The 288,358-nt window shown below is 36.0% G+C and overlaps 1 protein-coding gene, 2 non-coding genes and 3 pseudogenes across 4 annotated transcripts; 1 reads left to right on the top strand and 5 right to left on the bottom strand.

Annotated features, from left to right (window-relative positions):
• Positions 1–30,903: 30,903 nt before the first annotated feature.
• RPS6KA6 (ribosomal protein S6 kinase A6) lies at positions 30,904–220,480 on the bottom strand. Its single transcript, XM_053579038.1, is given in 24 exon segments — positions 30,904–30,969; positions 49,045–49,162; positions 51,182–51,258; positions 68,993–69,105; positions 69,108–69,153; positions 71,724–71,830; positions 71,833–71,881; positions 73,155–73,244; positions 75,957–76,046; positions 76,048–76,080; positions 76,941–77,071; positions 77,685–77,787; positions 78,542–78,600; positions 79,329–79,389; positions 79,392–79,425; positions 79,619–79,689; positions 85,192–85,334; positions 100,509–100,546; positions 101,433–101,539; positions 120,367–120,446; positions 122,113–122,181; positions 122,862–122,943; positions 185,530–185,589; positions 220,400–220,480. Coding segments are annotated over 24 exon segments (1,908 nt in total).
• Positions 38,139–38,240, bottom strand: LOC128578762 (U6 spliceosomal RNA). The gene has a single exon (XR_008377893.1). It is a non-coding gene; the product is annotated as a U6 spliceosomal RNA (small nuclear RNA).
• On the bottom strand, positions 81,545–83,952 carry LOC128577464 (probable ATP-dependent RNA helicase DDX20; annotated as a pseudogene).
• Positions 97,498–97,604, bottom strand: LOC128578651 (U6 spliceosomal RNA). Its single transcript, XR_008377790.1, has one exon. It is a non-coding gene; the product is annotated as a U6 spliceosomal RNA (small nuclear RNA).
• A 12,344-nt stretch (positions 220,481–232,824) lies between the features above and the next one.
• Positions 232,825–233,871, bottom strand: LOC128576910 (CBY1-interacting BAR domain-containing protein 1-like; annotated as a pseudogene).
• Positions 233,872–276,587: 42,716 nt separating this feature from the next.
• On the top strand, positions 276,588–279,515 carry LOC128577394 (heterogeneous nuclear ribonucleoprotein K-like; annotated as a pseudogene). Its single transcript, XR_008377568.1, has one exon. The product of XR_008377568.1 is annotated as a heterogeneous nuclear ribonucleoprotein K-like (transcript).
• The last annotated feature ends 8,843 nt before the right edge of the window (positions 279,516–288,358 follow it).

The raw sequence follows: 288,358 nt of genomic DNA on the forward strand, positions 1-288,358 counted from the left end.
GGTCATCAACTTTTAATCTCCTAAAGCAAAAAAACTTTCAACCCAGGATCTTGTATCCAGCTAAACTGAGTTTCATCTATGATGGAGAAATTAAATACTTCAATGACATTCATATGTTGAAAAAATTTGCCATAAGTAAACCAGCTCTTCAGGATGTTCTCAGACCTATCCTCCACAATGACCAACCCAATCCTATACCACAAAAGTAAACTCACTCAGAAACTTCGGATCAAACTCCAACTTCCACACTGGCGAAAGGATTAAAAATGTCCACTGGACCTTTGAAAAACTCGATACCCAAAATTCCACCAGACTTATCCTTACTCTCCATCAATGTGAATGGCTTAAACTGTCCTCTAAAGAGGCATAGGTTAGCTGACTGGATACAAAAACTTAAGCCAGATATTTGTTGCATACAAGAGTCACATCTCAACTTAAAAGACAAATACAGACTCAGGGTGAAAGGATGGTCATCCATATTTCAGGCAAATGGTAATCAGAAAAAAGCAGGTGTTGCAATTTTATTTGCAGATACAGTAGGCTTTAAACCATCAAAAGTAAGGAAGGACAAGAATGGTCACTTCATATTTGTTAAGGGTAATACTCAATATGACGAGATCTCAATTATTAATATCTATGCACCCAACCAGAATGCACCTCAATTTATAAGAGAAACTCTAACAGACATGAGTAACTTGATTTCCTTCAGCTCCATAATCGTTGGAGATTTCAACACTCCCTTGGCAGTGTTGGATCGATCCTCCAGAAAGAAGCTGAGCAAAGAAATCTTAGATTTAAACCTAACCATCCAGTATTTAGATTTAGCAGACATCTACAGAACATTTCATCCCAACAAAACTGAATACACATACTTCTCATCAGCCCACGGAACTTACTCCAAAATTGATCACATTTTAGGTCACAAGTCTAACCTCAGTAAATTTAAAGGAATAGAAATTATTCCATGCATCTTCTCGGACCATCATGGAATAAAACTTGAATTGAGTAACAACAGGAATCTGCATACCCATACAAAAACATGGAAGTTAAATAACCTTATGCTGAATGATAGCTGGGTCAGAGATGAGATTAAGAAAGAAATCACCAATTTTTTGGAACAAAATGACAATGAAGACACAAGCTATCAGAACCTCTGGGACACTGCAAAGGCAGTTCTAAGAGGGAAATTTATAGCACTGCAAGCCTTCCTCAAGAGAACGGAAAGAGAGGAAGTTAACAACTTAATGGGACATCTCACGCAACTGGAAAAGGAAGAACATTCCAACCCCAAACCCAGTAGAAGAAAAGAAATAACCAAAATTAGAGCAGAATTAAATGAAATTGAAAACAAAAGAATAATACAACAGATCAATAAATCAAAAAGCTGGTTTTTTGAAAAGGTCAATAAAATAGATAAACCTCTGGCCAACCTAATCAGGAAAAAAAGAGTAAAATCTCTAATATCATCAATCAGAAACAACAAAGACAAAATAACCACAGACTCATCAGAAATCCAAAAAACCCTTAATGACTATTACAAGAAACTTTATTCTCAGAAATATGAAAATCTGAAGGAAATAGACCGATACTTGGAAGCACGCCACCTTCCAAGACTTAACCAGAATCAAGTGGAAATGTTGAACAGACCCATATCAAGTTCAGAAATAGCATCAACTATACAAAACCTCCCTAAAAAGAAAAGCCCGGGACCAGATGGTTTCACGTCAGAATTCTACCAAACCTTTAAAGAGGAATTAGTACCTATATTACTCAACCTGTTCCAAAATGTAGAAAAAGAAGGAAGACTACCCAACACGTTCTATGAAGCAAATATCACCCTGATCCCCAAACCAGGAAAAGACCCAACAAGAAAAGAAAATTATAGACCAATATCACTAATGAATATAGATGCAAAAATATTCAACAAGATCCTAACAAACAGAATCCAGCAACACATCAAACAAATTATACATCATGACCAAGTTGGTTTTATCCCAGGGTCTCAAGGCTGGTTCAATATACGTAAATCTATAAATGTAATTCAGCACATAAACAAATTAAAAAACAAAGACCATATGATTCTCTCAATTGATGCAGAAAAAGCTTTTGATAATATCCAGCATCCCTTCATGATCAGAACACTCAAGAAAATTGGTCTAGAAGGGACTTTTCTTAAACTGATAGAGGCTATCTACAGCAAACCCACAGCCAATATCATATTGAATGGAGTTAAATTGGAATCATTTCCACTCAGATCAGGAACCAGACAAGGCTGCCCATTGTCTCCATTGCTTTTCAACATTGTAATGGAAGTTTTAGCCACCGCAATTAGGGAAGAAAAGGCGATCAAGGGTATCCATATAGGGTCAGAAGAGATCAAACTCTCGCTCTTCGCAGATGATATGATTGTGTATCTGGAAAACACTAGGGACTCTACTACAAAACTCCTAGAAGTGATCAAGGAATACAGCAGCGTCTCAGGTTACAAAATCAACATTCATAAATCGGTAGCCTTTATATACACCAACAACAGTCAAATTGAAAAAGCAGTTAAGGACTCTATCCCATTCACAGTAGTGCCAAAGAAGATGAAATATTTGGGAATTTACCTAACAAAAGACGTGAAAGATCTCTATAAAGAGAACTATGAAACTCTAAGAAAAGAAATAGCTGAAAATGTTAACAAATGGAAAAACATACCATGCTCATGGCTAGGAAGAATCAACATTATCAAAATGTCCATACTACCCAAAGCAATATATACTTTCAACGCACTCCCTATTAAAGCTCCACTGTCATATTTTAAAGATCTTGAAAAAACATTACTTCGTTTTATATGGAATCAGAAAAAACCTCGAATAGCCAAGACATTACTCAGAAATAAAAACAAAACAGGAGGAATCACACTACCAGACCTCAGACTTTACTACAAATCGATAGTGATCAAAACAGCATGGTATTGGCACAAAAACAGAGAAGTAGATATCTGGAATAGAATAGAGAACCAAGAGATGAATCCAGCTACTTACCGCTATTTGATTTTTGACAAGCCAATTAAAAACATTCAGTGGGGAAAAGATTCCCTATTTAACAAATGGTGCTGGGTGAACTGGCTGGCAACCTGCAGAAGACTGAAATTAGACCCACACCTTTCACCATTAACTAAGATAGACTCTCATTGGATTAAAGATTTAAACTTAAGACATGAAACTATAAAAATACTAGAGGAGAATGCAGGGAAAACCCTTGAAGAAATTGGTCTGGGTGAGTATTTCATGAGGAGAACCCCCCGGGCAATTGAAGCAGCTTCAAAAATACACTACTGGGACTTGATCAAACTAAAAAGCTTCTGCACAGCTAAGAACACAGTAAGCAGAGCAAGCAGACAGCCCTCAGAATGGGAGAAGATATTTGCAGGGTATAACTCTGACAAAGGTTTAATAACCAGAATCCACAGAGAACTCAAACGCATCAGCAAGAAAAAAACAAGGGATCCCATCGCAGGCTGGGCAAGGGATTTGAAGAGAAACTTCTCTGAAGAAGACAGGCGCACGGCCTTCAGACATATGAAAAAATGCTCATCATCTTTAATCATCAGAGAAATGCAAATCAAAACTACTTTGAGATATCATCTAACTCCAATGAGACTAGCCTATATCACAAAATCTCAAGACCAGAGATGTTGGCGTGGATGCGGAGAAAAGGGAACACTTCTGCACTGCTGGTGGGAATGCAAATTAATACATTCCTTTTGGAGGGATATATGGAGAACACTCAGAGATCTAAAAATAGATCTGCCATTCAATCCTGTAATTCCTCTGCTGGGCATATACCCAGAAGACCAAAAATCACAACATAACAAAGATATTTGTACCAGAATGTTTATTGCAGCCCAATTCATAATTGCTAAGTCATGGAAAAAGCCGAAGTGCCCATCGATCCACGAATGGATTAATAAATTGTGGTATATGTATACCATGGAATACTATGCAGCCTTAAAGAAAGATGGAGACTTTACCTCTTTCATGTTTACATGGATGGAGCTGGAACATATTCTTCTTAGTAAAGTATCCCAAGAATGGAAGAAAAAATATCCAATGTACACAGCCCTACTATGAAACTAATTTGGGACTCTCACATGAAAGCTATAACCCAGCTACAACTTAACAATAGGGGGAAGTGGGAAAGGGGGGGGTGGGTAGAGGGAGGGGAATCGGTGGGATCACACCTGTGGTGCATATTACAGGGGTATTTGCGAAACTTGGTAAATGTAGAATATAAATGTTTTGGCACAGTAACTGAGATAACGCCGGAAAGGCTATGTTAACCACTGGGATAAAAATGTGTCAAATGGTTTATGAAGTGAGTGTATGATGCCCCATAATCATATCATTGTATACACTTATGATTTAATAAAAAAATTAAAAAAAAAAAAAAAAAAAAAACTTAATGGGACATCTCAAGCAACTGGAAAAGGAAGAACATTCCAACCCCAAACCCAGTAGAAGAAAAGAAATAACCAAAATTAGAGCAGAATTAAATGAAATTGAAAACAAAAGAATAATACAACAGATCAATAAATCAAAAAGCTGGTTTTTGGAAAAGTTCAATAAAATAGATAAACCTTTGGCCAACCTAATCAGGAAAAAAAGATTAAAATCTCTAATCTCATCCATCAGAAACAACAAATTGAAATAACAACAGACTCCTCAGAAATCCAAAAAATCCTTAATGAATATTACAAGAAACTGTATTCTCAGAAATATGATAATCTGAAGGAAATTGACTGATACTTGGAAGCATGTCACCTTCCCAGACTTAGGCAGAATCAAGTGGAAATGTTGAATGCTCCCATATCAAGTTCAGAAATAGCATCAACCATACAAAACCTCCCTAAAAACAAAATCCCAGGACCAGATGGTTTCACGTCAGAATTCTACCAAACCTTTAAAGAGGAATTAGTACCTATATAATTCAAACTGTTCCAAAAGGTAGAAAAAGAAGGAAGACTTCCCAACACTTTCTATGAAGCAAACATCACCCTGATCCCCAAACCAGGAAAAGACCCAACAAGAAAAGAAAATTATAGACCAATATCACTAATGAATATAGATGTAAAAATATTCAACAAGATCCTAACAAACACACTCAAGCAAAACATCAAACAAATTATACATCATGACCAAGTTTGTTTTATCCCAGGGTCTCAAGGTTGGTTCAACATACATAAATATATAAATGTAATCCAGCACATAAACAAATTAAAAAAACAAAAACCATATGATTCTCTCAATTGATGCAGAAAAAGCTTTTGATAATATCCAGCATCCCTTCATGATCAGAACACTTAAAATCAGTATGGAAGGACATTTCTTTTTTTTTTTTTTTTATTGTTGGGGATTCATTGAGGGTACAATAAGCCAGTTACACTGATTGCAATTGTTAGGTAAAGTCCCTCTTGCAATCATGTCTTGCCCCCATAAAGTGTGACACACACTAAGGCCCCACCATCCTCCCTCCATCCCTCTTTCTGCTTCCCCCCCCATAAACTTAATTGTCATTAATTGTCCTCATATCAAGATTGAGTACATAGGATTCAAATTGGAATCATTTCCACTCAGATCAGTAACCAGAAAAGGCTGCCTATTGTCTCCATTGCTTTTTAACATTGTAATGGAAGTTTTAGCCATCGCAATTAGGGAAGAAAAGGCGAACAAGGGTATCCATATAGGGTCAGAAGAGATCAAACTTTCGCTCTTCACAGATGATATGATTGTATATCTGGAAAACACCAGGGACTCTACTGCAAAACTCTTAAAAGTGATCAAGGAATACAGCAGCGTCTCAGGTTACAAAATCAACATTCATAAATCGGTAGCCTTTATATATACCAACAATAGTCAAGTTGAAAAAACAGTTAAGGACTCTATCCCATTCACAGTAGTGCCAAAGAAGATGAAATATTTGGGAATTTATCTAACAAAGGACGTGAAAAATCTCTATAAAGAGAACTATGAAACTCTAAGAAAAGAAATAGCTGAAAATGTTAACAAATGAAAAAACATACCATGCTCATGGCTGGGAAGAATCAACATTGTTAAAATGTCCATACTACCCAAAGCAATACATAATTTCAACGCAATCCCTATTAAAGCTCCACTGTCATACTTTAAAGATCTTGAAAAAACAATACTTCGTTTTACATGGAATCAGAAAAAAACCTCGAATAGCCAAGACATTACTCAGAAATAAAAACAAAGCAGAGGAATTACGCTACCAGACCTCAGACTATACTACAAATCGATAATGATCAAAACAGCATGGTATTGGCACAAAAACAGAGAAGTAGATGTCTGGAACAGAATAGAGAACCAAGAGATGAATGCAGCTACTTACCGTTATTTAATCTTTGACAAGCCAATTAAAAACATTCAGTGTGGAAAAGAGTCCCTATTTAACAAGTGGTGCTGTGTGAATTGGCTGGCAACCTGCAGAAGACTGAAACTGGACCCGCACCATTCATCATTAACTAAGATAGACTCTCACTGGATTAAAGATTTAAACTTAAGACATGAAACTATAAAAATACTAGAGGAGAGTGCAGGGAAAACCCATGAAGAAATCGGTCTGGGCGAGTATTTTATGAGCAGGACCCTGTGGGCCATTGAAGCAGCTTCAAAAATACACTACTGCGACTTGATCAAACTAAAAAGCTCCTGCACAGCCAAGAGCACAGTAAGTAAACAAGCAAACAGCCCTCAGAATGGGAAAAGATATTTGCAGGTATGTCTCCGACAAAGGTTTAATAACCAGAATCCACAGAGAACTCAAACGCATTAGCAAGAAAAGAACAAGGGATCCCATCGCAGGATGGGCAAGGGATTTGAAGAGAAACTTCTCTGAGGAAGACAGGCGTGTGGCCTTCAGACATATAAAAAAATGCTCATCATCTTTAATCATCAGAGAAATGCAAATGAAAACTACTTTGAGATATCATCTAACTCCAGTGAAACTAGCCTACATCACAAAATCCCAAGACCAGAGATGTTGGCGCAGATGTGGAGAAAAGGGAACACTTTTGCACTGCTGGTGGGAATGCAAATTAATACATTCCTTTTGGAAAGAGATATGGAGAAGACTTAGAGATCTAAAAATAGATCTGCCATTCAATCCTGTAATCCCTCTACTGAGCATATACCCAGAAGACCAAAAATCACATCATAACAAAGATATCTGTACCAGAGTGTTTATTGCAGCCCAATTCATAATTGCTAAGTCATGGAAGAAGCCCAAGTGCCCATGGATCCACGAATGGATTAATAAATTGTGGTATATGTACACCATGGAATATAATGCAGCCTTAAAGAAAGATGGAGACTTTACCTCTTTCATGTTCACATAGATGGAGCTGGAACATATTCTTATTAGTAAAGTATCTCAAGAATGGAAGAAAAAGTACCCAATGTACTCAGCCCCACTATGAAACTAATTTAGGGCTTTCACATTAAAGCTATAACCCAGTTACAACTTAAGAATAGGGGGAAGGGGAAAAGGGAGGGGACGGTGGGGGGAGGGGGGTAGAGGGAATGGGATTGGTGGGATTACACCTGTGGTGCATCTTACAAGGGTATATGTGAAACTTGGTAAATATGGAATGTAAGTGTCTTGGCACAGTAACTGAGCGAATGCCAGGAAGGCTATATTAACCAGTGTGATGAAAGTGTGTCAAATGGTCTGTGAAGCTAGTGAATGATACCCCATGATCATATCAATGTACACAGCTATGATTTAATAAAAAAAGACAATATATATATATAGCTATAATTTAATAATGAAAAATAAAAGAAAATAAAAGATAAAAAAATGAAATTGACAGTTTTCTTTCTAGATTAACCAGAACCAGAAAACAAATGTCACGAATATGCTCAAACAGAAATGGGCAAATTGGTACAACTATCATAGAAATACAAAATACCATCTCTGAATACTATTAACATCTCTTTGATCACAAAGTTGAAAATGTTGAGAAAATGGACAAATTCCTGGAAACAAACAACCTCCCTAGCCACAATGAAGAATAAATTAGATCTCCTGAATAGAACAATATCAAGTGCCAAAATTGACACTTTTCCATAACTTTGACAAGGAAGTTGACCCTCCCCTACTTGTTCCACAAAAATAATATATCACCTTGATATCAAGGCCAGGAAAAAATGTAACAAAAAAAGAAAACTTCAGACCAATATCTCTAATAAATAGAGATGCAAAAATTATCAATAAAATCTTAGCAAACTAAATTCAGCAGCACATGGAAATAATAATAATAATAATAAATCATTACCAGGTGGGCCTCATCCTAGAGATACAAAGTTGATTTGACATCACACATATATAATTCACCATATAAATAGCAACAAAACAAAGACTATATGATACTCTAAATAGACATAGAAAAGGCATTCAATCAAATTCAGTACCATTTTATGATAAGAACACTTAACAAAATAAACATAGATGTGACAAACCTCAATATTATAAAAGCCATATACAACAAACCCACATTTAATAATATTGAACAGAAACAAGTTGAAAGCTTTCCCACTAAGAACTAGAAGCAGAAAAGTTACCGCTCAGGTTCAATATAGTACTGAAAGTCTCAAATAGGACCATTTAGACAAGAGAAGAAAATCAAGGGTATCCAAATATATTTAAAGAAAAAAGGTCAAATTGTCATTATTTGCTAATTATATAAACTTATACCAAGAAAAACCCAAAGATTCTGCTAAGAGACTCCTGGAATTGATGAATAAACAGCATAAAAAATATTCTAACAAAAAAATAATCCTCCATAAGACAATTTCACCACAAAATTCTAGTAAATCTAAAAAGAAGAACTTGTTCCTAGAAATTTCCTAGAAATTCACAAAGTCTCAGGCTACAAAACAAAGTGCACAAATCAATTTCATTAATATATGCCAACAACAGAAGCAAGTAAGAAAATAAACTAGGTGGAATATATTTAACCCTTGAGGTAAAACACCTCTATATAGAGAACCACAACCCACATAGAAAGAAATTTCAGAGGGTATAAAACAAATAGAAAAACATTGCACTCACGGATTGACAAAATCAACATTGTTAAAATGTGTAAGCTTCCCAAATGATTTACAGATTTAATGTAATCACCATCAAATTACTAACATGATTTTTTTGCAGATAAAGAAAAAAATCTGTATTTTGCATGGAACCAGAAAAAAAACTTGAATAGCCAAAGCAATCTTACACAATAAGAACAAAGGAGGAGACAGCACTTTACCAGATTTCAAGCTACACTACAAGGCTATAGCAACCAAAGCAGAATAATATTGGCACAAAAAGAGAGACACAGACCTATGGATCTTAACAGAAAAGTCATATATGAAACTATCCTCATATTGTCACGGGACTTTCAACAAAGCAGACAAATGCAAGAACAAAACGAAAAAATTATAACTCAATACATTTTTCTGGAAAAATTGGATAGCCACAAGTATGAAGGGATTTGGGGTCATCAGATGAGGGGGTCTTGGCATGAGGAATGAGAGGCTTGACACTAAGTCTGTGTTGGAAGACTGAGGAACTTTGGGAGGAGCCCTCTCGTGTAAACCTTGGGTCCATATTTATTATCATTAGACAGGAAAAAGTAGACAAAAGCTGCTAGTCCATCATGAGCACTGATTAGGGAGGACATGGAGAATGTCAGATAGAATGTTTCCACGTTTGTAAAACCGCATGAGCAAAACCTCTGCCTCCAACATCAAGAGACATTTGCAATATAGAGAATCTTTATCATAAACATTAGGCCTGGAATTTCCACACCTCACCTATACATTCTTCCTTGGAGGCCAGTTTTCTGATCTCCTGCACGCACACAACTCTCATGGCTTTCTCATGATTCTCCAGGTCTCTCAAGCAGGAAATTAGTCTTTTGCTAAAGATCAGGACTCATTTGCCCCTACACATGTAGAACACTGAAACAAGATCCACACCTCTCACCACTCAAGGTTCATGATAAGAGACTTAAACCTAATCCATGAAACCAAAAAAATCCTAGAAAATGTAGGGGAAAAAAATCTTACTGATACCAAGGTAGGCAAAGAATTTATGAAGAAAGCCCCAAAGGCAATCTCAGCAACAATAAAATAAGCAAATGAGACCAAATTAAATTAAAATACTTCTGGAAAGCCAAGGAAATAATTCATAGAGTGCCTTTACAACAAAGAGCATGAGAGAAAACATTTTTTAGCACTATACTTCCAATAAAGGGCATATACAAAGAACACAATCAAATTGACCAAAAAAAATCAAACAATCCCATGAAAGAGTGGGCAAAAGACATTAACAGAAGCTTTTCAAAAGAAAAATGATTAATAGCCTATTAGCATATGAAAAAATCCTTAACATCTGTAATCATCAGGGAAACGAAAAACTGTAATGAGACACAATCTAACTCTGATAAGAATGGTTCTTAAAACATGTCCCCAAATATCAGATGCTGGTGAGGATGCAGAGAGAAAGGAACTATTATCCACTATTCCAAGACTGCAAACTAGAACAACCTCTATGGAAGATAGTATGGAGACACTTCAAGAATGGAAAGTAAACCTACTATTTGATTCAACAATCCCACTGGGTATTTTTCCAAAGATGGAAAAAAGGACATTCTTTATTTTTTATTGTTTGCAAAACATCCAAGTTACAAAGAATTAGATTATGCTGACTCTATTTGTTAAAGTCACTCTTATAATTATGTCCTGCACCCAAGAGGTGCAGGCTATCTGCCATAAACTGTGAACCTATCCCCCTCCCTGATTCCTTCTCCCTGCTCCTCTGTAGGATACTGAGAGCCAGGCTTATAGAATCAGACACCAGCTCTTGAAGAAGGTGCTGGGAGGGAGACAATCTCTTAGCTGGCATGGAGATGTTTTGCAGCCCAGAGACAATCCCTCAAGCAGCTGCATGTATTAATGAGATAAGATTGATAGCTTGTTAGCAAGCGTTATATTTTGTAACATTCCTAGGGCAACAGGATGGGAGTTGAGCCTGGGCAGAAAGAGCACTTAGCAACCATTAAACATGTGATCCTGGCACGTGGGCCCCCACTCCTGTTGTATGAGGCTTCAATAAAAGGCTAAAAGAGAGGTTTCTTGGGGCTCTTGGAGAACAGACAGGAAGCCCACCTCTTCCAGGCATGTACCCTCAATCCGTATCCTGGTTGTTTTTATTCCTGCAGTGACGGGATGACGCAGTGGGCACCAACACTCCTCCATTCCCCTACCTCCAAACTTGTATTAGATAATCTACTGTCATTATATTAGATTTGAGTACACTGAAGTCTTCCTTCTCCATTCTTGTGATGTTTTACCAAGAAGAATGTGTTCCATCTCAGTCCAGGTTAGTAAAAAACGATGTAAAGTCTCCATCATTTTAAATGGCTGAATAGTATTCCAGAGTATATGTATATCACAAATTGTTAATCCATTCCTGGGTTGGTGAGTATTTACGTCATTTCTACAATTTAGTGATTGTAAATTGATCTGTGACAATCTTGTGCAAATGCACTTATGATAATTTTTTTTTTCTTCTGGGTAGATGCCTAGTAACTGGGATTGCAGGAATGAATGGGAGGTTTTAATTTGAGTTCTTTGAGGATTCTCCATACTTCCAAAAAGTTTGAATTAGTTTGCAGTCCCACCAGCAGTGTAAAAGTGTTCCCTTCTCTCCACATCCATACCAGCATCTGCAGCAGTGAGACTCCTGATGTGGGCTATTCTCAACAGGGGTTAAGTGATGTTTCAGGTGGTTTTGATTTGCATTTCTCTTACAATCAGGGAAGATGAGCAATTTTTCAAATGTTTGTTAACGATTTGTCTGTCTTTATCAGAGAAGGTACTCTTTTTTGTTCATTAATTTTAGTTCTTTCTAGATTCTAGTTATCAATTCTTTGTCAGGTTCATACCCTGCAATTATCTTTTCCCATTCTGAAGGTTATTTTTTTTTCTTTACTTGTTGTGTTCTTAGCTGTCCAGAAGCTCTTCAGCTTAATTAGGTCACATTTTTTAATTTTTGTTATTGTTGTGATGGGCACTGAAGTCTTTGTCATAAAATCTTTCCCCAGTTCAACATCGTTAAGAGTTTTCCCCAAACTTTCTTCTAAGATTTTTATGATTTGGAATTTTAGATTTGTCTTTTACCCGTTTTGAGTCAATTTTTGTAAGTAGTGAAAGGTATGGGTCTCATTTAAGTCTTTATATTTGTTTATCCTACTTTTACAGCACATTTGTTAAATAGAGATTCTTTTCCTTAGTGTATGCTTTTGCTTCATTTATCAAAGATCAGATGTCAAGTAGAAACTGGTTTCACTTCTTGTTTTTTTATTCTGTTCCATATGTCTATGCCTCTATTTTGTGCCAATACCATGCTGATTAGGTAACTGTGGAGTTGTAATATATCCTGAAGTCCAGTAGGGTGATGCCTCTGATTTTGTTAATGTGTAGCTGCAATATATTAGCTAAGATTTTGTTGAATATTTTTGCATTGATATTCATTAGTGAAATTAGTCTGTAGTTCTCCTTTTGAAGTATTGGTCCATTTCCTCTCCATTGTCAAATTTCTGGGCATAAAATTTTTGGAATTAGTCATAAATAATCTCTTATATCTATGTAGAATCAGTTGTTATTTCCTCCCTTTCATTTCTAATTGAGGTTTACAAATATTTTACTCTTCTATATCTGGTTAATCTGACCAATGGTTTATTAAATTTATTTTTCCATTCAAAGAATCAACTTTTTGTTTCATTAATTTTCTGAATGATTTTTTTATTTTCAATTTCATTTATTTCTGACTTAATTTTTTTCTTTATTGTTAAATCATAGCTGTGTACATTAGTGCAATCGCCTGTACCCATTCTAAGATGCACCATAGATGTGGCCCCACCCATTGCCCTCCCTCCACCAAAACCTCCCCCTTCCCTTCCCCTTCCTTGGCCCTTTCCCCATAGTCTTGTGCTATAGTTGGGTTATAGCCTTCATGTGAAAGCTATAATTTAGCTTCATAGTAGGGCTGAGTACATTGGATACTTTTTCTTCCATTCCTGAGATACTTTGCTAAGAAGAATATGTTCCATCTCCATCCATATAAACATGAAAGAGGTAAAGTCTCCATCTTTCTTTAAGGCTGCATAGTATTCCATGGAATACCACAATTTGCTAGTCCATTCGTGGGTCAATGGACACTTGGGCTTCTTCCATGACTTAGCAATTATGAATTGGGCTGCAATAAACATTCTGGTACAGATGTCTTTGTTATATTGTGACTTTTGGTCTTCTGGGTATAAACCTAGTAAAGGAATTATAGGACAGAATGGCAGGTCTATTTTTAGGTCTCTAAGTATTCTCCAAACATCCTTCCAGAAGGAACATATTAGTGGGCATTCCCACCAGCAGTGTAGAAGTGTGCCCTTTCCTCCACATCCACACCAACATTTCTGGTTTGGGGATTTTGTTATGTGGGCTACTCTTACTGGGATTAGGTGATATCTCAGAGTAGTTTTGATTTGCATTTCTCTGATGATTAAGGATGATGAGCTTTTTTCATGTGTTTGTAGATCGTGCATCGGTTTCTTTAGAGAAGTTTCTCTTCAAGTCCCTTGCCCACCCTGAGATGGGGTCATGTGTTCTTTTCTTGTTAATACATTTGAGTTCTCTGTGGATTCTGGTTATTAGACCTTTATCGGAGGTATAATCTGCAAATATTCTCTCCCATTTTGAGGGCTGTCTGCTTGCTTTACTCCCTATGTTCTTGGCTGTGCAGAAGCTTTTTAATTTGATCAGGTCCCAGTAGTGTAATTTTGATACTGCTTCAATTGCCTGGGGAGTCCTCCTCATAAAATATTCACCCAGGCCGATTCCTTCAAGAGTTTTCCCTACACTTTCTTCAAGTATTTTTATAGTTTCATGTCTTAAGCTTAAATCTTTTATCCAGTGAGAGTCTATCTTAGTTAACGGTCAAAGGTGTGGGTCCAGTTTCAATCTTCCACAGGTTGCCATCCAGTTTACCCAGCACCATTTTTTAAATAGGGAATCTTTTCCCCACTGAATGTTTTTAATTAGCTTGTCAAAGATCAAATAACGGTGTGTCGTTGGATCATATCATATCTCTTGGTTCTCTATTCTGTTCCAGACATCTACTTCTCTGCTTTTGTGCCAGTAACATGCTGTTTTGATCCCTATGGATTTATAGTACAGTCTCAGGTCTGGTAGCATGATTCCTCCTGCTTTGTTTTTATTGCTCAGTAATGTTTTGGCCATTCGAGGTTTTTTTCTGATTCCATATAAAACGAAGTATTATTTTTTCAAGATCTTTAAAGTATGACAATGGAACTTTAATAGGAATTTCATTAAAGTTATATATTGCTTTGGGCAGTATGGACATTTTAACAATGTTGATTCTTCCCAGATATGAGCATAGTATGTTTTTCCATCTGTTAACATCTTCAGCTATTTCTTTTCTTAGAGTTTCATAGTTCTCTTTGTAGAGATCTTTCACGTCCTTTGTTAGGTATACTCCCAAATATTTCATCTTCTTTGGCACAATTGTGAAAGGAATAGAGTCCTTGTCTGTTTGTTCGGTTTGGTTATTGTTGGTATATATAAAGGCTACAGATTTATGGGTGTTAATTTTGTAGCCTGAGACATTGCTATATTCCTTGATCACTTCTAAAAGTTTTGTAGTAGAATCCCTAGTGTTTTCCAGATATACGATCATATCATCTGCGAAGAGTGAAAGTTTGATCTCTTCAGACCCTATGTGGATACACTTGATCGACATTTCTTCTCTAATTGCAATGACTCCATTCAATATGACATTGGCTGTGGGTTTGCTGTAGATGGCCTCTATTAGTTTAAGAAATGTCCCTTCTATACCAATTTGCTTAAGTGCTCTGATCATGAAAGGATGCTGGATATTATCAAAAGATTTTTCTGCATCAATTGAAAGAATCATATGGTCTTTAAGTTTCTTTATGTGTTGAATTACATTTATAGATTTACATATATTGAACCAGCTTTGAGACCCTGGGATAAATCGACTTGGTCATGGTGTATAATTTTTTTGATGTGTTGTTGGATTCTGTTTGTTAGGATCTTATTGACTATTTTAGCATCTATATTCATTAGTGATATTGGTCTATAATTTTGTTTTCTTGTTGGGTCTTTCCCTGGTTTGGGGATCAAGGTGATGTTTGCTTCGTAGAGTGTGCTGGGTAATATTCCTTCTTTTTCTATATTTTGTAAGAGGTTTAGTAGTATAGGTACTTGTTCTTCTTTAAATGTTTTGTAGAATTCTGACATAAAGCCATCTGGTCCTGGGCTTTTCATTTTAGGGAAATTTTGTATAGTTGATGCTATTTCAGAACTTGATATAGGCCTGTTCAACATTTCCACTTCATTCTGGCTAAGTCTTGGTAGGTGCCGTGCTTCCAGGTATTGGTCGATTTCTTTCAGATTTTCATATTTGTGAGAGTAGAGTTTCTTGTAGTATTCGTTAAGGATTTTTTGAATTTCTGGGAGGTCTGTTGTAGTTTCATCATTACCATTTCTGATTGATGAAATTAGAGATTTTACTCTTTTTTTCCTGGTTAGGTTGGCCAAAGGTTTATCTATTTTATTGATGTTTTCAAAAAACCAGCTTTTGGATTTATTGATCTGTTGTATAATTCTTTTGTTTTCAATTTCATTTAATTCTTCTCTGATTTTGGTTATTTCTTTTCTTCTGCTGCGTTTGGGGTTGAAGTGTTCTTCTTTCTCCAGTTGCTTGAGATGTTCCATTAAGTTATTGACTTCCTTTCTTTCTGTTTTCTTGAGGAAGGCTTGCAGTGCTATAAATTTCCCTCATAGGACTGCCTTTGCAGTATCCCAGAGGTTCTGGTAATTTGTTTCTTGATTGTTGTTTTGTTCCAAAAATATGGTAATTTCCTTCTTAATCTCATCTATAATCTATGTATCCTTCAGCATAAGGTTGTTTAGCTTCCATGTTTTTGTATGAGTATGCAGGTTCCTGTTGTTATTTTGTTCAACTTTTATTCCATGATGGTCTGAGAAGATGCAAGGAATAATTTCTTTTTTTTTTTTTTTAATTTGCTGAGGTTAGATTTGTGGCCTAGGATGTGGTCGATTTTGGAGTATGTTCCATGGGCTGATGAGAAGAATGTGTATTCAGTTTTTTGGGGATGAAATATTCTGTAGATGTCTGTTAAGTCCAGATGTTGAATGGTTGAGTTTAAATCTAAAATTTCTTTGCTTAGCTTCTTTTTGGAGGATCTATCCAGGACTGCTAAAGGGGTGTTAAAATCTCCAACTACTATGGAAGTGGAGGAAATCAAGTTGCTCATGTCTGTTAGAGTTTCTCTTATAAATCGAGGTGCATTGTGGTTGGGTGCATAAATATTAATAATTGAGATCTCATCACATTGAGTATTACCTTTAACAAATATGAAGTGTCCATCCTTATCCTTAATTATTTTGGTTGGTTTAAAGCCTATTGCATCTGCGAACAGGGTTGCAACGCCTGCTTTTTCTGCTTTCCATTTGCCTGGATTATAGATGACCATCCCTTCACCTTGAGTCTATATCTGTCTTTTAATGTAAGATGTGATTCTTGGATGCAGCAGATATCTGGCTTGAGTTTTTGTATCCAGTCCACCAACCTATGCCTCTTTAGAGGACAATTTAAACCATTCACATTAATTGAGAGTATTGATAAGCCTTTCGAGAGACCGGTGGACATTTTTAATCCTTTTGTGACTGTGGAAGTTGGAATTTGATCAAAAATTTTGGGGGTGGGTTTACTTTTGTGGTGGAGAATTATGCTGGTCTTTATGGAGGATAGGTCTAAGAATGTCCTGGAGAGCTGGTTTAGTTGTGGCAAATTTCTTCAACATGTGAATGTCATTGAAGTATTGAATTTCTCCGTCATAAATGAAGCTCAGTTTAGCTGGGTACAGGTTCCTGGGTTGAAAGTTATTTTGTTTTAGGAGATGAAAAGTCAATGACCATCCTCTTCTAGCTTGAAAGGTTTCAGCAGAGAGATCTGCAGTTATTCTGGTATTCCTCCCCTTGTAGGTAATGGTTTTCTTTCTTCTGGCAGCTTTAAGAATTTTCTCCTTCATATTAACTTTAGTGAAATTGATTATGATGTGTCTGGGGGATGTCTTATTTGGGTTGAGTCATGCTGGAGTTCTGAAACTGTCTGCTATCTGAATTTCAGAATCTCTTGGCATGTCTGGAAAGTTCTCCTTCATAATCTCATGGAGAAGAGACTCTGTGCCTTGTGTAGCCACATTGTCACTTTCGGGGATCCCTATAAGACGAATATTGGTTTCCTTCAAATTATCCGAGAGCTCTCTGAGAGAGTGGTCTGTTTTTGCTCTCCATTTTTCTTCTTCTTTGAGGGCTTGGGAGCATTCGAAAGCTTTGTCTTCAATGTCAGAAATCCTTTCTTCTGCTTCCTCCTTTCTGTTACTGAGGGATTCTACTGTGTTTCTCAGATCTTTGAGGAATGCAACTTCTTGTCACAATGTGTCAAAATCTTTGGTCATTTGGTCTTTGAATCCATTGAATTCTTGAGATAACTTTTGGAATTTTAATTTGATCTTATTTGCTATCCAGATCCTGAATTCAATTTCTGACATCTCAGCTATTTGTTTGTACATGGGGTCTTGTGCTGTTTCTGCCCCATTGATCCTTGGGGGAGTTGATCTACTCTGATTATTCATATCACCAGAGTTTTTCTGTTGCTTTCACCTCATGATTGTTTTTCACCATTGCCTCTGGTTGTCCTCAGAGTTGGGGAGGTGTCTCTCCAAGATTAGACCCCAGCGGGATCACTCTATTGTTGCTGGATCTTTGTAGGGAGTGACCCTGTGTAGTTCCTCTGGGGCTGCTCTAGCTAGGGTTGTGGAAGCAGCTCTGGTTTGTGACTCACCCGGATCCAGCAATAGGGCTGGGGGTGGTGCGCACAATTCTGGGAGTGCCAGGCGCCCAGTGACTTTGGCACAGAAAGCCCAAGGCTCCAGCAGTCTCTGGCCAGGAGAAGAGCTCTGTGCAGAGGCAGGGAGGGCTCAAAAGGGCACACAGCTACCAGAGTCCCTGTCCAGATGAACGGGCTAGTGTGGAAGCTGGGAGAACACAGGAGGCAGGATGCAGGGTTGTGTGGCTCCTGCAGTTCCTGGTCAGGGAATGTGGAGGCCTGGTGGGTGTAGGTCACCAGTCGGGGGTTGCTGCACAGCTCTTATGGAGGTCTGTGTGGTGCCAAGCCCAGGAGTTTGAGGTTGCTATGAGCTGTAACGTCACGGCACTCTACCCTGGGCAACAACCCAAGGCTCCAGTGTGCCAAAACCGTCTCACTCTGCCCCTTAGGTTTAAGGCTGTAAGGCAGCTCAGTCCTTGCCTTTAGGCTGCTCAGTCAGTAGGTTACTTTGACCCACCCAATCCTTGCTCTGAGACCCTGAGGGTGGAGCTTTCCGGGGCAGTTCTTTCACAATGGCCTCCTGCGCCCAGGTCAGTGGCTCATTCTGGGGCCCCAGACAATGCCCAAAGTTCTCCACACTCCTGTTCAAGCTCTCCCCAAGGCAGTTCAACTGAGTGCCAAGTCCAAGAACACCAAAACAGTTCACAGGTAAGGCCTTTCTGGTTTGCAGTCTCACTGCTGCCCGTACTTACGGTTGCTGGCGTGATTAGGTCGATCGAACACACACAACTACTTGGCAGTTTTCCACTGTTTTTGTCCTCCTCTTGGGGTCCAGAACTCCCTTTCTCACTCCCTGCATCCTCAAAGGGATGCTTATAGGCAGATCCCACCGGCCAGAGATGCCTATAGTCTTATCTCCCCAGACTCGCTGTTCCCAGTTGCAGGGAAGCTGTTACTCGGCCACCATCTTTAATCTCTCTCCTCTTCAATAAATCTTGTTGAGAAAACTGGATCTCCACAAGCAGAAGAACAAAGCTCGATCTCTGTCTCTTATAATATACAAAAACCAACTCAAAATGGATTAGAGACTTTAACATAAGATTCTAGAAGATAACATGAGGGAATGGTTCTTAAAGTTTGGGCAAAGATGTTTTCGATGAGAATTCAAAAACACAGGCAACGAAAATAGATAAATGGGATTACACCAAATTTAAAGGTTTCTGTACAAGAAAGGAAACAATCAACAGAGGGAATAGACAGCCTACAGAATTGGTAGAATACATTTGCAAACTATAGTTCTGATAAGAGGTTCATATCTAGAATATACAAGGAATTCAAATAACTCAATTATAAAAATAAAATAATCTGATTTGTAAAAATCAAAAATATCTATTTGGGACTTTTCCCCATTTTTATAGGGTTTATGTTTTCTTGCTGTTAAATTGTTTTTTCATTACCAAAATATTTTTTATATTAACCCCATAAAAATGGGCCAAAGGCCTACATAAACATTTTTCAAAAGAAGACATGCAAATGGCAAATAGGTCCATGAAAAATTATTCAACATCCCTCATCATCACGGAAGTGCAAATCAAAACCACAGTGACAGTAAACTATCACTTCACCCCAATTATAATAACTATTATTAAAAAAAGACAAAAAATAAAAACTGGCATGGATGTGAAGAAATGGGAACTCTTATACACTCTTGGTGGTAATGTATGTTAATACAGCCACAATGGAAAACAGCATGTAGGTTTATAAAAAAAATGAAAAATAGAACATGCGGTCCAGCAATCCTATTACTGGATATTTACCCCAATTAAATGAAATCAGTAAGTGAAAGAGTATCACCACCCCATGTTTTTAGCAGCATTATTCACAATAGCCAAGATATGGAATCAGTGTAAATGTCCTTTGACAGATAAATTAATAAAGAAAATGTGTCACAATGGAATTTTATCAGCCATAAAAAGAATAAAATCCTTTCATTGTAGCAACATGGATGAAGCAGGAGGACATTATGTTAAGTAAAATGAGCCAGGCAGAAAAAAAAGACAAATACACATGATTTCACCCATTTGCATAATTTTACTAAATTGCTCTTATAGAAGTACAGAATAGAGCATTGTTTATTTGAGGCTGGGTATAGATATGGGGAAAAGAAATTGGAGAGATATGGGTCAATGAGTATAAAAATTACAGGTAGGAGGAATTAGTTTTGGTGTTCTATTTCACAGTAGGATGAAGATGGTTAAAAATATTTTATTGCATATTCCAAAATAAGTAGACGAGATAATTTTAAATGCTCTCCCAACCAAGAAGATTGATCAATCCTAAGAGTTTGAGGTTGCTGTGAGCTACAATGATGCCACTGCACTCTACACAGGACAGCAGAATGAGACTCAGTCTCTCTCTCTCTCTCTCTCTCTCTCTCTCACACACACACACACACACACACACACACACACACATTTATTGTCCTATTGTAAATGATAATAAATTTGAAATAATCAGTGAGGTTCATGCAGATATTTATTTAAAAAAAATTTAGATTAATGTTAGGGTACAAACGATTAGGTTACATTGTTTACATTTAAAAGGTGAAGTTCAAGTTGTAGTTGAGCCTTTCACCCAGGAAGTGTGCCATATAGCCTTACATTGTGTCCATTAGGTGAAAACGTACACATCCCCCTCCCATCTCCTCTCTCCCCCCAACTTGAATTGAATTGTGTTTTTCTCTCATGTGGGCGTGTGGTTGGTTACCTACCTGCTGCACCTGTCTCCCCAATAGGACAATATTTATAATAACTTTCATATGTATGATAAAGGCTTAGTGTGTAGATTTACAATGCAAGGTATACACATGAAAAACAGATTAATTAATGGAAAACATTCAAGTTAGTATTCATAATGCTACATATGATAGAAAACACAAAAATGAATGTGCGCTTGAGAGTGGGAAGAATAAAAATGTGCACCAATGACTATATGACAAGGTAGAATGTGATAAATGCTACAATAAAGTACATACAAAGTAGGAATGGAAACACAGCAGAGGAAAATTAGAAGTTCCGTTTTTATTTTTATATTTTTTATTTATTTTTGTTAGTATTTGTGAATTTATACTTTTAATTTCAGATTAATTGGAAGGAACAAAGAGGTAGATTATAATGTTTGCATTTGTTAGTATAGCCTCTCTTGTAATTGTATCCCATACCCAGAAGGTGTGTCATATACCCCCATATTGTGCCCAATAAGTGGGAGCATACCCAACCAACTCCCACCTTCTCCCATCACCATTTTGAATCCAATTGAGTTTTTCTCTTGTGTTGGGGATATATTAGATCATCCACTGGCTTCATATCAGTATTGAGTATATTGGATACTTGCTTTTCCATTCTTGTGATACTTTACTAAGAAGAATGTGTTACAACTCCATCCAACTTAATAGAAAAGATGTAAAGTCTCCCTCTTTTTATGACTAAACAGCATTCCATGGTGTACATATACCACAGTTTATTAATCCATTCCTGGGTTGATAAGCATTTAGGCTGTTTTCATATCTTGGCAATTGTAAATTGAGCTGTCATAAAAAAACTAATACAAATGACCTTATGATAAAATCATTTATTTTCTTCTGGCTAGATCTTAATAATTAGATTGCAGGATCAAATGAAAGATCTATTTTGAGTTCTTTGAGGATTCTCCATACTTCTTTCCAGTGAGGCAGTATTACTTTGCAGTCTCATCAACAGTGTAAAAGTGTCCCCTTTCTCCATATCCATGCCAAAATTTGCAGCTTTGAGATTTTGTGAAGTGGGTTGTTCTTACTGGGGTTGCATGGTATCTCAGCATAGTTTTGAGATGCATTTCTCTGATGATTAGGAATGATGATCATTTTTCATATGATTGTCAGCCATTCCCTTGTCTTCTTCATGGAAAGTTCTGTTCATATTTAATGCCAAGTGGAAGATGGGATTGTTTGTTCCTTTTTTGTTTATTGAGTTCTTTATACACCCTAGTTACCAAGACTTTGTCAGATTTGTAATGTCCAAATTATCTTTTCCCATTCTGAAGGTTGTCTATTTGCTTTAATTGTTGTGTCCTTAGCTGTACAGAAGCTTTTCAGATTAGTTAGGTAATATTTGTTTATTTTTGCTGTTGTTGTGAAGTTGTGCTTGATTTTGTTGTTGTTGCTGAAGTCTTTTTCATAAGATCTTTTCGAAGGCCAAAGTCTCTGAGAGTATTTCCCATACTTTATTCTATGACTTTTATCATTTCATGTCTAAGATTTAAATCTTTTATACATCTGAGTCGGTCTTTGTAAGTTGTGAAAAGTACTGGTCCAGTTTCAGTCTTTTTCATGGAGTTATCAAGTTCTTTCAGTATCATTTGTTGAATAGGACTTCTTTTCACCTCTGTGCATGTTTGTTTAGTTTGTTAAAAATCAGATGGAAACTATAGACAGGTTTCACCTCTTGGTTTTCTATTCTGTTCCATATGTCTATGTTTCTATTTTTGTGCCAATATCATGCTATTTTAATCACTGTAGACTTATATCACAAAGCTGTGATAGATTGATGAATCTGGTTTGTATTTATTACTGAAAATTGTTTTAACTATATGCATTTTTTTAGGGGGGTTATGTACAAAACAAAGAAATATTTTTTCCAGTTCTTCAAAGCTTTTTATTTTTGTTTTTATTTTTGGTATTTTAATGGGGATTGCATGACTCTGAAGATTGCTTTGGGTAGTACAGAATTTTTAAGAACAATGACACTTCCCAGACAAGAGCATAGTGTGCTCTTCCAATTGTTAATGTCTTCTGCTATTTCTTCTCTTAGGGTTTCATAATTCTCTTTGTAAAGATTCTTCATCTCTTGGGTGGTTCCTGTGGCTCAACGGAGTAGGACTCCAGCCCCATATGCCGGAAGTGGTGGGTTCAAACCCAGCCCCAGCCAAAAACTGCAAAATAATTTTTTTTCTTCATCTCTTTTGTTAGTTATATTCTAAGGTATTTCATTTTCTTTGAAGCTCCTGTGAAGGCAATTGTGTCCTTGATTAGCTTCTTAACTTGGTTATTATTGGTCTATACAAATGCTAGTAATTTGTGGACATGGATTTTATACCCTGAGATGTTGTTGTATTTTTTTGATCACTTCGAGGAGTTTTGTGGTTGAGTCCCTGGGGTCCTCTAAGTTTAAGATCATATGACTGGCAAAGAGCAAGATTTTGACCTCCTCTTACCTGATTTGGATGCCCTTTATATTCTTCTCTTCCCTGGCTGCACTGGCTAGAACTTCTAGCACTATGTTTAATAGTAGTGGCAATAGAGGACATTCTTGTATCATTCCAGGTCTAAGTGAAAAAATTTCAGTTTTACTTCATTCAGTATGATGTTATCTGTGGGTTTGTCATAAATGGCTTCAGTAAGTTTCAGAAATGTGCCACATGCCTATATTCTTAAGTGTTCTTGTTAGAAAAGGATGCTGAATTTTATCAAATGCTTTTTCTGCATCTATTGAGAGGATCATATGGTCTTTGTTCTTGCTTTTATTGACATAGTGAATTATGTTTATGAATTTTCATATGTTAAAATACTTTTGTGTCCCTTGGATTAAGATTACTTGATCATGATGCATGATTTTTTAATGTGTTGCTATAATCCATTGGCTAACATTTTATTGAGTATTTTTACATGAATATTCATTGGTGAAATTGGTCTGTAGTTCTCCTGCTAAGTTGAGTCCTTTCCTGGTTTGGTATCAAGGGGATGCTTGCTTCATTGAATGTGTTGAGGAAGGTTACTTCCTTCTCAATGTTTTGGAATAGTTTCTGCAAAATAGATATAAGCTCTTCTTTGAAGGTTTAATAGAATTATGTTGTGAGGCTATCTGATCCAGGGATTCTTTTTTGTTGGAAAAATTGTATTGGTTTTTGGATCTCAGTGCTTGACATTCATCTGTTTAAGAGATCAATTTCTTCTTGGTTAATCCTAAGAGAGATGGTGTAATTCCAGGTGTTGGTCCATTTCTTCTGTGTTGTCATATTTGTGGACCTAGAGTTTCTTGTAGTATTCAAAGTTATTCCCTTGTATCTCTGTGGCATCTTTTGTTATTTCCCCTTTTTAATTTATTTTTTGTTTTGTTTTTGTTTGTTTCATAGTCCATTAATTTTTTTATTGTTGGGGAATCATTTAGGGTACAAAGAACCAGCTTACACTGATTGCTTTTGTTAGGTAAAATCCCTCTTCTAATTGTGTCCTGCCCTGAAAGGTGTATCACACATCATGAACTCCCACCCACTTCCCTCCTTCCCTCTCTCCACTCTAGCATTTCTCCACTCCCCACCATTTATGAGCATCAGTATTACTCATATCAGAATTGAGTACACTGGATTCTTGCCCCTCAATTCCTGTGATGCTTTACTAAGAAGAATGTGTTCCACCTCATCCAGGTTAATACAAAAGATGTAAAGTTCCACCTTTTTTGGTGGCTGAATAGTACTTCATGGTATACATATACCACAGCTTGTCAATCCATTCCTGGATTGGTGGGTATTTGGGTTGTTTCCACCATTTGGCAATTGTAAATTGAACTGCAATGAATGGTCTAGTGCAAATGTCCTTATGATAATTTTTCTTTTCTTCTGGACAGATGTTCTGTAATGAGATTGCAGGATCTAATGGGAGGTCTAATTTGAGTTCTCTGAGGATTCTGTATACTTCCTTCCAAAAAGATTATAATAGTTTGCAGTCCCACCAGCTGTGTAAAAGTGTTCCCTTCTCTCCACATCCACACCAGCATCTGCACCTTTGAGACTTTGCAATGTGCTCTATTCTCACTGGGGTTAGGTGATATCTTAGGGTGCTTGTGATTTTCATTTCTCTGATAATTAGTGATGATGAGTATTTTTTTATATGTTTGCTAGTAATTAGTCTTTATTTCTTTTTTTTTTTTTATGTCCCCCTTGGTAGTGCTGTGGCATCACAACTCACAGCAACCACAAACTATTGGGCTTAAGCAATTCCCTTCCCTCATCCTCCCAAGTAGCTGGGACCACAGTTGCCCACTACAATGCCTGGCCATTTTTTGTTGCAATTGTCATTGTTGCTCAGCTTGCCTGGGCTGGGTTTGAACTTGCCACCCTCGGCCCATGTGGCCGGCACTGTTACCACTGTGCTACTGGTGCCGAGCCATTCATCTGTGTTCTTTAGAAAAGGTTCTATTCATCTCAATTGCCCATTGCTATAAGGAATTGTTGGCTCTTTTTTGTTGCTTAATGTGTGTTCTCTGTATAGTTATCAAGCTTTTATCCAATTTGTAATATGCAAATTTCTTTTACCATTCTGATAGTTGTCTCCTTGCTTTGTTTGTTGTTTCTTTAGCTGTACAGACTTTTTTTTTTACTCATTTTTTTTATTAATTCATAGCTGTGTACATAGATATGATCATGGGGCATCATACACTAGCTTCATAGACCGTTTGACATATTTTCATCACAATTGTTAACGTTGCCTTCCTGGCACTTTCCTAGTTATTGTGCCAAGACATTTACATTACACATTTACTAAGTTTCACATATTACCCTGTAAGATACACTGCAGGTGTAATCCCACCAATCCCCCTCCCTCTACCCAATTCCTCCCTCCCTCCCCTCCCTTTTCCCTTCCCCCTATTAGGTTGTAACTGGGTTATAGCTTTCATGTGAAAGCCCCAAATTAGTTTCATAGTAGGGCTGAGTACATTGGGTACTTTTTCTTCCATTCTTGAGATACTTTACTTACTAAGAAGAATATTTTCCAGCTCCATCCATGTAAACATGAAAGAGGTAAAGTCTCCATTTTCTTTAAGGCTGCATAATATTCCATGGTGTACACATACCACGATTTATTAATCCATTCGTGGATCGATGGGCACTTGGGCTTTTTCCATGACTTAGCAATTATGAATAGGGCTGCAATAAACACTCTGGTACAAATATCTTTGTTATGATGTGATTTTTGGTCTTTGGGTATATGCCTAATAGAGAAATTTCAGGATTGAATGGCAGCTCTATTTTCAGAAATCTAAGTGTTCTCCATATATCATTCCAAAAGGAATGTATTAATTTGCATTCCCACCAGCAGTGCAAAAGTGTTCCTTTTTCTCCACATCCACGCCAACATCTCTGGTTTTGAGATTTTGTGATATAGGCTAGCCTCACTGGAGTTAGATGATATATCAAAGTAGTTTTGATTTGCATTTCTCTGATGATTAAAGATAATGAGCATTTCTTCATATATCTGAAGGCCGTGCACCTGTCTTCTTCAGAGAAGTTTCTCTTCAAATCCCTTGCCCAGCCTGCAATGGGATCTATTGTTCTTTTCTTGCTCATGCATTTGAGTTCTCTGTGGATTCTGGTTATTAAACCTTTGTCAGAGACATAACCTGCAAATATCTTCTCCCATTCTGAAGGCTGTTTGCTTGCTTTACTTACTGTGTTCTTGGCTGTGCAGAAGCTTTTTAGTTTGATCAAGTCCCAGTAGTGTATTTTTGAAGCACCTCCAATTGCCCAGGGGGTCCTCCTCATAAAATACTCGTCCAGACCGGTTTCTTCAAGGGTTTTCCCTGCACTCTCTTCTAGTATTTTTACAGTTTCATGTCTTAAGTTTAAATCTTTTATCCAGTGAGAGTCTGTCTTACTTAATGGTGAAAGGTGTGGGTCCAATTTCAGTCTTCTACAGGTTGCCAGCCAGTTCACCCAGCACAATTTGTTAAATAGGGAATCTTTTCCCCACTGAATGTTTTTAATTGGCTTGTCAAAGATCAAATAGCGGTAAGTAGCTGGATTCATCTCTTGGTTTTCTATTCTATTCCAGACATCTACTTCTCTGTCTTTGTGCCAATACCATGCTGTTTTGATCACTATCGATTTGTAGTAAAATCTGAGGTCTGGTAGCATGATTCCTCCTGCTTTGTTTTTATTTCTGAGTAATGCCTTGGCTATTCGAGGTTTTTTCTGATTCCATATAAAACGAAGTATTGTTTTTTCAAGATCTTTAAAGTATGACAGTGGAGCTTTATAAGGATTGCGTTGAAATTATAGATTGCTTTGTGTAGTATGGACATTTTAACAATGTTTATTCTTCCCAGCAATGAGCATGGTATGTTTTTCCATTTGTTGACATTTTCAGCTATTTCTTTTCTTAGAGTTTCGTAGTTCTCTTTATAGAGATCTTTCACGTCCTTTGTTAGATAAATTCCCAAATATTTCATCTTCTTTGGCACTACTGTGAATGGGATAGAGTTCTTAACTGTTTTTTCAACTTGACTATTATTGGTATATATAAAGGCTACTGATTTATGAATGTTGATTTTGTAACCTGAGATGCTGCTGTATTCCTTGATCACTTCTAAGAGTTTTGTAGTAGAGTCCCTAGTGTTTTCCAGATATACAATCATATCATCTGCGAAGAGCGAATGTTTGATCTCTTCTGACCCTATATGGATACCCTTGATAGGCTTTCCTTCCCTAATTGCAGTGGCTAATATTTCCATTACAATGTTAAAAAGCAATGGACACAATGGGCATCCTTGTCTAGTTCCTGATCTGAGTGGAAATGATTCCAATTTAACTCCATTCAATATGATATTGGCTGTGGGTTTGCTGTAGATGGCCTCTATCAGTTTAAGAAATGTCCCTTCTATACCAATTTTCTTAAGTGTTCTGATCATGAAGGGCTGCTGGTTATTATCAAAAGCTTTTTCTGCATCGATTGAGAGAATCATATGGTCTTTGTTTTTTAATTTCTTTATGTTCTGAATTACATTTATAGATTTACATATATTGAACCAGCCTTGAGACCCTGAAATAAAACCGACTTGGTCATGATGTATAATTTCTTTTGATGTGTTGCTGGATTAGCTGTACAGACTTTATTGAATTTAATTAAGTCCCATTTGTTTATTTTTGTTGTTATAGCATTTGCCACTGGAGTTTTCTTCATAAAGTCTTTCTCCAGGCTGATATCTTCAAATGTTTCCCCCACAGTTTCTTTGACAATTTTTATTGTTTCATGCCATAGATTTAGATAGTTTATCCACCTTCAATCAATTTTAGTGAGTAGAGAAAGTTGTGAGTCAAGTTTCAGTCTTTTACATGTGGCTATCTAGATTTTCCAGCACCATTTATTGAATACAGATTCTTTCCCCCAATGTATGTTCTTGTTTGTTTTATTAAAGTTCAGGTGGCTGTAAGATGTTCACTTCATCTCATGGTTTTCTATTCATTTCCATATGTCTATGTCTCTATTTTTGTGCCAATACCATGCTGTTTTGATCACTATTGCCTTGTAGTATAGCCTGAAGTCTGGTAGGCTGATGCCCCCGGCCTTGTTTTTATAACTAAGAATTGTCTTAGCTATATGGTTTTTTTCTGGTTCAATACAGAACAAAGATTTGTTTTTTCCAAATCTTGAAATTTTGATGTTCATATTTTAATGGGTATTGCATTGAATCTGTAGATTGCTTTGGAAAGTATAGACATTTTCACAATGTTGATTATTATCAGCCATGAGCATGGTATGTTATTCCATTTGTTATTATCTTCTGCTATTTCATTCTTCTTGTTTCGAAAAAATTTTTTATAGAAATCTTTCACCTCTTTTGTTAAGTATATTCCTAGGTATTTCTTTGAGAATACTGGGAAGGAAAGTGTGTCTTTGATTAGCTTCTCAACTTGGATGTTACTGGCATACACAAAAGCTACTGATTGGTGTACATTAATTTTATATCTTGAGACATTACTGTATTTTTTGATCACTTCCACAAGTCTTGGGTTTGAATCTATTGGGTTTTCTAAGTATAAGATCATATCATCGACAAAGAGGGAGAATTTAACTTTCTCTACCCCCATATGGAGACCATTTATTACCTTCTCTTACCTGATTGCATTGGCTAGAACTTCCAACACTATGTTGAATAGTGGTAGTGATAGAGGACAACCTTATTGTGTTCCAGTGGAAACTTTTCCAGAGTGGAAAAGCATTCAGTTTTACCTGATTCAGTATAGTATTAGCTGTACATTTGTTGTGGATAGCTTTGATCAACTTAAGAAATGTGCCACCTATGCCTATAATTTTCAGGTTTTTAATTAAAAAAGAATGTTGAATTTTATCGAATGCTTTTTCTGCATCTGTTAAGAGGATCATATGGTCTTTGTTTTTGCTTCTGTTGATAGGATGAATTAGATTTACGGACTTGCATATGTTAAATCAACCTTATAGCCCTAGGATAAAACCTACTTGATTGTAATGTATGATTTTTTTAATAAGAAGCTATAATCTATTGGCTAAGATTTTATTGAGAATTTTTGTATCTATATTCATTAGTGAAATTAGTCTGAAGTTCTTTTTAGTAGGTTTTTTCCTGGTTTTGTTATCATCATGTTGTTTATTGCATAGAATGTGTTGGGGAAGATTAGTTCCTTCATTTTTTTGGAATACTTTCTGTAGTATGGGAATAAGCTCTTCTTCGAAGCTGTGATAGAATTCTGGTATGAAGGCATCTGGACCAGTGCATTTGTTGTTGTTGTGAGATTTTTTATTATTTCTTTGATTTTAGTGCTTGCAATTGGTCTGTTCAGGAGATCTATTTCTTCTTGATTAAGTCTAGGGAGAGGGTATGATTCCTAGCATTGTTCTATTTCCTACACATTGCTAAATTTCTGGGCATAGTTTCTTGTAGTATGTAGAGATAATCTCTTATATGTCTGTGGCATCTGTTGCTATTTCCCCTTTATCATTTCTGATTAAGGTTACTAGAGACTTTACATTTCTGTTTGTAGTTAGGATGACTAAAGGTTTATCTATTTTATTTATTTTATCCAAAAAGCAACTTTGTGTTTTGTTAATTTTCTACACAATTTTTTTGTTTTCAATTTCATTAATCTCTAATTTAATTTTGTTTTTTTCTTTTCTTCTGTTGGGTTTAGGGTCAGATTGCTATTCTTTCTTCAATTCCATAAAATGATTTGTGAATATGTTGATGCACTCACTTTCTTTTTTTTGTTGTTGTTGTTGTTTCAGTTTTTGGCCAGGGCCGGGTTTGAACCCACCACCTCTGATACGTGGGGCTGGCGCCCTACTCCTTTGAGCCACAGGACTGCCCCACTCACTTTCTCTTTCTATTTGAGTATAGGCATCTAGTGCAATAAATTTTCCTCTCAGGACTGTTTTTGCTGTATCCCAGAGGTTTTGATAACCTGTTTCTTCATTGTTGTCATGTTTGAGGAATTTAACAATTTTATATTTTATCTCTTCCTTGACACAACTATCAATCAGCATAAGATTGATTAATTTCCATACCTTTGTATGGGTATGCAGGTTTTTTGTGGAGTTGAGTTCCACCTTCATAGCCTTGTAGTCTGAGAAGAGACAAGGCATACTTTCTATTCATTTAATTTTGCTGATGTTTGATTTGTATCCTAGGATGTGATTTATTTTTGAGTATATGACATGGGATGACAAGAAAAATGTATATTCTTTTGCTTTGGGATACTGTGTGCTGTATATGTCTATTAATCCCATTTAAGTCTTTTGTATCCTTATTTAGTTTCTGTTTAGAGGATCTGTCCAGTACTGTTAGAAGGGTGTTATTGTCCCCAATTATTAAGGTGATATGGGATATCATATTGGTCAGACCAATAAAGGTCTGTTTCATAAATGTGGGAGCATTTAAATATGCTGCATAAATATTTAAAATTGAGATGTGTTATTATTATTTGACCAGTATGAAGTGCCCATCGTTATCTTTCTTAACTATAATTGCTTTGCATCCACCTTATTCTCAGAATAAGATTGTGAACCCTCGTTTCTTCTGATTTCCATTTGCTTGAAATACTGCTTTCCATCCTTTAACCTGGAATCTTGATTTGTCCATCAGGGCTAGGTGTGCCTCCTGGAGACAGCACATTGGTACCCTGTTTCCCCAAAAATAAGACAGTGTCTTATATTAAGGTTTGCTCCTAAAGATGTGCTAGGTCTTATTTTCATGTGACGTCTTATCTTTTTGGAAGTAGGTCTTATTTTTGGAGGATGTCTTTTTTCAGGGAAACACGGTAGCTTATTCTTTTTTTTTTCTTTTTTTTTTATTGTTGGGAATTCATTGAGGGTGCAATAAGCCAGGTTACACTGATTGCAATTGTTAGGTAAAGTCCCTCTTGCAATCATGTCTTGCCCCCATAAAGTATGACACACACCAAGGCCACACCCCCCTCCCTCCTTCCCTCTTTCTGCTTCCCACCCATAACCATAATTGTCATTAATTGTCCTCATATCAAAATTGAGTACATAGGATTCATGCTTCTCCATTCTTGTGATTCTTTACTAAGAATAATGTCTTCCACTTCCATCCAGGTGAATACGAAGGATGTAAAGTCTCCATTTTTTTAATGGCTGAATAGTATTCCATGGTATACATATACCACAGCTTGTTAATCCATTCCTGGGTTGGTGGGCATTTAGGCTGTTTCCACATTTTGGCGATTGTAAATTGAGCTGCAATAAACAGTCTAGTACAAGTGTCCTTATGATAAAAGGATTTTTTTCCTTCTGGGTAGATGCCCAGTAATGGGATTGCAGTATCAAATGGAAGGTCTAGCTTGAGTGCTTTGAGGTTTCTCCATACTTCCTTCCAGAAAGGTTGTACTAGTTTGCAGTCCCATCAGCAGTGTAAAAGTGTTCCCTTCTCTCCACATCCATGCCAGCATCTGCAGTTTTGAGATTTTGTGATGTGGGCCATTCTCATGGGGGTTAGATGATATCTCAGGGTTGTTTTGATTTGCATTTCTCTAATATATAGAGATGATGAACATTTTTCATGTGTTTGTTAGCCATTCGTCTGTCATCTTTACAGAAAGTTCTATTCATGTCTCTTGCCCATTGATATATGGGATTGTTGGCTTTTTTCATGTGGATTAATTTGAGTTCTCTATAGATCCTAGTTATCAAGCTTTTGTCTGATTGAAAATATGCAAATATCCTTTCCCATTGTGTAGGTTGTCTCTTTGCTTTGGTTATTGTCTCCTTAGCTGTACAGAAGCTTTTCAGTTTAATGAAGTCCCATTTGTTTATTTTTGTTGTTGTTGCAATTGCCATGGCAGTCTTCTTCATGAAGTCTTTCCCCAGGCCAATATCTTCCAGTGTTTTTCCTATGCTTTCTTGGAGGATTTTTATTGTTTCATGCCTTAAATTTAAGTCCTTTATCCATCTTGAATCAATTTTTGTGAGTGGGGAAAAGTGTGGGTCCAGTTTCAGTCTTTTACATGTAGACATCCAGTTCTCCCAGTAAAATTATTGAATAGGGAGTCTTTTCCCCAACATATGTTCTTGTTTGGTTTATCAAAGATTAGGTGGTTGTAAAATGTTAGTTTCATTTCTTGGTTTTCAATTCGATTCCAAGTGTCTATGTCTCTGTTTTTGTGCCAGTACCATGTTGTCTTGAGCACTATGGCTTTGTAGTACAGACTAAAATCTGGTATGCTGATGCCCCCAGCTTTATTTTTGTTACAGAGAACTGCCTTAGCTATACGGGGTTTTTTCCGGTTCCATACAAAATGCAGAATCTTTTTTTCCAAATCTTGAAAGTACGATGTTGGTATTTTGATAGGAATGGCATTGAATAGGTAGATTGCTTTGGGAAGTATAGATATTTTAACAATGTTGATTCTACCCATCCATGAGCATGGTATGTTCTTCCATTTGTTAATATCCTCTGCTATTTCTTTTCTGAGGAGTTCATAGTTTTCTTCATAGAGGTCCTTCACCTCCTTCATTGGGTATATTCCTAGGTATTTCATTTTCTTTGAGACTATGGTGAAGGGAGTTGTGTCCTTAATTAGCTTCTCATCTTGACTGCTATTGGTGTACACAAAGGCTACTGACTTGTGGACATTGATTTTATATCCTGAAACATTACTGTATTTTTTGATGACTTCTAGGAGTCTTGTGGTTGAGTCTTTGGGGTTCTCTAAGTATAAGATCATGTCGTCAGCAAAGAGGGAGAGTTTAACCTCCTCTGCTCCCATTTGGATTCCCTTTATTTCCTTGTCTTGCCTAATTGTATTGGCTAGAACTTCCAGCACTACGTTTGACAGTAAAGGAGACAGAGGAAAACCTTGTCTGGTTCCAGTTCTAAGAGGAAAAGCTTTCAGTTTTACTCCATTCAGTAAAATATTGGCTGTGGGTTTGTCATAGACAGCTTCAATCAGTTTTAGAAATGTGTCACCTATGCCTATACTCTCCAGTGTTCTAATTAGAAAAGGATGCTGGATTTTATCAAATGCTTTTTCTGCATCTATTGAGAGGATCATGTGATCTTTATTTTTGCCTCTGTTAATATGGTGGATAACGTTTATAGACTTGCATATGTTAAACCAGCCTTGCATCCCTGGGATGAAGCCTACTTGATCATGATGAATGACTTTTTTGATGATAAGCTGTAATCTATTGGCTAGGATTTTGTTGAGAATTTTTGCATCTATATTCATGAGTGAGATTGGTCTGAAATTCTCCTTTTTGTTTGGGTCTTTTCCTGGTTTTGGTATCAGGGTGATGTTTGCTTCATAGAATGTGTTGGGGAAGATTCCTTCTTCCTCAATTTTTTGGAATAATTTCTGCAGTACAGGAATAAGCTCTTCCTTGAAGGTTTGATAGAATTCTGGAGTGAAGCCATCTAGACCAGGGCATTTTTTGGTTGGAAGATTTTTTATTGTTTCTTTGATCTCAGTGCTTGAAATTGGTCTGTTCAGGAGCTCTATTTCTTCCTGGCTGAGTCTAGGGAGAGGGTGTGATTCCAAATATTGATCCATTTCTTTCACATTGTCAAATTTCTGGGCATAGAGTTTCTGGTAGTATTCAGAGATGATGTCTTGTATCTCTGTGGGATCAGTTGTTATTTCCCTTTTATCATTTCTGATTGAGGTTACTAGAGATTTTACTTTTCTCTTCCTCGTTAGTCTGGCCAATGGTTTATCTATTTTATTTATTTTTTCAAAAAACCAACTCCTTGTTTCATTAATTTTCTGAATGATTCTTTTGTTTTCAGTTTCATTGATCTCTGATTTGATTTTGGATATTTCTTTTCTTCTACTGAGTTTAGCCTTAGATTGTTCTTCTTTTTCCAATTCCATAAGATCTCTTGTGAGATTGTTGATGTGCCCTCCTTCTGTTTTTTGAATATAGGCATCTAAAGCGATGAATTTTCCTCTCAAAACTGCTTTTGCAGTATCCCACAGGTTCTGGAGCTTGTGTCTTCATTGTTGTTATGCTCAAGGAAGTTAATGATTTCCTGTTTTATTTCTTCCTGCATCCATCTGTTATTCAATAGAAGATTGTTTAATTTCCATGCCTTTGGGTGTGTTTGTGCATTTTTGTTAGAGTTGAGTTCCACCTTTAGTGCCTTATGGTCTGAGAAGATACAAGGTAAAATTTCAATTCTTTTGATTCTGTTGATATTTGTTTTGTGTCCCAGGATATGATCAATTTTGGAGAATGTTCCATGGGGTGATGAGAAGAATGTATATTCTTTATCTTTGGGATGGAGTGTTCTATATGCGTCTATCAAGCACAGTTGTTCTAGGGTCTCATTTAAATCTCTTATATCCTTGTTTAATTTCTGTTTAGTGGATCTGTCCAGCTCTGTGAGAGGAGTGTTAAAGTCCCCTGTTATTATGGTATTATCAGATATCATATTGCTCAGACTGAGTAAGGTCTGTTTCAAGAATCTGGGAGCATTTAAATTGGGTGAATAAATATTTAGAATTGAAACGTCTTCTTGTTGTATTTTTCCCTTGACCAATATAAAGTGACCATCTTTGTCTCTTTTCACTTTAGTTGCTTAGATCCACTTGTATCTGAAAATAAGATTGCAACTCCTCTTTTCTTCTGAATTCCATTTGCCTGAAAAATTGTCTTCCAACCCTTGACTCAGAGCCTTAATTTGTCTTTTGAAGCCAGGTGTGTTTCTTGCAGACAGCAAATGGATGGCTTGTGTTTTTTAATCCAGTCAACCAATCTATGTCTCTTCAATGGGGAATTCAAGCCATTAACATTTATTGAGATAATTGATAAGTGTGGTAGTATTCTATTTGTCTTATTTGGTGAGAGTCCATTGCTTAGTTTTATCTTTTCCATCAGTGTGGAGGTTAGGTTCTGTCCTTTAATTTATGAGTTCTTACTTTGCTGCTGATCCATTGTGGTGGTCAGTGTGCAGAACAGGTTGAAGTATTTCCTGTAGAGCTGGTCTTGTTGTGGCGAATTTCCTCAATGTTTGTATATCCGTAAATGATTTGATTTCTCCGTCAATTTTGAAGCTTAGCTTAGCAGGGTACAGAATTCTGAGCTGGAAATTGTTCTGTTTAAGTAGATTAAAGGTAGATGACCATTGTCTTCTTGCTTGGAAAGTTTCATTAGAGAAGTCTGCGGTCACTCTGATGGATTTGCCCCTGTAGTTCAACTGGCGCTTACTCCTGGCAGCTTGCAGAATCTTTTCTTTTGTCTTGACTTTGGACAGGTTCATCACAATGTGTCTTGGAGAAGCTCGGTTAGAGTTGAGGCGACCTGGGGTCCGATAGCCCTCTGAAAGCAGTGTGTGAGAATCTTTGGTGATATTTGGGAAATTTTCTTTTATAATATTCTCTAGTATGGCTTCCATTCCTCTGGGGCATTCTTCTTCCCCTTCTGGAATTCCTATAACTCGTATGTTGGAACGCTTCATAAAGTCCCATAATTCCGACAGTGAACGTTCTGCTTTCTCTCTCTTCTTTTCTGCCTCTTTTACTATCTGAGTTATCTCAAAAACTTTGTCTTCTACCTCTGAAATTCTTTCTTCTGCATGGTCTAAACTGTTGCTGATAGTTTCCATTGCATCTTTAAGTTCCCTAATTGACTGTTTCAGTTCCTTCAGCTCTGCTATATCCGTTTTATATTCTTCATATCGTTCATCTCTTATTTGATTCTGTTTTTGAATTTCCTTTTGGTTATTTTCCACTTTATTAGCAGTTTCCTTCATTGTTTCCATCATTTCTTTCATTGTTTTCAACATGTGTATTCTAAATTCCCTTTCTGTCATTCCTAACATTTCTTTATAGGTGGAATCCTCTGCAGTAGCTACCTCATGGTCCCTTGGCGGGGTTGTTCTGGGCTGGTTCTTCATGTTGCCTGGAGTTTTCTGCTGATTCTTCCTCATGAGTGATTTCCTTTATCTGTTTTCTTGCCCTAATTTTCCTTTCACTTCCTCTTGTTCTTTAAGTTTTCGTGCCTGTGGAAGTTGCAGCGGGTTTAGACGGATTGAACACATGCGACCACTTGCCGGTTTTCCCTGTTTTAGTCCTCCTCTTGGGGTCCAGAAGTCTCTCGCTGACTCCCTGTATCCTCTCAGGGGTGATGATAGGCAGATCTTAGCAGCCAGAGATGCCTGGAGTCCTATCTCCCCAGACTCGTGGTGCCCAGATGCAAGGAATCTGTTACTCAGCTGCCATCTTGCTCCGCCTCAGCTTATGCTTTTTTATGCAATCAGCCAACCTGTGCCTCTTCAGTGGGGAATTAAATCCATTGACATTTAATGAGAATTTTGATAAGTGTGGTAACTTTCATTCATCTTGTTATCAAAATGTATGTTGTGTAGTTTTATCTGTTGCTCCCTTGTGGAATTATTGGCCTTTGGCTTCTAGAAGTTTGGTGGTTGTCCATTGTGGTGTTCAGTGTTGAGAGTAGGTCTGAGTATTTCCTATAGAGCTGGGCTTGTTTTGGTGAAATTTGTCAATGCTTTTATATCTGTAAAAAATTTGATTTCTCAGTCAATTTTGAAGCTTAATTTATCAGGATACAGAGTTTTGGGCTGAGGCCCGGCATGGTGGCTCATGTCTGTAATTATAGCATTCTGGGAGGCTGAGTTGGGTATACTGCCTTAACTCACAGGTTCAAGATCAGCCTGAGCTAGAATGAGACCTTGTCTAAAAATAGCTAGGCATTTTGGCAGGCACCTTTGGTCCCAACTTCTTGGGAGGCTGAGGCAAGTGGATCACTTAAGCCCAGAAGGTTGTGCTTGCTCTGAGCTGTGACACCATGTTACTCTACTAAGGGTGACAAATAAGACTCTGTCTCAAAATAAAAAAAAAATAATAATAATAAAAATAAACAATTCTGGGCTGAAAAATGTTTTGTTTAAGAATGTTGGAATTGAATGACCATGCTTTTCTGGCTTTGAAGGTTTCAGTTGAAAAGTCTGCTGTCATCTTAATGGCTCTGCCTCTGTAGGTCAATTGGTGCTTACTCCTGGCTGCTTGCAGAATTTTTTCTTTCATCTTGAATTTGGACAGGTTCATTATAATGTGCCTTGGACAGGCTCTTTTTGTTTTGAGACGACCTAGGGTTCAATATCGATCTGAAAGGAGTGTCTCAGGATCTTTAGTAAAACTTTGGAAATTTTCTTTTATAATAGTCTCCACTAGGGCTTCCATATAATTGGGTCAATCTTCTTCCCCTTCAGGAATTCCTATTATTCATATGTTTGAGTGCTTTATGGAGTCTCATTTTCTTCTAAGTGCCTGTTCTGCTTTCTCCCTCTTCTTTACTCCTCTGTAACTACCTGGATTAACTCAAACACTTTATCTTTTAACTCTGATGTTCTTTCTTCTCCATGGTCTAATCTTTTTTGACATTTTCTACTGCATCTTTACATTTCCTGATCATCTCCTTCATTTTATAAAGGTCTGACATATCCTTTCTATATTCTACATATCTCTTCCGACTTTTGGTTCTGTCTTTCCATTTTCTCATCTATCTTCTTTATTGTCTTAATCATCCACATTTTGAATTCTCTTTCTGTCAAATCCATTAATTCTTTATAGGAGGAGTCTTCTGTAAAAGCTACCTTATGTTCCCTTTGAGGAGTTGCTGTATTTTGGTTTTTCATGGTGTCTCGATTTTCTGCTTTTTCCTCCTCATGTGTTCTTTCTTCTTGTTCACTTCCTTGTGCTCCCTTTTCCTCCTCACTTCCTGCTCTGCTTCAGATTACCTTGTCTCAGAATTTAGGTAATGAAGAGTCATCTTAGTATGAGGCCAAAAGAAGGAGAAAAGTGAAGAGTGAAAAAATATGGAAAGCATTATGAATTTGCATGTCATCCTTGTACAGGGCCATGCTAATGTTCTTTGTATCATTCTGGTTTTAGTATATTTGCTGATAAAGTAAGTACCCCTTTTGTTTTTCTTTCTTCCTTCTCTCTCTCTCTCTTTCTTTTTCTGTTTTGAGACAGAGTCTCATTATGTCACACTCAGTAGAGTGCTGTGGTGTCACAGCTCACAGTAACGTCAAAGTCTTGGGCTTAAGAGAATCTCTTGCTTCAGCCTCCTAAGTAGCTGAGACTACAGGCACCTGCTACAACACCCAGCTATTATTTTCTTGTTGTTGTAGTTGTCGTTGTTGTTTAGCAGGACTGGGCTGGGTTCGAGCCCTCCAGCCCCAGTGTATGTTGTTGGCACCCTAATCACTGAGCTACAAGCACTGAGCTGCCCCTTTTGTATTTCTAATTGAGGTGATTAGATATTATAATTTTCTGTTTTTAGTTAATCTGACCAAGGGGTTATTCATTTCATATATCTTTTTGAAGAACCAACTTTTTGTTTCATTAATTTTTTGAACAATCTTTTAGTTTTTAATTCTATTTATTTCTGATTTAATTTTGGTTATTTCTTTTCTTCTGCTTGTTTTGGATTAGAATGCTCTTCCTTTTCTATTACCTTGAGATGATTTGTTAGATTTTGACATGCTTTCTTTATGTTTTTTAATGTAGGCATCTAATGTAATGAATTTCCCTCCTAGGGTACTTTTACAGTATACCATAGGTCTTGGTAACTTGTAGCTTCATTGTTGTTATGTTTGAGGAATTTAACAATTTTCTCCTTAATCTCTTCCCAGATCCTACTGTGATTCAGCATAATGTTTAATTTCTATGTCTGTGTGAGGATGAACATTGAAATGTCCTCCTGTTGTATTATTCCCTTGACAAGAATGAAGTTCCTATCTTTATCTTTATTAATTTTAGTTGCTTTAAATCGACTTGTATCTGAAAATATGTTTGCAACTCTTCTTTTATTCTCATTTCCATTTGCTTGAAATATTGGTTTCCATCCCTTCATCCTGAGATTTACTTTGTCCTTCAAGGTTAGGAGTGTTTCCTTGAGACAACACACAAGTGGCTTGTGCTTTTTTATCCAATCAGCCAGCCTGTTCCTCTTCGGTGGAAAATTGAAGCCATAGTAGCATTTCTTGAGAGAATTTCTAAGTGTGGTGTGTTTCTATTTATCTCATCTTAGAAAGTCTTTTGCTTAGTTTTATCCTTAGTGCTATTGTGGAAGCTAGGTTTTGTCCTTAAGTTTCTGGGTGTTTACTTTGCTGGTGGTCCATTGTGATGTTCAGTGTTCAGAATAGGTCCATGTGTTTCCTGCAGAGCTTGTCGTGTTGTGGTGAATTTCCTCAATGTTTACATATCAGCAGAAGATTTTATTTCTCCATAAATTTTGAAGCTTAGTTGTTTAATAAAGTTAAAGGTAGATGAACATTCTCTTCTGTCATAATAAATTTGAACTGAAAATTCCACTGTCACCCTGATGGATGGGCCCCATGTAGGTCAGTTGGCACTAACTCCTGGCTGATTGCAGCCTGCTTTTCTTTCATTTTGACTTTGGACAGGTTAATTACAATGTGTCTTTGAGAAGAACATTTTTGCTGTGATGACTTGGGGCTTGATATCTCCCTAAAAGGAGTGTTTCAAAATGTTTAGGGAAATGTGGAAAATTTTCAGTTTGACATCATCTAGTTGGGCTTCCATTCCTTGGAATGTTCTTCTTCTTCAGAGATACCTATAATTCATACATTGCAATGCTTTCTGAAGTCCCATAATTCTCTCAGTGAATGTTCTGCTTTCTCTTTCTTCTTTTCTGCTTCTTTTACTATCTGTTTAAGCTCAAGAGCTTTATCTTTTAACTTTGAAATTCTTTCTTCTCCATGGTCTAATCTGTTATTGATACTTTCTACTGCATCTTAAAGTTCCCGAATTTACTCCTTTATTTCCTCAAGTTCTGCCATAGTTTTACTATAATCTTCATATCTTTCATCCACTTTTTGGTTCTGCTTTTCTGCTTTTTTGTCTATTCCCATTATTGTCTTTGCCATCCTTATTTTAAACTCCATTTCTGTCATTTCCATTAATACATTATAGATGGAATCTTTTGCAGTAGCTTCCTCATGATCTCTTATGGGTGTTGCTCTGGTTTTGTTTTTCATGTTGCCAAAGTTTTTATGTTGGTTCCTCCTAAAGTATGTTTTATTTTTGTTCATTTTCTTCCCCTACTATTTCCTTCTCACTTCCTCCTTTGCTTTAAATTACAGTTTATAAGAACTTAAGTGTTGAAATAGCCTTTGGTATAAGGCTGAAAGGGAGAGAATGGTAAAGAGCAAGAATGGTGAAAGAGAATAAAAAAATAAAAAGAAAAAAATAGATAAAGAAAAGAGGGATGAGAGAAAAGAGTTGAAGGAAAAGAGAGAAGAAGAACAGAAAGAGAGAAAGGCAGTGACAGGAGACCTGGTGGTGTTTGGCAGGGTGCTATACCCATACCTGCATCTGTAGAACTTTGAGCAGCCTGGTTGGGAAGGTTCCTTGAATTCAGGATCTCCTTACTAGCCTGGGAAAAAGCTAGACCCCCACCTCCTCCAAACACAGAAGAAAAAGAAATGAGCAGTATTTAGCAGTGGGGACATATTATTACCATCTTTCCAACAACCAAAGCTAGAAAGAGACCCAAGAGTGTGATCTTGTGACCTGCTTGAGTAAGACCAATCCCATGACCACCTAATCAGACCAATGTTGTGACCCAAACACTCAGAGAAAAGAAAAACAAATACATAAAAAAACTTTAAAAATACAATTATATATGATAACAAAAACAGGATATATTGGCTTGGGTCCTGTAACACAGTGGTTATGATGCTGGCCACATGCACCAAGAGTGGTGGGTTCAAACCTGGCCCAGGTCAGCTAAACAACAGTGACAACTACAACAAAACATAGCCAGTTGTTGTGGTGGGTGCCTGTAGTTCCAGCTACTTGGGAGGCTGAAGGAAGAGAATAGCTTAAGTCCAAGAGTTTGAGGTTGCTGTGAGCTGAGATGCCATAGCACTCTACTGAGGGCAAAATAGTGAGAATCTGTCTCAAAAAAAAAAAAAAAGGAGATTTTAGCTGTTCTATTTGAAGTTTATGTGGAAAGATGAGAAAAGTAGAAAAATCTCTACGAAAAGAGAAAAAAGGGAAAGAAATTTAGAAAAAAAAGAAATAATCAATGTGGCTAAGAAAAATAAGAAAAGTGGATGAACACTTGTTATTGAAGAAAGTAAAAATGAAAACATAAAAATTTAACCAAACAGCAACAACAAAAATCACCACCACCACAACAAAGATAAAAAAAAAAGAAAGAAATATATATGTGTATACACATATTATAAATATACATAAATATATATTAAAAAGAGCAATATATTTCCTGGACACCATTTGGTGCTGTGAAGTTAGGTGATGGAGAACACACTCACAGGTTTTGATATGGAAAATGTGGGCTAGAAGCCTCTCACTAATTGCAGAGGAGATCTGGTTCTGTCCTCTTGATGTACATGCTCTCAACCAGAGACTGGTCAGTTCATCAGCATTCGGTCCCTGTGGGATTAGGTTCCTAAAACTTTTGCCAATCTCTTTAGAAGGCATGTGAAACAGTGCCCCCTGACAACAAAGTGGCCTTTTTGAGGGTTCAGGGCCCACTCAGCTCTCTCCAGTGATGGTTGCCCTGGCTCAAGAGGCACTCCAGAGCTTTCTGTGTACTAGTATCCTGCGGATCATTCCTCCCACAATGGCAATGCCCAGCTAGTAGCCAAACCAATGGGAGCTCCACCCTGCCCAGTATTCAATCCAGGCAGTTGGGCACTGTTCTAGCCCATTCACTAGTTTAAGCCTTCTACAGCAGCTCCAACAAACAGTTATGTGCAAATAAATAATCTGCAGAACAGGCCTTTCCCATTCTCAGTCCTCCATGGGAGGGCTGGCCAGCCTTCCCCACCTGTACCCAATCATTTGTCTTTGTGTTCATTTTCTGGAGCTCCAGAATTATTTGCTGGCTCCTAGAGTACACCACTCCTTGACTGTGCTGCTACAGTTATGTCCCTGGATAGGTTTCCCCAGACAAAGGTGGATGAAGTTCTTTTACCCCGAGTTGCTTCACTTATGGCATGCTTCCTGGTTTAGCTTTTTGTTTTGTCTCTTGTAATACCTTAGCACCAAATGGTTATGATTCAGCAGAGGGTTGAACCTCTATCAGTAATACATGAAATGACCTTCCTTTCCTTTCACATCTAGGAAAAATTAGATTGAACTCCACCCCAAAACTGCCCTCCTGGGAGTCATATCTTTGGTGCCACACAGAACTCACCTACTCAGTTCTGTGTACTCAGCACCTGGCCATCCTGTCAACTTCTGGTTACTACAGATGTGGCACCATCACTGCCAAATTTCATTTATTTGTGATTTAATTTTGCTTATTTTATTCTACTAGGTTTGGGATTGGATTGCTCTTCTTTTCCCATTTCCTTGAGATTATTAAGTTGTTGATATGCTCTCTTTCTGTTTTTTGGATGTAGGCATCTAATGCAATATATTTCCTTCTTAGGACTGCATTTGCAGTATCCTACACCTTGTAGCTTGATTGCTGTTATGGTTGAGTAACTTAAGCATTTCCTCCTTTATCTGCTTGAGCAAACTATCATTCAGTACAAGGTTGTTTAGTGTCCATAACTTTGTGTGGGAATGCAAATTTATGTTGGAGTTGACTTCTACCTTTATTTCCTTGTGGTCTGGAAAAAATACAAGGTATAATTTCAATTATTTTAAATTAGTTTTAGGTTTCTTTTGTGTACTGGGTTATGATCTATTTTGGTGTATGACCCATGGGCTTATGAGAAGAATGCATATTAAGTAGATTTGGGATGGGATGGTGTATGTACCTCTACTAAGCCCAATTGTTTTAGGGTCATGTTTAAGTTCCTTGTTTCTTTGTTCAGTTTCTTTTTAGGGGATCTGTCCAGTTCTGACAGAGTAGTGTCAAAGTCTATAGGTATTATGGAATTGTATGGTATGGTATTTTTTAGACCAATTAAGTTCTGCTTCATAAATTTGAGAGATTTAATTTAGGTACCTAATTTCTTAGAATTGAAATGTCCTCTTGTTGTATTATTCCCTTGACCACTATGAAGGGATCATCTTTTTCTTTAACTCTTTAGTTACTTTATTTATATCTGAAAATAGGGTTGTGACCCCTCCTTTCTTCTACTTTCCAGTTGCCTGAAACATTGTTTCCCAAACCTTCACTTTGAGCCTTGATTTGTCTTTTGAGGTAAGGTGTGTTTCCTGGATCAGCATATAGATGGCTTATGCTTTTTAATCCAACCAGCCAGCCCGGATCTCTTCAGTGGGGAATATAAGCCAATTCCATTTATTGAGAGAATTAATTCATATGGTGGAGTCTGATTCATCTTATTTTGTGAAAGTTCATTGGTTAATTTTATTGTTTACATCATTGTGTAAGTTAGGTTTTTTCCTTTAGTTTCTGACTGTTTCCTTTGCTGGTGGTCTATTATGATGGTCAGTGTGGATAAATAACAGGTTTCAGCATTTCCTGTAGAGGTGATTTTGTTGTGTTGAATTTCATCAATGTTTGTGTGTCAGTAAAAGGTTTGATTTTTCCATAGAATCTTAATCTTAGTTCAGCAGGAAACATAAATCTGGGCTGAAAATAGTTTTGTTTAAGAAGGTTAAAGATAGATGGCCATTCTCTTCTGATTTTAAAAGTTTTAGCTTAAAAGTATGTTGTCACCTTTATGGATCTGCCCCTATAAGTCAATTGATACTTACTCCTGGCTGCTTTCAGAATTTTCTCTTCTGTGGGTTCATACAATGTGTAATGGAAACACTTTGTGATAAGATGACCTGGGTTTTGATATCTCTCTGAAAGGAGTGTGTCTAAATCATTGATAATGCTTAGGAAATTTTCCTTTATTATATCTTCCAGTAGCGCTTCCATTCCTATGTGACATTCTGTTTCCCCCTTCTGGGATACCTACAATTCATATATTTGAACGCTTATTTAAGTTCTATAATTCTCTAAGTGAACTGTCAGCTTTCTTTCTCATTTTTCTATCTTTTTAACTGACTGGTTTAGCTCAAGTATTTACCCTCTAGCTGTGAGATTCCTTTTTCTTTATGGTCTAATCTACTATTGATACTTTCTACTGCATCTTTAAGTTCCTTGAATGACTCCTTCATTTCCTTAAGGTCCAATATATCCTTTTGCATATCTTCTGGTTTTTCTTTTTTTTTTTTTCTTCTGGTTTTTCATTCAATATTTGTGTAAGCTTTCAATTTTGTTTTTGGTTATTTTCCACTTTGCATTCAATTCCCTTCATTGCTTTTGCTACTCATATTTTAAATTCTTTTTATGTCAGTTCCTTAATTTTTTTATTGTTAGAAGCTTCTGCAGTAGATACCTAATGGTTCCTGGTGGGGAGGAGTGATCTGTTCCAATTTTTAATGTCAACAGAATTTTACCATTGGTTCCCCCTCATGAGTGTTTTCTTCTTGTTCACTTGTTTCTCTTACTTTTTCTTTTCACTTCCTCTTTCTCTTTAAGTTACCTTGTCATTGTCCTTAGTTGTTTAGTGTTCTTTTGCCATGGGGCCAAAAGGAAGAGAAGATTAAAGAGTGAGAAGGGTGAAAATAAAAAAAAAAAAATAGAAAAAGAAGCAAGAAGTAAAAACAAAAAAATGTTAAAAAGAGCCAAGAAAAACAGAAATAGAGAGATGTGAGTATTAGTCATGGGCAGTAGGTTGCTTTGAATCACACTGCAATTTGAAGCTTCTGGGGGGCCAGGCTGGGTAGGTCCCTTGAGGCCAGGAGCTCCATACCAGCCTGAGCAAAAGCAAGGTACCTCCTCTGCCAAATATACAAAAAAAAAAAAAAAAGAAGAAGAAGAAGAAGTATGTTGCAGTGGGGTCCTATCAATAGTTTCCTTCCAAAGGCCAAAGCTAGAACAACCCCCTAGATTAGGGGTTCAAGGTCTTCTTGAGCCATGCCACTGCTATGGCACCCCAGCACAGTTCTAAGAGTGAGGTTCTGTTCTATAAATGGAATACAGAATGAAATTGAATAAAATAGATCAGAAAAAAGTAATAATAATAAATCTATATAAAGGTGATTAAAAAGAAAATTATATATCATATAAAAGAAGTAATATCTTAGTTGTTGTCTGAGAAATTTGTGTGATATAGATAAGAAATATATCAAAAATATCTACAAAAAAAGAGAAAAGGAGAGAAATGGAAAGGAAAGACAGAATAAAAGGAATAAAAAAATTATAGGAAAAATGGAGCCCTTATTATTGTAGAAAGTAAAACTTGAAAAATAAAAAATACAACAAAACAAAACAAAATTCAAGAAAGCAAAACAAGTAATCCTATGGAAAATAATTGAAAAAAGAAAGAAAAGGAGCAGAAAAACCATAGGAAATATGGAGCTCTTACTACTGAAGAAAGTAAAAATAAAAAAAGAAAATACAACAAAACAAAAAACTAAGGAAAACAAATTTACTAAACATATATATTCATTATTAAATATGTGTGTGTGTGTGTGTGTGTGTGTGTGTGTGTGTATACAGCCATATATTGCCTGGACACCAAGTAGTGCTCTGAGGTTAGGACATGCTGATCATGCCACTAATTCTGCTCTACAAGATGGTGGCTAGAAGCCACTATCTAGTTGCCTAAGAGACTCCATCCCATATTACTGATTATTTTTCCCTCAATCCTCACATGGTTGAGAGCCTGAAGCTCTAGCCAGACTACTTAAGAGACACACCTCTACATTGCCAAATAGTGCCCTTTGGCCACAAAGTGGCTTTCCTAGGGAGGGAGTGGGATCTGCTCATCTTCCCCCCTCACGTGTGCCTGTCAGCTTAACAGGCATTCCAGAATTGGCCTAGTTGTAGGACTCTAAAGGCTGTTCTTCCAGAAAGCCCTTCCACAATGGCGGTGCCCTGCTAGCAGCTGAACCACTAGAACTCCTCTCCACCTCGTGGCTCAATCATGGCTTCTAGGTATTTTTAAAGTTCATTCACTTTCTTAAGCTCTTCCTAGGTAGCTCTGGAGAGTATCCAAGTCCAAGAAACACTGCAGGGTAGGCTTTTCCTATCTCTAGCCCACCAATGGAGAGCAGGCTGCTCTCTGTGGCTCCACCTCGTGGCTCAATCATGGCTTCCAGGTATTTTTAAAGTTCATTCACTTGCTTAAGCTCTCCCAGGGTAGCTCTGGAGAGTATCCAAGTCCAAGAAACACTGCAGGGTAGGCTTTTCCTATCTCTAGCCCACCAATGGAGGGCAGGCTGCTCTCTGCCAGAACCCAAGCACCCAACTTCTGTGCCAGTCTTCACTACTCCTGACCTTGGTTCCTGGAGTCCCTTGCTGTTTCTCTGGGCCCCAAAGTGATGTTTCTGGGCAGGACATCCCAGCCAGAGGTGGCTGGAGTCCTCTCTCCCTAGTCTCACCACTAGTGGCTGCTAAAGAGATGTCTCTAGTCTGCGATCTTGCTTTATTTTTTGAAGTTAGTTAATTTTTAAAGAGACAAAGTAAGGAGCTATAAATAATTCCTCCTCTTTGGGCAATACTTTGTTGGCCAAGGGTATATGTACTCTAAATGAGTGCCAGTTTATTTTAAAATATTCAAAAATTTAGATAGAATGGCCTTTTAATTAATCTTGAATTATTGTGCTTATTTTTAATATGGAGTGACACCATGAAATTTTTATTTACTCTTCTATTTTATTTTTGCTTTGTTGATAAGATTTATCTTCTCTTCTCTTGGGAATAGGAATGCCAGTGTTTTTAAAGCCTTGGGTTTGGGGGTAATAAGTTAGCTAGAAGTATTGTAGCAATAAGGTATGTAAAGCTAAAGCAACTTCCTCTATTTGGGGGTGAGAAGTTAGCTAGAAGTATTGTCACAATAAGGCAGATAGAGCTAATGCAACTTCCACTATTAGCTCCACCCCGCTCTGATCTAATGAACAAAGTTTAGGAGCTCTGCACAAGTAGGAGGCTAACAGTATATCTTCTATATATTTCTGGTGGTGGTAGTCACCAATAGCAAGAAAGCATAGGAATGGAAAAATAAGAAGAAGCTTCTGGGCGGCACCTGTGGCTCAAAGTAGTAGGGCACTGGCCCCATATGCCTGAGGTGACGGGTTCAAACCCAGCCCTGGCCAAAAACTGCAAAAAAAAAAAAAAAAGTAAATAAATTAAATAATAATAATTAAATAAAAATAACTGTTAGAACATACAAGAAATAGTTTCTGAGTTTTCATAGTTCATAGAAAAGTCTTCAAAGACAGAATTAAAATCATTTAATCCATAAAAAGGCATTACAAGAAAGACCTTGTGAGCTATTTAATCAATATCTCCATGTATATTTTCCTATGGAAATTTATTCAGATTACCAGACTAAAAGAAGAGATGATAATAAAATCAAACTTCAATTTGTATTATCTCTTAGGTACTAGTAGTGTCAACCAATTTACATGGGAAATCTGCAAATTATTAAAAAACAAAATTTCATACAATGTAATTTTGGAGTTAGAAGGAACAAAAAGAAGAACTTAGTCCCCACATTTTACAGATAAGAAAACAGACAGTTTGTTGGTAGAAAATTAAAAAAATTAGCACTCAAGTTCCCTGACTTCCAATCAGTTATTGTTTCTACTAAACCACACAACTTATTTATGCTAGAATTAAGAACTGAGCACAATCCCTTGTGTTTTTCTAATATTTAAAAGGTTTATTTATTCTGACAATGGTGAAAGTATTACATTTTTTCTGCAATATACCTGACAGATTGACTAGCATTCTTGAGATAATTCAATTTTAATAATTAGCACATATGAACTATAAGCAATTACTTTTGCCTTCATTTATTCTATTTTAAATCATAGCTTAAAGCCTTCCAGGCCCTTGAACCCACCACATGCTGACAATATTTGGGTTTTTCATTTTCTAACTTAAAATTTAAAAATATTATAAATGTAAGAAATTAGTATTCAGGCCTTGATTGAATGTTTTTTCCTAAATTAAATAAGGCCGGTTACTCTAAAACTGCACTAATATGGCAGCTATTAGCCACATGTGGATATTAAATACTTAAAATATGGGTAATTAACATTCACATGAGCTGTAAGTGTAAAATACACACAATAATTTAAAGACTTAGTATGAAAAAATAATGTAAAGTATCTCACTAATATTTTTATGTTGATTAAATGTTGAAGCAATATTTTGGATATAGTGCATTAAGGAACATACTAAATTAATTTTTCTTATTAAATTTTCCTATGTGGCTATCAGAAATTTTAAAATTATATTTCTGGTTTCACAGTATTTCCACTGTACTGTTCTCACAGAGTATTCATAATCAACAATAAATATCTATGTGCTACTGATAAATAATCCATACACTCTGTCAGATTAAGTTAACATTATAAAAATCACCTACACAATCAATAGTTAATTTCTGTGCTAAACAGAAAATAGAAAAACACACTAAATCTAGAAATAAACTTTAGTTAGCTTTAAATATGTATGTATTGCTCTTCAGATTTGCATTGTTTGTGTTGGTTAATACAGAAAATAATGTACATAACCTGCACATATATAAACTAGTAAGAAAGAAATGTGGTCCAGAAAAATGCCAGAAGCAAAAATCAGCCTTTGCCTTGTTCAATCTTCACATAAATGTTGACTTAATTGAAAACAAATACTGACATAAGACACCATCAGATACTCTGCAAATATATACCAGGCTATGATTTAAGATGTTAGCATTTTCACATGAATGCAACAAAACTTTTTTACAATTATACCTTTGCTCCATCTGAAATAGTCTCCCAGTTTCCACCACTTAAAGAGAACTTTCCATTTCCTATCTGCAGTAGTATCTCTTCAGGAGTATCATTGGGGCCATTAGCAAATGGAGTATAGCTATTAATGAAATAAATTTTAACAGACATGAAAGGCTAACATAGATATAATTGAAATTGCTGAATTCAGTGAATTCAGTAATACTACACAAAATATTTACAGAAAAATTATAATTCCATGTAACTTTCCCTTCACTGTTAACAACAAATTTTATACTTCAAATGATAAATTTAGTCCTAACATATTATTTAATAAAATGGAAAATCTTGTCTACATTAATTCTTCGCTTTGTATTTTAATAATGTAAAATAAAATACAGGTAGCTTTTCATGCAAAGTTATAGTCTTAAAATCAGATCATAATAAAATATTTTATTGGTCTTGTTTTAAGACAAAGTAACAACACTTTTAATTAATATCTATAAAAATGGGATGGTTAAATATTTATATTAAAAATTCCATGGCCGTTCAAATGAAAATTATTATGTAGACCAATATTCATGGATGGGAAGATGAATACATGAAGTTAAAATAGTTTAAAAAATTACAGATTGACAAAAGTTAATACTTTTATACCATTTTACATATGAAACTGATTTGCTATTCAAATTTGAGAATGAGAAGAATGATTTATGGTTAAAGGTATGAGAAATATATCTAAATGTGCTAATGTCCTAATTGCCTCAAGTAACAGTTAAGATAAAATAACATTAAATGTACATACTTACACATGTACAATCACTTTTTGTTTAGTTATGAAGTAAATATTTGAAACCAACAAGCTCGAATGATATATCATGGTTTAAAATCAATAATATTAATTGTACTTGATATGAAAATCTTAGTTACCATTAACCTCAGCACTTTCTGTCATCTATAACTTGATATTCAGAAAAATGTGTAGTATCTAAAAGTAGACTGGAATATGTAATTATAACCAAGCCAATAAATAACTTAGAGTCACTATTTTTGTAACAGAAAGCTCTTGGTATGCCAAGTATATTTAAATTACATTAAATGTATTCTTTAATCATCATATCTGGGTGCAATATGTATAATTACTTGCTTAGGTTGGCCATTTTCTCTATTACAACTTTCTTAGAATATGAGGCCTTAAGTTTTCATTTCTAAATAAAAGTGCTATTGAGTAAGACAGCACTTGTATTATGTGTAAATTACCAACATTAACATAGTTTAATTGTTATTACATATGTTTTGAGCTTTTCTTTATCCTTTAAAAGGAAAGCAGCTTTGTGAGTTTCTGCAATTTAACACTGTTATTATTTAGACTTTTACAATTTTACTGAATCTCTACTGCCAGGAGAACTAGAATTCAAGCTGTGGTATATGTATACCATGGAATACTATTCAGCCATTAAAAAAAAATGGAGACTTTACATCCTTTGTATTAACCTGGATGGAAGTGGAAGACATTATTCTTAGTAAAGCATCACAAGAATGGAGAAGCATGAATCCTATGTACTCAATTTTGATATGAGGACAATTAATGACAATTAAGGTTATGGGGGGAAGCAGAAAGAGGGACGGAGCGAGGGGGGTGGGGCCTTGGTGTGTGTCACACTTTATGGGGGCAAGACATGATGGCAAGAGGGACTTTACCTAACAATTGCAATCAGTGTAACCTGGCTTATTGTACCCTCAATGAATCCCCAACAATAAAAAAAAAAAAAATTGAAGCATTAAAAAATAATAATAAATAAATAAGCAAAATTAACTCAATATCAACAAGTTTAGTGGGCATCCTAGTGAAACATGCAATTGTTTTATGATTTAGAAAACATTTTCAAGAGATAATGCACTCAGTGTAAAAAGTCAAAATAAAAATGTACATTTTATTTTTTAAAATGTTTAGTTACGGTTGAAAACAGTCTGTTAATTACTATATCTTAACAGTGCCTCATTATACATCTTACTTTGTTTTTTACCTTTATAAGTAAAAAATTAAAATGCTATTATCATTTATATTAAAGTTATTTTCATCTGCCCTCCTTCTAGATGAATATATCCAGGTAACAATCAAATACCAATGTGAACACTTTTGAGTATATAAGCTTCTTACCCAGACAACATTGTGTAAAAAAGGACTCCTAAACTCCAAATATCACAAGCAGCATTGTATCCCTGTTGCATAAGAACCTAAGAAAGAAAGAGTTATTATATGATTTTACTCAATATAAACTAAATGTTCTCCTTTAAAAGAAAGTTGTTTTGCTTCTAATAATATCCCAAATGTTCCCAATATAAAACCTACATTCTTTTATTTACTTAATGTTAAAGACTTCTGAAATAGCAAGCACTGAATAAATGGTATTATTATAGGTGATTAACTTGAGACATACCAAAACCAACCTTGTAAGACATGATTTCTGACCACAATGAGCTTTCACTCCTCCTGCTAGTAAACCAGCTATACAGATCTCAAAACTTAAGAGTAATATGTACACAGGGTTTAATATATACTACATATCATACTAAGGCTTTTAATTATGACACCAACTCTATGAGACACAGATTACTATTCTAAGTTTAAGGATGAGGAAACTTAGGTGAATGGTAAGTAACTTGTCTCAAATCACAAAACTAGTAAGTAGTAGGACAGGTGTTCTTACTCTAGAGCCTGTAATTTTACTATCTATGACAACTGCCTTCATACTATACAAGAGATAATAAGATAATATATGATCTTACAAAAACAGTATGAATTTATATTTTACATACTTGGCTGATGTCTCGAAAAGAACAGTGTATGTATGGACCACAAATATACTTTGATGAATTCTGAATGCCTTCATTAATTTTTCATACAAAAATTTAAGTAGTGATTTTTGCTCTTTGGTACAGTTTTAATAAAAAGCAAATAATATCTTCATTATATATTCATGTGCTATTTCTCTATGAATTTAAAAGAGTTTGTTAGAAAAACAAAGAGATAAAATGAGGGTTTTTTTGTCATTTACAAAAACAAGCCACTGCTAAAACCTATATACATACATAGGAACAAATAAAAACATTATTAATGCATTAACATTGGGGATTGCATGAACATTAATAATAACTGTTCATCTATACAGGGCTGATACTGTTTAGTTGACAATTGTCAGACATGAATAATGAGTATGCAACTAACCTAAAATTTAATATATAATGCTTTTTCCTTATCAAAGGGTATTTCTAAGGACATAATGGTGTGCAAAACTGAGATGCTAAAGAGGATCTCAATGCCAATATATAATATATATATACACACACACATAATTTGCTTAAATAAATAATACAAGTAGAGACTACAAGAGTCCTAATAAATAACAAGGTAGAGATAAACAACTCATATCATGGTAAATGTAAGTTGGCATAGTCTAGTAAAACATAAATTTTATTTTTTTTATTCTTCTTTCTTTTTCTTATCACCTCTTATAGTTCTGGGTATCACCATGTTTTCTCTAGTTCCATTAGTAAGCTTTCTTAAAGGTTCCCAGGTGATCCACTGCACAGCCAATGTTGAGAGTCACTACTTAGGAACTATCAATTAGTATTTAGAAAAATGAGGATTAATCATCAAGTCAGCTATAGAAATTTTATTTATTTTTTTTTTTATTTTTTTTTTTTTTGTAGAGACAGAGTCTCACTGTACCGCCCTCGGGTAGAGTGCCGTGGCGTCACACGGCTCACAGCAACCTCTAACTCTTGGGCTTACGCGATTCTCTTGCCTCAGCCTCCCGAGCAGCTGGGACTACAGGCGCCCGCCACAACGCCCGGCTATTTTTTTGTTGTAGTTTGGCCGGGGCTGGGTTTGAACCCGCCACCCTCGGCATATGGGGCCGGCACCCTGCTCACTGAGCCACAGGCGCCGCCCGAAATTTTACTTATTTTTATTTTTTTCCACATCTTTGAAGGCTTTTTTTTTATTTTGTTTTGTTTTGTTTTGTATTTTGTTTGTTTGTTTGGTATTTTTGTCATTTGCTTTGATTTAGTTCTAGCTGTAGTTACTTTTTTTTAAATTTTTTTTATTGTTAAATCATAGCTGTGTACATTAGTGCAATCAAGGGGTACAATGTGCGGGTTTCATATACAATCTGAAATATTCTCATCACACTGTTCGACATAGCCTTCATGGCATTTTCTTAGTTACTGTATGTAGGAATTTGTATTCTGCATTTAGTAAGATTCGCCTGTACCCATTCTAAGATGCACCGTAGATGTGGCCCCACCCATTACCCTCCCTCCACCAAAACCTCCCACGTCTCTTCCCCTTCCTTGGCCCTTTCCCCATAATCTTGTGCTATAGTTGGGTTACAGCCTTCATGTGAAAGCTATAATTTAGCTTCATAGCAGAGCTGACTACAAAGGATACTTTTTCTTCCATTCCTGAGATACTTTGCTAAGAAGAATATGTTCCAGCTCCATCCATGTAAACATGAAAGAGGTAAAGTCTCCATCTTTCTTTAAGGCTGCATAATATTCCATGGTATACATGTACCACAATATGCTAGTCCATTCGTGGGTCGATGGACACTTGGGCTTCTTCCATGACTTAACGATTATGAATTGGGCTGCAATAAACATTCTGGTACAGATGTCTTTGTTATATTGTGACTTTTGGTCTTCTGGGTATAAACCTAGTAAAGGAATTACAGGATCGAATGGCAGGTCTATTTTTAGGTCTCTAAGTATTCTCCAAACATACCTCCAGAAGGAATGTATTAGTGTGCATTCCCACCACCAGTGTAGAAGTGTGCCCTTTTTTACACAACCACGCCAACATCTCTGGTTTTGGGATTTTGTTATGTGGGCTACTCTTACTGGGGTTAGATGGTAACTCAAAGTAGTTTTGATTTGCATTTCTCTGATGATTAAGGATGATGATCTTTTTTTCATATGTTTGTAGATTGTGCGTCTGTCTTCTATAGAGAAGTTTCTCTTCAAGTCCCTTTCCCACCCTGAGATGGGATCACGTGTTCTTTTCTTGCTAATACATTTGAGTTCTCTGTGGATTCTGGTTATTAGACCTTTATAGGAGGTATAACCTGCAAATATTTTCTCCCATTCTGAGGGCTGTCTGCTTGCTTTACTTACTATGTTCTTGGCTGTGCAGAAGCTTTTCAGTTTGATCAGGTCCCAGTAGTGTATTTTTGACACTGCTTCAATTGCCTGGGGAGTCCTCCTCATAAAATATTCACCCAGGCCGATTCCTTCAAGAGTTTTCACTGCACTTTCTTCAAGTATTTTTATAGTTTCATGTCTTAAGCTTAAATCTTTTATCCAGTGAGAGTCTATCTTAGTTAATGGTGAAAGGTGTGGGTCCAGTTTCCATCTTCTACAGGTTGCCAGCCAGTTTACCCAGCACCATTTGTTAAATAGGGAATCTTTTCCCCACTGAATGTTTTTAATTGGCTTGTCAAAGATCAAATAACGGTAAGTAGCTGGATTCATCTCTTGGTTCTCTATTCTGTTCCAGACATCTACTTCTCTGCTTTTGTGCCAGTACCATGCTGTTTTGATCACTATCAATTTATAGTACAGTCTCAGGTCTGGTAGCATGATTCCTCCTGCTTTGTTTTATTGCTGAGTAATGTTTTGGCTATTTGAGGTTTTGTCTGATTCCATATAAAACAAAGTATTATTTTTTCAAGATCTTTAAAATATGACAATTGAGCTTTAATAGGAATTGCATTAAAATTGTATATTGCTTTGGGTAGTATGGACATTTTAACAATGTTGAATCTTCCCAGCCATGAGCATGGTATGTTTTTTCATCTGTTAACATCTTCAGCTATTTCTTTTCTTAAGGTTTCATAGTTCTCTTTGTATAGCTCTTTCAAATCCTTTGTTAGGTATACTCCCAAATATTTCATCTTCTTTGGCACTACTGTGAAAGGAATAGAGTCCTTGATTGTTTGTTCGGCTTGATTATTGTTGGTATATATAAAGGCTACTGATTTATGGGTGTTAATTTTTGTAGCATGAGACATTGCTGTATTCCTTGATCACTTCTAAAAGTTTTGTAGTAGAATCCCTAGTGTTTTCCAGATATACGATCATATCATCTGCAAAGAGTGAAAGTTTGATCTCTTCTGCCCGTATGTGATTACCCTTGATCGCCTTTTCTTCCCTAATTCCAATGGCTAAAACTTCCATTACAATTTTAAAGAGCAATGGAAACAATGGGCAACTTTGCCTGGCTCCTGATCTAAGTGGAAATGATTTCAATTTAACTCCATTCAATACAATATTGCCTGTGGGTTTGCCGTAGATGGCCTCTATCAGTTTAAGAAATGTCCCTTCTATACCAATTTGCTTAAGTGTTCTGATCATGAAGGGATGCTGGATATTATCAAAAGCTTTTTCTGCATCAATTGAAAGAATAATATGGTCCTTATTTTTTAGTTTGTTATCTGTTGAATTACATTTATAGATTTACTTATATTGAATCACCCTTCAGACCCTGGGAAAAATCCCACTTGGTCATGGTGTATAATTTTTTTGATGTGTTGTTGGATTCTGTTTGTTAGGCTCTTATTGAGTATTCTAGCATCAATATTCATTAGTGATATTGGTCTATAATTTTCTTTTCTTGTTGGGTCTTTCCCTAGTTTGGGGATCAAGGTGACCTTTGCTTCATAGAATGTGTTGGGTAATATTCCTTCTTTTTCTATATTTTGGAAGAGGTTTAGTAGTATAGGTACTAGTTCTTCTTTAAAGGTTTGGTAGAATTCTGACGTAAAGCCATCTCGTCCTGGGCTTTTCTTTTTAGAGAGATTTTGTATAGTTGATGCTATTTCAGAACTTGATATAGGCCTGTTCAACATTTTCACTTCATTCTGGCTAAGTCTTGGTAGATGGCGTACTTCCAGGTATTGGTCGATTTCTTTCAGATTTTCGTATTTCTGAGATTAGAGTTTCTTGTAGTATTTGTTAAGGATTTTTTGAATTTCTGAGGGGTCTATTGTTATTTCATCATTACCATTTCTGATTGATGAAATTAGAGATTTTACTCTTTTTTTCCTGGTTAGGTTGGCCAAAGGTTGATCTATTTCATTGATCTTTTCAAAAAACCAACTTTTGGATTTATTGATCTGTTGTATAATTCTTTTGTTTTCAATTTCATTTATCTCTGCTTTGATTTTGGTTATTTCTTTTCTTCTGCTGGGTTTGGGGTTGGAATGTTCTTACTTCTCCAGTTGCTTGAGATGTCCCATTAAGTTTTAACTTCCTCTCTTTCCATTTTCTAGAGGATGGCTTTCAGTGCTATAAATTTCCCTCTTAGGGCTGCCTTTGCAGTATCCCAGAGGTTCCGGTAATTCGTATCTTGATTGTTGTTTAGTTCCAAAATTTGGTGATTTCCTTCTTAATCTCATCTATAATACATCTATCCTTCAGCATAATGTTGTTTAGCTTCCATGTTTTTGTATGGGTATGCAGGTTCCTGTTGTTACTGATTTCAACTTTTATTCCATGATGGTCTGAGAAGATGCAAGGAATAATTTCTTTTTTTTTTAATTTGCTGAGGTTAGATTTGTGGCCTAGGATGTGGTTGATTTTGGAGTATGTTCCATGGGCTGATGAGAAGAATGTGTATTCAGTTTTGTTGGGATGCAATGTTCTGTAGATGTCCATTAAGTCCAGATGTCGAATGGTTGAGTTTAAATCTAAAATTTCTTTGCTTAGCTTCTTTTTGGAGGATCTATCAGCACTGCTAAAGGGGTGTTAAAATCTCCAACTACTATGGAAGTGGAGGAAATTGACTTGCTCATGTCTGTTAGAGTTTCTCTTATAAATTGAGGTGCATTGTGGTTGAGTACATAAATATTAATAATAGATATGTCATCATATTGAGTATTACCTTTAACAAATATGAAGTGTCAATCCTTATCCTCAATTATTTTGGTTGGTTTAAAGCCTATTGCATCTGCGAACAGGATTGCAATGCCTGTTTTTTCTGCTTTCCATTTCCTGGAATATAGATGACCATCCCTTCACCTTGAGTTTATATTTGTCTTTTAATGTAAGATGTGATTCTTGGATGCAGCAGATATCTGGCTTGAGTTTTTGTATCCAGTCAGCCAACCTGTGCCTCTTTAGAGGACAGTTTAAACCATTCACATTAATTGAGAATATTGATAAGCCTTTCGTGAGTCCATTGGACATTTTTAATCCTTTTGCGACTGTGGAAGTTGGCATTTAATCCAAATTTTCTGGGTGAGTTACTTTTGTGGTGGAGGATTACGCTGGTCTTTATGGAGGATAGGTCTGAGAATATCCTGGAGAGCTGGTTTAGTTGTGGCAAATTTCTTCAACATGTGAATGTCATTGAAGTATTTAATTTCTCCATCATAAATGAAACTCAGTTTAGCTGGGTATAGGATCCTGGGTTGAAAGTTATTTTGTTTTAGGAGATGAAAAGTCGATGACCATCCTCTTCTAGCTTGAAATGTTTCAGCAGAGAGATCTACTGTTATTCTAATATTCTTCCCCTTGTAGGTAATGGTTTTCTTTCATCTTGCAGCTTTCAGAATTGTCTCCTTCATATTAACTTTAGTGAAATTGATTATGATGAGTCTGGGGGATATCTTATTTGGGTTGAGTCATGCTGGAGTTCTGAAACTGTCTGCTATCTGAATTTCAGAATCTCTTGGCATATATGGAAATTTCTCCTTCATAATCTCATGGAGAAAAGACTCTGTGCCGTGTCAAGCCACTTTGTTGCTTTTGGGGATCCCTATAAGATGAATATTGGTTTTCTTCTAATTATCCCAGAGCTCTCTGAGAGAGTGATCTGTTTTTGCCCTCCATTTCTCATCCTCTTTGAGAGTTTGGGAGCATTTGAAAACTTTGTCTTCAATGTCAGAAATCCTTTCTTCTGCTTGCTCCATTCTGTTACTGAGGGATTCTACTGTGTTTCTCAGATGTTTGAGGGATGCAAATTCTTGTCTCAATGTGTCAAAATCTTTGGTCATTTGGTCTTTGAATTTGTTGAATTCTTGAGATATCTTTTGGGTTACTGCTTGGAGTTCTAATTCAATCTTATTTGCTATCCAGATTCTGAATTCGATTTCTGACATCTCAGCTATTTGTTTGTTCATGGGATCTTGTGCTGTGTCTGCCCCATTGATCCTTGGGGGAGTTTATGTACTCCGATTATTCATATTGCCAGAGTTTTTCTGTTGATTTCACCTCATGATTGTTTTTCACCATTGCCTCTGGCTGTCCTCAGAGTTGCAGAGGTGTCTCTCCAAGATTAGATCCCAGCAGGATCACTCTATTGTTGCTTGATCTTTGTACGGAGTGACCCTGTGTAGTTCCTCTGGGGCTGCTCCATCTAGGGAGTTCTGGTTGGGCAAGCAGCTCTGGAGTGTGACACACCCGGATCCAGCAACAGGGCGGGAGGTGGTGCGCATGGTTCTGGGAGTGCCTGGCCCCCAGGAACTTTGGCACAGAGAGCCCAAGGCTCCAGCAGTCTCTGGCCAGGATAAGGGCTCTGAGTATATGCAGGGAGGGCTCCAGAGGGCATGCAGCTACCAGTATCCCTGGCCAGATGTGCATGCCCACGTGGAGGCTGGGAGGACACAGAAGGGAGGGCGGAGGGTTGCATGGCTCCCGCAGTTCCTGGTCATGGCATGTAGATGCCCGGTTGGTGCAGGGTCGTGGCACAGGTCTTATGGATGTCCAGGCAGCACCAAGCCCAGGAATTTGAGGTTGCTATGGGCTGTGACACCACGGCACTCTGCCCAGGGCAACAGTCCGAGCCTCCAGTGCGCCAAAACCGTCTCACTCTGCCCCTAAAGGTTAAGGCTGTAAGGCAGCTCAGTCCCTGCTTTTAGGCTGCTCAGTTGATAGGCTACTAGGTCCCACCTGCTCCTTGCTCTGAGACCCGGAGGGTGGAGCTTGCAGGGGCAGTTCTCTCACACAATGGCTCCCTGCAGCCCAGCACAGTGGCTCTGTCTGGGGCCCCAGACAATGCCCAAAGTTCTCCGCACTCCTGCCTAAGCTCTCCCCAAGGCAGTTCAACTGAGTGCCAAGTCCAAAAACACTGAAACAGTTCACAGGTAAGGCTTTTTCTGTTTGCAGTCTCAGTGCTGCTTGTACTCATGGTTGCCGGCGTGATTAGGTCGCTCAAAGACACGCAACCACTTGCCAGTTTCCCACTGCTTTTGTCCTCCTCTTGGGGTCCAGAAGTCCTTTGCTGACTCACTGTATCCTCAAAGGGATGATTATAGGCAGATATCACCAGCCAGAGATGTCTGGAGTCTTATCTCCCCAGACTTACCATGCCCAGGTGCAGGGAAGCTGTTACGCGGTCTCCATCTTTAATCCAATCTCAGAAATTTTATACTCTCATAATCTTACAACTAATGAGAAGGACAGAGTTGCACAGGAAGTATCACATTCCTTATAGGGATGACCATAAAAACTTGTTTTAAATTTACCAAAAACTTAAATACATTTTGTATGGGTAAAGAAGAGGCAGTCCACTTTTGTCTTAGAGTTAGTTGCAACACTGTGTAACAGTGAAAACAGGAGTCAGATTTCTCCTAACATGAAGTAATACACTGTTGAGGTGATGAATAGCCTAACTGCTGTGATTCAATAATTACATATTTTAAGTTTGTGTTAAAATATCACATGTTCCCCATAAATATGTACAATATGTATCCATAATAATTAAAAATAAAAACACAGGGCGGCACCTGTGGCTCAAAGGAGTAGGGCACTGGCCCCATATGCCAGAGGTAGCGGGTTCAAACCAGCCCCGCCAAAAACTGCAAAAAAAAATTAAAAAAATAAATAATAAATAAATAAATAAATAAAAACACAAAAAATAGAAAAATGAGAGTGAGTTAGTTATCACAAGAGTAGACTTTTTTTTTTTTTTTTTGTAGAGACAGAGTCTCACTTTATGGCCCTCGGTAGAGTGCCATGGCATCACACGGCTCACAGCAACCTCCAACTCCTGGGCTTAAGCGATTCTCTTGCCTCAGCCTCCCGAGTAGCTGGGACTACAGGTGCCCACCACAACACCCAGCTATTTTTTGGTTGCAGTTCAGCCGGGGCCGGGTTTGAACCCGCCACACTTGGTATATGGGGCTGGCACCTTACTGAGTGAGCCACAGGTGCCATCCAAGAGTTGACTTTTATAAAAAGGAGTTTGGTCCCTTCTTACATTCTTGTGAGTTCTCTCTTGCACGTGATGTCATCTGTCATAGGATGATGCAGCAACAAGGCCTTCACCAGATGGGGTCCTGTGATCTGATCTTGGACTTCCCATCCCACAGATACATGATTTAGTCAAGAGCCAAATAAATTTCTATTGTTTGCAATTTTTAATTAAAAAATAAAGGGAAAAAGCAGTATAGTGCAATAAATGAAAGAGTACAGAGGGTGTGGTTCACACCTTTTTACTTTCACCAAGTTAAATACAAAAACAGAAGTTACAATGAAAGTAGTTATTGCCATGAGCTTTCTGATTCCCAAAGTTAGCAGACAGTAACATACACAGAAATACTCATCCTTTGCTTTGAAATTCAAATTAATTCATATTTAGAACAAAATATATAACAGCCCAGAGCCAGAGCAAATAAAGGTAACTACAGAATTACTTTATCAAGAGATGTAAAACATCCCTCAACTTTATTGTAAGCTCCATAAATTCAGGGACATTCTTAGATTTAAGTATGTATTAAATATCACTTGAGTAAGAATGGATTTTTCTTTATAAAAATAAAATATTTTAGAGCTATATTAAGTTTTATAACATAGGTATAACAGCAAACCACATCTACTAAGTAAACCTTCAGATGTTGATTTAACTGATGCATATACTAAGAGTGAATGAATAGTCTCTCCTTATTGTTAAGCTAAAATTGTAATAATCAGTTGATCTTTTAGCAAACAAAAATTCCTCATGCACTGTGATGAAAGAAGTGTAACTTCTTAACTGCTATTGTTTCTTGAAATGTCTCTATGGACACTGAAACCTTTCTGATTCTATTTTAAAATTGAATGGCATTTTATATATATGATATACATATCATATACATATATATAAACATATATTTTACTAATATTTATTGAAAGAGTCTGAAATTTTATCTATTTATTTATTTATTTTTTGAAGACAGAGTCTCACTATGTCATCTTTGATAGAGTGCCATGACATCACAGGTCACAGAAACCTCAATCTCTTGGGCATAAGTGATTCTCTTGCCTCAGCCTCCCAAGTAGCTGGGACTACAGGCACCCACCACAAGTCTGGCTATTTTTTGTTGCAGTTGTCATTGTTGATTAGCTGGCCCAGGCTGAGTTCATACCCATCACCCTCAGTGTATGTGGCTGGAGCCATAATCATTGTGCTATAGGCGCCGAGCCAAGAGTCTGAAATTTTTGAAACAAACCTTATAAAAATGCCCTCTTTAATTCATTCAGAATAATTTATAAATATTTAATGATTCCTAGCAGAGCCTTGAGGATTCAATAACAAAACTTTCAAAGCATTTTGAAAATACAAATACTAGCCAAAGGTAGTTCAGTCACTAGTTATGGAGAAATGATTTTCACATGCCCGCCTGAAAACCTTCGCTTATGACAATGGTGAAAGTGTCCACTACAATGGAAATTGGTTTGGGTAATAGGCAATAACAGGCTGTATTCTACTTTGTGGATTTCCACCTATTCTAAAATATTTACCTAATGATTAACCTAAAAATGTTTATCTAACCATTAATCTAAACAAGGGAACAGAGATATGCTACATATTTTTTATTTTAATGTCTATTTTTGAGATGTTAATTTTGGACATATTTACCTCTAACCTTTTTCCAGTGAGAAGTTTCCATAGTATTAAGGAGTTTAGCTCTATAAAATTAAGTCAATATTAAAAATTGTTCACTAAAATGGTTATTCTTTATACTGTTATGTCTACTGCATAATTGTATTAGAATATTTACAATGACCATAAAAGCTATATTAAACAGGCTATCACTAACTCAAACATTCTATCCTCATATCCTAAATTCCATTGAAATGTGCTAGAAAAGGTTACATCTATATATCTATCTATCTATATATCTATCTATAGATATATAGATAGATAGATATAAAATATATATATAGATAGATAGATATTTTTTTTTTTTTAGTCCAGGGTATTATCTCACATACTTTAGGGCAGTTCAATAACTCCCTGTTTTATTATGTGTCTCAATTTCTATTTTGGGAAATATACTTTCTATTTGTTGCAACATGATAAAAATTTGTACATTAAATAGTCTATGAATTTTATTAAAATACAGATAAAAACACATTCCCCAGATATATACATACTTTCTTTTAGGATGAATAACTATAAAAAGCCTATAAAGCAAACATTCTTTTTTTATTTTTTTATTTTTTATTTTTTTTTATTAAATCATAGCTGTGTACATTGATATGATCATGGGGCATCATACACTAGCTTCATAGACCATTTGACACATTTTCATCACAATGGTCAACATAGCCTTCCTAGCATTTTCTCAGTTACTGTGCCAAGATATTTACATTCCACATTTACCAAGTTTGGCATATACGCCTGTAAGATGCACTGCAGGTGTAATCCCTGCCATTACCCACCACCCTCTTCCCTCCCCTCCCTTTCTCCCTTCCTCCTATTCTTAGGTTGTAACTGGGTTATAGCTTTCATGTGAAAGCCCCAAATTAGTTTCATAGTAGGGCTGATAAATTGGGTACTTTTTCTTCCATTCTTGAGATACTTTACTGAGAAGAATATTTTCCAGCTCCATCCATGTAAACATGAAAGAGGTAAACTCTCCATTTTTCTTTAAGGCTGCATAATACTCCATGGTGTACATATACCACAATTTATTAATCCATTCGTGGATCGATGGGCACTCGGGCTTTTTCCATGACTTAGCAATTATGAATAGGGCTGCAATAAACATTCTGGTACAAATATCTTTGTTATGGTGTGATTTTTGGTCTTCTGGGTATATGCCTAGCAGAGGAATTACAGGATTGAATGGCAGATCTATTTTTAGATCTCTAAGTCTTCTCCATATCTCTTTCCAAAAGGAATGTATTAATTTGCATTCCCAACAGCAGTGCAGAAGTTTTCCCTTTTCTCCACATCCACGCCAACATCTCTGGTTTTGAGATTTTGTGATATAGGCTAGTCTCACTGGAGTTAGATGATATCTCAAAGTAGTTTTGATTTGCATTTCTCTGATGATTAAAGATGATGAGCACTTTTTCATATGTCTGAAGGCCGTGCGCCTGTCTTCTTCAGAGAAGTTTCTCTTCAAATCCCTTGCCCAGCCTGCGATTGGATCTCTTGTTCTTTTCTTGCTAATGCGTTTGAGTTCTCTGTGGATTCTGGTTATTAAACCTTTATCGGAGACATAACCTGCAAATATCTTCTCCCATTCTGAGGGCTGTTTGCTTGCTTTACTTACTGTGTTCTTGGCTGTGCAGAAGCTTTTTAGTTTGATCAAGTCCCAGTAGTGTATTTTTGAAGCTGCTTCGATTGCCCGGGGTGTCCTCCTCATAAAATACTCACCCAGACCGATTTCTTCAAGGGTTTTCCCTGCACTCTCCTCTAGTATTTTTATAGTTTCATGTCTTAAGTTTAAATATTTAATCCAATGAGAGTCTATCTTAGTTAATGGTGAAAGGTGTGGGTCCAATTTCAGTCTTAAACATTCTGCCTGTCACTCAATATCAATATCCTAAAGAAAGATTATAAAATTTCACAGTGGAAGTTTTGTGTTAATATATCCCTCACCTCATTTAGTTAATTATTGTGTTAAGACATTTATACTCTATGCTTAATAGATTCAAATTGTACCCTTGCAATATGCACAATGGGTTTGATCCCACCATCCACTCTAAGCATTCATATCCTAATTGTATATGAAATCAGCACATTGTACTCCATAAATGCATTAATGTATACATGATCTATGTGTTTATGATTTAATTGGAAAAAAAGAAGAAAGTTTTTTGTTATTGAAAAATTGTAGCAGACCATATAAAGGAGAAGTGAAAATTAAGCTCAGAACACTCTGTAAATTTAAGAAAAACCTGTGATATAACATCTTGGTAACACCTTGATGATAAGGGCATGAGGAAGGGATTCTTATCTCCTTAACATGAGAGCATGCGCGATGAGAACATCAGTACTTGTCAGTCTCTACACCTGTGGTGCAAATAGCCACAGGGTCACGTCTATAAGTAGCCGCAGGAGAGGTTAGTCTATGTTCAGTTCTCATTCTTTCATAGACTTGCTCACTCTAACTCTTTCACTACTCTTGTTTGGAGACTACCATCTCGGTGCCCTTCTATAAAGACTGCTAAGATTCACTCTCCTACTAAGACTATTTCTCTCCCTCAAAGACTATTTCTCTTTCTCTCCCTTCTGCTAATCCAAATAGCCCTAAGTCACCTAAGGGGAGTTGATCCCAAGCAAGGTAGCACAGTGGTCTGGGTCTGGACAATAGATAAGCCAGGGCAAGAAACCTGGCCAGTCCCAGGCCTCAGTAAGTCGCGATAAGGATGGGATAGTGGAAGCCACTGGAAAATGGTATAGTTGGCAGGATAGTAGATGCAGACCAAAGGGAAAATAGGCTTGTAGCAAAGAAAAGAAAAAGAGAAAGGAGAAATCTCTCTCTCTCTCTCTCTCTCGCAAATATCTCTGCGAAGATATTTGCAGGTTATGTCTCCGATAAAGGTTTAATAACCAGAATCCACAGAGAACTCAAACGCATTAGCAAGAAAAGAACAAGGGATCCAATCGCAGGCTGGGCAAGGGATTTGAAGAGAAACTTCTCTGAAGAAGACAGGCGCGCGGCCTTCAGACATATGAAAAAGTGCTCATCATCTTTAATCATCAGAGAAATGCAAATCAAAACTACTTTGAGATATCATCTAACTCCAGTGAGACTAGCCTATATCACAAAATCTCAAAACCAGAGATGTTGGCGTGTATGTGGAGAAAAGGGAAAACTTCTGCACTTCACTCATATATATATATATATATAGAGAGAAGAAATATATAAGAAAAAGATAGCCAACAACAGGCCTTCCTCATTTAGTTTCTTCCCTTCTCTCCTGTGCTTTCTCTTTCCAAATCTTAATCACCTCTTCTGTGAAGTGGCTTGGAAAAAGCAGACAAAAGCCTTTAGAAACAAAAGGGAAAGAGGAAAGATAGATTTCAGGAATAAAAAACACCTTTAGCAAAAAATAAGCCCTTAGACTCAGAGGTGAGAATAGCCTTCAGCAGATAAAAATAGCAAAGGGAGGAAGAAATACATAAAAATTAAAAAGAAAGAGAGAAAAGAATTTGGGGAACATGTCGTAAGAGCTCATAGGTTAGGGAAAAGTGCCTCTAACTGCCTTCCCCTTTATCAACATCCACTCTCAGCAGGAAGTAGCTTTGGAAAAATTAATCCCCCCTGTCCCTTTAAGGAAGTCAAAGGTTCTATTTGAGGGGAAGGATTGTAAAAGGCAAAAGAATGGCTGAGAGGAAAAGGTGGAAAAATAAATCATGGCAAATGACATAAAAGATCAGATTGAACAGCGAAAGACAAGATTAAATAGTTGGAACACCGGATGAATAATCTTACAGTTGAAGCCAATAAACACAATATCATCATGGCAACTCAGATTAAGCAGTCAGAAGATCAGTTAAGAAATCCTCCAATCAGAATTAAATGCCATAAGTGTGGGAAGCTAAGCCCTGTGATCAAGGAATGTTGGGAAAAGAAAAGAATATAGAAATCCAATGAAAAGGATGATCTCTCTTTTAGTGATCAAGGGAAACAAAAACCAATAAACTTCCAGGTACATGTCTCAGGAAAAAGGATTGCTCCTCTCAATTTAATGATAATAGAACATCTTTATTGTAGGGAAATTATCAGTTGGGCCCAAGTCAGTATCCACTGGTAAAAGATACAAATAAAGAAATTAAAACAATGTAGTTTCAATAACACCAGCATTTCAAACTGTTCTTTGGTAAAATAGTATAATTCATTCTATCTTATGCCAAGGGAGGATCCTGCCCACAGTGTACTGGACCTTTGGCACCCCAGAGATGATTCTGGGGAAGTTAAAACAGTAAATTAAATAAGCATTTTAAACTATTATTTGGAAAAACAATATAATTCATTCAATTCTTTGCCAAGGGAGGATCCTGCCTGCAGTGTGCCAGACCTTTGGTACCCCAAAGAAATATGGGGGAATTAAACCAGACTAATAAATGACAGTGGAGAAAAAATAGATAAACCAAATTATTTTCTCGTGTATCCTACATAGCCCACTTCTTGATGGCTTGTACTGTGTGGCGTGTCCCAGCTGACGGCTTGGACACAGACTGAAGGAGACAAAGACACCCAGAGTAAGTGAACCCTTCAGAAGATGGCAAGAGGGAGTAAGAAAGGTCATGCAAAATTGGACAAGCGAACTTTGAACCACGTAGGGACACTCCATTTGAAAAAAAGGTCTGGATTCAACTAGCAAAGGAAAAACTCTGCAGGAAAAGCAGTGCCTTTGTTTGCCAGCAACTGAAGGCAGAAAGTGGCAAAAGGCATACTTTAGTTCACCAGCTACTAAAGGCAGAGGTAGCAAAAGGCAGTGAAAGCAATAGGATCTTTGCTACCAAAGACCACAAGAAAAGTGGAACTGTTGGTCACCACCTACTGGCCGAGGTAGCAACAGGTGGTACCCGCAGTAAGATCCTTGCTAACAAAGGCCACAAAAAAAGCAGGATATTTGTTTGTCCATTAATTACAATTCATTTAGCAAAGGAAAAGCTTCACAAGGGAAGCAAGATCTTTGTTTGGAATTTAACAATTTATAATAGACGAAATGGAAATTGTATTCTCTCAGATAAAGATTTTCCCAGCTTGAAAGACTTTTAAAGAAAATAATACTTTAATCACTACCTTTTCCCTAGTGGCAGCTGAAGCTTGAGTTAGATATGGGGCTCCACCACTTAAAGAGCCTGCCACCTGGAGTTCAGAATCTTGATAATCATCTTATATTCCTTATTCTTTTGCGTAGCAAGAGAAGGTGCTGAACAACAAGAACAACTGACCTTGTCATACTAGAAATTATCTTAAAATACACAAAAAGGGGGAGTATGTAGCAGACCATATAAAGAAGAAACGAGAATTAAGCTCAGAACACTCTGTAAATATAAGAAACACCTGTGATATAACAGCTCCATAACACCTTGGTGATAAAGGCATGGGGAAGAAATTCGACTCTCCTTAACACAAGAGCATGTGAGATGAGAACATCAGTGTTTGGCAGTATCTATACCTTTGGTGCAAATAGTCACAAGATCACATCTTTAAGTAGCCGCAGGAGAGGTTAGTCCAGGGTCAGTTCTTATTCTTTCACAGACTCACTCACTCTAACCTTTCACTCCTTCTGCTTGGAGAACACCATCTGGTGCCCTTCTATGAAGATTGCTAAGATTCACTCTCCTACTAAGACTATTTCTCTCCCCCAAAGACTGTTTCTCTTTCTCTTCCTTCTGCTAAGATGAATAGCCCTCAGGCACCTAAGGGGAGTTGATACTGAGTAAGGTAGCACAGTGGACTGCCTCTGGACAATAGATAAGCTGGGGCTGGAGACCTGGCCAGTCCTGGCCCCAACAAGTGGCAACGAGGATGGCATAATGGAAGCCACTGGCAGAAAACTATTTTTTCTATTTTTATAATTAGAAAAAATATATTTTCTAGTAGCTACTTTAAAATATAGATTGATTGATATTAACTTATTTATATTAAAATACAAATGGCTTATAATGATATATCTAGTATTACCTGATACTACCCTGAAAAGGCTAGTATTTGATATAAAAATAAAATCATAAAATACACATGTATTTGAGATAGGTATTCATCTTTACATTATGTTACTGTGCTTCTGGTTTGGCAACTTTGATTTTTTTCAAACCTGAAGGATTTTAGGTATTTTGATTTCTATTGAACATGTGATCATTTATATCTGTTAGCATTATGCATAACATACATAAAGAGTTCCTGACTTACAAATAAAATTCTTATGAAAAATGTATATGGCCAATGCCATTCCTTGATTCATTTTTTCCCAACCCTACTTTCACTGCTATGGAAATTGATACTGTCATAGCACCCATTCCCATGATCAGAACTCACTGTTGTACATTCCCAAATGTAAATGTGTACCCTTGACACCCTCTAGTCCAACTTTCCTAGCTCTTCCCCCTTGAGATATGTGTACAAACATTATTTGCCAAGAAAAATCTCTAAGGCTGACAAAAAAAAAAAATTCCAGTGAGGCTTTTTTATCTAGGAATTAAGAGATCCTAAAGACAATAGGGGATGGCACTGCCCCACATGTTATGTATAATGCTAACTGATATAAACTATCTTATGTTCAGTACAAACTAAAATATATGAAAATCTACCCAAGCTTTGTTACTAAGTGAATTCTGGGTCTTGAATAAGTGATTTATCATTTAAGTACTTTGAGCCTCAGTTTCTTTATTTAAAATATGTAATATGTTGAAGTTGTAGCTATCTTTATTCTACTTTCCAGTTATAAAATGATATGATTTTTAGATTAGTTACAAATTTTATTTGTAACTCAACAGAAAAAAAGTAGACTCATTATTATATTCAGGTTGGTTTTAGATGGCAGGTGCTAGTCTGGGTATTTATATTAGGGATTATCAGAATTCACTAATATTAACATGTTGCTTTCTAGTTGTGAAAGAGTAAGATAACTCATCTTTTATGTGTCTACTGTAACATATATATGACATCACATACATTCAAGTAAAGGAAAAGAATGAAAGTTTTTATATAAAAATACTGAAGTTTTTAAAGAATACCTCAGGTGCTACAAAGTTTGCAGTATAGCATGGAGTTAAAAGAAGTCCATTTTCTCCTCAAAGTTGTTTTGCAAACCCAAAATCACAGATCCTAATTGAGTCTGCATTGGCCATTCATCCACATACAAAATATTACTAGGTTTAAGATCACGATGAACAACCTCAAACATGAAAGAAAGAAGCATTAAATTTCTATAACTAAATATCTACAAAATAAAACATTTTTAAACGTACATCTAAAAAAAAATAAACTTTCCCAATTACAGGATTTTGAAAATGACATATTTTCTAACCTTAAAAGCCGCACATATACACAGGACATCTATCAGATAAATGCATTCACTAGTTTCTGTTCAAACCACCAGTTTTGTTAATCCTTTCCCATCTCAAAAATATCCAAACTAAATTCTCAGTTCCACTTTCGGATATAATGGAATAAGACCCTACCCAACACCCCCTTCCCTGCAGTAAACAATTATAAAACCTGTATATAATACAAAAAGCAACTACCTGAAGGTACTGAAGAATGAACTGATGCAGATAGACTCTTGGTTGAAGGAGGGAATACAGGGAGCTATACAAGTAGGTTCCCAAATCTGTGGCTTTTAGCCTGAGGTTAAGTAGAGTTCCTATGGTACACAGTGATGGTGAAGACATTGTGGAAAAACCCACAGTCTTTCTGGCCTGGAGGACCACAAAAGAGATACTAGAAAATTGTAAATGCTGAGTGGGGAAATACTGTAAATTAAAGAGCCAAACTGATAGTTGAATAAAAAATGTGTGGAAAAGGGTCAAAGCAGTTCATATAAAGACAAATGATAAAAATAAAGATTAGAGCTGCTGCCCCACCAAAAAAGAGTTTTCAGTTCAAGTCCATCCAAGAAAATTACCAACTTAAACAAAAGAAACAATAATAACCATTGGCGAAAAATAACAGAATGCAAAAACTTCTATAATAATATTATAATGTTAAAAATAGCATCCAAAATTATTTGATATAAAAAGAACCAAGAAAATAGAATACAGTGTCTAAATAAAAGAAACCCAATAAATTCTAACTCTAGGATCAACCGTACTGGAACTAACAGACAAGGATTTTAAAGTTCCTATTACAAGTATTCTCAATAAAGTAAAACAAAACATAATTTTGCTGCCTGACACTCTCAGCAAAATAATAGCAAGTCTCAGCAGAAAAACAGAAACAACGAAGAACCAAATGGCTGGGTACAGTGGCTCAGGCATGTAATTCTAGTACTTTGGGAAGCTGAGACAGAAGGATAACTTTTAGGCCAAGAATTCAAGACCAGCCTGGGCAATGTAGTGAGTCCCTGTCTCTACATAAGATACAAAAATTAGGTAGGCATAATGGCATACTCAGAACCTCAATTACTGGGGAGACTGAAGCAGAATAGCTTGAGCCCAAGAGTTTGAGAGTCGCAGTGAGCTATAATGATGCCATGCTATCCAAGGAAACAGAGTGACACTTTGTCTCAAGGAAAAAGAAAAAGAAAAGAAAGAAATGTAGAGCTGAAAAAAATTCTGAAATTCCCTATGTTATGATTTCTCCCCTACAACTATTCACTTCATTTAATCTAAGCTTACCTTTAATCAGAATTTTACTATACTGAAAGCTTTTTAAGGACAAGAACCAAGTCTTACTTGTGTTTGATTCTGCAACATCTTTTACAAAGCCAGACATGTGGAAATGCACAATAAGTGTCTGTTATTAATTTAGTTAACTGATGTAAGAACTTGAAGGTTTACAAAATAATAAAGATGATGTGCTTATCATTTTCCTTCTTTCAAAAATTTTGGTCTTGCTTTACTGTAAAAAGTGTTGATAAAAACAACCAAGGAATTAAATTATAATAGAAGTAGTCCTTTGTCACTATACAATTCATTTCAAAATATTGAAAATGTACTCTATTAAACCACATACAAAACTGAATACTAGCTTACTTTTATTACTTATCAAAATGGCCTATGTATAATTTTCACAGTGTAAATTCAGAATTGTCATTTTCTATTGTTTATTTTTCGGTTGGAACATATCCACTATTATGACTTATTCAAACATATAAAATTTAAAAATTATTTTTGACTTTTTTCCTTGTAAAATTATATATAATGAAAGTTGACCTTTTTTGCAATTCACTTCATTTGCCTCCTTTATTAAAAGACAGGAAGCAAAATAACAAGCCTGCCCCTCCACCACAAAATTTAATACATTAGCACATCAAATATTTAAATATATATTTTTTTACTATATTTAGGGGAAGTTAGCAGAGTTCAAAGTATACAGGGGATCCATAAATAGGACACCCTGTATAGTCCTCTTTCTGCTAGAAATTTATATGTTAGGTACTGTATAATTTGAATAATATTCTCAGTATGTCTTTGGGTAATTACTTTGTTTCATTTTTTTAGTTTGATTAGGTTTAATAATTTCAAAATAAAATTTAGGTTCATTTATATAATTCAAACCACTTTTAAAACTAATATCACATATTCTATTAAATTGGGGCCAATAGGCAGAGAGAATTAATAAAGCATTATCCAATATCCTAAATTCATAACCTTCACTACATTAGGAACTTTATTAGGATAGTCTCTACAAAAATATAAGTGACAGACAAAAGAAATTTATTTTAGGTAGCATATCATGTTCTATATATAGTTTTATAAAGAGTTAGGTCCAAGAATTGAAAGGAATAATATGACTATAACTTACACCTTGACAATGAAGATAGTCAACTGTCTGAGTTATTACATATAATACATCACTAGCCTCTCATTCTGAGAAACATTTTTGTTTGAGAATACGATCAAGTAGTTCTCTCCTTTCACCAAATCCATAACAAAGTAAACATATCTACCATCATCAAATACCGAAAAAAGAATGAAGTTTTAAAATGTAATTATTTATAAATCTAAATGCTTAAATTGTATTTTCTTTTTATTTTTACTAAATCACAGCTATGTACATTGATATGATCATGGGGCATCATTCACTAGCTTCACAGACCGTTTGACACACTTTCATCACACTGGTTAACATAGCCTTCCTGGCATTCTCTCTGTATTTTCTTTTCTATTAAATGTCTAGTGTTAAAAAAATTATTCCTATATGGTTAATGTAGTACAAGCTGTACTGAAGGTTGGATCAGTTAAACAACCTACACCATCCTAAGAGACCATGCTAAACATATAATTGTATTAATTCTTCAAGTTATAGGTTATAGTTCATTAGATAATGAAAATGAAAAAAAAAGAACTTTGTGCCTCTCAAATGACATATACTTCATTTTTTGCTGTATTATAGAAACTTTTCCTCTGTAACAGTAAGCTTCCTTCTGAAATTAAATACATTATTTGTTTTAAATACCCTTCCCTTAGTCCATTATCTGACATAGTGTCTTAAATGTTTGTTGAATTCAAATAGTATATCAAGGAGTATTAAATAAAAATATTTATACTCTTTTCACTCAGGGGATTTGTGATATTCACACGCACATATGTGTATATATATACACGTGTGTGTATAAACACATATATAAATATATGTACATCTTAACTATGGTTTAAAGATTACAAATTAAAGTGCATATCATAGCATTGGAAATTGATCAATATGGCTAATTTTTCTGCGTTCTCTAAAGAGAAAAGAACGTTATCTTCTTATGTGAAAAGTCAGCATTCAGTTACATCTATTAAGTAGTATATTCATTTTATAAAACAACAGACTAATACTATTTTACTCAAGGAACAATCCATAATGCCACATTCAACTGCTGTGCAATAAGAAAAGTAAAATCTTCAAGAATTTGGCAGATTCCCAATCCTCTGTATCTTCTATATTTATAGTACTATAGAATAATAAATGGTGCTAGTTACAGTGTTAACTAGTTAACCCACCAGAATATATTTAACTAATCAGGACATTCTCATTTATCAACTATCTTTCTTTGCTTTTTATATTCTGTAAGAAGAATAGGAGTGTAGAATCAGGAAAAAACAATTGAAGCAGCTAATGTACAGATCTTGGGATTTTTGTGGCATGAAATTAAATATATCACAGATATACAAAGTTTAAATAAGAAAAATAAAGTTCCAAGCCATAACTTCATAAGCTCAGCTGATGCCTAGATTTTAAAATACCTACATCTTTTAAAGTGATAATATTGGGATGTTGTCTATAGCGCATCAAAATTTCAATTTCTTCTGAGGGATCTTGCTTACTTTTGTCAATGATCTAAGAAATAAGAGAAAATTCTCAGAGGACAAGAAATTTTCTCTGTCTAAAAATGAATGAAATATTTTCAGTTTGGTTACGTTTTTAATCAAATACTTCTTTTAACATTTAAACATTTCCTACAACTAAAACTTAAAAGAAAAAGGTAAACCAGAGTACTTTCTTTAACATTATATCCCATTTCACTGAAATTGTACTAAATGATTAAGTGATCCCAATGTGACTGTATTGTCACAATTGCTCAATTGCTCAATATTAACACACTGCATTAAAATAAAATTACTCAGCCATAAAGAAAAAAAATGGCAATCTAGTATGTTTTGTGACAACCAGGATGGAACTAAACTAAAAAATTCTTTTTTTTTATTAAATCATAGCTGTGTACATTGATATGATCATGGGGCATTATTCACTAGCTTCACAGACCGTTTGACACACTTTCATCACACTGGTTAACATAGCCTTCCTGGCATTCTCTCAGTTACTGTGCCAAGACACTTACATTCCACATTTACCAAGTTTCACATATACCCTTGTAAGATGCACCGCTGGTGTAATCCCACCAATCCCCTTTCCTCTACCCACCTCCCCTCTCCCTCCCCTCCCTTCCCCCTTCCCCCTATTCTTAGGGTGTAACTGGGTTATAGATTTCATGTGAAAGCCCTAAATTAGTTTCATAGTAGGGCTGAGTACATTGGGTACTTTTTCTCCCATTCTTGAGATACTTTACTAAGAAGAATATGTTCCAGCTCCATCCATGTAAACATGAAAGAGGTAAAGTCTCCATTTTTCCTTAAGGCTGCATATATTCCATGGTGTACATATACCACAATTTATTAATCCATTCGTGGATGGATGGGCACTTGGGCTTTTTCCATAACTTAGCAGTTATGAATAGGGCTGCAATAAACATTCTGGTATAAATATCATTGTTATGATGCGATTTTTGGTCTTCTGGGTATATGCCCAGTAGAGGGATTACAGGATTGAATGGCAGCTCTATTTTTAGATCTCTAAGTGTTCTCCATATCTCTTTCCAAAAGGAATGTATTAATTTGCATTCCCACCAGCAGTGCAAAAGTGTTCCCTTTTCTCCACATCTGTGCCAACATCTCTGGTCTTGGGATTTTGTGATATAGGCTAGTCTCACTGGAGTTAGAACAGAATACAGAACCAAGAGATGAATCCAGCTACTTGCCATTATTTAATCTTTGACAAGCCAATTAAAAACATTCAGTGGGGAAAAGATTCCCTATTTAATAAATGGTGCTGGGTGAACTGGCTGGCAACCTGCAGAAGACTGAAATTGGACCCACACCTTTCACCATTAACTAAGATAGACTCTCACTGGATTAAAGATTTAAACTTAAGACATGAAACTATAAAAATACTAGAGGAGAGTGCAGGGAAAACCCTTGAAAAAATCGGTCTGGGTGAGTATTTTATGAGGAGGACCCCCGGGCAATTGAAGCAGCTTCAAAAATACACTACTGGGACTTGATCAAACTAAAAAGCTTCTGCACAGCCTAGAACACAGTAAGTAAAGCAAGCAAACAGCCCTCAGAATGGGAGAAGATATTTGCAGGTTATGTCTCCGACAAAGGTTTAATAACCAGAATCCACAGAGAACTCAAACGCATTAGCAAGAAAAGAACAAGGGATCCCATCACAGGCTGGGCAAGGGATTTGAAGAGAAACTTCTCTGAAGAAGACAGGCGCGCGGCCTTCAGACATATGAAAAAATGCTCATCATCTTTAATCATCAGAGAAATGCAAATCAAAAAATTCTTCTAAGTAAAATATCACAAGAATGGAGAAACAAATACTTGTACTCAATATTATATTAGAACTAATCAATCTCATTAATACCTAAGGGCACATATGGAAGTAAATCTTTTTTTAATTTTTTAAGTTTTTATTGAGACAGAGTCTCACTATGTTGTCCTCGGTAGAGCGCTGTAGTGTTGCAGCTCAGAGCAACCTCAAACTCCTGGGCTCAAGCGATTTTCTTACCTCAGTCTCCCAAGTAGCTGGGATTACAGGCACCCACCACAATGCCTGACAATTTTTTTTATTTTAGCAGGCCTGGGCTGGTTTCAAACCCACCAGCCCTGGTGCATGTGGTCAGCGCCCTACTCACTGAGCTCCAGGTGCCACCCTGGACGTAAATCTTAATGAAAATCAATTTGGATGAGAGGGGAGGTAGGGATTGGTTAAATTTACACCTATCAGGTGCAGTGCACAATATCTGGGTAAAGGGCACACTTATAACTTTGACTCAATCTTTAAAAAAACAAAGCATGCAAGCAAAACACATATCCCCTAATTTCTGAAATTAAAAAAAAAAGAAAACAGCTACAAATGCTATGAAGTAAATTTTAGGATTGATGAGGATATTGATTACGGTTTTGGTTACACAACTATAACCACCTGTCAAAGGGTGGCATTGTACACTTAAAACAGTGATTTTATTGTGTATAAATTATTCCATGATGAAGCTTATTTTAAAGGCTAAGAAATTATTAAAATGCAAACAAAAACATTAAATATATCGTTCCTCCAAAATAAAGCCATGAAAAGAAATTCAAAGTGAAAATATTAAGCCTTAGCTCATCATCTTTCTTATCTTCATTTGTTCCACTATGTCTGTCAGTTAATCTATCATTTAAATTATATACATAAAACAAAAAAAGTAAGGCTCAGAGATAATACCTTCACTGCAAATTCCATGTTAGTGGTTGCATGTATGCATCCCTTGCAAATAGAATAGGAGCCAACACCAATATCCTCTTTCAATTTGTATAACTTCACCAAATTCTGCAGCATTTCCATTTATCTGTTTTTTCAAAGAAAGCAAAATACTGAAGAGAATGAAACATTTTCACATTTTCTGTTTTTTGTCCTAAATGTACATTCATCTTACATCTTAAAAGAAATCAAGAATAAATCATTCTAAAGAAGTTTTTAACACGTATAAATGGTTTCCAGTGGTTCTCAACCTTCCTAATGCTGCGGTCCTTTGATACAGTTACTGTGGGTCACAACCCACAGGTTGAGAACCACTGGCTTAAACAGATTCTAAACCAATCTTAAAATGTAGGCTTTCAGGATCCCCGAGGCCAATATAATAGATCAACTAGTTTATACAGTAACTTTACATTGCATTTATAATAGACACATAAATATAATTAAAGGTTATTACTATCAACTTGTTCTCAAAATATATAGAGAAATATTTAATTCATTATTATATTAAGATTAAAAAAATAGTTAAAAAGCACTTTTTCAAAAAAGTATTAAAAACCCAGTGGCCAGGTCTAATGACTCATGTCTATAATCCCAAAACTTTGGTAGGCCAAGGTGGGAAGATCACTTGAAGCCAAGAGTTTAAACGAGTCTGGGCAACATAGCAAGACCTCATCTCTACAAATATTAAAAAAAAAAAAAATAGCCAGATGTGCTGGCCTGTGGCTGTAGTTCCAGCTACTGGTAAAGTTGAGGCAGGAGGATCGTTTGAGCCCTGGGGTTTGAAGTTGCAGTGAACTGACTGCCATTGCACTATAGCCCAGGTTATAGAGTGAGACCTTGTCTCTAAAAAATAAAAAATAAACATTAGCAATAACTGAGAGAAATATTAGTAATTATCCCCTGATTATTATATCCCTAAACTAAATAATGTGATTAGGTGGTATTTACCTGAACGATTGGTAATACATTTGAACTTGTGTTAGAAGTAATTTTATGTTCTTCTGCAATAGAAGTTGCAACAAAGCTGAATCCTTTGAAGAGCTGATGAACATTAGCACTGGCTGGCAAACCAGGAGAATCTAATACTAAATAATTATATTTAATTAGAACTACACTGTAATCTATGGCATAAAATGTCCTATGTTAAAAAATATAAATATTATCATCTGATATATTATATGTTTGCTTTATTCTATATTTTCTGCCTCCCACCACTCATATACATGTTCCATTTGGTCAGTAATTTTTGTCTGTTCTGTTCACTGCTATATCCTCATTGCTTAGGTTGTAATAGTCATTCAATATTTGTTGAATGAAAGCACAAAACACATGCCACTAAAAGTAAATCACATTAAATTCTAAACTGTAAGAATCACAGTAATACATTTCATGTTTGACTTCCTGCCTCATACTCTGTAAATAATTACCATGTCAAAGAATTTATAAAACAAGAAGAGGAAAAAAAGAACAAAAACCTGCCACCCTTTTCTCTAGTTCCTTCTTGTCCTATATTTCTCATTTAAAGCCTCTACTTGACAGGTGTCCAAATAATGTTGTATATAGGATTCATACTTCCAGAAGAGCAAACCAACCCTCTGCAAAGTTATCATTCTTTTAGTTTTTACTTAAGAAGTTTATTTTTTAAAATCTATTAGAATTAAATTCTCAATTTTACACATAAACATACACTACCTTTAGGTGTTTTTGCAGTAAATTCAGGATCAAAACAAAAAGTGTCATCTGGTTTTCCAGAAGCAGGCTTAAAAAGAGGTTGAACTTCTCTTTCATATAATTTCCAAAAGAAACAACAGGGTAACATAAAAACATATTAAGGATTTTAAAAATCATTGTGCTTTGTAAGGTAGAACAGAACATAATATTCACATTTCTTAATAAAAGAAATTTGAACTTTCCATAAAAGAAATTTGAACTGGCTTCAAATACCTGTTAATAAATTATAAAATTTGAGAGATAATATTCAAAATCTAATCAAGCCAAGAAACACAACAGTCATGCCATAAGTTTCATTTGTAAGAAATAATGATGCTCAATTTTAAGTATCAAAAAATGACTTGAATTATTGTTTATAATATAACCATACAGAATATACCACAATGTTGTCATGCAGAAGCAGTAATGCTCAAGGTTATCCAAATCAATGGACTGTTTTCAAGAAAAATATTTCATCTAAAATATTGTACTTAACATGAGACTATACAGTAAATGTACTGCTTAGGGCTCCTTTGATAGAATGCAAAATTTTAGTCTTGTCTAACAATCTAACTTGCTAATATTTATATTTTTTAAAGGCATAGAGTACATTTGATATGAAAGTCTCTTTTCTTCTGGCAAAATTTTCTTTTTGAAAAGCTCATGGTCTATAGTAAGGAAAAAATTAATAGAGAATTACTTTAAAGTAATTTTCATTCACTGAAATACATAAATATTTCACTGACATCTAAATTTAAAACAATGCACATATTTATTCTTCAGTTTTTTGCTCTTATTCGTACAAGGTTAATCAGTAACAAATGTTCTATTCAACTTACATTCCAGTCAATACTTTTAAAAAAAAGATGTCTTTTGATTTCCTCAACTCCTTCTGAACCTATAAAAATGGAAATAATTTTTTATTGGTATGGTTTCTTTAATCTTGATCACTAGTTGTCAGGCTCTTTATAAACAAAATATACACATTTCACAGATTCCTTGAAAAGAAAAGTCTAGGATTTCTTATCTGGTATTTTATAAATTTATCTTTTCATATTTCTATGATTAAAAAACCCTGATGTTTGTATTTAACTACAAATGGCATCATTAAATACTAACATGTCTCCCAAGTGAAATCAAAATGATGTTCAACAGAATGTTAAAATTTAAGTACATTTGATTTTATTTGTAATTTATCTTATGACCTCATATTTATATGCCAAATTAAGAGTACAAAAGAATAAAGTGACACTTAAATTTTAACACAGGGCATAAATAGGGAAAAACTACCAGAAAGTGGTTAAAAAACAAGTAGTTTGAGAAATATAATATTTACTTTTTTGAGACAAAATAATTATCTTCAAATACCTAAAAGGATTACCTATACAAGTGAAAATTTTGTGAATTACTGCAAAATAGCTAATCCATGTTATGTACATAATAATGTATGTTAAACAGAAGTTTTAATTAACTGGCCAAATTTATTTTTAAATCATGGACATAATAGAACTTACTGTTTCAGGACTGAAAACACAAAATGAAGAGTTCCAGGTATAAATGAATAGAAAACAGAAAGATATAATTATCCTTCCAAAAGTATAGTACAAAGGTTAAGAAAATAAATACGCAATCTATTTGCTGGATTCCTTTTGAACAACATCCTTAGAAGACTTTGTGCCTCTCCACTAATCCACTAAGAAACTGAGGCATCCTAAGTTTTGCTCTGGAAAAGAAGATTTTAAAACATTTCACTTAAATCTAGCAAAATTTCCAACAATAGCAAATAATGTTTCCTATATGATAGGAGAAGGGAAAAAGTATAAAAAAAATTGTGATGAATTAAAACAATAAAATACATTTCTCAGAACAAAAAGCAAAGAATTTTTTTTAAAGAAAAATATAGTATTTACACTTACTTTAATATCATATTCATAGTCTCATTTCTGTCTTTACCTTGAAATGGCAGAGTGCCAGTAAGCATTTCAAACTAAAACAAACAAAAAGAAAATCTCACAGTCAATTTAGCATAACTTAGAATATATAATAAAATTATTTTTGAGAAAAATGAGACTTGTACTAGATGATCATCGAATCATGCAAGATCTACATGATAGTGGGCAAAAATGGTTCTAGCAAACCACATCACCTTAGGACATACACATGTACTTCTGGTACCCTGGCACATGAAACCAAGCAATATTTTTATGTTCTAATTTTGCTAAGTGCTCAAAGTCAAAGTAATTTGAAAATGCACACAAGGCATTTTCTTTTAAAACACTGATGTGCCTTTTAAAGCAAATGTTTAATAATAAATGAAAAGGAAGCACAAAGCTCTTTCAAATTCATACATGTTCAAGAAAGATTTAACAATTCTCATTCTCCTTGCTCCCCTCCAAACAGAAACTAATGAAATAGAGGCAGAAGATGCAGAACACACTCACATGTGCCAGTATCTTTATAAAAGAAAAATATTAAGACAGTTTTATGCAGCAGAAGGAAAACATTTCCCTAATGAGATATGACCGAAGTATAGATAATTATGGCTGGGCATGATGACTAATACCTGTCCACGTAATCCTAGCACTCTGGGAGGTTGAGGTAGATGGATCATTTGAGCTCAGGAGTTTGACACCAGTTTGCACAAGAGTGAGATCCCATCTCTACTAAAAATTAGAAAAACTAGCTAGGCATTCTGGTGGGTGCTTGCAGTCCCAGCTACTTGGGAGGCTGAGGCAAGAGGATCGCTTGAGCTCAAGAATTGGAGGTTGCTGTAAGTTATGATGCCAGGGTGACAGAGTAAGACTCTGTCTCAAAATATGTAGATAATTAGAACATTAAATGATGGTATAAAAATAAAGACCATAATAACTCATTAAAGACATGTTTTCATATTTCTATTATTTAAATCACAAACTTAGACTCAATATGGTTTTGGCCTCAGTCTTCTACTCAGTTCTCTGAACTCACAAGCTAAGTTAGCTTATTCATTCAATTATCTCTTGTACCCTGATGTCTCCAAAATCTGCTGCAACAGGCTTAATCTTTCTCAAGCTCCAGTTTCTGTTCCAGAATTTTTAGTAATGGTTCATCACCAGGGACTAGAGGGGTAAAGGTGAGAGAGGCAGGGAGAGGAAGAAGAAGGGAAGGATACTGTGTGGGAATAATAATTTCCCTCAAAGAAACTAAAAGTTGAGCATACATAGTTTATAGCAATAAGGTCTCCAAATTATGTTGATTCTCTCTCTACTGCCCTTCCTTATTTATCAACCATCTAGCAGTTAGTCACCTATAGTAACCTGTGCAACATGTTAAAAATAAATTCTTTCCCTGCTTCCAAAATCAGCTTTTCTTTCCAGCTATCTCTTTTCTACTAACCTGCCATTTTTTTTAAATCACCTAAAGTTCATAAATTTTTGGTATCTTAATCTTCCCCTTTATTTTATCTGTATCATTTAATCTGATACTAAATTTATTTTTTTTCAAATTTCAACTGTTTTTTATTTCTTTTAAGTAAACAGTGGTATATGTTGTCATTTTAAATGTTTATTTTGGGAATATCATATAGAAAATGGCACCCTAGGATCTTTAGTTCTATGTCCCAAAAATTCTTTCAAGAGTCTGATGAAATTTTTTAAAAAATTCTTGAAAAAACAAATATAATACAACCCGGCCTAAATAATAACAATCTGAAAAATAGTAGTATCCCAGTGGGAAGTCTCAAGTCTTTTCATATTCCTCAAAAATGCCACTATATGCCATTGTACTACAGATCAAGGATGATGGCTATCCAAATGTTAAACTATCATTTGATAGTTCCTGATAGACTCAGGTATATCCTATAATTACTGGTTACCATGCATCATTTCCTATAGATAAATGGTATTCATGTGATAGGCCGCCATCCAACTCAGATGTCTCTGAACATTCCAATAATATGACTGAGATGCAGCAGCATAACATTCTTGCCATACCCTGTAGTAAGCTCTCCAGTACTTCTCATAATCCTGATAGGTATCAGAAAAACTTAGATGTATTTCCCTGTAACAGTCACACCAACCATCTTCTTAGGGTTCTGTCTGTAATTCAAAGGAAAACCGCCTGGGTAGGTTTCTCCAGCTCTGCTTAGCTGTCTGGTTAACCCCCTCTTTATGCCTTGCCTTTGTCTGGATTTCAGAGGATTCCTGATATTCCTCTAGATTTGGGGTGTCATTTCCATTAGAGGTTGTTTTAAAGAGACATAACCATTCACAGGAGCAGACTCAGAATCTTTAAGCTAAGGATCTGAAGAGCCTTCCAAGTATGACTTATTTCCTTTTCTCTGGGATAAAGTCCTCCAGCTGTAAGAATCACTGCCACTCTCAGAGTCTCCAGTTTGGCTATTACTTGCCAATATCTAGACTCTCCAGTAACTCTATTTTTCACAAAACCATTTTGAGATTCACAGTCTGATCCCCAGGACCTGTATAGTGCCTAATGACTTCCACAGGTTTCTATAACCCTTTTATAATATAGTGTTCATAATCCTCTACCAATTATGGCTAATGGGTTTTAAAGGATAACAGACAAGCAATTTTGGGAAGTGACACTAGTAAAGCATCTGTGACCTGGTGCTGACTGTTGGTAGAGTTCTCAACAGGGGCCTGAACAGAACTCTTCAACTGCTCATCCGATTGTAGTTCTTTTGGAGACACTGCTTTTTCTATGACTCCACACTCTGAGTGGCTGTTCACAGGAAGTTTTTGTTTGGTATTATTTTTTGATTTCACTGATTGTGCAGATACAGAAGTATTACTAGAAGAAGCCAAGTGGTTACCATGAGCTTTCTGAGTCTGAAAGGCTCTCTTCATTTTTTGAATTTGCTTTTTTAGGGGCTGGGTAGGTACATTTGCTAAGCCATAGGTATGCACAGCTGCTTTCAACTCCACATCCCAATCCAAACATTCCTCCATCAGACCAGATGAATAGGCTCTGGTAAAGGGAGAAGATTGATACTACATTTCTGAGCAACTTTCATCATTACATTTTCTTCTTCTCCCCAGCAACAGTAGGTCACCATCAGTCCCAAGGTACCAAAATGGCTAGCTCTGCCAATCCAGTGCATGTATGTCTCCCAAGTCCAATGGTACATCCAGATTTACAACCAGATTTACCTCTGCATCAATCCCACAGGAAGTCAAATCTGTGGAAATTAAGACTCTGCAATGAAACTGCTTCAGTTTAGCCATAGCATCAAGACGCTGATTCTAATTCATATTGCCTGAAATACATTCAGCAGGAAAGCCTTTAGGAAGGGATATCAGCCAAATTTTGTGTTCTGCTGTGCAAATTAGAAAATATTAAAGCTTGACTAAATGGAATTCTGCTGAAAAGTTCCTGTAAATGCTGAGCCTTTTCTTCAAAAATCTTATGGGCCAAAGAATATGAATTGGCAATTTTGTAATACTGCTTCAAACCTATCAGACTTGAATCACTGGAACTCAGTCTTATGAAAGTGGGATCTCTCATGTACTTTATCAAAGCATTAGCCAAAAATTAAGGGTAAGTAGCTGACACCGACAACATCTGTTTACTGGCAAGAAAGGAAGAACAAATCCAATTAATTTTTTTCCTGGAAGCTGCCTCTTCTAATGGCATATCTGCTTCATCAATAATAAAGAGATGTGTACTGCCTAGGTTAAAATAGTCAAGTTCTGTAAGTTGTTTGATTCTGCAAGGACGTCCAACAGCAATATGACATTTTTTAACTCTGGTTTTGTCTTGTGACATTGGGGTCCCTCCAATGAAGATATGACATTCAAAGCCTTCCCTTTGATTCCAATAGCTGTAATAACAGAATGTATCTGTACAGCAATCTCTCTTGTAGGAGCCAGAATCAAAATAGGGGTACTCAAGTTTTCAAGAACAAGAGAGTCCAAAGCAATGGTGGAGAATACACAGGTTTTCCCAGTGCCAGATTTAGCCTGAACAATTAAATCAAGCCCACAATGCCCCAGCGGAATGGTCTTCAGCTGCACTAGCGAGGGTCTCTCGAAGCTGGCCGCCTGCAGCCCCTCCAGCACCGGCCATGAAAGAAGCAAGGACTCGAAGTCCCCGGTGCGGGTCAGTGGGCGCTGACGCAGTGAGCCCTCTGTAGGCTCCGCACGGGCCCAGGGAGTGGCTCTGGCGCTGAGACCTGCATGGCAACACGCTCGGCCTGCATACTGCTCGCCTCTGCCTCAAAGGCCACTGGGACTTCAAATGCTGCTGCCATGGTAGCTAATCTGCTACTAAATATAAACACTTCTTCCTTTGAAATGTCTTTAAAGTTTCCTCTTTTTCACTCTATAATCTTTTAATTGTCTTGTAAGGAGACATTTTTGGTCTTTCTGCTTCTAGTTTCTTCTATTTCTAAACCATTTATAAAATGCTGGAAGGCTAATCTTTCTAAAATTTAAATTTTCTCTAATTTCAACCCTGTTTAATAATCTACAGTAATTTCCCACTACCCACAGAATTATATGCAAATGCTTATAGGTTTTTTGCTTCAGTTCCTCCACCTTCATTCTCCACTAATCCAGTCAAACTGGTTTTCCAACCCTTTGCTAATATGATCAAAATACTCTCCGTAAATTTTATACATTCTTCAGTGCTTAATTTAAGTTCTGACTTTTCCAGTTTTCCTATATCAATTTGTATACACACCTATTATGTCTTCTGTGAACTCCTAAAGTACTTATTGACAGTTTATTAAGCTACTCCAATTGTTTCTCCAACAAGATGGTAGGTGTTCTTGGGTCTTGGAAAATACCAAGTATTGTACTTTGAATCAGTTCCTACCTACCACACAGCCCTCCATAAATGCCAGGCTAATAACAGGCACTTAATATACTGATGTGTCAGTGTGCCATTCAGTGACAAGTGGGCAAAATGAATCAAACTTCAAAAGAAAATTATATCTGATTCATCTATCATCCTACTGACTACTAGAAATTCTATGCTTAGTCTCATACCAAATTAGTGTACATTAAGCATCTACTATATGATCACTATGCTAGGTACTACGGGAGATGAAAAGGAGTGTGTGACATGATTCCCCTGTTGAAGGGGATTATAATCTTTCTAGGGAAGACTTGAAACTATAAAACATTATATGGTAAGATGTTAAGTTATATGATATATAATTAAAATACCATATAATTGCTAAACTCAGAATTCTGAAATCTAGAATCTGACAGATCTTTTTTTTAAGTTTCAAACATGAATATCTATATTCTACATAACATGGCTTGCATTTTATTTTCTCTAGTGATTTTAAAAGAAATCAGAACACTGAAACCCTAACTCTTACTGTATAGCAGCTAGCCAATCACAAGATTTAAATGTTAATCATGAATTATCAGAACTCCTTTCTTATCCAACTCATCTCAAAATTTAAATTAACATAAAATCCTAAGATAGGAATATTAGTAATATATTTTGGCATATACTATAAGAAAAAAATGCTACTTACCATAAGTACACCATATGACCACCAGTCAGCACTCTGAGAATGACCTCTTCTATTTACTACTTCTGGAGCCATATACTCTACTGTACCACAAAATGAGTAGGCCTTCTTTTCTTGATCTACTGACTCCTTACTGAGTCCAAAATCTATACAGTGTCTCACACACACACACACACACACAAAAAAAAAAAAAAAACTAAAAAACTTCAGTTGTATAGAAAAAACAAAAAAAAATCCAAAATAATATATAAAACATTAAAAATATTTATGGATAATATACAATTACACATAAGATAAAACCCTGTGGGGTGGCACCTGTGGTTCAGTAAGTAGGGCGCCGGCCGCATATACCGAGGGTGGCGGGTTCAAACCCAGCCCTGGCTGAACTGCAACCAAAAAATAGCTGGGCGTTGTGGCAGGCGCCTGTAATCCCAGCTGCTCGGGAGGCGGAGGCAGGAGAATCGCGGAAGCCCAAGAGCTAGAGGTTGCTGTGAGTCCTGTGACATCATGGCACTCTACTGAAGGCGGTAAAGTGAGACTCTGTCTCTACAAAAAAAAAAAAAAAAAGATAAAACCCTGTGAAACCAATAATGGAAACTAGTCTGTGTTTAAAAATGTTACCCTTTAAGAGCTTTTAAATATTACTCAGTTGAATCTCATTCTCTAAATATGTAATTTCAGTTCTGCATTAGAATATGTTGCAATAATTTTAATAGAACAACAATTAAATCAAGTTGTAATATTGATCTAAATTTTAAAATTTAATACATCTTAATTCACTTCTAAAGCAACTCAACATTGACTCGAACTAGTCTTTTATTCTGACTTTAGGTCCTAGTCCTAATAACAAGTTGCTGTGGATTGGATGTTTGTGTTCCGCCAAAAAATCATATGTTGAAACCTAATCACCAATGATAGTATTTTGAGGTAGGGCCTTCAGGTGGTGATAAAGTCATGAGTGTCCCATGAATGGATAACACTCAGAGAACTCTTTGGTTCTTTCTGCCATGTGTGGACCCAGCAAGAAGACAGCTGTCTATGAACCAGAAAAAGGGCCCTCCCAGACTCTGAATCTACCAGTGCCTTGATCTTGGGCTTCCCAACCTCCAGAATTGTAAATAATAAATGTTTATTGTTTAAGCAAAAAAAAAAATAAAAATAAATAAATAAATAAAAATAAAATATACTAAGATAAAGCAAAGATAGTAACTTATACTTTCTTAAATACTAAAAATGAAAATTTTTCTTTGGATTCGGTAAGCTTACGTTAAAACTTTCAAAGGGATAAAAGTATCAATATACAAAAATTCATCTTACTTCTATGTAGGAAGTAGAACAATTAGAAGATAAAATTTAAAAGGTATCACTTATAATATTACCAAAAAAACACATGAAATTGAAATTTACAAATATGTAATCACAAGTGTAAATATACAAAAATTAATATATTCAAGACCTATGTGCTGAAAACTGGAAGTGAGGATGAAAGAAATCAAAGTAGTTCTAAATAAATGGAGGGATATACTATGTTCATAGCTTGGAAGATTCAATGTTGTTATCAATTCTCCCAAAACAGATACATACATTCAATAAAAATTCAATAAAATCCCAGCAAGATTTCTTTTGTAAAAATCAAGAAGCTGATTCTAAAATTTGTATAAAAGGGAAAAGAAAACAATAGAATAGACCAAGTAATTTTGAAAAACGAGGAAAAAATCTGAAAGACTTTCACTACTTGACTTTAAAACTTAAACAACAAAATTAGAATAATGAAAATAGTGTATTGGAGAAAGGCTAGACATATATATATGTATATATATATATATCAATAGAACAGAACAGTGTCCAATAATAGACTTATATACATGGTTAGTTATGCTATAATGCTTATTTTGATAATTTTTTCCCAATATATTAGCAAACAATTTGAGCATAACACAAATTTCGTTTTGCTTTATCAATGCTTTTGTCTGCAAGAAAGATGAGGTGAATACAGAAAATTGCATCTAGGTGAGCTTAGTCAAGCAGAAATACATAAGATACGCACATTTTCATACCTCAAAGATCTACCAGCTACTTCAATTCATTGTTTGTTAGAAGTCACACTTGTTCACCTCTAGTGCAATAACTTTCCTTCCAATTTCAGAAAATCTATCTTGTACCACTACATTATAAATATATAAACTGCAACTTTTCTGACACCTACTTCAACAAGCAAACTTCAGGTCTTTTTCAAGTTAAGCTACCATATTTATTATACTCTTTATGTATTTATAATTTAGAACATTTAAAATAGTGCAATTATTTTTACTAGTTTTCTTTTTTTAGTGTTTCACTGACTAAACATTTTAGTGTTACACATCTTTATTTATTTATTTATATATTTACTCTTTTTTTTATTCAGTCATTTGTACATAGATCATGAATACATTTATGCCATTATGGAATTCAATGTGTTGATTATTTGTACAAATTGGAGTGCTTACATCCTACTAATCAACATAGCCTTCACCTCATTTACCCAATTACATCATTAACACATTTGTTTTCTACATCTGATAGATCCAACTTGTACTTGCAATATGCTCCATAGGTGTGGTCCCCCTACTAACCCTCCCTCTATTGACCCTCCCACCTCCCTTCCTCTCTCCCACCCCTTCCCTCCATCATCCTAGGCTATAGTTGTGTTTCATTCTTCATATGCAAGTGTGAGTGATTATAAATTGGTTTCACAGTAGTATTGAATACATTGGATATATTTTTATCCATTCTGGAGATACTTTTCTAAGAAGAATATTTTCTAGCTCCATCTATGAAAACATAAAAAAAGTAAAGTCCCCATTTTTTAATGCTGCATAGTATCCCATGGTATACATATACCACAATTAATCCATTCATGGGTTGATGGGCACTTGGACTTCTTCCACAACTTGACCATTATAAATTGAGCTGCAATGAAGAATACGGTGCAAATATATTTATTGCCAAATGATTTTTGGTCCTTTGGATATAGAACTAGAAGAAGAATTGCAGGATGAAACAGCAGGTCTACATTTAGATCCCTGAGTGTTCTCCAAACTTCCTTCCAAAAGAAACGTACTAGCTTGCATTCCCACCAGCAGTGTAGAAGTGTTCCCTTTTCTTCACATCCACATCCATATCTGTAGTTTTGGGATTTTGTGATATGGGCTACTCTTACTGGAGTTAGATGGTATCTCAAGTAGTTTTGGTTTGCATTTCTCTGATGATTAAAGATGATGAGCATTTTTTTTTTTTTTTTTTTTTGTAGAGACAGAGTCTTACTTTATGGCCCTCGGTAGAGTGCCGTGGCCTCACACAGCTCACAGCAACATCCAACTCCTGGGCTTAAGCGGTTCTCTTGCCTCAGCCTCCCAAGTAGCTGGGACTACAAGTGCCCGCCACAACTCCCGGCTATTTTTTGGTTGCAGTTTGGCTGGGGCTGGGTTTGAACCCATCACCCTCGGTATATGGGGCCGGCGCCTTACCAACTGAGCCACAGGCGCTGCCCAAGATGATAAGCATTTTTTCAGGTGTCTGTAGACCATGCACTGTCTTCTTCGGAGAAACTTCTGTTCATGTTTCTTGCCCACAATGAAACGGGATCACTTGTTTTTTTCTTAGTAATAAGTTTAAGTTCTCTGTGGATTCTGGTTATTAGACCTTTGTCAGAAATATAACTTGCAAAAATTCTCTCCCATTCTGAGTGCTGTCTATTTGCTTTACTTATTGTGTTCTCAGCAGTGCAGAAGATTTTTAATTTGATCAGATCCCAGTAAAGTATTTTTGATGTTGCTTTAATTGCCCAGGGTGTCTTCCTCATAAAATATTCTCCCAGGCCAATGTTTTCAAGCGTTTCTCCTCCACTCTCTCTAAGATTTTTTTTTTTTTATTAAATCATAGCTGTGTATATTAATGCGATCATGAGGCACCATACACTGGTTTTATAGACTGTTTGACACATTTTCGTCACACTGGTTAACATAGACTTCCTGGCATTTTCTTAGTTATTGTGTTAAGATATTTACATTCTACATTCATTAAGTTTCACATATACCCTTGTAAGATGCACTGCAGGTGTAATCCCACCAATCACCCTCCCTCTGCCCATCTTCCCCCCTCCCTCCCCTGCCTTGCCCACTTCCCCCTATTCTTAGGTTATAATTAGGTTATAGCTTTCATGTGAAAGCCTCAGCTTTCATAGTAGGGCTGAGTACATTGGATACTTTTTCTTCCATTCTTGAGATACTTTGCTAAGAAGAATACACTCTCTTTAAGAATTTTTATAGTTTCATGTCTTAAGTTTAAGTCGTTTAACCAGTGAGAGTCAATTTTTGTTAGAGGAGAAGGGTGTGGGTCCAGTTTCAGTCTTCTACAGGTCACCAGACAATTCACCCAGCACCATTTTTTGAATAAGGAGTATTTCCCCTAATATATATATATATATATATATATATATTTTTTTTTTTTTTTTTTTTTTGTGGAGACAGAGTTTCACTTTATCGCCTTTGGTAGAGTGCCGTGGCGTCACACAGCTCACAGCAACCTCCAACTCCTGGGCCTAGGCGATTCTCCTGCCTCAGCATCCCGAGTAGCTGGGACTACAGGCGCCCGCCGCAACGCCCGGCTATTTTTTTGTTGCAGTTTGGCCGGGGCCGGGCTTGAACCTGCCATCCTCAGTATATGGGGCCGGCGCCCTGCTCACTGAGCCACAGGCGCCACCCCCAATTTATATTTTTAATAGGCTTATCAAAAATCAAATAATGACAAATGTCTGGATGTAGCTCTTGGTCTTCAATTCTGTTCCATACATCAACCTTTCCATTTTTTGTGCCAGTGCCTTGCTGTTTTGATCACTATCGATTTATAGCATAGTCTGAAGTCTGGAAGCATAATAACTCCCGATTTGTTTTTATTTCTGAGTAATGTCATGGCTATTCGAGGTTTTTTCTGTTTCCATATAAAACAAAATACTAATTTGTCCAGGTCTTTAAAGTATGACAGAGGTGCTTCAATAAGGATCGCATTAAATCTATAGATTGCTTTGGGTAGTATAGACATTTTAACAATGTTCATTCTCCTTGGCCATGAACATGGTATATTTTTTCATTTGTTAACATCTTCAGCTATTTCTTTTCTTAGAGTTTAATAGTTCTCTTTATAGAGATCTTTCACATCCTTAGTTAGATACACACCCAGATATTTCATCTTCTTTGACACTATTGTAAAGGGAATAGAGTCCTTGATTGTTTTTTTTTTTTTTCCCTTGACTATTGTTGGTATATACAAAGGCTACAGATTTGTTAGTGTTAATTTTGTATCCTGAAACATTGCTATGTTCCTTGATCACTTCTAGGAGTTTTGTAGTTGATTCCTGGAGCTTTCCAGATATATATTCATATCATCTGTGAAGAGTGACAGTTTGATCTCCTCTGGTCCTATTTGGATCCCCTTGTTTGCCTTCTCTTGCTTGACTGTGGTGGCTAAGACTTCCGTTACAATGTTAAAAAGCAGTGGAGACAGTGGGCCTCTTTTCCTGGTTCCTGACCTGAGTGGAAATGATTTCAATTTTACTCCATTCAATATGATATTGGTTGTGGGTTTACTGTAGATGGCTTCTATCAGTTTAAGAAATGTTCCTTCTATACCTATGTTCTTAAGTGTTCTGATCAAGGAAGGATGCTGGATATTGTTAAAAACTTTTTCTGCATCAATTGAGGGAATCATATGGTCTTTGTTTTTTAATTTGTTTGTGACGTATTATATTTGTAGATTTACGTATATTGAAATATCCTTGGGACCCTGGGATGAAACTCTCCTGGTTGTGATGTATAATTTGTTTGATGTATTGTTGGATTATGTTTGCTAGGATCTTATTGAATATTTTTTCATCAATATTCATTAGAGATATTGGTCTATAATTTTATTTTCTTGTTGGGTCTTTTCCTGGTTTGGAGATCAGGGTGATATTTGCTGTACAGAATGTGTTCGGATATATTCCTCCTTTCTCTATGTTTTGGAAAAGGTTAAGTAATATAGGTACTAGTTCCTCTTTAAAGGTTTGATAGAATTCTGTTGTGAAACCATCTGGTCCCAGGCTTTTCTTTTGGGGGAGATTTCTTATAATTGATGCTATTTCAGACCTTGTTATAGGCTTGTTCAACAATTCCACTTCTTTCTGGCTAAGTCTAGGAGGGTGGTATGTTTCCAAGTATTATCTATTTCCTTCAGATTTTCATACTTCTGAGAATAGAGTTTTGTAAAATATTTGTTAAGGATTTGTTGAATTTTTGAGGAGTCTGTTGTTATTTGGCCTTTATCATTTCTGATTGATGAAATTAGAGATTTTACTTTTCTACTTCTCGTTAGGTTAGCCAAAGTTTTATCTATTGTATTGACCTTTTCAAAAAACCAACTCTTTCATTGGTTGATCTGTTGTAAGATACTTTTGTTTTCAATTTAATTTAGTTCTACTCTAATTTTAGTTATTTATTTTCTGCTGCTGGGTTTAGGGTTGGAATGTTCTTCTTTTTCCAGTTGCTTGAGATTTCCCATTAAGTTGTTGACTCCCTCTCTTTCCATTTTCTTCAGGAAGGCTTGCAATGCTATAAATTTCCCTCTCAGGACTGTCTTTGCAGTATCCCAGAGGTTCTGATGGTTCATGTCTTCATTATGATTTTGTTCCAAAAATTTGGTAATTTCTGTGTTAATCTCATCTATGACCCAGCTGTCATTCATCATGAGGTTATTTATTTTCCATGTTTTTTAATGTGTGTGCAGATTCCTGTTGTTACTGAGTTCAACTTTTATTCCATGTTGGTCCAAGAAAATGCAAGGAATGATTTCTATTCTTTTAAAATTGCTGAGGTTAGATTTGTGACCTAAGATGTGATCAGTTTTGGAGGATGATCCATGAGGTGATGAGAATAATGTATATTCAGTTTTGTTAGGATGAAATGTTCTGTAGATGTCTGATAGATGCAAATGTTGAATGGTTAAGTTTAAGTCTAAAATTTATTTGCTTAGCTTCTTTTTGGATGATCTATGCAACCCTTCCAAAGGAGTGTTAAAATATTCAACAATTATGGTGCTGGAGGAAATCAAGTTGCTCATGTATGTTAGACTCTCTTATAAATTGAGTCACATTCTGGTTGGGTGCATAAATGTTAATAATCGAGATCTCATCATATTGAGTGTTGACCTTAACAAACATGAAGTGACCCTCCTTATCCTTCCTTACCTTTGTTGGTTTAAAGCCTATTATATCTGCAAATAAAATTGCAACACCTGTTTATTTCTGATTTCCATTTGCCAGAATTAAGAGATGATCATCCCTTCACCCTGAATCTATGTTTATCTCTTAAGGTAAGGTGAGATTCTTGAATGCAGCAGATGTTTGGCCTGAGTTTTTGTATCCAGTCAGCCAACCTGTGCCTTTTAGAGAGCAATTTAAGCCATTCACATTAACTGAGAGTACTCATAAGCCAGATAGTATTTTGGGTGTCCAGGTTTTTGAAAGTCCAGTAGATGTTTTTAATCCTTTCGCCACTGAGGAAGTTGGAATTTGATCAAAAGTTTCTGAGTAAGTTTACTTCATTGGTGAAGGATTGTGTTGTTCATTATGGAGGATAGGCCAGAGAATATCCTGAAGAGTTGGTTTAGTTATGGCAAATTTCTTTAACATGTGAACATTATTTTTTTATTTCTTTCTTTATTTTTTTTATTGTTAAATCATAGCTGTGTACATTAGTGCAATCAAGGAGTACGATGTGCTGTTTTCATATACAATCTGAAATATTCTCATCATACTGTTCAACATAGCCTTCATGGCATTTTCTTAGTTATTGTATGTAGACATTTGTATTCTGCCTTTAGTAAGTTTCGCCTGTACCCATTCTAAGATGCACCATAGGTGTGGCCTCACCCATTACCCTTCCTCTACGATAACCTCCCCACTCCCTTCCCCATCCTTGGCCCTTTCCTCATAGTTTTGTGCTATAGTTGTGTTATAGCCTTCATGTGAAAACTATAATTTAGCTTCATAGTAGGACTGAGTACATTGGATACTTTTTCTTCCATTCCTGAGATACTTTGCTAAGAAGAGTATGTTCCAGCTCCATCCATGTAATCAAGAAAGAGGTAAAGTCTCCATCTTTCTTTAAGGCTGCATAATATTCCATGGTATATCATGCGAATATTATTAAAGTATTTAATTTCTCCATCATAGATGAAACTTAGTTTAGCTAAATACAGGATCCTGGGTTGAACATTATTTTGTTTAAGGAGATTAAAGGTCGATGACCACCCTCTTCTAGCTTGAAAGGTTTCAGCAGAGATCTGCTGTCATTCTAATGTTATTCCCCTTGTAGCTTATGGTTTTCTTACATCTTACAGCTTGCAGAATCTTCTCCTTCATATTAACTTTGGTGAAGGTAATGATAATTTGTCTATGAGAATTTTTATTTAGGTTGAGTCATGTCAGCGGTTTTCTGAAACTGCTATCTGAATTTCAGAATCTCTTGGTATGTCTAAAAAATTTTCTTTGATTATTTCATGAAGTAAAGCATCTGTATCCTTCGCAGCAACCTCATCACCTTCAAGTATTCCTATAAGGCAACTATTAAATCTCTTAGAATTATCCCAGAGCTCTCTGAGAGAATGATCCATTTTTGTTCTTTTTTTTTTTCTTTTTCCTTTTTGAGCATTTGAGAGCATTCAACAGCTTTGTCTTCAATGTCAGAGATCCTTTCTTCTGACTGGTCCATTCTGTTCTTTAGGGATTCTACTGTATTTCTCAGCTCTTTGAGGGCTACAAGTTCTTGCCTCACTGTGTCAAAATCTTTGGTGATTTTGTCTTTGAATTTGTTGAATTCTTGATTCATCTTTTGAATTAGTGCTTGAAATTGTATATCCATCTTTACCTCCATTCTGTTGATCTTATTTGCTATCCAAATTCTGAACTCAATTTCTGAAATCTCAGCCTTTTGTTTATGAATGGGGTCTCGTGCTGTGTCTTCCATATCATTCCTTGGGGGAATTGATCTACTGTGATTATTCATGGTGCCAGAGTTTTTTCACTGATTCTACCTCATTATTGTTTTTCACCATTGGCTAGATGGGCAGGTAAGGTGAAATTAAATTGGGAGTTCCTGGAGTTGTGGTTAACCAGCCCTTTGTCAAGGATCAGGGACTTATAACTGCAACTTTTCCCCCTATAGCTTTGCAAAGGAACTGTACAGAATTACAGTCTAAGGCTGAGGAAACCTGCTTGGGGTGGTGGGGTTAGGTGGCTCTGTCTTGTATTCAGCTGGTTCTTGTCCTAACCTAGTGGATCAGTGACTCTGGTGAAGTCTTAGCTGTGGAGAAATACAAGCAACTAAGAAAAACCATCCCCATGGACAACAACTAGAAGAGGAAAATCAACCCTTGACATTACCACACAACCAGGGTACCACCTGAGAGTTTCCTTAGGTGATTGGCCCAGGATAGAGTTTCCAAACCAATTGACCCAGTCAGTATGAACTCTCAAGTGGGAGAGTTCGAAAGGTATCCAGCAACTAGATGGTGGGGGTATACTGGCTGATCAAATTTGGCTTGCTCTGGTGTTCTGTGGCGTCAGAAAGGCCTGCCCAGTAGCAGAGTTGGACTGGGGGGCTGAGTCTCTTTCTCCAATTTGCTCCTCTTTCATGCCCAGTCACTGGTGACCCCACTGGGCTGAGGTCCTGCTCCCTCCAATAAGCAGATGTGCCAGGGCTTTGCCCCTATCAAAGTCAAAGGAAGGTCAATTCCCCTGTGGCCCAGCCACTACCCTCTGCTACCAGCCTGATGGGGGAGCTGAGTTCTACCGGCTTCAGGTACTCAATAGCCACTGGCAAGTGTTCCACTTGGACTCAGTGTAATCCTGAGGATAAGAAGTCAGCAAACGTTCTTGTCCCTCAGCCCCCGTGCCTTTGCCCCTGCTTCTCTGCATCACCGGTTACCTATAGAGCGAGTTCTGTTTTCCTCTGGTTGTCCTCAGAGTTGGGGAGTTGTCTCTCCAAGAATAGACCCTGGCAGGATCGCTCTGTTGTTACTATATCTCTGTGGGAAGTGACCCTACGCAGCTCCCAGGCCACTGCCCGAGCCAGGGAGTTCTGGCTGTAGGAGCAGCTCCAGGAACACGGGGCACATGGATCCAGCATTAAGGTGGGGGAAGCTGCACATAGTTCTAGCAATGCCTTGCTCCTGGTGACTTTGGCAAGGACAGCATTCGGCTCATGACTCTGGCTAGGTGGGGGTTCAGGGCAGAGGCAGGGTGGGCACTGGGGGCAGGTTGCAAGATGCCCCGTTCTTGCAGGCTTTGGCCAGGTGGGTGGGACGCTTGGAACAGCAGGGGGTGGGGGGTGCTGCTTATGAGCCTCCTTCTGCATTTTCTGCAGGGGTTAGGCTTCTAGTTCATCAGGCAAGTGGGGAAGGGTGGACTGGAATTTCAGAATGCCAGGGAAAACATTAGTTCAATTTTTCTGCCTGACAAGAGTGTGCTCAGTGTCTCAACAGGGTCCCTCTGGGGAAGTAGACCCCATTTCCTACAGCTCTCACCTGTGAGGTGAGACTAGAGGTCCTCAGTTCACCACTCACCTGTAGAAAACCTACAGGAGCAAATGAAGAGAAAAAGAAAAAAAAACAAAACACAACTTTCTTGGGGGAGGGGATGAACACTTTTCCTTTAGGATGAATTTTGTACCTGAAGTTTGCTTTCTTGGAGTTGCAGCTTGCCTCACCAGAGGTGACCTGTAGCTATCACTATTCTCTCTCAGCTTGGCTCCTAGTTTTCAGCTTAATTGGGTAATTTCTGGACATTATCCTTCCCTCTGGATGGGAGCTTCTGTAGGAGGCTGGCTCCAGTTAGCCATCTTCAGTGTACAATGCAGTGGTTAAGATCATATGTGTCACATTATGATGAAACTGTCTGTATGTTGTCAAATTTATTTCTGACAAAGGTACAAAAGCAATTCCATGATTGCAGGACAATATTTTCAACAAATAGTGCCAGAATGGATTAATAAATTGTGGTATATGTACACCATAGGATATTATGCAACCTTAGAAAAGATGGAGACTTTACCTCTTTTATGTTTACATGGATGGAGCTGGAACATATTCTTATTAATAAAGTATCTCAAGAATGGAAGAAAAAGTATCCAAAGTACTCAGTTCTACTATGAAACCAATATATAATTATCCACACTTCCATATCAAAACTACAGCCCAAGATGAATGGGGAAGAGGAGGTGGAGAGGAGTGGGGAGGTTGGGTGGAAGGAGGGTATTTGGTTGGACCACACCTATGGTGAATTTACAAGGATACATGTGAAATCTACTAAGTGTAGAGTATAAATGTCAACACATTAAGAAAGTACGGTGAAGGCTATGTTAACCAGTTTGTTGTAAGTATTTCAGATTGTATATAAAACCAGCACATTATACCCCATAAATGCATTAATGTGCACAGCTATGGTTTAAAAATAAATACATAAGAGAACAAAGAATGTTATTTCTGAAAAAGGACAAAATATCTGAGGAGACACTTCTCCAAAGAAATAAACACAAAAAGATACTCACTGTCGGTAATTATTAGAATAATACAAATAAAAATGATGAGATACCATTTCTATTAGAATAACTAAAATAAAATGCTGACAATATCAAGAATTGGTGAGGATGCAGAACAAATGGAACTCTATCATACATCGCTGTTGTTGTTGATTGAGTTCTTAGTAGATTCTGGGTATCAGCCCTTTGTTAGATTAGTAACATGCAAATATCTTTTCTTATTTTTAAGGTTGTTCATTTGTTTTAATTGTTGTGTCCTTAGGTGTACAGAAGTTTTTCAGTTTAACTCCCATTTCTTTATTTTTATTGTTGTTGCAAATTTCAGTGAACTTTTCCTCATAAAATCTTTTGCCAGGCTGACATTACTAAGAGTTTTTCCGGTCCAGGTCTAGTGGCTCATGCTCGTAATCTTAGCACTCTGGGAGACCATGGTGGGTGGACTGCCTGAGCAAGAGTGAGACCCCTTCTCTAAAAATGGCCAGGCATTGTGGCAGGTGCTTATAGTCCCAGCTTCTTGGGAGGCTGAGGCCAGAGGATTGCTTGGCCCCAAGAGTTTGAGGGTGCTGTGAGTTATGACACCATGCCACTCTGCTGAGGGCAACAAAATAAGACTCTGTCTCAGAAAAAAAAAAAAAAAGGAAAGAAAGAAAGAGAGTTGTTTTTCCCACACTTTCTTCTAGGATTCTTTTTTTTTTTTTTTTTAAATATGGAACGCTTCACGAATTTGTGTGTCATCCTTGTGCAGGGGCCATGTTAATCTTCTCTGTATCGTTCCAATTTTAGTATATGTGCTGCCGAAGCGAGCACTTTTCTAGGATTCTAATTGTTTCATTCTTAGACTTAAATTTTTGATCCATCTTGAGTGTGTATATATATATATATATTTTTTTTTTTTTAAAGTAAAGATGGAGTCTCACTCTTGCTCAGACTGCTTTCAAACTCCTGAGCTCAAGCAATCATTCCACTTTAGCCTCACAGAGTGCTGGGTTTACAAGCCTGAGCTATCATAGAATTATTTTCTTATGTACACATTTTTCTCTTACATACCCAGCTCAAGTATCATGTAACTACATTTTGACCACTCTACATATTTTTTTCATTCCTCTCTTTATAGAAGTTAAATTATGTCCCTCAGAAAACACATTATGGCAACCACTGACAGTTCAAATCAATTATGTTTTTAATGAAATATTATAATGAATATTGTTTTCTAAACTAGCAATTCATGTTATATACATTTTGTATGGACTATGGGAGGGATAGATATTCAGGGGAAAAGTAAGTATTAAGGAAAACATAAATAAAATTTTAGCAAATATGCAGATATTTGGGGTTATCCATTAATTCTACTGTTGTTTTGCTATACAATCATACTTTCAGTATGAGGCCAATCAGACTCAAAGTACAGTTATAACGGGAGCCTTTCTACAGGACACTGCCATTCCAGTGTAGCCTGCTAAACATTAGATTCATTTCATAGGTCTGGAAGATTTTTGAAGTGGACAAGTGAAATAAAAGGTACTGCTGAAGTACTCTGAGAAAAACACAGAATGCTGGGGAGGACCCTATCTAGTTGAGAAATTCCTAAATCACTGCAACCCACACACAGCCTACTGGCATCAATGACAAATAGCAATCAGTCTGGCACTTTTGACTTATATGTACAATATTCAAAATGGAAGAAAGAGATGAGAAGTATAAAAGGGAAGAAAGATACAAATATGTTAGGAATAGAAGAAAAAAGAAAGACAAAAGGAATAAAAGGAAAATAAATTCAAGGAAACAATGAAATGAAGAAAGTTTTAAAATACTTGCTGTAAATGGTTATACTTCAATCAATCTTACAGGAATACTCATAGGATAAATTCATAAGTTGCTCTTTACAAAACCTTGAACTAGGTTATAATAACAAAAATATAAATTATCTAGTATTTACTATTGATTACTTTCTTTAAATGTTTATGCCATTGTAAGGAAAACAGATTGAATTATAAAAAAATTATAAATCACATTTTCTTCTGTTTACATTCCTTGTGTCCCTTGCTTATAAATTAACATTTACCTACTTTTCCTTCCTCAGACACTTTAAGCCTCTAAAAGCTATAAAATGCAGAATTCAAATGATAAGACTAAATATAAAACAACTTGATATCATTATTCACCCAATGAACCTTAGTATTCCACAGTGTCCAACCTGTGGCTAGTGGGCTTCACATAAATTATTTGAAGACTGTTTTGATTAATTACAGTATCAAATGTCACAAAAAGTATGCATAGATCTTTCTTGAGTGTTTTTGCTCATCAGCTTTCATTAATGTTTCTGTATTTAGTGTGTGGAGTGGCCCAAGAAAACTCTTCCTCCAATGTGGGGCAGAAAAAAAAAAGGTTGGATATCCCTATTTAATGTAGAAAACTATAGGTACGTTTTTTTTCCTACTCTTTCCCACCTACTTTTTTCCCTTATGATAAAACAGGTAAAATTTATTAAGAAAAAGAGAAAAAATGAATTAAATTCTAATTAGCTTTACAATTAAATTTAATTGCTATAAAATAAAAATTTATATATAATATAAAATCTCAAAACACTACTGTTCTCATATGTTTTTTCCTTTCCTTTCCTCTTTCAATATTTTCAAGCCCCACGGTGTCTTTTTTCTTTTTTTTTTTTTTTTTTGAAGTTTTTGGCCGGGGCTGGGTTTGAACCCGCCACCTCTGGCATATGGGGCCAGTGCCCTACTCCTTTGAGCCACACCTGCTGTCCCACATGGTGTCTTTTATATATGAAACAAAGAATCAGTAAGATTCACCAAACTTTATTTGAACTTTGTCACATTTACTTCACCTTTCATTGTAACAGCTTGATACTTATTTTTACATTGATGCAGTATACTTAGGAGATTAAAGCCACTTACTTTTAAACTGTGCTGGTTCAAAATTCTCTACAAAGACCACATCTTTAGTTTAGGTCTGTTCTAACATTTCAAAAATAAAACACAGAACTTACTATCTATTGAAAACATATGTAACCTTTTGAGATTAGCTTGCTCAGCATGATATCCTTGGGATCCATCCAGTTGTTTGGTATGTCAAAAGTTCTTTACATTTTATTGCTTAGTAGTATTTCACTGTATGTAGGTACAACAGTTTGGTTATCCATTCACCCTTTGAAGGATATTTGGATCATTTCCAGTCTTGGGCTATTGCAAATAGCTGCTATGAACATTCATGTGTAGCTTTGTGAGTGAACACAGTATTTTATTTCTCTAGGATAAATGTTCAGGAGTGTGACAACTATATGCTTCTTTTATATAAGACTCTTTAACAAAATTATAGCGATGAAGAATGTACTAAGTGTTGGCTATGAGTTAGGGAAAGGGAAGAGAAGGTGTCAACTATATTTCAAATGTGGTGACTACTTATGGTAAACCTTTCTGTCTAGTCTGACACTAAGATGGTGTATTTCTATCCAAAATACTAAATGTCATTTTGTAATTATGATAAATTCCTCTATTGCATAATGTTTAATATTACACTTAGAACATACTTACGGGTATCTAAAATTTAAATTAACTTTAGTCCACTAAAAAGACAAATAAAGTGCAAATCAAATCAAGAAAGAGGAAAAAATAAAACAAGTTTAGACAAATATACATTAACATATTTAAAAATATAAAATAATTGACTTATGGTATAATAAGAAAATAAGTGTACCTGTTAACTTGATATGTCCTATTTCATCAAGTAAAATACTGTAAATAAAAATTAATTTGACATAAAATACATACAAATCTTAATAAACTTAAGATAGGTACATTTGGAAAAATTTAAATGATTAACTGAAAATAAAAGCATGTCACATTTATTTTTCTTGTTGCTGCAACTGCCAATGGAGTTTTTTTTTTTTTTTTTTTTTCCCATAAAGTCTTTCTCTGGGCTACTCAGCCATAAAAATGATGAAGACTTTACAACTTTTGTATTCAGCTGAATGAGGTTGGAGAACATTCCTTTTAGTATCTCAAGAATGAAAAAGCCAGGATCTCATGTACTCAATATTAATTTGAAACTAGTAGTTGAACAGCTACAGGTCCACATGAGAGAAAAATAAAATTATATTGAAGAAGAGGTGAGGGAGAGGGGAGAGGGAATTCAGTAAACTCCCACCAAACAGGTACAAGGCAGGGATATATAACACACTTACTGACTGATGGGCTTAACTACAAATTGGACTTTAACCTACAAACGCAAATGATGTATTCTAATCATATGTATACTTATATTAATCTGAAATTAAAAAGAAAATCAATGCATTTGTTATAAAGATTATGTTTTACATATAAGTATCATTTAATTCTGTGGTTCCCCACCCCCAGGCCATGGACCAGTGCAAGACAGTGGCCTGTTAGGAACTGGGCAGCACAGCTTCACCACCTGAGCTCTGCCTCCCATCCCCACACAACCCCATCCAGTTACATGTAAATTGTCTTCTATGAAATGGGTCCCTGGTGTCAAAAATGTTTGGGACTGCTGATTTAATTCATATGAAATTTCATATAACATTTAAAAGACTTAAATATATGCCAAAACTACTTCTAGAAATACAGTCAACAGTGATAGAAAAAGAGAATATAGCTTTACTTTTCAGGCTTCAGGTCTCTGTATACAATTCCTAACTGGTGCAGATGATCCAAAGCAAGAGCCAGTTCTGCGAGGTAGAATTTCACATCTTCCTCTGCAAACAGAACCTAGAATAAAATAATAATCTGCCATTTGATCTCTTTTCTAACATTGTGTATTTTTTAAAATCTACTTCTTTAAAAACTAGTAGATAGACAAATTTATAAAAATAATAAGAAAATAAGTATACTAAATTCTAATTTGACTGGAATGATTATTAGGAATACCAAAGAAGTATATTTCTATATACATTGAACTAACTTCTTTAAGAATACTTTTCTTCAATGTGCAACATCTTAACATAAATCTGTATGAAATGTATCATATTGTTTCCATACCTTCCTACATGTACACTAAATACAGCATAAGATTCACCTTTAATGACTTGGTGTCATAAAATCAATATAAATTTTAGTACTCTGCTATAATATAGTTATGGCCTTAGGAAATTTGAAATATAGAGAATATTTTGTTTTAGTATTGATAATTATACTATTTGTACTATTCAATCTTTTGCTGTCTCCTTTCAATTCTCAAGTTTACTTATAGCAGCTCTATTAACTTAAAGCTTCTACTATACCACTACAAGTTGTTATATTAGTAACATTTATATTATATGCAATTCTAAACTCATCTGTGATGTAAGGGGTAGCTCCAAGCCACTTCTGTTAGTAATGTATACAAGTTTAATAGCACTGTATTCCTCAATCTTTTTGCGCCTGAAAATAGATCTGCTATGATGAAGTGAAAAGAGTATTGAAATCAAAATCAGAATTGGCAGTGTAACATCAGAAATGTTACTTAGGTTTCCAGGCTCAGTTTCTACATCTGAGAGTAATAACATCTACTATATCTACCAACAAGATTTTTACAAGAAACAAATTGGTTAATGTAGAAAAAAAGTGTTGTAAACTATGAAGTGCTATGGGGAAACTATAAGGTATCACTATTACAGGTTTATGTCTATAATCTTAAGTGAGTTTTCATTTACACATTGAATTGGGCACTACTCAATGACTAGATATAATTTTTAATGCTGACCAAAGGCAAAAAATAACATTTTCTATAAATGGATTATTTTCATTGAATAAACCTCTGGATTATTTATTTATTATTTATTTGAGACCAAGTCTCATTATGTCACCCTTGGTAGAGTGCTGTGGCATAACAGCTCATAGCAACCTCAAACTCTTGGGCTTAAGCAATTCTCTTGCCTCAGCCTCCCAAGCAGCTGGGACTACAGGCACCTGCCACAGTGCCCAGCTATTTTTTTTTGTTGTTGTTGGTGGTGGTGGTGTTGTAGTTTTAATTGTCTGGCAGGCCCAGGCGAGGTTCGAACCAGCCAGCCCTGGTGCATGTGGCCGGAGCCCTAGCTGTTGAGCTACAGGAGCCAAGCCAAACCTCTAGATTATTAAGAAGGTTCAAATTTGAATAATACATGTCATAAAATTGTAAAGCTGGCTTGCCCATTTAAAATTATGGCTACTGAATTTCACAATGAAGATTCAGACTACCAATAAAATTGGAGAAAATGAGCAGTTAAAGATAACCTTCTATATTCCATCTTTTTAAGAATGATTAATAGAAAAACAAAGATTGTTAATTTAGTTTTGGGAGCATTAATTTGGAGGACAAATGAACTGCTCTCTGAAGCTTAACACATAGGCAAATACTAAATAAAAATATTTTAAAACTCTAAATTACAGTTTATGGCAAGCCTATTGCATTGTCATGAAGCTCTTCTTGGATATATGCAAATAAGAAACTTACTAAATAGAAATTATGTGCCAGCCACTGAATATTCATTATGTTAGTGTAATCTTCCAAACAACTCCATGAGGTAAGTCTTATCAATATCTTATACAGAGAGAAAGAGATTTGGAGTGATTAAGTAACTTACACAAAGTAACATAACTAGCAAGAAGAAGACCTAGAATTTGACCTCAGTGATAGTTGTCCCTAAGAATGTCCTCTTCCTGAGAAGATACTTTCATCACTTGCTATGATTTTTTTTTTTAAGTTTTAGGTCCACTACTTATAATGGTTTCCTATTTACTGATCATCTTACATAAATATCCCCCCAAATGAAAATCATCCAAAACTCCAGTACCTTGGTGTAAGCTCTCTTATCTTTTATTGTCTGCATTAAAATCATTTAAGCATGTATGTGTGCGTGTGAATATGCATGTGTATGTATATGTTTTAAAATAGTTGAAATCATGCTACTGTATATATACACTATTTAGCAGCCTCATTTATCCCCACTTAATATTATATCATAAGGAGTCTCTGATATCTTTAAAATTTATTTACAGTTTTTTAACAGCTATACAATATCAAATATATTTACTATGATTTACTTAAACACTCCCTTTCTGAACATTTAGATTGTTTTCAGTCTTTCACTATTTTAAATAACTCTGCAATATACATATGTATATCTTTATTGTTATTTATGATTATTTCCCCAAAATGGATTCCTAATAAATAAAACAGGAAATACTGGGCCAAGAGGCATAAATAATCCAAGATTCCTGATATGTACAACAGATTAGTTTTCCAAAAGGTTACAGTAATTTTCACTCCCATCAGCAGTTTGTGAAAGTATTTGTCTTTCCACATCCATAATAGCACTGAATACATCCTTTAGGAAATCTTTTCAAATTCAGTATACAAACACGTCATCCATTTTGCTTCAATTTAAATTTTGATTCTTAGGCTGAACATTTTTGTTCATGTTTAGTGGAATTTCTATTTTTTTGTTTTAAATGATCAGTGATGTTTGCCTGTTTTCCATTATTGACTTACTGTATGTGAATTGGCACAAGTCTTTTAAATATTAAAAATGTCATTATGGATATAGAATAATCCTGACATAAAATAAAATGATAAATGGTTGAAGTGATGGATATCTCAGTTAACCTGATTTGATCATTATATGCTGTATGCTTATATCAAAATTTTACAGGCACCACATAAATATGCACAAGTAGTATATATTTGTAATTAAGAATAAAAAATAAAAATATTAAAAATGTCAGTTCTCCATCAATTAAGTTGAAAATATTTTTCCAACTTTATACTGGCTTTTACATTCAGTTATTCTTAATTTTCTGTGGTCAAATTTACATAACATTTATGTTTATATTTCCATTTATATTTATATTTATATTTCCATTCAATGGTCAACTAAATAGTCCATTGCATTTCCTTTTAAGGTAAATATTTTTCAGGATTTGCCTTATAATATAAGTAAAATTTATTTTTGTATATAATAGATATAAGATTTTAGAATTATTTCTTTGAAATATCTAACCAATTTCTTAAATAATATTTACTGAACAATCAATCTCTTTGCCACTAACTTGTGAATCATCCCTTACCATAATAATGAATAGTAAGTCATATATATTAGGATATTCTTGGGCTATCCAGTATGTTTCTAGTTTTGCGTTGATATTCTGTTATTTTGCCTATCAAAGTTTTGTAATACGTTAAATATGATGTAGATCAAGAAAAGGGTGCTCTTATTTTCAAAGAGTCTTGGTTCTTTTCATTTGTTACCTTCGTGAAATAAACTGCAAAATAATTCTCTCAATTTCAGACAAACAATATTTCTACTGTGGCTTTTTGGGGGAATTTTTTACCCCAATAATTAATTTTGGAAGAAATTGCAGCTTTACAAAAATCAGCCATTCACCCCACTGTATTTTATTGATATTAGCAAACCTAAAACTGTGTAAATGTTTCGTATGTTTATATGTGTATTTGGGTGCTTGTGTGTCTGTAAATTGGTAGAAAAAAATTGAAGATGTACCATTTTTTCAAATATAAATGACATACATTAGAAAATTCTGAAACACATAAAATGTACTTTAACAAGTCTTTTTGTAAGCCATAAAAAATAAGTCCTCATTTTGGATAATTTAACAATTTTTTTGCACATACAATTGAAGCATAACAAAAAAATAATAATAAACTGACTACAGAAATAACCATCAAATCATTTTTAAAAGCCTGTTCAATTAATATTTGAATTCATTATATTTTGGGAAATGCATTTAAAATGCTTGCTCTTACCTAATATTCCAGACTTAGGGATCAAAACTTACTGACTGCCTCTCTGTGCTAGTATGGGTTTAGATAGTCCCACATCAAGAATGGAAGTCTGAAGAGTTTTAAAGAAAATGAGAAATGACTACAATTAAGAATTTCTCAAACATATATGTGATACTTCCGTAATCTAACACAAGAAATCATAAATATTGGATCCTTGGTATACAGTTGCCCCTCTATGATGTGGAATCAGCTTTTAACAAGGTCCTTTAAAGACCCTCCTTGGAAAGGGATCCTAAACAGATTCAACCACATACTGAATTCTTTTTTATAGTGAATAATATACCAAGAGCTCATTATGCTCATACATGGTACATTCTGCACTGGAGGCAGACAGATATAAGCCAGAGACCTTAGCCACTGAAGTACTGGCTAGCATCCCAGAAACAAACTATTCCCCTTTCGTAGCAAGTTTTCAGAGCTCTTGTAATTAATATTAGCTCTCCTACACTCAACATTGTAAATTCTGGAAGTAAGATTTGAACCACTATCACCCAATTAAAATGCTACTCTTAGACTGCCATGTTAGGAAAAAATAAATTAGACATGAAAATATTTAATCTCCTATCTGAAACATCAGAAAAACATGACAAAATATATTAAATGACCCTTTCAAGACACTGGACATCAGGCAAAATAGGTCAGTGAATACTGAGAGATGGAGAACAAAACATGTATGCCCTACAATTACCCTAGCTTACTACCTGAAAAGATAGTACAGGGAGAACTAAGTCAGGTAGAGACTGGAAGACTTCCTGAGTTGATGAGTCAGAAATGTGTTTGTGGGAGGAGGAGGAGGATAGAATTCACAGGATCTAGTATAAGAGAAAAGTGGATTACACAGAGAAAACTCTAGATATGTAATTCATTCTCCCTCAAGTATTCAGCAGAAAAATGTTCATCCCTGAATGAGGAAAAGAACCAATGTATGGAATTCACACTGGGCTAGTAATATTTCCTGTAACCTCCGCCCAGAGCAGAAAATCTCATAATTCACAGAACATCAGATAATCAGAAAGGTTTTGCCTCAGTAGTGGAGCAAAATTAACCCTTACCTAAATGTGCCTAGTCAAGTCTAATAAAATTCAAAGGTAAGACCTGAAAGGAGCAAATTCATTCTATATCCCAGAACAAAGCTCAGTAATATTTAGAGAAATACAAAAATGTCCATCACCTTAACAAGGTAAATTTCATAATGTCTCCCATCTCATAAAAAAAAAAAAAATAGTTGCTAGTCATGAATCTAAGGAAATTACCTGAGCTCAGGAAAAGAAAAACTGTACAGGATTACAAAGAAATAAGCCACTTAGTTCATAAAAAACCAGCATAGCTCCTATCCCCAAAAGTAACAGTAAAAAGTCTCGTAATTCAATGAGAGTACATTAGAATATCAAGAAGGGTCGTGTTTCAATGTTGGGGAAAACTAACCCTAAACTAAATACTGCTCTGGTCTCATATGACAAAACTTAAAAGCAAGACCCCAAATTAGCAAAGTGTTTCGATGGAAATTAACTGCATTCCAGAACAAATCTGAATACTATTTATAGGAAAACAAAAAAAAAATTTTGAAGAAACAACTTCAAGGCATGCAGGAAAACTAATGTCTGCCATGCAATAAAAATAATCATGCAAGTATGCTGCCACTGAAATATGAAAGAAGTCACACACAATGTTAAAACAAATGGGTCTGGCTGTGTTCCAATAAAAGTAGTTTCAAAGACAAGCAAAAGAGCAAATTTAGCCTGGAGACCACAGTTTCCTGACCTCTGAGTTAAATATTTATACTAAGAACCCTAAATCAAATACTAAAATAAATAACATAACATATATATAATACTGATAAACTAACAGTAGAGATAAAAATGAAATTATAAAAAATTGATTAAAAATAGGAAGAAAAAGAGAGGGAAAAGAACAAAGAATATATAGAAAAAATAGTGAAATAGTAGATTTAAATACAACTATATCAATAATCATATTAAATATAACAAGTCTAACATCTCTATTAAAAGACATAGACTTCCAGACTGGATAAAAAGCAAGGAAACCATATGCTTCCTTAAGTATTGCACTTTAAATATATAGAGACACAAATTAGTTAAAATTAAAATGTGTAAAATGATATACCAAGATAGCACAAATTAAAAAAAAAACAGTTGGAGTAAAAATATTAATATGGAAGTATATTTCCAGGAAGAACATTACAAGGAGTAAAGGAAGTCTCCTCATTATGATAAACGAATCAATCCATCAAGAAGAAATAATAATTCTAAGGGTTTATTTTCCCAAAACACAGAACTTTGAAATACATGAAACAAGAATTACAAAAATTCAAGAAGACATTTAGGCTGTTTCCACTGTGGAAACATTAGGATGTGTTTCCATTACGCTGGAAACAGGCTAAATATCTTCTTGAATTTCTGTAATTTTTGTTTCCACAGTGGAAATAGCCTAAATGTCTTCTTAACACTCTGTAATTTTTGTTTCATGTATGTCAAAGTTCTGTCAGTAGGTACATAAACCCTTAGGATTATTATTTCCTCTTGATGGACTGACTCCTTTATCATAATGAGGTGACTTACTTTACTACTTAAATGTCCACCAACCCAGAAATGGATTAACAAGCTGTGGTATATGTATACCATGGAATACTATTCAGCCATTAAAAAAGATGGAGACTTTACATGCATTTTATTAACCCAGATGGAAGTGGAACACATTATTCTTAGTAAAGCATCACAAGAATGCAGAAGCAAGAATTCTATCTACTCAATTCTTATATGAGGACAATTAATGACCTAGTACACATTTGAGGGTGGGGAAAAGAGTGAGTAGAGAGAGGGAAGGAGGAAGGGAGGTGGGGGGTCAGTGTGTAACTCACCTTTTGGGTGTGGGACACAATTATAAGACACACTTCACCTAACAAATACAATCAATGTAACTTGGTTCTCTGTACCTTCAAAGAATACCCAATAATGAAAATAAATAAATAAATACATACATAAAATAAAATAAATAAATAAAAAGAATGAGACCCATTTATGCCAAAGATGATGAGAAGCCTTCTGGAAACAGCAGCTAGTTACAAAGCACAAAACTGCATGTAATAAAGGGCAGTACTTGCAAATTTATATATAGATCCGGCTGCATTAAAGATGGCTCACTTAATGTGCACATAACAACTACTTGATGTTAAATATTATCTTCACTATATTAAACAGGAGGTGATAGCGGATTTGAACAAAGTTATAAAAAATACAAAAACATTTCAAAATGAAAAAAATAAATTCAAGAAGAAAGATTCAAATTCATAATTATATTCAAAGATTTTGATGTCTTAGAAATGTATAGAACAAGTAGTCACAAAATTAGAAAGAATATAGTAGAATTAATACCACTATTAATGAACTTGTATTAACTGACCTTTAGAGACTCTTCTACCACTTAACAACAGCATGATACATATTGTTCTCAAAAGAACATGGAACATTTATCAAAAAATAACATATTCTGAAGGATAAAGCAACTGTAAGTAAATTTAAGATAATTTAATTCATACAAAATACGTTTTATGACCACAATGACATGAAATTATCAATCAATAATGGGAAGGTATGTGGAAAATGCCAAATACAGTAGAACATTTATAAGTCAAGAACCCAAGGGATTGAAACAAAATGGTCAAAATATGGAATTGGTAAACATAAGGAACTAAATCTTCTGTACTGCTACATACAGGTGCCACATGGCTGGTCTATGAAAATTAGGTCAACTTAAGGAGATGGTCAACCATGGACATTCTACTCTATTTGTAAATTAAATAATGTATTTCTAAATATACAATGATTCAATGAAGGAAAAAGGAAATTAGAAATTAAGTTGAACTGACAGAAAATAAAATTCTTACATATCAAACTTATGGGATGACACTAAAGCAGTATTTAGAGGGCAATTTATGACACTAAATACATACATGAGAAAAGAAAGGGCTGAAATCAATAATGTCAACTTCCATCTTAAAAAACAGAAAAAGAAAAGACAGTGAAACACAAAGTAAACAGTAATGAGGATTAAAGCAGAAAACAATGGAATACAACGAAATGTAGTACAAAAGAGAAAAATCAGTGAAAGTAAGAGCTAGTTTTTGAGAACAATTAAATTAATAAAACTCTAATGAGATTAATCAGAACAAAAAGAGAGAAGACATAGATTACCAACATCAAGAATGAAAGCAGTCAAATCACCAACAATTCCACAGATATAAAAAAATAAGGAAATATTACAAACAACTGTATGACAATAAATTAGACAACCTTGATAAAACAGAAAAAATCTTTAAAAGACAGAAGCTAACAAAGCTCACTGAGAGAAATGAATAGAACCTTCTCTAAAGAAGACAGACGAATGGCTAACAAACATGAAAAAATGCTCATTGTCCCTAATTATTAGAGAAATGTAAATCAAAACCACCCTGAGATATTATCTAACCCCAGAAAGAATGGCCCACATCACAAAAGTCTCAAAACTGCATATGCTGGCCTGGATGTAGAGAGAGGGAACACTTTAACACTGTTGGTGGGACTGAAAACTAATACAACCTTTTTGGAAGGAAGTATGAAGAACCCTCAAAGAACTCAAGCTAGACCTCCCATTTGATCCTGCAATCCCATTACTGGGCATCTGCCCAGAAGGAAAAAAATCCTTTTACCATAAGGAAACTTGCACTAGACTATTTATTGCAGCTCAATTTACAATCACCAAAATTTGGAAACAGCCTAAATGTCCACCAACTCAGGAATAGATTAATAAGCTGTGGTATATGTATGCCATGGAATACTATTCAGCCATTAAAAAAGATGGCAACTTTGCATCTTTTGTATTAAACTGGATGAAAGTGGAACACATTGTTCTTAGTAAAGCATCATATGGGTGGAGAAGCAAGAACCCCACATATTCAACTTTGGTATGAGGACAATTAATGACCTAGTACACGGTGGGCAATGAGGGAAGGGGTGAGCAAAGAGAGGGAAGGAGTGATGGAAGTGGGGGAAATGGATAGCAGAGAGAGGGAAAGAGGGAGGGGTGGGGGAAAGGAAAAGCAGAGATAGGGAAGAAGTGAGGAGGGTGGGGTATCATGGTGTGCAACACACCTTTTGGGAGCCTGACGCAATTATAAGAGGGACTTTACATAACAAATACAATCAATGTAACCTGGTTCTTTTTTGTTTGCTTGTTTGTTTGTTTTGTTTTGTTTTAAACATTTTTTATTGTTGGGGATTTATTGAGGGTACAATAATCCAGGTTACACTGATTGCATTTGTTAGGTAAAGTCCCGCTTGCAATCTTGTCTTGCCCACAAAGGGCGTGGCACACACCAAGGCCCCGCCCCACTCTCTCTTTCCCTCTCTCTGCTCTTCCTTTCCCCACCCTTCCCTCCTTCTTTCTCTCTCTGCTCTCCCCTTCAGCCACCCACACCGTGATCTTAATTGACATTAATTGTCCTCATATCAAAATTGAGTACATAGGACTCATGCTTATCCATTCTTGTGATGCTTTACTAAGAATAATGTCTTCCACTTCCATCCAGGTTAGTACAAACGATGAAAAGTCTCCATTTTTTAATGGCTGTATAGTATTCCATGGCATACGTATACCACAGCTTGTTAATCCATTCCTGGGTTGGTGGACATTTAGGCTGTTTCCACATTTTGGCGATTGTAAATTGAGCTGCAATAAACAGTCTAGTGCAAGTGTCCTTATGATAAAAGGATTTTTTTCCTTCTGGGTAGATGCCCAGTAATGGGATTGCAGGATCAAATGGGAGGTCTAGTTTGAGTGCCTTGAGGTTTATCCATACTTCCTTCCAAAAAGGTTGTACTAGTTTTTAGTCCCACCAGCAGTGTAAAAGTGTTCCCTTCTCTACACATCCACACCAGCATCTGCATTTTTGAGATTTTGTGATGTGGGCCATTCTCGCTGGGGTTAGATGGTATCTCAGGGTGGTTTTGATTTGCATATCTCTAATAGATTGGGATGATGAACATTGTTTCATGTAGTTGTTAGCCATTCACCTGTCTTCTTTAGAGAAGGTTCTATTCATGTCTCTCACCCATTGATATATGGGATTGTTGGCTTTCTTCATGTGGATTAATTTGATTTCTCTATAGATCCTAGTTATCAAGATTTTGTCTGATTCAAAATATGCAAATGTTCTTTCCCATTGTGTAGGTTGTCTATTTGCTTTGGTTGTTTTCTCCTTAGCTGTACAGAGCTTTTCAGTTAAATGAAGTCCCATTTGTTTATTTTTGTTGTTGCAATTGCCATGGCAGTCTTCTTCTTGAAGTCTTTCCCCAGGCCAATATCTTCCAGTGTTTTTCCTATGTTTTCTTTGAGGATTGTTATTGTTTCATGCATTAAATTTAAGTCCTTTATTCATCTTGAATCAATTTTTGTGAGTGGGGAAAAGTGTGGGTCCAGTTTCAGTCTTTTACATGTGGATATCCAGTTGTCCCAACACGATTTATTGAATAGGGATTCTTTCCCCCAAGGTATGTTCTTGTTTGATTTATCGAAGATTAGGTGGTTGTAAAATGTTCGTTTCATTTCCTGGTTTTCTATTTGATTCCAAGTGTCTATGTCTCTATTTTTGTGCCAGAACATGCTGTCTTGACTATTAAAGTTTTGAAGTACAAGCCTAAAATCTGGTATGGTGATGCCCCAGCTTTATTTTTATTACTAAGAACTGGCTTAGCTATATGTTTTTTTTTTTTTCTCATTCCATACAAAACGCAGAATCATTTTTTCCAAATCTTGAAAGTATGATGTTGGTATTTTAATGGCATTGAATAGGTAAATTGCTTTGGGAAGTATAGACATTTTAACAATGTTGATTCTTCCCAGCCATGAGCATGATATGTTCTTCCATTTGTTAATATTCTCTGCTATTTCCTTTCTGAGGATTTCATAATTTTCTTTATAGAGGTCCTACACCTCCTTTGTTAGGTACATACCTATGTATTTCATTTTCTTTGAAACTATGGTGAAGGGAGTTGTGTCCTTTATTAGCTTCTCATCATGACTGTTATTGGCATATATAAAGGCCACCAAATTGTGGACATTGATTTCATATCCTGAAACATTGCTGTATTTTTTTATGACTTCCAGGAGTCTTGTAGTTGACGCTTTGGGATTCTCTAAGTATAATACCATGTCGTCAGCAAAGAGGGAGATTTTGACCTCCTCTGCTCCCATTTGGATTTCCTTTATTTCCTTGTCTTGCCTAATTGTATTGGCTAGAACTTCCAGCACTATGTTGAATAGTAAAGGTGACAGAGGACAACCTTGTCTGTTTCCAGTTCTAAAAGGAAAAGATTTCAGTTTTACTCCATTCAGTAAAATATTAGCTGTGGGTTTGTCCTAGATAGCTTCAATCAGTTTCAGAAATGTGCCACCTATGCCTATACTCTTCATTGTTCTAATTAGAAAAGGATGCTGGATTGTATCGAATGCTTTTTCTGCATCTATTGAGAGGATCATATGGTCTGTATTTTTGATTCTGTTAATATGGAGGATACCATTTATGGACTTGCATATGTTAAACCAGCCTTGAAACCCTGGGATGAAACCTACTTGATCATGGTGTATGACTTTTTTGATAAGCTGTAATGTATTGGGTAGGATTTTGTTGAGAGTTTTTGCATCTATATTCATGAGTGAAATTGGTCATGGATGTGGAGAAAAGGGAACACTTCTACACTGCTGGTGGGAATGCAAATTAATACATTTCTTTTGGAAAGATGTTTGGAGAACACTTAGAGATCTAGAAATTGGTCGGAAATTCTCCTTTTTAGTTGGGTCTTTTCCTGGTTTTGGTATCAGGGTGATGTTTGCTTCATAGAACGTGTTGGGAAATTTTCCTTGTTCGTCAATTTTTTGGAATAATTTCTGCAGTACAGGAATAAGCTCTGTCTTGAAGATTTGATAGAATTCTGGTTTGAAGCCATCTGGACCAGGGCAATTTTTTGTTGGAAGATTTTTTACTGTTTCTTTAATCTTGGTGCTTGAAAATGGTCTGTTCAGGAGCTCTATTTCATCCTGGCTAAGTCTAGGGAGAAGGTGTGATTCCAAATATTGATCCCTTTCCTTCACATTGTGAAATTTTTGGGCATAGATTTTCTGGTAGTACTCAGAGATGACCTCTTATATCTCTGTGGGATCAGTTGTTATTTCCCCTTTATCATTTCTGATTGAGGTTACTAGAGATTTTACTTTCCTATTTCTAGTTAGTCTGGCCAAACGTTTATCTATTTTATTTATTTTTTCAAAAAAACAACTTCTTGTTTCATTAATTTTCTGAATAATTCTTTTGTTTTTAATTTCATTGATCTCTAATTTGATTTTGAGTATTTCTTTTTCTTTTACTGGGTTTAGGCTTAGATTGTTCTTCTTTTTCCAATTCCATAAGATGGCTTGTGAGTTTATTGATGTGCTCTCTTTCTGTTTTTCAAATGTAGGCATCTAAAGCAATAAATTTTCCTCTCAAAACTGCTTTTGCAGTATCCCACAGGTTTTGGTAGCTTGTGTCTTCATTGTTGTTATACTCAAGGAAGTTAGTGATGTCCTGTTTTGTTTCTTCCTACACCCATCTGTCATTCAACAGAAGGTTGTTTAATTTCCATGCCTTTGTGTGGGGTTGAACGTGTTGTTAGAGTTGAGTTCCACCTTTAGTAACTTATGGTCTGAGAAGATACAAGGTAAAATTTCAATTCTTTGAATTCTGTTGTGTCCTAGGATATAGTCAATTTTGGAGAATGTTCCATGACTTGATGAGAAGAACGTATATTCTTTATTTTGGGGATGGAGTGTTCTATATGCATCTGTCAAGTACAGTTGTTCTAGGGTCTCATTTAAATCTCTTATATCTTTGTTTAATTTCTGTTTAGAGGATCTGTCCATCTCTGTAACAGGAGTGTTAAAGTCTCCTTTATTATGGTATTATCAGATATCATATTGCTCAGACTGAGTAAGGTCTGTTTCAAGAATCTGGGAGCATTTAAATTGGGTGCATAAAAATTTGAATTGAAACATCTTCTTGTTGTATTTTTCCCTTCACCAATATAAAGTGAACATCTTTGTCTTTTCTGACTTTAGTTGCTTTAAATCCACATGAATCTGAAAATAAAATTGCAACTCCTCTTTTCTTCTGAATTTCCTTTGCCTGAAAAATTGTCTTCTAACCCTTCACTTGGACTATTAATTTGTCTTTTGAAGCCAGGTGTGTTTCTTGCAGACAGCAAATGGATGGCTTGTGCTTTTTAATCCAGTCAGCCAATCTATGCCTCTTCAGTGGGGAATTCAAGCCATTAACATTTATTGAGATAATTGATAAGTGTGGTAGTATTCTATTCATCTTATTTTGTGAGAGTCCATTGCTTAGTTTTATCTTTTGCATCAGTGTTGACATTATGTTCTGTCCTTTAATTTCTGAGTTCTTACTTTCCTGCTGATCCATTGTGATGGTCAGTGTGTAGAACAGGTTGAAGTATTTCCTGAGGAGCTGGTCTTGTTGTGGTGAATTTCCTCAATGTTTGCATATCAGTAAATTATTTGATTTCTCTGTCAATTTTAAAGCTTAACATAGCAGGGCTGGAAATTGTTCTGCTTAAGTAGATTAAAGGTAGGGCGGCGCCTGTGGCTCAGTGAGTAGGGCGCCATCCCCATATGCTGAGGGTGGCGTGTTCAAGCCCAGCCCCGGCTGAACTGCAACAAAAAAATAGCCGGGCGTTGTGGTGGGCGCCTGTAGTCCCAGCTGCTCGGGAGGCTGAGGCAAGAGAATCGCGTAAGCCCAAGAGTTAGAGGTTTCTGTGAACCATGTGATGCCACGGCACTCTACCGAGGGTGGTAAAGTGAGACTGTGTCTCTACAAAAAAAAAAAAAAAAAAGTAGATTAAAGGTAGATAACCATTGTCTTCTTGCATGGAAAGTTTCATTAGAGAAGTCTGCAGTCACTCTGATGGATTTGACCCTGTAGGGAAACTGGTGCTTACTCCTGGCAGCTTCAAGAATCTTTTCTTTTGTCTTGACTTTGGACAGGTTCATCACAATGTGTCTTGGAGAAGCTTGGTTAGATTTGAGGTGACCTGGGTTCCAATATCCCTCTGAAAGCAGTGTGTCAGAATCTTTGGTGATATTTGGGAAATTTTCATTTATAATATTCAATAGTATGGCTTCCATTTCTCTGGGGCATTCTCCTTACCCTTCTGGGATTCCTATAACTCATATGTTGGAATGCTTCAATAAAGTCCTATAATTCTCTCAGTGAACATTCTGCTTTCTCTCTCTTCTTTTCTGCCTCTTTAACTATCCAAATTATCTCAAGAACTTTGTCCTCTACCTCCGAAATTCTTTCTTCTGCATGGTCTAACCTATTGCTGATACTTTCTACTGCATCTTTAAGTTCCCCAATTGCCTGCTTCAGTTCCTTCAGCTCTGCTATATCCTTTCTATATTCTTTATATCATTCATCTCTTATTTGATTCTGTTTTTGGATTTCCTTTTGGTTATTTTCCACTTTATTAGCAGTGTCCTTCATTGTTTCCATCATTTCCTTCATTGTTTTCATCATGTGTTTTCTAAATCCCCTTTATGTCATTCCTAACATTTCTTTATAGGTGGAATTCTCTGCAGTAACTACCTCATGGTCCCTTGGAGGAGTTGCTCTGGCCTGGTTCTTCATGTTGCCAAGATTTTTCTGCTAATTCTTCCTCATGAATGTTTTATCTGTTTCCTTGCTCTAATTTTCCTTTCAATTCCTTTTATTCTTTAATTTACTGTTCCTCTGGCCTAAGGTTTCGATGAGTCCTTTTGGCACAGGACCAGAAGGATGAGAAGGTTAAAGAGCAAGAAGGGATAAAAGAAAGAAAAAGAGAGAAAGAAAGAAAAGAAAATAGAGAAAGGAGAGGGGGTGGGTAAAAGGGAATATTGACAAAAAGAAGAGAAGCACAGAAAGAGGGAGACAGAACAATATAGGTGTACAGTATGGTACTTTTACACAATCTTAAAAAAACTCCAACTTCTGGTGGTGCCAAGTTGGGTGGTTCCCTTGAGGTCAGCAGCTCTTTGCTAGCCTGATCGGACACAGTACCCCATCTCTACCAAGTAGAGAGGAAAGACAAAATTGCTAAAAATCAAACCAAAACAAGCAAACAGAAAACATTATGGGATACATTTGGGTGAAAAACCAAATAATAGGGTCAGAAACACTAGCAAAAAATGAAGATCTAATTATTGATAAAGGGAAAAATGAGAAATTGTATTTAAACTAGAAAAAATGGAGAAAAAAAGAAAGAAAAATAAAGAAAAAATCTATAGGGAAAAGGTTGAAATTAAAAAACAAAACAACAACGAAAACAACAAATAAACAAAAACAAACAAACAAACAAAATAAAAACTAAGCAGTATATATATATCTTGTTTAATATTGTCTGGGCAACAGGTGATCTTCTGGGGTATGAGATATTAATCACAATGCTGATACGACTGGAGGCCTCTACTGATTTCTCAAAACCCTCAGGGTGGAGACCCTAAATCTCTCTTCAGCCCTCTTGAAAGACATTTTAAAGTTCTAAATTTGGCGGAGCAGAAGCTTTCCCAGGATAGTGCTTGTCACTGCAATCACTGCTGAAGTGGCTAGCTACTTTCCCAGTGTGGCAAAACTGGTCTCACTCTGCCCTTGAAGGTTAAGGCTGTAAGGCGGCTGAGTCCTTGCCTTTAGGCTGCTCAGTCACTAGATTACCAGCTCCCACCCAATCCTAACTCTGCGACCCTGAAGGAGGAGCTTGCCAGGGCTGTTCTCCACTATTAGCTCCATCTGGCTCAGCGGCTCAGTCTGGGGCCCTAGACAATGCCCAAAGTTCTCCTCATTCCTGTCCAAGCTCTCCCCAAAGCAGTTTAACTGAGTGCCAAGTCCAAAAACACCAAAACAGCTCACAGGTAAGGCTTTGCAGTCTCACTGTACTGTACTTACAGCTGCAGAGGGATTAGACCAAACGAACACACGCAACCATTTGCCAGTTTTCCACTGCTTTTGTCCTCCTCTTGGGGTCAAGAAGTCTCTCGCTGACTCCCTTTGTCCTCAAAGGGATGATTATAGGCAGATCCTACCAGCCAGAGATGCCTGGAGTCGTCTCTCCTCAGACTCACAGTGCCCAGTTGCAAGAGAGCTGTTACTCAGCTGCCATCTTCCCCAATCCTATATTTAAATTTTGTCTATTTACTTATTTTCTTTTTTGAGACAGAGTCTCACTTTGTCACTCTCAGTTGAATGCCATGGCATCACAACTCACAACAACCTCAAACTCTTGGGCTGAAGCGATATTCTTGCCTCAGCCTCTCAAGTAGCTGGCACTACAGGCACCTGGCACAACTCCAGCTAACCTGGTTCTTTGTACCCTCAGTGAATCCCCGTCAATTAAAAAAAAAAAAAAACCCTGTACTCAACACATGGTATAAATCCAGAATTATTCTGACAGCAAAAACAGAGAAGATAATATAGGAAAACTACAGTCAAATATTTGTTATAAAAACAGATGTGAAAATTCTTAACAAACTTTTAGAAAATATTTATAATAATATACAAAAAGGATAATAAATCATGATTAGGTAGGGTTCATCCACAAATGCAAGGTTGGTTCAATTTTGAGACTCAAGCAATGCAATTCATCATATTAAAAGACTAATGAAGAAAAACATATGACCATGTTAATAAATGTAGAAAAAGCAATTGAAAAAAATCTAACATCCATTCCTGATTTTAAAAAATAAAACCTCTCTAAAAGTAGTAGAGAGGATAAATAATAGAATGGAACATATAAAAATACTCATACTAAGCTTTATAAAGCAGCAGTTTTCAACCTGTGGGTCACAACCATTTTGGAGTGTATTAAAAGTTTGTGGCATTAGGAAGGTTGAGAACCACTTCTGTACAGGGAAATTATGCTTTCCCTAATATCAGAAACAAGGCAAGAATGCCTGCTCCCACTAATTCTATTCAACAATGAATTGGAGGTTTAAGCTAATGTGACTGAAACAAAAAAGATAAATAACATCCATAAGGGAAAAGTAGTTAAACTCCTTATTCACATGTAACAAATAGAAAATCCTTTGAAATATACAATAAAACCAGCTAGACGTAATACGTTTAGCTGTATTGTGGGATACAAGCTCAATATATGAATTAGCAATTGTATTTCCATCCAGTTTAAAACTGAAATTAAGAAATAAATTCTATTTAAAATAGCATTAAACGTAGAAACTTTTTATAGATAAATCTTACAAAAGATGTTTAAGACCTATGCACTGAAAACAAGACACTGCTGAGAGAAATTAAAGAAGACTTAATTAAGTGCATTCAAAACACATGAAAACTCTCAAAAAATCAATAAGAAAAATAAACAATCTATGAAAATCAAACTGGGGGGAGGGGAAGGAGTGGATGGATAAGTTCATACCTATTTGGTACAGTGCACACTATCTGGGTAAAGGGCACACGTAATTTTGATTTAATCTGTACAAAAAACAGTATGCAAACAAAACGTGTACTCTATAATATTCTGACGTTTAGATAAATTAAAAAAGAAAAATAATCCAATAAAGTGTGATTTAAACTGGCATTTTACCAAGAAGATAGATGGCAAATAAATGCATGAGAAGATGCTTTCAACATCATTAGTCATTATTATGATATAATTTAAAACCACAATCAGTTGCACACTTAGCAGTTATCCAAAATTTTAAAAAAGAATGACTACCCTAAGTGTTGGAAAGAATGTGAAGTAACTGAAACTCTCATATGCTGTTGGTGGGAATATAAAAATCATATAACCACTTAGGAAAACAGTTTTGTAGTGTTTTTAAAAGCTAAGTCATACACAGACCATGACCCAGTAATTATACTCCTAGGTATTACCCATGAGAAATTAAAACATATATGTTCATACAATCACTGGTACATGAATGCCTATAGCACCTTTGTTGTTAATAACCAAAAACTGTAACAATACAAACATGGATAAACAAATAATGATGTATCTATATAATTAGTAATACTACCCACTAGTAGAAATGAATGAACTATTGTGACATACAACAACATGGGTCAATCTCAAAATAATTATGCTGACTTAAATGATCTAGACAAAATGAGACTATATATTATGTGATTCCATTTATATAAACTCCTAGAAAATGCAAACCAAGTAGTGACAGAAAGTAGATTGAATCAGTTAATGCAAGAGGGAGCTAGTGGAAAGGGACATAGGAAAACTTTGAGAGATGATGGTTATACTAATTATTTTTATTGAAATGATAGTTTCACAGACATACAAATGTCAAAATATATCAAATTATAAACTTTAATATATGCAGTTTACTGTATGTCAATTATACCTCTATAAAGCTATTTTTAAATGAATAAATTAAACATTACTCTTAGAGAGATTTACATAACTTGAGTAGCCAAAGTCCTAGGTTTGCCCCTATATACTTCATCCAATTATTCACATCATTCTTGTGCCTAAGAGAATTATGAGCTCACATACTGAGATGATCTATATGACAAACAGACAGAAAATTTTATTAACTCCCATATTACTAAATACATGTAATACACAATGAAAAGAAAGGGTAATAATTACCACATAAAATTTTGGTAAGAAAAGAACAAAATTATTTTCCTTAGTTTTGATTCAATAAAGTATAGTAAAAATTTACAGATACTCACCTCTTTGGATAATCTTGTGAAGACATCTCCTCCCCTGAGAAAATCCAATATTAAATATAGCTTCCCTTCTGTCTGAAAGGCTAATTAGAAATGAGAATGTAGTAACAGAATAATCTTAAAGACTTAAAAAAGCTTAGCATATTTTTTAAATTAATATGCTTTTTTAGAATTTTACCACTACACCCTACAAAGCAGTTAAATATGTACTCACATGGTCCATTATTAGATAACATCTCAAAATTAAATACAGTGTTTAATTCAGCATTGAAATAGCTATAATCCCCTTCTCAGAACATAATCAACCCTGCATGTGGCTTTATACAGAACCATTATCCTTATTTATGAGGCGCGTTCTATTGCAGTTGCTTAAACTTTGCTCCCAATCACCCATAGAAAATCTACTAATCCTATAAAGCACAACAAAAAAGCTATGTCTTCCAATAAGCTTTCTAGAATTTTTCCCTTTTTCACATTTCTCTCCAGTACCAATACCCTCTTCCACATCAGAAGTGCCCGTTACTACTTTTGAAATCTCATATTATATTTATAGCTCCCTTATGGTATTTATCAATTTTGATGTGTACCATCAATTTATATAGGCTCTGCACTCATGGCTCAGTGGTTAGGGCGCCGACTACACACACTGGGGCTGGTGGGTTCAAAAATGGCCTGGGCCTGCTAGACAACAATGACAAGTACAACAAAAAATAGTGAGGCATTGTGGTGGGCACCTGTATTCCCAGCTACTTGAAAGGCTGAGGAAAGAGAATAGCTTAAGCCCAAGAACTTAAGCTTAAGCTTAAGGTTGCTGTGAGCTGTGATGTTATGGCACTCTAGCAAGGGTGATATAGTGAGACTCTGTCTCATAAACAAACAAACAAACAAACAAAAACAAACAAACAAACAAAACTATATATTTGTCTGTTTTCCACATAGATTATAAATTTCATGAGGTCAGAAATTGTTTCACTTCCTTAGTCCACTAAAGAAGATTCAAAGAGGTCTTCAGATACTACTACTTTTATTACATTTGTATAACAGGGAGTGAAAAACTAATGGGTAGGAATTTCCTATGGAGTTTTAACAGAGATAATTTGGCACATATTTTAATGCATTATTTGTTATAATTACACTAAGAATAAAATCAATAGCCACTTTAAATATAGAAAATTAAAAGTGACACAGTAGCCCGTATCAGTGATATAAAGATAAAAAGCTTTTATTCCTCAGAGAAGCCATACTCCATAATCTCATCCATATATTCAATTAGCAATGGAGCCATGATTCAAATGCAGAAATGTCTCACTCCAAACATCATGTTCTTTCTATTGTATCTACTGCTTGTTACTGCTTTTTTCCCCCCAAGTATATAAAATAACTCAAATAGACTAATACAACTACCTGATCCTCTTGAATAGAACAAGGAAGATTAACATAGCCACTATGAACAAATACCTGAATGTTTTACATAAATTTCCACAATAGTATATAGCCTAGGATCACTTGGGGTAGCTAGTATAGAACTAGGATAAAACATGTAAGTGGAAGATACTATCTTGTTACTTATGTTAACTAAATTAAAAAAATGAAGGAAATACAACTAAAAGCTAGATATTGATACTTATTTCAGATAAACATTTTATATAATTGAATATATTAAACAAGTTAATAGTATTTTCTGCTGTAGCACTGTCTGAAAGGAAATCTCAATTCTCTAATTACATAAATAAAAGAAAGATTACATACCATAGTGTAATTTGACAATAAATGGATGATTTACTTCCACTAGTATATCCCTTTCCATTTTTGTCCGAACTGTCTCGAACTAAAAATCACATAATGGTAGAATATGTATTACTCCTTAATTTCAGAAAATATCCCTTCACAAATTTACCAAAGGAAAATATAAAACTATAAACTATAATTTAATAAATGTTTAAATTTATAATGTATATATTCCTAGATAATAATGACCATAATCTCAAAAAGCCAACAAATTAAGTTTATGCTTAGAGGTGGTTTTAAGTGTCATAAATAGGTATTTGGCTAATATTCATTTATTATGTATTTGTCTTTAATTTTTCAAATATGTTTAGCAATTAACACTGAGTGTAGTGGTATTTTTATAACAGCCTAGAACTCTATGTACATAAGTGTATGCAGTGGGTTGTGCTTTCTCAACATACAATTTTGACATAGAACAGGAAAAGAACAAGAATCTTAAAATAAAGAAAATATCTTAATAAAATTAATGAGTTTACCTTAAATTAAATGAAATATGTCACTTTCTCTAGCATCAAATTTTTAATATGGTATACTCTCAGTAAATTAAGGCATATGCCAGTATCTAACCTAGAAACATCTTTATTAGTTATAAAACTGTAACAAATACTAATGATAAACTACATTGACTCACCTCATACAGGCAATATATGGCATATTACTTAAAATGAGCTTTTCCAAATTCTATTTTAATCAAATTTCTAATTTTCTACCTTTTAAGGATGCTTTTTTTAACACCTTCATTGCATAGAGCTGCCCAGCATCAGGACCAGTCTTCTTTCTAACAAGAAAAACCTGATAGAGAAATAAAAAATAAAGTAAAATTTATAGTTCAAGCTATTGTTGTTCTATACATACATACCAGAACCACCTATACCCTTGTACTTTCCCTAAGTGAACATTTATTTTCCATATATAAATTATACCTTCACTTAATTTTTTTTATCAATATACACCTTCCCCTAAAAATTATGCTACAACTCATATTCTTAACGTTTTCTCATTTCCTTCATTTAGTAAACCATACTATACATATATACTACTATATAAACAAACATTTTAAAAATAAGTAACATGGTCCTAGACTTTAACAATTTTGTAAAATAAAAGGTAAATAGCATAAAAGAGACTATTTTAAACTACAGGCCTCCCTTTAAGACTCAAATCCATTTTTGTTACCTTAATACAGACCAAATAACCAATATGACTATGAATTTGATAACTTCATTTCTATTCTTTATTGAAGTATTTTAGAAGTTATCAAGTATTTTATTTCCTAATAAGAAATCAAGGGCAATGTTTCTCTCTCTACCAGATAAAAAGGATCAAATGCCAAATTATCACAATAAAAAATGAAAATAAACTCTAAAGTTATCAAGTAAGATTAATCTCACTTTTTTCAAACTAGGATCATGATTAGCTAAAATATAAGTTTTTATAAAGCTTCAATTATGAATACAAGTATTACTATAGTTTCATAAGAATTATTCATGAGAAAAGGGATGTTTCATGTTTTTTTTTCATGTTTTAAATTAGCAAGTAATACATGTTCTCTGCTTGAACCTGCCACCCCTGTCCTAATAAGTTCCAATCAAGTGTTGCTTTAAAAAAGTCTTGCTTAAAGTAAAAATGTAACTATATAACTAAGTTAATCACATAAAATTGCAGATGGAACAGCTGTTAAGTACCATTTATGTCATACTGCCTGTTTTCTAAGGTATAGCTCAAAACATTGTATTTCACATACTCTAAGTGATAATTATATATCAGCAAACTGGAGGGGTAGATTAATTCAAAATATATGACATGGTATTTTGTAGCAATTAAAAGATTCACCTAATAAAAGACCAAGGAATCACCTACCTATATTCTTATACTTCATGGGATCTCTGCCTTCTTCCATCCTGAAAGTAAATCTTCAGATCAGACCTAAACTAACAGGCCATTTCAGACATAGAGTTTTCAAATTTATTCAGGGAAGTCCTTCTCACAATTTGTGTAGAAGAATAGCCTTTTTTCCCTGTCTTCAAATCCAGTATAGATCATACTTTGTAAAATATAATCAAAATGAATTGTGCAGAAAATTGAAATTAAAAAGTTATATAAAATACAATCCCTTTTTAAAATAATAAATTTCACAGACATAAAATTTCTCTTTCAAGTTTCTAAATGCTTGCTTTTTAGTGTTTGAACATTTCTTATAGTGAATCAGGAACAGTTTATTCCACACTTAAAGTAGACTAACCAAGAGAGTGTACATAATAGCAAATGGTTGTTTTCACTATGTAAAACTCTTTGGAGAAAAGAAAAGCTTAGGGGTTGAACTAAATCATCATCTTGCAGATCACTACAAATTTTGCTTTCCTGAAAGGGCTAACATTGAAACTATTACCATATGTCACTTCTTGTCTCATATCTAGTTTGAATTCTAAGATTTCCCCAAACAATATACTAGAAACACAAGAAAATGTGGGTATTACCACAGAAGATTTCAATAGGTTTACTCCCTGAAGTTATTTTTACTGGATTTTAACTTGGAAAGGAAGTTCCTATAAGTCCATGATTTTTCATTAATCAAAATAATATATATTTGAACAAAAGATGTCATATTTAAATATATACAGAATCTACCCTCAATGTCATTTATAATGGAAACACTAGAAAATAAATTTAATAGCTTAGAAATTAACAGTGCAAAATCAGGCTTTGCAATCACGGGAGTATATCATACAAACTGGGTTAGACAGAACATAAGAACAATCAAGATTATCACAATTTCCTAAATGTCATTTAATGACTATTGATTAAGTTATAGAAGCTACAACTCCAGATGCATATTTACTAAAATGTTATTTTTTTCAAGTTTTCAGTTGTCCAAAGGACAGACTTGTATGTATGTTTGTATAGCTGATTTAAGAGACAATATTTACATCACAAGAATTGAGAACCAAGAATCCAATATACTCAATTCTAACATATATGCAGTATATTAATACAAGATGGGGGCAGGGGAATGAAGGAGCAGGGATTGGGGAGGACAGTGGGGAATGGGGGGTTATGGTGTATAGCACACCTCTTGGAGGCAGGACACAATTATAAGAGGGACTTTACTTAACAAATACGATTAGTGTAACCTAATTCTTTGCACCCTTGATTAATCCCAAACAATAAAATAACAATAATAATAATAATAAGGCAGTCTTTAACTACTTTGTAAAGGAGTAGATTAAATTAATTGCTACAATGCAGACACACACACACACACACACACCCCTAAGCAAATGACATTAAACCTAAGCACCAGGTTCAAAGTTTCTACTCAATTTTACTTACAAGGTCAAATAAATACAGATAAACCATTTCCTTTTTCCTACTCAAAATCATATAATCAGTTGATAACAACAAATGAGATAAACCATTTTATGAGTCATGACTTCAGCACAAGTAGGAGAACTATCTTGATCAGTCATTTCCAGAAAAGTACTTCTCAATCTTTTTGGTCTCAGGAATCCTCCATCATATTAATAAAATTATAGAAGACTATAAGGAGCTTTTGTATATTTGGGCTGTGTCTATTTACATTTACCACATTAGAAATTAGGATAGAAAAAATAAATATGCACTAATTTTTTAAAAAACTGCTACATGTGAACATAAATTTTATAAAGATAACTGTATTTTCCAAAATGAAATAAATTAATAAAATTATACTGATTTACATTAATGCAATATAAATTGCATTAATGCAAATAAATTAACAAAATTAATAAATTAATAAAATTAATGCAAATAAATTAATAAAATTATACTGATTTACATTAATGAAAATGTAAATACATGCAATACCCATGTATCTGCCTTACCAGAAGGCACATGGATTTTCATATCTGCTTCTACATTCAATCATTTGCATATAAAATATTTTGCTAGAAGTACAGTTAGAAAATTAGGCCTTGCAAGGTATGATTTTGAAAAAGCAGGGTAATAGCTTTTTCATGTAATTGTAGATATACTTCTTTAATACAAAAGAAGAACCTGAAAAATAACAGCTTCTTAAAAATTTATTGCAATAGAAAATCTGAAACACTATCAATTAACTGGCCATATTCTGTCACAAACATTTCCACTGGTCTACTTTGCATTTTGAATGGATTTTCGTAACTGTGTCTGATTTGTTAATATCATGTCTTGGTCAACTCAAAAATATTGATTCGCTTAGTCATACATATCTTCCAAATGGTAACACAGCAATCTCATTAATAAAGTCTTCAATGTACAGGCATACCTTGGATATATATGAATTGGGTTCCAGATCACTGCAAAAAAAAAAAAAAAGTGAATATGGCAAGAAAGCAAGTCACTCCGATTTTTTTGTCTCCTACTACATACAGAGTGTCCATAAAGTTCATGTGCAATTTACTATGTTAAAATATTTTCAATTGTACACAAACTTTATGCCCACCCTGTATAAGGTTACATTTCTACTATCCTATAGTCTATTGAGAGAGCAATACTGCTATGTTTAAAAAACAATGTACAGGAGTGAGGGCAATATGTCTGACTGGAGCCAGCTTTAGAGAGTGTCTCCTGTCTAGAGGGAGAGATAATGGACAGAATAAACTCAATGAAGCTGAAGGTTGGGAGCTGAGTTAAGAAAGAAGATTTATGAGTGCACATCATCCTTGCTGAGGCAAGCTGCAACTCCAAGGAAACAAACTCCAGATACAAAACTCACCACTAAGAGGACCAGAGAAACCTCCCACAAGAGAGTGGCTCACTGTATGCTCTCTACAAGTGAGCAGTGTTCAGAAGACCTCTTATTTTATCCCATGGGAGAGAGCCACTAAATATCGGGGCTCCTTCTCCAAAGATGTCCCACCTGTGAGCCTATGCATTCTCTCGCCCAGCATAAAATTGAACAAATATTCTTCCCCAAATTCTGAACTTGCAGTCCATGTTTCCCCCCTCACCTGGTGGTCAGAAAGCCCACAGTGTTTGGCAATCCCTTGAGAGGTCTGGACAATGCATGGCCTGTGGCACAACTGCACTGTAACAGTGACTTGAGTGGAAGTTGGGAGATGTGGGGAGAGAGCGTCAACTGGGAGAGTGAGAAGCATGGTGATGCAACAGGACGCAGCAGTGGCGGGGCTCTTGCTGTGGGTCAGATTTTGGAGAAATACTTCCAGATTCTGTAGACTACCTGAGGGAACTGGGCTGCAACTCCTTGTGTCTGCCAAAGGAAGAGTGAGGCGAGGGCAGACTCTGTGAGAGAGAAATATGTGTGGTGACAGTACCCACCAGTGGACAGAGGTGCTCACACCTGGGGACAAACTCTGGTGGAACACTTCCCAGACTCTGTTGACCACCAGATGGAGATCGGCTTCAGCCCCTTGAGTTTGCCAGCCAGTGGCAGAGTGCAGCGGGGGAAGAGGCATTGACTCACCTTTGACACTGGCAGTCGTATAACCCTGGTGCCTTTGCTTGCTGGAGGTAGCAGGACCATAACCCCCCAGGGTTACCAGTAAAGGGGCATGGCTGTGCTGTATGGTGGGCAAAGAGGCACTGAAACCCCTGAACTGACTCTTTGGTGAGCCTTCCTGACTCCATTGAGCACTGGAGAAATCCACACTCCAGCCTCTTAGATTTTCCGAACAGAGTTGCTGGTGGATTGCTGCTGTTAGGATGCTGGAGACCTTTTGAACTATCCCAGTTGATCAGTGATTGCACTGCAAGGGACAATTGGATTGGAACTCTTTTCCTGAGCTGGTTACAAGGGGACCCTCCAAGGTAGAGCAATGGTTGGGTTGTAGTGAGAGGGGCTGACTCTCCTCATCCAGTTGTCGCTGGTGGGGGGAGTGTCTCAGTTGCTTCTATCTCTCCCCAGCTGAGATTTCAGTCTAAATCCAGGACTCATTAGGATTGGATAGACGCTGGCTGAATACAAGACAGAGCCAGCTAGCCTTATCACACCAATAAGGTCCTCAGAGTCTCTGGCTGAAAGTCTGAAAGTGACCTTTTTTAAAACTATAGGGTAAAAGCCACAATAACCAGTCCCAGCTCTTTGGTAAAGGACTGGTTAAATACAATTCCTGGAGCCTTGATCTAATCTAACCCTACCAGTTTTACTAGCCAAAGTGTGGAAAACAATCATGGTGTGGAAACAGTGGCAAAAATATGGCAACTTTAATAATCAGAATAGATTAACACCCCCATGGAATGAAAAGTCGATAGGTCAGAAGATTCCATTTATAAACAAAATGGCTGAAATGTCAGAAACAGAATTCAGAATATGGATGGCAAATAAAATGAATAGAATGGAGGGAAAGAAGGAAATATAAATCCAAAGAATTGTGTAAAAGTTGTCTCAAGAGATCAATGAATTCAAAGACAACTCACCAAGGATACAGACATAATGAGAAAAGAGACAGCAGAGCTCAAGGAAATGAAAAAGCCATTCGAGGAGCTCTTAAATACAGTAGAATACCTCAATAATAGAGTTGAGCAGGAAGAAGAAAGGATCACAGAAATCAAAGACAAAATTTTGAACAATGCCAAGCAGTCTAAGAGGCAGAAAAGTGAGGGGAAAAAAAAAAAAAGAATATTCACTAAGGGAGTTGTGGGATCACTCAAAAAGATCAAACATCCAACATATAATAATTCCTGAAGAAGAGGATTGTCTCAATGGCACATAAGCTTGACTCCAAGATATTTAGGAGAATTTCCAAAGCATTGCAAGATATATCAAATTCAGATATGTGACAGTTTCAAAACCCCACCAAGTCTCAAATCCAAATAAAGCATGTCCTAGACACATTGTAATTAATTTTGCCAAAGTTAATAGGAAGGAGAAAATTCTGTAAGCAGCTAGACATAAGAAAAGTATTACCTACAGTAGGAGGAATATTAGAATGACTGCAGATCTCTCAGCCAAAACCTTTGAAGCCAGAATTTGTTGGTCATTGACCTTCAATCTCCTAAAACAAAACAACTTTCAGCCCAGGATCCTGTACCCAGCTAAACTGAATTTCATTTGTGATCAAGAAATCAAATACTTTACTGACTTACGCATGTTGAAGAAATGTGCCATAACTAAAGCAGCTCTCCAGGATATTCTCAGACCCATCCTCCTTAATGATTAACACAATGGTCTACCATCAAAGTACACTGAACCAGAAAGTTTTGAACAAACCCTAACTGCCACAATGGTAAAAGGATTAATAATATCCACAGGACATTTGAAAAACATGACACCCAAAACACTACCAAGCTTATCACTTTTCTCAATTAATGTGAATCACTTAAACTGTTTTCTAAAGAGGCACAGGTTGACTGCATACAAAAACTCAGGCCAGATATCTGTTGAATACACGAGTCTCATCTTACTTTAAAAGATACAAAAGGACTCAGGGTGAAGGCATGGCCATCTACAATACAGGTAAATAGAAATCAGAACAAAGCAGGGTTGCAATTTTATTTGCAGATATAATTGGTTTTAAACCAACACATGTAAGGAAATATAAGTATGGACACTACATATTTGTCAAGGAAAACACTGAACATGAAGACATATCAATAATTAACATTTATGCACCCTATCAGAATGCTCCTCAATTTATACAGCAAACCCTAAGAAAGATGAACGATTTGATATCTCCTGCACTATAATAGTTGGAGGTTTTAGCACCCCTTTGGCAGTTCTGGATATCTCCTCCAAGAAGAAACTAAACAAAGAAATAATGGACTTAAACATCATCCTATAATAAATGGACTTAACAGATATCTACAAAACATTTCATCCTAGCAAAACTGTATATACATTTTTCTCATCAGCTTATGTATCATCCTCAAAAATTGATCATAACTTAGGACAAAAGTCCCAGCAAATTTAAAAGAATATAAATTATTCCTTGTATCTTCTCAGACCATCACGGAATAACAGATAAACACAAGAGCAACAGTATTCTTCATACTCAACAAAGCCATGGAAACTAAATAATGTTATGGTGAATGACAGCCAGGAAAAAATGAGATTAAGAAAGAAATCACCAAATTTTTGGAAGAAAATGATAATTAAAACACAAAACCTATGGAACACTGCAAAGGCAGTCCTAAGAGGGAAATTTATAAAGTTGGATGCCTTCACAATTAAAGCAGAAAGAGAGAAAGGCAACAACTTAATGGGTCATCTCAAACAGCTAAAAAAGGAAGAACAATCCAACCTCAAACCCAGAAGAAGAAAAAAAATAACCAAAATTAGAGCAGAATTAAGTGAAATTAAAAATAAAAGAATTGGGCAACACCAGTGGCTGGTCCCATATACTGAGGGTGGCAGGTTCAAACCCAGGCCCAGAAAAACTGCAATAAAAAAAAAAAAATCTGGGCCTTGTGGTGGGCGCCTGTAGTCCCAGATACTTGGGAGGCTGAGGCAAGAGAATCGCCTAAGCCCAAGAGCTGGAGGTTGCTGTGAGCTGTGATGCCATGGCCCTCTACCGAGGGTGACAAAGTGAGACTCTGTCTCTTAAAACCAAAGAAAGAATCATTAAGAAGATCAATGAAACCCAAAGTTAGTTTTTTGAAAAGATTAACAAAATTTATGAACATTTGGATAACCCAACCTGAAACAGAAAAGTAAAATTTCTAATATTGTCAATCAGAAACAATAAAAGAGAAATAACAACAGACACCTCAGAAATTCAAAACTTCCTCAATGATTACTACAAATAACTCTATTCTAAGAAATATAAAAATGTGAAAGAAATGGACCAAGACCTGGAAGCATGCCACCTTTCTAGACTCAGACAGAATGAATTAGAAATTTTGAATAGACCTATATCAAGCACTGAAATAGCATCAACTGTATAAAATCTACCAAAAAATAAAAGTCTGGGATCATATGGTTTCACATCAGAATTCTACCAAACCTTTAAAGAAGAACTAATACCTATATTACATAACATTTTCCAAAACATAGAAAAGGAAGGAATACCTCCCAACACATTCTACAAAGCAAATATCATACTTATCCCCAAACCAGAAGGGCCCCAATAAAGAAAGAAAACTATAGATTAATATCATTAATGAATATTGTTGGAAAAATATTTAATAATATCTTAGCAAACAGAATGCAACAACACATCAAAAAATTATACACCATGATCTAGTTGGTTTTATCCCAGGGTTACAAGGCTGCTACAATATATGTAAATCTATAAACACAAAACATCACATAAATAACATAAAAAACAAAGATCATTAAATAGAGAATCTTTTCCCCATTGAATGTTTTTAATTGGCTTGTCAAAGATTAAATAACGATAATTAGCTGGATTCATCTCTTGGTTCTCTATTCTGTTCCAGACATCTACTTCTCTGTTTTTGTGCCAGTACCATGTAAATGTGGAATGTAAAGGTCTTAGCAAAATAACTAAAAAAATGCCAGGAAAACTATGTTAACTAGTGTGATGAAAATATGTCAAACGGTCTATGAACCAAGTGTATGGTGCCCTATGATCATACTAATGTACACAGCTATGATTTAATAAAAAAAATAAAAATAAATACATGAAAAATTTAAAATAAAACACACAAGTTGTTTGGGAAAAAAAGATCATATGACTCTCTCAATTTATGCAGAAAAAGCTTTTGATAATATCTAGCATCCTTTCATGATCAGAACACTTAAGAAAACAGGCTTAGATGGGTTATTTCTTAAACTGGTAGAGGCCATCTACATCAAACCCACAGCCAATACCATATTAAATGGAGCATATAATTGAAGACATGTCCACTCAAATCTGGAAGTATACAAGAATGCCCGTTGTCTCCACTAGTATTCAACATAGCAATGGAAGTTTTAAACATTACAGTCAGGCAAGAGAAGGCAATCAAGGGTGTCCAAATGGGGTCAGAGGAGATAAAACTGTCACTCTTCACAGATGATATGATCTTATCCCTGGAAAACCCCAGGGATTCAACTATAAAATTCTTCGAAGTGATCAAACAAAACAGCAGAGTCTCAGGGCAGAAAATCAATATGTACAAATAAGTAGCTTTTGTATATACTAACAGTAGTGAAGCTGAAAATATAGTCAAGGACTCTATTCCTTTTACAGTAGTGCCAAAGATGAAATGTCTGGGAATTTACCTAACAAAGGATGTGAAAGATCTCTATAAAGAGAATTATGAATCTCTGAGAAAAGAAATAACTGAACATGTTAACAAATGGAAAAAAGACCATGCTCATGGATGAGGAGAATAAACATTGGTGAAATGTCCATATTAACTAAAGCAATGTACAGATTTAGTGCAATCCCTATTAAAGCAACATTGTCATACTTCAAAGATCTTCATTTTATATGGAATAAAAAAAAAAAACTTGAAAAGGGCGGTGCCTGTGGCTCAAAGGAATAGGGCTGGCCCCATACACCAGAGGTGGTGGGTTCAAACCCAGCCCTGGCCAAAAACTGCAAAAATAAAAAAAAATAAAATAAAAAACTTTAATAGCCAACACATTATTCAGAAATAAAAACAAATCAAGTTATCACATTATCGGACTTCAGGATACACCATAAATCAATAGTGATGAAAACAGCAAGGTACTGGCACAAAAATAGAGAGGTACATATATGAAACAGAATAGAGATCTGAAAGATGATCCCAGCCACATATTATCATTTGATCTTTGATAAGCCTAACAAAAGCATTCAGTGGGGGAAATAGTCCCTATTTAATAAATAGTGCTGGGTGAACTGGCTGGTGACCTGTAGAAGACTGATACTGGATCCTCACCTTTTACCCTAAGAAAAATTGATTCTCACTGGATAAAAGATTTAAACTTCAGTCATGAAACTATAAAAATACTAGATGAAAGTGCAGGGAAAACAGTTGAGGAAATTGGCCTGGGTTGATATTTTATGAGGAGCACTCCCCTGGAAACTGAAGCAACACCAAAAATATATTACTGGGATCTGATCAAGCTAAAAAGTTTCTGTACAGCCAAGATCATAATAAGTAAAGCAAACACACAGCCTTCAGAAGGGGAGAAGACATTTGCAGGTTATGTTTCTGACAAGGTCTGATAAACAGAATCCAAAGGGAAGTCAAACTAATCAATAAGAAATGAACAAAGAACCCCATTTCTTTGTGGGCAAGACTTGAACAGAAGCTTTTCTGGAGAAGACAGGAGTATGGCATACAAACAGATGAAAAAATACTCATCATCTTTTATCATCAGAGAAATGCAAATCAAAACCACTTTGAGATATCATCTAACTCCAATAAAGATTAGGCCACATCACAAAATCCCAAAATTACAGATGTTGGCAAGGATGTGGAGAGAAGGGAACACTTCTACACTGCTGGTGGGAATGCAAGCTAATACAGCCTTTTTGGAAAGAAGTTTGGAGAATACTCAAGGTACTGAAAGTAGACCTACCATTCGATCCTGTAATTCCTATACCATTTATATACTCAGATGATTAAAAATCATTTTACAACAAAGACATTTGGATCAGAATATTTATTGCAGACAAATTCATAATTGCTAAGTCATGAAAACAGCCCAAGTGTCCATTGCCTCATGAATGTATTAACAGATTGTGGTATACTCATACCATGGAATACTATGCAGCCCTAAAAAAGATGGATATTTTACAGTTTTTATGTTTATCTGTATTGAGCTGGAAGACATTCTTGTTAGTATAGTATCTCAAGAATAGAATAAAAAGTATCCAACGTATTCATAATCAATAGTATTATGAAACCAATATATTATCACATACACACTCATGCGAATGATAAAACACAACTACAGTCCAAAAGGAAGGAGGGTATTTGGTGGGATCTCATCTAATGTACACAATGCAATGTTACATTTCAAAACTATTAAGACTAGAGTATAAGTGTCTTACCACAACAAATAAGTGAGGTGTTGGTTATGTTAACTAGTTTGATGTAAGCATTCCACATTAAATATCAAATCAGCACATTGTACCCCATAAATTCAGTAATGAACATAGTTGTTATTTAATAGCAAATTAAATAAGAATACAAGTAAAATCAATGTATATGCTATAATTAAAATGTGCTTTATTGCTAAAAAATGCTAATGATTATCTGAGCATCCACTAATTTACCATTTTTTCCTCGTGGAGGGTCTTGCCTTGATGTTGATGGCTGCTGACTGATGAGGATAGTGATTGCTGAAGGCTGAAGTGGATGTAACAATTTTGTAAAATAAGACAATGAAATCTGCTGATTGACTCTTCCTTTCATGAAGTATTTCTCTATCACATACAATACTGTTTGACAGCATTTTACACACAGTATAACTTCATTCAAAATTGCAGGAAATCCTCTCAAAGCCTACCACTGCTTTATCAATTAAATTCATATCGTATTCTAAATTCTTTGTTTTCATTTCTTCATTGTTCACATTATCTTCAGCAGGAATAGGCTTGTTCTCAGGAAAACATATTTTTGCTTATCTATAAGAAGAAATTTCTCATTTGTTCAATTTTTATCATGTGATTGCAGCAATTTAGCCAAACATTAAAGCTACACTTTTAATTCTAGTTCTCTTGCTATTCTACAATTCTACAACTACTTTAACTAAAATTTTGAACACCTCAATGTCATTCACAAGAGTTGGAATCAACTTCCAAATGCCTGTTAATTTTCATACTTTAGTTGTTTTCCCATGAATTACAAATGTTCTAAACTGACATTTAGAATGGAGAATCACTTCCAGAAGGTTTTCAATTTACTTTGTCAAGATCTATCAGAGGTTTTCAATTCAATTCCAACTGTCTATGTTTTTAAACAAGAACATACCTTGGGGGAAAGATTCCCTATTCAATAAATGGTGTTGGGAGAACTGGATGTCTACATGTAAAAGACTGAAACTGGACCCATACCTTTCCCCACTCACAAAAATTGATTCAAGATGGATAAAGGACTTAAATTTAAGGCATGAAACAATAAAAATCCTCCAAGAAAGCATAGGAAAAACACTGGAAGATATTGGCCTGGGGAAAGACTTCATGAAGAAGACTGCCATGGCAATTGCAACAACAACAAAAATAAACAAATGGGACTTCATTAAACTGAAAAGCTTCTGTACAGCTAAGGAGACAATAACCAAAGCAAAGAAACAACCTACACAATGGGAAAGGATATTTGCATATTTTCAATCAGACAAAAGCTTGATAACTAGGATCTTTAGAGAACTCAAATTAATCCACATGAAAAAAGCCAACAATCCCATATATCAATGGGCAAGAGACATGAATAGAACTTTCTCTAAAGATGCAAACGAATGGCTAACAAACACATGAAAAAATGTTCATCATCTCTATATATTAGAGAAATGCAAATCAAAACAACCCTGAGATATCATCTAACCCCAGTGAGAATGGCCCACATCACAAAATCTCAAAACTGCAGATGCTGGCGTGGATGTGGAGAGAAGGGAACACTTTTACACTGCTGGTGGGACTGCAAACTAGTACAACCTTTCTGGAAGAAAGTATGGAGAAACCTCAAAGCACTCAAGCTAGACCTCCCATTTGATCCTGCAATCCCATTACTGGGCATCTACCCAGAAGGAAAAAAATCCTTTTATCATAAGGACACTTGTACTAGACTGCTTATTGCAGCTCAATTTACAATTGCCAAAATGTGGAAACAGCCTAAATGCCCACCAACCCAGGAATGGATTAACAAGCTGTGGTATATGTATACCATGGAATACTATTCAGCCATTAAAAAAATGGAGACTTTACATCCTTCGTATTCACCTGGATGGAAGTGGAAGACATTATTCTTAGTAAAGAATCACAAGAATGGAGAAGCATGAATCCTATGTACTCAATTTTGATATGAGGACAATTAATGACAATTAAGGTTATGGTGGGGGAAAACAGAAAGAGGGATGGAGGGATGGGGGTGGGGCCTTGGTGTGTGTCACACTTTATGGGGGCAAGACATGATTACAAGAGGGACTTTACCTAACAGTTGCAATCAGTGTAACCTGGCTTATTGTACCCTCAATGAATCCCCAACAATAAAAAAAAAAAAGATCTATCAGAGGAATCACTGTTTATGTCATCTATGGCCTTTCAAAATGTATTTCTTAAATAATAAAACTTGAAAGTCAAAATTACTCCTTGATCAATAGGCTACAGAATGGATGTTGTGATAGTGGGCATAAAAACAATATTAATCTCCTTATACATCTATATCAGAGCTCTTGAGTGACTAGGTGTGCTATTACTTAGCAGTAATATTTTGAAAAGAATATTTTTTTTCTGAGCAGTAGGTCTCAACAGTGGATGCAAATATTCAGTAAACCAAGCTATCAACAGATGTGATATCACCCAGGATTTGTTTTCCCACTTATAGAGCACAAGTAGAGTAGATTCAACAAAATTTATGAAAGCCCAATGATTTTCAGACTGGTTACTGAGCATTGGCTCCAACTTAAAGTCACCAGGATCACTAGTCACTGATAAAAGAATCAGCCTGTCCTTTAAAGTTTTGAAGCCAGGCATTGACTTCTCCCCTCTAGCTATTAAAGGCCTACATGGAATTTTCTTCTATTGGAAAAAAATTCCACATTAAGAATCTGTTTGTTATTTAGTGCAGCTACCTCCATAAATTATCATAGATATATCTTCTGGATAGCTAGCTATAATTTCTATATCAAATATTTGCTGCATCATCTTGTATGTTATGGAGATGACCCCTTTCATTAAACCTCATGAACCAAACTCTGCTAGCATGAGACTTTTCTTCTGAAGTTTCCTTACCTCTCTAAGCGTTCAGAGAATTAAAGGGAGTTAGGATCTTGCTCTATATTAGGCTTTAGCTTAAGCCTAGGGAATGTTGTCACTGCTTTGATCTTATAGTCAGACCACTCAAACTTTCTCCACATCAGCAATAAAGCTGTTTTGCTTTCCTATTATTCATATGTTCACTACAGAAGGACTTTTAAATTCTTTCAAAAACTTTTCCTTTGCATTCACAACTTGATTAACTGGCACAAAAGAGGCACACTTTTCAGGCTATCCCAGCTTTTGACATGCATTCTTTACCAAGCTTAATCATTTATAGCTTATATTTCAGATTAATACGAGAGTACATACTATTAGGTTACATTGTTTGCATTTGTAAGGTAAAAATCCAAGATGAAGTTGTGTTTTTCAACCAAGAAGTGTGCCATATAGCCATTATTGTATCCATTCGGTGGAAATTTACCAAACCCTGATTCCCTCTACCTCTTGAATTTAATTGAGTTTTCCTCTCATGTAGGCTTATAGTATAGTTGTTTGTTAATCTACTTGTTTCAACTTAGTATCAAGTACATGGCTGCTTATTTTTCCATTCTTATTGATACGTTATTTAAGAGAATCTTAAGTCCTTCTAGATTGTTAAAAAGATTTAAAATATCAATCCCTTTTTATAGCTGCATAGTATTCCATGGTGTACGTATACCACAGGTTGCTAATCATTGATGGGTGGATGGGCACTTGGATTTTTTCCACGTCTTTGTGATTGTGATTTGAGCTGCAATAAACATGTAGGTGCAAATGTCCTCATGTTAAAATGAATTTTTTTTTTTTTATTTTGAGAAGATGCCTATTAAAGGACCTTCAAATAGAAGGTCTACTTTTAGTTCTTTGAGGAATTGCCATACTTGTTTCCATAAAGGCTATACTGGTTTGCAATCCTACCAATAGTGAATGAGTATTCCTTTCACTCCTCACCCATGCCAGCATCTGCTGCTTTGGAACCTTGTGATGTGGGCCATTCTCAGATTTAGTGTAATCCCCATTAAAATATCAGAGTCAAAAGAAGGAAAATTTAGTTTATTCTGTCCTTCACAATGCATATATATTCACACATAAAATACACATTGATGTTAGAATTTGAAGATTTTGAAAAAACTGTTCTATACTTTATATGAAAAAAAAAAAAAAAACAACACCAAATAGCTAGCACAATTCTACTAAAGAAGAACAAATTCGGAGACATTACAGTAACAGTCTACTGGTTATACTACAGGTCTACTGTGATTAAAACAACATGGTACTAGCATGAAAATAGAAACATAGATCTCTGGAACAGAACAGAGAACTTAGTGGTGAAACTAGCCTCATATCAGCATCTGAACGTTCACATAAAGCACCCAAAATCATACACTGGGTAAAAGAATCCCTATTAATAAATTATGCTGACAGAACTAGTTAGCAACATGTAAAAAACTGAAGCTAGACCCACAACTCTCATCACCTACAAAATTAACTCATTATTGAAAAAATATTTAAATCTAAGACATAAAACTATAGAAGTTGGAAAAACTATGGATCTTATTGGCCTAGGAGAAGAATCTATGAAGAAAACCACATTAGCAATCACAGCAACAACAAAAATAAATTAATGGGACCTGATCAACTAAAAATGTTACTGAACAGCTAAGGACACAATCAACCAAGCCATGAGACAATCTTGAGAATGGGAGAAGATATTGGCATGCTATGAATCTGACAAATTGCTAATAACCAGATTCTACAATGAACTCGAGCAAATCAAGAACAAAGCAAATGACCCTGTTAGAAACTGGGCAACAGACATGGACAGAATTTTTTCTTGTAGCTGTTAAACACATCTCAATCTTTTTTTTTTCATGTAATTTTTTTTATTGTTGAATCATAGCTGTGTACATTAGTGCAATCAAGGGGTACAATGTGCTGGTTTCATATACAATCTGAAATATTTTCATCAAACTGTTCAACGTAGCCTTCATGGCATTTTCTTAGTTATTGTATGTAGACATTCGTATTCTGCCTTCAGTAAGTTCTGCCTGTACCCATTCTAAGATGCACTGTAGGTGTGGCCCCACCCATTATCCTCCCTACACCCTGACCTCCCCACTCCCTTCCCCTTCCTTGGCCCTTTCCTCATAGTCTGTGCTATAGTTGGGTTATAGCCTTCATGTGAAAGTTATAATTTAGCTTCATAGTAGGGCTGAGTACATGGGATACTTTTTTTTCCATTTCTGAGATATTTTGCTAAGAAGAATATGTTCCAGCTCCATCCATGTAAACATGGAAGAGGTAAAGTCTCCATTTTCCTTTAAGGCTGCATAATATTCCATAGTATACATGTACCACAATTTGCTAGTCCATTCGTGGGTCTATGGGCACTCGGGCTTCTTCCATGACTTAGCAATTATGAATTGGGCTGCAATAAACATTCTGGTACAGATGTCTTTGTTATATTGTGATTTTTGGTCTTCTGGGTATAAACCTAGTAAAGGAATTAGAGGATCGAATGGCAGGTCTATTTTTATTTCTCTAAGTATTCTCCAAACATCCTTCCAGAAGGAACGTATTTTGATTTAAAGTGAGAGATGTCAAACTCTTCCTTTGACTTGAATACTTATAGACAACTGTAGAGTTATTAGTTGGACTATTTTCAATATTGCTGTGTCTTAGAAAATAGGACAGCCCTAGGAAAGGGAGAGAGATGTTAGAACAGATGGTTGGTGGAGAAGACAGAACACACATATCATTTGTAAAAAATGTAATTATGCTAAGCATAATAAAGTGAAATGCAATTAAAAAAAGTATACCGTATTAAGAAGATGACAAGGTCAAAGTAGCAAACAAAGATTTTCCAAAATTGTTTTTTGATTGAAAGCTCAAAAGTTGATTATTCGTTTTTAGGTAAATGCCTACCAAACCACTATAATTAAGGAACTATAGTTTGTTAATCATTCTTTTAAAATAGTAATACTGATCCATAAAAAATGGCTAGTTCAGCTGACAATCCAATAAAATCATGTAAGTCCTCTGCCTTCTAATAACCATTCTATTTAGGCATGCAATTAAAGTGCTTTATGTGTATTTCTCATTTTACCATGGAATATTAGAAAGAAGTGTATTCAAGGTTGAGATTTAATAAATTTAATAATTTTTCAAGCCTCATCAAGGACATTCTTAAACTGTGCGAGGCATAAAGGACACAATGATTATTGGTACTGTTTGTTAACTCTCTGTGATTGTCCAAAGGTACCAGTTGTACAAATAATATCACGGAATTATCACGAAGTAGCTTTGACCTGAAGACTCCCTGAAAGGGTCTTGGGGTTCCTCAGGGGTATGCAGACCATGGCCTTGAGACCACTGTTCTAGAGAATAGTTCTTACTATGATTGAAAAGAATGGGGTATAAAACAAGAACAGGCTTATTAAATGAAAAAAAAAATTCTGTAAGGTATAATATAATCAAGGAAGAATAAAAAAAGAGAGAGAAAGAGCTAGTCTAGGATTTTAGAAAGGCATTGTCATACAAAGGAAGCATTTTTTCCCTAGCTCTCCTACCACTCTAGTATCCTAATATAGCATCTAATTGAAACCATCATTTACAGTCTGGAAAAGTATTTATTTCTTCAACACCTGATCTGTTTTCCTTTTATTCAGGTCCTAAGTGTGAACCTTCTCAGCATAAAGTAATCCCTTATCTCTCTGTCCTCTTCCCACAATCAACTACAAAAGTAGCCACTTAGTGAAAAACTACTATACCTAAAACCATATTAATATTGATAGGAAATGTTTCTTTTCAGTCACTTGAATCCAATCATGGGAAATTGTCCAAAAGAGAAATGAGTTGCACCAATACACTTTTCTCTCAATCATTTGACTTTTATATTTTCCTGTAAGAATACTAAATAACTGCAGTGAACTGGAAGATCACACATTTTAAAATATTGATTCAAAAGACCAATTACATGAAATTTTAAGATGTAAGAATATCGTTGTAAACTACCAACTGATCAATTACTTAAAAGCACAAGGGTTCTATATTTTCTTTTTTAAACTTATTTTTTATTAAGTCATATATATATATATACATAGATCATGAGTATATTTATGCCTTTGTGAGATTCAATGTGTTGATTATTTGTACAAATTGGAGTGCTTACATCCTAATTAACATAGCTTTCACCTCATTTACTTAATCACAGTGTTAAAACATTCCTGTTCTATACTTGATAGATTTGACTTGTACCCTTGCAATATGATCCATAGGGTTCTATATTTTCAAAACTTCATTTTTAAGTCCTATTGTTAAAGGCTTTACTAGTGGAAAAGCAAAAATATTATTTTCTTCACAACCTAAGAATGATAAAATGTATACTATGTACAGACATTTGGCATATGATAATATACTCAATCTCAGCCAAAACGCTGAGAAGCAATCATATATGACATATAAGGATGGCTGTCAATTTCAAATGTTTTCATATATTTGTGCTTTAAAATAATTAATGTAAGTTGCTTGATATACATTTAAATCTATAAATTATTGAGTATTATAGTGTTATACTTGGCGTTTTTAGTACAGAATTTTTTTATTATCATCACTTTTTAAAATTTTAGATTGTTATAGAGTATATACTTTTGCTTACATAGTTCGCTTTTGTGTGAATAAAGTCAGCCTCATAGGTGTGTCCTTATTCCAGAAAGTGTGCAATATGCCTGCTGGGTGGAAATATACCTGTTGCTTTTCCCTCCTTCCCCCTTTTGGATTTTCTTCAGTTTTTCTTCCATATGAACTTACAGGTGTTGATGCATTAGTTCTCATTTAATGTTAAGTACCTATGGTGTTTGCTTTCTTCATTGTTGCAGTACTTCTATTAGACTAACCTACAGATTCATCCTGTTTGTTACAAAAGATACTACATAGCCATCATTTTCAATGGCTGAGTAATAATCCATGGAATATAAATACCACATAATATTCATCCACTCATGCATTGATGTGTACTTGAGTTGCTTCCATATCTTTGAGATTACGAATTGCGTTGCTATGAACATTTGAGTGTGTCTTTATGATAAAATGACATTTTTTCCCCTTGGATGAAAACATAGTAGTCAGATTGTAGGATCAAATGGTAGGTATACTTTTAGCTCTTTGAGGAATCTGTATACTATTTCCATAGAGCCTGTACTAGTTTGCAGTCCCACCAACAGTTTACGAGTGTTCTTTCCTAACAACATCCAGGCTAACATCTGTTGATTTGGGATTTTATGGTGTTAGCCATTCTTCCCTGGAGTTAGGTGATATCTTGGTGTGGTTTTGATTTGAACTTCCATTGTATTTAGAGAAAATTAGCAATTTTTCTTGTGCTTGTTAGTCATTAGTCTATTTTCGTAAGAAAAGTTCCTGTTCATGTCTCTTGCTCAATTTTAACAGGACTGATTGACCTTTTCTTGTTAATTTTCTAGATTTATTTGTAGATTCTGGTCATCATCCATTTGTATGTGCAACATTCAAATATCTTCTCCTATTCTGTACATGATCTATTGTTTTGTTGACTGTGTCCTTGGTTGTGAAAAAACCTTTTAATTTGCTCAGGCCCCATTTTTTTTTATTTATTTTTGTTGCTGCTGTGATTACTGATGAAGTCTTCTTCATAAATTCCTACCCTGGACTGGTATCTTTAAGGGTTTTTCCTACACTTTATTCCAGGACTATTAGTTTTGTGTCTTAGGTTTACAACTCTTATTCATCGTGAGTCAATTTTTGTGAGTGGCGTTGGTCCTGTTTCAGTCTTTTACATGTGGCTATGCAATTTTCCCATCACCATTTATTGAACAGAAATTCTTCTCCCCAGTGTATGTTTTTGTTCTCTTTGCCAATGATTGGATGAACATATGAGGACAGTTTCATCTCTAGATGGTCTGTGCTTTTCCAAAGGTCTATGTTTCTATTTTTATGCTAATATCATGCTGTTTTGATCACTATAGATGTCTCATATAGCTGAAGTCTGGTAAAGTGGTGCCTCCAGATTTGTTCTCACTTTGTAGGATTTCATTGACTATTTGGGGGGTCTCCTCTTGTTCAATATTAAATGTAGGACTATTTTTTCCAAGATCTGCATAATATGACATCGGTATTTTAATGAGGATTGTACTGAATTTGTAAATCACTTTGGACAGTACAGACAAACTAACCCCTCCAAAGTACAGTTCTTGGTCATCTGGTGAACTTAGTGATATTCAATAATCAAAAAAGTGTATGTAGCACTTTTTTCTAGAATGAGTTTGCAAACTTAATTGTCAAAACTTGGACAATGACAGCTTTGATGGTCATTCCAAAAAAAAGGTTCTAAAATTGCTTTGAAGGATGGACTAGGCACTGGAGTCAGTGCATAAATTCTCAAGGAGAATACTTCAAAGTTGACCATAGTGATAATCAGCAATGAGATATGTAGCCCTTTTTCTAGAATGAGTTCACAAATATAATTGTCCATCCTCATATGAAAGTGACTAATTTGGGTATATTGATTTTATATCCTGAGATGTTATACTATTCATTTATCAATTCTAGGAGTTGTTTGGTTGAATCCTTGAGATTTCTTGGCATCAGATCATGTCGTCAGCAAAGAGTTTGAACTCTTCTGTCCCCGTTTGGGTACCTAGATATCTTTCTCAGATCTGATAGCCCTGGCTTGGACTTCCCACACTATTTTGAATATTATAGGTGGTAGTGGACATCCTTGTCTGGTTCCAGATCTAAGCAAGGATACTTTCCATTTTTCTCCATTTAATATGATGTGGCTGTGGATTTGTCACATACAACATCTACCAATTTAAGGAATGTCCCATATATACCAATTTTTCAAGTGTGCTTATTTTTAAAAGGGTGCTGAATTTTTTCAGCATCCTTCATGGTATGCTTTTTTCTACATATACTGAGAGGACCATATGGTCTTTATTTTTACTTTTGTTTTGTGGTGAATTATGTTTATAAATCTATGTTTGTTGAACTAGCCTTGGATCCCGGGATGAAGCCTACCTGGTTGTGATAAATTATTTTTTGATGCACATCTGAATGCTATTTGCTAAGATTTTATTGAATACTTTTGCATCTAAATTCATTAATGATAATGGACTGTAGTTTTCTTTTCTTTTCTTTCTTCTTTTTTTTTCTTTTTTTTTTTTTTTGTTTTTTCCTGGCTTTGATATTAGCATGATATTAGCTTTGTAGAGGAGTTGAATTGAGTCTTCCTGGAATTTGATATCTGTGTAATATCTGGATGTCTCAGTTTCTGCTGAAGTTTGGGAAATTTTCAGTGATAATGTCTTCAACTAAAGCTTCCATGCTTTTGGAATTCTCTTCTCCTCTCTCATGGATACCTATAATTCATATGATTTTATGTTTTGCATAGTTCAAAAATCTAAGAAATTGAGCTGCATTTGTTCTCTTCTATGTCTCTAAAAGACTGGATTAGATAAAGAGCCTTGTCTTCAAGTTCTATTATTCTTTTTTCTCCATGGTTGAATCTGTTGCTGAAGCTCATGCTGCATTTTGAAATTTCATAAATGCCTCTTTCAATTTTTCATGTTCTATTATATCTTTACTAATTATTTCCAAATCCTTGGTGATTTTTGTCTTTAATTTTGTTAATTTATGGAGACACTTTTTGGACTTCTTTTCGTTGGTTTTTCAACTTTCTATTTAATTCCATTTATCTCATTTGCCATTCATATTCTGAATTCCTATTCTATCATGTCAACAATTTCTTTCTGGATGGAACATTCTGCTGAAGCTCCATTGTGATCCCTTGGCAGAGTTGTGATGTTATGAGTTTCATGCTGCCATGATTCTCCTGCTGGTTCCTCCTCATGTCTGTTCTCTTCCTTTTATCTCTTAACCTAAAGGGTTAAGATTCCCCAGATCTTAGCTGTAGTTGTTTTGTTGGGTTCAAGTAGGGATAGATCACTAGATGGCACTCGAGTACCCAAAGTAAAACCTGCTGCTGAGTAGGTGTTTTCTTCCTTCAGCTTAGTTATTTTCAGGGTTCAGCCATGTTAGGTCTAAGTTTGGGGTGGAGCTTCTGGCTCCCCTCACCTAGTGGAAGGTCTGGTGGGGTCTTGTGGAACAGGCAAATCACTAGAGATTTGGACATGGTGCCATGGGCATGAGGGGATACTGGATGCTCTAATCGATGCACTGAATTCCAAGAGAGGGAGCCTCGGGCATTGGCCTGGGATGAGGACCCAAGCAGGACTGAGAATCTAGAAGAAGGTCCATGGTGGGGCTAGGGGGCTATTCCAATCTGTTTGACAAAACTAGGGGACCTGATGTCATCCATAGCTCAGTGGGAAGGGTGCTGGCCACATACACCCAGGTTGGTGGGTTTGAATCTGGCCAGGGCCAGCTAAACAGCAAGGACAATTCAACAAAAAATAGCCAGGCATTGTTGGTGGGCACCTGTAGTTGCAGCTACTTGGGAGGCTGAGACAAGAGAATTGCTTAAGCCCAATGATTTGAGGTTGCTGTGAACTGTGACACCACAGCACTCTACTGAGGGCAACATAGTGAGACTGTCTGAAAAAATAAAAGTAAACAACTAGGGGACAAATTGGGAGACCACTACACAATCCTGGAGGGCAGCACCCTAGCCTACTACATAGCTGGCTGAACTTATTGCTCTTTAGGGACCCTGCAAAGCTGTGTCAAATGGGGCTGATGTGGACACCAGCAGCCCCAGACTTTTGTTGTTCTCTGTACTCCTCCTGTGTCTTTCCTAAACATTAGGCAGCCTGATGTTTCCCTGTAGTTATGAGAATTATGGGTGGTAATCCTCTGGTGGGGCCGCACCCCTGCCAATTCCTATACCCAGATCTTCCTGTACTTCCCCAGGGAAGTGCTTGGTTACAGGTCCAAGGCTATGCCTTAGAGAAGCCAGGAGACAACCTTCTACCTCCCCAACATGTCTCAGGTTCTTGTGGTGCACCTGACAGTTTGGGGTGGCTAGAGGTGGTTCCAGTAGCTGTCCTTTCCCTCTGTGGCCTTTGTCTAGTGGGTTAGCTCTGAACGGAATTCAGATTAGTCTTAACCAACCTGGTAGGTGGCTGTGGGGGATGGTGCTAGCCACATGGCAGCTTAGATCAAACAGCAGTCCCCATATAGAATCACTACTTTTATGCTACACAACTCCCAGTCACCTTCTTTCCTTTGTCGTCTTCCTTCTTTTCTCTCCCCAAACCTGTCTCCTATGCTGTCTTCCTGTGCCTTCTTGTGAATTTCAGGTGCAGCTTCCTCCTCTCCCTACTTTTCCAGGAAAAGGCTGTTGAGAGGTTGCTTCTACTTTACCATCTTTTTTTCTTTCTCTTTTTTACTGTCTCAGCAACTTACCCACCATTTCCACTTATGCTTGGTAGAGAATTATATATACATCTTTCATAAATATAATGCAGGCTTCCTCCTATTAAATGGATTTAAAACTATTTAATTTACAAGGCTTTAGATGGACTAAAATCAAATTTATTGCATTTTCTAGATGAACTTTTTTGCAGAAATACTTAAGCTTCTTCAGACCAAAGTTTCTTACAATGCTCCAACAGTTATCTGATTTACATACTTGGCCAGATCCCTGAATAGGTTCAGCATATAACAAGTCACACTTACACAGTACCTACCCAAATGATATAATACCAACAAGCAAGTATGTTTATATACGAGGAAGAAAGAAAAAAATAAAAGAATGAAAAGAAAGAAGAGAATGAAAGAATGAAAGAAATTGAGAAGAAAGGAAGAAAGAAAAGAAGAAAGGAAAAATGGAAGGGAGGGAGGGAGAAAATAAAGGTGCCTCTTTAATTCATTTTTGCTTGACGAACTACAGAAATATCTCTACTCCATGCCATCTTTCCCCATGCCTACATCCTCAAGAGTTTTACCCACCCAATATTAGGGATCTTAAAAGGAATTGAATAATATTCTTGTTAACCCAAAACTTCTGCATAAAGCTGCATATTCCCTGAATTTAAGGACTATATTGACAACCTGTTAGCATGTTTCTGTTTGTGCAGGTATTACTGAAGACAATTCATTGTTATATAGCATTTTCCATTGAAGACCCATGAGAGAAATTACTCTGGTCTGTTTGATATGTTTCTATCTTTAATATGCTACAGATAATCATACACTTGAAGGTAGAAGCTTTTATTTTTGTTTCAGGTTAGTTCAAGGGGACAAAACATCGGGTCATAATATTTGAGTTTGTTACATAGAGCCATCTTGCAGTTGTGTCCTGCATCCAAGGGGTGTCCCATATACGCTTATATTGTGTCCATTAAGTGGGAGCACATGAATCCTCCTTCCTCTCCTCTGCTCCCTCCCTCATTCTCCCTTCCCCCACCTTGAATTCAATTGAGTTTTACTCCTATGTATTAGATTGTATGTATTGCATGTATTAGATTGTGTACTGGCTTCATATTAGTATTGAGGACATTGGATATTGGTTTTTCAATTCTTGTGATACTTTACTAGGAAGAATGTGATTCAACTACATCCATATTAATACAAAAGATGTAAAGTCATCATCTTTTTATGGCTGAATAGTATTTCATAATATACATATCACACAACTTTTTAATCCATACCTGAACTGATAGGCATTGAGGTGGTATCCACATGTTGGCAATTGTAAATTGAGCTGTGATAAACAATCTAGTACAAATGTCTTTATGATATTTTTTTTTCCTTCAGGGTAGATGCATAATAGTGGGATTGAGGGGCCAAATGGGTCTGATTTAAGTTCGTTCTGATACTCCACACTTCTTTTACAGAGGCTGTATTAGTTTGCAGTTCTACCAGTAAAAGTGATCCCCTCTCTCTACATCCACACCAGCATCTGAAAGTTTGGGAATTGTGATGTGGGCTATTCTCACTGAGGTTAGGTGATATCTCAGGATAGTTTTGATTTTAATTTCTCTGATGATTATAGATGATGAGCATTTTTTCATGTTTGTTAGCTATTCATTTGTCTTCCTCAGAGGTTTTGTTCATATTTCTTGCCCATTGACAGATGGAATTGTTTGGCCTTTTTTTGTTGATTAGTATGCGTTCTCTATAGATGGCAGTTATCAAGCCTTTGTCAGATTCATAACATGCAAATTTCTTTTGCCATTCTGAAGGTTGTCTACTTGCTTTAATTTGTTGTGTTAATTGAGTCTCATTTGTTTATTTTTGTGGTTGTTACAATTGACACTTAAGTCTTTTTCATAACATCTTTCCCCATGCCTACATCCTCAAGAGTTTTACCCACACTTTCTTCTAAGATTTCTATCATTTCATGTCATAAATTTAAATCTTTTTTTTGTAACTAGTAAAAGGTGTGAGTCCAGTTTCAGTTTTTTTCATGTGGATGTCTAGTTCTCCCAGCACCATTTATTGAATATGGAATATTTCCTCAGTGTACACTTTTGCTTGAGTTATCAATGAACAGATGGCAATAAGAGACAAGTTTCCTCTCTTGGTTTCCTATTTGGTTCCATATGTCTACATCTCTATTTTTTGTTCCAATACCATGCTGTTTTGATTACTGTGGACTTGCAATACAGCCTAAAGTCTGGTAGGGTGATGTGTCAGGCTTTTTATTATTATTATTATTACTAAAAATTGTGTTGGCTATAAAAGATTTTTTCTAGTTCCTACAAAATGAAGAACTATATTTTCCAGTTCTTTAAAATATGATATTGGTAATGTAATAGAGATTGGATAGAATCTGTAGATTGCCTTGGGTAGTATAGACATTTTATCAATGTTGATTCTTCCCAGACAAGAGCATGGTATGTTCTTCTATTTGTTAATGTCTTCTGCTATTTCTTTTCTCAGGATTTCATAATTCTCTTTGTAGAGGCCCTTTACCTATTTTGTTAGGTATATTCCTAAGTATTTCATTTTATTTGAAGCTACTGTAAAGGGAATTGTGTCATTGACTAGCTTCTCAACTTTGCTATTATTGACATATACAGAGATTTGTTGACATTGATCTTATATCCTGAGACATTATTCTAGTTCTTGATCACTTTCAGAAGTCTTGTGGTTGAGTCTATGGGGTTTTCCAAGTATAAGATCATATCATCAGCAAAAAGGGAGAAGTTGACCTTCTCTGCCCCTATTTGGATGACCTTCATATCCTTCTCTTGCCTGATTTAATTGGCTAGAATTTCCAGCACTATGTTGAATAGTAGTGGCAATAGAGGACAAACTTGTTTGGTTCCAATTCTAAGTGGAATAAAGCTTTCAGTTTTACTCCATTCAGTCTGATATTAGTTGTGGGTTTGTCATTGATGGCTGTAATTGGATTTTTAAAAATTGTCATTGATGCCTATATTCTTAAGTGTTCTTGTTAGGAAAGGAAGTTAAATTTTACCAAATGATTTTTATGCATCTATTGAGAAGATCATATGGTATTTGTTTTTTATTCTATTGATATGCTGAATTACATTTATGAATTTACATGTGTTAAACCAGCCTTATAGCCCTGGGATTAAGTCTACTTAATCGTAGTGTACAATTTTTTTAATGTGTAGCTGCAGTCTATTGTCTAACTTTCTATTGAATATTTTTGCATTGATATTTATTAGTAAGATTAGTCTGTAGTTCTCATTTTTAGATGGGTCCTTTCTGGGTTTTGGTATCAGGGTAATGTTTGCTTCATAGAATATTTTGGAAAAGGTTCTTTCCTTCTCAATGTTTTGGAATTCGTTCTGCAGAATAAATACAAGCTCTTCTTTGACAGTTTGATAGAATTCTGGTGTGAAACCATCTGGTACAGGGCAATTTTTGTTGGAAGCTTTTTTATTGCTGCTTTGATTTCTGTGCTTCATATTTGTCTGTTCAAGAGATCTATTTTTTCCTGGTTAAGTCTAGGGAGATGGTGTGATTCCAGGCATTGGTCCATTTCCTCCACATTTTCAAATTTGTAGTCATAGAGTTTCCTGTAGTAGTCATAGTTCATCTCTTGCATCTCTGTGCTATCTGTTGTTATTTCTTCTTTTCCATTTCTGTATCTTAGAGATGTGCTGTTTGTGCTGAGATGACACAGGATTTAAATTCATCTAAAAGGAGTGTTTCTTAATCATTAGTGAAACTTGGGAAATTTTCACTTATAGCCTCTGATAGGGCTTCCATTCCTTTGGGGTGTTCTTCTTCTTTTCAGGGGTACCTATAATTTGTATGTTGGAACACTTTATGAAGTCACATATGCACTGAGAAAATGTTCTCCTTTCTCTCCCTTTTCTGCCTCTTTACCTACATATGTTAACTCAAGAGATTTATCTTCTAGCTCTGAGATTCTTTCTTCTCCAAGATATTATCTGTTATTGATATTTTCTACTGCTTCTTTAGGTTCCCTGATTGACTGCTTCAATTCCGTATGCTCCGCCATATCTTTTCTATATTTGTCATGTCTTTCATCCATTTGTTGGTTCTGTTTTTTTCTGTTTTCTCACCAATTCCCCCTATTGCCTTTACCATCTATATTTTAAACTCCCTTCTATAATTTCCACTAATTCTTTATAGGTGGATTCCTCTATGGTAGCTGCCTCATGGTAACTTAAGAGGGTTGCTCTGTTTTGGTTTCCATGTTGACAGAAGTTTTTCTGGTGGCTCCTAGTCATGTGTATTTTCTTCTGGTTCACTTCCTTCCCCTTCTTTTTCCTTCTAACTACATCTTCTGCTTTAAATTACCTTGTCTCAGGGCATAGATGTTGAAGTGGCCTTTTGATAGAAGGCCAAAAGAAAAAGAAGGGTAAAGAGCAAGAAGGAAGAAAAAAATAGAGAAATAAAAGAAGAGGGGGAGAAAGAAAAGTATTGAACAGAAGGAAAGATAGAAAGAAAGAGAGTGACTGGAGAAACAATGGTTTTTGGCAGGGTGCTATTACCACATGTGCAAATCTAGGCCTTTAGTAATCTGGACTGAGTGGGTCCCTGAAAGTCAGCAGCTCTTTACCAGAATGAAAAAAAGCAAGAACCTGCCTCCACCAAATATAGAACAAAAATAAAGAGAATTTTCAGCAATGTATTGCAGTGGGGAAATACCAATATCATCTTTCCAAAGGTCAAAGATAGAAGGACACCCTAGACCATGAGCTTGTGACCTATATAAGCCAGACCAATGCCATGACCCCTGATCCAAACCAGTGCCATGAGCACACAGCACTTAAGAGTAAAGGAAGAAAAATAATAAAAAATAAAGGAAAACTAGATAAAGAAAATTAAAAATACAATCATTAAAGACAATAAAAAAGTGATATCTTAGCTGTTGTGTGAGAAATTTATGTGGGAATTATAAGAAAAGTATCTACCAAAAGAGAGAAAAAAGGAGATATACAAAAGGAGGAAATAATAAAAGCAGCTGAGAAACTGTAACAAGCATGGAGGAGCCCTTGCTATTAAAGAAAGTAAAACTGGAAGAAAAAAAAAAAAACAGAAAGAAGGAGCAAAACAAAAAACAACAAGTGCAACAACAACACAAAAAGGGGGGAGGAACTAAGGAAAAAATTGTGACAAGGAGCAAAAAATGGAAGAAATGTACAATATATTGCCTAGACAACAGGTGGTGCTGTGGTGTTAGAACATGGAGAACACACTGCTTTTGCTATATATAAAATAAAACCTGGAAGCTACTTTATGCTTGCATAGGAGATTCAGTCCTGTCTTCCTGACTTGTTTGCCATCAATCAGGGCCTGGTTGCTTTGTCCATATTCAGTCCCTGTGGGATTTGGATCCTAAACCTCCTGCCAGCCTTCTTAGGAGGCACATCAGTTTAGTGCCCCCTGACAACAACGTGGCCTTCCTAGGATTGTATGGTCCACTCAGCTCACCTGTGTTGCCTGAGACCATCAAGTGTGCTGGAGTCAGCCATGCACTAGGACACTGAACACTGTTCCTCTGGCATGGTTTCCCCATAATGGTGTTGCCCAGTTACCAGCCAAGCCAATAGGAGATCCATCTTGCCCAGTATTCAATCCTGGCTAGCAGATGGTATTCAAGTCCCCTCACTTATTTAAGCAGTTTAAACTGTTCATTGGAGCTGTTTATTAAAAAAAAAAAAAAACAACTTCAGGATAGCCCTTTTCTGGCCCCAGACATCCACATGAGAGCTGGCCAGCTGGCCCCTGCCCATATGTATATACTTGCCTTCTGTGCCAGTTCTCCTCAGATCCAGACATTTTGCCTGCTCCTGGAGTCCATCACTGCTTCACTGTGCCCTCGGAGTGATGTTCCTGTTAAATACCGCAGGCCAGAGGTGGCTGGAGTTCTCATTCCCCTGTTTTGTAGAGTGGCTAGTAAGGAGTTGTTTTAATCTGCAATTTTGCTCCACTCTTCTACCAGCTTTTTTTTTTTTTGGCCAGGGCTGGGTTTGAACCCGCCACCTCTGGCATATGGGACCAGCGCCCTACTCCTTGAGCCACAGGCGCCGCTCCTTCTACCAGCTTTTTAGTAATGACTGCCAGAAACTGAAATCTTTCTTTTGGACCCACTTATAGAAGACTTAAAGGCCTTAGGTAATGCACAAGTGAATAAAGTACTCTTGGCTTCATCTTTTATTCCCTGTTGTGACTTTTCCTTGTTTCCATGTGTTGTCATTGTATAATTTTAATTTTATTTAGTATTCATCTATGAAAGTCTTAAATTCTTTCTGGAACAAAGCTGAAGATAGATAAATACCTACTTTAAATGAAAAACAGAGCTAATTTTAATGACTTGAAATGTTTGGTGCTATTTTTATTTAGAATATATGAAAACTTTATCTCTATTCTTTTAAAATTAAAACCAGACAGGCAATGGTGGCTCATTGCTGTAATCCTAGCACTCTGGGAGGCAAATGCAGGTGGATTATTTGAAATCAGAAGTTCAAGACGAGCCTGAGCAAGAGTGAGACCCTGTCTTTATTAAAAATAGAAAAACTAAGCTACTCGGAAGGCTGAGGCAAGAGAATTGCTTAGGCCCAGGAGTTGGAGGTTGCTGTGAGCTGTGTGAGGCCACGGCACTCTACCGAGGGCCATAGAGTGAGACCCTGTCTCTACAAAAAAAAAAATAGAAAAACTAGCCATGGGTGGTGGTCAACACCTATACGGTTAAATACTCAGGAGGCTGAAACAAAACCATCTCTCAAACCCAAGAGGCTGAGTTTGCTGTGAGTTTGGCTGATGCAACTGTACTCTACCTAGAGTGACAGAATATAACTCTCTCAAAAAATAAATGTAGTAAACACCATAAAAATAGCTATGTAGTTTGAAATAGCTGAAAGAATATTGTATTTTTAGAAACTTTAAAATAAAGTAGTGCAGAATACACATGCCTACCTTACAAGTCAATTCTATAAACACTTGCCATCACTACCATCAATCTATTAATTGCTTTCTGACTTTCCTGTCTCCTGCACACCATTCATGTCCTATCTCCTTGTCTTATACATCTCCTATATCAATTCCCTACCAACCCATAACCATCTTAGTATTTTTCATTTTGTGCCCTGAAGATGTTCCTATAAATTTCATATATTGTATTCTATACATAGATTTCAGGTCACTTTAAGACGATGTCTATTTCATATTCAACAACACTGATTGTACAACTGTTCTGGACACACTGAGTGCTTAATAATTATCTTCCTTGAAAATGTTCTAGAGCATTAAAAATAACTGCTATTAGGGGTGGCACCTGTGGCTCAAGGAGTAAGGCACCGGTCCCATATGCCGGAGGTGGCAGGTTCAAACCCAGCTCCAGCAAAAAAATAAAAAAAATAAAAAATAACTGCTGCTTAAATGCCTTACTTTTCTTCTTTAAAACTAAACTTCAGCTACTCTGACATTAGTAGTTTTCCTTTACCTTTTATCCCTTAAATTATGGTTGATCCTGTTTTCCTAAAGGCTATTATTTCATCTGTATATAATCTATAATATACATATATATGCAATAACTTTAATGTCTTAGATATTACATATACAAAAGTCAGCAAGCAGACTTATATATGTCTTTAAAAAATCATATTTTTAAAGCACTCAGCAAATAATTCTAATAGTGAATGTAAAAGTTAATCTTTCATCATTTGGCTTTTTCCCTTCAAATTTTAGCTCCTTGAGTTTCATCAACTAATACCTACTTTTTTCTACTTTATGCACCCTTGTTCTATTTTGCTTTAACATATAAAAGATGAACTTATAAATTCATACATGAATTAAGATGCAGCCTGTGAAACGTGCTACAAATCTGATGAAGAACTGATAACTAGAATCTACTGAGAACTCAAGCTAATCAACAAAAGCAAACAAACCAATTTAGAAGTGGGAAAAAGATATGAAAAGAAGCTTCTCTGACGAAGACAGGTGAATGCCCAACAAACAAGTAAAAAAAAAAAACTATCATCCCTAGTCATCATAGAAATACAAATTAAAAACACCCTGAAATGTACCTAACCCGAGTCATGGTAGCCTTCCATTATACCATATAAATTTTTGTCTGCATGGCAAGAATATTCTCAATTCACTTTTCAATTAATACATTATTCAATAGTGATTGTGGCCAAAGTAGATAAGAATATAGTCACAAATAGGCTAGGCTTCATGGCAGCTAAAATAACATACATGTCAAACTAGTAGTGAGACATTCACTGTCTTAAGAGAATATCTAAGCAGAGGAATTTAATTGGGAATGAAGAATAATTGGCTATGAAAGAATGTCATGGATGTTTCTCATACATTAAAATAGTATTTTGCCCAAACGTTTTAGATAGTAATTTATAAATGTTAAATTGTTAAGGATAAAAATTACATCAAAATTAAAAATTAAATTAAATCAAAATAAATAAACCTAATAAGAGAATGAGAATTTCCCCATATAAAAGGGGCCTTTATAAAAAACTTCAACAACCTTTTAAAATTCTAATACAGCAAAATATCCATATTTAACCACCTCTCTACACTTACCAAACTCTTAAGGTGACCTAATTTTTACATACCAGAAATGCACCACAAGAACTTAATGGAAGACTGACATCTATATATATCTTGATCACTTGGACTGTAACACACAATATTAATTTACCCTATATAACCTCCAGTTGAGTTCACTTTACACAAAAGTGTAGAAATTGTGTGCTTTCTCACTTAGTTGTATTATTTTTTCTTTAGTGTAAGTTCTTTTTTCATGTTTTATTATTACCATATGTGGGTTTAGGCCTAACGTCCCATTGTTAATTATGTGTTGAGGAAGATTTCTTTCAACATGAGGGACTGGACTGAATTATAGATACATCCTAAAATTTCTGGAAAATTTTAGTTAATTGAAACATGATGGCCTAAAGGAAAGAAGTCAACTCAAACAAGTATTATTGCAGGAAACGATTGATACATTTTCTGAAAGCGGAAGGAAGAAACATGGTAAAGAAAGTGGAGACCTATAGCAGAAAAGGTGTAAAACTTCCTTCAATTAAGTTAATGAAGCCACATTAAGCTGGTTCAAATATATGAGGGCAATTAATGTCTGATCCTCTGGGCTGATGATCTAAGAACCTGCTAAAAAAAATCATATAGGAATTCAGAATGGAAAATCTCCAAGCATCAAGTGATTGGCTTAAGAAACTTAAACTGCAACATGAGATCTCCTAGAAGGTTTTGTGTGACAAATACAATGAAGTTCCGGTAGAAATTGTGAAAAACTATGTCAAAAAATTCCTGGACCTGAAAATTGGTTTCAGTCTTCACAAAGAATTAGGCAAATTCACCGTATATTTGTTACAAGAACTGGGGTTTGCTTATTTGTTTTTCTGCTCGATTTCAAAGATAAAATGCACTTCCTTTTGGAGAGAGGAAGGCTCATCTTTAAAAATGAGCATTAAATATATCTGGAAGAGCATAAGTTTAAGTAATCTCTTATGTATAATTAAACTAAAGTAATACTTCAATGGGACCTAAAAGTATTCTTTTTGGGTTTCTAAACTTTATTAAAAATCAGAGAATAGAAAAATCTTACATAAAAATATGTGAATTTTAGCTTCCACATTGCTGTCCAAACAAACACACACACACACAAAAAAAAAACTGACACGATATCTTTTGTTGAACCTGTAGAACGACACCACAGTGGTAACCAGCTAAAACTATTTTTTTTATCAGTAAATTATATTTGGCAATTATTTTAAGTTGCCTGCAGATAGGGCCATGCTACTTGGTTTTGAATCACAAAATGTTGTGTATGTATGTGTGTGTGTGCACAAGTGTGCATGCATATGTGTGTATCTCTCTCTTTCTTTGTGGTAATCCTGTAATATGAGATAGCTCATTTCATCAATTTATCAGGGTACTAGATGGTAAAGAATTTTGTCAGTCAACTGTGTACACACAGTAAATATTATTTCTTAGGCAATGGTAACGTTTTTACATAGTTGTAAAATTCCACTATTTTTCATTGTCAAAGACATATTAATAACTTTGTCTATCTGTATAAAAAAGGAAATTATTTTTTAAAGAATAAGTATTTTAAAGTCAGCAAACATACTGTGTCCTTGCAGAAGTTGATACACTAAGGAACAGAAATATAGGTGGGTCTTTATTCATTAGATTGCCAGCCTTAAGATTTTGTATATATATTTTTAATGTTTGCAACATAAATGAAGATTTTTGATACATTCTTCCATTATCTAAAAAGATAAAGTGTGCATACTTATTGTAAGAACTTAATTTTGTAGCAAGTGGTTTATCACAGGATTTGACCATATAATAAATATTTTCAGTAAACAAAGGTAAATAATGGTAAATATGAATGTAATTAGTTGTATTTTCAAACAAGTAACCCTCCCCCTTTTTTTCAGTACATTAAAACTAGGCATCAGCTTGGACTAGTAAGATGGCCATCTAGAGGCAGCTTTCACCAGAGGCTCCTGTCCAGGGGGAGAGATACTGGACAGAAGTGAATGCAGTGAAACCAAAGGTGGGGAATTGAGCTAAGAAAGAAGATAGATAAGCGTACATCATCTTTTCTGAGGCAAGCTGTGACTCCAAGAAAACAAATTCCAGGTATTAAGATCATAGCCAAGAGGACAAGAGATCCCTCCCTAAAGCTTGCTGGGGATGTCTGCAAACAAGTAGGGAACAAAAGACCTCTCATTTTACCCCATGGAAGAGAATCACTAAACACTGTGCCTCCTTCTCCAAGGAGGTCCCGCTTGTGAGCCTAGGCATCATCCTGCCCAGCAGAAAAATGAAGAAATATTTTCCTTGCAATTCTGAACTCCCAGTCCACCCTCCCCCCCCTCATCTGGTGATCTTAAAGTCTGCCCCCTGCAGACTTCTAACAAACAATAAACCCTTCTTGTCCCTGAAACTGCAGTCCGTGACCTTCACAGGTATTATAGAAAGTAGGAGTGATGGGAACCAGAAATTGGCAACAGCCGAATCAAGTTTCTTATCATGATTGGATTAATTTCAGGCTTCAGAAAAGTACATAGATCCCACATCGGAAAAAAGATAGCAGCCAAGTAACAACTTCTGTGCAACTAGGCACAGTGAGTGGTGAGAGAAGACTCCAGGCATCTCTGGCCTGTGGGTTTTCCAAGAGGATTACCTTTGGTGACATGGGAAGCCAGTGAGAGACTTCTGGACCCCACAAGGAGGACAGAAGTGGTGGAAAACTGGCAAGTGGTAGGTATGTTTGTTTGGTCAGAGGGTACCTGCAGCTGTACCCATAGAAACAGAAAGACTGCAAGCAGGAAAAGCCTTACCTGTGGGCTGTATGGTTTTTTTTGGACTTGGGCACTCGATTGAACTGCCTTGGGAGATCTTGGGCAGTGTGTGAAGATGACTTTTGTCTGGGGCCCCAGTATGAGCTGCTGAGCCAGAAAGGAGCTAATATCGTTCAGCTGTGGGCTGCCCATACAGCTGCTGTGGTAGAGTTGCCCCTGTATGTTACAGCACAGAGATCAGCTGGGAGACCTTGGGCGAGCAATATAGTGACTGAGCTGCCCTAAGGTGGGGACTGAGATGGTGGGGAAATGCGGAGATCCAAGTGTGGCAGAATAACAGCATTGGCCCTCAGGGGCATAGTGGGAGTCTGAATTTGGTGCACTGGATAAGCAGGCAACCACACCAGGAGAGATCCCAGGGTTAAGTGCTTTCCTTGGAAAGCTTCTACTTGGCCAAGGTTCATAGTTTGGAGTGTCTTTAAAGTGGGTTGAGGACATTTTGGGGCTCCCAAGCCTGCAGGGTTTCAGAGATCAGCAGAATCCTCCAGTTTCCATCTTGTACAGCTGTACCAACATTGTGATTAACATTCTATGCCTCAGAAGATCATCTGTTGCCTGGACAATATTCAGCAAGATATATATACTCTTTGGTTCTTTGATTCGGGGGTTTTTTGGTTTTTGTTTGTTTGTTTCTTTCTTCATTTCAACATTTTTCTTTGGCATTTTTCTTGTTTTTTTTTTTTTTTTTTTTTTTCATTATTCTAGTTTAAATACAATCTTCCATTTTTGCCTTCTTTTTTTTTTTTGGTAGAGACAGGGTCTCACTTTATGGCCCTTGGTAGAGTGCCGTGGCCTCACATAGCTCACAGCAACCTCCAACTGCTGGGCTTAAGCGATTCTTTTGCCTCAGCCTCCCGAGTAGCTGGGACTACAGGCGCCCGCCACAACGCCTGGCTATTTTTTTTTGGTTGCTGTTTGGCCGGGGCTGGGTTTGAACCCGTCACCCTCAGTATATGGGGCAGGCGCCCCACCAACTGAGCCACAGGCGCCGCCCCATTTTTGCCTTCTTTAACAATTAGAATTTCATTTTTGCCAGTGTTTCTGCCATTATTTATTTCTTTCCCCCCAGTGTTATCCCATAAGGGTTCTTGCTTGTTTGTTTTGGTTTGATTTATAGTATTTTTGACTTTCCTCTCTACCTGGTGAAGGTGGGCTACTATGTCTGATCTGGCTGGCAAAGAGATGTTGACTTCAAAGGAATCTGCCAACCCAGCACCCCCACAGGTTGGGGGTCATCAAGGTTGGGTCATAGTACCCTACTATATACCTACATTACTCCTGTTTCTTTCTTTTGGTACCTTACTTCTTTATGTCACTATTTCCTTTTACTCACCCCCTCTTCTTTCTTTTTAAAATATTTTTCCTCTTCTTGCTTTTCAATTTTCTCATCCTTCTGGTCCCATACCAAAAGAACTCATTAAAACTTTAAAGAGAAAGGAGAAGTGAAAGGATAATTAGGGTAAGAAAACAGATACAAGAAAGCACTCATGAAGAAGAATCAGCAGAAAAATTCTGGTAACATGAAATACCAGTCCAGAGTAACCCTTTCTAAGGATCCTGAGGTAGCTACAGCAGAGGACTCCTGCTATAGAGAAATGTTAGAAATGACAGAAGGGAAATTGAAAATACAGGTGATGGAAACAATGAAGGAAATTGCTGAGAAAGTAGAAAATAACCAAAAGGAAATTCAAAAACAGAATCAAGTAAGAGATGAACAATATGAAGAATATAGAAAGGATATAATAGAGCTGAAGGAACTGAAGCAGTCAATTAGGGAACTTAAGGATGCAATAGAAAGTATCAGCAACAGATTAGATCATGCAAAAGAAAGAATGTCAGAGGTAGAGGATAAAGCTCTTGAGATAACTCAGATAATTAAAGAGGTAGAAAAGAAGAGAGAGAAATCAGAACATTCAGTGACAGAATTATGGGACTCTATGAAGCATTCAAACATACAAGTTATTAGGTATCCCAGAAAGGGAAGAAGAATGCCACATAGGAATGGAAGCCATTCTAGAGAATATTATAAATGAAAATTTCCCAAATATCACAAAAGATTCTGACATACCCCTTTCACAGGAATATAAGTTCCCTGGTCATCTCAATTCAAATAGAGCTTCTCCTAGGCACATTGTGATGAATCTATCTAAAATCGAGACAAAAGTAAAGATTTTGCAAGCTGCCAGGAGTAAGAGCCAACTGACCTACAAGGGAAAATCCATCAGGGTGACTAAGGGCTTCTCTAATGAAACTTTTCAAGCCAGAAGACAATGATCATCTGTCTTTCATCTACTTAAACAGAACAACTTCCAGCCCAGAATTCTATATCCCACTAAGCTAAGCTTCAAAATTGATGGAGAAATCAAATCTTTTACTTGTATGCAAACATTGAGGAAATTTGCCACAACAAGACCAGTTTTACAGGAAATATTTCAATCTGTTCTACACACTGACCATCACAATGGACCTTCAATAAAGGAAACACCCAGAAATTAAAGGACAGAACCTAGTTTCCACGATTATGCCAAAGACAAAACTAAGCAATGGACTTTCACAAAATAAGTTGAATAGAATGCTACCACATTTATAAAATATCTCAATAAATGTCAATGGCTTGAATTGCCCACTGAAGAGGCATAGATTGGCTGATTGGATTAAAAAAGACAAGCCATCTATTTGCTGTCTTCAGAAAACACACCTGATGTCAAAAGAGAAATTAAAACTCAGAGTTAAAGGTTGGAAGTCAATTTTTCAGGCAAGCAGAATTCAGAAGAAAAGAGGGGTTGCAATCTTGTTTTCAGATACATGTGGATTTAAAGCAAATAAAGTCAAAAAGACAATGATGGTCACTTCATATTGGTCAAGGGAAAAATACAATAAGAAGACATTTCAATTCTAAATATTTATGCACCCAATTTAAATCTGCCCAGATTCTTAAAACAGACCTTGCTTAGTTTGAGCAATATGATATCTTATAACACCATAATACCAGGGGACTTCAACAACCCTCTCTCAGAGCTGCACAGATCCTCTAAACAGAAATTGAACAAAGATGTTAGAGATTTAAATGAGACTCTAGAACAACTGTGCTCGATAGACGTATATAGAACACTCCATCCCAAAGATAAAGAATATACATTCTTCTCATCATCCTATGGAACTTTCTCCAAAATTGATCTTATCCCAGGACACAAAACAAACCTCAACAGTATCAAAAGAATTGAAATTCTACCTTGCATCTTCTCAGACCACAAGGCACTAAAAGAGGAAGTCAATTCCAACAAAAATTCTCAACCTCATACAAAAGCATGGACGTTAAACAAACTTATGCTGAATGACAGTTGGGTGCAGGAATAAATAAAAAGCGAAATCACTAACTTCCTTGAATATAACAACAATAAAGACACAAGTTACCAAAACCTATGGGATATAGCTAAAGCAGTCCTGAGAGGAAAATTTATCTCTTTAGAAGCCTACATTTAAAAAAAAAAAAGAAAGAAAGAGAGTACATCAACAAACTCACAAGCCATCTGATGGAATTGGAAAAACAGAAACAATATAAGCCTAAACCCAGCAGAAGAAAAGAAATATCCACAATTAAATTAGAGATTAATGAAATTGAATTCCATGAAAGAATCATACAGAAAATTATTGAAACAAGGAGTTGGATTTTTAAAAAAAATAAATAAAATAGATAAACTTTTGGCTAGACTAACTAGAAATAAAAAAGTAAAATCTCTAGTAACCTCAATCAGAAATGACTGAGGGATTGATGATCCCTGTGAATAGAATAGTGACTAATTCTCACATAAATTGGATTTAATTTTGACCAAAGTACACTATTTAAACATTAATTTTGAATTCAACTTGTTAATAAGTTGTTTAGGATATTGCATCCTCATTTATAAGTGACATATGTTTCTAATTTCCCCTTATAATAATATATTTTCTTCAATTTTAATATTGAAGTATTTTGCATGATCTGTTTTTCGAATTTATCTGTTACCTTTATTTATAAATATTAGTTGTCTATTTTTTACAACTTAAAAAAATAATAATAATTAGAAGTTAACTGGCGGTGCCTGTGGCTCAAGGAGTAGGGCGCCGGTCCCATATGCCATAGGTGGCAGGTTCAAACCCAGCCCCAGCCAAAAACCACAAAAAAAAAAAAAAAAAAGAAGTTAACTGATGACTCCATACTGAACCTCAGAGTCAAAGCATTCTATAATAGACATATTCTCATTTGACAATGTGAATGTTACTTTCTTTGCATTATTATTATTATTATTATGGCTTAATATTTCAATATAGGAATTGTCTGATTCCTTTCTGAATGTATTTATGTTTGTTTTTATTTTTCTTTCTTGTTTTTATTTTAAACATTGTTATTGTTATTAAAATTTAATTTTTAATTTTGTGAAGGCAAAAAAAATGGAAACCTAATAAACACATGTATATGTAAAAAAAAAAAAAAAAGTCTGCCCCTTGCAGAGCCCAGAATGTTTGGCATTCTCTGAGAGACCTGGGCAGAAGGTTCCTGTGTGGGAACCTAAACAGCAGTGCAGAAACAGTGACTCAAGTGGAAGCTTAGGCTGCAGGAAGAGAGAGATATACAGGGCAGAGAGATACACTGTGATGTTGTGTGGCAAGCAATCTTTTCTCACTTGGTGGCTCACCAGAGGGGTCCAGGATCCATCCCCTTGGGTTTGTGGGATGGAATTGCCTGTAGATTTCTACTATCAGGCCACTGGAGACCCTCTTTTCTCTCCCTGTTGAGCAGTGATTGTACTGACTGGGACAATCTGATTAGAACTCTTGACCTAGGCTGTCCACCCGGGGACCCTCTGAGGTTGAGTGCCACTTGTTCTCTAGCAGGAAAAGATTGATTCTTCTCCTCTAGCTGTCACTGGTGGATGTTGGGGAGGTGCAGTTGCTTGTATCTCTCCCCAGCTGAGATTTCAGCCTAATACCATAACTCATAAGGATTGGGTGGAGACTGCCTGACTTCAAGACAGAGCCAGCTTGCACTACCTCAGAAAGTGGGTCCTCAGGGTTTCTGGCTGCAGCTCTAAAAGAGACCTGTGCAAAGCTGTAAAGATAAAACCGCAATCACAAGTGGCCAGCTCATTGCTAAAAACCTGGATAACTCCACTTCCTGAGACCCCCAATCCAATATCACCCTACCAGTTTTAATTACCAAATTGCAGAAAATACTCAGGGTGCACGACTAGTAGATCAACTCTGGCAACAGGAATAATCAGAGTAGATTGACTCCCCCAAGGAAACACAAAGGAGATACAACAAAAGATGTCATTCATAGACAAATGGCTGAATTGTCAGAAATAGAATTCAGAATACAGATGACAAATAAGATAAACAGAATGGAGGAAAATGTAGAAATAGAAATCTGAAGAGTAGTTCAAAAGTTGTATCAAGAAATTAATGAATTCAAAGACAAAGTCACCAACGATATGGACATTAACACAATAACTAAGAAAAAGCCAAGAAAGGCTATGTTAACCAGTTCGATGAAAATATTTCAAATCGTATATAAAACCAGCGCATGGTACCCCATGATTGCATTAATTTACACAGCTATGATTTAATAAAAAAAAAAATCTAAAAAAGAAAGTTATAGCAGAGCTTAAAGAAGTGAAAAAATTGTTTGAGGAGCTTTGAAATACAGTAAAATCCCTTAGTAATACAGTTGAGCAGGCAGAAGAAAGGATCTCAGAAACTGAAGATAAAGCTTTAAATGATTACAAGCATTCAAAGAGGCAGAAAAATGGAAAACAAGAAAAGAATATTCCCTTCTCTTAAAAGAGAAGGCATACATGCTCTAGTCCAAGATATTATGAAGGAGAATTTCCCAAGCATTGCAAGAGATAACAGAAATTCAGATAGTAGATAGTTTCAGAACCTCATTAAGTCTTATTCAAAATAAAGCATCTCCTAGATATATTGTAATTATCTTTGTCAAAATTAACATGAGAAAAGGAGAAAATACTGCAAGCAGCCAGAAATGAGAAAAACATTACCTACAAAGGGGGAAATATTATAATGATTGCACATCTTACAGCCTAAACTTTGCAAGCAAGAAGAGGATGATCATCAAACTTCAATCCTCTAAAACAAAACAACTTTCAGCCTAGGATCATATATCCAGCTAAACTGAGTTTCATTTGTGATGGAGAAATCAAATACTTTACTGACATACACATGTTGAGGAAATTTGTCATAATGAAATCAGCTCTCCTGGAAATACTCATACCCATTTTCTATAATGACCTGATCGAACATAACCTAACTTACACAATGGTGAGAGGATTAAAAATATTCACTGGACCTTTGAAAAACATGGCAGCCAAAACACTATTATGCCTATCCATTCTCTCAACTAATGTGAATGACTTGAGTTGTCCTCTAAAGTGGTTCTGGTTGGTTGACTGGATACAAAAACTCAAGCCATTTATCTGTTCACACAAGAGGCTAATCTTACCTTAAAGTATAAAAAAGGACAGGGAGAAGGGATGCACATCTATAATACAGGCAAATGGAAATAAAAAAAAAGGGGTTTACAAGTTTATTTGCAGATACAACAGGTTTTAAACCAACAAAGATAAGGATGGACACTACATATTGTTCCAGGGAAACACTCAACATGAAGAGATTTTGATAATGAATATATTTTTTTGAGACAGAGTCTCACTATGTCACCCTGGGTAGAGTGCCATGGCGTTGCAGCACACAGCAACCTCAAACTCTTGGACTTGAGTGATTCTCTCACCTCAGCCTCCCAAGTAGCTGGGACTACAGGTGCCCACCACAATGCCTGGCTTTATTTTGGTTGTAGTTGTCATTGTTGTTCAACAGGCCCAGATTGGATTGGACCTCGCCAGGTCTGGTGTATGTGGCTGGTGTCCTAGCTGCTTGAGCTACAGGCATCAAGCCTCAATATTTAACATTTCTGTGCCCAACCTGAATGCTTCTCAATTTATAAAGCAAACTCTAAGGGATATCAACAATTTGATATCTTCCTTCACTAAAATAGTTGAACATTTTAACACCCCTTTAGCAGTTCTGATAGATCCTCCAAAAAGAAACTAAACACAGAAATAATGGACTTAAATTTGACCCTAGAACAAATGGACTTAAGAGACATCTATGGAACATTCCATCCTAATAAAACCGAATACACATTCTTCTCATCAGTCTTCCAAAATTGATCATATCTTAGGACAGAAGTATAACCTTAGCAAATTTAGAAGAATATAAATTATCCCTTGTATCTTCTTGGACCATCATGGAATAAAAGTTGAACTCAACACTAACAGGAATCTTCATACTCAAAAAAGCCCTGGAAACTAAATAACCTTATGCTGATGGGGCAAAGATGAGATTACAAAGGAAATCATCAAATTTTTGCAAGAAAATGAAGATGCAAATTATCAAAACATGTGGGACAGTACAAAGGCAGTCCTAAGAGGGAAGTTAGAAGTCTTCATTAAGCAAAGTGAAAGAGAGGAAATCAACAATCTAGTGGGTCATCTAAAGCAACTGGAAAAGAAAGAACAATCCAATCCAAAACCCAGCAGAAAAAAAAAAAAGAAATAACCAAAATTAGAGCATAATTAAATGAAATTCGAAACAAAGGAATCATTCAAAAGATCAATGAAACAAAAAGTTTGTTCTTTGAAAAAATTAATAAGTTGGATAAACTTCTGGCTAACCAGAAACAGAAAAGTAAAATCTCTAATAACATCAATCACAAATGATAAAGGAGAGAGAACAACAGATATCACAGAAATTAAAAAAATCCTCAATGATTACTATGAAAAATTTTATTGTCAGAAATATAATCTGGAGGAAATTAACCAATTCCTAGAAGCATGCCATCTTCCTAGGCTCAACCAGAAAGAATTATAAATTTTAATAGACCTATATCAGGCACTGAAATAGCATCTATTATACAAAATCTCCAAAAAAAGAAAAGTCTGGGACTAGATGACTTCACATCGGAATTCTATAAAACCTTCAAAGAGGAACTAGTACCTATATTACATAACCTTTTCTAAAACATATTTAAAAAAGAATATTCCCCAACACATTCTGTGAAGCAAATATTACCTTGGTCCACAAACCAGGAAAGGAACCTACCAAAGAAAGAAAATTATAGAACAATATCATTAATGAATATCGATGCAAAAATGTTCAATAAGATCCTAGCAAACAGAATTAAATCACACATCAGAAAAATTATACACCACAACCAAGTTGGTTTTATCGCAGGGTTACAAGGTTTGTTTAACATACATTAATCTATAAAAAGATTACACCACATAAATAAAATAAAAAAAAAACAAAGACCACATAATGTTATCAATTGATCCAGAAAAAAGCTTTTGATAATATCCAGCATCCTTTCATGATCAGAACACTTAAGAAAATAGAATTAGACAGGACATTTCTTAAACTGATAGAGGTGATCTATAGCAAATGCACAGCCAATACCATATTGAATGCAGTTAAATTAAAAGCATTTCCACTCTGATCTGGAACTAAACAAGGATTCCTATTGTCACCAGTGCTATTCCACATAGTAATGAAAGTCCTAGTCTTTTCAATCAAGCAAGATAAATGGATCAAGAGTATTCAAATGGGGTTAGAAGAGGTCAAATTCTCACTCTTCGTGGATGACATTATCTTATACCTGGAAAACCACAGGGACTCAACTACAATGCTCTTAGAAGTGATCAAGGAATACATCAGCGTCTCAGGATACAAAATTAATACCTACAAATTTGTAGATTTTATATATGTCAACAACAGTCAAGCCAAAGATATAGTCTATAGCCAAAGACTGTTTCCTTTTTGTGTATTGTCAAAGAAGATCAAATACCTGGGAATTTTTCTAACAAAGGACATGAATGATCTCTCTAATGAGAATTATGAAACCCTGAGAAAAGAAATAGCTGAATACATTAACAAATGGAAAAGCAGACCATGCTTATGGCTGGGAAGAATCAACATTGTTAAAATACTACCCAAAGCAATCTACAGATTTGATGCAATCCCTATCAAAGCACCAATGTCATACTTTTAAAAACTTGAAAAATTGTACTCCATTTTATATGGAATCAGAAAAAAAATCTCAAATAGGCAATAGATTACTTAGGAAAAAAAAAGAATCAGGAAGCATCAAGTTAACAGACTGCCAATTATACTACAAATCTCTATTGATGAGCCATGGTAATGGCACAAAAATAGAGATGTAGATATATGAAATACAATAGAGAATCTAGAGATGAACCCAGCTATATATGTCATTTGATCTTTGATAAGCCTAACAAAAACACACATTGTGGAAAAGATTCCCTATTTAACAAATGGTGCTGAGAGAACTGGCTAGTGAACTGTAGAACACTGAACCTTCACATTTCACCACTAACAAAAATTGATTCTCACTGGATAAAAGATTTAAACTTAAGCCATGAAACTATAAAAATACTAGAAGAGAATGCAGGAAAAATGCTTCCTTGAAGACATTGGCATGGGAAAAATATTTTATAAGGAAGACAACCCTGTAAATTGAAGCAACACCAAAAGTACATTACTGGGATCTGATCAAGCTACCAAGCTTCTGCACAGCTGAGGGCACTGCAAGTAAAGCAAAGAGCCTTAAGAATGCAGAATATTTTTGTAGGTTATGATTTTGACGAAGGTCTAATAACTAGCATCAACAGAAAACTCAAATCAATAAGAAAAGAACAATCAACCCCATTATTTTGAGAGCAAGAGACTTAAACAGAAACTTCTCTGAAGATGACAGGTGGTCAACAAACACATGAAAAAGTGCTCATCATCTTTAATCATCAGAGAAATGCAAGTCAAAAACACTTTGAGATATCATCTAACTCTAGTAATATTAGCCCACATCACAAAATCCCTAAAGTGTAGATGTTGACGTGGATGTGGAGAGAAGTGAACACTTCTAACACTGCTGGTGGGACTGAAAACTAATACAGCCTCTTTGCAAAGATGTATGGAGAATTCTCAAGAAACTAAAAGTTGACCTACCATTTGATCCTGCAATTCCATTACTAGGTATCTACCCAGATTAACAAATATCATTTTACATCAAAGACATTTGCACCAGAATGTTTACTGCAGCCCAATTCATAATTGCCAAGTTGTGGATTTGGCCAAAATGCCCATCAACCCATGAATGGATTAACAAACTGTGGTATATATATACCATGGAATACTATGCAGCCATAAAAGAGAGAGACTCTTTTATATTTACATGAATGGAGCTGGAACATATTCTTCTCAGTAAAGTATTTCAAGAATGAAAACAAAATGTATAAAATGTACTCAATACTATTATGAAACCAACATATAATCACTTACACATTCATAAGAATGATAAAACACAAATGTGGTCCAACCATGAGAATGGGATAGGAAGGAGAGCAGAGAAGAAGGGGGAGAGTGAGTAGAGGGGGATATTTAGCGAGATTTCATCTAATGTGCACAATGCAAGGGTACATTTCCAAACAACTAAGAACATATTATAAATGTCATACCACGAAAAAATAAGTGAGGTGATGGTTATGTTGGTCAGTTTGATTTAAGCTTTCCATATTGTATATCAAGTCATCACATTGTAACCCGTAAATGTATACAGTTATTTAATAAAAATTAAGTTAAAAATAAATAAATAAAAAACTGGGCATCAATTAACTTATTCCTATTAGGTCCTGGAATAAGTCATGATACCTTGACTCATTCCATCAATTTCAAGAGGATTCAGTGTATGAAATTATTTTTGCAAACTTTAATGCATAACACTGGTCCCTGAGCCTATGAATCTCAAATGACTCAGTATAGACTTCATTGATGATTATAAATTACTAGTAAATCTTCTTTAATACTTTAAGCTATAGTGAAAAAAGTCTGACAACTTTTTTGTTTTTATTATGGTGATGGAATAAAGAGATCCAAAGATTTAAATATTTTTATATATTTTGAGTTTTGTTAACTTTCTCCTTGAAACACTCAGTAGTGATCAAGATGTGTAAAATGCACTGTAGGAGAATTGGAGTATTTAAAGGTGGTTGATATTTTTAATTTTAATTTTATATCTTTTGTATAGCTCTATAAGGAAATGTTTTGTAATTTGGTTTCATTATTAAGATCCAAACTTGGGGGCAGCGCCTGTGGCTCAGTCGGTAAGGCGCTGGCCCCATATACCGAGGGTGGCGGGTCCAAACCCGGCCCAGGCCAAACTGCAATCAAAAACTAGCTGGGCATTGTGGTGGGCGCCTGTAGTCCCAGCTACTGGGGAGGCTGAGGCAAGAGAATCACTTAAGCCCAGGAGTTGGAGGTTGCTGTGAGCTGTGTGAGGCCACGGCACTCTACCAAGGGCCATAAAGTGAGAGTCTGTCTCTACAAAAAAAAAAAAAAAAAAGATCCAAACTTGGCAGCCACAGTTTAGAATAATATCATTTAGTACTATTTGTTTGCATGTTAACAAGAAAACCTTTTGGAGGATCCACAAATCAGGATATTGAACACATTTCTGAGGCATTCTGAGCATCAGAGCAAGTACGATGGCAATACCTGTGTAGATAACTTGAGATATTATAGGCTGATTTCAAGAAGGAAAACTGTAAATACTAATTTTACATGCTCTGAAAGTATGAATTCACACATTTCTCCAGCCCTCTGGGTCACTGGCTGGGGCGTTTCATGCCCCAATAACAACTGGTAGTATGATATATCTGCAATGCACCTTAAAAAATTAAAACAAGATTTTTATTCCAAAACACAATAAAACTGTTCAATAAAAATGTTCCTGGACTCCTCAAGAGGCTTCAAAGTTGAGGACACCTTTAATGCTGATGAGTATAGCTGTCTGACAGAAGCCTTGTCATGAAGGGTGACAAATGTAAGAGTGAAAAACTTCCCAAAGAATATTTCACAGTTCTGCTTTGCACTAGCTCAACCAGATATAAAAGAAAACCCTTGATGACTAGCAAATTGGCAAAGCCACGCTCATTCATCAACCCTAGGACCCAAAACCCCTCCATGAGCTGGAGATCAAACAAATATGCATGGACGACTAGTGCCCTAGGGGTGGAAAAGGGGTATTGATCTAGAAATGAAAAAGAAATATTCTACTGACATTAAACAACTTTCCTGGCTACCCGCTAGTGAATCATCTCAAAAATGTGACACTGACTTTTCTGCCTCCAAACATGACCTGAAAATTCTAACCTTTTGACCAAGGCATCATCAAAACATTAAAAATGCACTACCAAGCTCAGCTCCTCCAGTGTGACATTATTAAAACACAAACCTGTGGTCTGCCTGTGGAAGCAACTTACTCTGTTCCATTGCATACTGCTCTGGATGCTATCCTCTGGATCAGTTCTACTTGAAATGAAGTTAAGCTAGACACAATAAAGAATTGTTTCAAGAAAACTGGAGTTGTCACAACCCAAGAGTATATAATTTTGCCCCCATCTGCCATCCATCTCTTGTTAATCCATTCCTGGGTTGGTGGACATTTAGGCTGTTTCCACATTTGGGTGATTATAAATTGAGCTGTGATAAACAGTCTAGTGCAAGTGTCCTTATGATAAAAGAATTTTTTTTTCCTTCTCGGTAGATGCCCAGTAATGGGATTGCAAGATCAAATGGGAGGCCTAGTTTGAGTTCTTTGAAGTTTCTCCGTACATCCTTGGAAAAGGTTGGATTGGTATGCAGTCCCACCAGTAGTATAAAAGTGTTCTTTTCTCTCCACATCCATGCCAGCATCTGCAGTTTTGAGATATTGTGATGTTGGCCATTCTCAATGGGGTTAGATGACATCTCAGGGTAGTTTTGATTTGCATTTTTCTAATAATTAGGGACAATGAGCATTTTTTCATATGTTTGCTAGCCATTTGTCTGTCTTCTTTAAAGAAGTTTCTATTCATCTCTCTTGCCCATTGATATATGTGATTGCTGGCTTTTTTCGTGTGGATTAATTTGAGTTCTCTATAGATCCTAGTTATCAAGCTTTTGTCTGATTCAAAATATGCAAATATCATTTCCCATTGTGTAGGTTGACTATTTGCCTTGGTTGTTGTCTCCTTAGCTGTACAGAAATTTTTAAGTTTCATTAAATGTCATTTGTTTATTTTTGTTGTTGTTGCAATTGCCATGGAAGTCTTCATAAAGTCTTTCCCCAGGCCGATATCTTCCACTGTATTTCCTATGCTTTCTTAGAGGAATTGTATCATTTCATCCTTAAATTTAAGTCCTTTATCTATCTTGAATCAATTTTTGTGAGTAGAAAAAGGTGTGGGTCCAGTTTCATTTTTTACATGTGGATATCCAGTTATCCCAGCACCATTTGTTAAATAGGGAGTTTTCCCACAGTATGTGTTCTTGTTTGCTTTATTGAAGATTAGGTGGTTGTAAGATATTAGTTTCATTTCCTTGTTTTCTATTCAATTCCAAATACCTATGTCGTTATTTATAGGTCAGTACCATGCTGTCTTGACCACTATGGTCTTGTAGTACAGCCTAAAATTTGGTTGCTGATGTCCCCGGCTTTGTTTTTATTACCAAAAACTGCCTTAGGTATATGGGATTTTTCTGGTTCTATACAAAATGAAAAATCACTTTTTCCAAGTATTAAAAGTACAATGTTGGTATTTTAATAGGGGTGGCATTGAATTTGTTGAATGCTTTGGGAATTATAGACATTTTAACAATGTTGATTATTCCCAGCCATGAGCATGGTATGTTCTTCCATTTGTTAATATCCTCTATTTCCTTTCTTAGGGTTTCATAATTTTCTTTATAGAGATCCTTCACCTCTTTTCTTAGGTATATTCCTAGGTATTTCATTTTCTTTGCAGCTATGGTTAAGGGAGTTGTGCCCTTAATTAGCCTCTCATCTTAACTGATGTTGGAGTATACAAAGACTGAGCAGAGTCTGTGGCTCAAAGGAATAGGGCGCTGGCCCCATATGCTGGAAGTCGTGGGTTCAAACCCAGCCTCAGCCAAAAACTCCAAAAAAAAAAAAAAGGCTACTGACTTGTGGACATGGATTTTACATCCTGGGACATTACTGTATTTTTTATGACTTCCAGGATTCTTGTGGTTTAGTCTTTGTGGTTTCTCTAAGTGTAAGATGATATTGTCAGGAAACAGGGAGAGTTTGACCTCCTCTGCTCCCATTTGGATGCCCCTTATTTACTTCTCTTGCCTAATTGTATTGGCTAGAACTTCCAGCACTATGTTATATGGTATTAGCGACAGAGGACAACCTTGTCTGGTTCCAGTTCTAAGTGGAAAAGTTTTCAGTTTTACTCCATTCAGCAAAATATTAGTTGTGGGTTTGTCATAGATAGCTTCAGTCAGTTTAAGAAATGTGCTTCTTATGCCTATACTGTTCAGTGTTCTAATTAGAAAAGGATGCTGGATTTTATCAAATGCTTTTTCTGCATCTATTGAGAGGATCATATTGGCTTTGTTTTGGATTCTGTTGATATGGTGAATAACATTTATGGACTTGCGTACGTTAAAGCAGCCTGCATCCCTGGGATGAAACCTGCTTAATCATGATGTATAACTTTTTTGATGATAAGTTGTAATCTATTGGCTAGAAATATGTTGAGAATTTTTGCACCTATATTCATTAGTGAAATTGGTCTGAAGTTCTCTGTTAGTTGGGTCTTTCTAGTTTTGGTATCAGTGTGATGGTTGCTTTGCAGAACATGTTGGGGAAGATTTCTTACTCCTAAAATTTTTGGAATAATTTCTGCAGTATGGGAATAAGCTCTTCTTTGAGGGTTTGATAGAATTCTGGTGTGAAGCCATCTGGACCAGGGCATTTTGTTGTTGTTGTTGAAAGATTTTTTATTGTTTCTTTGATCTCAGTGCTTGAAATTGGTCTATTCAGGAGATCTATTTCTTCCAGGCTAAGTCTAGGGAGAGGGTGTGATTCCAAATATTGATCCCTTTCCTTCACATTGTCAAATTTCTGGGCATAGAGTTTTTGGTAATATTCAGAGATAATCTCTTATATCTCTTTGGCATCAGTTATTTCCCCTTTATCATTTCTGATTGAAGTTACAAGATACTTTACTTTTCTATTTCTAGTTAGTCTGATCAAAGATTTATCTATTTTATTTATTTTTTCAAAAAAATCAACTCCTTGTTTCATTAATTTTCTGAATGATTCTTTTGTTTTCAATGTCATTTATCTCTGATTTAATTTTGGATATTTCTTTTCTTTTGCTGGGTTTAGGCTTAGATTTTTCTTCTTTGTCCAATTTCATAAGATGGCTTGTGAGTTTGTTGATGCACTGTCTTACTGTTTTTGAATGTATGCTTTTAAAGTGATAAATTTTCCTCTCAGGACTGCTTTTGCTGTATCCCACAAGTTTTGGTAGCTTGTTTCTTCATTGTTATTATGCTTAAGTAAGTTAATGACTTCCACTTTTATTTCTTCCTGCACCCACTGTCATTCAGCATGAAGTTGTTTAATTTCTATGCCTCTGTGTGGGGTTTAATGTTTTTGCTGGAGTTGAGTTCCACCTTAATGCTTTGTGGTCTGAGAAGATACAAGGTAAAATTTCAATTCTTTTGACACTGTTAACGTTTCTTTTGTGTCCTAGGATATGATCTATTTTGGAAAATGTTCCATTGGCCAATGAGAAGAATGTATATTCTTTAGCTTTGGGATGGAGTGTTTTATATACATGTATCAAGCACAGTTGTTCTAGGGTCTTACATCTTTGTTTAATTTCTGTTCATAGGATCTGTCCAGCTGTGTAAGAGGAGTGTTAAGTCCTCTGTTATTATGGTGTTATTATCATTTTGCTCAGACTAATTAGGTCTGTTTCAAGCATCTGGGAGCATTTAAGTTGGGTGTATAAATACTTAAAATTGAAATGTCTTCTTGTTGTATTTTTACCTTAACCAATATGAAGTGACCATCTTTGTCTTTTTTAAATTAAATCTTAGCTGTGCACATTAATACATTTATGGGGAAAAATGTGCTGGTTTTACATGCAATTGGAAATACTTACATCAAACTGGTTAACATAGCCTTCAATGCATTTTTAATTATTGTGTTATGACATTTATACTTTACACTTAGTAGATTTGACATGTACCCTTATAAATGCACTATATGTGTGATCTGACCAGTTACCCTCCCTTCACCCATCTTTCCCCATCCCTTCCCCTCCCCCTCCTTTTGACCCCTTCATCTTTGGCTGTAGTTGGGTTATAGCTTTCATATGTAAGTGTGGGTGGTTAAACATTTGTTTCATAGTAGAGCTAAGTATATTGCATACTGTTTCTTCCACCCTTGAGATACTTTCCAGAAGAATATAAACAGAAGATTCAAACATATTAGCAAAAAAAAAAAAAAAGTGATTCCATCTCATTGTGGGCAAGAGCTTAATAGAAACTTCTCTGAAGAAGACAGGTGCATCACCTACAGACACATGAAAAAATGCTCATCATCCTTAATCAGAGAAATGCAAATCAAAACCACTTTGTGACATCATCTAACTCTAGCAAGAGTAGCCCACATCACGATATCCCAAACCATAGATGTTAGCATAGATGTGGAGAAAAGGAAACATTTCTACACTGCTTGTGGGAATGCATACTAATACATTCCTTTTGGGAAGAAGTTTGGAGATCACTTAGTGATCTAAGAATAGACCTGCCATTCAATCCTGCAATTCCTGCACTAGGCATATATCCAGAAGACCAAAATCACTTTATAATAAAGATATTTGCACCATAATGTTTACTGCAGCCCAATTCATAATTGCTAAGTCATGGAAGAAGCCCAAATTACCATCGACCCATGAATGGATTAATAAATTATGGTATATGTACACCATGAAATATTACACAGCCTTAAAAAAGATGGAGACTCTACCTCTTGTATGTTTACATGGACGGAGCTGCAACATCTTTGTCTTTTTTGACTTTATTTGCTTTAAATCCACATGTATCTGAAAATAAGATTGCAACCCCCCTTTCATTCTGAATTCCATTTGTCTGAATAATTGTCTTCCAACCCTTAAGTCTAAGTTTTAATTTGTCTTTAGAGGCTAGGTGTTTTTCCTGAGACAGAAAATGTATGGTTTGTGTTTTTGAATACAATCAGCCAATCTATGCCTCTTCAGTGGGGAATTCAAGCCATTAACATTTATTGAGATAATTGATAAGTGTGGTAGCATTTTATTCATCTTATTTTGTGAAAGTCCATTGTTTAATTTTGTCTTTTGCATCATTTTGGAAGCTAGGTTCTGTCCTTTAATTTCTATGTGCTTTTCTGGTGGTCCATTGTGATGGTAAGTGCATAGAACTGGTTGAAGTATTTCCTGTAGAGGTGATCTTGTTGTGGCACACTTCCTCAATGTTTCCACATCAGTAAAATATTTGATTTCTCCATCAATTTTAAAGTTTAGCTTAGCAAGTTATAGAATTCTGAGGTAGAAAGTGTTTGATTTAAGTAGAGTAAAGGTAGATGACCATTGCGTTCTGACTTGGAAAGTTTTGTTAGAGAAGTCTGCAGTCACCCTGATGGATTTGCCCCTTTAGGTCAATTGGCACTTACTTCTGGCAGCATGCAAAATCTTTTCTTTTGTCTTGACTTTGGACAGGTTCATCACAATGTGTCTTGGAGAAGCTCTATTAGAGTTGAGGTGACCTGGGGTCTGATATCCCTCTGAAAAGAGTGTGTCAGAAACTTTGATGATATTTGGGAAATTTTTCATTTATAATATTCTCCAGTATGGCTTGCATTCCTCTGGGGCATTCTTCTTCCCCTTCTGCGATACCTATAGCTCATGTTTGAATGCTTCATAAAGTTCCCTAATTCTGTCAGTGAATGTTCTTCTTTCTCTCTTTTCTTTCCTGCCTCTTTAACCCTCTGAATTATCTCAAGAGCTTTGTCCTCTGAGATTATTTTCTTCCGCATTGGTTTAATCTGTTGTTGATACTTTTAATTTCATCTTTAAGTTCCCTAATTAACTGCTTCAATTCCTTCAGCTCTGCTATATCCTTTCTATATTCTTCATATTGTTCATCTCTTATTTGATTCTGTTTTTTTTTTTTTACTTCCTTTTGGTTATTTTCCACTTTCTCACCAATTTCCTTCATTGTTTTCATTTCATCATCTGTGTTTTAACTTACCATTATTTAATATCTAACTTTATAGGTGGAATCCTCTGCAGTAGCTACATCATGGTCCCTTGGGGGGATGGCTCTGGACTGTTTTTTTCATGTTGCCAGGATTTTTATGCTGATTCTTCCTCATGAGTGTTTTATCTGTTTCCTTGTCCTAATTTTCCTTTCAATTCCTCTTATTCTTTAAGTTACTGTTCCTATGGCCTACGGTTTCGATGAGTCCTTTTGGTACACGACCAAAAGGATGAGAAGTTTGAAGAGCAAAAAGGTGGCAGTTCTTGTGGCTCAGTGGGTAGGATGCTGGCCCCATATACCGAGGATGGTGGGTTCAAACCCAGCCCTGGACAAACTGCAACAAAAAATAGCCAGGTATTATGGTGGGCAACTGAAATCCCAGCTACTCAGGAGGCTGAGGTAAGAGAATCATCTAATTCTAGGAGTTGGAGGTTGATGTGAGCTGTGATGCCATGGCATTCTACTGAGCCAATAAAGTGAGACTCTGTCTCAAAAAAAAAAAAAAGAAAAAAACAAGAGCAAAAAGGAAAAAAAGATTTAAAAACAAGAAAAAAGAGAAAGGATAGAGGGTAAGTAAAAGGGAATGTTGACAAAAAGAAGAAAGGTGCAAAAAGAGGGAGACAGGGAGTAATAAAGGTATAAAGTTGGGTACTTTGACTCACCCTTAAAAACCTCCAACCTCTGGGGTTGCTGGTTTAGGTCATTCCTATGAGGTCAGGTGCTCTTTGCCAGCCTATTTAGACACAGTACCTCACCTCCACCAAATAGAAAAGACAAAAATATTATAAATCAAACCAAAACAAACAGAAAACCTTACAGAATAAAATTTAGGAGAAAAGCAAATAATAGAGGCAGAAAACGTAGGAAAAATGAAGTTGTTATTATTAAAGTAGACAACAATTCAAAATTAAATTTAACCTAGAAAAATGAAGGGCAAAAAAAAAAAAAAAAGAAAAATCTGGAGGGAAATTTTTGAAATAAAAAAGAAAACAGAAACAAAGCAGTACATATATCTTGCTGAATATTGTCTGTACAAGAGGTGATCTTCTTGGGTACAATATGTTAATCACAATGCTGACACAGCTGTATGAGATGGAGACTGGGGGCCTCTGCTGATTTCTCAAACCCCACAGGATTAAGAACCTAATCTCTCCTCAGCCCACTTAAAAGTCACTTTAAACTATTAACCTTGGCTAAGCAGAAGCTTTCCCAGGAAAGCGATTGTCCTGGGGATCTCTCCTGAAGTGGCTCCCTGCTTATGCAGTGAACCCGAACTGGCCTCACTCTATGCCCCTGGGAGCTGAGGCTGCAATGCAGCCCTGCTACTGCCAAACACTGAAATCTTTGCTCTTCTCCAGAGTTTCAGTCCTGGCCTTTGGCACTGCTAAGTCACTATATCACTCACCCAAGGTCTCCCAGCCTGAGCCTGGCTCCGCAACCCTGAGGGCAGATACTGCAGGGGCAGTTCTCCCACAGTGGCTGTGCCCATGGCCCAGAGCTGAACAATATTAGCTCCATTCTAGCCTAGTGGCTCAGTATGGGACACTAGACAAAGCTTAAAGTCATACACACTCTCACCCAAGTTCTACCAGAGTAGTTCAACTGAGTACCCGAGTCCAAAAAAACAAAATAGCATACCGGGAAGGCCTTTCCTGTTTCCAATCTCGCTGTTGCTGTAACTACAGCTGTGGTAACCACAGCCTCAGACTGAATGAATGCAACCACTTGCCAGTTATCCACTGCTTTTGTCCTCCTCCTGGGGTCCAGAAATATCTCACTGTCTCCCTGTGTCTCCAAAGAGATGTTTCTGGGGAGAGTCCACAAGCCAGAGATGCCTGGATTCTTCTCTCCCTAATCTCACTGTGCCCAGTTGTAAAGAAGTTGTTACTCGGCCACCATCTTGTTTTCTCCCTTTCTCCCACATTTTTTAAAACAAAAAAAGCCAATGAAGAAACCACAAAGCTGCCAGTATTACACTAAAATAATCACAAGGAAAATTATATATAAATAATTAAAGAAGGAGATAATTTATGTGGTTAGTGTTCGTTTTGTATTTTTTTCTATTATATATTTCAAAGAATTAAGGGGTACAAAAATATTTTTGTTACATGGATACACTCTACAATGCTGAAGTCAGGGATTTCAGCATGCCCACAAGGATGGTGTTCATTGACCCTATTCTCTCCCACTCTACCACCTTCTTTATTCCCAATATCCCTTACATATTTTTCTTGTCTATGTGCACGACAGTTTAGTTCTCCCTTATTAGTCAGAGCATATAGTGTTTGTTTTTCCATTCCTGAGATACTTCACTTAGGATAATGGCTTCCAGCTCCATCAAAGTTGCTGAAAATGACATTATTTCATTACTTTTTATAGTTTAGTGATATTTCATGGTATTTATCTATGTATGTATCCAATTAGGTTGGTTCCACATCTTTGCAATTGTGAACTGTGCTGTGATAAACATTAAGTGAGTGTGTCTTCTTGAAAAAAAAAAAAAATCCTTTTCCTATGGGTAAATACCCAGTAGTGGGATTGCTGGATTGAATTGTAGGTTTATTTTTAGTTCTTGGAGGAATCTTCATACTGTTCCCCTTAGAGACTGTATTAATTTGCCATCTGATAAACAATGTAAACATATAAGCATACCATTTTTTCTCTGCATCCATGCAAGCCACTGATTTTATTTTTAATAATAGCCATCATAACAGGAATAAGATATTATCTCATTGACATTTAAATTTCCCTGAAGATAAGGGAAAATATTTTCTTCACATTTCTGGTGGCCAACTGTTCATCTTCTTTTGAAACAAAATCTGTTTGTGTCACTCTCATTTATTTAATATTGTTGCTTCAGTATTTGTCTTAGTCATTCATTTGGCAGGGCTTTTCCTATATTTTGCTCTAGAAGTTTTGTAATTCCATGCCTTAAATTTAAGTATTTAACCCATCTTGAGGTAATTGTTGTATACAATGAGAGATATGAGTTCTGTTTCATTCTTTTGCCTGGGGCTATCCAATTTTCTCAGTGCCATTTATTGAATAGGGCAATTGTTTCCCAAGTGTAAATTTTGTCAGTCTTGTAGAAGATCAGTTAATCATAGCTATATAGTTTTGCTTATGGGTTCTCTATTCTGATCCACGGGACTATTTGTCTACTTTTATACTAGTCACTATGCTGTTTTGGTTACTATAGCCTTGTAGTATAATTTGAAGTCAGGTAATGTGATACCACCAGATTTTTTCTTTTTGCTTAAGATTGGTTTGGCTATTTAGGCATATTTGTGGTTCCTAATGAAACTTAAGATTATTTTTTTGAAATCTGTGAAGTATCTAGAACATTGGTATTTTGATGAGAATTTTGTTGAATCTTAAATCACATTGGGTAGAATGGACATTTTAACAATGTTGATTCCACCAATCCATGAACAAGGCTTGTATTTCAATTTCTTTTTGTCATCTATTATTTCTTTCATCAGTACTTTATAATTCTCCTTGTAGACATCTTTCCTTTCCATGGTTAAGTATATTCCTAAGTATATTATTTTCTCATAAGTATTGTAAATGGTATTGAGTCCCTGATTTTACTCTTTCACAGTTTGACTGTTATTAGTATATAGAAATGCTGATTTTGTAACCTGAGATTTTGCTAAATTTATTTATTAATTCTAGGACTCTTACTGGTGGGGTCTTCAGAATTTTCTAGATGTAGGATCACATCACCACCAAACAGGGATAATATAATCTCCACTTTCCCAATTAAAGTGCCATTTATTTCTTTCTCTTGCCTAATTAGTCCAGGTAAGACTTCTAGTTCTATAATTTTATAGAAGTGGCAGTGGGTATCCTTGACTTGTTTTGGTTCTTAGGGGGAATGGTTTCAATTTTCCCCATTCATTATGATGTTGGATGTGGTTTTACCACATATGGCTTCAATAATTTTGAAGTATGTTCCTTCTATGCCTGGTTTGTTCAGGGTATATTCATCATGAAAGGGTACTGTATTTTACTGAGTGCTTTTTATGCATCTATTGAGATGACCATTTGGTCTCTGTTTTTCCTTCTATTTATGTGGCAAATAATATTTATTGGTTTGTAGATGTTGAATCGTATTTTCATATTTGAGATGAAACTCATTTTGAGTATGGTGAATTATCTTTTTGATGTGATATTGAATTTAGTTTGCTAATATCATTTATTTTTTTGTGAGAGTCTCAAGCTGTAACCCTGGGTAGAGTGCTGTGGTGTGACAGCTAACCACAACCCCAAACTCTTGGTCTTAAGTGATTCTCTTGCCTCAGTCTCCCAAGTAGTTGGGAGTAAAGGTGCCCACCACAACCCCCAGAAATTTTTTGGTTTTGTTGCAAATGTCATTGTTGTTTTAGCTGGCCCAGGCTGGGTTCAAACCCTACAGCCTCAGTGTATGTGGCCAATGCCCTGCCCACTGAGCTACAGGCACCCTACCATAGTTTGCTAGTATCTTTTTGAAAAATTTTGCATCAATGTTCATAAAGAATATTGGTCTATAGTTTTCTTTTTCTTGTGTCTGTTCCTGGCTTGGAAATTAAAGAAATACTGACTTACTAGAATTATGGAGGAGTCCCACCTTCTTGATGTTTTGAAATAATTTCTGTAGTATAATTAGCTCTTTGTAGGTCTGATAAAATGGAGCTGTGAATCCATTTGGTCTGGGTCTTTTGTTGTTGGAAGATTTGTTTTTTATTACTGCTTCAATCTTGCTGCTAGCTATTGGTCTATTCATGATTTCTATTTCTTTCTAATTGAGGTTTCAGAGTTTGTGTTTTTCGAGGAATTTATACATTTACTGTAGTTTTTCTAGTTTGTATACATACATATTTTTGTAGTACACATGGATATTTTATATTCTGATGTATCAATTGTAACATCTCATTTTTCATTTATGATTAAATTATTCAAGTCCTTTCTCTTCTATTTCTGGATAATCTGGCTAGCAGCCTGTAAATATTTTTATTTTTTCACAGAACTATCTATTCATTCCATTAATAATTTGTATTTTTTTTAATTTTTGGTTTTCATTTCTTTTAGTTCTGCTCTGAGCTTAGTTATTCCTTTTTTCTCTTTGCTTTAAGTTTGTTTGTTCTTTTTCCAGTTCCTTCACATGTGACATATAGTTGATAATATGTGATTTTTCTTTCTTTGATATAAGCACTTAAAACTATTAATTTCCCCCTAAGTTCTGTTTTTTATATCCTGTAGATTTTGACAGTTTGTATACCCTTTGTATTTCAGTTCAAAGAATATTTTGAGTTCCATATTAATTTTTATCATTGACCTATTCAGCATCAAGTTGTTGTATTTCCATGATTATCTGAATGTAAGAGTTTCTCATGGAATTTATGTCTAGCTTTATTCCACTGTGGTCTAAGAAGATATATTATATGATTTCAACTTTTCTGAATTTGCTGAGACTTGCTTTGTGGACTAGGTTATGATCAGTCTTGGAAAATGTCCAATGTCTTACTGAGAAGAATATTCTATACTTTTCTGGTAGATAGTTATGTAAATGTCTACTAGGTCCATTTGTTCCAACTGGAGCTCCATGTATATCCAATATTTTTATTTTTTTTATTTTCTGTTCGATGTTTTGTCCAACCTTATCATTGGGATGATGAAGTCCTAATAAATTATGATTCTACTTTTTATTTCTTTGTTCAGTTCCAGTAGATTTTGCTCTATGAATCTGGGAGTCCCTCTGTTATGTATGTGTATATTTAGTATTGTTAAGTCTTCTTGCTGAATTGCCCCCTTTAACAATATATAATGAGCATCTTTGTCATTGTTGATTTAAATCCAATTTTATCTGATACGAGAATGGCTATACCAGCTTACTTTTGGTTTCCACTTGCTTGTAATATTTTTTTCCATCCGTTGACCTTGAGTCTGTGTGTGTCCTTATGAGCTAGATGAAGGGGTTTCATGAAGACCACATATATTTGGGAATGACTTTTAATCCACTTACCCAGTCTATGTCTTTTAATTAGAGCATTAAGACCCTTCACATTCAGGGTTAGTATGATATGTGGGGTATTGTTCTATTTGTCATGTTGAATAATATGCTGTTTTGTTTTCCCACTTGTGTTATTATTTTATAAGATCCTTATTTTTGGATGTGTTTATGCTGGTGGGTTTTTATTATGCTGGTCCATGTATAGTAGACTATTGAGCATTTCCTGTAGGATAGGTCTAATAGTGACCAATTCCCTTAGCATCAGCTTCTCTGGACAAGTCTTTATTTCTCTATAATTTATGAAACTTAGTTTTACAGAATAAAAAATTCTTAACTAACAGTTCTGTTCAAGAAAATTTTAAAATGGGGCCCTAAACCCTTCTGGGTTGTAAGGTCTCTGTTGAAAAAGTCTGCTGTTAACCTTATAGGCTTTCCTTTGTAGGTTTCTTATTGCTTTTGTCTTTTAGCTTATAGATTTTTTCTCTTCATTCTGACTTTGGGCAGGTTGTTGAATATGTGCCTTGAAGATTTCTTATTAGCTATGAATATTTATGGTGTTCAATAACCAACTTGCATCAGGATATCTGAATCTTTGTTGATGCCAACTCCACAGGGGCATGGCCTGTCAGCCAGTACACAAAATCAGGCAGCATGACCACTGCACAGCATACAGATATGCTGGGGAGTTGCCTGTGGCATAGCATGCAGAGATGGGGGTCATGCCTTGCTGGCTCATGCACATAATCAAGGATAGCGGCTGCTGCACAAAGCTGGATTCTATTGAGGTGTTGCCTACCAACTTGTATGTGGGCTTGGTGGCATGCCATGCCACATAGTGCATAGTTGTATGCGAGCATGTACTTTCTCATGATGTTCAGGTCTATGGGGGTGTATACCTCAGTGTCATGGTGTACAGGGTTCGGGGTCTTTTACTGTGGAAAGGGCTGAGCAACATGGACTGGCCTACAGAATTGCTGGACTCTTTTTCCTCACTTAGGTTCCACTAGGGCTATTACTGTGGGACCTCTCAAGTGGCATTGCTGCACTTTCTGTTAGAATTCCCTACTGGGAAGAGTGCTTTGTGCTCAGTAACGGGTGTGTGAGAGCATCTTCTCTCCCACCTCCATTTCCAGCCCAGCAAGTAGTGATGTAGTGACAGATGCAGGGAGGCCAATTCCTGTAAACAATTGCTCTGGACCCAAGAGCTCAGTGTCAGCCAAACAGGAACAGAGGCCAGAATGCCCCTACTGAGCCTTTCAGATACAATGTTATCATACAGTCTCCAAGCAGTTCTCTGATAAGAATGGAGACCCATGGAGGTGAGGAGGAGAGTTTCACAGCTCTGGTCTTAAGTGTCCATGCAGGGAGAATGGGGCCCTGGACTTCTCTCCTTTATCCCTTCCCCAAATGTAGGGGTCTCCTCTTTCTCAAATACCTTCCAATCTTGGTGAGTGCATCTCCTCATCCCGGTCTCCTTTACTGTCTTCCCTTGCCTCTCTGTTGATTTATAATGCTATCTCTAAGAGGGTCTCTCTGTAGTGGGCATCTACTTGCAATTTTCAGTCCTCTCCTTGAAAGTGGCATATGTAGGCTACTTCTAATCTGCCATCTTGTCCCAGCATAATGGTTGGAGTTTCTTATCACTGAGTATCCATAATACACCAAAAGTACATGATTTTAAGTCAGTAGAACTGTGGTCACAATATCAGTCAAATTCATGGAAATGATTCTAGTTTTTCCAAAACTTCGGGCTCCACATGTTAGCTATTGAAGTTGACTGAATAAACAAATTAAATTAGCATCTAGCACTGTAGTTTTTTACTGTCATTCCACTAAAAACTGTACTTCATTATTTGTCTTTTATTAAAATTATAATGGTAAATATTTGACAGTCACCCTCTGTGCATATTTATGAGTTTATGTTGGCTAAATATATACACATAAATGCACACACAATTTTATCCTTTTTCTTGCAGTATGGGACATGGTATTCCTTGTTAATTTATTAGTGCTAAAATCTAATAAGGCAGTCTTCCCACTACCTTTTGTAGTTCTTTATATTGCATTTATAATAAAATTAGCAATATAAATATTAGTAAGCCTCTTTGTCCATATGATATGTAGATAAATCTCTAGATAATTTTGATAATTTATAAATTATACATAAAACTAAAATTTTATTAATATTAGTAAACTGAAAAAGCTAAAATAACAACATTGCATCTCTCTTCTTGTCAATCAGAGCTAAGAGTTTTGCTACATGGTCACCACCTGCAGAAGTAGTTACATAGAACATTTCAAAAGCGTGTCTTGAACAAACCCTATTTAAATACCTCTACTGATTTCTATCTTGGATAAATGAATAAATTTTGAGAAGGGTGGGAGCTATCATGTTGATTTAATCCACAACTAAACAGTAAAAGGATAGTGTTCTCATTTTCTACTTCTTTGGGTCTACTTCTATATACCTGACCTAACAGCTTATTAAGCTTTGATTCTGCTATCTCTATTTTTATCACCTACTATAAAGCACAACCTCTCCAGGTTTCAGTTGACTAATTTGTATAATAAAGGTATTATATAGATCTCTGAGGATTCTTCCAGCTCAAAAGATCTATAATTTTATGAAAATATCCATGGAAATAACTACCATAAAATAACAACATAAATGGAGACAGCTACATTAGTCAGACCCTCTAAAATGTTAAGAACATTCTTCTGTAAAAGTAGATTTCATAAAATTAGAGTCTAGTACATAGGCCTTGCTTATAATAATGTAATAACCAAGCAGTCTTTAAACTTAGTTATAAATTGAAATAATTTAAATATAATCCTTTCAGAAATAAATGTATTTTAAATGATTTAATATTATCTTTATAGTTCAATATTTCCAAGTTATATATCCTTTCTACTCTAAAGATGATAACAATCTTATTTAGTTTAATTTAGAGGATTCTGCATTTCAGTAATTTAATTACTCAAATACTAACAAGTAAAAATTTCACCATTACATTTAAAATGGGTGAATTTCATGGCATGTCAATTATGTCTCATAAACTGTTTATTGAAATAAAACCGTAATGCATTGGCTGGGCACAGTAGCTCTTTCCTGTAATACTAGCACTCTGAGAGAACGAGGTGGGTGGATTGCTTGAGCTCAGGAGTTTGAGATCAAGCTAAGCAAGAACAAGACACACTCTCTACTAAAAATACAAAAAAAAAAAAAAAAGTGAGACAAGACTGTCGCTTGAGTCCAAAAGCTTGAGGTTGCTGTGAACTATGATGCCATGGCACTCTACCCAGGGTGCCAGAGTGAGACTCTGCCTCAAAAAAAAATAATAATATATCTATATATATATGCATAAGAATTTCTGATAGGAAACCTGTCAGAACTGGTTTTGAACTGTAGGTGATTTATTAGTAATTATATTTGCTTATTACCAACATACTTAAATAAATTTCTTTAATTGACGGGATCTTTTTGCCATTCCCTTTATTCTCTTTCTTTATATGCTAAAATATGGCTTAATGATTTCACAGGAATACTTACATGGCAAGAATCTGCTCCTCCCTCTTCCATTGGCTCATCAACCATTTTAAGACTATTTACCTGAAAAACATTGTTTAAAAACTGAAATTCAGAAGTATTAAAAGAAGTTTAATAACTAAAAAAAATATATAATAACCCTAAGCATTACCCTCCTCAATCTATCATGATATACACTAACTGAAAAACAAAAGGACAAAGACACATATACATTACTTAGTAAAGGAATGCCATAATTCAGTTCCCAGACTGTCCTTGAGAAACCTTGATTTCAGAGCTTTGTGCTTCATTTAATATTGTTTAGAGCTATGCAATGACAGATGACCATATATAATAGGTATATGATATATGTACTTTTGTTAGGATTGTTAAGCTAAATATTTATGACAAGAAAAATAAATGCCACAGAACTCTACCATGGGGATACACTCAAAGGATATTAGAATGTGAAAAGTTTTATAATTGCATTAATTGCATTGTTGTGTATTCCTTTCCTTACATTTTTACTTCATAAGATACTCTACAGCATAAAGAATAAACTACAGGAGAGATATATAAATAGTCCTGGAAACAGAAATATTTCAACATACAAAGTTCATTAAGTAATACTACTCATTATTCAACCTCTACTTCAAGAAAAAAGTTAAGTGTAGAAGACATAAATTGAGTGTCCACAAACTATAACCCTTTGGCCAAATCTTGCCTGCTGCCTGTTCCTGTGCAGAATTTTATTGGAATACAGCCATACACATTTGTTTTCATTTTATTTATGGCTGCTTTCCAGTGCAATGGCAAAGTTAAGCAGTTGTGACAGAGACTCTATACCTGAACAGCATAAAATATTTACTATATTTTTCTCTTTACAGATAAAAGTCCATCAATCACTGATCAAAAATGTTTCAAAATTAAGCAACAGCAAGATGATCAAGAAAAAAAGTAATTTTGCCAATGCCCAGTTGTATGAGCATTCAGAAAAATTTCCAAAGCAAATTAGATCTTCTAGTGATAGCCACAATGTAATAAGCCTGCTAAGTCTCTCTCTCCTTGACAGAATAGAAAAAGAAAGTACCCAAGGACTTTGCAAACTGAACAATACCAAGTGTGTTAGGAAGGGAAATAAAAATTTTGAAAATAACTCTAATTTCCTGGGTTTATTTTCTACCTCTTATCTCATGAATTTTACTCAAGGAGAAAATGAGTCATAAACCTCTAGAGAGGATCTGAAAAAATATTCCAAGAGACATTCCACTTTCTGTAAAAAACACTAGGAAAATAAGCACTTTTAAGCCTGTGATCATAAAGAGAACCCAATTTTTCCTCCATGTTCCCAAATTTCTCTTTATCAACTACCTACTCCAAGGCAAGTTCTAATCAAGAAAAAAACCTATCTCTCTGGCCAGTAGAAGCAGGGAAAAAGGACCCAACTATAAGAAAAATGTGAGGATGATCTTTGGTTTATTTTTCTTACTGTCTTTTTCACTTCATCTCAAGGTAACCTCAAATAGTGTAAAGCTATGTGAAAGCATGAAAGGATAAGACCTTTTAATTATTTCATTCAGATGTGTTTATTTATTTATTTATTTTTGCAGTTTTTTTTTGTTGTTGTTGTTGGGGCTGGGTTTGAACACACCACCTCTGGCATATGGGGCCGGTTCCCTACTCCTTTGAGCCACAGGCACCGCCCCAGATGTGTTTATTTTTATCCAAAAGAGAATAGTTATCATAGTTATAATAACTACTTTAAAGTCTTCGTTAGATATTTCGACATTGGAGTCATCCTGCAATTGAAACCTATTGAATTTTGTTTGTTTGTTTGTTTTTTTCAGCAGGCAATCTACCTAGATTGGTTCAAACTTCCAAGTTCTGCCCCACCCTCTGAGTAATGGTTCCAATATTAATTCAGAGTATCTGGGATAGAATCCTACAGTTGCCACTCAATACATGTGCTAATTCAGTGATTATTGTGAGACTTGAACAATAGTTGATACTGCAGTTCAGTATTCAAAGATTTTGTTATGCTTCTTTGGTTATTTTCTGCACACATGCAGTTTCTTGTTGAAAGCAGGACTCAAGTTGGTTCATACACAGAATTAAAGGATCTCCTTCTCTCCTATTCTCTATGTGACTTACCCCACTTTCTTCTTTCTGTTTCCATGTGACCCTTTATTCTGTTCCTCTGGCTTGAGAAGAGATTAGTGGTTGCCAGAGGAGAGGGCTGGGAGTGGGAGGGGTTGAGTACAAAGAGGCATCATATGGCAATTGCACGTGTGTGTGTGGGGGGATGATGAAACTATTCTCTACCTGTATTGTGGTGATGGTTACAAAAGTCAATGTACAGCCTCAGAACCATGTGTGATAAACAGTGAATTTTATTATATGAAAAATGTTGGGTTAGTTTACTAAATAGTAAATTACTTAACATCATTTTCTCAATGAGCATCTTTATTAAAAAAAAATTAAAACCATATAAAGTTACAAATGATGTCTATGTTGCTAAATGGATCCATCAGTCCTTATTTTACTTAATCTCTTTGCAATTTGTCACAGGTGAACACACTTCTATTTCTTTGTTATATCCCATGGTATCACACTCTCATTTTTTCTAACTCAAATTTCTTTTACTTTTCTTTTTTAATATTACTGAAATATTGTAACTCCTCAGGAAATGTACTCACCTTCTCATCTCATTCCACATTTTTCACTCAGGCAGATAATTTGTTGACATGACTCATATCTACTCAGAGACTATTGTTCTGAGCTTAAAATCCATATATCCAACTGCCTACTTGACATTTCTACTTATTTATCCGACCTGTCTCTCAAAAAATAACTAACACAAAAATTAATTAGTGACTCCCTGTGAATCTGCTCTTCCTTCAGGGTTCATCACCTCAATAAGTGGTACCACTATCTACCATCTTACTTCAACAAAACAGACTAAGCAGGATGAAAAAACTGTGAAAGATTCATCACAAAAATATAGAAAGAAGAGCATTAAGTAAAATGTCCAGAAGCCAAGGACACAAAACAAACCTCAACAGAATCAAAAGAATTAAAATTTCACCTTACATCATCTCAGACCAAAAGGCACTAAAGGTGGAACTCAACTCCAAAAAAACATTCAACCCCACACAAAGGCATGGAAATTAAACAATCTTATGCTGAATGACAATTGGGTGTAAGAAGAAATAAAAAAGGAAATCATTAATTTTTTGAGCATACCAAAAATGAAAATACAAGCTACCAAAACTTGTGGGATACAGCAAAAGCAGTCCTGAGAGGAAAATTTATCACTTTAGAAGCCTACATTTGAAAAACAGAAAGAGAGTACATCAACAAACTCACAAGCCATCTGATGGAATTGGAAAAAGAAGATAAATCTAAGCCTAAACCCAGCAGAAGAAAAGAAATATCCAAAATTAAATCAAAGATTAATGACATTGAAAACAAAAGAATCATTCAGAAAATTAATGAAACAAGGAGTTGGTTTTTTTAAAAAATAAATAAAAGATAAACCTTTGGCCAGACTAACTAGAAATAGAAAAATAAAATCTCTAGTAACCTCAATCAGAAATGAAAAAGGGAAAAAAACAATCAATGCCACAGAGATACAAGAGATTATCTCTGAATACTACAAAAAACTCTATGCCCAGAATGTGAAGGAAATGGATCAATATTTGGAATCACACCCTCTCCATAGATTTAGCCTGGAAGAAATAGGTCTCCTCTACAGACAAATTTCAAGCACTGATATCAAAGAAACAATTAAAAATCTCCCAACAAAAAAATGCCCTGGTCCAGATGGCTTCACACCAGAATTTTATCAAACCTTCAAAGAAGAGCTTATTCCCATACTGCAGGAAGTATTCCAAAACATTCAGGAGTAAGGCATCTTCCCCAACACGATCTACAAAGCTAACATCACCCTGACACCAAAATCAGGAAAAGACTCAACTAAAAAGGAGAACTTAAGACCAATTTCAGTAATGAATATAGATGCAAAAATTCTCAACAAAATCCTAGCCAATAGATTACAGTTTATCATCAAAAAAGTCATAGATCATTATTAAGTAGATGTCAGGCTGGTTTAACATATACAAGTCCACAAATGTTATTCACCATCATCTCAAGGATACAAGGCTGGTTTAATTTATGCAAGTCCATAAACGTTATTAACAATATCAATAGAAGCCAAAACAAAGACCATATTATTCTCTCAATAGATGCAGAAAAAGTACTTGATAAAATCCAGCATCTTTTTTTAATTAGAACACTGAACAGTATAGGTATAGGAGGCACATTTCTTAAACTGATCAAAGCTATCTACGACAAACCCACAGGTAATATTTTACTGAATGGAGTTAAACTGAAAGCTTTATCACTTAGAACTGGAACCAGACAAGGCTGCCCTCTGTAACCATTACTATTCAACGTAGTGCTTAAAGTTCTAGCCAATACAATTATGCAAGACAAGGAAATAAAGGGCATCCTAATGGGGGCAGAGGAGGTCAAACTCTCCCTCTTTGCTGATGGTATGATCTTATACATGGAGAATCCCAAAGATTCTCAACCACAAGACTCCTGAAGTCATCAAAAATACAGTAACGTCTCAGGATATAAAATCAATGTCCACAAGTCAGTAGCCTTTGTATACACCAATAACAGCCAACATGAGAGTCTAACTAAGAACACAACTCCCTTCACCATAGTTTCAAAGGAATTGAAATACCTAGGAATATATCTAACAAAAGAGGTGAATGACCTCAATAAAGAAAAATATGAAACCCTAAGAAAGTAAATAGCAGAAGGATATTAACAAATGGAAGAATATACCATGCTCATGGCTGGGAAGAATAAACATTGTTAAAATGTCTATACTTCCCAAAGGTATCTACCGATCAACACCATCCCTATTAAAATACCAACATCACATTTTCAAGACTTGGAAAAAAGGATTTTGCATTTTGTATGGAACAATAAAAAACCCTGTATAGCTAAGGCAGTTCTTAGTAATAAAAATAAAGCCAGGGGCATCAGCATACCATATTTTAGTACTACAAGGCCGTAGTGGTCAAGACAGCATGGTACTGGCATAAAATAGAGACATAGACATTTGGAATAGAACAGAAAACCAGGAAATGAAACTAACAACTTACAACCACCTAATCTTTGTTTTTTTTTTTTTTTTTTTTTTTTTTTTGTGGTTTTTTTTGGCCAGGGGTGGGTTTGAACCCGCCACCTCCGGCATATGGGACCGGCGCCCTACTCCTTGAGCCACAGGTGCCGCCCTACAACCACCTAATCTTTGATAAACCAAACAAGAACATACACTGGGGGAAAGACTCCCTATTCAATAAATGGTGCTGGGAGAACTGGATATCCACATGCAAAAAAACTGAAACTGGACCCACACCTCTCTTCACTCACAAAAATTGATTCAAGCTGGATAAAGGACTTAAATTTAAGGCATGAGATGATAAAAATTCTCAAAGAAAGTATAGGAATAATAATGGAAGATATCAGCCTGGGGAAAGACTTTATGAAGAAGACTTTCATGGCAATTGCAACAACAAAATAAACAAATGAGACTTAATGAAACTTAAAAGCTTCTGTACAGCTAAGGAGTCAACAATCAAAACAAATAGACAACCTACACAATGGAAAAGGATATTTGCATATTTTGAATCAGACAAAAGCTTAATAACTAGGATCTATAGAGAACTCAAATTAATCTTCATGAAAAAAGCCAACAATCTCATATTACAATGGAGAAGAGAGATGAACAGAACCTTCTCTAAAGAAGACAGACGAATAGCGAGCAAACATATGAAAAATGCTCATCATCCTTAATTATTAGAGAAATACAAATCAACACCACCCTGAGATATCATCTAACCCCAGTGACAATGGCCCACATCACAAAATATCAAAAGTGCACATGCTGGCACAGATGTAGAGAGAAAGAAATACTCTTACACTGCTGGTGGGACTGCACACTAATACAACCTTTATGAAAGGAAATATGGAGAAACTCAAATAACTCAAGCTAGACCTCCCATTTGATCATGGAATCCAATTACTGGGCATCTATCCAGAAGGAAAAAAAAAAAAAAAAACAACTTTTATCATAAGGACACTTGCACTAGACTGTTTATCACAATTTAATTTACAATCGCCAAAATGTGGAAACAGCTTAAATGCCCCCCCCCAACTCAGGAATGGATTAACAAGCTGTGGTATATGTATACCATGTAATGCTATTCAGCCATTAAAAAAGATGGAGACTTCACATCCATTGTATTAACCCGGATGGAAGTGGAACACATTATTCTTAGTAAAGCATCACAAGAATGGAGAAGCATGAATCCTACGTATTCAATTTTGATATGAGGACTTTTAATGCCAATTAATGACATGGGGGTAGGGGAAGGGGAGAGCAGGGAGAGAGAGAAGGAGGAAGGGGCTGGGGAAAGGAAGAGCAGAGGGAGAGAATAAGAGAGGAGGTGGGTCTCAGTAATAAAAAAAAAAGTTTACTATAAAATGACCCTCAGAATTATCCTTAGAAAAGGATTATGCATTATAAAAGTATTTTAAAAGTGTTATCTACAGAAAAAGATAAATACTTCTTTCCTCTGTTACCTTAGTTGCTGGTTACTTCCTGTGTGTACCACTTATGACTAATTTATTGTGCTTATGACTAATTTATTGTGAAGGCATGACTCTGAAAGAACTAGAAATAAAGTGAACCTGAATGAGTCAGAATAATCACTCTATCCTGAAAATCATTTAAGTCACTAGATATGGCTTTAAAAAAAGAACACTCCATTACTCCTACTTAATTTGCCCTCAAGGTACCATGTTTTCTATATAAGAAAGATATACAAATATTAATTCCTAATTATAATTCCTAAGGAGGATCACAGTATTTGCTAAAACTTACATAAATTGTAATCATGTTTAACTATGTGAAAACAAAAATATTCTCTGAATACTCTGAGATGGTAAGCCTTTATTTAACAAACAAAATTTATAATTCTCTGAAAAGAATATAGAATTATATTCTTTTCAAAATTCTCTGAAAAGAATAAATATGGTAAGCCTTTACTTAAAAAACAAAATTTATAATCTGAAAAGATAAGCAGACAAGCTGCTTCCCCCAATTAAGTGCCAAGTGTGGAGGAAATAATTTTCTAGAGACAATTCTGGAAATCTATTAACAATAATAAAGGTAGTAATAATTTACTCAGATACTTCAAACCCAGCTCTCATATCAGAGCCTAGTTGAAGAGAACTTTAAATATTTTCATTTTATCAGGAAAGACTTAAACAAATCACTTTCAAGTATGTTAGACAGACAGAAATACTAAACTGAGTCTCCGAAAATCAGGAGCCACATTAAATCTATTGTTTTCTTACCAGTATTGAGAAAAGCAGCTCACCCAGGAAACCTAAATTGAAAAAGAAACTATTTTTTCTCTTTCTGATCCTTGGAATTCAAAGTGGTATGAGAAAGTGAAAATATAAATACATAAAGTTTAGTAAAAATGTTCATTGTCGTCTGGCCATGATTCTAAAACACATGCAACTGTCTCTTAGTGTTAACAGCACTCATGGCTTGCTGGTAAAAGATTTACTGAAGAATAAAATAAAGAGACAGATACACATACAAGGAAAAACTAGGCAAAAGTAGTAAGAAATGTGGGTAAATGATTAACAGAACATACATTGAACATCAGTTTTCACAACAAATTTAATACTATTATAAATTTTCAAGCAGTCTCCAGAATCCTCAAAATTCACCTTATTAAAAAATACTATATTTAACCTTAATTGTCATTAAGCAGAAAGAGGGATGGAGGGAGGGGGGTGGGGCCTTGGTGTGTGTCACACTTTCTGGGGGCAAGATATGATTGCAAGAGGGACTTACCTAACAATTGCAATCAGTGTAACCTGGATTATTGTACCCTCAATGAATACCCAATAATAAAGAAAAAAATACTATATTTATTATATAACATTAAAACATGTTTAAGTTGCTATTCTAAAGAAAATTTATCTCTCAAACTTCACATTTACATGTTGGTCACTGACAACTTTTATAAAGAAGAAACATTCAACCTTCTACTTTATTTAAATAACTAGAGTAAATTATATATAAACTTAGAAGTGGGAAAACACCTACCTGCAATAAAGAACTACATCTACTTATTGAATTAGACCTGTAACAAAATAAAACAGAGAAAGAAACCTACCACTTGATCAATGTGGTAAACACTCTAAGATAGAACCCCACAATCCTTACTTCTTGGCATTCATGTCCTGGTATATCCCCCACCCCCTCGAGTATGAACAAGACTTGTGGCTGGATTCCAACCAATAGAATATGGCAAAAGTGATGAGATTTTACATGTATGATTACATTATGTACTAAAATACTGTACAGACTCTCCTTGCTGGCTTGACTGAAGTAAGTGGACAGCCTAGTACAAGTGTCTTTATAATAAAATGTTGTTGTTTTTGTTTTTTTTTCCTTCTGGATAGATGCCCAGTAATGGGATTGCAGGATCAAACAGGAAGTCTAGGTTGAATTCTTTGAGGTTTCTCCATACTTCCTTCCAAAAAGGTTGTATTAGTTTGCAGTCCCAGCAATAGTCTAAAAGTGTTCCTTTCTCTCAACATCTGTGCCAGCATCTGCAGTTTTGAGATTTTGTGATATAGGCCATTCTTGCTGGGGTTAGGTGATATCTGAGGGTGGTTTTAATTTGCATTTCTCTAATAATTATGGATGAAGAGCACTTTTTTCATGTTTGCTGGCCATTCGTCTGTCTTCTTTAGAGAAGATTCTATTCATGTCGCTTCCCCATTGATGTATGGGATTGTTGGTTTTTTTCTTGTGGATTAATTGAAGTTCTGCATAGATCCTGGTTATTAAGTGTTTGTCTGATTCAAAATATTCAAATATCCTTTCCCATTGGGTAGGTTGTTTATTTAATTTGGTTGTTGTCTCCTTGGATGTACAGAAGCTTTTCAGTTTAATTAAATCCCATTTGTTTATTATTGCTGTTGTTGTTATTGCCATGACAGTCTTCCTCATAAAGTCTTTCCCCAAGCTGATATCTATCTTCCAGTATTTTTCCTATTCTTTCTTTGAGGATTTTTATTATTTAATGCCTTAAATTTAAGTCCTTTATCCATCTTGAATCAGTTTTTGTGAGTGAAGAAAGGCATGGGTCCAGTTTCAGTCTTTTATATGTGGAATTATAATAATATAACAATATATTTTCTCCACTTTTCATATCAGGTGTACCCAGATCAAGTAGAATGATTTTGAAGTTCTTCTTCTTTTAGTATTGTCTATAATACTTGGCATGATCTATTTTTTGAAATTATCTTTTACTTTTATATATAAATATTGGTTGTCTATTTTTTGAGACTTAAAAAAAATAAGAAGTGATGACTCCATACTGAATCTCAGAGTCAAAGTATTCTATAATAGACATACTCTTATTTGACAATGTTAATGTTACTTTCTCTGCATTATTATTATTATGGCTTAATATTTTGATGTAGCAATTGTCTGATTCCTTTTCTGACTGTATTTATGTTTGTTCATTCTTTACAAGGTTTTTGTTTCTAGTCCTTATTTTAAACATTGTTATTGTTATTAAAATTTAAGCCTTTTCAATTTTTTGAAGGCAAATAATGGAAACCTAATAAATACATATATATGTAAAAATAAAATAAATAAAACAAAATGAACCAATTTATTTTTCAGCAATAGATAATACAATGTTACTGGGACAATAGTGTCTATAATTTAAAATTCTCCCTAAAACAGACTTTCTAGAGACAAATTTTTAAGTCTAATACTTATCAAACTCATGTCATTGCTCATATTTTGTAGGAATGAAAGTGTAGATTTTATGCTAGTAAGTGACTTAGGAAAAATACCAAAGTAGAAACAAATTTTTGTAAAACAAATATTTGGCTAATAAGGTCACCCAATTAAAGTTAGTTTTAATAAACTTAAAATTGAACAGTTATATCTTTCCTTTTAATCCTGTTTCCTGAAAAATGAATCATTAACTTAATAAGCACAGTACATATGATCCAATTTCATATTCCTTTAACAACAGGAATATTTCAGTATCTTAAGGGCTATTCCTCTGAACATAAATTGTTAATGGCACAACTTTGTTGCTATGAAAGACACCAATGATAAAATAAAAGTCCGATGTATATTAAAACCAGAATATATCCTGAAATTTACTTTTTTTATTTTTGGGGATTCGTTGAGGGTACATATAAGCAGGTTACATTAATTGCTTTTGTTAGATAAGGATCATCTTACATTTGTGTCCTGCCCCCAAAAGGTGTACCACATCCCTTGACCCCAGCTCCCTCCCTCCTTCCCTTTCTCAGCTCTTCCCATCCCCCATCTCCCACTGTGTACTAGGACCTTAATTGACCTCATATCAGAATTGAGTACATAGGATCCTTATTTCTCCATTCTTGTGATACTTTACTGAGAATAATGTGTTCCTCAAAGATAAGCCCTCAGCTTATTCTACACAGACTTCTATGAGCAAACATTGTCTTACTTATCCATTCAATCTCTCTACCAGATTATAAGTTCCCTGAGGAATGGGATCACATCTTATTCTTTGTTAGCCCCAACACCTAGTATAATATCTGGAGCATAATAGATCCTGAAAAACTTTTTGCAGAATGGAATGACTAAATCTGGAATCTGAATGAATTAAATTTATAAAATAACTTCAATAATCAGTAATTACCATTTTTCCTTAGATTGTATTTTGGTGTCTTGTTTGAAATGTTTAAAATCAACATTCAGAGCTCTGTTCATGATGTGTTTAAAGTAAGTTACTTTGCTTTTCATTTCTTAACTTAATTTTGAAATGTTACAACTAACAAAATTCAGCTCTTTCAAAATTATTTTTAAAACCCATAGCTTGGGGTAGCACCTGTGACTCAAAGAGTGGGGCGCCAGCCCCATCTGCCGGAGATGGCGGGTTCAAGCCCAGCCCTGGCCAAACAACAACAAATGCATAGCTTGGACTAGTCATACATTTTTTAAGAAAAATTATCTTATAATATCTTCATATTTAATACCTGGCATAGAAATTACTGTTGTCCATAAGTATCTGTAGAGATTTTGTTCCATGACCCCTCATGTATACTAAAATCCACAGACACTCAGATGTTTAAGTCTCTTATATATTGAGACATAGTATTTGCATATAATCTGTGTACGTCCTCCCATATTATTTAAGTCATCTCTAGATTACTTATAAAAGCTAATACAATGAAAATGCTACTTAAATAATTATTACACTGTGTAGTTTAGGAAACAATAACAAAGAAAAAAATGTACATAGATGGTTGCATTTAGCACAGATGCAACCATCTACTTTTTCTCCTGAATATTTTCGAGCCATGGTTGGTTGACTCCACAGATACAAAAACCATGGACATGGAAATACAACTATATTTCAAAGCATTATAATTATTTTCAGAGTTATATTACTAATTCTAAATTTTGTCAACAGTATTAGTACAAACTTAGCTTAATAAGCTGCATTCTGAAGTTGTTTGTCTAAACTACATCCCATGGTCCAAATTTGACTCATTTTTGGATGGCCCACAAGCTAAGTATTTTGTTTTTCCTTTTTACATGTTAAAAGCAAAAAAAAAAAAAAAAGAAAAAGAAAAAGAAAAGAAAAGAAAAAAAAGAAAAAAGGAATATATGACAGAGGGTATATGTGACTTGCAAACTCTAAGGCATTTACTATCTGGTTCTTTATTAAAAAAAAAAGTTTACCATTGGGTGGCACTGTGGCTCAACGAGTAGGGTGTCAGCCCCATATACTGGAGGTGGCATGTTCAAACCTTGCCCTGGCCAAATACTAAGAAAAAAAAAGGTTTACCATTCCCTGGTATAAACTACATTATTCTTTAAGTAATGATAAGCATAAACTCAAAAGATCCAGAAAAAGAGCTCCATGTTAGCCTAGAAATGAAAGAATAAACTAAAATTATCTATTCATTGTGATTATAATGGGCATAGTACAGACAGTATATTGCTTTACCCAGAATACATGCATAATTTAATAAAATTAAACCCCTATTTTTTGTTTACTTTATAACTACAGTGTCCTTGTACCTTTTTAAGTTAATAAAAGGCCAGTAATAGTAGAAAACCTCCATGGAAAGTTGTATGGAGATACCTCAAGGCACTTAAAGTAGACCTACCATTTAATGTAGCAATCCTACTGCTGGATATACATTGAAAAGAAAAGGACATCTGTACTCAAATATTTATAGCATTTATAGCACCACAATTGACAATCATGAAAGACATGGAAACAACCTAAGTGGCCACCAATACGTGGATAAATAAAACGTGGTATATGCATAACATGGAGTACTCCTCAGCCATTAAAAAAAAGTGGTGATCTAGTTAGTATCATTTGCAACAACCTGATGGAACTGAAAACCATTTCTCTAAGTGATACACCATAAGAATGGAGATTTGGTATTTAGCACATGTAATGTGCTAAATTAAAATTTAAGTGTACATATGGAAGTAAATCTTAATAAAAATCAAACTGAGGAGGAGAGAAAGAAATGGGTAAATTCACACCTATTGAGTACAATACACAAGATCTAGGTGAAGGGTACACTTACAACTTCGACTCAATCCAAACAAAAACAAAGTATGTATAAATGTGTACTCCATAATATTCTGAAATTTAAAAAAAAGCCAGGAAAATGTATTCTTGTTTTACAATGAATTTTGATAGTAATAAGATAACCAGAACTTTAATGGAATAATCTTGAAAATACACCTCCCTGAAGACAGAAAGAAAAATACATTAGGTTTTAGAAGCTATTAATGCTAATAAGAGACTAAAGGGTAAGAATATTTAGTTCACTTTTTGGAAATGGCAAAATTTACCCAAATCACTTTTATTTTTGTCATACTAAATGTTATAGAGATTTAATACAAAATCATCAAGTACACTGCATTTAAAGAGTACAGAATTGGGGTAGAGCAAGATGGTGGACTAGCAACAGCTTCTTTGTAGCCATGCACGGTGACATTGGTGAGAAAAGACTCCAGGCACTTCTGGCTTGTGGGCCATTCCCAGAAACATTCCCTTTGGGGTACAGGGAAGCATCAGGAGACTTCAAGACCCCAAGAAGATGATGGAAACAGTGGAGAAGTGGAATAAGGGCAAGTACTTGCAAGCTAGTAGAGGCCACAGTTGCGGCAATGCCAAGAGTTTACAGATAGAAGGGCTGCCCTGCAGTTTTTGTTTTTATTTGTTTGTTTGTTTGTTTGTTTGGACCTAGGCACTTGGTTGAGTTACTCTTAGTGAGCTTGGGCAAGCAAGGAAGTGATTTTAAACAGTGCCCAGGGGCCAGGACCAAGTCACTGCACAGAGCTGGAGCTTTCATTCTTTGGCTGCAGGCCAGGCACAGCACCCATTTTGGGAAGCTACCTTGTGGGCTGGACCCCCATGGTCCTAGTGTGAGGCTGGGCCTAGCATGCCTGATAAGTGGGTAAGCCATTTGTGGGGAGATTTAAGTGACACACAATTTCCTGGAAAATCCACTGGGAGGCCAGTGGACATGGTTTTTTAAGATCAAGGCTTATCTATTAAGCCAGCTGAAAAGAGCTTCATGCTTTCAACCCTGGGGGGATTGAGGGCAAAGAAGTCAAGAAGTTATTACCAAGTCTCCTCAGCAAGACAGGCTTCCAGTCTCATATATAATGTGTATGCATGTATATCTATGTATGCATATGTGTGTGTGTGTGTGTGTATAGTTTTCTTTTAAAAAAATATTTTTCAACTTTTTTCCACCTAATTTTTTTTTTACTTTCTTCTTTTTTCTATTTTATTTATAATTTACCATTGTTTCTTTATGTGAAAACAAGGGCTCCATTTTTTGCTTTCTCTGCCCCATTATTTTGCTCTGCCCCACAATTTTATCCAGTAAGTTTTTTTGTATGTTTGTTTTGATTTAGTTTATAGTACTTTTGCTTTTCTTCTCTATTTGGTGGAGATGGGTGGGGTACTGTGTCTGCTCAGGCTGTTAATCAGCTTCTGACCTCAAGGGACCCACCCAAACCATCCATCCAGAGCTTGACATTTGTGGGTATGGGTCAAAGTACCCTACTATACACTACTATTACTCCCATATCTTGCTTTCTGTTCCTCACTTATTTTTGTCACTCTTCCCTTTTACTCCACCTTTCCTTTTTTTCTTTTTCTCTCTTTTATTTTTATCTGTTCTCCCTTCTTGTTCTTTACTCTTCTGTTCCGTTTAGTCCTATAACAAAATAACACTTCAAGATATTAGGTCAGAAGCACAGTAACTAAAATAGCAGGAGGAAATAAGTGAAAGAAAAAAATAGAGCAAGGTAACACACAAAAATAAAACACTCATGAGGAAGGAATAGCAGAGAAATCCTGGGAACATGAAAAACCAAAACAGAGCAACCCCCCACCCAAGGTATTATGAGTTAGTACTGCACAGGATTCCACCTATAAGGAAATATGAGAAATAACAGAAAAACAATTTAAAATATGGATGGCAAAAATAATGAAAGAAATTGCTAAGAAAGTTTAAAATAACCAAAAGGAAATTTAAAAACAGAATCAAATAAGAGATGAATAATATGAAGAATAAAGAAAAGACATAAAAAAATCCAATGTACTCAGTAGTACTATGAAACCGATTTATAATCACTCACACTTTCATATGAAAGATGAATCACAACCATAGCCCAGGATGAAGGAGGGAAGGGGAGTAGAAGGGGAAAGGAGTGGGGTGGCTGGTAGAGGGAGGGTTAATATGGAGCATATTACAAGTAAAAGTTGGATCTATGAGGTGTAGAACACAAATGTCTTAACACTTAATTGGGTAAATGAGGTGAAGGCTATGCTAATTAGTAGGATGTAAGCACTCCAATTTGTACAAATAATCAACACATTGAATCCCACAATGGCATAAATGTATTCATGATCTATGTATAAATGACTTAATAAAAAAAAAAGAAAAAAATTTTCAATAAAATCCTAACCAATAGAAAAATAAAAAAAAGACATAGTGGAGTTTAAGGAATTAAAGCAGTCTATAAGGGAACTTAAAGATGCAGTAGAAGGTATCAATAACAGTTTAGCCAGGCAAAAGAAAGAATCTCAGAGGTAGAGGACAAAGCATTCAAGATAACGCAGGCAGTTAAAGAGACAGAATAAAAGAGAGAGAAAGCAAAATGTTCACTGAGAGAATTATGGGACTTCATGAATTGTCCAAACATGCAAGTTACCGGTATCCCAGAAGAGGAAGAAAAACACCCTAGAGGAATGGAAGCCCTACAAGAAGATATCATAAATGAAAATTTCTCATGTATCACCAAAGATTCCAACCTACTCTGTTCAGAGAGATATTGAACCCCAGGTCATCTCAACTCAAACGTAGCTTCTCCAAGACACATTGTAATGAACCTGTCCAAAGTCAAGAGGAAAGATACAATTCTGCAAGGAACCAGTGGTTAATTTCCTTGATGGAGAAATCAAATATTTTACTGATATGCCAACTTTGAGGATGTTTGCCACAATAAGAACACCTCTACAGGAAATACTTAGACCTATTCTACACTCTGACCATCACAATAGACCACCAGCAAATGAAACACCCAGAAACTAAAGGATAAAATCTAGCTTCCACAATGACACAAAAGGTAAAAATAAGTAATGGACTTTCACAAAATAAAATGAATAGAACTCCACCACACTTTCTCATCACCACATAGAACATTCTCCAAAATAGATTATATCATAGGATACAAATCAAACCTCAAAAAAATTAAAAGAACTCAAAATATACCTTGTTTCTTGTCAGACCACAAGGCAATAAAGGTGGAACTCAACTCCCAACAGAAATTTGCATATCCACACAAAGGCATGGAAAATAAACAATCTTAAACTGAATGACAGCTGGGTCTGGGAGCCAATGAAAAAGGAAATTGTTACTTCCTAGAGAATAACAACAATTAAGACACAAGCTACCAAAACCTGTGTTATAAGAGGGAGCTTTATTGCATTAAAAGCCTACATCTGAAAAACAGAAAATGAACACATCAATAATCTAATGAATAATCTTGAATAAATGGAAAAGGAAGAGCAATCCAATCCCAAATCTAGCAGAAGAAATAACCAAAATTAAATGAGAAATAAATGAAATTGAAAATAAAGAATCATTCATTCAGAAAATTAATCAAACAAAAAAGATAGTTCATTGAAAAGATAAATAAAATTGATAAACTGTTGGTCAGATGAACCAGAAATGGAAAAGTAAAATCTTTAATACCCTCAATCAGACATGAAAAGGGGGAAATAATAACTTATAACACAGAGACACAAGATATTATTTCTGAATACTACCAAAAACTCTATGTCCAGAAATTTGACAATAGGGAGGAAATGGACCAATACCTTTAACCACACCATATCCCTAGACTTAAGCAGGAAGAACTAGATCTTGTGAACAGACCAATACCAGGCACTTAGATTGCAGAAACAATAAAAAAGCTTCAAAAATAAAAAATCCCAAACAAGATGGCATCACACCTTCAAAGATGAACTTGCACCTATACTGTGAATGAAGGAACTTTCCCTCAACCCATTCTATGAAGCAAACATCAGCATGATTCCAAAATCAGGAAAGGACACAAGTAAAAAGAGAACCAAAGACCAATTTCACTATTTATATCAATGCAAAAATACTCAACAAAATCTTAGCTAATAGACTCTAGCAACACATTAAAAAAATTATACATCAGGATAAAGTAGGCTTCATCTAAGGGACAGAAGCTGCTTTAACATATGCAAATCTATAAATATATTACACCATATCAATAGAAGCAAAAAGGAAGATGATATGATCCTCTCAATAGATGCAGAAAAAGCATTTGACAAAATTAAGCATCCTTTTCTAACAAGAACACTTGAGAAAATAGGCATAGGTGGCACATTTCTTAAGCTGATTAAAGCCATCTATGACAAACCCACTACTAACAACATACTGAATGGACTAAAACTGAATGAAAGATTTTCCACTGAGAACTGGAACCAGACAAGGATGTTCACTTTCACCATTATCATTAATATGGAGCCAGAAGTTCTAGCCAATACAGTCAGGCAAGAAAAGTATATAAAAGGCATCCAAATGAGGGCAGAGAAGGTCAATACCTTCCTCTTTGCTGATTATATGATCTCTTAGACTTAGAAAACCCTAGAGACTCAACCACAAAACTCCTGAAACTGATCAGGACATACAGTAATGCCTCAGGGTATAAAATCAATGTTCCCATATGAGTAGCCTTTGTATACATCAGTAACAGCCAAGTTGAGAAGTAAATCAAGGAAACAATTCCATTCATAGTTGCTCAAAGAAAATGAAATACTTAGGGATATACCTAACAAAAGAGGTTAAGGAACTTTAAAAAGAGAATTATGAAACCCTAAGAAAAGAAACTACAGAAGACATTAACAAATGGAAGAACATACCATGCTCTTGAATGGTAATAATCAACATTGTCAAAATGTCTATTATACCAAAAGCAATATACAAATTCAATTCAATCCCCATTAAAATGCTAACAGCATATTTTGACGAACTGAAAAAGTAGTGCTTTGTTTTCTATAGTACTAGAAAAAAAAAAAACATACAACTAAGGCTATTTTTAGTAATAAAAACAAAGCTGGAGGCATCACCCTACCAGACTTCAGGCTATATTACAAGTCACAGTAATCAATACAGCATGGATTTAGCACAAATATAGAGACACACACATGTGGAACTGAATACAAAACCAAAAGAAGAAACTAGCCTCTACTTGCCATCTCATCTTTGATAAACTAAACAAAAACATACACTGGCAAAAAAAATTCCCAATTCTAAAAATGGCGCTGTAACCGGATAACCACATGTAAAAGAATGAAACTTAACTCATATCTTTCACCCCTTACAAAACTGACTCAAGATGAATAAAATATTTAAATCTAACACAAAAAATAGTAAAAAAAAAAAATCTTAGAAGAAAGTGTGGGGAAAACTCTTGATGATGTTGAACTGGGGAAAGATTTTATGACAAAGACTTCAGGGGCCATCACAACAGCAAGAATTAACCAATGGGACTTAATTAAGCTAAAAAGCTTTTGCTCAGCTAAGGACACAACAAGTAAAGCAAAAAGTAAAGCAAAAAGACAACCTTTAGAATGGGAAATGATATTTGCAGGGTATGAATCTAATTAAGGGTTGTTAACTAAAATCTACAGAGAACACAAATTAATCAACAATAAAACAGTAAACAATTCCATCTACCCCTGGGTAAGCGATATGAATAGAACCTTCTCTTATGAACACAGATGAATGGTTAACAAACATTTGAAAAAGTGTTCATCATCCCTGATCATTAGAGAAATGCAAATCAAAACCACCCTGAGATATCATCTAACCCCAATGCAAATAGCCCACATCACAAAGTCTCAAAGCTGCAGATGCCAGTGTGGATGTAGAGAGAAGGGAACATTTTTACACTGCTGATGGGACTGAAAACTAATACAGCCTTTTTAGAAGGAAGTATGGAGAATCCTCAAAGAAGTCAAATTATTGTACACAGCTTTGATTTAATAATAATAAAAAAGAAGTCAAATTATTTTATTTTTTTATTAAGTCTTTTGTACATAGATCATAAAGAAGTCAAATTAGACCTCCCATTTGATTTAGCAATCCCAGTACTAGGTATCTACCCAGAAGAAAAAAATTTATCAGAAGAACAGTTGCACTACACTATTGCAGTTCAATTTACAATCACCAAAATGTGGAAACAACCTAAATGCCCACCAACACAGGAATGGATCAACAAGTTGTGGTATATGTATATCACAGAATACTATTCAGCTATTTAAAAAGACGGAGACATTACATCTTTTGTATTAATCTGGATTGAGTTGGGAAAAATTCTTCTTAATAAAGTATCACAAGAATGGAGAAGAATCCAATGTACTCAATTCTAATATGAAGCCAGTAGATGATCTAATACATACCCTCATAAGAGAAAAACTCAAATGAATTCAAGGTGGATGGCATGGGAATGAGGGAGAGGGATGGGAGTTGTGGTTTATGGCACACCTTTTGAGGCTGGGACACAATTATAACAGGGACTTTATCTAACCAATGCAGTCAGTATAACCTAATTCTTTTTACCCTCAGTGACCCCCAAACAATAACAAAAAGAGTACAGAATTTAAGAATATAAAAACGAAAACGATGTGGATGACATTATGCTTCTCTCAAATTAAAAAAAAGATAATGATTCTTAAGTTTCAACACTTACCCAAGGCAGTAAGTTTTTGAAACACTACCTAATTCAAGCATTATTCTCTATCTTCAGATATGCTGTATTTTTTAGAAAACAAAAAAATGGCCATTTGCCGCGCCCACGGCATATAGCCGTAGTGAGACAGTGCTGTTCGCGTTATAGAACGACGGGAAAGTGGTTTGTGCTCCCCGGAGCTTTGCCCCCAGCGCCCCCAGTATGCACAGCATTAGAAATGTTGCCTAGCATGTTCAGTTATCCGTTTAAGTTTAAAGATTGTGGCGTTTATTCATGTGTTTGTTATTCTGTACTAGAAGTCTGTTTGTTCTGATAAACTATCAATATGTACTTTCTTAAGAATGAACACAATACACTGTTGATTCAGATATAACACCACCTCATGAGCTATTAGACTTAGTGGCACCAACAATGAGCACATAAAGATATTTTCCCACCATAAATACCAGTGAGCTAAGACGATAAGCCTAAGGACACAAAATACAAATTATCTACATAAGTTACAAAGTCACTGAAACACATCCACCCACCATGAAGTCCTGTTCAGAACATCTTACTTCACCAACTATCACACATAATAAAAATCAATAGAAAAACTAATACTTGTCAAGAAATTTACTCTAAATCAAAATTATAATTATCAATAACAATAAGATCAAATAGTAAATGTAAAATTAGTCAAGCATTAGTATAAAGAAAATATCAAGCTGTTCTAAAAAGATAATAAGAAACTAAGAAAAGAGTTAGAGGCAGTAACATTCCTGAGATAGGAAGAAGCGGGCAGAGTTGACTAATAACCACTACCCTCCGGGAAGCGGAACCTTAAGACATAACAATGCATGATAAATCACACTTACAAACACAAAGATAACCCGCGCACGTAAGCAAAAAGATTGCATTATGTAAGCTCTATAAAAATGTATAAATACCAACATGTGTACCCAGTAAATTTGCAGCTGCATACTTCACCCGTAGTGTGCCAGACTGTCATTCCTGCGCCGACCTCTCAACCTTCCTCGTTCCTTCTCCCTACTTTCCCTCGGACTGGAGACCACCGACAGGACGGTCCGTGGCAGGTGGCGCCCGAACAGGGACCTGAAGGACAGGTAATCTTCTCTCCTTTTCTTTCTTTTTCAAGGTTGAGGGCGGCTCTTACCAGAGAGCTGCAGTCCCGCCGGTAAAGGCTGACCGGTTAAGTGTAAGTAATCACAGAATTCATGGGGCACGCACTAACTAAGGAAGAAAAAATGCTGAGTATTATGTTACAGCGTATGTTGGCTAAAAACGGGTTCAGTGTGTCCCTCAAACGGCTGGAGGATCTTATGCATTTTATTAAGCTTGTCAGCCCTTGGTTCGTGGAGGAGGGGTCTGTTAGCGCCTGGCGCAGAATCCCTCCTCCAGGTCCCAAGGGTGGCACTTTAGCTAACATTAGACAAAGTACTGAAGAACCGTACCAAGACTTTATTTCAAGGCTGGAAGAAGCCATTAATAGAATGCTCCCCCTGTCTGAGGGCACATCACTGTTACTCAAACAGTTAGCTTGGGAAAATGCCAACACGCTGTGTCAGGACCTTATACGTCCTCTAAGAAAAACAGGTACTTTACCAGATTATATTAAAGCATGCATGGATGCCTCACCAGCGATAGTCCAGGGTATGGCCTATGCTGCAGCAATGCAAGGACAGAAATTCAGCGCCTATGTTAAAAATACCTTCAATAAAGGAGGTAAGGAGCCAAGAGCTCCTGCTAACACTTGCTACAATTGTGGCAAGCCAGGACATATGCAGAAAAACTGTAAACGGTCCCATGCCAATAAGCCGAGGGGAAACCCACCCGGCTTATGCCCCCGTTATAAAAAGGGGCGACATTGGAAAAATGAATGTAAATCAAAATTTCATAAGGATGGGACCCCCTTGAATAATGACAAGGGTGACTCAGATCCTGAAGAACAGGAAATAAGAAAATCAAAAAACTAGAGAGGGGGCGTTCTCCCAGCCCTGACCCCAAGGGAGATCGTGCTGCACTGCAGAGCACGCAGCAACCGTCCACTTTAAATCCTCAAGCACCTGAATTCACTATTCATAATCTCCAAAGAAACACGCCTGAAAGTGCAGGTTTAAATTTAGCAAGTGAAAAGAATGTCTTATTATCCAAATGAGACAGTGTTACTTTAATCCCCACTGCAATGAAAAAACAACTTTTACCTAGAACAGTTGGAATTATAATTAGTAAAAGTTCAAATTATACTAAAAACTTTAAAGTTATTCCAGGAGTAGTTAACTCAAATTCGAAAAAGACAACGCAGAAGGAGGCGCCAGCGGCCGCTGCAAGATCTCACCCGCCGCTTAGAGAAAATGAAAGTACACTCGCCGATAGCGAACAAAACCACCGGGCGCATTTCCACTAGCTCCAAAACGACTAAAAAAGCCCAGCAAGGAAGGAAGCTAGGGACCCCCCTGCCCTTCGTGGGGCGGGCCTGCCTCCCAAGTGTTACAGCCCCCAGACAGCAGCACTGGCAGAATCCCAAGGATGAGATTTAGAACCTTTATTATTGGCCCTTTGCCACTAGTAATTTGTATAAATAAGAAAAATATTTTTACAAACTGAATCTTTGTCAACGGATAAAATTCTTGCCTTTTAAACCTTCTAATTATCAATTTAGCTGAGTAAATAAGTAACTTCATGGTAAACTGAAATCCTGTTTAGTGGAAAATGAGTTTTTAAGAGTAAGAGAAATTAAACAGAAAGGAGAATGACATTGTGTAAAGAAAGAATCTTGTGTGATAAATTTTATCCTGAAACAGAATAGTTATGTAAGAAAGTAAAAGGCAGAACAAAAGTTCAAGAAAGTTTAGAATGTTTGTAAATGGTCTGTGCAGGTTAAATGAAACTCATAAAAGAAAATTTGTGAAAGAATTTACATGTGATCCAGTTAACTATGTATTTCCTTTAAAATCTTTTAACTTGTAAAAATAACTAATTGTATTGCGTCCTTTAATATACAACATGATAAACAAGTAAATGTTATGTTAATTATAAAAAAAACCTTCTTATGTAATGTTGCCTGTAAACTTACAAAGTAATCCATAGTATAATAATGCAACATTACAAGTGTTAGAAACACTTAATGAATTAATTAAGCCTAAGAGATTTGTAACAAGTTTAATTTTAAGCATTACAGCTTTAATTTCTATAATCACTACTTTTGCTGTAGCTACTACAGCTTTAGTGCAACAAATGCATACAACACACTATGTCAATACTCTTAGCAGTAATGTAACTTTAACGTTAATGACACAAGCTAGTATTGATAATAAGCTTAAAACTAAATTAAATGTGTTAAAAAAAGTAGTCTTAGCCTTAGGTCAGAACATTAAGTACATACAACAGAAGCTACAAACAAAATGTCATTCTGCCTTTCAGGCTATTTACATTACACCTTTACCATACAACATGTCTAAATCATGGAGTAAAGTACAAACACATTTACAAGGTGTTTGAAGAGACAATAATATAACACATAATTTACACAGCTTACAACAAGATATTACAGCCATGAGTCAAGCTCATTTACCAATAACTTCTCTTAACACATTGGCTCAATCTTTAACTAGTAGATTTAAAGCACTCAATCCTCTTAACTAGATCCAGTATATTGTGCTCATAACCATTATTGGTTGTTTGTCATTTTGTGTTGTGTTGTTGTTACCATGTCTCATACAATGTCTGTTTTCCTCTATTAACTCTATACGCCAAGAAGTCTTTGAACTGCAATTTAAAAACAAAAAAGGGGGAAATGCCGCGCCCACGGCATATAGCCGTAGTGAGACAGTGCTGTCCGCGTTATAGAACGACGGGAAAGTGGTTTGTGCTCCCCGGAGCTTTGCCCCCAGCGCCCCCAGTATGCACAGCATCAGAAATGTTGCCTAGCATGCTCAGTTACCCGCTTAAGTTTAAAGATTGTGGCGTCTACTCATGTGTTTGTCATTCTGTACCAGAAGTCTGTTTGTTCTGATAAACTATCAATATGTACTTTCTTAAGAATGAACACAATACACTGTTGATTCAGATATAACACCACCTCATGAGCTATTAGACTCAGTGGCACCAACAATGAGCACATAAAGATATTTTCCCACCATAAATACCAGTGAGCTAAGACGATAAGCCTAAGGACACAAAGTACAAATTATCTACATAAGTTACAAAGTCACTGAAACACATCCACCCACCATGAAGTCCTGTTCAGAACATCTTACTTCACCAACTATCACACATAATAAAAATCAATAGAAAAACTAATACTTGTCAAGAAATTTACTCTAAATCAAAATTATAATTATCAATAACAATAAGATCAAATAGTAAATGTAAAATTAGTCAAGCATTAGTATAAAGAAAATATCAAGCTGTTCTAAAAAGATAATAAGAAACTAAGAAAAGAGTTAGAGGCAGTAACATTCCTGAGATAGGAAGAAGCGGGCAGAGTTGACTAATAACCACTACCCTCCGGGAAGCGGAACCTTAAGACATAACAATGCATGATAAATCACACTTACAAACACAAAGATAACCCGCGCACGTAAGCAAAAAGATTGCATTATGTAAGCTCTATAAAAATGTATAAATACCAACATGTGTACCCAGTAAATTTGCAGCTGCATACTTCACCCGTAGTGTGCCAGACTGTCATTCCTGCGCCGACCTCTCAACCTTCCTCGTTCCTTCTCCCTACTTTCCCTCGGACTGGAGCCCACCGACAGGATGGTCCGTGGCAGCCATTCCATGATCCCCTTAACAATCTTTCTGCATATTGCATCTAACATTTTAAATAAAAATTGTGGTGGGTGCCAGTAGTCCCAGCTACTTGGGAGGCTGAGGCAAGAGAATCACTTAAGCCCAAGAGTTTGAGGTTGCTGTGAGCTGTGATGCCATGACACTCTACTGAGAATGACAAAGTGAGACTCCATCTCAAAAATAAAAAAATAATAAATAAATAATTAGGCAAAATGAAGCCCTATGTTTCCCAGTCTAACCAATCTTATGTTTTCCATAGACTGCTTACATGCATTTGGTAAAATGGATCACATAAGCCATTGTTCTTTTTGCTATTTCTGAACATAATAATTATGAAAATAATGAGAATAAATGCAAATTCCAAATTCTACTGTATTGCTACAACTGCCATAATTTCAGCATACACTGCAGCAAATCAAAATCTACAAAATCAAACATCACTGAATTCAGAACTTTCACTAGCAACTTGAAAAGTAACTTTCCAACTTAGAAAAGCAACCTCTAAAAATCTCATCATTTAGACATCAATTAAGCAAGTCTAAGGTACTAAAAGACCCAAATCCAAAAGCAATTCACTAGAAAAAATAAGTTCTCTTTCTCATTTGGCTTAAAATTATTGTATAGGAATACTAAATAAAAGCAAGAATAACATATTCCCCAACATAATTATCCTCTCTAACTTCCATAATATTATTCCAGGAGAAAGGAAATCTAATGTAAGGCAAGAATGGAGCACAAACTGAATTGCCATACATATTGAGGCTCCACTTTCTTGATGGCTTACTTAAATAGGAGTAAATCAATTATTAGTATTTTAAGAAATAATAATATTTTCATTTTATATATGAATAAACTAAAGAATTAATTTCAAAGAAAGATCTATCAGCAAATCTATGAGTAATGCCGCAGGAGTATAGAATTAAAACATTAAGAATGCAGAAATATTTTTTATAAAATATAAGCTTTCTATAAGCATAAATTTGTTGATATTTGTGACATTATATATATTGTCTTTCTGTTCAGACATTTCCTTGTGATTTTGGAAGAATAGATAGATAACTGGTTTTTGTTATCTAAGTAAAAAGCAACAGCAATAAGCAAATGAACCCTAACTAGTAACTTACATAATACCTTATAAACAGTAGATATTTGAGAGTACGAGCAAAATAATGTTTAGAAACATGCAAAATAATGTTTAGAAACCATTAAAAGCAATATAAGTATTATGCCTTTAAAAGGGACTAGTACTTATACTACTATTAGGCAACTACTAAGTTGAATTAAAAATATCAATATGATACACACATTAGAAGATATTTGTGGAACATTTGAGTTTTTAAAACTTTGATCAATGACAGAAAAACAGCTTTCCTAGTTTCTACTGAGGTGGAAATTTTTTTTTTTTTACTCTGCTTAGCTAAGAGTCAGAGATAATGACTTCTTAATAGTTTTGAATAGGTCCAAAGTGCTCCCAATGTCAAGGTACTGGCCATTGGCGAGTCTCATACGGGCTACAATATATGTATTTGGAAAGCTTACTTTCAAAAAAGATATGTACTACATGTGGTAGAGATAAATGTACATATACACAATCGATATACATACAAGACAGTCTTCAGTAGTATTTCTCACTGTGTTGGCCTCTTAGAAATATGAGGTCCATATAATTTCATTAAAATACTACCTTGGGGATGTGAAATAAGCTTAAATTGTTCATTGAGTTATTTATCAGGGTAAAAGAAGTATTTTGTCTAGGCTACCTAAATCTTTAGCTATTTTTTTTTACCTTTTTTTTTTATTAAATCATAGCTGTGTACATTAATGTGATCATGGGGCACCATACCCTGGTTTCATAAACAGTTTGACACATTTTCATCACACAGGTTAACATAGCCTTCCTGGCATTTTCTTAGTTATTGTACTAAGAAATTTACATTCCACATTTACTAAGTTTCACATATACCCTTGTAAGATGCAGCGCAGGTGTAATCCCACCAATCTCCCTCCCTGCTTCTGCCCACCCCCCCGCCCTCCCTTTCCCGCTTCCCCCTATTCTTAGGTTGTAACCGGGTTATAACTTTCATGTGAAAGCCATAAATTATTTTCATAGTAGGGCTGAGTACATTGGATACTTTTTCTTCCATTCTTGAGATACTTTACTAAGAAGATTATGTTCCAGCTCCATCCATGTAAATATGAAAGAGGCAAAGTCTCCATCTTTCTTGAAGGCTGCATAATATTCCATGGTGTACATATACCACAATTTATTAATCCATTCATGGATCGATGGGCACTTGGGCTTTTTTCCATGACTTAGCAATTATGAATAGGGCTGCAATAAATATTCTGGCACAAATATTTTGGTGTTCTGGGTATATGCCTAGTAGAGGAATTATAGGATCCAATGGCAGATCTATTTTTAGATCTCTAAGTGTTCTCAAAACATCTTTCCAAAAGGAATATATTAATTTGCATTCCCACCAGCAGTGTAGAAGTGTTCCCTTTTCTCCACATCCATGCCAACATCTCTGGTCTTGGGATTTTGTGATATAGGCTAATCTTACTGGAGTTAGATGATATCTCAAAGTAGTTTTGATTTGCATTTCCCTGATGATTAAAGATGATGAGCATTTTTTCATATGTCTGTAGGCCGCATGCCTGTCTTCTTCAGAGAAGTTTCTCTTCAAGTCCCTTGCCCAGTCTGTGATGGGATCACTATGTTCTTGGCTGTGCAGAAGCTTTTTAGTTTGATCAGGTCCCAGTAGTGTATTTTTGAAGCTGCTTCAATTGCCCAGGGGGTCCTCCTCATAAAATACTCGCCCAGACCAATTTCTTCAAGGGTTTTCCCTGCACTCTCTTCTATTTTTATAGTTTCATGTCTTAAGTTTAAATCTTTAATCCAGTGAGAGTCTACCTTAGGTAGTGGTGAAAGATGTGGGTCCAGTTTCAGTCTTCTGCAGGTTGTCAGCCAGTTCACCCAGCACCATTTGTTAAATAGGGAATTTTTTTCCCACTGAATGTTTTTAATTGGCTTGTCAAAGATTAAATAATGGTAAGTAGCTGGATTCATCTCTTGGTTCTCTATTCTGTTCCAGACATCTACTTCTCTGTTTTTGTGCCAGAACCATGCTGTTTTGATGACTATCGATTTGTTGTATAGTCTGAGGTCTGGTAGCGTGATTCCTCCTGCTTTGTTTTTATTTCTGAGTAATGTCTTGGCTATTCAAGGTTTTTTCTGATTCCATATAAAACGAAGTACTGTTTTTTCAAGATCTTTAAAGTATGACAGTGGAACTTTAATAGGGAGTGCGTTAAAATTATATATTGCTTTGGGTAGTATGGACATTTTAACAATGTTGATTCTTCCCAGCCATGAGCATGGTATCTTTTTCCATTTGTTAATACCATTTTCAGCTATTTCTTTTCTTAGAGTTTCATAGTTCTCTTTATAAATATCTTTCATGTCCTTTGTTAGATAAATTCCCAAATATTTCATCTTCTTTGGCACTACTGTGAATGGGATAGAGTCCTTAACTGCTTTTTCAACTTGGCTATTGTTGGTATATATAAAGGCTACTGATTTATGAATGTTGATTTTGTATCCTGAGATGCTGCTGTATTCCTTGATCACTTATAAGAGTTTTGTAGTAGAATCCCTGGTGTTTTCCAGATATACAATCATATCATCTGCAAAGAGTGAAAGTTTATTCTCTTCTGACCCTATATGGTACCCTTGATAGCCTTTTCTTCCCTAATTGCAGTAGCTAAAACTTCCATTACAATGTTAAAGAGCAGTGGAGACAATGGGCAGCCTTGTGGGGTTCCTGATCTCAGTGGAAATGATTTCAATTTAATTCCATTCAATATGATATTGGCTGTGGGTTTACTATAGATGGTCTCTATCAGTTTAAGAAATGTCCCTTCTATACCAATTGTCTTAAGTGTTCTGATCATGAAGATCTTTAGCTATTTTTTTGAAAAGAACAATAACTGTATTATCCTTGGTAAACAGTATAAAAGTGACAATTGTTTTATTTACTTCTCAAAATAATCATCATCACATTTTCATTTTATATGTGAATAAACTACAGGATTAATTTAAAAACACACACCAAGCTAGTGACAGAATAAAACAACCTATCTGTCCCAGTAAGTCACAGTTCCTAAACATCCTACACCATTTTACTTTTGTCTATTCAGGAAAAACGGAGAACAAACGTAAAAAAAAATTAAAAATAATAAAATGGGTTTGTATGAAAGTTCAAAAGTAAACAGCTACTACACAGCACTATAGGTTGAGGTGAAATCCTACCTGATGTGTATTTTTCAACGTACTGATAAATATTTGCTGTCAGAAGGCTGATTGGAGAAAATCAGTAATCAATAGACTACAGAAAACAGAAGCTCAGTAAATATAGAAAATTGAGGTTCTAGGAACACAGTACCATCCTCTTAAGGAAAAAAAAAAAAAGAAATAAACAAGATACAACAGCTTTACTACAGATAATCAGGAAAGAATGAAATGTTTTTAGCCACATGGAAAATAAAATCTTCAAAAAGGAGAAATGTATATATGTGAATAAAATCTCTTCAAAAAATAAATATTAATACATATTTATGTAGGATGCTTAAAAATATCATGCAATTATTGATTGTTTTTTAATTTGTAAACCAGTTAATCATCAGAAACTTAGATTGCAGATGTAATACATTTAGAATAATAACAACTAACATACACTAAGTGCTTACAATGGAAAAGACACTCTTCTAAGTGCTTTACATGGATATGATCTACTGTTATTCCCCTTTTACAGATAGAGCAACCAAGTAAGGTATAAAGAAGTAATTTTCTCAAGGTTATACAGTAAACAGAGGACCCATGATTTAAACTCAGGTATTCTAGCCCAGAGCCCCTGCGCTTAACCTCTATGCTGTTCTGAGTTGCTAAAGAATCTGACATGGTTAACCAATTGTTATTCTTCCTTAAGTTCAAGAATAACAATCTACTAAATTAGCACAATATTCTCAATACAATCACAATGTACATTTTTCCACAATTCCTCTTTCACATAGAAAGCAATGAGGCACCTAGTATCATTAAGGCTGAGAGAAAGAAGTTAAAATAATTCTCACAGAACTACTACCATCATTCTCTTAAGAGTGAAAGTAATGTGTATAATTTCTGTTAATTTTTGAAAATAAAATTTTAGAGAGGAAAAAGGAAGTCTATGCTGATTATTATTAACAAAACTCAAATAATCCAGGATCCTATATTCTTGGCAAATTTTTAAATAGTTTCTAGAATATGGGCTGAAGCTTAGTTTTATAGCTTTCATGTCTAGTAGTAGGCAATTAACAGGCCACCAGCTACTGCATATAAAAACAAATTGTTAGTGGTAATGTACAGACATAGGAAAGGAGAAATGTGGGAAAGTACCACTGCAGAGTGAGAAAGTTCACATAAAAGATTATAGCACCATTAGGTTTCTTCATCTTTCAAAAGGGCTAAGAATAGTCAATATTTTAAAAATTAATGACTACCAATCAAATATTTCATAGAAATTATATTGGGTTTTTAATAAAGAATATCTCATTAAACCCTACATAGAAAGAATCTAAAAATTTTTATTAACACCATATACCTATGCTCAGTAAGTACAATTCTAATGTTCTGTAAGTCTAATTCATTAAAATTATTAGGAAAACCTCAGATTCATGACGAATGATTTTTGATGCAATTCAAGGGTAATTCGATGGAGCTCTGTGATAGTCTTTTCAACAAATGGTGCCAGAACAACTTAACATCATAGATCTCAACCTATATTGCATACCATATATAAAAGTTGACTGCAAATAGATCAAAAGCCTAAATTAATGTATGCAACTAAAATACTTCTGGGAGAAAACAGGAGAAAGTTTTTGCAGCCTTGAGTTAGGCAAAGATTTCTTACCAATATTAATACCAAAAGCATGAGTCATAAAAGAAAAAAAATGATAATCTGGATTTCACTAAGATGAAAATCCTTTAGTCTTTGATCGGAAAATAAAAGGAACAATGGCAAAATGAGAGAAAATATTTGTAAATCAATCAATACATGACAAAGGACTTTTCCAGAATATATAAAGAACTCTCAAAACTCAATGATAAAAAAAGCAAAAATTGAACAGATAGATTACCAGAGAAAATATATTAACAAATATATAGAAAAGAAAAATTTAAGTTAAAGTCATAATTAGATACCACTACACACCTATTAGAATGGCCAAAATATTTTTTAAAATTTAATCTGTCAGTAACTAGTGCTGACAAGTGTTCAAAGAAATTGGGAATCTCATATAGCAGCCTTACTCATAAACATTTACCCAACATAAATGGAAATTTAGTTTATGGTAAAACTAAAGTATACACACAAATGTGTATAGTGGGTTTATTCATAATCAACAAATGCTGGTAATAATGAAAATTTCCTTCAACTAATTAACAGATTAACCAACTGTGGTACATTAACACAATAGGATACTGCACAGCAATAAAAAAAAATTACTGTTATATTCAACATCATGAGGACTGAATCAAATCAAGTTAATATTGTTTATAGAGATGAAGTCGCTAGATGATCTTATCATTTCTGAAAATCCATATTAACTTCCCTTCAGAGGTTCTGTAAATATTCATTTATTGTCACATAATTTCTCTACAAATGATAAAAACAAATGTTTTATGATTGGGCCAGAAAGTATAGTTACTCTTCTCCATTTGTAAATTATAGTATAAAATCAAATACAAATTATTTCTATGTATGTTTGGTCATTCCAGAATATATCTACATAATAATCATTTTGTGGTTTATTGTATATGTGCGTATAAGTTTGAAATGAAATTTTTTCTGACAGCATTCATTTATCACTTCAATTGTCCCACTTGAACAATCATGATTGCAACAGATTTTTGTTATTTTTTATTTTTTTTCCACAACAGATTTTTATCAAATAAGACCTAATGGCTTATCTACTTTGCTTGATTCTGAATTATGAATTATGGCTATCCTCAATTAGTACAATTTATTCATCATATACCTAAATCCCTCTCATGATGTTGATTTAAGAAAAAATAAAAGTCACTTGAAACCTGGTATTTAGTCCACATTTTCCCTCATATGAAATTTTTCTCTCTTATTTTCTGAGGTTTTGTTCATTCTGATCCTCTGAGAAGTTTAATAAACCCATAAACTCACCTTTCCTCCAGGTTTTGTTTTCTAGGGGCATCATGTTCCATTTTTTTTTTTATTATTGGGGATTCATTGAGGGTACAATAAGCCAGGTTACACTGATTGCATTTGTTAGGTAAAGTCCCTCTTGCAATCATGTCTTGCCCCCAGAAGGTGTGGCAGGCACCAAGGCCCTGCCCCCATCCCTCCTTCCCTCTCTCTGCTTTTCCTTCCCCACCATGTTCCATTTTTACCTACTTGTATGTTAATGACAAATTTCAACTATATAACTGAAAATAGTAAAAATATTTTACCAAGATAAAATATCCTGAGTAAGGAAGCACAAATAAATTTTAAGTTCTGCTTTTAAAAAATAGCAGATTTTCCCTAAAATTTCCTGAGATTTTAAAAACTGATCTTAACCATTATTTTGTTTTTCCATTTTTCTCAAAATCTACTTCAGCATATTTGTGTGATCCTCTTCTGGGTTCTCTGTTCTGTTCAACTCATCTATGTGTTCATCCTTCCACAAACAGTACACTGTCTTAATTACAGTTACATAGGTAAATCTTAATATCCAGTAGAAAGCAATTTCTTTAATTTTATTCTTCTTTGAAAAACTTGTTTTAGAACTTCTAGGTTCTGTGCTTTTACACCTAAATTTTACAATAAGCTTATCTATGCCTACAAAAAAAAAACAAAAACAAAAAAACAGGGTTGCTGGGATTTTGCTAACCGTTCTTTAAATTGAGTAGACTTTTCTGGCTGCTGAATCAGTGATCTGACTGCTGATCTTACATGATTGTCAATAACTTGTCTATATTCTCTCTTTACTTTCAGTATTGTCCTTAAGGGGGAAGACAGCAATACACAGAGAAAAAAAGCATGATTTTAATATAACCTAGGTTCAAATTCCAGATGCATCTCTCACTGATTTACATATCTCTTTGTCATCTGTTAAAGAGACACTATCTTACCCAGCTGCTTTTGAAGAGTTAATAAAAGTGAATGCAATAAACTATGTGAAACATGTAGCATTCTGTTTCATAATGTTCGATAAATGACACATCTCTTTCTCACTTAAGTTTAAATACATTTGTTAAATGGAATGTATTCCATATCTTTTCAGATAAAAACTTATATATCAAAAAATGCTGTATTTCCTCTTAAAATTTGTCTTCAACCACAAAGGCAGAGGGATAATATGTTAATGATAATTATCAGTAGCCTTTGAAAAATATTTGAGTTGTAGTAATATATTTGTTACTCAAAAAAGAGTCACTATCCCTTTACTTAGCTAGTAATAAGGTACAAAAGTTGCTTAAACTCCTAATTGTATGGCAAAACTATATCAAAATCAGCTAGAACACTAACATTTTGGTTTAACTCTAATGGAAAAACAAATTCTTCAAAAGTAAAGAGTAAAAGCACACAACACAGCTCATGCACCCTTGTTTGAGAGTCACATCTTAAAACAATCATAGGAGAAAGTTTATTGTAGATCAAATTGGTAGCTTAAGGATTGATATACATTTTTATTGTTCTCGTTGACCAACAAGAACTACATGGGTACTTCTTTTTATTTTGGCCTAGAACTTACGTTTTTAACCCTGGCTGACATCATAATCATCTAAGGAATGATGCCCAGATCCCCCACTCAAGATCAGTTAAATCTGAATCTCTATGAGTAGAGCCCAAGTATAAATAATTTTTTTAAATCTCCAAGTTAAATCTAAAACACATAAGAGTTAAGAACAACAATCCACAAAAAAACATAATCATCTGAGGAATGATGCCCAGATCCTCCACTCAAGATCAGTTAAATCTGAATCTCTATGAGTAGAGCCCAAGTATAAACAATTTTTTTTAAATTTCCAAGTTAAATCTAAAACACATAAGAATTAAGAATAAAAATCCACAAAAAACTCAAGACCAAATATACAATTCAACTATATATTTTTAAATGTAGTATACCCTTAGAGACTACTTACTTATGCTCTATTTCATCTTCCAATCCCATTGTCCACCCTTTATATACATCCCTTACTTTATGTTTTGTTTTACCCTAAATATCAAAATAGTTTGTTATTAGATTGTATTTCCCATAAACTATCTCAAATACTTTGTGAAAAGAAACGAAGAACAAGTAAATCTTCCCCCAACCCCTTGCCCTCCCAACCCCTTTCTCCTCCTCTCCCACCACAAAGGTGTAACAACTGCTTTAAATGTCAAAATAAGAGGTTAAAATCTCCCAGTAAAATTATTTATACAAAATATCTCCAGAGCAATTCAAAAAACATTTCCATTATCCGCAAGACAGATAAAACTTAGTTCTAAATCTATTTCCCATCCAACTCTTTTCCCACCAAAAAAAGAAGAAAATACACGAAGGAAAAAAAAAAAAAAACTATCGGCAAGAACAGTAAATAATCCTTGGAAAAAACATGCATGGGTAATTTTTTTTTTTTAGACAGAGTATCACTCTGTCACCTGGGTAGTACCATAGCATCATAGCTTACAGCAACCTCAAATCCTTGTGCTAATGACCCTCTTGCCTCAGTCTCCAGAGTAGTTGAGACTACAGGTATGTGCCACCATACCTGGTATTTTTTTTTCTATTTTTAGTAGATACAGAGTTTCACACTTGCTGAGACTGGTCTTGAACTCCTGAGCTCAAGCAATCCACCTGCCTTGGCCTCCCAGAGTAATAGGATTATAGGCTTGAGCCACACCCAGCCAGCCCCACACTTAACAAATCTTCAGAACTGCTGTCAAAAACAATGACCAAGAAAGAAGGAAAATGTCTTGTATTTCCTCTTCCAAATTATAGATGAGAATGACTATAAGAGTGCTGGTATTAAAACAATATCACCCAAGAAAGCAGCTACACCATTGGTTGGCCTTATTATGGAACAAGATAATGATCAGCTCTCTTGATGAACTATAATCAAGGTAGAGATAAGTAAAAGATATAAATGATTCCAAAATATATGGTTTAATATATCCTTTAATCTTATAAGGATTAACACATACAAACTGAAAAAAATTATTCCCTTAGACATTAAAGTTAATGGATCCTTACCTAATATTTTAAGAATTCCAGCAGTTTTAAAAATATATATTCTACAATGAAAACATTCTTAGTTATAGAAATTGTCGTGATTATGGGTTGTAAAGCTCTTACTCAAAGTTAGCATTTTAAAGCCAACATCAACAGGTAATTAAAATTAATATCAATTATTTAAAATAAAATCATTTCCTTCTTATCAAAATAATATCATTAAAAAAAACTCCTAAGTACTAAGGTGAGTTCTGTTCAAATGTAACATTTAGTTTTTATCTATAATATTTTAAATTAAATCACTTGTGGTGTTAAAACTAACAATCATAATTGTTTTAGAGAAAGAAGGCAGAAATGCTATCTTTACCACATTACCTTCACCCTTCATTTTACTTCTTATGGATTAACACTTTCCACTGGAGTATTTTTCCAAATTGCTGAGGTAGAGAGACCCATTGTTAAATCTCTACAATACCTAAAACATACTGCAAACAATAAAAAAACACAGATATGATAATTACAATTTAAAACATAATGCATTTAAAATTAAATAAAATAGTATGCATGTGAAAGGCTCCCCACCTCCCATCCCATCCTTATATCAAAACATTTAACTACTTTTTGTAAATTAAATACCTGCGACTGTAAATCAATAGATTTCATAGATGAATAAAATAAAATTCCTCTCTTCTTCAGTAGACTTGATAGAAAACTTATTTTTTTATTTTTATTAATTTTTTTTTGTAGAGACAGAGTCTCACTTTATGGCCCTCGGTAGAGTGGCGTGGCATCACACAGCTCACAGCAACCTCCAACTCCTGGGCTTAAGCGATTCTCTTGCCTCAGCCTCCGAGTAGCTGGGACTAACAGGCGCCCGCCACAACGCCCAGCTATTTTTTGGTTGCAGGTCAGCCCAGGCCGGGTTTGAACCCGCCACCCTCGGTATATGGGGCGGGTGCCTTACCGACTGAGCCACAGGTGCCGCCCAACTTGCTAGAAAATTTATGCAGCTAGCATTCCTACATTTCAAGTAGAAATGGAATTCTCTTTATCCCATTCTTTTTTAAAAGAACATTATTTTAGACTTTTTTATTATTGAGTCATAAACACATAGATCATGTATACGTTAATGCATTTACGGGGTATAATGTGCTGATTTTAAATACAATTTGGAATGCTTACATCAAACTAGTTAATATAGCCTTCACCTCATTTACTTAATTAATGTGTTAAGACATTTATACTCTATACTTAATAGAATTGACATGTACCCTTGTAATATGAACCATAGGAATGGTCCCATTCTTAAGAGATGTAGAATATTAAAAAGTATTTCAGAATTGCTACTAACACAATGTTTCGTGTAAGTATAGAGGGTTCAACTTTCAAGTACTTCTGAATTTATTTTAACTTCATTTCTTGTTACATGTTATTCCAACATGTAATATTAAAATTTTTGTTGAATTTTTTTTTAAGAAAGAAAAAGAATAAGGTAATCATACAACAGTCCAAGTATATTCTTAAAGGTTGGGGCATGTATTTGAAGACGAAGTTGCACCCTTGGTATGTTAAAAATTCTGAGTCTTAACTCAAAATACCCTACTGTGAATCAATTTGACATTCACCAACTATTTTTAGGAGGTTTGTGATAGCCTCTACTGGAGTAGTATGCAGTCGATTAAGTTATCATGAAAGGATTTAACTTTCTATCACAAAAGACACGTTTTTGTGTTTAAATGTTGCCCTATTTTTAATAATAAAAGCGAAGTACCTATGCACATGAGGCCCAGTCAGAACAGTTTCAGAAGTAAAAACAGTGGGAGGAGAGGCTAACCAAAATATTTTGGTTGAACCTTCCTAAGTCTTACTAAAAATTCCTCTTACAAAGGATGCGGATTGCTTTGCTTAGTCTTTTACAGAATAAAAGGGGCGGGAACAGCGGCTTGTGGAAAGAGAAGGGGAGGAGGAAGAGAACAGTAGAACCAAGGGCACTAGAGAGGAAGCCTCAGAACATTACCTGAAACCTGACAACTGGAAATAACTCGCCAGTTCGTCTCGACTTGAGTCCTTACAAATAATTATCAAGCCATAGAGAAATGACAAAGCTGAGTTACTAGGGTACGCTGGTCCCTATATGCAAATGTCCCGAGTTACTCAAGTCTCCTGGCTATGGTTTTTGTAGGGCTGGATTCCTAAAGCGCTCAGAACTCAACAGTAAGCTGGAGTTGGTTCCCAGCTCTCCCCTGAAGTATTCCCAGTGAGCAACTGAGAAAGAGGGACGCACTGATTCAGGGGCGGCATCTTGCGCTTCCCCCAGTCCCACTACTGGCCAGAAAGCAAAGAAACTTAAGTCACAGACAGCAACTCTGGCATGGCCGGTGAAGTGGGCGGTCCACCCGAGGCCAAGCCTGGGCTCCGGCTATATTCATTCCATACAGCAGAGCCCGCCTTTTGGTCCCCGCCTGCTCCCCTGCGAAAACACAGTTGGAGCAGCCTCAAGGCAGTTGCCCCAACGCCCAGCTCCCCAGGCCCACGCCCCTTCACTCCGGGCCCAGACCAAAGTCCTAAGGGGAAGGAGGGGGACTGGCTCCAGCCCATCTTGGCCACCACAATAACCTCGCTCCTGTTCCCGCTGCCTCTGCTGAACACCTCCATTTCTTGGTCCCAAGGTTCGTCCTCAGGAGCGAATGGTAGCGTTGCTCCTTCAGGAGCTCTCAAACAGGAGATGCCGACCACTAGCAAGGCGGTTCATTCTGTCTAATTGAACTGGCCCGCCGCCTCCGCTAATCCCCAGCCTCGCCTACAGCAACATCTACCACAGCTGCTTGGGTACCTCAGAGGCTGAGAGCTGGAGGTCGCCACCGCTGCCTTTGGCTGCTGCTTCCCATAGAGAAGACAACTTCGTGCTACCTGTCTGAGAGCTGCTGCTTGACTCAGCTTGCGCTCACCACTCCCTCTGCCACCGCTGCGACAGCAGCTCAGCAGTGACTCCCCACCACCACCCCGCTTCCTTGAGCCGCTCTCGGCCCCCAACTCTCGCAATATGGCGGCAGTGGCTGCGTTACCTGTTCGGTGCCTGGAACACCGCCCCCCCACCACCACCACAGTAACGCCACTGCGGCGTCACCCAAACGTCAATGGAGATTCCCCTCCCTGGGGTGAAGGGGGGTGGGAAAACTGGGCGGGGTGAACGCAGGGAACCGCGTGGTGGGGGTCTGGATAGAGGGGAGGAGAGGACATGTGCTGGCCGGGGGAGGCGGGTGAAGGGTAGTAATAGCTACCGCTAGCGGCTCAGTAAACCTGCCCACTCCACGGAGCATGGGCGGCGTTCTTCACACATGCTCAGCAGGCCTTACTGTGTCTACCCAGCAGTCTGGCCAGAGTGAGGATTCCCGAAAAGGATAAGAATACTCGGGGACCCTCCCAAGCTCTAGAAGAGTCAGTGTCAGGGGAGGACTCCAGGAGTATCTGCTTGCAGGGCTAAAGAAGAGCAGGTGTCCTATAAGCTGAACCACGCCCATTTTGGTATTCAGTGACAAATACTAGTGAGGGAATTTTAGTCCATTATACATTAGCTTCCTAGAAGTCACAGGCAGGAGAAAATACGTGTAAAAGAAATGAGTATATCTCTGCTCTCTACTCCCCACCTCAGCTTGCCCTTACACTATTGATGAACCGCAGTGTTCACACACGCACACGCACGCCACTTATTAGACTCTACTTTACTGTGGCAGCAAAGACAGGATGTCTGAAGCTAACCTTTCCCCCACCTTGCTTCAAAATATTGAGTCTGTAGGGACAATAATCATAATTTTTCTATCTTCTTCAAGCGAGGCTTTACCGCTTTGCTACTTTATGCGATGTACTGGGCGCTAGCGATATAACGGAGATAAAGTGAATAACCAAGATGCTTCTCATTAAAACACTTTAGAACTCAAAGTAAAAAAGTTGTTTCACCTTTGACACTTCACAGAGACTACACCAACTGTAATAGTGGCTAAGTCTGCCCAGTATCTTGGAGAGGTTTCTAATGTTCTTCTTAAAATTCACACCACCTTCTATACCTAGGGCTGTTGTGGTATACTCGCAGGAAACACTAAACTATGTCCTACATTTATTTCATCATCTGGCATGGGGAACTAACAAAGCAAAGATTGGCACTGAATTGCAAACAAGGATCACACATAGTGCCCTCCCAATTATTCTGCTTAAAATCTCACAGAGAAAGTGAGCTTTATGAACATGCTTATGTAAAAGTGAAAGTTTGGAAAGTACTTGGTGCATTGAGATATAAACCTTGAAAATGAGCGTGCATACATGCGCTTAAATTTGTGTTCTTAACTAAGGCCAACCATCTGAACTCTGGACCTCATCCCCCCTTGCCTCATCAAAGCCTTTGTTCTGCAACTCTGCTTTCTTTCTTCCACATCATCTATTTTTCTCCCTATACTGCATCTTCCCCATCAACAAAAAGCATACTGTTTTTGAATTCAACTTGCTGGACCACTAGCTAGCATTTGATGCAGTTCATGACTACCTCTTTCTTTAAAACTTTTCTTCACTTGGACTCCTGGTCAAAGCAATGTTCATTTTTTTCCTGTATCATTGGCAATTTTGGCTCCATTTTCTCTGTTGGATCACCCCTCATATTGCCAATTTCTGACTGTTGGAACTTCAGAGCATGGTACTTCACTTCTGTCTTCCCCCAAATTCTAGGTATTTTCATATCCCATCCAGACCTGTGGCTTAAATCCCCAGCTGTATGTGAGGATGTCCAAAATGGTCTTCAACAACAAACTCTTTTTTTTTGTTTGTTTGTTTTTTTTAAATCAACACTTGTATCTACAGCTATCTATTCAGCATCCCTTCTTGGATATCTAATACATATCACAAACTCATCCTATTGAAAACTGAATTTGATCCTTTGTCTTTTCCAGGGAAATTAATGGCCTAGTTTGATGCGGAGAGTCCTTCCATGACTATCTTATCTGACACCCATCCCCATAACTTTGTAGCCTAATTCTGCTGTTTGCTTATAACACCACTCAACACATGATATATTTGTTCATTTAATGCCCTCCAGCACCTAGCATAATCCATGGAGCATAATTGGACTCAGTAAATGTTTCCTGGATGAATGAATTTGTCCTTTGCCTTTGTCATGTGCATTTGATAAATACACTACTTCACCTACATCAATAACTACCTCAAAATGAACATATTACTTTATTTCATATATAAAATTTAACCTTCATATGTGTTCATTCATTAAACATTCTCTTTAACACATAACTATCATACATCTCCCATATTAAATAAATAATCAAAACTTTATGATTTTACTAGAATTCTGTTTATCACAACTTTCAACCAGTTAACAATTCCTTTTAATCCTACCTCAAATATTTTAAAATATCTGCTCCATTGACCACTGTCATTGTCTCAGTTCACCTCTTAAAACGTTTACTTAAACCTGTGGGTCACGACCTCTTTGGACTGTATTAAAGGTTCGCAGCATTAGGAAGGTTGAGAACCACTGACTTAAACTGATGAAAAACTCTTATTAACTTATCTTTCTGATTCTAAATTTATAATCTCTCATGCCACCAATCCATGCTCCACACTATCAACCTGGAGATCAAAATTCTTCAATGATTCTTCATCATCTCCTGTAAAATATTCAAACAACTTAGCTCTGAAAACAAATGTTTTCACCACCTGGCTTCTGACTATCTTTCCAGCTTCATCCCACTATTTGGCACCTCATGTTCTACTCAAAGTTATGCACATGTGATTTCTTCTTCCCTATCCCAGTCCTCTAAATTCAACTTAATAATAAAATATAATAATCAATATTAACAAATATATATTAAGAGCCCATTATGCTCCAGGCATATATTCTTCAGGAATTCCTTTAGCCCTCATAACACTTTGTAAAAATTTACATTGTCTGTATTTTACAGACAAGGAAGCTGAGCCTGGGAAGTATTTTCTCAAAAACTCACAGATATTGAATAGAAAATCTTGAATTAAAAGCAGATATGCCTGAGACTAAACCTTCTACATGACTCAAATGCTCTATAAAGCCTCTCTGACCATATCTTCCCTTTTCCAAACAATTTCTACACTTATCCCCTGTGAGAAATCAGCCACTCATTCTTCAGCGCTTTTGTAACATCTTTTTCACATCCTTATTTCATCACTTTTTTGTTGAAACAAGGTCTTACTCTGTAGTTGGATACAGTGTGGTGGCATCATCATAGCTCACTGCAACCTCAAACTTCTGGGTTCGAACGATTTTCATGCCTCAGCCTCCCAAATAGCCAAGACTATAATACATGCATGCTGTCACACATAACAATTGTTTTTAACTTTTTGCAAAGACAGGGTCTGACTAAGTTGCCCAGACTGGTCTTGAAGTCCTGACCTTAAGTTATCCTCCTACTGTGGCCTCCCAAAGTACTGAGATTACAGGCATGGGCCACAACGCCTGGCCCTTTAGCATTTCTTGATCTTTCTTTGCCAGCAGACTTTGAGCTTTTTTAAAAAATATTTTTGAATTAGTTAACTAATTAAATTATGCATTTGTAGTGTAAAGTTGGTGTTCAATATATATGTTGGATGGATAAATGTTACTTCTCTATTCTAGCCACATTATGTTAAACCTATTGGGTAATACAAAATGGATAAGTCAGTACTTAACTCTGCTGAGCTTAATGTGTATTTTTTTATGTCAGAAGCATAATGTCTAATTTTAAATTACTAGTAAACAGGGCCCACAAGACCTAATTTCTACTAGCCCACAAGGCCCTTGGCCTGTTGGTGAAAAACATGGACTTTTTATTGAAGCACAAAAGTAGGTATTAGTGAGGACTTGAACTTCTCAGTCTTCTGCAAAATAGATACAGCATAAGTTGTTGCTTTCACTTTAGCCTTCAGAAAAATTTTAGCCTGAAATTTTCTGTATGATTGTGCATCTCTTAATTTCCAATTACTGTAGCGTAGCATTAAAAAATAAACAATGATTGGCAATTTTGGTGGTTCCAGAGATGGAATTAACTATATATAATTTCTAAATAATATATTATTTACCATAAAAGGATGACAGTATGGTCTCTACCACTCTACAACATGTGTTCTGTGCTATTTCCAAGACTAGGGAAATGATATACTTAAACTTCCACACTGACATTTTTACCCTATGATAAATGGCACATGCTACATGAGCAGGGCCCAGGGTGAAAGTGAATGGTCATGTTATTTAACAACAAAAAGTTAACTGATCCATCTTTGAACCAGTAAGGGAGTGTTAAATATGAACCAAGGGCCTTTGATTAGCAGGTTATAGACTACCCATGGTTCCTACACAGTGGCTCTGACTTCTTAACTGTGACATATGCAAACTAATATGTATTTAGAGTATAATTGTGGAGTGAGCAACATAGTCTTTCAGTATTCACTGCCTCCCCCTGCCCAAGTGATAATAATCCAAAAAGATGGAAAATGTTAAGGTAAAACAAGCATAAAAGTACTATCAGAAAATATTTGACTATCTTATTCTGGGAATGTCCTGATTTGAGAATATAAAAATTGTAGTTATATATATAAAAATATGGACCTTGTGTTTAAATATTAAAAAAGTAGTAATTATCGTGGCTGGGTACCCATAACTCAGTGGTTAGGGCTCCAGCACTTGCTCTGGGGCTGGTGTGTTCAATCCAGGCCTGGGCCTGCTAAACCACAACGACAAAAAAAAAAATAGGCATTGTGGTAGGCACCTGTAGTTCCAGCTACTCGTGAAGCTGACACAAGAGAATCTACTTGAGCCCAAGAGTTTGAGGTTGCTGTAAGCTATGGCATCATGGCTCTCTACCAAGGGTGACAAAGTGAGACTCTCTCTCTCTCAAAAAAAAGTAGTTATTGTCTTTAAATAATACCTTAGGAGTTTCAGAGAACTCTCATTCTCTAAAAATACTGAACAACATTGGGCCTCAACAAATCAATTGCAAAAAGGTGAGAAACTCACATATATTTGTGAAATGTAAACTTACTATTGCCTGTATGTTGAAATTAATTAGAGTAAGCAACAAATAAGTGATAAAGATGATCATAATTAAGTAATTGTTCTTCTTTGGACAGTAACTGAAGTTTATAATGAGAGAATGAAACCCTTAATAATACTAGCAAGTGTGAGGGGCAGTTCTCATCGTTTGTAATCTAACTCCCGATTATTTTATGAAAAATTCTTGTATTTTATGATTTAGCTAAAACTCCAACCACATTTTAGTCTAATAATATCACCTGTTACAAAAGAATTCTGCAGTATTATATTAAAGCAAAGTATTAAACAGTATTTTTTTTCTTTTTATCTCTAAATCTCTTTAAATCAGGTCAAAATATCTGCTTCTACTGCTGTTATCTAGAAAAATAGTAAATATTACAAGTACATTTGCCAGGATATTAGAATAATCGACCTACTAAATAGGAAAGGAATTCTCTAAGAATTATATAAATAAATGCAACAAGTAGCCATAGTGGAAAAAAATGACAATAAACAAAACAATGTTACCAGAGATTAAGGTAATCTGGCTATAATATCCTTCATAGCATCCTTCACCAAAGCTGAATTAGCCAATTTGATCTTTCAATGTCTCTTTCCTAACTCAAAATTTTCAATTTGAGGTTCTTCCAAATCTTGGAACTTCGTTGAAAAGAGTTCCTTCTGAGATAAAGGTGAAGAATTCTTTGGTTAAGGATATGCAAGTACCTATGTTACCTGTATCAAACTTCAAACATATTCATAAATGTGTAAATCAATCAAAAGTATAAACTTGTGCATCTACCAATCAATCAAAAGTATAAACTTGTGCATCTACCAATTTGCCCAGATTCAGACTGTCTTTTGAAGGGTCTATTACCACTGAAATAGTAATAAAGGATTTTCTTGGACCCATCATTACCTGTTCACTATGTTCCTTTGACATTCCATGTTTCTAAATAGAATTTATATCAATCTGAACTACATAATTTCAGACAAAAATTATGGTATTATTAACATCCTACTCTAAGTCATCATTAAGCATGCATAAGAATCATCTGCAAGGTTTGTGAAAACACAGATTACTGAGCCCACCCTAAACGTTTCTAGTTCAGGAAATCTGCATTGGAGACTGAGTACTTGAAATTCTACCAAGGTCTCTGATGATTTTGGTGGTGTTGATCTGGAGACTACACTTTCAGAACTGCTATTCCAAGTTATAGTCAAAGAAAGTAAAACATTTTAGTTAGAAAAAGTTGGCATACTAATAACAACTTACTATTAATTTATGTAGTGGAAAGTGGAACACAATTAAATTATCTGTTTTTATGATGACAAGTTTAGGAATTCAACTAGGCAAATGGGCAAATTTAGCAATGAGTAGAGAAGTGTATACACACACATACATACATATATGTACACACATACATGGTGGACATAAAGTTTGTATGCAATTTAAAATAGTTTAACATAGTAAATTGCACATGAGCTTTATGTCCACCCTGTACACATACACACACACACACACACACTCACACATATATAAATAATTCATTTAGGGTAGGAACACATGAGGCAAATGACAGCTTCTAAATTACCTATGGTTAACAAGTAAGAGATAAGCATATTGAATTTAGAAAAATAAGTAGACAATGATATTGGCAGAAGGTTCTTGATAACTTTAGGTAAGCATGGTCTTGTACCCTGGCTAGCTCCCTGGAAGAGAATTTTATTTGAGAATTTCATTGAAGCCTGGCCTCACTAAATAAGATTTTTTTTTTAATTTAGAGTTTCACCCATTGGTAGAACTCTGAATGTTAAAGAAGTCCACACGTTTATGTAAAATTGAAACCTTGAAAAATAAGAGGTAGGAGGGTGGCTCCTGTGGCTCAAGGAGTAGGGCACCGGTCCCATATGCCGGAGGTGGTGGATTCAGACCCAGCCCCGGCCCAAAAAAAAAAGAAAAATAAGAGGTAGGAAATAATTATAATTTCCCAAGTAACATTCAGACCTCACTACATGAAAGAGCCATATATATCGGCCCAATTAGAAACTACAAAGAGATTATCCATAATCCCAACCAGGCCTATGCCAGGGTCCTTACTCAAAACAAAACATTTAGCAAAGTACTGGTTTTCCACATGAAAAGTGAGAATTGATTTTGTTACTGTCTGTTCATTTAGTGTTTCAGACTTCTTTTGGATAATTGCCTTTTCGGTTGACCTAATGATTAGTTTTCAGGAATTTTTAAAGTGAATGCTATACCTAATAAATTTATAATTTCTTAATATTTCAATAAAATCCTTTCTTCAAAGATAAGTTTCCACTTAATTTCATCACAATTTCCATCTTCAAGTATGATCTAGTATGTTTGAATGGAAATTTAATTAATGCAAGTTTAAAGCCTACTTATAAGTGAAGGTTCAACAACAGAATTTCTTATCTTAAAATGTTTCTTATTTTATTGATATGTAATAATTGTACATATTTATAGGGTACATGTGATATCCTGATACATACATACAATGTGTAACGATCAGATCAGGGTATTTAGGATATCTACCACTTCAAACATTCATCATTTTATGTGTTGAGAATATTTGGAATCTTCTCTTCTAGCTATTTTGAAATATGCAAGGAATTATTGTTAATTATAGTCACCCTACTCTATTATTGAACACTGGAAATTATTCCTTCTATCTAAGTGCATATTTGTACACATTAACCAATCTCTTTTCATCTTCATCTTCCCCCCAACTATTCCCAGCTACTGATAACCAGTATTATGCTTGCTACATCCAGGAAATGAAATTTTATGTCAACTATATAAGAGAAAATAAATGATATTTGTCTTTCTGTGTCTGGCTTATATAACTTAAAATAACCACTTCAAATTCCATCCATGTTCCTGCAATTAAGAAAATTTCATTTTTTATGGCAGAACAATGTTCCATTTTGTATATATACAGCATTTTCTTTATGTATTTATCTGCTGATGTGCTCATAAGTTGCTTACATATCTTGACTATTGCAAATAGCATGGGGTTGCAGATATCCTTTTGAAATACTGATTTTTTTCCATTGGATGAATACTCAGTAGTGGAATTGCAGGATTATATAAAGGTTCCATTTTGAGTTTTTTGAGAAACCAAGATACTGTTGCTATAATTGCTTCACAAATTTACATACGTATCAAAAGTGTATAAGAACTGCCTTTTCTTTGCATCCACACCAACCATTCTAACTGGGCTAAGATGGCATCTCATTGTTGTTCTCACTTGCATTTCCCTAATGGATTAATGATATTGAAACAATTTTCATATCCCTGTTGGCCATTTATATGTCATCTCATAAGAAATGTCTATTCAAGTCATTTGCCCAGTTTTTCAATTTTCAGAATCTTATAGCAGTACAAATGTTCTGGTTCCATGGACTATTTTTATACAGTCTGAGTCAGGGTTATACGTATGCTCATCCCGTGTTCATTGTACCCATTAGATACTAATTCACCAGATCCCTTCTCTCCTACCCTCACCTACTTGATTTTTGTTGAATTTTACTTCCATCTTTGTAAAGTGCTAATCAGTTAGTTCCATTTTAAAAGTGAGTATATGTAGTGTTTTTGCTGTTATTTAGATACTTCACTTAGTATAATGGTCTCTACTTTCACTCAAATTGTTACAAAAGGGCTAAAGTCATCTTTCATCTTTTTTTTTTTTTCTTTCTAGAAAGACTTTATTTTTCTGTTATGGATAATCACTTTTTCTTGTTATCTCAAATGAATTTTATAAATTGCATAATTTATATATTCTTGACTGGTATCTATGAAATAAAAGTATAATTCCTCACTAAAAGAAAGAAAAGCATTAGAAAGGCTCTGATTGTTTTATATTTTTAGGAAAAAGAGTGACTACATACTATTTTATTAACTACATGGTAGCTTGGTAAAATTAAAAAAAAATTATTAAGTCGTAACCACATAGATCATGTATACATTAATGCATTTATGGGTAAAAGAATTTTTAATCGTTTATGGTGTTCCATGTAGAAGCATAATTCTACCAAATTACTAGGCTTCCAAAAGGCTATACCATGTATAATACTTAACAGCAGTTTTGTTTCAAATCCAGAATCAGGTTGAATATGGCTTTTTTTAAGCTAAAATTAATGCTATATGCATATTTGCAAAACACTGATGTCTTAGTGTTCCACTGTCTTTACTGAATGATTATATTTGTTGAAAAGTAAATTCACATATCAAGTGATGAAACAGGTTTTAGTTAAAAAAACAACAACAACAACAACAAAAAAAAAAAAACAGAAACTTAAGGTTTCATGGAATAGAATTTTTATGTAACTAGAATGACTACATGGCCTTTTCTGGTGATGAAAGAATGGAATCCTAAGCTAAAAGAAGCTAAGTGGAAGTGTTAGATATTTTAGTTTTTGTCATCTACCTACTATTACAGCTTCTTCAACTAGGTAAAGCGTACTGATATGAATACTGAAATACATAATCTTTTTTTTTAAATGGAACTTATGCAAAAAGATCATATAACACTAAGCAAAATGTTGAAAAACTTAGTGTGTAATTTTTTTTTTAACTTTGATTTTTGGCCAGCATAAATTGCCTTTAGTTATTTTTCTATTTCTAGTAAGATTTCATTTGAGATTTCAACCTATGAAGTGAGGATAAAGTTTGACAATGTAGTAACCCTGGATTTCAAGTTGTTTAAGATGAATATGGAAATGTGAAGTTTATTTAAGAAAATGAATTTTCATCTTCTGTAATATCTAACTCTTCATTACCATCTTCTGCTTGTTGATCCTTACTTAGTCAACAGGTAGATAACTGTCCTGTCACAGATACACACTTAGCTGACAGTGATCTCTAAAGAGGCGATTTTGAATTTGCTCTTACCATATTGAAAGAATTTGGTTTTAGCTCCTCTGACTTCCCTTTGCTCCTGATGAGGTGAAAGCTGTATTGATTAGTATGATGTAAATACTTCAATTTGTACAAATAACCAACACACTGAAATTGGCACAAATGTATATATGATCTATGTACAAAAAACTTAATAAAAAAAAAGAAAGATTGAATTTGCTCTTACATCTAAGTGAGATGAATAATCTTGTGGATTCAGAGAATTTCAGAAAACCTCTAAATCGTCAATTTCAATCTTTTGTATGTTTTGTTAGGCAGCAGTTTAGACCTCTAAAGCTTTGTCATGAAATAACATTTTGATTGTGATAAATTCTGAAAATACATTCTTTATATCCTTTATTTTCTGCTTTTCAAAATTGTCAATAGTTTCCTCTAGATGATGAGTTATTCGGGTGGTATCTATTGTAGCTCTCTGTAATTTGGTTTCTGCCTGTGAATTAACATGTCGATTAGATGAGTTTCACTGTTGTGTTCTTTCTCAGTTAACTGCTTATCTTCTTGATTCCTTGCTGTTGCTTTGAGGTCATCCCGTTTCCTTATTACAATGGTTCCATAAGTTTTCAAAGGTTAAACTACTTTGGCTTCAAGTCTTTCAATCTCTGCTTGTAGATAATCCTGAAGCTTGGCAAACTCATCATCAGCAAAGTTTTTCAAGCCCTGCCTTAAATTTGGGGTCTCTGTAGTGTCATACACATTGATTTCATTCATCAGGAGGTCTGCTTCGTCTGCCAGCCTGGTAGTTTTCTACACATAGGCAGCAAATATTTGTCACAGTTCTCCAAAATGCTTTTCCACATTTGTGGCAGCATCTTGCAGTTGTTTGGTTTGAGTGTCGGAGTTTTCCAGGCTGCACCTGAACATCTTGCCTCATGCGAGGCTGGGGACCCTGGGCTTGGGCCCAAGGATCGGCGGTCCTAGGTGTCGGTGCACGCGCACAGGGGCAGGTGCTGCGGCCATTGCAGCCCCACCTGCCCACCATCTCTTTCATCTTTCTTCATGGCAACATAATATCCCATGGTGTATATATACCATGTTTTGTTAATCTACTCATGAATTAATGGGCACGTGGGTGGATTTCACATCTTTGCAATTGTGAATTGTGCTACAATAAACATTCTGGTGCAAGTGTTTTTCTGGTAACATGACTTCTGTTACTTTACGTGAATGTCCAGTAGTGGAATTACTGGGTCAAATGCTAGGACTATTTTTAGGTCATTTTAATTCATTGAGATTGTTTTCCATAGAAGCGGTACTAATTTTGGGGCCCACCAACAATGTATCAGTGTTCCTTTCTCTGCATCCATGCTAGCATCAACTGTTTTAGGATAACAGCTGTTTTCACTGGGGTTAGGTGATATATAATTGTGGGTTTGATTTACATTTCTCTGATGATTAGTGATGATGAACATTTTTTTTTCAAATATTTATTGGCCATTGGTCTATCTTCTTTTGACGAGCTTCTGTTAATGTATTTTTGCCATTTTTAATGGGGATGTTTGATTTCTTTCTTGCTGATTTGCTTCAGTTCTTTGTAGATTTTGGTTGTTAGCCCTTTTTGGATGTATAGTATGTAAATATTTTCTCCTATTCTGCAGGTTGTCTACTTGCTCTGTTGATTGTTTCTTTTGCTATGCAGAAGATTTTAACATAATCAGTGCCATTTATTTATGTAGCTGTGATTGCTATTGGGGTCTTCTTCATAAATTCTTTGTCTAGACCAATATCTAGAAGAATTTTTTCCAACATTTTCTTCTAGAATTCTTATGATTGCATGCTTTACATTTAAATCTGTTATCCACTTTGAATTAATTTTTGTGAGTGGTGAGTGATGTGAATCCTCTTTTGGTCTTCTACATGTGGCTATCCAATTTTGCCAGCATCATTTACTGGATAGGGATTGTTCTCCAGTATATTTTGCTGTCTTCTTTGTCAAAGGTCAGTTGTCCATATGTGAATGGTTTTATATCTAAGTTCTCTGTTCTATTTCCTTGGTCAATTTATGCATTCTTGTGCCATTACTATACTGTTTTGGTTTCTATAGCCTTGTGGTATAGCTTGAACTCTGGCAAAGTATTGCTTCCAGATTTGTTGCTTTCACTTAAGGATGTTTTAACTGTTTGGATTCTTTTTGGGTTCCAAAAGAAACATAGAAAATAATGTTGGTATTTTGAAGGTGATTGCTTTGAATTTGTAGACCACTTTGGGGAGTATAGATATTTTAGCAGCTCTGATTCTGGTGATACGTGAGCATGATGTTTTTCCATTGTTTACAACATTTGCAATTTCCTTCCTTGGCATTTCATATTTCTTTGTAAATATCATTCACCAACTTTGTTAAATATATTCCAGGTATGTCATTTTCTTTGTACCTATTGTGAAAGATATTGACTGTTTGAATTGATTTTCATCTTGGTTGTTTCTGGTGTATAGGAATGCTGCTGATTTGTATACATTTATTTTGTAACCTAAGACTTTTTAAATTTATTTATCAATCCAGAAGTCCCTGAGTGGAATATTTGAGATTTTCTAAATACAAGCTTAGATTACCAGTGAAGAGCTATAATTTGACCTCCTCTTTCTCAATTTTGATACACTAATTTCCTTCTCTTGCCTGATTGCTCTGGCTAGAACTTCCAGCACTATGTCAAATAGAAGAGGTAACAGTGGGCATCCTTGTCTTTTCCAGTTCTAAGTGGGAATTCTTTCAACTTTTCCACATTCAATATGATGTTGGATGTGGGTTTGTCATACATGGCTTTTAAAATTTTGAGATATGGTCTTTCTGTGCTTACTTTGTTATGAATTATTATCATAAAAGGGTGCTGAATTCTGTTGAATGCTTTTTTGCATCTATTTGAAATGATCATATGAAATTTGTTTTTGCATCTGTTTATGTGATGAATCACATTTATAGATTTAGAACCATCCTTGCATCCCTGAGATGAAGCCCACTTGGTCATGGTGGATTACCTTTTTTTTGATGTGCTGTTGAATTCTGTTTGCTAAAATTTTATTGAGGATTTGTCCATCTATATGTATAAGAGATATTAGTCTGTAATTTTCATTTTTTTGTTGTTGTGTGTTTTCATATTGGCTTTGTAAAATGAATTGAGTTCTGACTCAATTTTATGAAAGAATTTCTGCAGTATGGGTACCAATTCTTCCTTCTAGTTATAGTAAAAATTGGCTGCAAAACCATCTGATCCAGGGCTTTTGTTGGAGTTGCTGTTGTTGTTAAAAGATTTTTTTTATTGTTGTTTCTATTTTACTGCTCATTAGTGGTATGTTTGGGAGTTATATTTTTTTCTAATTGAGCCTTGGGAGGTTATGTGTTTACAGGAATTTATCCATTTCCTCAACGTTTTCATTTATGTGCATGGAATTTTTTTTTTTTTTTTTGTAGAGACAGAGTTTCACTTTATTGCCCTCCGTAGAGTGCCGTGGCGTCACACAGTTCACAGCAACCTCCAACTCCTGGGCTTAGGCGATTCTCCTGCCTCAGCCTCCCGAGTAGCTGGGACTACAGGCGCCCGCCACAATGCCCAGCTAGGAAATTTTTATAGTATTCACATATGGTATTTTGTATTAATCAGTTGGAATATCTCCTTTTCTGATTGAGCTTATTTGGGTCTTTGTTTACTATTTCTGGCTAATCTAGTGAGCGATCTATCAATTTTATTTGTCTTTTCAAAGAACCAACTTTTTGTTCATTAATCTTCTGAATTATTTCCTTGTTTTCAATTTCATTTAGTTCAGCACTGATCTTAGTCATTCCTTCTTCTGGATTTGGGTTTTGTTTGCTCTTCCTTTTCTAGTTCTTTAAGATGATTCATCAGATTGCTGAGTTATGTTCTTCCCATCTTTTTAATGTAGGCATGTAAGCTATAAACTGTCCAGTTAGGACTGTTTTGGCTGCATCCTATAGTTTTTGATAGCTTGTGTCCCTTTTGTAATTCATTTAAGGAATGTTTGATTGCCATCTTAATCTAACTATAATCAAGGCAGATCATAGTTTATCCTTGACCTAATAGTTGTTCAGCCTTAGATTCTTAATTTCCATGACTCTGTGTAGAATTGAGTGTTTCTATTGGATTTGATTTCTAATTTTATTCCACTATGGTTTGAGGAGATACATGGTATAATTCCTTTTTAAAAATTTTTAGATACATATTTATTTTGTGTCCTAACATGTGAACAACATTAGAAAATGTTCCATGTGCTGATGAGAAGAATGTGTGTTATCTAGTTTTGGAGTAGAACATCTTACAAAAGTCAGGCTTATTTTCTCTAGACTCTCATATAAGTCCAGTGTTTATTTAGTTTCTGCTTGAAAGATCTATTCCAGTCTGTGAATAGGGTGTCATAGTCACCAGCAATTGTGATGCTGCTGTTTATCGCTTTGCTTAAACCTCCTACCATTTGCTTCATGAATCTGGATGTCCCTGTGTTAGGTGCATAGATATTTAGGATTGTTATGTCTTCTTGTAGAATAGCTCCATTTATTATTATATAATGATCATATTTGTCTTTGTTTTCTATTATTGATTCAAAGTTTGATTTATCTGCTATAAGAATAGCTATACCTGTTTTCCTTTGATTTCCATTTTCATGGAATATTTTTTCTTTCCCTTCACCTTGAGTCTAAGTGAGTCCTTATGGGTTAAATTTGTTTCCTGGAGACAGCAGATACTTAGCTTGCATTTTTAAATACATTCTGCCTTCCTATGTCTCTTGAGTAGGGAATTCAAGCTGTTAATGTTCATTGAGAGAATGAATAATTGGGATGTAGTTCTGTTTATACTGTTGGATAAAACCATATTGCTCGAGTGGCACCTGTGGCTCAAAGGAGTAGGGTGCTGGCCCCATATATTGGAGGTGGTGGGTTCAAACCCAGCCCTGGCCAAAAAATGCAAAATAAAAAAAAGAACCATATTGCTTTGTTTTACCTCTTGAGTTATTATTTTATATGCTATCTGAGCTTTAGCTTTGGGGTGGCTTTTCACTAATGGATGTCTATCATGTTGATCTATATATAATGCAGATCCCAGTATTTCTTTCAGGTAGGTCTGATCTTGACAAATTCCTTCAGTGATTGCTTTTCTGAAAGTGTATTTTCCCCCTTTATACGGTAAACTTAGTTTTCAGGATACAAAATTCTAGGCTGACCATTTGTTTGTTTGTTTGTTTGTTTAAGAAGACTGAGGATGGGGCCCCAATCCCTTCTTGCTTGTAAGGTTATAGTTGAGATGTCTAGTACTTGTGAGTACAAATCAGCCACACCTTGTTTGATTGAATTGATGAATGCTATGATGAACTACAGGGTTGTTCTCCAAATCTTTGATGTTTGTGTGACAGAGCCAACTGTCAAGATGTTCTTCTGTGCCCCTACACCCCAGAGGGAGTACTTGAATGATTCAAGCTTTAGGAGATCATTGTAGCTCCCATGGGTTTGTTTGATCTATATGACCAGTCAGGTGGGGAGAAGATCAAGGCATACCATAGTTAGGTTGTGAGAGCCTGAAAGGATTTTCAAAGCTTTGGTGGAGCTCAGAAGTTGTGATTCTGGCCACTATGGAGAGTCACCTGTAGGAGAGGCAAGACAGCCTATCCAAATCAGAAGAGGGGGCCTTACCTGCTTGATTTCTATGACCCTGAGCTGGGATATTTCTGTCCTTATTCAGTAGCACAGATTTTCTACAGCAAATTGTGGACACTCTCCAATATTGCCATGTCTAGGTTCTCCCATAGCACACTCCTGTCAGTTTCATCCATGTGGTCTCTCTCACCACCCAGGTACAGCTCTCAAACTCTCCACTGGGCTGTGCATCTGACCAGATATTATTCATCATTACAAAAATGCCAGCAGACAGGTAGTTCCTGGAATGTGAACCCCTGTTTCACCACAAGTCATCAAAGAAAGAAGAATAGATCCCACTATCTGTGGGAACCTCACTTCGCAGCACACAACCAACATAGAAAAGTGGCTGCTCAGGAACTTTTCAGCTCAATTTGCTCTTCCTATTGTAATGGCTAGAGAAGGAAATGCAGCACCTGTTAATCAAGGTGTTTGGGTGTGAGGGATTTAGTTGTCATGGAACCAGGGGCTTAGCAATTCCTCTCCAAATGCCACACCCTTATCCAGTACAGTGGTTCTCCTATGGAAGGAATAAGCATGTTCCCAGATCCCTTTTCTTCAGCACCCTGCGATACTTTCCCAGTAGGTATATCCATGTGGGTTTCCTTGCCTCCCCAGTTCAGCTCTCAGACTTCTCCTCTGTATCTCTTGCAGCCCTCTTGAGTCCAGGGAATTCCAGGACTAGCTTGGTTATCTGAGCCATGGTGTGTCACCTTCTGATACACCAGTGGCCAGTGAGTTCCTACATTGTATTCCTTAGACACCTCTCTCTGTGGAGACTTCTGCCTGGAGAGCATGCTAGTCAAAGAGAAGTGGCTATTCCTCAACTTCTCATCTCAAAACTGCTCTCACAGATGTAATGAGAGATGGGCCAGAGCTTCCAGTCAGCACAAACTCAAACTGCTTTGTAGGTTGCAGTGTGCAGCAGATCTGCAGCATCAGAACCATATGGATGGAAGAAAGTCGCCACTCCAGTCTCTCAGGGCATTATCCCATATGGAGCCCCTCATGAACTGTCCAAGCTCTGTAGATTCTAGTTCACCACAATATTTCTTATTTTCTGCCTTTGCTGGTCTTTTGGAGGGTAGGGGAGTATAATAAATGTATGTTTGACATAAATCAAGTTGGCTTCATCCCAGAAATGCAGGGATGGTCCAACATACACAAGTCAAGAAATGTGATTCATCATATAAACACACTGTTAATGTCCTTTCTAGTTGAATATCATATCAATGATTTAAGTTATATGAGATACTTATTGAAGATATACAAAGTATCAAAAGCTATGCTCAGTGTATATTTTTTATAATTATACTATAATTAATAATTCAATAAAAGACATCTAACATTATCTTTCTACATTAAGTTAATATAAAATTATTAATGGTATATATATTTTTCTTATTTTTTTATTTTTTTAATTAAGTCATTTCCACATAGATTATTAATACATTTGTGCCATTATGGGATTGAATGTGTTGATTATTTTTACAAATTGGTGTGCTTACATCCTACTAATCAACATAGCCTTCAAATCATTTACCCAATTACAGCATTAAGACATTTGTATTCTACACCTGATAGATGCAATTTGTACTTGTAATATGCTCCATAGGTGCATATTGATTTCTTAACATCTTTCCATTTGTTAACATCTACTAACCTTCCCTCTATTGGCCCACCAGCCTCCCTTCCCCTGGTCCCACCCTTCCCTCCTTCATCCTAGGCTACAGTTGTGTTTTACCTTTCATATGCAAGTGTGAGTGACTATAAATTGGTTTCACAGTAGTACTGAGTACATTGTATATATATATTTTTTCCATTCCTGAGACACTTTACTAAGAATAATATTTTCCAGCTCCATCCATGTAAACATAAAAGAAGTAAAATCTCCATTTTTTAATGCTGCATAGTATTCCATGGTATATATATATATATATCCCACAATTTATTAATCCTTTCATGGATCAATGGGCACTAGGGCTTCTTCCATGACTTAGCAATTATGAATTGAGCTGCAATGAACAATATGGTACAAATATCTTTATTGCCAAATGATTTTTGGTCCTTTGGATATACACCTAGAAGAGGAATTGCGGGATCAAATGGCAGGTCTACATTTAGATCCCTGAGTGTTCTCCAAACTTCCTTCCAAAAGGAAAGTACCAGCTTGCATTCCCACCAGCAGTGCACAAGTGTTCCCTTTTCTCCACATCCATGCCAACATCTGTAGTTTGGGAATTTAGTGATATGGGTTACTCTTATTGGAGTTAGATGGTATCTCAGAGTGGTTTTGGTTTGCACTTCTCTGATGATTAAAGATGATGAGCATTTTTTCATGTGTCTGTAGACCAGGCGCCTGTCTTCTTCAGAGAACCTTCTGTTCATGTCTCTTGCCCACAATAAAATGGGATCACTTGTTTTTTTCTTAGTAATAAGTTTGAGTTTTCTATGGATTCTGGTTATTAGATCGTTGTTGGAAATATAACTTGTAAAAACCCTTTCCCAAATGAAGACTCTCTATTTCCTTTATTTAGTGTGTTCTTGGCAATGCAGAAGCTTTTTAATTTGATCAGATCCCAGTAATGTATTTTTGATGTTTCTTCAATTGCCCAGGGTGACCTCCTCATAAAATATTCCCCTAGGTTAATTTTTTCAAGTATTTCCCCTGCACTCTCTCTCAGAATTTTTATAGTTTAATGTCTTAAGTTTATGTCCTTTAACCAGTGAGAGTCAATTTTTCTTAGAGGAGAAAGGTGTGGGTCCAATTTCAGTCTTCTACAGGTCGCCAGCCAATTCACCCAGCACCATTTTTTGAATAGGGAATCTTTCCACCAACTTATATTTTTGATAGGCTTATCAAATATCAAATGACGTTTAGTGACTAGGTTCACCTCTTGGTCTTAAATTCTGTTCCATGCATCTACCTCCCTATTTTTGACCCACTACCATGATGTTTTGATCACTATTGATTTAGAGTATAGTCTGAAGTCTGGAAGTGTGATTCCTCCAAATTTATTTTTCTTGCTGAGTAATATCTTGGCAATTTGAGTTTTTTTTCTGTTTCTATATAAAACGAAGTACTAATTTTTCCAGGTCTTTAAAGTATGACAGAGGTGCTTTAAAAGGGATTGCATTGAATCTGTAGATAGCTTTAGGTAGTATAGACATTTTAACAATGTTGATTCTTCTCAGCCATGACCATGGTGTATTTTTCCATTTGTTAACATCTTCAGCTATTTCTTTTCTCAGAGTTTCATAGCTCTCTTTATGAAGCTCTTTCACATCCTTGGTTAGATACACACCCAGATATTTCATCTTTTTTGACACTATTGTAAAGGGAAGAGAGTCCTTGATTTTTTTTTCCCCTTGACTATTGTTGGTATATGTAAAAGGCTACAGATTTGTGAGTGTTAATTTTGTATTCTGAGACATTGCTGTGTTCCTTGATCACTTTTAGGAGGTTTGTAGTAGACCCTCTGGCGTTTTCCAGATATATAATCATATCATGTGTGAAGAGTGACTGCTTGATCTCATCTGGTCCTATTTAGATTCCCTTGAGTGAGTTCTCTTGCCTGATTGCAGTGGCCAAGACTTCCATTACAATGTTAAAAAGCAGTGGAGATAGTGGGCATCCTTGCTTGATTCCTGACCTGAGTGGAAATGATTTCAATTTTACTCCATTCAATACGATATTGGCTGTGGGTTTGCTGTAGATGGCTTCTATTGGTTTAAGAAATATTCCTTCTATACCTATTGTCTTAAGTGTTCTGTTCAAGAAGGGATACTGGATATTATTAAAAGCTTTTTTTCTGCATTAATTGAGAGAATCATATGGTCTTTGTTTTTTTAATTTGTTTATGTGATGTATTACATTTATGGATTTACTTATATTGAGCAATCCTTATGACCCTGGGATAAAACCTACTTGGTCAAGTTCTATAATTTGTTTTATGTGTTGTTGGATTCTGTTTGCTAGGATCTTGTTGAATATTTTTGCATCGATATTCATTAGAGATATTGGTCTATAACTTTCTTTTCCTGTTGGATCTTTACCTTGTTCTGGGATCATGGTAATATTTGCTTCTTAGAATGTGTTGAGAAAAATTCTTTCTTTTTCTATATTTTGGAAAAGGTTAAGTAATATAGGTAGTAGTTCCTCTTTATAGGTTTGACGGAATTCGGATGTGAAGCCATCTGGTCCCAGACTTTTCTTTTTGGGGAGATTTCTTATAGTATACATTTCCAAATCTTTCTGGCTAAGTCTAGGAGGGTGGCACGTTTCCAAGTATTGATCTATTTCCTTCAGATTTTCATACATCTGAGAATAGAGTTTCATGCAATGATTTTTTGAATTTCGGAGGAGTCTGTTGTTATTTGGCCTTTATAATTTCTGATCAATAAAATTGGGGATTTTATGCTTCTACTTCTGGTTAGGTTAGCCAAAAGTTTATCTATTTTATTGACCTTTTCAAAAAACCAACTTCTTGATTTGTTTGATCTTTTGTATGATTCTTTTGTTTTCAATTTCATTTAGTTCTGCTCTAATTTTAGTTCTGCTCTAATTTTAGTTATTTCTTTTTTTCTGCTGGGTTTAGGGTTGAAATTCCTAAACCCCTTGCTTTTCCAGTTGCTTGAGTTGTCCCATTAAGTTGTTAACTTCCTCTATTTCCATTCTCTTGAGGAAGTCCTGTAATGCTATAAATTTCTCTCTTAGGACTGCCTTTGTGGTATCCCAGAGGTTCTGACAGTTCATGTCTTCATTATGGTTTTGTTCCAAACATTTGGTAATTTCCTTCTTAATCTCAGCTATGACCCAGCTATCATTCAGCATGAGGTTGTTTATTTTCCTTGTTTTTGTATGAGTATGTGGATTCCTGTTGTTACTGAGAAAATACAAGAATGAATTCTATTCTTTTCAATTTGCTTAGGTTAGACTCATGACCTTAGATGTGATCAGTTTTGGAGGATGATCCATGGGCTGATGGGAAGAATGTGTATTCAGTTTTTTTTTAGGATGAAATGTTCTGTAGATGTCTATTAAATCTAATTGTTGAATGGTTAAGTTTAAGTCTAAAATTTCTTTGCTTAACTTCATACTGGAGGATCTATCCAACACTGCCAAAAGGGTGTTAAAATCTCCGACTATTATGTTGCTGGAGGAAATCACATTGCTCATGTCAGTTAGAGTTTCTCTTATAAATTCAGATGCATTCTGGTTGGGTCTATAAATGTTAACAATTGAAATATCATCATATTGAGTGTTGCCCTTAACAAACATGAAGTGACCATCCTTATCTTTCCTTACTTTTGTTGGGTTAAAACCTATTGTATCTGCAAATAAAATTGCAACACCTGCTTTTTTCTGATTTCCATTTGCCTGATTTATACATTACCATCCCTTCATTCTGTGTCTATGTTTATCTTTTAAGGTAAGGTGAGCTTCTTGAATTCAGCAGATGTCTGGTCTGAGATTTTGTATCCAGTCAGCCAACCTGTGCCTCTTTACAGGACAATTTAATCCTTTCACATTAATTGAGAGTATTGACAAGCCAGATAGTACTTTGGGTATCGAGTTTTTCAAAAGTCCAGTGGACATTTTTAATCCTTTCACCACTGTGGTAGTTGGAATTAGATCAAAAGTTTCTGAGTGAGTTTGCTTTGGTGGTAGAAGATTGTGCTGTTCATTATGGAGGATAGGTCTGAGAATGTCCTGGAGAACTGGTTTAGTTATGGAAAATTTCAACATGTGAATTTCATTAAAGTATTTAATTTCTCCATCATAGATGAAACTCAGTTTAGCTGGATACAGGATCCTGGGTTGAAAGTTATTTTGTTTAAAGAGATTAAAGATCGATGACCACCTTCATGTAGCTCAAAAGATTTCAACAGAGAGATCTGCAGTCATTCCAGTATTATTCCCCTTGTAGATTATGGTTTTCTTCCATCTGGATGGTTGCAGAATTTTCTCCTTCATATTAACTTTGGCAAAGCTAATTATAATGTGTCTAGGAGATTTCTTATTTGGGTTGAGTTATGCTGGGTGCTGAAACTGTCTGCTCTCTGAATTTCAGAATCTCTTGACATGTCTAGAAAATTCTCTTTGATTATTTCATGAAGTAAAGCATCTGTACCATTCACAGCAACCTCATCACATTCAGGAATTCCTATAAGGCAAATATTAGATCTCTTCGAATTATCCCAGAGCTCTCTGAGAGATTGATCCAATTTTGTTCTCCACTTTTTTTCCTCTTTGAGAACTTGGGAACATTCAAATGCTTTGTTTTCAATGTCAGAGATCCTTTCTTTTTCCTGCTCCATTTTGTTACTGAGGGATTCTACTGTATTTCTTAGATCTTTGAGGGCTGCAAGTTCTTGCCTCACTGTGTCAAAACTGTTGGTGATTTTGTCTTTGAATTTGTTGAATTCTTGAGACATGATTTGAATTACTCCTTCAAATTATAATTCCATCTTTACCTCCATTCTGTTTATCTTATTTGCTATACAAATTCTGAACTCAATTTCTGACATCTCAGCCATTTGTTTATGAATGGGATCTTGTGCTGTGTCTGCCATATCATTCCTTGGGGGAGTTGATGTACTCTGATTATTCATGTTGCCAGTGTTTTTCCACTGATTCTGCCTCATGATGGTTTTTCACCATTGGCTAGATGGGCAGGTAAGGTGAAATTGGATTGGGAGTTCCTGGAGTTGTGGTTAACCAGCCCTTGGTCAAGGATCTGGGTCTGAGGACTGCAGCTTTTTCCTCTATAGCTTTGCAAAGGACCCATACAGTATTACGGTCTGAGGCTGAGGAAACCTGCTTCATGTGGTGGGGTTAGGTGGCTCTGTTTTATATTCAGCTGGTTCTTGTCCGATCCTAGTGGATCAGTGACTCTGGTAAAGTCTTAGCTGTGGAGAAATACAAGCAACTAAGATTCCCCATGCCCAATGGACAACAACTGGAAGAGGAAAATTAACCCTTGACATTACCACACAAACAGGGTACCACCCAAGAGTGTCCTTGGGTGATTGGCCCAGGTTAGGAGTTCCAAACCAATTGACCTAGTCAGTACAAACTCTCAAGTGGGAGAGTTCGAATGGTCTCCAGCAACTAGATAACGGGGGTCTACTGGCTGCTCAAATTTGGCTCACTCTGGTGCTCTGTGGAGTCAGAAAGACCCACTCAGTAGCAGAGTTGTACCAAGGGAATGTGTCTCTTTATCCACTTTGCTCCTTTTTCATGCCAAGTCACTAGTGACCCCACAGGGCTAAGGTCATGCTCCCTCCAATAAGCAGATGTGATATGGCTTTGTGCCCATCAGATTCAAAGGAAGGTCAATGCCCCCATGGCCTGGTCACAACCCTTTGCCAACAGCAGGCTGAGGAACTAAGCCCTGCCAGCCTCGGGTACTCAATACCCACTGGCAAGTGTTCCATTTGAACTCAGTCTAATCCTGAGGGTAACAAGTCAGCAAGTGCTTTTCTCCCTCAGCCACAGTGCCTTTGCCCCAGCTGCTCTGCAGCACTGGTATCCCTATAGAGCAAGTTCTGGTTTCCTCTGGCAGTCCTCAGAGATGGGGAGGTGTCTCTCCAAGATTAGACTCCAGTGGCATTGTTCTATTGTTGCTGAATCTTTGTGGGAATTGACCCTGTGAAGCTCCCAGGTGACTGCCACAGCCTGGGAGCAACTCTGGGAGCATGGGGTACACAGATCTAGCAGCAGGGAGGGGGATGCTGCACATGGTTTTGGCAGTGCCTGGAGCCTAGTGACTTTGGCAAGGAGAGCGCTGGGCCCATTACTCTGGTTAAGGGGCGAGTTGCAGAGGCTCCTGCAGGGTGAAGTGTAGGAGGAATGGGCATGGGATGTGAGGTTCTGGCTGGGCCGAGCATGGGGCACTTGGTCCAGCAGGGTGGAGGGCACTGCTCATGAGCCTCCTCCTGCAGTCTCTGCAGGGATTAGGCTACTGGTTCATCAGGCAAGGGGAGAAGTGTGGACTGGAATTTCAGAATGCCAGGGAAAACGTTATATCAATTTTTGTGCCTGGCGAGAGAGTGCTCAGGGTAACAACAGGGTCCTTCTGTGGAAGTAGACCCCACTTCCTACAGCTCTTACCCATGGGGTGAGACAAGAGGTTCTCAGTTCACCACTTACCTGTAGAAAACCTATAGGAGCAAATGAAGAGAAAAAGAAAAAAAAAATAACACAACTTTCTTGGGGGAGTGGATGGACACTTTTCCTTTGGGATGAATTTTGTACCTGAAGTTTGCTTTCTTGGAATTGCAGCTTGCCTCAGTAGAGGTGACCTGCAGTTATCACTCTTCTCTCTTGGCTCAGCTCCCAGTCTTCAGTTTAATTGGGTAATTTCTGGACATTATCCTTCCCTCTGGATGGGAGCTTCTGTGAAAGGCTCACTCCAGTTGGCCATCTTGCCCCTTCCCCTCCCCTGTGCTCAGGTTTTAATATGCAAATGTCCCTTACATAGAGGGTATTTTTATGTGAGATAATGCAAGCATTTTTTATAATAATCTATTATAATGTACATTCTGAAACCAAAATTATAACTTTAATATGCATAATCATCTGGCTACAGTAAAATAATAAGAAATTATTAGGGACTGTGTTAACTGACCTATATGTCATACTTAAAAACATGCAGAATACTTTGCTAATCAGAAAAAAGCCAATCTTCACGACTAATTAGAATTCAATTTTGCCATTTGATGTCCTCCATATTAATATATTTTTACTTGACCCCATACATGTAAAAGAGATTAGATGTGATTGGTTGAAGTTATGATTGCAACCTTGCCCTTCACCAGGCAGCTGACTTGGGAAGATATTGGGAAGGAAAGAATGAGTGGATGTGACCTAGGCTATAGTAGTTATCTATTGTTGTGTAATTAATTACTCACGTTCAGCAGCTAAAACAAAAAATCATTTATCATCTCATACAGTTTTAGAAGATAAGGAATCTGAAAATAGCTTATCTGAATGGTTCTAGCTCAGGGTCTTTCATTAAAGTTATGGTCAAGGTGTTAGCTAGGTCTATAGTCATCTTGGTCCATCAGCTCATTCACATAGTTGATAGTTGACCTCAATTTCCTGCTGGCTATTTGTCTAAAACTCAGTTTCTTGATATGTGAGTTGCTCCATTGGCTTCCAGAATTTCCTCACAATATGGCAGCTGGCTTCCACAGAGTGCATGATCAAAAAGAGAGAGAGTAAGTGTGAGAAGAAAATCCCTATATGTTTTCCAATCTAATCTCACAGTCACATCACAGTTCTACATTATTCTCAGTAGAATCCCAATCCACACTGAAGAGGATGGAAATCAAGGTCCACTTTCTTGGAGGAGGAAGTATCAAAAAAAAAAGTATGTATTGGCTCGGCACCCGTAGTTCAAGCAGCTGAAGCGCCAGCCACATACACCAGAGCTGGTGGGTTCTAATCCAGACTGGGCCTGCCAAACAACAATGACAACTACAACCAAAAAATAGCTGGGCCTTGTGGCAGGTGCCTGTAGTCCCAGCTACTTGGGAGGCTGAAACAAGAGAATCACATAAGCCCAGGAGTTGGAGAGGTTGCTGTGAGCTGTGATGCCATGACACTCTACCCAGGGTGACAGCTTGAGGTCCTCTCTCTCTCTCTCTATTACAAAACTACCATGTATGTTCTACTTTTTAATCTAGATGTTTCATATTGGAAAAGTATTCAGACCTCTCAACCAATGGAGGATTATTTGTGTGTTGTTATTCAATTTAACTGAGAAATTTTAATGACCAACGTAACTCCACAAAACTGACATGGGGATTAATGGAGATAATGATCTTAAATGCCATTTACAAAGTTCCATAGAAATAAATGTATATTTTTAGCATCTGTAGTTGTACTAAAGGTATTATGATCCAGGCAAGTGCATTACACTACAAAATACAGTGTAAAGATAATTTACATATTAGTGTTGACTTATCCCCCAAGAAGTAATCAGTGGTCTTATGCCTGGATGTGCAGAGCTGTCTACAAATGATAGCTTTGTGTGCACGGTTTCCAACCAAAGCAACCCCAATTATTGCACATTTTACGACTAATTTTTCCATTGATCTTCATTAATGATAATGGCCTATAGTTGTTGTTGTTGTTGTTGTTGTCGTTGTTGTATCCTTTCCTGGCTTTGGAATATGGGTGATATTTGCTTCATAGAAAGTGTTGGGGAAGATTCCATCCTCCTCTATGTTTTGGACCCCAAAATAAAATAACATAAAATAAATAAAATAAAGTAGAAAAAAATAAACAGTCAGAATTAGAGCAGAATTAAATGAAATTGAAAACAAAAGAATAATTCGGAAGATCAGTGAAACAAAAAGTTGGTTTTATGAAAAGATTGATAAAATTGACAAATCCTTGCAAAGACTAACCAGAAACAGAAGAGTAAGAACTCTATTAACTACAGTCAGAAAATATAAAGAGGAAATAAGACCAGATACCACAGAAATACAAAAGATTCTCAAAGATTACTACAAACAACCATGCCCAGCAATATGAAAATGTAGAGGAAATGAACCAATACTGGAATCACATCACCTTCCCACACTCAATCAGAAAGAATTGGGATTACATCGCTTTTGAAAGTATGATCCTTTCAACAATATCAGTCCTTCCAATCCGTGAGTCTGATATATTTTTTTGCTTGTGTCATCTTCAATTTCTTTTATCAGTGTTTAGTACTTTTTCTTGTAGAGATTATTTCACCTCCTTGTTAATACTATTCCTAACTATTTTATTTTATTATAAATAGCATTGATATCCTGATTACTTTTTCAGAGAGTTCTTTAGTCACGTATAGAAATGCTGTTGATTATTGTATATTTATTTTGTATCTTGTAACATTACTGGATTATTTTATCAGTTAAAAGAGTTTAATGGAGTCTTTTTCCTTTATGTAAGATCATGTCATCTTCAAACAGCGACAATTTGACTTCTTCTTTTAAAATTTTGATGTCTTCTATTTATTTTTCTTTCCCAATTGCTCCTGCTAGGATTTTTAGCACTATGTTGAATAGCCATCGTGAAAGTGGGCATATTTGTTGCAGTTATGAGAGGGAAGGCTTTCAATTTGTCTCTATTCACTATAATTTTAGCTGTGGTTGTGTCATATATGGACTTTATTATGTTGAGGTATGCTTCAACTATGCCAAATTTGTTGAAAGTTAATATCATGAAGGGATATTGAGTTTTATCAAATGCTTTTTCTGTATTTATTGAGATAATATATGGTTTTTATCCTTCATTCTGTTGATGTCATATATTGTATATATTGATATGCATATGTTGAAATAACCTTGCATTCCTGAGATAAATCCCATTTTAATATGTTGTGTCATATTTTAGATATGTTGTTGGATTTGTCCTTTGTATTTTTTTAAGTAAATTTATTTTAGGTTAATGTGAGGGTAAAAACAACCAAGTCAAAAAAATGATTTTGTTAGGTATAGTACTTCCTGTGGTTATGTTCCCCACAAAAAAGTTGTGCCAATCACCCCCCCATGTCCATTAAGAGATAGGACCCCTACTCTCTCCACCTCCCTTATTACCCCTCCCCCAAACTTGAATTGAAGTGAATTTTTCTCCTATGTGGGCATGCATCACATCATCTACTGGCTTCATATTAGTATTGAGTACATTGGATAATTGCATTTCCATTCTAGTGATACTTTACTAAGAAGAATGCTTTTCTACTACATTCAGGATATTACAAAAGATATGAAGTCACCATCTTTTTATGTGTAAAAAGTATTCCATGGTGTACATGTACCACAATTTGTTAATCCATTCCTGAGTTGATGGACATTTTGGTTGTTTTCAAGTCTTGGCAATTGTAAATTGAGCTACAGTAAACAGTCTAGTGCACATGTCCTTGTGTTAAAAAGATTTTTTTTCTTCTGTAGATACCTAGTAGTGGGATTGTGGGATCAAATGGGAGCTCTAATTTGAGTTCTTTCAAGATTCTCTAAACATCTTCCCAAAGAGACTATATAAGTTTGCAGTCTCACCAACAGTGCAAAAGAGTTTTCCTTTCTCCACATGTACACCAACATCTGCAGCTTTGGTACCTTGTGAAGTGGGTTAATCTTACTGGTGGTGATATCTCATGGTGGTTTTGATTTTCATTTCTCTGACAATTAGGGATGATGAGCATTTTTTTCAGATATTTGTTAGCCATTTATCGGTCTTCCTCAGAGAAGGTTCTGTTCATATATCTTGCCCCGTGGTAGATGAGATTGTTTACTATTTTTTGTTGATTAATTTGAGTTGTCTATATATCCTAGCTATCAACCCTTTGTCCAATTCATAATATGCATATATCTTTTCCCATTCTAAAAGTTGTCTATTTGCTTAGGGTATTGTCTCCTTAGCTGTAAAAAAGCTTTTCAGTTTAATTCTCATTTATTTATTTTTGTTGTTGTTCATTTACCATGGAAGACTTCTTCATAAAACCTTTCCTCAGGCTGATACTTTCAAGTGTTTTTGTTAGACTTCCTTTGAGGATTTTTATTGTCTGATGCCTTGGATTTAAATCTTTTATCCATCATGATCAATTTTAGTGAACAGTGAAAGGTGTAGGTACATTTTCAGGCTTTTACATGTGAATGTCTAGTTCTCCCAGCACCATTAATCGAAGAGGGATTCTTTTCCCCAGAGTGTGCTCTTGTTTGGTATATCAATGATCTGGTGGCTATTAGATGTTACTTTCATCTCATAGTTTTCTACCTGGTTCCAAATGTCTATGTCTCTATTTATGTGCCAATACCATGCTATTTTGGTCACTATAGACTTGTAATATAGCCTACTGTCTGGTAGGGAGATGCCACCCAGCTTTGTTTTTATTATAAGAATTCACACCTATGGCGCATCTTACAAGGGTACACATGAAACTTACTAAATGTAGAATATAAATGTCTTAACATAATAACTAAGAAAATGCCAGGAAGGCTATGTTAACCAGTGTGATAAAAATATGTCAAATGTCAAATGGTATATAAAACCAGTGTATGGTGCCCGATGATTGCATTAATGTACACAACTATGATTTAATAATGAAAATAATAATAAAAGAATTGCCTTAGCTATATGGGATTTTTTTCTGGTTCCATACAAAATGAAGAATTATTTTTTTTGAACTCTTGAAAGTATGATGTTGGTGTTTTGATGGGAATTTCATTGAATCTGTAGATTGCTTTGGGAAGTATAGACATTTTGACAATGTTGATTCTTCCAAGCTATGAGCATGCTATGTTCTTCCATTTATTAATATCTTCTGCTATTTCTTTTCTTTGGGTTTCATAATGTTCCTTGTAGTGTTCATTCACCACTTTAGTTAGGTATATTCCTAAGTATTCTTTTTTTTTTTTTTTTTTGAAGCTACTCTGAGGGCAGTTGTGTCCTTGTGTAGCTTCTCAACTGGGCTGTTCTTCAGCACCTGTGGCTCAAAGGAGTAGGGCACCGGCCCCATATGCTGAAGGTGGTGGGTTCAAACCCAGCCCCAGCCAAAAACTTGGCTGTTGCTGGCTAATATGAAGGCTAAGTATTTGTGGACATTGATTTTTGTATCCTGATACATTACTATTTTTTTTCAATCACTTCTAGGAGTCTTATGGTTGAGTCTCTGGATTTCTCTGAGTATAATATCCTACCATCAGCAAAGAGGGAGTATTTGACCTTCTCTGCTCCCAATTGGATGCCCTTTATTTCCTTCTCTTGCCTGATTGTATTGGGTAGAACTTCCAGTAGTATGTTGAATAGTAGTGGTGTTATAGGACAACTTTGTTTAGTTCCAGTTCTAAGTGGAAAAGCTTTCACTTTTACTCTATTCGGTATGATATTAGCTAGGTATTTGTCATAGATGGATTCAATAATTTTAAGAAATTTGTCACCTATGCCTATATTCTTAACTGTTCTTAGAAAAGGATGCTGAGTTTTATCTAATGCATTTTCTTCATCTATTGAGAGGATCATATGGTCTTTGTTTTTACTTCTGTTGATATGATGAATAACATTTATGAATTTGTGTATTGTGTGTGTTAAACTAAACTTACTTCACTGGGATGAAACCTACTTGACCATTAAGTATAATTTTTTTTTAGTGTATAGCTATAGTCCATTGGCTAGGACTTTGCTGAGAATTTTTGCATCTATAGTCCTTATGAAATTAGTCTGAAGTTCTTGTTTTTAGTTGGGTCTTTTCCTGATTTTGGTAAAAGGGTGATGTTTGCTTCATAGAACATGTGCATGGCCCTCCTTTGTATTTTTTTAAAGAATTTTTATATCTATGTTTACCATGTATATTGCTCTGTAGTTTTCTTTTGCTGGCATGTTCTTGTTTAGCTTTGATGGCAGAGTAATGCTGGATTCATAAAATGAGTTGGGGACAATTCCTTCATCTTCAATTTTTTAGAATGAGTTGATGATAATTAGTGTTAGTTCATTTATACAAATTTGGTAGATTTCAGTGGTATACCCATCTGGATATGAGTTTGTCTTTGTTGGGAGATTTTTTGTTACTGTTTTAATGTCAATACTTGTTGGTTGGTTCAAGTTTTCTAGTTCTTCCTAGTTTAATCTCAACAGGTTGTAGATGTCCATAAATGTATCAATTTTCTCTAGGTTTTCTATTTTTTTTAGCATAGATGTCACAATAGTCTATAATGATCTTTGCATTTCTGTAGTATCACTCACTATATCTTACTTTTCATGTCTAATTTTGTTTTTGAAAATCTCTCTTTTTCCTTCTCGATTAGTCTAAATCTCTCTTTTTCCTTCTTGATTAGTCTAGTCAGCCTGAAATCTAAATGTTTACAAAACCAACTTTTCACTTAATTATCCTTTGTACTTTTTTTCACTCTCTATTTCTTTTAGTTCTTTGCTGAATTTTATTATTTTGTTCCTTATACTTTGTTTGGTTTTTGTTTGTTTTTCCTTTTCTAGTTTCATGAGGTGCATCATTAATTTTTTATTTGAAGTATTTCTACTTTTTCGATGTAGCTCTTTACTGCTATAACATTCATTCTTAGCCCTGGCAAGTGTGGGAGCCCATGGCCTTCCCATTTCAAGATCATACTTTTTTAAACACCAAATGACCAATAAAAACTTCATCTTTATATGCTGCACCCTTTTCAATGAAACAATTCGTTATGAAAAATTTGTATTTAACCAAAAGACAACACTTAAAGACCAGCAAGGCCATGAATTTTCTTAAGGCCATAATTTCCCCTTCCCTGCAAAGGCTTTGGTACATTGTTCTCATTTTCATTTGTTTCAATTTAAAAAATTATTTTTCATTAGTTTTTTTTTTTCTATTTTTTGACCTGACCGTCATTCAGAAACATGTTGTTTAAAGTGTACATATTTGTACATTGTCCAAAGTTCTGTTTGTCATTTATTCCTAATTTTATTCTATCGTTATCTGATGAGATACTTGATATGATTTTTATTTTTTGAAAAATTGTTGAGATATTTTTGTTGCCTAACATATAGTTCATCCTAGAAAATGTTACATGTGCTGATAAGAAAATAAATCCTAGGCTCAGTGCCCATAGCTCAGTGAGTATGGCACGAGCCACATACACCAAAGCTGGCAGGTTTCAGCCAGGCCAAGGTCTGCTAAACAATAATGACAACTGCAACTAAAAAAATAGTCAGGCATTGTGGGGAATGACTGTAGTCCCAGCTACTTGGGAGGCTGAGGCAAGAGAATTGCTTAAGCCCAAGAGTTTCAGGTTGCTGTGAGCTGTGACACCCTGGCACAGTCAGAAAGGCTTGCCTGGTAGCAGAGTTGGACTGGGGGGCTGAGTCTCTTTCTCCACTTTGCTCCTCTTTTACACCAAGTCACTGGTGACCTCACAGGGCTGAAGTCCTGCTCCCTCCAATAAGCATATGTGCCAGGGCTTTGTGCCTGTCAGAGTCAAAGGAAGGTCAGTGCCCCCCTGCAGTCCAGCCACTACTCTCTGTTATCAGCCAGCTGGGGGAACTGAGGCTTTCCTGCCTCGGGTACTCAATAGCCACTGGTGAGTATTCCACTTGAACTCAGTCTAATCCTGAGGGTAACAAGTCAGCAAATGTTTTTCTCCCTCAGCCCCCACACCTTTTCCCGTGCCACTCTGCAGCACCCGTACCCCTATAGAGTGAGTTCTGATTTCTTCTGGCAGTCCTCAGAGTTGGGGAGGTGTTGCTCCAAGATTAAACCCCAGTGGGATTGTTCTATTGTTGCTGGATCTTTGTGGGAAGTGACTCTGTGCAGCTCCCAGGCGACTGCCACAGCCAGGGAGTTCTGGCTGTAGGAGCAGCTCCGTGAGTGTGTGACATACAGATCCGGGGTGGGGGGGACACTGCACACGGTTCTGGCAGTGCCTGGCGCCCAGTGACTTCAGCAAGGAGAGTGCTTGGCTCATGACTCTATCTGGGCAGGGGAGCAGTGTGGAGGCAGGGCCAGTGCAGGGTCGGATGGGGGCATGGTGCAGGACTTGGGGCATAGCAGGCTCTGGCCCAGCGTGGGGCAGGGCACTTGGACTGGCAAGAGGGTGAGCTGCTCATGAGCCTCCTCCAGCAGTCTCTGCAGGGGTTAGGTTTCCGGTTCATCAGGCAAGGGGGGGAAGGGTGGACTGGAAGTTCAGAATGGCAGGGAAAGCATTAGTTCAATTTTTCTGCAGGGTCCCTCTGGGGAAGTAGACCCCACTTCCTACAGCTCTCACCTGTGGGGTGAGACAATAAATCCTCAGTTCACACCGCTCACATGTAGAAAACCTACAGGAGCAAACAAAGAGAAAAAGAAAACAAAAACAAAATCAAAAACAAAGAATGCAGCTTTCTTTCTTGGGGGATGGGATGGACACTTTTCCTTTGGGATGAATTTTGTACCTGAAGTTTGCTTTCTTAGAGTCACAGCTTGCCTCAGCAGAGGTGACCTGCAGTAATCACTCTTCTCTCTCGACTCGGCTCCCAGTCTTCAGCTTAATTGGGTACTTTCTGGACTTTATCCTTCCTCTGGATGGGAGCTTCTGTCTGAGGTTGGCTCCAGTTGACCATCTTGCCCCTCCCCTCATCTTTGGATTCTTAATGTGACTGCTTTGTTATTTTCTTTTAGAAAGCTTTTTCTAATTCCATTTCTTCCACTAGATTAGAATTTCCTTCTAAGCACCTGAAGGAACTCTGTATTTTATATTTATATTATTTATGAGTGATAATTATTACTAAAATCCGTTTAGAACTTAATATGAGATGTGTGATATTTGAATCTGCATTTAATATATAAGGGTTTGAAAGGTTAAGTAACTTGTCTTAGATCACACAACTGACAAATCATAGAATCTGAGTTGAAATTTCAACAATTCTAGAACCAATACTCTGAACTACCATGTTTTATACTGCATCGAACTTCACTGGGGCAGGCATGATAGCTATCTTGCTCAGTGCTATATCTTCAACACCTAAATTGGTACCTGGCACATAAGAGATAGTCAATAAGTATTTGTTAAAAGTAATAAATGCAGGTGGGAAAGAATTACTTGGGTCTGTTTCATCCTACTCATTCCTCTTTTTACTGTTCTCAGGTCAGTTATTCATCATATCTCACCAGGACTAATTTGATAGCATCTAAGTGTTTTCCTTCACTTGCTTTCTGGGCCAAAACAGGGAGTTTGGCTTGAAAAGTCTATGAAAATTTTCTCTTTTGATCCCTTTGGCTATTCAAAGCTGCTTTTCCCCTGGAGATGTGCTATGGAGGAAGCAAAAATATCTCCTGACCTTCAGAATTTCAGTTTAATGTGGGAGACAAACTCATGTGTCAGTAATACTTATAGAAATAAACAGACTACATGCTGTCAGTGTAGGAAAGGAAAACGTTTATTCTTACCAGAAGAAGGGAAAATAAAATGTGGTTTTTAGAATTCAATATTTAAGTTAGACTTTGAAGGAAAGGTAAAATGATCTTTCTAACACATATATATGATTAGATGTAAATAATCATGTTACCTCTTAGCTTAAAAACTTTCGATGACTCTTCATCACAATAAAGATTAAAAATGAACTCAGTAGCATGTAAGACCCTCCATGAACTTGTGATTTCATATATCTCCACCCTCATCTTTTGATATTGCCTCATTTACAGCTTATACTTACTAACTATGCCCTATTACTTAAACTTATATGTCTGCATAAATTATTCTTGTGTCCTCTTCCTATTTGTATCTAGTCAACTAACTCCCAAGTGGCCTATTTCAAGTAGACCCTCTTTTCTGAGGCCTTTTTAGCCAAAATAATATGTCAAAATCCTTTGCTTTTTGTTCTAAGAGCATCACCCACTTTTACTTTATAGCAATTATAATCAGTATGCACAAATTTATTGTGAGATTATTTATTGCTTGATTTCTCCACTAAATAGAAGCTATAAGATGGCAGGAAATGTCTCCTTTTCCTCACACTTTATATTTCCATCATCCAGCAGAACAGCATATACTAGATGCTCATTAAATATTTGTTGAATAAGTAAGTGTTGCTCCTTTATGTCCACTTTGTACAGACCTCTCTTATTGCACACATTATTGTACATGTTTTTTTTTACCCCCCTACTACCTTAAAGGCAAGAAGGCTTTGATAAATTACATATATGGTAAAGATGAAAGTAGCAAGGATAGTCTTCATAGATTTTCTTGCTATTCTATAAATCAGGGGGTCCTCAAACTATGGCCCGTGGGCCACATGAAGCAGTGTGATTGTATTTTGTTTCCATTTTGTTTTGTTTTGTTTTTTTTTACTTCAAAATAAGATACGTGCAGTGCACACAGGAATTTGTTCATAGTTTTTTTAAAAACTATATTCCAGCCCTCCAATGGTCTGAGGGACAGTGAACTGGCCCCCTGTTTAAAAAGTTTGAGGACGTCTGCTATAAATGATTTAAAAAGTGGTTTCAAAAAGTTTCAAAGAGTTACCCAAAGTTATACATCCAGTAAATATTCCAAGTTAGATTCCAAATAAATGTTCATAACATAATAAAGGTATTTGTAAATGTTGGCATTTATTCACTGAAAATTGTTTTGATGGCTACTTCCCAATTTATATATCATTTCTACCATCAACAAGTAACAATGTGACATCTGGCAGATTTGGGTTTAAATTATAGTTGGTACCACATTCTAGCTGTGCAACTTTGGGCAAGTTACTTAAGCGCCCCTCAGTTAAATTTTTTCAATTTTAAATTTATATAATTTAACCTATTTTGTGGAGTAGTTGTGAGGATTATAAACATTATCCATGAAACTGCCTAGCATTTCATGTGAAGAGAGAGTTTGGGGAATGAAAGGTGCCATATTAATGGTTAATTACTGTAAAAATATATCCATTCCATTACTGATTTGTATTGACCACACTGGGCCAAAATTCAAATAGTTGTGTGGCATGTTTTCTGTGACTATAACAGACATCTTCAATTTCAAAAATCTGAATTAATTGAATCTACAACTTATTCTATATTCAAATCACCTGAGTTTATTTGCTATCCTGATTTCTCAATTTGCTAAGTAATGCTGACAAATTAATTACAGTGAACTTTCTATTGCTTTAAAGAACTATTCCACAACAAAAGTCTATTGTTTCAATGTTTCTGCTCATAGTTTAAATTAACTGATTTTGGAATAAAGATATTGTTCATAGTGGAGAAATGCCCCCTTAATTGTTAAGCCACTGCTATTTGTAGCTGCTTGTTAATATGCTCTGAATTATTTGACTTGGTGCCATTTTTATTGCTAATTTAAGAGTTCCTTTTTTCTTTAGTACATATTTTTTGATACCTTATTACACCAATGACTATAAGAGACATCTTGGTGGAAGGAGGAAGATGGCCAACTAGAGGCAACTTTCCCTAGAGGCTCCTGACCAGAAGGAGAGATGCTAGACAGATTTGGTCTCTGAAACTGAAGGAGGGGAGCTGAGATAGGAAAGAAGATAGAGAAGTACACATCATCTCAGGAAGCAACATTCAACTCCAAGAAAGGATCCTAGTGAATAAATTCCAGGTACAAAGCCCATCACCAGGAGGATAACAGACCCATCTCCCAAGTGGGAGGCTCACTGCAGGCTCTGTAAATGAGCAGGGGACAAAAGACATCTCATTTTACCCCACAGGTGAGAGCCGCTATACACTGGGCCTCCTCCTCCAGAGAGGTCCCATATGTGAGCCTAGGCATCATCCTGACTGGCATAAAACTGAACAAATACTCTGCCTGAAATTTGGAAGTCTCAGTCCACGCTTCCCCCCTTGTATGACAGTCAGGTCTACACCCTGCAGAGCCAAGCATGTTTGGCCACTCCCTAGGAGGTCCAGGCATTGTGTGCACATCAGCATGGAAATAGTGACTCAAGTGGAAGCAGGTGGAACAGGAAGAGAGGGACCTCAGGGAGAGAGAAACACATGCAATCCTGTGCTGCAGGTGATGGTTCTGATGCCTAATTTGGACTTTTGCAATGGGGTCACTGATGCCCGGTTAGGACCATTGTGGGTGGGGGCACTGACCACCATTTGGACTTCCAAGAACAGAACCACTGACTTCCAGTTAGGACTTTGTCCAAGGGGGTGCTGACCCCCATTTGGACTATCAAGGATGGAGCCACTGATGCCCAAATAGGACTTTTGGCAGTGTGAGTGCTGACACCCACTATGACTTTCAAGAGCAGATTTACTGACACCCAATAGTGACTTTTAAGGACAGAGTTGCTGATATCTGTGTGGGACTTTAAAGAGTGGACTTCTGACTTCCATTGGGACTTTTAAGGGTGGAGCCACTGATGCCTAATTCAGACTTCCATTTTTTTTTAATTTTATTCAGTTTATTTAAATAAGGATAAGGCTACTTAAAACACTTTTTACATACAAAAATGTACATTACAAGGTTAAATTTTTCTGTACTGAATTACAAAACCTGCACAAGCATTTAATAAAAGAGCACACTTATAAACAATTTGACTATGTTGTGTAGCTTCTAAAAATTGCTGAAGTTCAATAGTAAATAGAGGAAGCTCTTACATACATATATATGATTTGGTCCACTGGCATTTTTACTTAATGTAAGTTTTTAAAAGGTCACATTGCTATCAAATGAGTCTCTAGATCAGTTTTAGAATCTTCTCTCAAAACTTAAGTCAACCAAAATATTTCAAATAACATTCCCAGTTGTGAGGAATCTTAATACTAGCAAATATATTATGGCCTCATAGTAGTAGTTGAACCAATTTTCCAAAGTGTCTGGTAGCTGTTTACATTAATAAGGCTATTTGGGAAAACTGTATAGTCTTTATAGCCATTGAGAAGCGATTTAGTACCCTGCCACTGCAGGGTCTTGAAACTTTCCAGAATTTACACAGCAGTCTATGATCCCTCATATGGAAGAGAATTGGGGCTCAGCCTATTTTCACCTCTCAGGGAATGAGTATGGCTAAGCACAATGACTTGCAAACCTAAGCCTGAAGCTTTAGGATCTATGGGAATAAGGAAGGAGAATGGAAGTAAAGAAAGTATAGGGAAGTTGGGGGAAAGGAAAATAGGGAAGAAAGAAAGAAAGGAAGAAAAGAACAAGGAACAGGTGGAGCAGATGGTAGGAATAACATGGGAACAAATAGTAAAGTGCCTATAACTACACCCTACAAGCCACCACTGAATCTAATGCCTTTCATCTGCCCTCCCCTAAAATAAGGAAAACTGCTTTTCATGGAATATAGAATCAAAAGCAACAATATTAACCAATGTTAGAGAGTAAAGGGTAGTCCAAAGCTGTTCACCATTCAAATCAAGTTCTTCTAACCTTTCAACAAACAAACAAACAAACAAACAATAACAACAACAAAAAAAACTTTCAAAACATAAGCCTCCTAGTGCTGCTGCTGCTCCAGATCCCCATCGTTTAGCATGCTGCATTATGTGGAGAAAGACCTTTTAAGACAAGCTAAAGTCACATACCTCCAGAAGGCACACCACTCTAAGATGGGAAATTATGTAATACATAGTACATGGTTTAGTGTTTCTCCATGTTTCAAACTAAAAATAACCTCAATAATATGCTGCTATATGAGCATGTATTCTGAATGTTCATAATATAAACTTTAATTTGAAGCAACAATGTTACACAGTTCAGCTATTATTACCAACTTACTCTGTAAGTTAAATAAATATACAAATTAAAAATTCATTTCACTGAGTAACTAAAAATAGTTCCCACTGACTTAAAATCGTCAAATGGCTAACTCTCTCAACTAAGAGAGAAATGCAGATGGAAGCAGAGGTGACAACTAAATATAAAATATTTAATTTGTCATTCTACCCTAAAATCTGCACTTTTAAAATCTCCCTTTACATACATTTATGTACAGGATCATAGATGCCCACCAACATTATATATATCAGCCTTGCAGATAACTATTTACTTAAGAGTTCACTATAACAATTTATGCAATGCGTAATATGTATCAATTATGTCTTACATGTACAGATTTAGAATGTGAAATAAAGTAAGATGGTTAAAAAACTATAGGGCTAAAGTCTTAGTACAGTACTTACCTGCAAGGCTAAATTAAAATTTTTTGGAAGGCTATTCAAAAGCTGAAACACTTGAAGAGGAATGTGATAATTTTCAAAAGGCATTACTGGTAAAGTTTGCCTGAGGGGGGAGGCTTGAGTTGATCATTATCTCCATTCTCTTTTTCACTTTATGCTTGTACTTGTTGAATTTCGTCAAATACAATGAAGGATCTTTTCCTTAATCCATCTACAGTGCTACTCCTTTTATTGTCATTTTTAAATCTCATGTTGTTCTCTTTTCTTTTCCATCATTTTGCCCCATCTATTCTTTGGCAAATCCCTTTGAGGCAATGGTATTGCATACTGGACATAAAGGTCAGTAAGATTGTCTTTATTTATTTTTACATCATTTTCAACGGCTATGTTCTTCTGCTCCAGAGTGAGGAGAATTAACTCCTGAGATAGCAGCTCCGGATGCAGCAGCAGCTCCGAGTCCATGCAGCTGCAACTGCCCACGTCCCCCGCCATCGTCATCACTGGGAGACCCTGGCCAGCTACCCACCCTAATTCGGACTTTCAAGGAAAGGGCCACTGATGCATAGTTTGGACTTTTAAAGGCAAAGCCGCTGATGCCCAGTTTGGATTTTAAATAAATGCTTTATTACAAGATATTATGGAGGAGAATTTCTGTTTGGGCTATTAAGGGCTGGGTGCTGACTCCAGGTTTTGACTTTCAAGGGCCAGGGAAATGATGCCTAGCTCAGACTAACAAGGATGGAGGTGCAAACGCCTCTGTCATGACTGTGGCCAGTGATCTTTTCTAAATTGGTGGTTCACCAGAGGGAACTAGGCTCCATCCCCTTGCCTATGCTGGATGGAACTGTCTGTGGATTTTTACTATGGGGTAGTTGGATACCCTTTGAACTCTCCCTATTGAGCAGTAATTGTACTGCCGAGGTTGATCTGATTAGAACTCTAGACCTAGGCTGTCTACTTGGGGTTCCTCCGAGGTTGAGGGGCAGTTGTTTTGAAATGGAAAATGACTTAAACTCCTTTGCCAGCTATCTTTGGGGAAGGACAGGGCACAGCAGTTGTTTGTATCTCTCCCCACCTCAGATTCCAGCCTAATATCATGACTCCTTAGGATTGGGTAGAGGGGTCTGAATTCAGGACAAAGCCAGCTTATACTCTCTCAGTAAGCAGGTCTTCAGAGTCTGTAGCTATAGCTCTGAAAGGGACTTTGTAAGGCTGTAGGGGAAAAGCCACAGTCACAAGCCTCAGCTCATTGGTTAAGGGAAGATTAACTGTACTACTTGGGGGGGTCCAACGGAATCTTACCCTACCACTTTTAATTGACAAATTGCATAAAATACTCATGGGGTGGAACCAGCTGAAGAATTCTGGCAACATGAATAATCAAAGTAGATCAGCTCCCAAGGAATGACAAAGGAGATACTTCAGAAGATGCTATTCATAGACAAATGGCTGAAATGTCAGAAATAGAATTCAGAATATGTATGGCAAATAATGTGAATAGAATAGAAGAAAAGATGGAAATAGAAATACAAACAGCAATTCAAAATTTGTCTCAAGAAATCAATGAATTCAAAGACAAAATCACCGAGGACACGGCCATAATGAGAAAAGATATAGCAGAGCTCAAGAAAATGAGAAACTTATTTGAGGAGCTTCATAATTCAGTAATAGAGCACAAAGATAAATAATCTCTGAAGTTGAAGACAAAGCTTGTGAACACTCCCAAATGTTCAAAGAGGAAGAGAAGTGGAGAGCAAAAACAGATCAATCCCTGAGAGAGTTATGGGACCACTCTAAAACATCAAATATTAATTTTACAGAAATTCTTAAAGAAAAAGAGGACAGTTTTAAAGGCATAGATGCTTTATTACAAGATATTATGGAGGAGAATTTCTGAAGCATGACAAGAGATACAGAAATTCAGACAGAACACAGTTTCTGATCTCTAGCAAGACTCAATCCAAATAAAGCAACTCCTAGATATAGTGTGATTAACTTTCCAAAGTTAATATGAAGGAGAAAATTTTCCAAGCAGCCAGACATAAAAAAAAAACAGCATTACCTACAAAGGGATAAATATTAGAATGACTGCATATCTCTCAACAAAAACATTTTAAGCAAGTAGAGGATGGTCATGGACCTTCAATATCCTAAAACAAAACAAATTTCAGCCCAGGATTCTGTATCCAGATAAGCTGAATTTCCTTTGTGATAGAGAAATTAAATACTTCACTGACATACACATATTGAGGAAATTTGCCATAACTGAACCAGGTCTCCAGGATATTCTCAGATGCATTTTCCATAATGACCAGCACAATGGTCAACCACCAAAGTAAACTCACCCAGAAATTATTGAACAAAATCTAACCCCTACAATGGTGAAAGGATTACTAACATTCACTGGACCTTAGAAAAACATGACACCTAAAAATCTACCATGCCTACCACTTCCCTCAATTACTGTGAATGGTTTAAATTGTCCTCTAAGGAGGCACAAGTTGGTTGACTGGATACAAAAACTCAGGCCAGATATCTGTTGCATACAAGAGTATCATCTTACATTAAAGGATAAAACACAGTATGAAAGGATGGGCATCTATAAAAGAGGCAAATGGAAATCATAAGAAAACAGGGATTGTAATTTAGTTGCAGATACAATTAGTTTTAAACCAATAAATATAAGGAAAGATAAGGATAGACACTACATATTTGTCAAGGGAAGCACCCAACATGAAGAGATATGGATAATTAAAGTTTATGTGCCCTGACAGAATGCTCCTCAAGTTATAAAGCCAACCCTAACAGACATGAACAATTTGATATCTTCCCGCATTATAATAGTTGAAGGTTTTAACACCCCTTTGGCAGTTATGGATATCTCCTCCAAGAAGAAACTAAACAAAGAAATAATGGACTTCGACTTGGCCCTAGAATGAGCGGACTTAACAGACATCTACAAAACATTTCATCCTAATAAAACTGAATATACATTCTTCTCATCAGCCCACAGATCATCTTCCAAAAATTGATTGTATCTGAGGACACAAGTCTAGCCTCAGCAAATTTAAAAGAATAGAAATTATTCCTTATACCTTCTCAGACAATCACGGAATAAAATTAGAACTCAACAGCAATAGGAATCTACATACTCAAACTAAGCCATGGAAACTAAATCACCTTGGGCTGAATGATAACTGGATTAAAGATGAGATTAAGAAAGAAGTCATCGAATTTTTAGAACAAAATGACAATGAAGACACAAATTATCAAAACCTGTGGGATACTTCAAAGTCAGTCCTAAAAGTGAAATTTATAGCATTGGAAGCCTTCATCAAGAAAACAGAAAACAAAGAAGTCAACAACTTAATGGTCATCTCAAACAACTAGAAAAGGAAGAACATTCTAACCCAAACCCAGCAGAAGAAAATAAATAACCAAAATTAGAGCAGAATTAAATGAAATTGAAAACAAAAGAATCATTCATTAGATCAATGAAACAGAAAGGTTTTTTTAAAAAAAAAAAAAGATTAATAAAAGTGATAAACCTTTAGCTAACCTAACCAGAAACCGACAGAAAAGTAAAATTTCTAATATTGTCAATCAGAAACAATAAAGGAGAAATAACGACAGACACTTCACAAATTCAAAAAATTCCTCAATGATTACTACAAAAAACTCTATTCTGAGAAATATGAAAATCTTGAATAAATGGACCAATACCTGGAAGCACACCACTTTCCTAGGCCCAGAAAGAATTAGAAATTTTGAATAGACCTATATCAAGCACTGAAATAGCATCAACTATACAAAATCTCCAAAAAAGGAAAAATTCAAAAAAAGGGACCAGATGCCTTCACATCAGAATTCTACCAAACCTTTAAAGAGGAACTGGTACCTATATCACAACCTTTTTCAAAACATAGAAAAAGAAGGAATACTTCCCAACAAATTCTATGAAGCAAATATCACCATGACCTCCAAACTAGGTAAAAAAATCCAACAAAGAAAGTAAACTATAGACCAATATCATTTATGAATATTGATGGAAAAAATATTCAATAAGATCCTAACAACCGAATTCAACAACACATGAAAAAAAATTACACACCACATTCAGGTTGGTTTTATCCCGGGATTACAAGGTTGGGTCAACATACATAGATTTATAAATATAATACATTACATAAATAAAATAAAAAGGAAAGACCATATGATTCTCTCAAGTGATGCAGAAAAAGCTTTTGATAATATCCAGAATCTTTTCATGATCAGCACACTTAAGAAAATGGGATTAGATGGGTCATTTATTAAAATGATAGAGGCAATCTACGGCAAACCCACAGCCATTACTATATTGAATGGAGTATAATTGGAAACATGTCCAGTTAGATCTGCAACTACACAAGGATGCCCTTTGTCTCCACTGCTATTCAACATAGTAATGGAAGTTTTAGCCATTGCAATCAGGCAAGAGAAGGTGCTCAAAGATATCCACATTGGTTCAGAGGAGATCAAACTCTCAGTTTTCCTGGATAATATGACTTAGTACCTGGAAAACCCCAGGACTCAACAACATAACTCTTAGAAGTGATCAAGGAATACAGCTATGTCTCAGGGTACAAAATCAATACATACCAATCAGGCACTTTTATAAATACCAACAATAGTCAAGCTGTAAATATAGTGAAGGACTCTATTCATTTTATAGTAGTGCCAAAGAAGATGAAATAATTGGAAATTTACCTAAGAAAAGACACAAAAGATCTTTATACAGAGAATTATGAAACTCTGTGAAAAGAAATGGCAGAAGATGTTAACAAATGGCAAAATATACCATGCTTGTGGCTGGGAAAAATCAACATTGTTAAAATATCCACACTACCCAAAGCAATCTACAGATTTAATGCAATCCCAATTAAAGAGTCATTTTCATACTTTAAAGATCTTGAAAAAATAGGACTTCATTTTATATGGAATCATAAAAAACCTTGAATAGCCAATACACTACTCAGAAATTAAAACAAATTAGGAGGTATCGCATTACCAGATTTCATGCTATCATGTTACCAGACTTCAGGCTGTACTATAAATCTATAGTGATCAAAACAGCTTTGTTCTGGCACAAAAATAAAGACGTAGACATACGGCACAGAATAGAGAACCAAGAGGTAAACCCAACCACTTATCGTCATTTGATCTTTGATAGGCCTATCAAAAGCATTCACTGGGGAAAAAATTCCCTATTTAACAAATGGTGCTGGGTGAACTGGTTGGCAACCTGGAGAAGACTGAAACTGGACCCTCACCTTTCACCATTAATGAAAATTGACTCTCACTGGATAAAAGATTTAAACTTAAGACACAAAACTATAAAAATACTAGAAGAGAGTGCTGGGAAAATACTTGAAAAAATTGGCCTAGGAAAATTTTTTATGAGGAAGACACCTCTGGCAATTGAACCAACACCAAAAATATATTACAAGGATCTAATCAAACTAAAAAGCTTCTGCATGACCAAGAGCACACTACATAAAGGAAGCAGTCAGCCTTCAGAATGTGAGAAGATATTTGCAGGTTATGTTTATGACAGAGGTCTGAAAACTAGAATGCACAGGGAATTCAAACTAATCAGTAAGAAAAGAAAACGTGATCCCATTTCTTTTCTTTTCTTTTTTTTTTTTATTAAACCATAGCTGTGTACATTAGTATGATCGTGGGGCACCATACACTTGGTTCATAGATCGTTTGTCACATTTTCATCACATTAGTTAACATAGCTTTTGTAGCATTTTCTTAGTTATTTTGCTAAGACCTTTACATTCCACATTTTCTAGGATGTGATGAGCATTTTTTCATGGGTTTATAGGCCATGTACCTGTCTTTTCCAGAGGAGCTTCTGTTCAATTCTCTTACCCACCATGAAATGGGATCACATTATGTGGGTAAGAGAATTGAACAGAAGCTCCTCTGGAAAAGACAGGTACATGGCCTATAAACCCATGAAAAAATGCTCATCACATTTAATCATCAGAAAAATGCAAATCAAAACCACTTTGAGATATCACATAACTCCAGTGAGATTAGCCCACATCACAAAATTTCAAAACTACAGATGTTGGTGTGGATGTGGAGAGAAAGGAACACTTCTACACTGTTGGTGGGGATGCAAGCCAATATGGCCTTTTTGGAAAGAAGTTTGGAGAATACTCAAGGAACTAAAAGTAGACTTGCAGTTCAATCCTACAATTTCTGTACTAGGTATATATCCAGATGATCGAAAATCATTTTACAACAGATATTTGCACCAGAATATTTATTGAAGCCCAATTCATAATTGCCAAGTCATGGAAGCAACCTAAGTGTCCATCAACCCATGAATGGATTAACAAATTGTGGTATATGGGGCAGTGCCTGTGGCTCAAAGGAGTAGGGCTCTGGTCCCATATACCAGAAGTGGTGGGTTCAAACCTGGCCCCTGCCAAAAACAAAAAACAAACAAATAAAAAAAAAACAAGAGGAAAAAAAAAATTGTGGTATATGTATACTATGGAATACTATACAGCCATGAAAAGATGGAGACTTTACATCTTTTATGTTTACCTGAATGGAGCTGGAACATACTGTTTTCAGTAAAGTATCTCAAGAGTTGAAGAAAAAGTATCCTGTACTCAATACTATTATGAAAACAATATAACATCAACTACAAAGTCATATGAATGGTGAAACAGAAAGGCGGTCTGGACCTTCCCTGTGTGTGGATTATTGGAGTGGACAGACAGCTGGAGACACCCAGCTAACTGGCAGATTGCTATATATGAGGGGTAATTTAAAATCACAGACTCTGTTGTAGAGATTCTTCCCCGCTCGGCCGTACTGGCCAGCAGGGCCCTCCCCTATGGAGGTCAGCAGCTGACAAAACCCAATTGACAAATAATTATTCTTGAACTGAGGGAGGCATCCGAAAGGAGAGCCACTCAAAACCACAGGGAGCTGGGCAAACTGTTGGACAATTGAAGGGAAGGGATGCTGCCCGGGAAACAGACATTTTGAACTACCCAAAAGGGTGGGCACCTTTCCCTCAGGTGTTGGAGGGGGCTGGTGGTTCAGGCTGCGTGGCGAACTGGCGGGCGCCGATCCAAAAGGGAAACTCTGAACCATAAAACCCAGAATAAGTCCCCCAAACACTCCAACCACGGGAACCGGCTTGAAACCGGGGACCCGGCTTTGGCTGCTAAAGCCCCAAAGCTACTGAAGTCGCGACCCAGCTTTAGCTCCTAAAGCCGCAAACTTGGCTTCAGCCCTGGGAGCCAGCTACAGCAGATAAAACCACAAGCCTGCCAACAACCGCACAAATTCAGCACCACTCCCCCTACAGCCGATTGCAGTCGCCAGTTTGCAGGAGAACCTGGGAACAGAGTGGAAAGACTTAAGAAGCCTGGACACCTGCACTGAGTGGGAAGGTCGGTCACAAGTTCTGTCTGGAAAAGAACAGCCGAGGTTACACAATTCTTAGGCGACAAACTTTTACAGAAATTCCAAAATGGTGATCAGCCATGGAAGGTGGTTACCATGGTAACAGTATAAACTGTAAATCAGGTACAAGTCTTGGAACCACTCACAGCGCCACCTGGTGTCCAGAAAGCATATTGCAGTATGAATATATTCCTATGAAAGTTGATCCCTACAACAGACATATAGATATATACGTATATTTCTACACGCAAGTATATTTTTGTAGTTGGTGCCTTTTTTTTTTGCTTTTTTTTTTGGTTTTTGTGGGGTTTTTTGTTTGTTTTGTTTTTGTCTGTTTTTTCCTCACCATTTTCTTAGAGGAGATTTTGATAATTTTTTATTATTACTTTTTATATAGATATATTTTTTATTTCTATGTCTTCTAATTTTAATTTCTTCTTTCTCCTCATTTAACATTCCTACTAACAACACTTTTTTCTCTCTTTTTTCCTTTCTTTCAATTATTTTACGATTATCACTATTTTTATTGCAGTTGTTCTTATATTGCTGTTGTCGTGGCTGTTACCTGTATGTCTATGTGTTTCCATCTATCTCTGTATCTATGGGTCTGTGTGCCTGATAACCTTTGTATCTGTTTGTTTGTTCATTTGGTCTCAATGAGTTTGGTGTTATGACCTGCAACTCTGAGCTCCCAACACTCCCCTCCACTCTCACTCCGTGATCTGGAGGCCTGCCCCCCCAGGAGTCCAGATTCTTGGGTGAACTCTCAAGATCTGCAGACAGGACCTGGACTGCAGCTGGCCAGTGCTGACTCTGTAGCAAAGGAGCGAGAAGACAACAGTCAGCTAAGAGGGAATTACACTGGAGCGGTGGTGCCCCGAGGTGCAGAGCAATAGCCGTCTTCAGCAATAACAAGGCCCACCCCCAGATATCACATAGCCTCTCCTCCTGTCTTCCTGGGCAAGCAGATGAGGCCGAGCATCTTCTCAGATGGCAACCACCATGGAACAGACCTGGGACTGAAACACAGGCACCGAGAGTAAAGGGTTTGCCTGAGGCGGCACTGACCTGGGTGGAACACGGGGACTAGAAAACACACCTGCAGAGCTGGGAAATTCCCAGGGTGGGGCTGATCCAGACGACCGCTTTACTGAGCCTAAGACGCACCTGGCCCTCAGGCGATCAGCAGCCTATAGACAAAGGAGGCCAAGAAGCTACAGCCGACAACTGATCATGCTGCGAATACAAACCCACAGGACTAAAGACAGTGCCTGAGGCACAGGTTCTAGGAACTCAAATAAGCCTCTCCTCTGCAGAAGAATCGAGCAGGGTCAGAAACAAACTCCCATAGGGTTGTTCCGTTCACCCAGTAACATAAACTAAGGGTGGGGCTGGAACTGAGTGAACACCTCCAGCCTCCATCAAGTGCCCGAGGTTGACAGGCCACACAACCCCCTGCTGGATAAAGACAGAGAGTAGCAGCCTAGACGAGCAGACACAGACTACCCTGTGACTTAGGCAGGTGCAAACCCCTGGAGTATCTGCTTACTGCAGACAACTGACTGGGTCACAGCCCTGTGGGGATAGCAGCGACTGGGTGTGACAGAGCTGCAAGGTGGGGAAGGAGGCATCAATCTTCCCAGACTTATCTATTTACTGGGTAGCTCTTCCTGACTCCACGCAGCACTGGAGCAAGTCATATTAGAGCAGTCACAAGACCCCTGTGATCCAGCTGCCAGGGACCTCTTGAACTCTCCCACCCGAGGCAGCTGCTGACTGAGACAATTGATTTGAACCTTTTGAACTGAGCCACTCACCTGGGGACAATCCAGGTGGTGCCCTGGGTGTGTGGTTGTAGGAAGGTTTGATTTCCCTTTTCCATTTGTTGCCTGGGATGGGTGGGGTGACTTAATTGCTGGTATTTCTCCACAGCTGAGACTTCAACCCAGAGTAACTGTTTCACTAGGGTCAAATAGAAACCAGCTGAAAACAATTCAGAACCACTTAGCCCCTCTACACCAAACAGGGCCCCAGTTTCTCAGGCCACAGCACTGTACGGGTCCTTGACAAAACACCAGGGGAGAAATCAAAGGGAGTAAAACAATCATGGGGTGGAATCAGCAGAAAAACTCTGGTAACATGAATAACCAGAATAGATCAACCCCCCCAAGGAAAGATACGGCAGATGTAATTGAAGATCCCATTCACAAACAACTGGCTGAGATGTCAGAAATCGAATTCAGAATTTGGATGGCGAACATGATTAACGAAATGGAACTAGGAATTCATGGAGAAATTCAAAAGCTGTCTCAAGAATTTAACAAATTTAAAGACAAAACCACCAAAGACTTAGACACACTGAAGCAAGAATTTGCAGCCCTCAAAGATAAGAAAAATACAGTAGAATCCCTTAGCAACAGAATGGACCAAGCAGAAGGATCTCCAACATCGAAGATAAAGACTTTGAACGCTCCCAAACTCTCAAAGAGGAAGAGAAATGGAGAGCAAAAATGGATCACTCTCTCAGAGAGTTCTGGGATAACTCGAAGAAGGCAAATATCCGTCTCATAGGAATTCCTGAAACAGATGAAGTGGCCTCACTGGGCGCAGAGGCCCTTCTGCATGAAATTATGAAAGAGAATTTTCCACACATGCCTAGAGAACCTGAAATTCAGATAGCAGATAGCTTCAGAACCCCAGCACGACTCAACTCCAATAAGACATCCCCCAGGCATATCATAATTAACTTCACTAAAGTTAATATGAAGGAGAAAATTCTCAAAGCGGCCAGGCAAAAGAAAACTATTACCTTAAAAGGGAAGAACATTAGAATGACTGCAGATCTCTCTGCTGAAACTTTTCAAGCCAGAAGAGGGTGGTCATGAACATTTAATTTCATCAAGCAAAATAACTTTCAACCCCAGATGTTGTACCCAGCTAAACTGAGTTTCATTTATGATGGAGAAATTAAATACTTTAAGGACATTCATATGTTGAAGAAATTTGCCATAACCAAACCAGATCTTCAGGATATTCTCAGACCTATCCTCCATAATAACCAACCCAATCCTCTACTACAAAAGTAAACTCACTCAGAAACTTCTGATCAAACTCCAACTTCCACAATGGCAAAAGGATTAAAAATGCCCACTAGACTTTCGAAAAACTCAATACTCAAAATTTCACCAAAGTTATCAATACTCTCCATTAATGTGAATGGCTTAAAATGCCCTCTAAAGAGACAAAGGTTAGCTGACTGGATACAGAAACTCAGGCCAGACATTTGTTGCATACAAGAGTCACATCTTAACTTAAAAGACAAATATAGACTCAGGGTGAAAGGATGGTCATCCATATTTCAGGGAAATGGTAACCAGAAAAAAGCAGGTGTTGCAATTTTATTTACGGATACAATAGGCTTTAAACCAACAAAAGTAAGGAAGGACAAAAAAAGTTACTTCATATTTTTTAAGGGTAAGACTTAATATGATGAGATTTAAATTATTAATATCTATGCACCCAACCAGAATGCACCTCAATTTATAAGAGAATCTCTAACAGACATGAGCAAGTTGATTTCCTCCAACTCTATAATAGTCGGAGATTGTAACACTCCTTTGGCAGTGATGGATCGATCCTCCAACAAAAAGCTGAGTAAAGAAATTCTAGATTTAAATCTAACCATCCAGCATTTAGATTTAGCACACATCTACAGAACATTTCATCCCAACAAAACTGAATACACATACTTCTCATCAGCCCACGGAACTTACTCCAAAATCGATCACATCTTAGGTCACAAGTCTAACCTCAGTAAATTTAAAGGAATAGAAATTATTCCACGCATCTTCTTGGACCATCATGGAATAAAACTTGAGCTGAGTAACAACAGGAATCTGCATACTCATACAAAAACATGGAAGTTAAATAACCTTATGCCGAATGATAGCTGGGTCAGAGATGAGATCAAGAAGGAAATTGCCAAATTTTTGTAACAAAACAACAATGAAGACATGAACTACCAGAACTTCTGGGACACTGGAAAGGCAGTTCTAAGAGGGAAATTTATAGCACTGCAAGCCTTCCTCAGGAGAACGGAAAAAGAGGAAGTAAGCAACTTAATGGGACATCTCAAGAGACTGGAAATGGAAGAACACGCCAACCCCAAATCCAGTAGAAGAAAAGAAATAACCAAAATCAGATCAGTACTAAATGAAATTGAAAACAAAAGAACAATACAACAGATCAATAAATCAAAAATCTGGTTTTATGAAAAGGTCAACAAAATATATAAACCTTTGGCCAACTTAATCAGGGAAAAAAGAGTAAAATCTCTAATCACATCAATCAGAAATAACAAAGACGAAATAACAACAGACTCCTCAGAAATCCAAAAAATCCTTAATAAGTATTACAAGAAACTTTACTCTCAGAAATACGAAAATCTGAAGGAAATTGACCGTTACTTGGAAGCATGTCACCATCCAAGACAACCAAAATCAAGTGGAAATGTTGAACATGCCCATATCAAGTTTGGAAATAACATCAACCATACAAAATCTCCCCAAAAAGAAAAGCCTGGGACCAGATGGTTTTATGTCAGAATTCTACCATACCTTTAAAGAGGAATTAGTACCTATTTTACTCAACCTGTTCCAAAAGGTAGAAAAAGAAGGAAGACTACCCAACACATTCTATGAAGCAAACATCACCCTGATCCCCAAACCAGGAAAAGACCCAACAAGAAAAGAAAATTATAGACCAATATCACTAATGAATATAGATGCAAAAATATTCAACAAGATTCTAACAAACAGAATCCAGCAACATATCAAACAAATCATACATCATGACCAAGTTGGTTTTATCCCAGGGTCTCAAGGCTGGTTCAATATACGTAAATCTATAAATGTAATTCAGCACATAAACAAATTAAAAAACAAAGACTGTATGTTTCTCTCAATCGATGCAGAAAAACTTTTGATAACATCCAACATCCCTTCATGATCAGAACACTTAAGAAAATTGGTAGAGAAGGGACATTTCTTCAACTGATAGAGGACATCTACAGCAAACCCACAGCCAACATCATATTGAATGGAGTTAAATTGGAATCATTTCCACTCAGATCTGGAACCAGACAAGGCTGCCCATTGTCTCCATTGCTCTTTAACATTGTAATTGAAGTTTTAGCCACTGCAATTAGGGAAGAAAAAGCGATCAAGGCTATGCACATAGGGTCAGAAGAGATCAAACTTTTGCTCTTCGCAGATGATATGATTGTATATCTGAAAAATACTAGGGACTCTACTACAAAACTCTTAGAATTGATCAAGGAATACAGCAACATCTCAGGTTACAAAATCAACATTCATAAATCGGTAGCCTTTATATATACCAACAATAGTCAAGTTTAAAAAACAATTAAGGATGCTATCCCATTCACAGTAGTGGCAAAGAAGATGAAATACTTGGGAGTTTATCTAACAAAGGACGTGAAAGATCTCTATAAAGAGAACTATGAAACTCTAAGAAAAGAGATAGCTGAGAATGTTAACAAATGGAAAAATATACCATGCTCATGGTTGGGAAGAATCAACATTGTTAAAATGTCCATACTACCCAAAGCAATATATAATTTCAACGCAATCCCCATTAAAGCTCCACTGTCATACTTTAAAGATCTTGAAAAAACAATACTTCGTTTTACATGGAATCAGAAAGAACCTCAAATAGCCAAGACATTACTCAAAAATAAAAACAAAGCAGGAGGAATCACGCTATCAGACCTCAGACTATACTATCCATGGTCACCACCATAACATAGGGGTCTAAGTAAAATCCCATAACCTTCCTAGATCAACTCCAGGAGGCAATAAAAAAAAGTCCTTCCTTTGATCTTAACTGCTATGATGGTCAAGTGGTATTAAAAGACAAATTATTAACCCAAGCATCACTTGATGTTAGAACAAAGCTCCAGAAGATTGTCAAGGACCCTACCATCCTTCTAGAGGATATGGTAACTTCCATTAATTTTGTTTTCTATGATAGAACTTCTAAGTCTCAGGCACTGGAGAAGAAGAAGAAGGAAGAGGTTAGACATGCCAGTTAATGACAGCATTAGTTCTCCTTTCAGATTAAGAGCAAACTTCTCCATCAAAGGAAGGGATTCCTGGTCTTACATTTGCTAATGGGGAGGGCACTGGGCCAAAGACTGCCCCAAGGACAGACTGCCCAAAGTCCCTCATCATTGATACCATCAAATAGGTTACTGGACTTCACTCTGTCTTATGGGACCATCCCAGGAAGGAAGTTGGTCCCCAGACTAGTTCATGGTACAACTATGAAGGACTCTACTCCCATCAGTCCCCTAAGAAGATGAATATTACTCAATTAAAGCCAAGGGCAACTTTTCCAGTGGCAGGTAGTTCAGCAAATTGTCTTCTTAATACTTGGACTGCCTGTTCTTTCCTCCTCACCTACTCAAAAAACCTGAAGCCTCTAATCCTATATGGTCACTGGAGTCTCCAGGGTTCTCCCAAATAATTATTTACTCCTCTTTTGCTTTGTTTCTGAGAGGACATAACCATTAAACATTCATTTCTAGTAATTCTTAATGGCCTGTCTGCTGGAGGTCAATAGCACTATGCCTTTACTCTTGCCAGAGGCCACTAAATTCACAATGCGAGCTTTCCTTACTATTAGAATCTCCCACAAGATCCCCAAGGTTCTCCAAGAAGGGGCAAAAAAATGGATTTCAGGTAGTTACCTATTTCTAGGCTATGTTTATAGAAACCCATGATTTAAAAATTGAGAACTAATTTTGACTTAACCCTGCCATTCTTGTTCCTTAAGAAAAAATAGGGGAACCAAATAGGCTAATTTACGATTATGAAGAGATTATAATCCGCTATCCTCCATTGGAAGGTCTATCCTTGACTCCCATCCCTCAAGCCCATCAGTGGTTTGCTGATGGCAACAGTTTGTTAAGGATGGAGAACAGCACACAGGTTATGCCACAATAACCAAGGGGCTAGAAGCAGTGGTGACCAGAAAATACATATGCCCAATTAGTTAAACTCCACTATTGGCTAAAATACAGAAAATACATATGCCCAATTAGTTAAACTCCACTATTGGCTAAAATACAGAAAATACATATGCCCAATTAGTTAAACTCCACTATTGGCTAAAAAAGCCAAAAACTTAGTGAAAGCCACCCATAATGCTAACCACTTAGCTACTTAGCTATCTCCTGGAGCAACATTTTGTTTGTCTTTTACTAGACTGCACTATTACACAGGTCACCTCACTTTGTACTATCTACCAAACCAGTAATTCTCAAGGGAAAAACTTGCCTTTCCAGTTGAATGAAAGGGACCTATCCTGGTGAGTATTGACAGGTAGATTTAGAGCATTCAAATATATATTAGTGTTCATTGACACTTTTACTTTTTGGGTTAAAACTTTCCCTTGCAAGACTGGAAAGGCCGTTTAAGTTTTCCCAAAACTTCTAGAGGATACCATATTCCTATGTTTCTTTGTAGAATTTCCAGTACTTGTTGAAATGGCTCCTTCAGATATGTAGTTTTCAATTTGATCACCCTTTGATTAATCTCTTACTTAGAGCCAGTTTAGTAGCCCAGGGAGCTGAATGGAACAAAATTCCAGGGAAGAGGACATCATGTGAATCAGTTCGTGTCCTGTTAGCCAAAATTGAGTTCACTGCCCAACTTCCAAAACTCATGCTTTTGCTCTACTGCTTGGTCTATCATACAAGATCAATGCATATTGACCATTGTTCTTTACCAAGTCTCTCCCATTAATCTTAGTTTCGAGCTAGTGAGTGAACTAATGAGAATGGGGGAGGGCGCTCCAGGAGACAGCACTGCAGACGCCATTATCCTCTGTTTTCTCTACTGCACCGACCTTGACGTCTTGCCTGTGTCCCATTTGTTTGCAGCCTATAGGCTACTTCAGCATTAGGGCGTCAGTTGTTGGTCCTACCCAGAACATTTCAGTTCTGCTCTACGACGATATATAATAACCGATTGGTGTGTCCATTTATATAAGAAAATGGAAACGGAACAGCCAGAGGAAACCTTTCCCAACACTGAAACCAATGGTGAATTTGGTAAGCGTCCTGCAGAAGATATGGAAGAAGAACAAGCATTTAAAAGGTCTAGAAACACTGACGAGATGGTTGAATTACGCATTCTGCTTCAGAGCAAGAAAGCTGGGGCAGTGATTAGAAAAGGAGGCAAGAATATTAAGGCTCTCCGTACTGACTACAATGTCAATGTTTCAGTCCCAGACAGCAGTGGCCCTGAGCACATATTGAGTATCAGTGCTGATATTGAAACAATTGGAGAAATTCTGAAGAAAATCATCCCTACCTTGGAAGAGGGCCTACAGTTGCCATCACCCACTGCAACCAGCCAGCTCCTGTTCGAATCTGATGTTGTGGAATGCTAAAATTACCAGCACTATAAAGGAAATGACTTTGACTGTGAGTTGAGACTGTTGATTCATCAGAGTCTGGCAGGAGGAATTATTGGGGTGAAAGGTGCTAAAATCAAAGAACTTCGAGAGAACACTCAAACAACAATCAAGCTGTTCCAGGAATGCTGTCCTCATTCCACTGACAGAGTCGTTCTTATTGGAGGAAAACCTGATAGGGTTGTAGAGTGCATAAAGATCATCCTTGATCTTATATCTGAGTCTCCCATCAAAGGACGTGCACAGCCTTATGATCCCAATTTTTATGATGAAACCTATGACTATGGTGGTTTTACAATGATGTTTGATGACCACCGTGGACGGCCTGTGGGATTCCCAATGTGAGGAAGAGGTGGTTTTGACAGAATGCCTCCTGGTGGGGGTGGATGTCCCATGCCTCCATCCGGAAGAGATTATGATGACATGAGCCCTCGTAGAGGACCACCTCTCCCTCCACCTGGACGAGGTGGCAGCGGGTGGGGGGGAATAGCAGAGCTCGAAATCTCCCTCTTCCTCCACCACCACCACCTAGAGGAGGAGATCTAATGGCCTATGACAGAAGAGGAAGACCTGGAGACCCTTACAATGGAATGGTTGGTTTCAGTGCTGATGAAACTTGGGATTCTGCAATAGATACATGGAGCCATCAGAATGGCAGATGGCTTATGAACCACAGGGTGGCTCCGGATATGATTATTCCTATGCAGGGGGTCGTGGCTCATATGGTGATCTTTGTGGACCTATTATTATTACACAAGTAACTATTCCCAAAGATTTGGCTGGATCTATTATTGGCAAAGGTGGTCAGTGGATTAAACAAATCCGTTCACGAGTAGGGAGCTTCCATCAAAATCGATGAGCCTTTAGAAGGATCTGAAGATAGGATTATTACCATTATAGGAACACAGGACCAGATACAGAATGCACAGTATTTACTGCAGAACAGTGTGAAGCAGTATGCAGATGTTGAAGGATTCAAATGCAAGATATTTTTTTCTTTTTTATAGTGTGAAGCAGTATTCTGGAAAGTTTTTCTAAGAAGAAGAACTGAAGGAGTCCTGCATCTTTTTTTTTTTTTTTTTAAATCTGCTTCTGTTTAAAAAGCCAACATTCCTCTGCTTCATAGGTGTTCTGCATTTGAGGTGTAGTGAAATCTTTTCTGTTCACCAGATGTAATGTTTTAGTTCCTTACAAACAGGGTCGGGGGGTGGGAGGGCGTGCAAAAACTAACCTTGAAATTTTGAAACAGCAGCAAAGTGAGTGAATTTTATTTTTTGTTCATTGTTGGTGGTTTAAAAAAGTTCCCCTCATGTAATAATTGTGAACACCTTGCTTTGTGGTCACTGTAACATTGGGGGTAGTGGGACAGGGAGGAAAAGTAACAATAGTCTACATGTCCCTGGTATCTGTTCAGAGCAGTGTGCAGAATGTTATGCTCGTTTGTAAGAAACGTTTTATGATTTTTAAAATAAATTTAGTGAACCTATTTTTGGTGGTCATTTTTTTTTTAAGGCAGTCATTCTTCAGATGGTGGTTGAATTTCCCAACCCATCTCCAAACTAAACACTAAGTTTGATTTTCAGCTCTGTTGGATATTAGTGCATCTCTTCTTGGACATAGGCAAAATACCTTGGCAGATTCAGTTCTGATGATTTCTTGATGGTTTAAAAGTCTACTGCTGGGAAGAAATTCCATCATACATGTTCATGCTTATAATAAGCTGGGGATTTTTTTTTTGTTGTTTGTTTGTTGCAAATGCTTGCCCTTACTTTTCAACAGTTTTCTGTTACTAATTGTAAAAAAACAAGGTGGGGAGCAGTGGTACAAATTGAGTACTGATATAAGTATCTACCAGAAGCCTAATTGGCAACAAGTTTTATTAATTAAAATAACACTTGGTTATGGAAATGACTTATGCTGAACAAATTCTGATTATTTTTATTAGGTAATTTCTCACCTATAGATTTAAACTGTCAACTTGCTAGGGTCTATCAGTTAAACTTTTTAAAATATATATATATATATATATTCTTGTTTTTCTATTGTATGCAAATTGAAAGAAAAAGACGTACCATTTCTCTGTTGTATGTTGGATTATGTAGGAAATGTTTGTGTATAATTCAAAAAAATGAAAAAAGTTCCTGTGGATGTTTTGTGTAGTATCTTGACATTTATATTGATAGTTAAAAATTCACTTCCAAATAAAAACTCCCATGATGCTAGATTTTGTGTGCCCAATTTGAACAAGGGTTGATTGACACCTGTAAAATTTATTGAAACCTTCCTCTTATAAGGAAATACAGTAATGTTAAATTAAAAAAAATCTTAGTTTCAAGGATATGGCATTTATTTTTTTATTAAATCATAAACATAGATCATGTATACATTACTGAATTTATGGGGTACAATGTGCTGATTTCATATAGAATTATGAAATTCTATACACACTGGAAGGATATGGCATTTCTAATTTAACATTTTTCCCTTCCAAGACATGATGTTCACCTTTGCCCTTTTGATAAGACTTTATGATGTACCTATTGGAGAAGGTACATCTCATGCAATGAAGATTACTGATTCTTGACATATTTCATGAACTTAGAAATTATGTAATTCAGGCTCGGCACCCATAGCACAGTGTTTAGGGTGCCAGCCACACACACCAGGGCTAGTGGGTTCTACCTAGTGGCCTAGGGCTGCTAAATGACAATGACAACTACAAAAACAACAAAAAATAGCAAGGCGTTGTGGTGGGGGCCTGTAGTCTCAGTTACTTGGGAGGCTGAGGCAAGAGAATTGCTTAAGCCCAAAAGTTTGAGGTTGCTGTGAGCTATGATGCCACGGTACCCTACCAAAGGCAACATAATGAGATTCTGTCTCAAAAAAAAAAAAAAAAAAAAAAGAAAAAGAAAAGAAAAGAAAGGAAAAAAAATTACATAATTCTATTGCCTACCTGCTTGTTTGAAATATAACTTCCTTGGAAACACAATGAGGGAAAAATAGAATGTATCATTCCTGTCTTAACTTCTCTATTCAGCCTAGACATCCTTTTCTATAATTTCAATTATTCTTTTACTAATTTCCTCACCTTTAATTTTCATTGCCCTTGAAGAACATTCGCATGATACCATCCAAACCATGGGTCTCTCACCTCTTCTTCATGTGAGGGAACCACTTCTAACTCTTTTTGGAAGTTCTTTCCACACAAGGTTGGAAGCTCTAAACCTTCCCTTGATTCTTAAATAAAATTTCTCTTAAAAAAATTCCAAACCAGGGCAGCACCTATGGCTCAGTAGGTAGGGTGCCGGCCCCATATACTGAGGGCGAGGGGTTCAAACCTGGCCCCAGACAGCTAAAACAGCAGTGGCAACTGCAACAAAAGTAGCCAGGTGTTGTGGCAGGCACCTATGGTCCCAGGTACTCGGGAGGCTGAGGCAAGACAATCACCCTACCTCAAGAGCTGGAGGTTGCTGTGAGCTGTGACACCTCGCACTCTACTGAGGGCGACAAAAAAAAAAAAAAAAAAAAAAAATTCCAAACCATGTATCAATTCAAATGTCCACCTACTTCTCCCTATTATGTGGATCTCTTAAATGTTGGAGAAAATTACAAATTTCTGTAATGCAAAATCTTGGGGTCTAATATCAACTTACTTCCAATGCCATGTCGTAATCTTCCTATCTTCCTTTCTTTATAGTAGCTACTTCAAACATTCTCCACTGCCCTACCACTACTAGCCCCTTGCCCCATCATATCTTTAGATAATCTCACTTCCCAATAGGTGGAGAAATTTAAAACTATTCTAAGATAATCCCTCAAATTTTCTGCCATGCTACCTATAAACATACCCTTAACTTCTCTGTAACTTAACCAATAACTTCTCTGTAAAAACCTTCTTAGCACTCAGTCTCTCTTCCTCTTGTCCTGTCTCAATGGAATATGTGACCTACCTTTTGTCTATGGATAATACTTCTACATAGGATATTGATTCTATTGTTTTCTGATATCTCAAAGGTTGTCACTATTTCATCAAGTTCCCACATTCCAAGCACACTCATGCTCGTTGTTTGCTGTCTCTCCCTCTCTTTTCATTCACCCCCTATCTTTAACCTTTCCCTCTTTTCTAGTTTTTCCCAACAGCATTGAAATATACTTAAATCTCTGTCTTATATATCATGGTTCCCCTTGATCTGATGGCTCCCTCTATTTATTGCAACATTCTTTCGTCCTATATAATAGCCAAGCTTCTTAAAGAGTTATATACAGATATTTTTCAATATCCACCCATCAAATTCACTGTTCAGTTTACTATAATTTGGTTTTTACCCCCACCAAACAAGTGAAGTTGTCAAAGTCAATAATGACCAACTTATTGCTATATCCTGTGGTCACACACTGACTCCTCTCTCTTACTGAAATACCTCTTCTTCTTTTTGTTGCTAAAACACTATATTGCTTTTCCTCCAATCTATATGGCTACTGCTTCTCTTTTCTGGGAGGCCTTTGCTTCCTTCAAAAGTTCTTTAAATATTGGTGTTTCTTACTGTTCTTTCCTCATCCTTTGATTTTTCTCATTTTCTCTTCCCCATGTGATCTCATTTCTATTTGCTAATAAATCGCAAATTTCTTCTCTAACCCAGATATCCTTTCTTAACTATTAGATATCCTCATCTTGAAGTTCCCTCAGGCTACTACATTCAACGTATCCAAAACTGAATATATCGATCTCCATATCCAACCCCAAACTTCTAGAACTGCTCCTTCCACTTTATTTCTATTCTCAGTAAATGGCCTCATCATCTATTTTGTTGTCTTAACCCAGAAACCTAGGCCTCAACCTTAGCTACTGCATTTTTCTTCACCAATTTTCTCATCAATGCCTGGATATGACCAGCCCTTTCACAATGCTGTTTTTGAAAACAGTATTTCCTGCCCCTAGAATACCTTTTCTTCTTCCTCTTTGCCTAGGATATTTCCTACTCATCTCACCTATATTTGTTCTTGCCTATATGTTATTAAGTACCCCTATAGGTCTTCACTCTTCTGAGCTTCCCTAACAGCCTATTCATAAATCTGCTGTGATAATTACCCCATCATTTTATTCACTTATTTATGTTCACCATAAGACTGTAAATAATGTGAAGATAGAGGCTTGAACTTTAGTCATATCCATACTCATGTACTTAATCCAGTACAACATTGACATTTGAAAAGTTTTTGACATTTGAATAATTTTTTTAAGAATAGCAGAATAACAAGCTGTGGTACATGTATACCATGGAATACTATTCAGCTATTTAAAAAAATGGAAACTTTACATCCTTCATATTAACCTGGATGGAAGTGGAAGACATTATTCTTAGTAAAGCATCACAAGAATAGAGAAGCATGAATCCTATGTACTCAATTTTGATATGAGGACAATTAATGACAATTAAGGTTATGGGGGGGAGGAAAAGCAGAAAGAGGGATGGAGGGAGGGGGGTGGGGGCTTGATGTGTGTCACGCTTTATGGGGGCAAGACATGATTGCAAGAGGGACTTTACCTAACAATTGCAATCAGTGTAACCTGGCTTATTGTACCCTCAATGAATCCCCAACAATAAAAAATAAATAAATAAACAAATAAATAAATAAATAAATAAAAAGAGTAGCAGAAAATAGAAGGCAAAGGGAAAGAAAAACCAGAAAAAATTACCAGAGGTCTTTTGATAGGAAAACGTAGATATATGCAATCTTGGAAAATATAGATCTTTCCTTCACCTCTCAACATTAAAACTTTTTAATTAGTTTTTAATGTGATTTTAAAAAATATGTTTACTTGAGTTATGAGAAAATGCAGAAAAATTAAAAATACTAATATACCTTTACTTTTGATTATTTAAAAATATCTTCATAACAAAAAAGTTATGAATGTTAGAGAAAACTCCTGTATGTTCTAAGACTATTATGCCTCAAGAACTTTTAGAGACTATAGTATTTTTCAAATAGTTTCTATTCCCATGGGTTTCTTTCTTTAACCTAATGATAGAAATATTATTTGTGTCTAATGAAGAAATGTCATACTTTAGGCTTAAATATTTTTCTCCCTCTGTAAAGTCATTTGTGATGATCCAAGACAAGTTATCACTACCTATCTTTTCTCTACATAATCCCCTTTCATTTTCGTGCAGACAGCAATTAATTACATTATCCCTTATTATTTTTTCTCCAGACAGAATAACCTTAATTGTGTTAGGGCATAGTTTCTATCTTGTTGATTATTTGATTCCATTTTCAGAAAATTCTCTCCAGTTTTTCCAGATCTTAAACCAAATAGAATGATTTCAGAAAACAAATAAGCTGAAGAGCTATTTGATAATAATAAAGGAGATATCCAGCTTAGAATATTACAACCTCATTTTAACTACGTTTCAGAAATGCTTTTGTCTTTTACATTCCTTTATTCAAACCCACACAGAGGCAATATCTTTTTTTCCTTGTTAATTCATACCTGAAAATTAGGGTTTTAAGGGGTTAAAAATCACTGATGAATTACTCATAGTACACAATTTTCAACTCCTTATCAATGTCACTATTCTTTTTCACAGATGGAGTCCATGCAAGGGCAACATTTTAAAGATTAATAATAAGGTATTTCTGCAAGCTGATGGATTTGCTACTAATTCACTCTACTTGGTTGATGCTGATATTATGTCTTTCAATTCCCATAACTATCTATATCCATTACAGAGACAAAGGTTTTTCAACACTCCACAGTAGGTTTTCACTAAGAAGTCTGTTAACTAACTCCAAACAATTGGCAAAATTATTTCCAATTAATTGATATTATACTCCACTCTTTCACAAGACTTTTTTTTTTAGCTTTAATATTCAATGCCCTCAGGGTAGAATAATATACTGGCCTCCTATCAGCCAGTCTGGTTTGTATCTTTCTTCCTTGTCTGTGGCCCTGAAAAAAACCAAGAAAGGCAGAGGAAGTGACCTATGGTATTTAAATATTGTCCTTCACTACTGAGGCCATTCCCTGTTCAACAAAGCCTAAAGAAAATAGATGCCAAACACAAGAACACGGTATATTAGACTAAGGTAGTGTGTTTAACTAAGATCTAAATGAGGAAGATAGGCATTTTAGCCTTGTATTTGTGTATTATTTCTCTCCTTCTTTTCTGTCCACTGTCTTTATGATGCTTATGGCCCCAATGCTTTTGTATCATCTTCCCAACTTCCCAGGTTTCCTACCTAAACCCATTTGTATGGAAGAATCATCTATGCTCTGGATCTTTATACTCCTATTTGTGACTAGAAACACTTTATAGTGTTATTTCCTCTCAAGGCCTTGATGGGATATTGGAACTGATCTTATAAAAGAACTCATACTAAGATATTAATTTATGATAAAGGACTAACGTGTTCTGCTCTGATGTAGCAAATAAGAATAATGGAAGGATAAAAGCTTTCTGTATCTTAATTCCAAAGTATCATACTTTCAGGCACTATGGAAGGATTTTGAAAGATATATTTGGGGTTTTCTCCAGTAACTAATTTTTCCCTGTTATTAAGTCATATACACATAGATCATAAATCCATTTATGCATTTTTGGGGTACAATATATTGATTTTTTTATACCATTTGGAGTGCTTACATCAAACTAATCAACTTAGCTTTCACCTCATTTAGTTAATTATTGCATTAAGACATTTATGTTTTATTCCTGATAGATTTGACTTGTACCCTTGGAATATGCTCCATAGGTGTGGTCCCACCATTTACCCTCCCTCTATCGAACCTCCCCCTGCCCCTCCAAACCCCCCCCCCCATTCTCTCCTTCATTCTGGGCTATAGTTGTGATCTATCTTTCATAAGAAAGTGTGAGTAATTATAAATTGGTTTCATAAAAGTACTGAGTACATTGGATACTTTTTCTTCCATTCTTGAGATACTTTACTATCTTAAATCATGTACCACAGACAGCACCCAGAATCTCTTGAGATTCTGTTATAGATTGATAGCAGCCATACAATTTCATTTTTCTCTTCCTTTTATTCTTTCCTATCAAACCCCATTCTCTGTCAGATGTAATCAGTGACAGAAAAGGACATCTACTGTTTTTTAAATTTTACTTGAGGACATCTCTTCCCTTTCTTTCCCTTCCTTATAATATGATTCTCCCTGTTTAGAAATGCTTAAGTAGCTGGGCAAAGAGGTCTATTTATATGCTCAAGAGCTGCAGCAATGGTCTCTTTTTATAAACTAAAAGAATAAGCAAGCTAATAAAAAGATCATGTTGGTTAATACTTACGGGCAAATGGACCCTCTTGTTTCAGTGCCTCTTTCAATTCCCCAATCCTGGAAATACACAACTAGTGCTTGTGCAGTACAAGAAAAAGCGAAATGGGGATGTGTCTTTCCAGGCCTCTGTACAACCCCTGGAAAGGTCCACTCACTGCTATACTAATAAAACCATTAAACTGTACTCTTCCACTTAATTATATGCTATGGATTGCATTTTAAAATGTTAAGACCACGGACAAATCCAAACCAATTTGAGAACTGCTCATATGCTCAATTTAAATCACCAAAGTTCAGAGTATGTTCAATTACTTCCCACAAACACAATTCTGAAGGCTTTTGTTGTTGTTGTTTATTTCAAGTGAAGAAAATCCATTTTCTCCCTTCTGTTATTAACTTAAATAGTGGAGGGTAAAAGTTTTTGATTTACTTCTATTTTTTATTACTTTACCTCAGATTTTTCTAGCTTTAGATCTAGTTTATATAGCACCAATTATAGAAATTCTAAAATGAAAAGTCATACAAATCATCCAAACAGGGTTTTTAAGGATAAATATTTGGTAACATTAAGCACAACTATTTATCCTTGTTGACAAGTTAAATAGAATTATTTTATCGACTGTCATCCTTTGCTTTTAAAATTACTTCTGTTTTTATACTTGCCATGAATCATCATTAGTTCTCTATCTTCTTTTCTGTGTCTATGTCTCTTTCCCCCAGTCATTCACAGCTACATATTCATTGACAATTCACCTTATCAGAGACTAAGTGATCATTCTTTGCATCTGCTGTAAGTAACACCCCTTGTTTTTTACTGGGTTATTGGAGTCCACTGGAGGTGTTAGAAACTTTCTTGACCATGGCTGCCTCATTATTGACTAAACACTGCATCAGAAATTGCAGGGGTAACAAGATGGTGAATCAGGAAGACCATCTGGCCAAGCTCTCTGAGAGTAACTGAGAAACAAGAGTTAGTCAGTGTTTGTACAGGAGATTTTGCTTGCAGCTGTGGCTCAGGGTGCACTGCGAGGCAGTGGGCTGCTGGTTGTTGTATGTGAAATGGAGTAGCAAGGTGGAGATCTGTCACACTAGGCAAGTCTTGTGTGGGCCACTGACAGGAGATCCAGTGGCAGCCTCCACTGGGAGCTACAGAGGTCGATACATGTGGAAGCCTTTTTGCAGCTTTTGGTTCTCAGGGGAAGTGAGTTGAGTGGGTTGCCTGGAAGAGTTGGCAAACCCAAATAGTATATAGCAGCCAGATTTGATGGCTGACTGGAGCAGATTTGCCACTGGTTTGGCAGCTGTAGAGACAGGCCTTCTGGGAATGTCCTGACAAGGTAGTGAGGCCGGGTCCACTATAGGAGCATAGCCATTTTAGTTCTGCCTGCTAGGATTGGTCCTCGAGTCGTGACAGGCTCAGGGACTCCAGCCCCACAGGAGAACTGTTGTTTGGGGGCATATGAAACTTGCCTCTGAAGGATTCAGGACAGCTTTGAGGTCCCAACCCAGCACCTGAATGCTTAGGAAATAACCTGGCGATCACTGTAGACAATTAAGTGAGGGATCTGGTCTATGACTGGGTTCTAGAGAGAAGTTATCAGCTGTGTTTTCTGTACCATAAAACTACAGCAACACCTGATGTCCCGGAAATATATTGCAACACAAATATAGTCCTAATAAAGATGGAATATATATATATATATATATATATATATATATATATATATATATATATTTAGTTTTTATTTTGTTTAACTTTTCTTCTTGTTAGTACTTTCTCCTTTTTTGTCGTTGTTCTTTTGTTTATTTGTTAATGAGTTTGCTTATTTTTGGATTCTTAGAACTTTTTGATATTTTGTGTTGATGTGTTCTGTTTCTTGCTTAATTGTATGGTTGGTACTTTTCTTAACTTCTATTTTTACTTTCATCAAGAGCAAGAGCTTCTGTCCTTTTTGGTTACAGTATTTTATCCTCATTTATTCTCTCTCCATATTTCACTCCACTACATTCTCTCTTTGTACAGAGACTATTCTACCTTTCTCACCTGTCTCAAAATAATCACCTCTGCAATAGCTAAGATACCCCCTCCATTTTTCTAATCTTTCTCTATCCATTCTTTACTTCACTTCCCTCTCTCTCCTCTATTAGATACAATGGTATTTTTAATTTACTTTATCCATTCTTATATTATGTTTTTTTGACAGCTGAGCAACACAGCTGTTGCCTGACAGGTAGGCCACAGCAGTGATCGGGCTCAAGGGAGCTAAGAGACTTTTCTACCTCTAGCCATAGGAAAATAGTATTGGCAAGACCACAGTGCAGAATTTTTCTGTTTCCTTTTCATTCTTACTTAATTTTTCCTTAGTGTTTTTTTGTTTTTGCTATGTTCTTTCCCTTCCTAGTTTTGGCAAAGAAAGAGTCTGGCTCTACTCAAGCTGGTAAGGACTGCCTGATTATGAGGAACCCTTCCAGTCTAGCCCCCTCAAAACCCTTGAATTACAAGTGTGACATTAGCAGCATCTTGATCAATATCATTTCTTCTGTTACTCTCACCCTCTCTTCTTGACCTCCTTCTCTCCTGTTCTTCAAGTTTTTTCCTCCTTCTTCATCTGTTATCCCTCCTTACCTGTTTTCTTTTCTTTTATTTCTTTTCTTTCATTCTTTCCTTCTTTTTTACTCTTGTTTTATTATCCCATATTTCTCCCTGCCTGATCCTTACCTTTCTCCACATTTTGGCCTCACACCAAGAGGGCTCTTCATCACATAAACTCTGAGACAATGTAATTTGAAGCAGAGGAAGAAATAAGAAGGAAAAAGGTGCACAAAGAGATGAACAAGAAGAAAGAA

Source organism: Nycticebus coucang, chromosome X, assembly GCF_027406575.1.
Source record: "Nycticebus coucang isolate mNycCou1 chromosome X, mNycCou1.pri, whole genome shotgun sequence".
Classification (NCBI taxonomy): Eukaryota; Metazoa; Chordata; class Mammalia; order Primates; family Lorisidae; genus Nycticebus; species Nycticebus coucang.